The 250,063-nt window shown below is 42.7% G+C and overlaps 1 protein-coding gene across 10 annotated transcripts; it reads left to right on the forward strand.

Annotated features, from left to right (window-relative positions):
• The first annotated feature begins 21,435 nt into the window (after nt 1-21,435).
• Nucleotides 21,436-235,775, forward strand: NEO1 (neogenin 1). 10 transcript variants are annotated; one of them, XM_054214166.1, is made up of 29 exons: nt 21,436-21,844; nt 84,518-84,835; nt 108,082-108,357; nt 112,508-112,661; nt 120,977-121,113; nt 155,798-155,952; nt 156,934-157,054; nt 182,603-182,822; nt 188,758-188,912; nt 189,454-189,602; nt 191,714-191,852; nt 195,880-195,929; nt 196,831-196,975; nt 198,341-198,451; nt 202,108-202,302; nt 203,100-203,195; nt 204,344-204,567; nt 208,305-208,443; nt 211,116-211,223; nt 214,243-214,437; nt 215,162-215,194; nt 219,637-219,705; nt 220,555-220,702; nt 222,677-222,915; nt 223,702-223,794; nt 229,294-229,452; nt 230,832-231,086; nt 231,421-231,557; nt 233,979-235,775. In XM_054214166.1, exons 1-29 carry the CDS (start codon nt 21,730-21,732, stop codon nt 234,060-234,062), a joined length of 4,419 nt encoding a protein of 1,472 aa, XP_054070141.1. In that variant the 5' UTR covers nt 21,436-21,729; the 3' UTR covers nt 234,063-235,775. The 10 variants fall into 10 exon arrangements, with proteins under 10 accessions (XP_054070141.1, XP_054070148.1, XP_054070142.1 ...); XM_054214167.1 differs by lacking the exon at nt 21,436-21,844 and adding an exon at nt 32,596-33,245 and having other exon boundaries at nt 182,663-182,822; XM_054214168.1 differs by lacking the exon at nt 21,436-21,844 and adding an exon at nt 32,598-33,245 and having other exon boundaries at nt 231,421-231,561.
• The last annotated feature ends 14,288 nt before the right edge of the window (nt 235,776-250,063 follow it).

The following is a 250,063-nucleotide window of genomic DNA, read 5'->3' on the forward strand; positions in this document are numbered from 1 at the left end:
TTACTCTTCCACTTGTTCCCCTTTGCCTCCTACTGAGTCAATCCCTTTATTTTCCACCATTATTTGTACTGTAGTCACTCCCAGAATCTGGGAAATCTTCCTCAGAAGTCTCCTTGTCTCCTGAGCTTACTGCCAACTCTCCCACTAAAGCTTTTCATTCTTCATTATAAAGAAGAATAAAAGGCCAGAAACGTGCGCCGTGACACCCATTCAGGTGCCATTACCCTGTAATTCTTTAAAAACTCTATATGCATTTATAGTGGCTGAGAATTGCTAGAGTGGGAAGCCTACGGACTAAATTGGTGTTAGCACATGAAAGAGAAGCAAGTGCTGTGGCCTGGAATGGGGCACCGGGTTCTGGTTTTGGTTTGGAGACTGACTCACTCGGGGAAATCATTTCCCTTCTCTGTGCACCTGTTTCCACTCCCCACCTCTAATTGTCTCTCTGTTTAGACTGGGAGCTCTTCAGGACACAGCCCGTCTCTTGCTGCGTGTACGTACAACGCCTCAGCACAAGGGAGCCTTGTCTTGGTCGGGGCCTTGGGTGTTCAAGTAGAACAAACAAGAATAGAAGGTATGCGCAGACAGCGAGGCAAGCTTCCCAGACGTGCTGCCGTGCGAGCATGTCTGAAACCCGATGTGCTGGAAGCTGTCTCTCTTCCCAGTCCTTGGCTTCTCTCAGCCGGCCAGCAAAGCATTAACCAGTTCCAATTACAATGGTGAGGTGAACTGGCACGTTCCCAGTTCCACTGGGAACCGGTGTGAAATCACTAAACTCATTTTGCAAACCCAAGCAGCGCCTGATCGGAACCTCCGTCCCGCACAGCTACCGACCTGCCTGGAGCTGTGCCACCTCCCTGCAGGTGAAAAGCTCCTTCCGTCAGCCCTGAAGCTCAGAGCCATCTCATCCCGCTCCCAGCCCACACCACACACGCTGGAGCCTGCTCCAATTTGCCAGCAGAGAAACGAGCAAAACCATTTTCTCCTTTCCTCCCTGGTCTGAGGAGGTGCGTACATGTCTCTCTGGCTTTTCTTCTTGTCTGCCAGCTTTTGCATAGCCCCTTCCTCCCATCGCCTGCTCATTCCCTGCACTCCATCCCATCTTTTGCATTCCTCCCTGGTTTGATACAGCATCTCGCCAGTCCTGCTTCACACTAAGAGAAGGGGTATTAGATGGATTCCCCATAGAGTATAAATTGAATGGAGAGAAGTGGCTGGTTTCCCAGCAATAATTTATCTGATTAAAAAAATACTCCCCAAACTCCCCCCTCCTCCTCTGGTCGTACGCCCCCTCCAAAAAAGAACATTGGCACTCAGGCTAGTGTTTGAACTGTATTATTCAAATTGCTGGAAGGGGGATTTAGATGGGAAAATAACTGTCAAAAGATGGCTCTCTGGGGAAAAAAGCATGAGCTCTGAAATTTGGGACATGGGTTGTTGTATGGAGGAGGCAGAGAGAGTAAATAATTCTGAGTCAAGTACCTCCGTGATTTCTAGCTTTGCCCTCATCTAACAAATATTTTACACCGGTGAGCACAGATGCACATGTACATGTGCACACACATGTGCCCCCGCACACACGTTTCAGAGAAGAAGCCATTAGCAGTGACTCCAAAGCACAGCAAGCTATTCCTGCTTTTCCCTTTCTCCTCTCTTTGTTTTTGCCTTACTTCAGGGCAGGTTCCAAATAAAAGAAAAATCCGCTTCATAAAACGCTTGTCTCCTTGTTTGTTACCTGTGCAGGTTTTATTCCTTTCAAGTCAGCGCCATCCACGGCTGGCAGTTTTCTTCTCCTGCCAAAGCCAACATTCCTTTACTCACACAGACTGTTGTAACTGGGGAACGGAAAAGTCACCCCGACACCCCTCTTCATCACAACAAAGCAGCGTAGGTGACCTGAACTACGTGTTTCTGGCCTGTCTATATTTTGCTGTTGCCTTTTTCTTTGTGGGAGAGAGGCAGGTATTTTAAATTTCATACTGCTCCCACAGTACGCCGTGATTTATAACAGGAGCTACCTTATTAATGTCAAGGGCCGAATTGCTACCGATGCTCAAGCTGCAGGAGCGTATGAAAATCATTTAGTTAGCGATGGCGTGGTCCCAGCACCGAGGGCTGTTAGCTGATGTACAATCCTCTCTCTGCTTGCAGCCTCCGCCAAGTCTGCCTGCTCATTTCTGGGCCAGTGGGTGAAACATGAACAGGCCCATTCTGAACCGCAGCTTTTCAACCTCGGAGCAACCTTAAGCGAGTCGCCAGGACTCGGGTTTCCTTGCATTTTGACGGGAGTACTGTTCAGATGAAACCTCTCTCCGCTCCTTCTGGAGGATTTACACTGCCACAAGTCTTCATTTTTTCCAGATGTTTTACCTAATAAATCAAGGAGTCTCATCAGAGGATTTGAATCCAAAAGCTGTTACCATGACTTCAAAGGCGCAGGCTGGAATGGAAAGAAGCAGTGCAGACATTTTATACCACTCTGTAGTCACCGACCATGAAAATACACTCTGGTTCCAGGATTTTTTCCTGTGGATACCAAAACTCCACCGTGATTGAATAAAATGGTGCTGTGCTCCTTCAGCCAACCCTTGCTTAAAAGAATGGAGCTGCAGACCTCGCAGCCTGTACGGTTGGCAGTGACCGAGGATGGGGCTGGTCCTGGGAGGAGGTGAGCTCTGCCAACCCCCGTGCAAGATCAGGGACCGTTAACTCAGGTTTGAGCTCGCTCTGTCTTTACAGATCAATACGTGGCTGCGTATTTTCTCTCAGTGATAGTTTAAGCTGTTCTCAAGTAAAGGATTCAGACGTCCGTTCATATTCTTCAGATTGTTGGGAGAGAAGAAGATAAAAAGAGTTACATGGCTGCAAAGTGTGTTTGTGATTATTCGTACCGGTTTGTTCCTTGATCAAGAATGTGACTTCTTTTTTTTTGATATAGTGAACCCTTTCTTTTTACAGTGACTAAATGGTGTCATTTTCTTTCACTGTTACATTTCTAAAGATAAATGCTCCAGCGTTTTGAGAAACTGTTATGTATGTGTTTCTAATTACTCGATAGCACAGTGTACTGCAGGATAATGTAATGAAGAAAAGCAGCTGAAGAAAGAAAAGATGTTCCTGCAGGTAGGTGAGCTGAAGGCCTATGAGACTGCGTTTTGGTTCCCTGCTTTCCTGAAGAGTGCTGGCGTGGCTCCGGCTGCTCTAGGTGCTGCCCATCAGAGGTGCCCAAGGTAGGCTGTGTCCTTCAGCAGCTTCTCCTGGCAGTGGTGCCAAGGTGAGCTGCTCTTCTTCACCCCCGCCTTGTCTTCCCTGTCCTTGCCGATAGCTGTGGGGCCACATGCTGAAGAGTTTCCCAGTTGAATTTGTCTCACCGCTTCACAAACAGTTGCATGAGCAGGACGGAGTGGATGGTGCCAGGTGAGGAACGAGCTGCTGGTGGCAGGAGGGAGAAGATGGTGTGGCTGTGGGGAGCGCCTGCAGCCATGAAGAGGGGTGCCCAGCTTGAGTGTTGAGTTTCCAGGGAGGATTTGGGCTCTCTCCTTTGCAGGCCTGCCTCCCTGCGAAGCCACGAAGAGGGGAGGCTGGGACAACCTCCTGAGGGTGCCTACAGCAGGTGAGGTGCGCAGAGACTTTGGCTCGCGCTGTCTGCGGATTCTGGCACATGAATAAGTTGTCACTGGGGGCTGTCGAGGGAGGGCTGAGCTAACCCTCTCTTACAGTGCTTGCAGGTTAAAAGCATGCAGAGCTCTTACTGCAAAGCAGATGTGTGCTAAACTGCTCACGAGCCAGACCTCCGAGGGAAGTGGAGACCGGAGCTCTTGGAGTGCTGTGAAAATACTGTGCAACCACCAGTAAACACAGATTTGGGACGTGAATTTACTCCACTTAGACTATATTCTGTGTGTCCCAGGCAGCAGTGAGAGAGAGGGCATTTGGTGCTGCAACATGCTTCACCAGATCTTAAAAAATCGCCATGGTTGCCCAACAGGTTTTCACGTAGGATGTTTCAGGGCAGGGGACGTCCTGCTGCATTCTGGTGGAGGGTTGTCAGGGTGGGAAGAGCCAGGTAAGTATCTCCTGCGTTGTGATGATATCATCAGACTGAAAAATAACCTCATCTGAATATAAATGTTAAATAACCGTTACCACGATACAGTTTGTTCCTGCCACAGACTTCAGAAAAATTGCTGCTTATCTTCCCTCCCCCAAGATGCTGAAGCCCAGCACCCCAAACTGTCGTGACTGCCTGGGATTGGTGACATCTAGAGTGATACGTGTTGGATCATCCGAAGGGAGTGGGAGCAGCACAGCTCGGCTTCGGGAGCCAAAAATAGGTACTATCATTTCTGAGCTGAAGCCTCCCTTCTCTTTCCCCACCCAGCCCTGCCTATTTGGCACATGCAGCACGTTATCGTGGTGTTCACATGGTGCCAAAGAAAAACCACATTCCTAAAGCAAGCAGCGCGTTAAGTAGCGGACATGCTTTGGAGGCAGAGTATATTATAACATGGATCCTAAATTAGTGAGCACCAATGACAAAGGTTTGCAGATTTTCTACGGGCAGTGGGTATAGAAGGGAGTACGGCTCATCTGATGCATTGCCATGTGGAAAAGCATCAGAGATGTTCAGAAACGTGCCGTAAAATAGGGAGCTTGAATTCCTTTCACTGGACAGCTGCTCACATACTTGTAACTGAATGATTGAGTGATGAATGTAGCACGTTTGATTTTTCTCTGCATCTTTCATCTCTTTTATTCTGTAGCTCTGTGAATCTTGGTCATACTTTTCACCTTTTTTTTTAAGTCTAGTCACTGGAGTAAGTATTTGTCTGCTTCTGCCAAATCCCAAAAGCTACATTTCATTAAAAAAACACGATTATTCAGGAAGGGTGAAGTTTGATTCACAAAGATAACGCTCTTTGAAGATGTCTGCTCCTTTGGTGGTGACTGATTTAAATGGGCTCCGTTTTAGTATGCCTGTTATGCCGTTCTCAAGGCCACACAAAGGAGGAGGAATTGTGTGAGGCCATATAAATCAGGGTTTGTTATAGGGATGTCAAACACAACTGCACCACGGGGTGTTAATGGTGAGCAGGCAAGTAGTCAAAAGCAAGTCAGAACCAACTAAGAAAAGCCACAAAGCTAATCTGTCTGGTTCTTGATGCTTCCCAAAAGTGCAGTGTCGGCACACTCATGTTCTGTTCTGGGAGAAGCTTGGAGTGTTAGACTGATCCATATCGCGTTTTCAAAGTGCTCCAGTAATTGGATGAGTAGGTTTGGTGGAACATCGTTGGATCTCAATTTCTCCCATCAGGAAAGATCTAAAAATGAAGCTATGTGAGCACATCACCAGTCCAGGTTTCTCCCTTCTAACACCAAGCTCACTCCACGAGCTCAGCTAAAGCAGCGGTGACCAGGCCACTGGAAACACACAGTAAAGGACCTGTTGGATTAAACTTCCATCAAACAGTTGATCATTGTGTGGAGGAAGAAAACTCCCAATCTTTGTGCATGCAAATAAGAGTTTCCTCCTTTTCCAGCAGCACTTTGTGAGCAGAGTGGAGTGCAGCCAAGAAAATTTCACCAGACTGAGAAATATAAAAAACTTTTCAGTGCACACACGAAGTGAAAGCTCTCAAGCAAAGTTTTGTGTGTACTCGACCACAGAGATACTGCCCGCACCAGACCCTTTCTCTAGAAACGTTCCCCCTCGATATGGCTGCTGCAGTGAGCCCCGTGTTGCATCTCATAGTTGGATTCCTCCAGGTCCTGGTGACCTCTCCTTCTGTGTGGATCATTTATGTGCAGGTTCATTGTGAGTTAAGTCCCGAGGCTCTGACTTCACTGAGTTCCTGAATGCTGGAATAAGAAGTGATTTAGGACCTGGGTGGTGCAGCCTTTGGAGAAGGTGCCAATGCACGTGCTGTCCCCCTTCCTCAGCCCCATAGTATAGGAAGCCTTGAGCACTTCAGGTTTTTGGGGGGTTCTGCTCACTCTTTCCATCACCTGCTCTTGCCTTTAAGACCCAAGGCTGCATAATGGACCATGAGTCTCAAAGGCAGGTTTATGGGCACAGAGCAGACCATGGGAGGGATGTGGTTTTCTGTCCCAGAAAGAACGCGCGATCTCTGCAGTTTTCCAGATAGCTGTTAGTCCAGAAGAGAAACTGAGCTCAAACCTCCTGAAAAGTAGTGTGCTTTCTAGCCAAAATGAAGCTGTTAGAGCTTTAAAATGGACCGTGAGGCTTCCTTTGTACAAAAGGAATTCAAGACCGTGGAAAGTTTCAGGGACTGAACGTAGCTTGTGAGCCAGGATGTTGGATGATCACATGAGCCCATTGGACAGACTGCCCACACGTGCTCGCACATGTGCCTGCGAGCACATACCACTGTGGTTTCTCTATTAGTTTTTGTTATTTCTCAATATTCCCATTAATATTTAATGTATTTATCTTGGTTGCTGGTAATGACGGCAGTGAAAGTGCTGACTCTGATGTCCCTCTGGGATGTGACATTGGCTTCGGACAATCCAACATTTTTGTGTGGGCCTGCAAAAAATGTCCTGCCTGCTACCCTCCAACCCCAAGAACATTCCTCGCTTCTCTGATAACATCCTTAAGCACAGCACTGATATAAAGACTTTCCTTTAGATGAATGACCTGACACTTCCAAATATTTATTTTCTGGGACTTCTGGGTTACTAGAAGCTATTTGAATTCCAGCTATTCCTAGTAAGAAGGACTTCAGCTATCTCAGTCCTATACCTATAGCATCTTTCCGTTTCACAGATAATATGTTGGAAATAAACAAATTTGGCAAGACTAGCAAGCAGGGAATGAGAGTCCAGACCAGGACAGACTGGAATAACAGTGGTGCCCTGGTAGCTTTTTGGACAACAGTAAATGAAACGGGAAAAGAAGAGTCCTGGTAGGTAGGAGGAGCTGGGTGAACTCCAGGCAGGGAACAACAGAGGGTGCTGCAGGTCACAGCCGCGCTGTGGGAAGGGTGGCACATGCTTCAGTCGAGGTGCGGGGATGCAGCTGAGATCCCTGGGGGTGGCCGGTTGTGTTGCGACAGCGACCGAAATGACTGTGGGGGAACGATGGGTGAGGAAAGACCGAGGTGGGGCTGAGTAACACCAGATATGAGCCAGCGGGGTTCACGTCTCCCTTTAAAATCAGGTCAAGCAGAGCCCTGCTGCTCGTCCTGAACAAAAGGGCTGTGTTTAGGAAGTGGTGGCTCCCCAGCAGCCAGTTTGTCCGTGGGAGCTGGGTGCGCTGCAGGGCAGAGGAGAGGATGCACGCAGACAGACGCGGTGTGCACACAGGTACCCTCCAGCTCCATGCACAAAGCTGGATTTTGCCTTTGTGAACATTTGCCAATTATAACATATCGTGTGCGTCAATAATGCCTCTAACTTGCCTTAATACCTTTTTATGAGAATAAAATTTGTTCTTATATGGTGCTTTTCATGCTTGAGGCAGTTCAAAGTGCTTCGCTAAGCACAGTAATGAGTTGGATCTGGGGAGCGCAGTGATTGTGTAGGCAAATACAGGGACTTTTATGTGCTCTGCAATAATTCACAGAGCCGCCTATGCTAGCAACTGTTTTATTTATTGAAGGGAGGAATGTTGGCTGGATCTCATGGTTGTCCTCTGGAAGATTTTAATGATCTTTAGCTTCCATTATAGCAAGGCACCTCGGAGAAACTGGAGCCAAGAGACCTCGCTCGAGGAACAACGTGTGGAGCTGCGCAGGGCTGAGGCAGCCGTGTCCGCTGAGGGGAGGGGCCCGAGATCAGCTGCAGCCCTTCAGCCTGAGATTTACCTTTCTCAAGCATTTTGCATCTCTCTGAATCCTCTCCGTGCCTTCAGGCTGACTCTGATATTTGATGTCTCTTTTACCTTACTTTTAGTTGTAAAATAAAAGCTTTTTTTCTCTGGGACCTTCCACCCCTAGGTCTTGAAGAGGGATTACTGAGTTTAACGGTGTCACTGTGAAACACCATGGAAATATTGCTCTTCTCCACGGGAATAAAGGCAGATTTAAGGCTAGATCCAAGCAGACATCTGAAGTGAAATTTGCACAGAATTTAGGCACCTTTGTCCAACGTTATGATCCTGAAAAACCTGCTCTCAGCTTTCCCTGCTGCAGGAGCTGTCTGTGCACTGCAGACTTTGTTTTCAGTGTTTCTTCTTCCCGTGGCTTCTCAAAGGCACTTGGGGGTGTATTTTGCCAGACAGACCTTTCCTGATGCTGACCTGCTGGCCAGACCGTGTCTGGGATTTCTCCCTAGAATATTTGGGTCAAAATGAACTGGTGTGGTGGAGGAGAGCAGTAGCTGTGCTTCCACTGGCCTGCCCATCTGTGCTGGTAGGTCCCCTGTGCATGACTGCAAAACACCATGTCCAGTCCAGTCCTCAAAGTAAACGCATGTCTTTTTACCTTTTCTAGACGAGGCAGAATGATCCCTAGTACATTGCCCATAGCTTCTGTGGGGACAGAGTAAGGGTTGGGGCGCCATTCCTAATATTAGATAGGCCTTGGTGGAAAATACACATTATCCACTTCTGCACTACAGCGATATTTCTCCAAAGGGAGCCAGCTTTTTCCTGTTGCTGTGTGATGATTTGAGGATTCTATGATTCCAGAAGCCTAATGAAGAAAGTGAGTGGAGTCAAACAGGAAGATGCTGGCCCTCTAGGCGTTCTGTCAGTGTAGACATCTTCAGAGACTCGCTACCTACACAGTGACCTGGCCTGTGCAGCTGGGCTCTTTTGGGCGGTTTAGTGTATTTGGCTTACTGAAGTGCTTGCCTTCCTGGCAGAGGGTTTACCCTTTGGTGTCCCCTTTGCGCACCACAGCAGCCGTACATAGCAAAATAGTTAAAGAAAGAAGTTTTTTTGGCATTTGTGATGCCCCAGGAAGCCTTCCATGTTCAAGGATAGCCTTGAAACGCCTCCTTAAGCTCCTGTGAGGCCACTTATGCTGCGCCTCCTGGGAACAAAGAGAATTTGCATGACTTTTCAACATCCCCTGCCTGCCCAGTGATTTGTGTGCTAACTCAGAATAAGAGTCATTACCTCTCCAGAGTTCGGGGCACCAGAGGGTTTCAAACTGCATTGCAAACAGGGCAACCCCGCTGACATGAATAGAGCTGGTCAATTTGGAGTGTAAACAGAGTCTGACTTACTATTAATTAACTTCCTAGCAATCACAGAGGTAAGAAGAGAAAGGTGTCACTCAGTCTCCTCTGGAATGGGACAGGGGAGAGTAGCTTGAATTGTCCAGAGCAAAATGACACCCAGCTAAGACTGTAAATAAAGATTAATACACTCTCTAATTGAAACCAGACGAAACATTCAACTAGGCAGCCTACAAATGCTTTACAAAAAGTACAAAGCAAATGCTTTTTGTATAAGCATTAATCTTTATGCCTCACTAGGGTCATAAGCACGAGTGAGAGTGCAAGGAGAGCATTCGGCTCGGTCAGCATTGGTCTGTAAAGATCTATGTCCAGTTCTGCACTTAATTCTCATTATCTGGGGCTATTCATTAGCTCCTTTCAGTTTCGCTGTGAAGATCTGTATGTTAGGTCTCCTGAACGCTCTTGCACATAAAGATCTGTCATTGATTGCTCGGGCAGCTAAATTGGGTAGACAGTTCACTGCTCAAAGGTATCTCAACTTTGCATCCTTTTCTGCTGGGGCAGGAATACTGGGGATGACTTCAATCTTATTGTAATCTGCTTGTACACATTGCTTTTCTAATTTCATGCCTAGGTATGGCATTTCCATTACAAAGGAGTTTTGTTGGTTGAGCTCTGCTGGTCTGGGCCTTTCAAAAGCTGATCAGAGCTTCTGGTCATGTGCTTCTCCTCTTTTCCCGCAGAACAAAACATCATCTACACAGATCCTAGGGTATCAAAGCCCAAGAAACAGTTCAAGTGCCAAACACAACCCAAATGGCAGCCTGAGAAAATTATGTCTCCCATCGGGGCTGTTGAATATGCACAACGTATGGTCTGTTTTCCTAACGTGCCTGTCAGAACCCTGCTGATGCCTCCAGCAGAGAAAAATATTTGGCAAGGTCATTTCCCCCCCAACTTTACTCCTTGCAGGAAACAGAAAAAGTTCTTTTACTACATATTTATTTGTACTTAACTGTAATCACAAAGGGTTGCATTTTTCCCCCTTTCTCTGGTGACCCGTGAGTGTCCACTTGCTGTCAGTTCTGCATTTCCTCTTATCTTTCACAGAGCTGTGAGCCTTTTCACCACCCCTGCCTCTCGTGTCTGCTATACTCCACGTATCACTTTGATAGAGGAGATGAGCTTTAAGGTGGGTGCGCTCTATTCGGGTTTACCCAGCACCCTGTGCAGGCTTCCCTATTTTTTTTTTAAATCTTCATTCTCTTGTTCAGGTACCCCGGGGAAGGTGTTCTAATGTGAACAAGGCTTTTCAACACAACTATGTACTCTGCTAATTTTTCAGACCGTCTCTTTTGCCGTCTGTTGTTTCCCCATAAATTTAACACTGGATTCCTTTGGTCAGAGAGAAGATCCCCCCTGTAAGTGCTGACGTAGAGCAGTTTCTCTCACTGCCCAATTTCAAGAGTCTGCTTGCAGCTGTTTTTGAGGGGCCATTAATACCAATTTATCTTTCAGGCCGTGGTTTGCTCACCCTCTGCTACAGTGTCTCCCCACCCTGCCCTGGCCCATGAAGTACTCCGGAGGGGGGTTTTCTCCACACTGACGGCTGTGTTGGCATTCGCACGTGCTTGATATCATCCATCACTTGAGGTACCATGTCTTTTCCCAAAGGTGGGAACTGGTTTCTGTTGCTCCACTGCTCTGTTCCATTGCAGGGTTTGCGCGGGTTTTTTGCCGGCCGCTTCTGAACACTACAGATCTCTACCCTGCTCCCTTCTGCTGTAGACTTTTGGATTATTGGATCTCTCTGTCGGCTTTACCGTAGACACGGTGACTTTCCAGTGCTGTTTTAACAGATCGGTTCACTGGCCTCAGACCCGCAGTTTGCAAGGTGGTCTCCAAATCAGCTGCTGCGGTGCAACAGATCCAGCACTGGACTCATCGATGCCCGTGTTAATTGTGAGTAAAAAAAAATCTACTTTTGAGTGGTTTGTTCCAAAACCCAGTCAGGACCTGATCTCTTGTCTGAGTTCAGTTAGCCTTTCAGCACTGCAAATAAGCTATTCAGGTTAGAGAATCACAGAGCTTTCGGTGTTTAGTCCTCCTTCACATACGTCATATCTGTCATTTTTAGGTGAAGCGCAAGATTTCATAGATTTGTCACTTCTGGCATGGTAGGCATCGTTCCCCTGCGTCAACTGAAAATTAGTAAAACCTTTCATGCGTAGCTGGCTGTAGCCATGAATAAGACTAACTTCATCTTTCTGCTTTGGCAATTGCTCACAGTGAGGTATTTGCCTCGCTCGGTGTCGGAGCTCTCGCTGCTCGCTTCCTGCAGCAGAAGCCTGTGCACAGCATGTGCTTCTTCAGGAGCCTTCTGGGGGCACCATGCCCCATGGACTACTGCATTTGCCAGAAGTTGGATGCAATATTTAAAAAAAAAAAAAAAAAGAAAAAGAGAATAGGAGTGTTACGTGGGGTTTTGTTTCCCGATGTCTTTCACTGGTGCTTTTTAAGCTAAGCATAATACACGAGCTCTGCTCTTTAGTAAAAACACACGTTAACAGCAGAGGTAGCAGTAAACATAAAAGCATGTCAGTAATACTATTCCTTGTCTTCCCCTACGTTGCCTTCTCCAAAAGCAGTACTTCCTAGCATGACCTGGCTCACTGCAGATGCTGCAACGACAACCCCAGACAGAGCAGATGAGCGCTGCCTGATACCTGGTGAGTATCCAGGGCCAGAGGTCAGAAGGAAAAAGCTGGATGACCATTTGAGAGGATGGTTTAGACAAAACTAACAGATCGTGAAGGAAGCATCAGCGTGAAAGAGGGTTTCAGAGGCAGATTGCAGCCATTTGGGGCTAGAAAAACATTAGATTTGTGAGAAAGCTTTTCTTCCTCTGTCAAATATATCTTTTTTGTTACCTGCCTCAGAGGGCTCGCATCTGAAAAATGCCATTTCTTTTCTTCATAGAATGTAAATGTTCATTCCAGATGATATAGACATAAACCTCAATTTCTTCTCAGCCCTCACTGTAGGTTTTTGAACATGAAATGAGAGTCTTTTTGAGAAATTGATTTCTTGTTGAATGCATACACTTCTGTACTTCCAGAAATGAAGGGTACTTCTGATAGCCTTCACCTTTTTCTCTACCAATTCCCCATTTTTAGCAATGTAAATTTGTCCCAAACAGCTCTCCAGTTTTTGGTAGTGATCCTTTTTAGCTGAATTCTTTTGGGGATGTGAAGGCATCTTGCTTTTACCCAAAATGTCCACTGCCTGTATAGCATGAGTATTTTCCTCTCTGATTTCCCTGCCAGCATGTGCCTCCGCTACACTGGAGGAGGAGATGCCATTTCAACCTTTGGTCCTTCTAAGAGCATCCCCCCAGAAAAGAATGTGTATTACTGGAGGGGGAGGAGGTGATCGAGAGCCTGGGTAGCATTTACAATGTGGTGGTACCTGTTTGCTAGAAGGTGGATTTGCACCTTCACCTCTTTTTGGGACAGGCTGCTCAATGGCCAGTGATTTTCAAAACCCACTGATCTCTGTTGGTATGAACTGGCAACCTTCAGTTTCCTGCAGTTCCCTCGGCTCTGTTTAGTATCTCCGAATGTCTCTGTATCTCCCCTGGACACAAAGTCACATTCTGACCTCTTTGAAACTCATTTCATATTTCTTAGAATCAATAAACTTCAAATGCAGTAGCAGAAATACCAAGCAGTCAATAAGTCCAGTCAAGTTAGGTTAGGAGTAAAAGCTGTGTGTTGTAAGGGCGACATTTTCCTAAGGAACTGCCATTTGGGCATATTTGTTGTTTCAATTAGTCTGATTTAGTGGCCCAGTCAGGGGGCTGCAGCCAGGAGCACTCAGGCTGTGATTTGATTTCTAAAGCTGCCATTCAGGTATTAAGGAAATAAAAATATGTGATAAAACCGCATTGTGACAGCAAATGTATATACATCCTGATGTGCTTAATGTGCAGCGTTACCTGTCAGGAAGATACAAGGGTTCACGGTGTGATCACCCGCATTTCATAACCCATTGGAGTTGCATGTTTTGCTCTCCCAGCTTTGATCACCGGTCCCCTGAGAGGAGCATGGAAAGGTGGCAGAATGGTGGTGTTTTTCCAGAACTGTTGCCCTGAAGGGATGTTTAAACAAAAAAAGAAAGTAAAATTAATGTGTGTGAAAAGTGCCAGATTGACAGCGTTAGTGAGTAAAACACTTTACCTATTTGAAGGCTACCCACGTTTTATCTGCTAGAGCTGTCAGCGGAGTACCATTCCTCAGCACAAAATATATTCTTTTCTTTTTAAACTGTCCTTGTGTCTCCAAATTGCTCAGTCCTGCATCTGAGAAAGATTTAGACAGCACGAATGGAGCTAAGAAGTTGGACAGCTGAAAACTAGGAAGAAACGCTGGCAAATTTGACCTGGTTTTGAAGATGCTTAAAATTTGCAAGAGACTAGAAATGATTTAAAAATAAAATTTATGCAGAATGATTCAAGGCGTAGCTCTGCTTTCAAACTAGAAACTACTGGGAACAGAAGCTTGTTGCTCTCCTTAGCAAATCAGGGCTGCATCGCTGTTGTTGCTCTCTTTCGGAGACCTCCGCGTGCTCCTCTGAGAACAATGTGACCAAGGTCTTGTCTGGACCTCTGCAGCGTGCCCAGGGGCTGCAGCGTGACCCCCTTGGCAGGAAGGGGCTTTGAGGGACACCATGGTCACGGTGCAGAGATCATGTGGCAGGAGGTGACTGGCAAAAGAGAAGTCCTCCAGGGCTCCTTCAGTGGCACCTTATGAGCTTGGGGAGTGGAAACCACGTCTAAACGAGGTCTTGGATCTGCTGCTTTATGGCATACGTATCAAGATGTTTAACTTATTGGATAGAGTCAAATTAGAACTGTGCGCTTTTATGCATAGATGAATTTACGTCTAAAACCGCACAGTAAAGTCTTCAAAGCATCTGATACGTGAACCTGAAGATCTGCGCTGAAAGGTTTAATTTTACAGCTGTTTCAGCTTGTTCCTTTTTCAGATGACATAGTAAAAATTAAGAAGTCCAGTATCTGTTCCACGAAAAATCCATTAATATGTATAGGAAATTCCTTCACAGCATTTGAAAGGGTGATGAGGTTTTGAGGAGCATTGCAGCAAAAGGAAGCAGATCCAAAACTGTAACTTTAAAGGGCTGCCTGAGAAGGGCATGAACAAGACACAGCAAACAGGACTCCGTCCGCATCCCGACCTATTGTCCAATGTCAGTAGTATTTCCCATTTCTGCAGATCATTGTCCCTGTCTTCACTACCTCATAGTGATGACGGGTGCCACTGTTTTTGAACTGTTAAATGAGTGGATTAAGGTAATTTTATTCGTATTTACTGTTCTGTCACAAGGTTCTAAAACTACTCTGTGCCTCCAGTTTCTGCCATTTAAAGCAGAGGGACACTTTAGCCACTGTTTTCAAACAGGGGTTCCTGGAATCATTCTATGTGTATATTCACTTCTAAACACCTAAAATAGTAGCAAGAGAAACAAGCCAGCCACGTCTGACCGCCAGCAGCCAGGGACACTTGTGGGACTTGTACGTGTTGAGACAACAGTCAAATCTATCTAGTCCCAAGTTTTATGCTTGAGACCTGCTCATCTAACTCCGTCTGATCATGCAGGTAACGTGGCTTTTTCTTCCCACTTCCAGGCCTCCACAAGCGCAGCTGAGCAGCCCCCTGACCAGTGGAGGGGTCCCAGAGCCGGAGAGAGGTGACAGTGCTGCGTAGCCACGGGGAGCGTGCCTCAGCCTCTTCTGTCCTGTGGGCGCAGGGGGTGCAGGCTCTGTGTGTGTGTGGGAAATGGGGAGCAACTGTCACGTGCCAAGGGGCAATGGGCTGTATATTTTCCAGCCATCCTCTTTTGCTGGTCTAAGATTGTTTCTTTGATTCCCCAAGCCCAGAGGCAAATGACTGTTTCTGTGTGCTTGGTATCAGTTCTCTTCCTTTTGTTTTTAGCTCTCCTCCTCTCCACTTTTTTCCTCTCTGTTTTGATTTGCTCTCAGTCTGCTGCAGTCTCACTTCTCTGCCTCCGCTGGCACAGGTACCAGGAGAAAATGTGGTAGTGTTTACACAGCACTGAAGAACAGGAGTGAGGAGATACTCGATGGGGACCTGCTGCGCTACCTTTGGTGACTCACACCACCTTTCCGTGGTTCTGCTTTCCTTCCAGCTTCCTGCCAGGCCGGCCTTCTAGACTATCACCTCTCTGGGGAAAGGACTTGCTTTTATTGTGCCATCCTACACTAGTCTAGTACAATAGGACCCAACCTCAGGTAAGACCTTTAGGCACTCCCATTATGTGAATGAGAACAAGATTGTTGGTGTCAGTAATTAACATTCTTGTGGGATTGTTGGAAATGCTTTGGGATAAACACCACCTGGAATCCTCATCTGGCTTACTTGGATTTTTAAGCTGCAGAGGAGGCTGATCCTGTTCACGCGAGAGGGCACGGACCATCTGTCTCTTCTCTCACTGGGTGTGCAAAAAGTCTTTCAGCCCAGAGAGGAGTTATGGTACCTCAGCGAGAAGCGGGACACTGGAAAAGTGAGGACATTGCCAGTGGGGAAGAAGAATGGAGACTCGATTTTCAGTGTGTCTCCAGTGATGATCCCACCTGAGAACAAAGACTATACGGCAACAACCAAAACAGAGAGAAAAATACCAAACTAAGTGTCCCTGATAACACTGTGAATGCCTGTGGCACAGTGTCATCCCATGACAGGCTTCCAGAGATGAAATCTCACTCTGGTTACTTGGATGGCAAAAATCCCATTGACTGCAGTAACACCAGGCTTTCCCCTTGGGGGTTACCTGGATTTCCCTCCTTCTGAATGCCCAGACAGCCACATCCCACATTATTATGCACGTTCCAATAACAAATAAATTATTCTTTTCCTTTAAAGTGTGGACTGGATTTGGTAAACCCTGTGTTTTGGATTCTAGGTTCCCTCTATCTACCTCTGAAATCCCTAAATAAACAAACATTGGATTAGACCTCAAAAGCTCCCTCCACTCAGCAACTGAAGCTTTTAAAAGCATTTCACACCAACCGCTCCGCTCGTATTTCAGAGTCCGTTAAACACTGACTCAAGCGAAGGAGCTCCATCTTTCTCTCAGACTTCCCAGGGAACTAACTTTAGTTATTGGAAGGTCTGCCTCCATTTATGACCCTCCCTGACTCCAGTGAGGAGCTGGAATTGTCTAGCTGTTGACATCAGGAATGACATAAATATGTGCTGGGGTTAGAGGGTTTCTGGCAAACGGCCCGTTAACCTAGGATTTGCTCTGCACAGTCGGGCGGGGATGACTTTTAACCTCAGAGCAGTTTTCAAAACCGCATTTGTGACCAATAAATATGAAAATAAAAAAAAATTAAAAACTAGTCCCTACTGAATGATGGAAGACAGCCTACCTGGCTGGGCACTGGGGTGCTGGAATCAGTATGGAGACCTGTGCAGGAATAACCAGACAGGTCACCATTGCCAGAAGGTCTGTGGGTGCAGCCGATACCTCGTACACAAGGGAGGCAGCACAGCAGATTAAACTGAAGCTATCTCATAGCTGTACCTCTTAAACTCAATGAGACAGCTCTTTATTTGCGCTGCAGCCCCTTTTTATCCCAAAATTGCCTTAACCAGCTGCTAGAGGATGCCCAGTAATGGGAAATTCTCTAGCTAACAATAAATTGGTGTAACGATTCAGTGTCACCTCACATCCTGCTAAGCAATAGAGAAATCATGATCAGAAAAATCACACAATCACACACACCCAGAGTGCCACTGAGCAGTCGAATCCTAATTTCATCACTCTTCTTGTGGGCCACAGATAACACAGTGCAATTTACAGCAGCTCTGAAGCGGCTCCAAATCTCAGCAGGAGTCAGAAAGGCTCAGCACCGGCGGGGACTGAGGAGTCGCAAAAGACCTGTGAAGCGGTCGTTGTTCCATGACCTTGCTTCTGCACCAAAAACCAGTAGGCTGGTTTGAAATATGAAGCACCTCAAACAAAAGATAAAATTTTAATCACTGCAATTAAGGTCCTCCTCTGGGTCCCTCTCTGGAGAGAACTGTCTGTCTCCAGTGAGCACGCACAGACTCCCAACGAAGGTAAATTTTGAATTCAGAACTGTACAACGTCAATGTGTGAATGACAGCATTAAATCTTGGCTGTAAGGCTGAGATATCTCCAAGAGGAGAAAAAACACTTTTTCTACTCAACCATGTAGCAGCGGCTGAGGTAGATGAGGTAAATTTATTGTCTCCAGCTATTAAAGGGCGAGGGAATCATTCATACATGTATATTACATGTTTGCAGCCTAAAGGTGTTGGGTTTTTTTTAATTCAAGAGTTTAAAAGTTTAGAAATGCCGACATGAAGGTGGCCTGTGCAACTGTAATTTGTCCCTTTTGTGCATTTGCATTATGATACACTATTTAATTGTAATTAGATCACACGCTGTTCTTTCGACAGGTTCCCGGCCTCACTCATTGTACAGAATAGACTGTGCTCACTAAGTAATAATTTTATTTTCTCCTCGCTGTTCACTATGTGGCCCATGCTTTATTTACTGCACACTATTCAAATATTGTTCTGAAGACAGATTTATTCATTTCCTCCTGGGCTTTTCCATGGTACTCATCACTATGGTATCCAAGTGCTGCACAAACTCTAATTTATTTTCTCAACAGTGTTGCGAGAACTGGCGTTACCCTTATTTAACAGATGAGAAACTTAGGCATACAGACAGAATAGTAAAAAATATCTTTTAATTTTAGATAACCAATTAGAAATACTCATGGCCTGATTTTGTCAGAAGATATAACATGGCAAAGCATATAATTTAGTCAGAAGTCGAGTAAGTTCTTATTTACTGCAGATATATCTGCAAGTGCTCTTCAATTCTGCAAATCAAACTTCAAAATGTCAAATCAGGCACCTAGGAAGGGAAGACTACACAATTAGTGCATTGCTGTGAAGTCTCTGCTGAAGCACTGTGCTTTGCGTCCCACAGGAGTCCTGGGGCTGAAGCCCTTTGCTGGAGCTGCCAGTAAAGATGTGAGAGATTTCCAGGTGGTCTTCACTCCCCTTCCTAAATCCTCGGCCTTCCTGCCCTGCCTCCCTTCCTCAGTCCCTGTCAATCCCATTTCTATACCACTGTTTCTAGTGAATTCCCTCTTCCCGTTGCCCTTGCTGCATCCCACACTCAGCCTCGGGGTCGCACATCCTCCTCCCTCTCCCTGCTCCAGCTCACCTGTCTGATCCCTTTTGCCCAGCGAGTTCTCCTTCAGCCCTTAGCCAGAGATTGTACTGGTGTTGATAGCCCCAGCATGTCATTTTCCTGGCAATTTTCCCCCATTCCCAGCCTGTTTTCAAGTCTTCTTCCAATAGGCTGGCTTCCAGACTCTTGCTTATGAGCTTTGCTTTATCCCTCCCTCCAGGCAGTCCCAGTTTCCCCTTCCAACTCCCCGTTTCCGTTCACCGTCTCGGAGAACCTGTCTTTCTCCAGACCCTCTGTGCCTGCCAACATACTCTGCCCCGATCCAGTTCTTGTCCTCACCACGTGTTATTCAAGGAGCTTCCCGCTCGTGTTGCCCGAGATGACTGGAAGGACAGGTTCCCCGCTCGCCCTTCCTACCTTCAGACTTGGCATGGTCCAGAGCAGCCGGGAACTGGAACTACAGGTCCAGCTCTGACTCCCACAGCCTGGGGCTGTGAGGCGCTGGGGGAGGATGGAACCGCTGGAGAACCACACTGGGGAGCGCTGCTAAGCCCCCGCTGAGCACAAGCGGAATTTTCAGTAGGGTTTTTCATGGCAGGTTTGGAGGGAACGCCTCTGACGAAGTGACCATTGTCCTTTTCAGACTCCAAGAACCCTGACAGAAGAAACGAAAGAAGAAATGTTTATAATTTAACCCAAGGTATGAACTTAGGATGCTTAAATTTCAGCACAGTGGTTAGTCTGGCACTATTAAAAGTGACTGGAGGTAGGATTTTATGACGGGAATTGCTAACCAGCTTTAATAGGAGTTATACTACCAGTCCTGCCTTTTAATCAGTGCTTCCATTTTCAGTATAAATTACAGTTTGTAGCTGGTAGTCCTTCTGGCAGATCAGATATCAGCGTAACTCGGCAAGCGTAATACGGAGAAACCCAAACATCCTTCTGGGGAGGTAATTATTCATCATTGCCAAAAGGCTCCGGGATATTTTTAGTGGAGGACAAACCCCCTGTTTCCTGACAGAAACACCGAACAAAATTGTAAAATAATGAAGCAAGTTTCATGATGAGAAACACTTCAGACACCTGTATTGGCTGAGACTTTGTAGTCACGTCAACGTTTAATTAGTCACGCACGTCTCTGCATCCATATGTACAGCAAAACGCACACCTGCGTTCTGGTGTGCTGCAAAATGTGTCGGCGTCTGCCTCGCTGAAAAGCCTCTAAACAAGCAAATCTGCAAATCCCGCTGGTTAAGGGATAATTTCATGGGAAGACGGAGGTGCCTACAGCAAGAGGGACACCTTTGCCACATGTACAGAGGTTATCAAAGTAAACTTTCCTGAAATTAGTCCTCAACTCCTTAGCAGAAGTGTCACCTCCTGCTGTAAAACCCCGTTTCTTTCTGGAACAAATTATTTTAAGCTAGTTTTAAAACATTTTGCGATACAAACACATGTTTTTGGGCATGTACCCGTCTTTCCCATCTCGTGGTGCCCCAGGGGTACGGTTATCTCATGGTTACCACTTCTTGAGCCCTGGCGCTCCGTGATTTATGTACTGAAAGAGACAATTCAATTAGTCAATCATAAAATGAGCAAGGATAACGTGCACATTGTAAAAACACAGTTTAGTGGGCAACAAGCTGAGATACAAAAAAATATAAGGGTAGACTTCATATGATTAATGAAGGAGGAATGTATATTTATAGCTCTTATTGTGTCCTTTGTAAGGATACAGGATCCAACAGTACAACTAAAACCGCCTGGTAACCATGCAGCATTCAAATGATTTGGATTTGAATGGCAAATGCTGTATAAAACTAATTACCCCCAGGAGGATGAAAATACATTTCATTTGCCTTTTCAAAGTATGTTTGGTCTTTTCTTCACATCTATTTATCCTTTGGTTTGTTGAGAAACATGCCTGTTACGAAAGTCGACATCCCAAATTGAGCAGCAGAGGTGTCCTAACCATCCCCCCCCCCCCCCAAAGAAAACAAGTTTCTGCAAGTTATTTTTACACGATTAGTGTGATTTCTGTTCTCTCGGTAGCTCTGGAGGCAGGATCGCCGCATCTCCCTGCCGGATTCCAGCGACACACAGCGCAGCGACTCCTCGCTTCGCAGCTACTCCCCCGACTCGCCGAATGCGCAAGGATAACCAGATCGGCGCTTTTTAATTTGTTTTGGCACGTCTTCGTGCACGCCACACGTGCAGCTTTTGCAGTCACGCCGGGCTTTGGCTCAGAGGGGGGAAAATAAAAGTTTATTTCACTCAAAGACGTAACTTTATCGCAGCGCTCTGACACCGGCGGGAGGAGCGTCAGGAGCGAAGTGCCGCCGAGACGCAGAGTTTGGCCCCGCACCGTCCCCCGGGGCCCGCCGTGCCGCCTCCCCCCCCCCCCGCGGGGCGCCCCTCAGGGCTGAGGGGGCCGCGTCGGCCTGAAGGGGGAGCGGCGTCGGCCTGAGGGGCTCGGCGGCACCGGCCTGAAGGGGGAGCAGTGCCGGCCTCAGGGGTTCGGCGGTGCCGCCCTGAGGCGGGAGCGGTACCAGCCTGAGGCGTTCGGCGGCGCGGGCCTCAGGGGAGAGCAGTGCGGCCCCGAGGGGTTCGGCGGCGCCGGCTTGAGGGGGCAACGGTGTCACCCTGAGGGAATTCGGCAGCACCGGCCTGAGGGCAGAGCGGTGCCGCCCTGAGGGGTTCGGCGGCGCCAGCCCGAGGGGGAAGCGGTGTCGCCCTGCAACGTTCAGCGGCCCCGGGGGTCCGACGGTGCCGGCCCGAGAACGTGGGGGGGGATGGGGTGTGTGTCTCGCCCCGCCGCTGCCGCCTCGTGCCGCCCTTCCCCGCGGGCGGGGGCGCAGCGCACGCTCGCGCGCAGGCGCGGTGGCGGGCAGCCGGGCGCGCGCACACCTGGCGCGGGGGTCGGCGGCGGGCGGGGGGAGGGAGGAGCGCGCGGGCGCATGCGCCTGCGCGCGGGGCGGGGGGAGGGCGGGGCGGGGGCGGTGAGGGCGCGAGGGGAGGAGCGCACGGCGAGCGCCCCTCTGGCTCCGTGCGAGGGAGCGGCGGAGCCCGGCGCTGGGACCGGCCCGCGATGGAGTGAGCCTGGCCGCTCCCGCCCGTCCGCCTCGCTGGCCGAGCCCCGCCGCCTGGCTGAGGGCCGCCTCCTCGGGGGTGCCGTAGGGGCGCAGCCCGGCGGCGGAGGAGCGGGGGAGCGCGACCCGGCCGGCAGGCAGGCAAGGCAGGAGGAGCCCCCCGGGGGAGGGGCTGCCGCTGGGTGCCCGGCTGCCGGGCGCGGGGAGCGGAGAGATGGCGGCGGGGAGAGCCCGACGGCTCCTCAGCTCCCTCTGGATCGCCCTTCTCCTCGGGCAGCCGGAGCCGGCCGGCGCCGCCGCTCGCAGCGGCTCACAGAGCCTCCTCACAGGTAAGGAGCGGGGCCGGAGCCCGGCGGCGGCGCGAGGAACGGGGGGCGCGGCGGGCCCGGGGTGTGAGGGGGCGGTGGGAGCGCTGAGGGGGCGCGTGGCCGCCGGGGGGGGCGGCGGCGGCGGCCGGTGCCGCTGGTGGGAGCGGGACGGTGCGGGCGGCGGCGGGCGCACCAGCAGAGGCCACTGCGCACCTCCGCAAGCGGGCGGGCGGCCCTGAGTAACCGCCGGTAACCGTGGGCACCTGAGTCCCCCTCCCGCAGCGCGAACGCCTCGGGAATCACCTGCCGGGCTGTGCCGGGAGGGCTCGGTCCGAGCTGGGCGAGCCGGGCAGCCTTCCTCGCACCGGTGGGGACTCGTTACCGGAGAGGAGGTGACAGACAACCTGTGGAGGAGGGGGGGGGGGGGGGAACTTCGCCTGGAAACTGTGCCGCAGTAGCCCAGAAATGAGGGGTCTGGCAGCCTTTCAGCGGCTGTAGTTCTCACACCTTTTACCATTGTTACCTTTAATGATCCATTATTGGATCCTGCATCTTTATAGGCTGCGCAAAACGTAATCTCATCCAGATGAAGCACGGTGTGCATACGAGAAGGCTGTCTAAAAAGGCCCTTGCGGAAGACCGCTAATACTGTAGAAGGCTCCTTAGTTTTGCAGCAGTGTTTTCAGCTCTTTTTGCAAAATGCTGGCTTTAGAAAGTAACTTTTTTTCCCCCCTCCTTGTCAGTAACAAACTAGTAGAAAGCTTGAAAAAAATCTGTTCTTGAATGTTGAATGCTGGGATTTTTTTTTAAATACTCCCCTATAAATTGAACCCTAATATTTTAACAGAAGGCTCTGTGCGAGTGGTATTTTGGAAAAAACTGCTGTTTAAATGAGTGGGTTTTAGCAACTTGGAAAAGTGAGAGTGGTTGCACTGATATTAAATGGTGTAATTGTCCTATCGCAAATCACATGAGGCAGAAATGTCTGTGGTAGTTCTCATTTTAGATACTACAGGCGTAACCACGTATGCTGACTCCTGTTGACAGAGAACGTATTTATTCTCTTGCACAGGACAGGCTTTGCAGATTCCAGGTCTGAAGCAGACTTTTTTTTTTTTTGCCCTTTTGAAAAAATTTTATACTTGGATTCAAAGATCTTCCAAGTATGTGTAATAGATAAGTTACGTTTTTTGATGTGTAAAATCTTACCACGTGGTGATTCTTTTTTAGTATTTACTGCTTTACTGACAGCTCACCGTAGTTACCATCATGTTGGTTGCTCTTTGCTACTTTGAAAAATCCTTTATGGTTTGAGGAGGTGAGATCGATAGGTGAAGTTTTATCTGTTGAAGTCAAATATGTGAAATAAGTCAGCAAAGGGGGAGTGATGTGCTGAAAACATGCCAAATAAAACCTCCATTGAAGCTGACCATTGATTGGAGTGGGAATTTAGAAGTCATAGTTTGGAAATCTTGGAAGTTCTGGTGAACCCCTACTTTCTCCTCTTTCTCTTTTGCGGAATGTACTTTTATGCTGTGTCAATGTGTGCTGTCCCATTGTATCCCTGGTGAGGACCAGAAGCAGGCTTGCGCTAACCCTGAGGGTGTTACTTAGAGGGAGTGAGTAACTGAGAAGGAAGGGGCTTTCTTGATTCTTTGTCTCGATGAAGATGAGATACTTCACACATAGTGAACGAACTTTATCTTGATTCACACTGTTTTCTACCTGATTATTGTTGGTTTTTTTCTTAAGCAGATGATGTTCCACATGCCCTTATATGTGGCAGGACATTCAAGACCCTTCCTGCTCAAAGGAGAGGGAATTGGGTGCAGATGTTTCACTCCATGCAATGAGAGCGCTCCCCTTTGTGTTTCAGATGCAGGGGTGATAGTGCTGTCTTCTCTCCCATGTTTTGTGTGAAGCTTGGTCTCTTTGGCATGCTCGGACGAGTCTTGTTAGGTTGGTGTAAAGGGCTGGAGAGGCAGAGGAACACCTGGTTTCCAGGTCCAGATGGAGGTTTAGCTGGGAGGCTTGGTGCTCTGCTTGTCAAGACTGAAGTGCTTCTTGCTGTGTCCAGAACAGTAGGTTTTAAATGCAAAAATAACAACCCCAAAACACGCTGGCCTTTTGGTGTTGATAAAATTGACATCAATGAGCAGAAGTTATAGATTTGGAAGCCCATATTCTTTGTATGTAGCTGTGGATGTTTGAGTGACATTTGATCCCATCTATTAATAGCCAGTCATTGCTCTCTGAAGAAGAAAAGAGTGTAGCTGGATTATTTTAGAAAAAAGAAGTGTATAACTTCATTTATTTGTGTATCTGTAAATGTTAGTGTGTTTCCTAGTCTGTTTGGTTGCTTTGCAAATAAGGTAAAATGAGCTACTGGTTCTAGAATGAGGACATTTCACTTAGCTAAGGGAATAAAACAAAAAAATATCAGTAGTACTGAACAAGCATCAACTGAAGCGAAATCGTGCCTCTTGTAACTGATTGAAACTGACTGGAGATTAGCATAAAAACTTTGATCTATACAGGATTGCATTATTAAGAATAAAATTGAAGTTGATATAACTTTTAATTTTTAATAGAAAAGCTGTGATAACCTATATATACACCATTGAGGTTGCAAATTAGATTATTCAGAAGCAGGAAATTTGTTCTGTCTCTCCCTGGTATTCTTGAAGTCCTTGGAATTGATGTGTATTTTGTTGTTAAAGGGCAAACTGGCAGTTCTGGAAGTCCACAACCAAATGCAATTAGAAACTGGTGGGCATGAAAACTGCAGGGAGACTCCCAGAACTGAGCAGGTCTTTTTAGCAACGTGTTGATTAGAGATTGTTGGCACAACATGTGCTGCTCTATAGGATGCTCCTTCTAGGGTGAGAGTAGTGTACTGAAAGCTGAAGAAGATGGGAGCACAGATCATCCGAGTTCCTTAGAAACGTAAGGTTATAATTTGTTTGTTTTGTGTGCACTTCTTGATTATTTCTAAATATATATCGCAGGTTAAAAATAGAGTAGAAATATTCAGGTCTCAGTTACATCCCAAGACACTTAATCACAGGTCTCTGGTTGATATTCCCATTTCATGTAAACACGGTATGTGTCAGCCACGTGTGTTCCGGGTGTCGCGTATGAGCTGATAGAAGCGATTTGATTGCTTATGGCTCCTGAGAGATGAAAACACCGGTGCCACACGTATATATGGGCAACAGTGAAAAGGTCTGTTGATGGTGGAGTGTATTTCTTGTGAGGGTGAACTATTGTTCTAATAATCTGTGAATCGGGCTGCCTTTCACTGTGGCTCTGGTGATGTATTGTCGCTTGTCCTCCACTAGAAGTGCCTAAGTTGCACATGGCTTTTGCAGTGTTTATTTGTTTTATTAGTCACCAAAGAAAATGATCTGACTTGCTTATGAAGCTATCCTAATAAAGTAACACTTCCATTTAAAAATTATAAGAGGTGTGTACACACCTTCACCTAATACTTATCACAGTGAAAAACAGTGAACAAAAATTGTAATTTTTTTTTTAAAAATGACTAGGCTTAGTTACCTCCCACTAGCTTATTGGTGCAATTTAAGTAAGGAAATTACATACAGTCAATTTTTCTTTATATAAATAAGAGTATTTGGTTATTCCTGATGATAAAGTGTTGTGATTTGCAAGACATTAACCTTCAAACAGAGATTCTCAGAGAGGTCTGAAAACTCTGTAGGCGCTTGCTGGGTTGCCAAGAGGAGAGTGATAAGGAGCGAGCATGGAAATGGCGTGGGAGTTTAAGAAAACTACACAAAGAGAAATACGATATGTTTCTCAACCTTTACTTTCAAACTATGAAAGCATTTAACTTGTGCAACGTCAGCTGAGTTTGATATAGGGTTTGAAAGCAAATTTTTGTACCTTTGCTAGTTTGGCATGGAAATAATTTCGTGTATAAAAAAATTTGCATGTATGCTGATATGTTTGTAGCTAACTTTTCTAAACATGCCGTATTTTTATATATGCAGAATTTCCAGGTGGAGAGATACTGCCCCCAGGTATCAGGAGAGGTGCCACTTCAGACTATTGTCCTGAAATAGATCTCTGGGCCTTCAATAGTTAAATACAATGCTCTAGGGCTATCGATCTTAAAAGGCAAAACAGCTCTTAATAGAGAAAATGTCTCAGCACTGTGGAAACAACAGTCATATTTTACTGATTGGATGCTATTGATCTAGTTCTCCAGTTAAATTGCCAAGATGAAAGTAGTAATCCTGATTAATGCCATATAAATAGATAAGTACAGTTTGTATGTGTATAGTTGTGGAGCCCTTCAGGAAAACTGAAACTCTATATGGTATTTCAGATCCTTTAATTTTAAGTGGGTGTTTTACCATTTAGTATTCATGCTGAAGAGAGCATCTTAATTTTACAAAGTAAACGGACTATTATGATAAACCCTTTTTGCATCAGTTAAAATAGCTTTTATTTTCTGTGAAAGCTGCCTTATCAAAGGGAGTGAAGGAATTGGCAATGTTCTGCTGCTGAACTTTCTTGGGAGTTTGGGTAATTCCCTGGAGTATGTGACAGCCAAGAGATGTTTGAGTTGTGTATGACGTGAAGAGATTTAATGTTTAATTTTAATGAAAACTATTTAATGTCTCTTTAACAGTCTGATTAAGAAGTTAATTACTACAAAGCAAAAAGAGTTTATTTTTTTTACATGTGACCAAACAATAGCTCCCACTCATTGCCTCTGGGTGTTTTGGGAAAACAAAATCCCAACCATATCTCTGAAGGTGCTGTTCAGAAGGGACTGTCCAACTGGGGAACCCACTGGCCTCCAAATACCTAAACTTATGTATTTTCTTTTTTTTTTTATGGCGTTCACTGATTCTCATTGCCAGTCTTTGAACTTTCTTGGTTCAGCTATGATTTGCTATAGTGAAATGACCAGAACTGGGTATGGCTTTTTTAGGAAGGTACTGGTAATTTATGATGTGACCATGTGTTATGTTTCCTATTCCACTTGCATTCTAGTTTTCATAGTTACTCAGTAAGAAATCTTCTCTTGAGTTGATAAGTTGATCTAGAAACAGTGAATTGCATGTTAGAGAGAGTTTTTTTCCTTCAAATTGCGTTGTTCTGCATACATTAGCAGTGAATTTTTTTTGCTGTGAAGTAGTTTGTGCAGCTGACATCGTAGTGGTTACCATTGAAGAAATTCACAGGCTCTGCTTATGTTGAATTTCTTCATTTGCAGAATTTAATCTGTTGATCTTTTTCTTAATGCATTGTATAGGTGTTGGCTCATATGAATGACTCACTTTTTGATAATTTTTGATTCTGATGATTCAGTTATTTTGTGTTTCATCAAAGCATAGCAGCTTGATAATTTTTGGTATCCTCTGGTCATGTAGTTTTGTCCAGAGGTCTTTTAGAAGTGGAAAAACCGTTCTGTGATTAAATTGCCCACTACTTCATCTGTTCAAAGAATTTGAATATACTACTGCCCTTTGTAGTGAAGTTAGGTAAGATTTTAATTAAGTTACCCATTCAGGAGTGAGTCTTACTGTGGTTTTGTTAATTTTTTTTTTTTACTATTGCCTTAAAAAAACCCAAACTGTATACTTTTTTTTTTAAATTTTTCGTTTATCTACTACAAAAGCTTAGAAAGTGTGTTTAGTTTTTGGAGGTAGAAGAGCCACTTACAGGTCCATCAGGTGTTTCAGCCCTTCACATCACCCACTGTGTTTTTGCCATGTGATGATGGGAGAGCCACGCCAAGGAAGTCCCTTACCTGTGTCTAACTGCCCCTGAAGGCCTGAATGTCTTTGCTGTCTTGTTTTGTATGATTAGTAATTCTTGTGGTTTTGTACTTCTGTCCACTGCTTCCTCCACATTTCACTTTCTCTCCTGGTTTTCTAGTCACCTATGTGCTTTATATCCTTCTGGGTTTCAGTGGGGGTTCTATTTCTGCTTCATCAATATAGCTCTGTCGAACTTTGCCCCCATTTATGTTTTTTATCTTTTTCTTTGGACAGCTTCTGAGTTTTTTTGATTCTAGCTTTTTCTGCTCTCATGTATGTGTGGGCTTTTAATATTTTACCTTTGTTTTTATTTGATGTCTTTTCTACGTGTCTTGAAGCTGTCACGTTTTGTGACACTGGGTCAGAGCATGCGTCAGCAGCCAGCACAGTTGTCTTCCATTATTATTATACTTGGATAAATTTAGCTTGTTTGATGTGCTTTTAGCTTTTTTCGACATATGTCTAATGTTGATGTTGACCTAGAGGTGAATAATGCAGTGCTGCTAGTATGTGTATGGTATTCTGTAGTTTGAGGTTTGTGCCAATATATCTTTAACTGATGTTTTAGACTTCATATCATTTGGAAGAGACAGTGCTTTTCTGCAGTTTTGATTTATTTAATGTTCTGTGTGTAGTTTACAGCCAGGTAATAATGAGTGTTTTTCTATAAAAGTTTTGCTTTATTTAGTGTTTTTTTTACTAAGGTAACTTGTGCCATGGAAAATCTTAGTTTGTCTTTGCATTTATGTGACTCTGTGATTGCATATAATATTTTTTATGTCTGTGACATAGCACTTCCCACTACATTGTCTTGGATGTAGAAGTTGTATCTCTGATAATTTTGGCCCCGTTGATTTTTATTTTACTTTTGGCAGGGACACCTTTTTATTACAGACATCGGCACCACACTTAAGCACTCGGAGGCAGCTTCCAGCTTTTTTTTTCAGCTCAGTTTTCAGTGTAATGGTCCAGCAGCTTGCTTCCACTTGGGCTGAGATGGAGTCAAGTCCTTCTGTATAAGCTTCATCTTTCTCAGTTTTCCCCTGTAGTTAATGAACCTGAACATCCCTTCTTAACTCTGCTCTGCCATTCATGCATTGAAACCTTATAATGTAACTGTAGAGAGCGCCACAAATAGAGGTGTTTGGATATTCTAAAAGTAGAACAGGCTGCCAAAAGTCATTTAAGTCATTAGACTTGTCATGACTTTTAAAATCTCTAGAGTCTATTGAGAAGGGGAGTATAGCTTGCTCTCTAAATTTTAAGGGGTTACTGTCACATTGGTTAAAAAATGAGTAACTGCTTGAAACCAATGGTTGTTGCATTGTTGTACATAGCAGAGAGAAAAGCTGGGTATTAACAAGAAGATGGAATATTTCCAAAAGTAATTTATAAAGCCAAATGTTCCTGTTTGAAAACAGGCATGGAAGGAAGTATAAGAGAACTGGAAATAAAGTAAAACTGCACCCAGAAATGTTTTTTAATGTGTTAAGACACTGAAGCAGTTTGCAGGATACTCCCTTGCAGTTGGAATTGGCCTTTTTTGGTGTCAGTGCTCACGTTGCAGAAACCCCAGGTATTTTGTTATCGGTTTGCGAATCTTTTATTAGAAATGCGTCTGGGCAGATACGAAACGCAGCAGATATGAAGTCGTTGCCAAACGTTAATCCTATTTCCATGTGTTTAGTTTCAGGCTGGCACTGCCACTAAAAGGAGGAGGACCTGCATGCTATGCCCTTCCACTTGCCTTCACAGACGTGTGTGGCGGCCGTGGGGAGTTGGGTTGGTTCCCTGGTCTGCTGTCCCACATCCTGCACCAGTAGCTGGGCTAGCAGGAGGGAGAGGGGGACGTGAGCACCTGGGAAGGGTGCTGCGGGAAAGGGAGGCTGCTTTTTCCAGTGGGGGTAGAGATCGGCTCAGTATTTGAACACGAAAAGCTCTAGGAGCAAAATATATCCTGAGTCTTCTGTCACCACGTTAATCTTTAATATTATGATGTATTATAGCACATCGATTTCGGATTTGTAGACTAGACTTTTGTCAGGAAGTGTGCATTACTGTTTTCAAATGAATTTGCTAATAAAATGTTTCATAAAAGTTCTTCTCTAGATTGGTAATGAATTCTCAGTTCAGCTTTAATTACTGTTTTCGTTTGTTATTTTTTTTCTCCTGCACTGAAATCTCATTTGTTTGACTGGTTCCTAAGTGGGAATAAAGCTATGAGCTTCATCGGAAAATACTTAGCCTTGAGGAAAAGAAATTTAAAACTACCAAATAGGCTACGCTTTCAGAAAAGGATAGTGGCCTGGTAATTCTTTGAGGGGAAAAAAAGCCGCTTACTTGCTTAAAGTCCAGAGGAACCTTCATTTAATGATGATTACATTGCGTAGCGTATCATTTCAGGTGTCGCTTTGAATCTGTCATGTACTGACAGTTGTCTCGTGGCTTTGTGAGGCCAGGACTTTGACAATCATCCCTGTACCGATAATGAAATCCTGTGAGGATAACGCTGAGTTGAGACCTGGTCTGGACTGTAGGAGAAGCTTATAGATGTTGTATGATGTGACAAGATGCCAGCGAAGGTGCTTGGGACACAAACTTGGCAGCCAAAGCAACCCCCAGTGTGTGGAGACTTCCAGCCAATTTAATGGCTAAGGTTGACATTGCTCCATTTTTCTCAGGAAAAAAATTAATGTTGCAAATTGTCAGGGATGTGCACATACTGGGAGGCTGGCGTGAAGGCGGGGTGTATGGGGGCTGTGTGGCTGAGGCTGGTGGGGGAGATGGAGACTGTTCCTTTCCTGCAGTGTGGCCTATCTCGGTATATTTTTGGTGGTTCCGCAGAGCGATTAAGGGGAGGGTTTTATGAAATGACTTAATTACTCCTTTTTGCTTATGGAGACAGCAGTAATGCAGAGGCAGAAATCATTGTTATGCTGATAGACCTGCCTCTACCAACCAGTGCAGTGGTGCGATGCTTGTTTAGATGCTGATAAAGCGACAGTCTCGGGGATTGTATCTGAAATTACAGGAGTATATTATTCATTTGTAAGGGCAAATTTGAACACATTTCGTGGGACAAGCTATTTTTATTAGCATTAAGAACTATTAGAGAGTATACTGCAAATTTTGTGTGTGACGGCTCTCCATAATAGTTGCAGGTTGCCTCCTTTTGTAGAATCTGACATGGCTTGTCTTCTCTTTGAAGTGTAAAATAGCTTATTTATCCTAATCGTCACATGTAGTTGTTTGCTTATACCTACTTCAGGTCTTGGGGGCCTTAATTTTATGTTCCATAGTTTTTCTTTTGTTATGTGTTCTTTTTACTTATCTCCTTATTCAAAGTTGTAGTTTTGAAAAATTCTTAAGAGGTCAGAAATGGTTTAGATATCTGCAGTGATTTGGCAACCATTTCTGTGTTGTGGTTTCATATAACTTTTTTGAGATGTGGATGAAAGAAAGCACACACAAACCACGGGTACAGGAAATGTAGTGTCATATTGGAACCACAGAGGTTTTTTTCAATTGTGTTATTGAGTGTAAATCAGTGTCCTTCACTTTTCAATGTGTTGTCTTTGACTACAGACAAGTAGTATTACTTATAGCTGATGTAAATATTGTAGGTCTAGTCTAAAGTAAGGAGGCAGAGTCTGCAAGGTAACACAACAGCATGTGGATAGAGGTTTTCATATTTCAAATTTGAGGCTTCCGGAGGGGAGAGAAGAGGAATCAATTTCTGAATGTGGAAGGAGAAGGCAGTCATCAAATGCATCCAGAGCAGGATCTGATATATTCTGACTGCTGGATAGTGCTAGTTAAAGGCTTGCTCTGGTTCAACTCAATTGGAATATCTTGTGTGCATGGTAACAGTATTATCAGCCCAAAATCCAAAGTGTTACCTTTTAAAGTAGTGTTTTCCAGTTGTTTCTTTGTTTGCAGTTGTTGCCAGCTTTTCATTTTACTGTGGAAGTCAATCTAAAGAAAAAAGTTAGCATTCATGGTAGCTGGAAGTATCTGTCTATACTAGACCTGATCTGCGTGTGCATTTTGATCACTGTTATTTTTTGTTCTCTCCGGAATATACTGTGGAGGCACCACTGGTTGTGACTCCATAGCAGAGGCTGAGCCTATGCTTTGGCATTTCATCTTCTCTGCATTCATGTTCATCATGCACAGCCTTTGTTACTTTAGCATAGTATTTTCAAGCATGCATTTCGCTTATTTATTAAAATTAAAAGGACCTGTAAGAGATTTTGGCCTTTATTTTTATCTTGTGTGATCTTAAACATTTTTCCCCAGTTTAGCCTATACACGTGTCATTCCTGTTTCTGCAGAAGCCTTGAAAGATTATCAACTGATTGTTTCTGAGTACAGATTAATATATGGAGCATATTGATGGCTTAATTCTAGTTTAGCTCCTGTAATATGAGTAACTTTATCATTCTTAACTTGCATGCTGAAGGGCTGTTGGTTATCGTGAGTGCACTGAAGAGAAGGTGTGATGGGGGTGATGGTGTTCATTTAAAAAAAAAATTAATAAAAAAGAAAGTAAAATAATAATAATTGGCCTCTGTAGATTCTGCCACACAGCCTCTGGTGGTATCAAGTGCCTTGCTGAATTATTACTAAATGCAAAGCTAGATTTGCTGGCCTGTCTTGACTGGATTCCCTTGGGAAACAGAGCAGCTGGATTGAATTGGCAAACTGAACCTCAAATCACAACACATTCGGTGAACTACCTATGTTGCTAGCATCTAATTTCTTGTAACTTGTGCAGTCTTGCTGCTGACAGGTGTATTAAGAAAGGCAAGTGGATTGTAGGGTGAGTCGATGGTTTGTATGGTTTGTATCGGTAGTGCAAAGATTGGAAATACATATATTTTTTTAAAAAAATGTACAACTCGTCACAGAACTAAATCAAGAAATGGTTTTAAGATAGGAAATGCACTTGAGAGGTTCAGACGGTTTTAACTTTGTCCTGCAGTGTCAGAAAAAGGTAGAGTTTGGTTTCAACTAGGGAGAGGTTGATGCATGTGTCATAATTACTTTTTTGTAGCTGTATGGTTATTGTCTGGTGTTACCTGTTACCATGTATCTTTGGAAAACTGAAGGTTAAAGGTCATGTTATTGCTCAAGACACCTGAAAGATAACCATGGAATCCCAGAATGTTTTGGGTTGGAAGGGACCTGAAAGCTCATCTATTTCTAACCCCCTGCCCTGGGCAGGGACACCTCCCACCAGACCAGGCTGCTCCAAGCCCCGTCCAACCTGGCCTTGAACCCCTCCAGGGATGGGGCAGCCACAGCTTCTCTGGGCAACTTGGGCCAGGGGCTAACCACCCTCACCACAAAGGATTTCTTCCTAGTATGCAATCTAAATTTCTCCTCTTCCAGTTTAAAACCATTCCCCTTTGTCTTGTCATTCCACTCCCTGATCCAGAGTCCCTCCCCATCTCTTATGGTAAAACGGGGTAATAGACTGTTCCCCAGTGGCCAGGAAATTGTCATGGATGTTACTGATTTTTTAAATAACATTCTTATTAGTGGTTTCAGAAACTGGTCTTCATTGTCTTTCAGGGCTTCCAAAGGTGCTGTGTGGGTGGAGAATTATTACCTATTCTTTGCAAGTAAGCAGAAATACTTCTGTTAGTGCTATGCTGTTCTTTTAATTGTGGAAGCTGTTACAGTTTTTTAGGTAACATTTTGTAATTCTAGTAATGAGAGCACCTTTTGCTTCATCTTTTGGAAAATTTCTCTTCAGGTGATTTTCTAAGAGATTTGATAGAAGGGCTTTAGATGTTGACCAAATGGTATCTGGGTATCACCGTAAAAGCAGATCCAAGTTTGATTCATTCTTCTACCTTTTATGATAGCAACTGTTAAATTTTATGCAGTCTCGTACATCAGTTTGAATTGGAAACATCCATGGTTGTTCTGTAATTGCTTATATACTCTTCCAAAGCTATAACACAGCTTTCAGTGGTGTCTGTGTAGAAGTAATTTCATTTTGAGGTGCCGTTTCCTAAATGTTTTTAGAATAAAAAATATAATACTTGTTTTCAAGTCTTCTGATTTGCATGTACGGGGAAAAAATTGATTGAAGGAGGTAGCTGTAATGTACTCTGCAGGTGCATTACTGCCTGCTGTAAACGAGGTGAAAATGAAAGCATGAACTTGAATAGAGCAGTTGGGCAGAAATCACCTTTAAAAAAAAAAAAAACCTCTCTAATTTTTGTAATTGTAACTGATCATCATTTTAGTGTACCAATGAGCGTATGCATGAGTTGGAATGAAATTGAGATGGTATAAATATATGGCAAAAATAGCTGATAAATGTAGTCTCTGTGTTCCTTTTCTTAGCAGGCTTTTGAGGCAGGAAAAAAAGCAACTGTGGAACTTTGCATTTATGTATCGTTTAGCTTACCAGAAGTCTTAAGTTTGGTAACTTATCACAAAGGCATTGCATGTTAATTATTTATTGTACGCTTTGATGCGGGAGTTCTTGCTTTAATCAGCTGTTGTGGGGTGCGGTGGCTGCTGTTTCTCTCAGGTTAGCTCCTCCCACCCCTCACCTTGGTGTAAACTCTGTAGTGCATTTCCTCACCATTTGCCTCCAAAGTTACTACTAAGCTGGATTTCACAACTTTTTGATAAAATTAGAAACATATTTCTGTGATAAGTGTTAAATTGCTGTGGCTTTGTCATCCCTATGTCTAACTTTCTTGTCTCTCTAAAGAACTGGACCTGATTTAATTTTTCTCCTTTACAGATGTTTTTGCACTTTCAAACTTTGCTTTACAGAAAACAATCAATAAAAATGTTTATCATGGAAGTCTGTTTAAAACTTTGTGACATCTGGCATCATTCTTTATCTTACTAGACTAAAAAAGAAATCTGGTGATCATAACTGTCACAGAAAATCTAACCTGCTCTAGGCAGTAGGGCAGTCATCTTAAATGAAGATTGTACATTTTTGAGAAACTGTATGGGTAACTTGGAGATATTTTTGAGCACCGCTGTAGTATCACGTAAAATCTTTCTGAAGTTGCTTCACGATTTTTGGCGTACAAAAATAAAGATTTTTAGAATATACTTCTGGAATGTGGACATAACCTGGTTTGTGTCATCTACAAGGCAAAACTTAAATAACAATTAGGAAACTGTGTGTAAGTCTTGTAGTTAAAATCCCAGTTGGTATTTTAATGAAAAATCCTTTGTGCGAATCTGCTGATGGATTTTTTTTTTTTTCCAACCCTGAGAAAATTCTAGGTTTCCTTTTGCATCTTCCCACACCACAGTGTCTGTGGGAAGCTGCACGAGATGGATAATGTACACACAGATAGAGGTAAGGGAGAAACACAGAAACAATAAAAGAAAAAAAAAAAAGGTCAGTTGGCTGCAATCTGGATGTGTAAGGGAGGCAAGGTGGTGGTGAGCTGAGCTATGAAGTGCCACAGATGCTTGTTAGGCAGCAGCACTGACATGCACAGTGCATCAGATGATGGTAGGAAAAGAGTTTGACAGATCTCTTAGTGTCTCCCTCTTTTCTGTGCAAATCCACCGTGGATGTTGTGCTTAGCTTTGGATGTTACGTGGGTGAGTAACATGTTTGTACGTGTGTGTCCCCTTACACCTTCACTGGATTTGCAAACTGAGGGCGTTACCTACATTTAAAAAATATAAAACTTGTGCATCTTTAATGCCAGCGTAATGCATAAATGTGTACGTGCTTTGTAGAAGTAGGATTCCACGTGATAAAGTTACAGAAATATAATTTGTTTTTTAAGGGAGATTGCTGTATTTACTTTGTGACGTGCTATGAAGCTGTGGGGCACTCTATGGATGTGGAAGCTGCTCGGCAGGGCTGCGAGGTGAATTGGGCTCCTGAGAACTGGGGTGGGAGGGGGACAATACTCTCCCCTCCAGCCCAGAGTTGGGAAGGATAGAGTTTACACTCATTTCTAGCTGTCAGCAATTAGCTTTTCAAGTAAACATTGTAAGGATTTTTAAATCTGTGAAGAGGAGTATAATTATGAGGTTCTTAGTACCTTAATGTGGCCTGGAAGCCGCACTGTGATTGAATAATTTTATTTAGATAGATTTACTTGGCTAAGTAGGAGAATGTAAAACCCCAGCCTGAATACTGTAGTGATGGCCTCCTTCCTCAGGATTGTTTTCTTTCAATTAGTGTGGTGCTCAGAGCCTTTCTCAAGTGTTCCTCTTGTTCCTCATTGTAGAAAAAAATATTTTTTCTTTCTTAGTGCTTTTTTTTTTTTTAAACTACTTTAACCCTTGACCACTCTGGCATGAAGTTGAATAGAAGAATAGAGTAGCTGTGTGTGCCTGTACCAAGATTTGAAATAGGAAGAGAAGTTTTGCTTTTCTAATTTTGCTTGTTCTCTTTTTTTTTTCCTGGTACATATTAGTGCAGGAGCAGATGTACACTTACAAACTTTGGTTGCATTCTGCAGGAATATAAGGCTTTTTACTGATGCAAAAGTATCACAGAATTTTTAGAGGTCTTAATTTGTCTGAAGCTCAAAAAACTGCCGTTAACGGTTGTGATGTATAGTCGTTACCAGTGTTGTGAAGGCCGTGTTCTTTCCCAGGTGTGGGATGTTGGAGCGCCGGCCTTTCCTTCCGAGGCTGGCTGTGATGCTGCTGCTGCGCTCGCTGCTTGAGCGAGCAGAGGAATGCCGGAGGCCGCCGCAGGGGCCAGGGATTGTTGGGAGCCAGCAATGGCAGCGGGGACCCAGCTGGGACCGGGAGAGGCGGCCGGGCTGCCCTGCCTTGGAAAGGATGTGGTTGAAACCCAGTGGATTTTCCTTCCCGGGGTGAGGAGGAGTCATGTACGCAGGGCCCAGCAGGCTTGTGGTGTTGGGAGGGATGAAGGCTGAACTGATGCAGCTTTATTTGCTCGACAAATTAAATGCCTTTCTGTAACTACGGACACTAAGGACCAGGAGTACAACTAACTGCTTTATACCTGGGGTGACTCTTGCCCTGCCCTGCCTCTCAGGTACCAGCTTTGGCTAATAGTTGAAACAAAATGATACCAATTTTTAGTGGTGATGAATTCGAGAGAGACTAAGAACTTAAACCGTTACTTCTAATGTGATGGATATCAAAGACAAAGCCTTTCACAATCTATTGTGGCAGTTTGTCAAGATGGCTTATTGTTCTTCATTCACGCTTGCACTGCAAATGTTTTCATGGCGAGGAGCTACTCTGTAGACTTACTCAGAGATATAAATCCTGAGTTTTACCTCTTGGCAAGAAAAATACATATACTATGACAGCTAAGTGAATTTCATTACCCTGAGGACAAATGCAGAAAAGCTTCTAAGAAGTAAATATGTTCAAATTATATTTCTGTCAACACAATTGATTTCACACATGACTTAAACATAAAAATTGACTTTTTTGATGTCTGAGGTTAAACAGTTAAAATATTATTCTGGAACATTACAAAATACAGAGGTATGGACAGGTTACATGGAGATGTAGCTGTGTGTTCTTGATGTTGTTTATGCAAACATTAGTCAATGGCGCAGCCCTTTGATGTATCCTTTGCTTGAAAGGTGTTATGAATCTCACCATTAGATGTTAATGATGCCAGTATTAAGTCAATTCTTTCTCTGAAAACTGAGTAGCTAATCAATATATAGAAATATTTTTTGTGCCAAAAATTGATTTTAACACTACTTATCTGTCTTGAGCTTTCCTGGGTCCTCAGAACATTATTTTAACAAACAGGTGGAGAAGTGTCTTCTACATGAGAGTCGGTTTTGTGGCATGGTGTGGAGCTGGCAAAGCAATGAAATGTATATTGTCATTGCAAGGATTTTTCATGTGGGCTAAACAATATCGTTTTTAATATATTAAAACAGAGAGGTTTATGGGACACAACACAGCTAGCTGCCTTATCTTGAAAGCTCCAAAGAAAGCACTGCGATTACGTTCGCTTCAGTAATTCAGAAGAAAACAACCTATGAATTTGACTCGACAGCTTCTATCAGACACAGATGTCGCCAGAACATATAAGTACTTGTTTTGGTGAATTTACTAGACTTCTAGCATCCATCCAAAAAATCTCCATGGCATGAGAACTTTAGGATACGTTTCTTATTTGCATCAGTTGGAGGTAGAGGGTACCATGCATACAGTTTTACGCTGCTAAATTTAGATGTAAAGCATAATATTTAGCTCAAAGACCTACTTAAAAACAGTTTAAAATGCGTAGTTGTCTGGTGCTATAGAGCCGTACAGCCAGGCTCACCAGGTGGGGACTCAGCGAGTGGTGAGACCCCTGACATCTCAAAGGTGGTTGGTTCTCCATGTGCAGTAAAGGTGTAAGGCAGGACATCTGTATTGGGGCCAGGACGCTGGAAGGTTGATGGCTCCTCCTGGGCCAGAGCTTGAAGAGCAGTGCAGCACAAAAAATTGAAAATATGATTGTTGTCCTGAAGTAACTGCTACAGGGAAGGTAAAAAACTGCTAATCTGCGTCCTTCATTGCGTCATTTAACGAGCCTGTGAATTGAGAAGGTGTTGTGTGCTGGTAGTAGCCATTGCATTTCATTGTTGGTGCCGTACTGCTCTCTTGCTCTCTGAAATACACAAGTTATTTTAGGCATTACTGGGTTCTTTGAATTCATGTAAAGCTGTAGTTGTTGAATGTTGGGATGTCTGGCACAGGCAATGGATGATGGGGCCTCGGTACTGCTTTATTTGGGGAACTGGTCCCCGTTAATGACGAGGGCCTGATGATGAGGCTAAGCCACGCTGTCTGTCACACGGGCAATTCTTAATCGATTTATGCTTGTATGCACTTCCTGTTTTATTCAGCAGGTTTTTGCTACCTTCTGTAGTGTATGTTTCCTGTAGATCTTTACATATTTTGGCTGTGGTGTGACTGTGAAGGAACCCTGTTGACATGGAAGCTCATTAGCAATTGGCTGGGCACTGTCCTCCACCGCCTGCCCCCGGCCCCAGTAGCTCTGTCTAGTGGCACTAGGCACTTCGTGTGCATGCTGTTTATTTTGAAGAAAACTAGAAATTGAAATAAAATGTGTCAGTCTTTTCATAACGGTTTTCATATGGAAATAAATCTACTTGGCTTGTTACTTTGACAAGTGGATCTTATTGTAATGTGTTGTTTCATTGTTGTTTTGTGCAGATTATACCATTCTTATGCATATAGGCTGGTCACATAATAGTTTATTCATGACTAAAAATTATTTTGCAGAAGCGCAAAGCTACAAGCCGTTGTCACTTTCCTGAGCCTTTCTGAAGGGCTTGAAATCACTATGAACTCTTGAACTGTCTTTTCTTGTTCCTCAGAATATTAACTTTATCACTTGAGAAACGAGCACAATTTGTGTGCACAGAATGCACGATATTTCATCCTTTCAGCCTCCAATTTTACTGTATATGGAAATCAAAATACCAAATTCCCAAACCTGAATATTTTCACGTGACCGCAGGGTGTAAGGTGACCTCTTTGGCTCTGGTCCCAGTCCAGGAATGTATCGTTTCTTTGAGTTACTTTCAAACAGGTATTACTTTACAATTTAATTGGCTGCATACATCTCGAAAAGGATATAAACCGGTGGGTTTTTCCGCTATGGAGACATAAAGGCTTGTTTCACAGAAGAGAAGGCATAAACAAGCTGGTACAGGGAATGCTGTATGAACTGAGCTATACTGTATACTTCAGGGAAAAAAAAGTCAGATTTTTTTTTTGGCCTTATGGCTTTTGGCAGTGTCAGACAAAACAGTCAATGTTCTCCTAGAAAAACTAAAGAATTCTTTTATATCTTGAAAACATATTTAAAGACACCCCTCCACCCCCCCACTCGATCTTTGTGCGTTGTTGCAAATGTTGTTCAGTCTTACTTTTGCTGGAGGTTCTTGTTCAGTGTGGTCACCGATGTGTTTTACCTCTTCTGGTGAAAATTTCAAATCTGGGGCAGTAACCAGCTGCTTTGAAACCAAAGGCCACTGACAATTAGAGAAAAGAAAAAAGTTCAAAATGTTTGGAGGGGGTAAACCCTTTGTTTTGGAGACTTTTTTTTCTTTTCTCTTGTTTTTAATAACTGAAAGTGATCTAATTAGTATCTGTAGCTGGATCCAAAAGCCTTTTGCTGACCTATATTCAGACCCCTTTCATCAGCTTCTGTGTGCTTAAGATCTTCATGGTAGTTATTTAGCACAAGGGAGCCAGACATTGCAAGGAGGATTCATAAGCCTTTTAGTTCTTTGAATCTTGTTTTGCTGGTTGTTTGTTCATTCCTTACTTCAATATTTGTGGCTTATCTTCAATTTTAATCTTACTTTACTGTTTTTGACTTTCCTTCTTTGTAATCTGTGGCTTTTAATGTCTAAAAGGTCCTAAATATTTGATCAAAATAAGACCTAATTCCCCTTCTGAAGAGAATAAATCACTTCAAAAGTGGCAGAAAGAGAAACCATATGCAGGCAAAATGTAGTTTGAGGGGAAAGATACAGCGTGCAAGCATATACAATCAATTACTGAAACTTGGCACTAATGTTCCCTCTGCTCCCTACTTAGCCACTTTCAGGCTTAGAATGCAACTTAGGTAGTTTCCATTAATCTATTTAAGGTTAAGAGCTCTGGGCGCAGAACTCTTGCACGTGCATTCTCTTAAAATCTCATTTTCTCCCGGTTGCCTTTGTCCTGGTTTCTCCAGTTTGTTGCTCAGGTGTACTTGCTGTGTTTCATTCTGTTAACCAGCCATGTTGAGTCTCCCTGCTTAATTTTTTTTGAGTGGAGAACAGGGTTATAAGTTGGTATCTCTCTGCAATTTCAGAGAGGTAAGTAAGTAGGATGTATTAATACATGTGTATCCTTCCTAGCGCTGTTTTAGCAGAGCCGGCCGTCCACATTTACGAGATGGTGAAACTACTGTATTTGTAGTAGTCAGACCTGGGACTCCAGAATAATCTTGTTACTGCTGACTAGTGAAGGTTGTTAAGGAGCTTTGAAAATGTCAAGTGCTGCAAAAGTGAGAAGCAGTCTTCATTCTGAGGCAGAGTTAATCAAACTGATGAACATGCAGAGGAGATGGCAGATACGGGTAACATCTATGGCAAAATCGTTTATAGCTATTCGCTGAAATACTTTTAGTTATGATGTTTTTCCTTTGTGGATTTCGTTACTAATAACAAGTTAGGAAAAAAATTATTAGAAATTATCACTGTTCTCCCTTTTCACAAGATCTGAGATCTCATTTTCAAGCAATTCCTGACCCATTAACTCCTGCAAATTTTGTTTAATCCTATCTGAATATTTTCTGGCAAGGTGATTAAGATATTATTTAAACATAGGGTAACATTTAAAGCTGATTTTTTATTCTTTTAAAGCTAAATATTTAAAGTTTTACCTACTTTAAAATCAACACTTCTATTAATATGTAACTAAATATTCTGGCAGTACAAGCCTGACATTTAAAAGAAAGTAGGAGGGGGAGGTCACTAGCTAAGTGCTGGAAGTAGAGTTTGAGTGATCAGCTGGATTCTGACAGATATCAGGCTTTATCCTAGTGCGAGGAACAGTCACTTCGATGAAAGTTCAGTAGATACTTCATGCAACCTTAAAATATTAATAAGGAATAGAAAAATCAGGGCATCTGTGTCTTCTGTTTCAGTCTGAAAATTAAGAAGTGCGCGTGAGAAGCAGAGATCGTAGGCCCTTATGATCAAAGCTGTTCAGCTCACCAACTATAGAGGCTTTTGTTCAACAGATAGATCTTAAATGTGCTGAACGTTATAAACTTGTAAGTCAAGAGCATTTAGTATCTATTGAGTAAAAAAAACCAGCCAACCAACCAAACCCAAACACCACCAAAACAACTTTTTCATGTGTTTACAGCATTCAAGTTAATTCTTTAGAAAAGCAGCTTGACACTGATATTAAGTAATTTTATGTAATAAATATTTCTTTCTAATGTAGTAATGTGTAAAAAGTAATGCAGATGGCTTTGAAGTAGTATGATTGCCTGATGATATACATAAAATATTATTCACAGTCCCAAAATTAAGGTTTGGTGTCGTGATTACAGGGTATCGTCTTGAAAATTATCAGTCTGGTTTTGGGGGAGGGAAGGTTTATAAGAATAAAATAATTACTTTTAGAACAGTCAGGGGATGGGGTGACACAATAAAACTCTGTTTTCTTGTTCTTCAGAGTAATAGAATTGATAGATTGTGTATCTTCTCTCCTGTTTTTCCCTTTGGTCTGACTGAGTACTGGAAGGCCACCACCTAACAAACTCCTGACTGAAAAGTTCTGATGACCTAACTTCTTTAATTTCAAGGACAGCACTTCTATAGAAAATAAGTCTGACAGATTTTTAGCAAGTAACTAGTACATTACACATTAAGATCAGTTGCAGGTAAAATTTTATTGTGTAAAAATGGAACAAAAAGGATCTGTTGCATGTGAAGACACGTTACTGTTACAGAAGGAATTGTTTGTTACCTTAAAGATGGGGGAAAATGTAGGTTTTGGAGCATGAAGAAACATCAAGTTAAATGAATCATGAAATGTTTGTGATGATTTACTACATACTACTGTTCTTCTTTCAGACTTGTTCCCCAGCTCACTTTGCCATTTGTGCTCGCAGACTGTACTGCTTACAGATGAATTATGAAAAGCCTGAGACATTGGGCATTACCTGACCAGTTCATTCTTATTCTCCTCCTCCTTTATAGCCACAGGTTTGGCCAAAAGAAAAACCTATTGTTAGCGAGCCAGAAACAGGTCTGTGTCTGCGTTTTAGGAATGTGCTTTTAATATTGTTGGACAACGTACCTCTCAACAAGAATTGTTGGTGTTGGAGCTGCAAAGACTGAATAAACTTCCTGAGGGGAAGCAATTATAAAATATCCAGGAAGTTATTAGGAAATGCGAACTCCTGCTCCTGTCTGGTAACTATATGAAGTGCTCACATTTTATAAGGCACCAGCCTGCGCGCTGTAGAACTTGAAAAACATGGACTTGTTCTTCAGTAATAGGAAACTTTTTTGTAGACTAGATGTCGGAGACGTAACATCAAGTAATGTTAAAGCTCGGGCTTTTAGAAAGGTTCTTAACTGCCCTGAGAAAAATGGTTTGTGGCAGTTCTCTGCGATGTGCAGTAACTCTCCACTGCTGATAGAAATAGATCTAATTTTCATTATTTTTCTTATTGCTCCAGTTTTAGTTCTGAATGCCAGCCTGTCAACTTCACTATACTTGTGTCTGGGAAAAATAGGCAGGAATAGAAAAGACAGAGAAGGAAAGCCTAACAAGAGTCAGGCCTGAAAAGGGAGGCATAACAGCAGATGCACTTGGATTTCTGTATATTACCATCTAGTTTCATAGGGGCCCCCCTGGTTTTCTTTATTTAAACTTTAACCTCGTCTGGAAACAGCCTTGTAGTTGGTGCCTGTATTGTGCTTTCTCTAGTAATGCTTTTTATTAGTGGCAGTGACATAATGTGCTTTTTTGTTTGTTCCCCCCTGCCTTGGCTCTCACCTACTGGCCAGACCTGGTTAGTCTGGTGCAGGCTGGGAGTCGCTGTGCTGTGGCACTGCCATTCCTCTGTGCTTTGTCCTCGCTACGTTAGACTGATTTTAAAAGAAAGCAGTATCTCTTTCATATGATTAAACATCCTTTATATCTCTCTTTTTTCTTTTACTAAGAGGATAAAAAAAACTTTAGATGATTAGGTGTGTTCTTTGGCTGCTATAATAGGCGTGATTTCTTTGTTTTTGTCGTCTTAATGTAAATCAGAACCGTTCAGCATGTAAGTGCATAGTCTCAGGTGGAATAATGATTGGTTAACTAACTGCAAGCGTTACAAAAGTATAAAATCAGTCTGTCCTCCTTCCTTATGATAGTGTAGATGAAGAATAGCTTTTTTTGTATTTGAACAGGACCATTTTGAAACTTGAGCAAGTTTGAGTTCAGATTTTTCCTAAATCTGATAACGTATAAAAGTGTCTCTAGAATTTGAGAATGTTCTTGAGGAGAACTGAAAAATGTGAGAAATTTCTCTAGTTTTCAGGGTGTGAAGGAAAAACGTTAACATGGAATGTAATGTATATTTTGTGGCAGTACTTTTACCATTTGGCACAGATGCTGTTAACTTGTTTTATTAACAGACTCTGGCAGAATGTTATTGAGGGAGCTGAAGCCTGTTTTTGAAGCTGCAAAGTGCCATATTTGTCATGTTAATTTTGTAGTCTGTTTCACGGTTGTTTACTGCTGCACAGACCATGCTGCTAAAAACCCTGTCCAGCTGCTTCATCTTCTTTCCTCTCCTTAAAGCTTAGCCCGACATGATGAGACACCTGTCTACAGAAGGAGGTAGGCCACATGAAGTCAGAGAGACCAACTGTCTTTAAATATGGTCAGACTTAGTTTGTGGATTCTCCTTCTAGAAGTAATTCTGTGTCTCTGGTGTACTTGTACTGTGATACCCATGTTATCACAGAGGTATGTCCCTGTAATGGTGCTTCACAAATTGCAATTCCGTCTTTGTAGCAAGGGCTTTATCCAGCAGCTGCTTTGAAAATCATAACCGGTTCCTAGACTGATGCTGGAAGCTGGCTGAGCAGGTGAAAGAAGCTGCAGTCAGTTGCTGTTCCTTTGTCACCTTCTGCCTTGGGAGGGAGAGGACAGCTGTGTTCGGTGTTTATTAAAGGTTTTCTTCAAGCTCAGTTGTAAATACAGTGAGCTGTAGATGACACCTGGAACAGGAGTATGGAATGGTGCTGTGGTTGGGTCCTTATCTGAAGGAAAGCTGTCCTAGCTAGTCATGGACTGCAGGCTTGCTGTCCACCTCCTCAGGAAATTAGATGGTACACCGTATCTCTGTGTATCATCCCCTTGCAGTCGGCACTGCTGCTGAAGGGAGCAGCACTGCTGTGGAACTACAAGTGTCTTTTCACAGTTTCAAAAAGGAGCATTCAGTATTTCTATTGCTGTGTTTTGTTTCTATAACATAAATCTGGGATGAAGGAGGGAAGTAATGGATAGTTCTGCAAGCAATGTAATGAATAATTCTTTCGATATATTTGTAATTAGCAATAAAGTACTATGAGGGTTTTTTGGTAGTCTTAAAAAGTTTGAGTTTGATGCAGCCTTTTTCCTCTTGAGCAGTAAATCTTCCTCCTTGATTTTATTAACTTCGTGTGACCTCTTGGAAATCATTATCTCTGTCAAATTTGCTTAAAATTTGCTAATATAGACTCAAGAGTCTCTGCAAGTCAGGACTGTGTGTGCACATATGAACACATATATATGCACATATGTACAAAATTTGCCTTGTTTCCTTAAAAGCAGCTAGAAATGGTGATATAAGTGCAGCTGATTTTTGGTGGACAGAAGGATTTTGGACTTGCTTGCTCTTTCTATCTCTGACCTGGAAATAGTTTTTACTGCTCAGCTAAATTATAGCTTGACATAGTTTTTATGTTCTTTTTTAGCTTTGGCCTCTCAGTGGGTTTCAATGTTTTAAGCAGCTTGTAGAATGAGTTAGCAAAACTCGGTCTGTTTTTCTGTGCAGTGGCTGGCCATGCTTGCTTGAACTGAACTAATTGGGCTGTGATTAAACTGATTTACTTCTGAAGAGAACAGAAATCTAAGTATGTCATTAATGAACTCTAAAAGGTTATTTAACTTGTTTCTTTTCCTTCTGCACATCTTCATGTTTAAACTGGAAAATTTGTGGGATTTACAATGAAGTAGGTTTGGGCAGCACCAAATTCAGTGATACCCAGACTTTTGAGATGTTCAGGCATGGTGCAATGTAAGTAGTACTTAAGCATGAATGTGCAGGGTTCATCTCATCCCTCCCTGCCCCTCTGCCGCGTTTAGAAAGTTATTTGATAAAGGAAAAGAACTTGGAAATTTATTTTATTCTGAAATTACTAATATAAGAAGTGGTGCTAGAATTTGATCCAATATTTATATATTCTGCTGTGCAAGAGTTAGAACAGCGTCATGAGGACAGTTTAAAATTCACATTTTTAATAATCTCTTAAAGCTGAAAGAATGGTGGAGCCCTCCAGAAGAGCTTTGGAAAGAATTCAGTTAGGAAGAGTTCTGCATGTTCCTGCACTGTCTGTTTCTTCTACTTTCTGTTATTGCTGGAAATGCATGTCTTCCCCATCTTCAGAATTTTGCTATTAGTCCTGCAAGATAATCCTCAGAGAACGTAACTGTGGTGTTAACGGAACCGGGGAGACTTTCAGCTCAGAACTCTTGTACTTATCAAAACCCGTCTGCCCTGTCTTTTAATCTGTGTTGTGTGTTGATGTCTCTCGCTTAGCCTTTTCTTTGATAGCAATTAGAGATTTTATCCAGCTGCTGTGTTAGTTTAGTGATTACAGATGCTAGGTACTTTTGTTATATTGCTGATGTGTCGATACCACTATAGTCTAAAAGTAAGGAAGTTCTAATGTATCTTAACTGTAATTGTTTCTTGAAATATCTTAGTCGTGTTCTTTATAGGAGCTGTTATGTGCTTGTTACCCTTCTTGAGGAGGACTTGTGTAGGAAGAATGCAGATGTCTCAAGCAGTCTGTTTTCAGTTGAAGTGTGGATTCCTCTTCCTGTGGCTCTGTTTCTCAGTCAAGGAGTGGCTACTGTGAGAACCCTCACCCGATCGATCCCCAGCGTGCTGCTTGGGAGATAATGATGTTCTCACCATTGTAACTTGCTAAGCATTTTCCACTCATCTCCCTGAAACACTGGATTTCAGGGGAAGAAACTATAGACTTGCTTAAAAAAATATTACAAAGGACAGTCCATCTACATTTTGTGCAGGGCTGAAATTTCTTGTGTTAATGAATGTAGCTTTGTGAAGCCTGCTTGAAGAAGAGGAGGGAGTGGTGCTAGGGCAGAAGGCAATAGAGGGTCTGCTGTTGGGACTTTAACTCTCCTAAACTCACTTGAGAGCCCTAAGCAGGTGTGGGAGAGTGTTCTTACCACACTTTAATCCACGGTTTCCTTTGGGTTACCCAGTATCTGGGGAGTTGGCATCTGTTTGAATTGAACTTGTGATGTGTTGAGCCTAGGTTCGTGTAGAATTCAGCAACTGGCGCCCATATCTACAGATTTGGAAAGGAAAAGAAAATCCAGTTTTGAGAAGAACCCATCAGTTAGCGAGCTAGCCAAGTTGATCACTCAAATGCTTGAGAAATTGCTGAATCTCAGCAAAGACTGCCTAGGACATACTGATCTTGATGTCAGCCATGCTACATGAAAACACTTTGTTTCTCCAGACCCTGGCAGTGCAAACTGTTGGTCCATGCTGGTCCTGGTGTCCTTACATGACTTACATTTTGGCTGTATTACAAGCACAAGATATATTGGGTACTGTAACAACAGTGCTAATGCTAGTCAAGCTCTAAGGAAATGGGCAGCAAATTTTTTAAGAACTATTTTTGGTAATTTTTAAGTAGAGAATGCCTGAACATAAATAGACTTCCCCATCCACTAATGAAAGGATTGGGTTTTAATTTGACTTAGCATGTTTTCTGGTTATGCTAAATTACTTTGATGTGGCGCTTGTGGTTATGTATCGAATTTCTTTGCAGCGTACTGGCTCCACCAGCTTAAAGCCTGTGTGGACCAATGTTGTAGCAGATTTTGTTGGTAAAACCTCTGTATGTGTAAGCGAATGGACAAAAAAAAAGATTTTGATTTATTAAACTGCATGTTAGTCTAGTAAATATTGACTAACTGTAGTTTGGGGCAGGCGGTAAGTCCTTTGAGTGAAAAGACAAATTTGAGCCAAAGGGAAACTTTAAATGTAGGATCTAGGTGTGTTTAAACAAAATCTCCAGTGGTGTACAGGTAGGACTACCTGCTCTGCAGGATTTATTATAAATTACCACTGTCCTTAAGGTTTGATGCACACTGAGTTCCCAATAGTGCCAGCATCGGTCACTTTTATGGGAGGCTTTTCATGAGGATGAGATAACCTTTAGTGGGTTTCCAAAATTTTTACCCAAAATAGCTTCTAATTCCTACCTGTTCCTGTAAAAGTTTATTCTGCTGTTTTTCTCTGAGCTTTATGCTGCTTCTTTGGAAGCCCCTATTGTTTGTTGTAGTTTGTGTTTGAAAGTACTAGAGATTCTCATTAGGACCTCATTCTTTGTCTCCGTGCCAGAAAGGTCCGAGAGACTGTCTCCTCACACAGTAGTATCTCATCGAACGTGTGTGCCTGGGTCCTCAGGAAATCCTTTCCACTTCAAAGGTGTGTTTTGTAAAACCTTGAGCAATAGCAGTAGCTGCCTATGAGCTATACCAAAGGCAGATGTAGTCAGTTACTTTGAACTGTTTATTTACAGCATAATTCACTGACTAAAATGTCCAGAAGCGATGCAGCTTTTTTAAAGGATCTTTTCTGTGATTGTCCCTGAAACAATGGCTTTCCTTCAGATCATATACGATCACTACTTACTTATAGGTACTATTTTTAATCACCCTTATTTTGTGTGGAAGCGTAGACGATTGCTTGAATGAAGAACACGAATTATTTGCCTTTAACAGTCCTTAACAGTTCACCACCCTCCTTCCTGTCCAAGTTCGGCTCACCTGAGACTAATTGAGAAGAGCTGGTTCATCTTTCATCATCGGATGACAAGAGGTCTGAGCCTGCACCTTGCTCCTGTAGGTGATGCTAAGGGGAAGAAAACCTTAGCTTAGAGATGGGGTTGCTGAGAACACATCTAGAAGGACAGCTAGAGCTGAGTCACTTGACAGCTTTAGGCATTAAAATATAAATGTGTTTAAATTGCTATTTATTTACATATGTGAGTTGAGTAATAGAGTTAATGCTTTTGTTGCCCAGCCACAAGTACCAGAACTCTGTCATTACCAAAATTTGTTGCACTCTTCACAAAAAGGCTGCCTTTGTCTAGGAAAAGAAAAACACTCTGGGCACCTGTTTTGAAGAAGACAAAGAAAACCCCTAATGGACTTTTATGTATCACTTTGTAACGGTTGCAAGGTCCATGACTAACACGCAGCATCTCTTATATTCCTTGAGTCTTCAAGCGTCTTTTCCAAAATCAGTATGTGAATTAACCAAATGCAACCACTTGCTGTAATGCAGAAATTGAGGGCTATGTCACTGTAAGAACTTCCTGGCGAAATGAAGTGTCAGATGTGAAAATTCACAAAAAGTATGCCGATTCAGTGCTTTTCTTGAGTGTCAGGATAGAAATTTGTAGTGTTCAAATTCTACTGATAACCGTTGACCTCAGAAGAAATCAGGTCATGTCCTTCAATAGCAGTGGCCTCGTTAAGATTGCCTGATGATCAAAACAGCCGAAATCCAGGATTATCGGGGAGAGGTTTTTATTTAAGCAAAATGTTCTTACAAAGAAATTAATTTAGGCTACAACTGATTAAATTTCTGTATTTTATTTCATAGTTTGATACTTAAAATTGTTAAAACATTTTCTTTATGATCTGCTAAATTGCAAACTGATTTTTTCCGCTTTCAAGCCTTTTGCAGATTTAATACCTTCAGTACTTTCATTTTGCTGTTAGAGGAATGTAAAAATACAGAGAGGACAGTGTGAATATGCATAAACACTGTCTGCGGCTTGACTCTAATGAGTCACAATTCAAACTTTAATGTGAGTTCTGTAATTCATAACTGTTTTAGTGGAATGGTTAATCTATCCGTGGAGGATGACTGCTAAAGCTTCTATATAAGGAGGGTCTGTTATTGCTTCATCTGTTGTTTTTTAGGATGACTGATCACTGTGCCCGAGCCGATGGAACGGCATTGCTGCTGTCTTTGTTCATTGCTTTTTATTTGTTGCGTTAGGATTCTGAAATCCCCAAGACTTGAAGAGAACTTGCATAATAAAGATCTTGGATAAGTTTTTGGGACCAGCTTAAAGATGGTAATATTGGATACGATTCCAATTTATTGAATTGCTACAATAAAAATGTTTATTTTATAAAGCACTTCTCTAAATGAAAGGAACAGCGGGGGGGGAACCCCAGCTCTGGTGTTCAGAACTCTTACATCAAGGTCATAAAGAGTCTTGTCCTTCTTTAGCAATTTTGAGTATACTCATTCAAAGGGAGGGGGAAAAAAATGGTGTTACAGCGGAAGGGATTTTTGTTAATCTAGCCTGTTGCTATGCTTTTGCACCATAGAGGTGTATTAATTATTGACAAGACCAGCGTAATCCAAAGTCACTGTAGTCTGAGACATTAATTTAGCCTGGTGTGAGGAAGAAAAAAAATCCAAATTGATTCTTTCTATATATGGGAACCATATTTTTGAAGCCAGAAACATTGCTTGATGTAGCATATGATGGAGCATTGTGTTTGTACCAAAGTTCAGCTACAAATGTAGATTTTTTTTTTTTTTTTAATGAAAACTCTGGTTCTGGAACTGGTGGTAATGTAGAACTGGCAGGTGCTTTCAGGAAGAGCTGTGGGGTGTTGTTTGCAGGTGCCTGAAGAGATTCTTACTTAGATCACCCTCAAACTCAGAGGGCAAAGAACTTATTACCCAGTAGGAGGTGTGCTGCTCAGGAGATGCATCTGGTTGGACAGGGAATAGCATGGGGAGGAATTCGCTAGGGAAGAAGATGTAATGCAATAATAATGGTAACAGTAAGTTTCTGCCAGGAAGCGTGAAGAGGAGAAAAATGGATGTTGGGAACTGTTGCTGCATCTCTTCATCGTGATTGTGCTGTTCTGTGATCGTGCTTTAGAGATGGCAATGCATTTCTTAACCTTGAGCTCTTTACACTCAGTCTTCCTCCCTGGTTACATTTTTTTTGCCTTGTTCCATCCTGTTTCCTAGCTCTGTCGTAGACACTTTCCTCTGGCCCCATTTCCTCCTCTTCACCTGGCACCTTTCCGAGCTTCCAAACCCCAAGACACGTTCCACAGCACCATGTTTACAGAAGCTCCTGAACCTGGCCTACGAGGTGTATCTTGCAGGAGCGTGCTTAAAGTGGAAGTTAAAAGCCTCTCAAAATGATAATGCCTTCCTGTAATACCTATTACGCATAACTGATCGTGTTTCTACTTATCAATGGTTTGAAAGGTACCAGCTTTCTTGGGATGAGCTCATTGATCTCCTCTGCCAGCCCTGTGAATTTTGGCACTGTATAGCTCTTTCATGTTCAGAAACCTGTGACGCCTACCTACCTGAAGTGTCGTTCTGTGGAGGTAGTAATGTTATCCTGCTGTTTCTTTGCCCGTGTTTAACTTCTTGGTGTCCTCGGGGACTTCATAAATATCACTTCCTCCAGCAAAGCTGCTGACATGAAGCAAAAGCCATCAATAAATTATTCATATGCTGTTCATTTTCAATGTTCAGGAATTAATGCAGCTTCACTTAAAAATTCTCTTCCGTGGCTGAAGTCGAGTGAAATTGCTGCATACTAAGTTACATTTTAATTTTCAATAAATTATTTTGCATTTTAGAACTAGTGGTTTCAAAACCAATTAAAAGTTTCATAAAAACTCACACAGTAATGGTAAATACTGTAGGTGGGTCCTATTTAAAAGGATTCATATGTGTACTTTGTTAATGCAGGCTGTTTTTTAGACAGTCACTTACATAAATGCAATTTTGTACTGTTTATAAGATATAATTTGTGATACTTTCATACACTTAGGAAGCAGTATCTTCAGACTAGGTAATTTTGAAGTTACGAGATGTCAGTTTCATTAAAGAACAAAACAAACCCCACAAGCCAAACACCTAAACTTCTCTAGACCCCTCAAGTCTGTGGTGTTGATTGCTGCTATCAGATTTATGTCTCGCTATTTTTCAAAAATGTGTTTTCTTTGTAATTTGGAAAAAGTGTGAAATTATATTCTTTCCCTCATTTTAGCAATTATCTGAGAGGCAAAGGCATATATACGTATATAAATAGGTAAATTCTGTCTTGCTCTCCATCTTGTCTGTCTTTGGGGTTTTTTGTTTTTGTTGGTTTTTTTCATCTTGGACCATCCTTCTGGACTTGTTGATGGTAAATAATGGCTTTTCTTTAGGCCACAGATTTAGTTCATGAAAATGTCCAGCTTTATTCCACAGACAGTTTGTGTCAAGGCACTGAAACACTGAGAAGAACACACCGTGAAGGTAGATGGGGAATTTGTCTTTGAAAAGATAGTAAAGATGTTTAAAAGCGTCCACCCTTTTGCAAGGACAGCACATGAGGGGAAGCAGTATTGGCCTTGCTTAGGGGAAGGGGTACTGAAGTGTTAGGGTTTCCTGGCTGGTTCCTAAATGAGCACTTCGCGACATCTCAGTCATCTCAATAGCGCTTTTACTTTTCACTGTTACTATGACTTGCAATTGTAGCTTGCTTTATGTTATACAAAAGATAATAGCGTCAATATTTAGTTACTGTGATGGTCCTAAAAGACAGTTTCAGTGGTTAGAAAGCTTTTGTCCTGTTAGTTTATCTTAAGTTTTTTTTTTGCCTTGGGCATAACACTGTAGCTTTTTTAAACCTATTGCTTTAGTGATTGAGTGGCAGAAAACATGGTCCCAGTGGGTATCCGTGTTGTGCATACACATGTTGGGGTACATAACAGAGAATAATCTCTTACGTAAAACTTTACTGTATTTCTTTTACCACACAGAATCCAATGCAAACCAATATCAGTGGTTTGAGATGGATATATTTATCTGCTGTAAAAATGTACAGGAAAAGAGTTACGTGTGGTGTTCTGCTGTGTTGTTGTGTAGTGAAATGTGCCAGGCTGTGGATCAGGGCGGTCACAGGCTGTGCTGATGGTGAGGAGCTTCAGAAGGACCTCACAGCACCGTGGCAGTGAGGAAAGGGCAGCAGGGGAGCATCAGTGTAGCTTCAGCATACATAAAGCTTTGAGGGGAGAAATGATCCAGACTGAACCTGCCTGCTGCCGTGCTCAACGGTGGCAGTTCCCAGCTCCTGGAGTCACGGCTGGTGGTCCTCCAATGGCATTAGCTCGGTATGGAGTGGCAGCCAGACAAGTGGATGGAGCGTAGTCCCTCATTCACTAGGGAGAGGGTATTGAGAACATCGTTTGCTGCTCTGTAAAACACTGGCGGTGCGTGCAGCTCTCGTCTTTTCTCTGCAGCTCAGGAAAGAAGCAGTGAAGTCTGTGGTGGAGAAGGCTGAGGCTGGAGAGTAATCTGAAGTTTGCCAACTCAGGAAGGCAGTGGGTGAAGTGAGTGTGCAATGCTCCTCACCAAACCCTGAAGTTACAGCTACGGGTAACTTTGTGATACAAATAGCTTAGTTAGAAACAGATTGTAGAGAGAACCATGTTACACAGTGGGGGTTGGACTGCTGGGACTCTCTGCCACAGGAGGCTGGAGGCAGACAGCAGATTCAGAAAGGGGTTAGGTGTGTTGATGAACAACAGGACAGCAAAAGTCTCAGTAGCTGTTGCAATTTCTGGAAACTGAACTGTAGGTTTCACCCAGTTGTATTATGTATCTTTTCTTAACCAAAGTGGTGACAACTCTAGGAAATGCATCCTGCTTAAACAAAAATTAAGCTTCCAGCTGATTGTCATGATGCATTTCTCTCCTTCCTTTTATGATCCTGCTTCTACACCTCTTCATTCACTGAGTCTTGTATTTTGCAAATCCTGTAGCTCTCATGACACACTGTGCAGGATCTCTGCTGCAAGGAATGTTTTCTTTTTTATTAGTACACTGCTGTGCCCTATCAGTTAAGAAACAGGAGTGTGACTCCTTCATTCTCATGACTAGAAACGTGAACTGTTGATATGCTATCAAGTTTACAATCTTACATTCAGTACCTGTTAACCAACAGTTACAGGATTTGTATATGACTGCTAAAGACATTTAAACAAGTGTGTCTCTACACTGCAGGGTGTTCTGTGATAGCAAATATATCCTTGAGAATCTTCCAGGTTTGATCAGAAGAGTCGAAGTAATGGGGAGTTTTCCACACTTGCTGGTCATCCAGTCAAGTGGTCAGTTACTTGTCTTAAAAAGTGACATCTCCAGTAGTTAGAGCTTGTGGACGGAGGCAACACAAGGAATTGAAGTACCTTCTTCTGTTCTATGGTATCATTTTGTGAAAGTAACTGCTCCTCTTGAGTTGCCTTCTAATTTCCTCAATAAAAATTAGGTCCTATGAGATCTTCTGGAGGCACTTTCTACATCGCTTACTTTTGTAGGCTTCTGCTGTAGTCGTCTTCTCAGTTTGTAAGTTTGGCCTATGCTGTAGGTGTTGGATCTGAATGTAGATTTCTAATAAGTTCTTAACGATGAATTCTAATAAGTTCTTATCAATGGCAGAATTCATAGTTCATGTTAAATTTGTGTGATGCTCTGACTGTAGAGGGAAATATGGCACACACTTTTCCATTTGTACTGGCATCACTGGAGTACGTGGCACTTAGGGATGTGGTTTAGTGGTGGACTTGGCAATGGTAGGTTTATGGTTGGACTCAATGATCTTAAATGTCTATTCCAATCTAAATGATTCTATTGATTGCTCAGGATTTGAGTTTTCTTGAGCATTAGCAGCATAATGCCAGTATTTTCAAAGTTAATGTTATAGGGGAGACATGGAATATGTTTGCTGTATTTTTCATTTAAAATTTTGAAACCTGTGTTTGTCTTAATTGCAAATAAACCTTATATTTTGTGCCCTTTTTGAGGTGTCTGAAGTCACTGGAGCCTCTCACTGCCAAGTGGATCACAGACAACTCCCATCTGTAAGGAATGAGAAGTAGATTAGCAAAAGCTATGAAATGAGTAAGGTTATCCATTGAAGTTAGCGGAAACGCATCAGGGTACGCGATCACCTCTCTCACCAGCAGATTGCAGATTTCCTTAGGCTGAAGTGCCTGCCATAAGGTTTTTCTTGGGAGCCGGGAAGGTGTGCCAGTGGTGCTGCATGCGCATCGCAGGACATTGACGTTGGGTACATCTGAAATGACGCTGTTTCATCTGAACCTTTCAGGCTTGAAGCAGTGCATACTACACAGTGTCTTCGAAAGCATGAGATAAATTTCAAGTGATTGGTGGTAATAATATGGTGAACTTGAAATGGGGCTTCTAAATCTAGACTAGGATGAAAAGAAACTTATTTTCTGGAAGTACCTTGTGTTTATTGTGCTCCGTACACAAATGCTTTACCAAGTACCTGAGTGACAGGCGGTGCATTACCGCTTGCACGCACTTCAGCTGTAAATCATCTGGAGCTCCGCGCATGCCGTTTTACGAGGGAGAAAATAGGAGTCTGAATATCAGAATTACCCGTTGTCCAACTTCACTGAAATACCACCTCTTTGATGTTTGTGCAGTCTCCTTTTCAAGAAAACCAAATGACGTACGTGTTTTGAAGTGATGTTTAAGAATTGCAGTTAGGGCTTGGGTCATGTCAAATGGGGTCCCGCATATGCACACGTGTATCTCTGCCAAAGAGCTTATGGGTAACTTTTAAAGAGTTAAATATGGAAAGGATAGGACATGGGAGAGGCATTGGAGTTATATAGTAGAATTCTGCATAGGCTTAACACCCATATCTTGTCCTTTTGTGTCTGGAAAAATGCCAGTGTTTTTGTGGAATAAGTAAACATCTGGACATTCTGTCTTTACTGTTGCTGCTTCATGGTTATTGCATTTGTTGCTTTTATTTAAATTTTCCCTGGAGACGCAAATTAAAATGAAAAAACCACAAGCTTTGAACCATTCCTATGCTGCATATTGCTGTGGAGTGCTGCTCTTGACGAGCTCGTTATTAGGCTTTTGTGAATTCTGTTCTTGCAGGAACAGAAGAATGGGAAAGTCTGAATGCAGGAGAGAAAGTTGGAGCTGTAGACTCGTGGGATTGGAAGCGTACTTTCAATATATTCACTAATATATTGCTTAAGTTCTGGTGTGGGGCGGAATTTATTTATTCTAATGCACTTAAAGGACAAAGCAGCATACTGAAGTGGTTCAAATGCGAGAAAAGGAGCTATAAGCTAACTGCAGTTTGAAGGTTTGGTTTGGGGGACTAACGCAAGCACATCTTTCAGGTGCGCATCTAGTTGAGATCAGAGAAGAGGTTTTTTTCTGGGGAAGGAAAGCTTGGGTTTGGAGACAGCTGAAAAAATGTGGCTTCCAGCAATGTCTTTCTAGCTGATATGGGATTAATTTACTGACTGCGGCACTGCAAAGCTACTTTATTTTGCAAAATGCTCAACTTTCAAGAATACTTATTTCCCAAATGTCGAAAACTAATGCTGTCTGTATTAGTGATCCCCATCTTTGCAGGTTGCTTGCTTGTTTGAGAGCACTTGCATGTTTGGTTCCATTTTATTTTTGTTACAATTCATTAAATAATAGCTGCAGCTTTTTCAATGAGTTTTTTGTTTAAAGGCAAAATGGCATCCTGGGGAAACGAGCAGCTCACAGTAGCTGTCAGTTTGCATGCAAGGAGTTAAGAAATGGCTTTCCTTTGAGTGTGGTGTGGCGTTGTTAATCCAGATCTGGCAGTTCTCTTTTGTGTACAGTTACAATCCCATTACTGTGCTGTGGAGGATGGAAGTAAAGTATCCAAAACACCATTATTGAAACTCCTATCACCAAAAGGTTACTGCTGATATCTCCTAATCTGTACGTCCTTTCATTTTTTGAAATTGCACAGCTTAACTCTGTTTTATAAAATACTATTTAAATTATAAAAACCTGTTGAGCTTGCTAGATATCGTTATGAATGTCTGTAACTTCAAATGGGAAATTCTCTAAGCTTTATCTGTTTTTCACGAATGTTTTCTTACTGTAGTTTATGTTTTAATCTCAGTCTTTTTCCCATGGCTTTTTAAAAAAAAACAAAAAAAAAAACAAAAAAACAAAAAACCAAAAAAACCCAAAAGAAAACAACAAACCACCAACAACAAAAAACCACAAACCTGAACACTAAAGCCAAACCCAATTATTTGGTTTGGGATCATCTCATAATTTCCTCTGGTCTCTTTTCACCTGTTAGTGGTCTGCTGTTTTTCCAGAGCGTAGAACTCCATTTGAAATGCTACTCGGTGCCTTTTTTGGTAGTTATTACAGTTAATAATATATGGGTTCGTTGAAAGAAGAAAGTAGGCTTACTTAGTCTTAATGTTTGACACTTGTGTTTTGGGAGCCACTGTCTCTTACTTCTTGTCTTTGACCCCAGTTGCAGACAGACTGAGGCGGTTGCAGTGGTCCAGCTTTTGCTTGTGCTGCACACCTTCACGTCTGCCCCGTTCCATCTGTACTAGGAAATGTGACCAAAGAGGAACAGACACATAAACCAGATGAAGCAGGTGGAGTGGAAAAAAACTAATACAGGCAGAAAGGGGCATTTTAGGTTGGTAGCTGCAGGAAGCCAACCATGTCAACAATGAATACATGTTCTATTTCCGCTCACACCTTGGAGAAAAAGGAGATTATTGTCTGGCATTCGGAAGGGTGGATTGGTTTTTAAACAGGGTAAAGTAGTAGCCTTTTGTAATAGTAATTGGGATGCATCTCATGAGTCTATATTCTGTCTTACTGGCCTTGGTACATGCTGAGACAACTCTCAACCAAGGAGAATGGGGGTGAGCAAAAACTCATTCTAAAATGAAGTGGTTTTGTGGATGCCCTGATCTCACAGAGCCAGCTTTGCTCTTACCACCCTTACTGTCTGAATGCATCCCCTTAGGGTGGTGAACCATTTTGCTTCCTGGGGTTGGAAACTGCTCTGAACTGTGCCAGTTTTCATGGAGGACTGTAACTTTGTTAGAGCATGTGGGTTTGGGTTTCCTTTGTCTTCTAGAATTCTCAGTTAGTTTTCATTTTGACTCCTGCCTGCATGTTGAGAAAGACAGGAATTTGGTAAACTATTTAACCGTTTTGTTTTGACACTATCATCTCTATCTTTGTCCTCTTAGTCTTGTCTTTCTCAAAAATAGGATTACTTCTGGGCGACCTGCCTGGCAAGAGGTAATGAGAGCCACTGCCTGAAGATGGATTTTTTTTGTTGTCTTGAGTATTTTGGGAAGTACATATCTGTATAACCTCCTTTCCCATATGTTTTTCGGTTTGAGAGTCCAAAAAAATAAGACAACATCAATCTGGTCAAGGCATAGTACACGGACATTGTAGGTGGCCCTGTGTCTGCAACAGAGAGTTGATTTGTTTTTAAGCTCCATAGCTGGGGGTGGGAGTCAGTTATATATATATTTTTTTTTTTTTCACAGGAGAACCGTTTTGCAGAAATACAGGCGTTTCTCACAAAAGGCACATCCCTATTGTGTTGTATTGCTGCGTAGCACTTTTGGCTTGTGAAGTGGTTGTAGGGAGATAGAAGAGCTTCCTGATTATATCAGGATCCTTGCACTGATTCTGCAAATGGCTCAAGTTTGAAAAGATTATTTTCCATCTTTATTTTCTTTATCTTTCTTTATTTTCTCTATCTTTATTTTCCATCGATCACTATCTCTACAAGAGGGCAAGTGGTTACTGACTTATAGGAGCGTGCACTTAAAAACTAGCAAAATAGAGGAAAGGGGATGCAGAAGCAAGTCATACCATGACAGTGGTGCACCTTCATGAGAACGAGATTGAATGTGAGAAGGAACATTCCTGGCAAGAATTCTGTTGCACACAAAACAGTAGGAACTTTATATTTTCCCTAGAAGAGGCTTCCTATGACAGATTTCTCATCTCTCCACCCCCCCACACCCCCGCCTTCACAGCTTTCAGTTGCTAGAAATGCATTTATCACTCACTTGGGAGGTTTGGGTCTCTTTGGGGAAAAAACCTTGACTTTGTTTCTCCTAATGATGCTGTGAGAAACATTGAAATTGCTTTATGTTGCTTAAAATGAAGAGTGTAGAAAAAATCTGGAGGCTCATACTTCAGTTTGGTTGTACTCTCCTGGTTCAATGGAGAATCTGAAACCTGGGAAGAGTTGGCTTTGTTTAGTTCAAAGGGAATGTGCTTTCCGGATAACTGATGTTATTCTGCTTTGTGCAAGGGACAGAGAGATGTCAGCAATGAAAGTCGGTGGCACGATTGCAGGAAAAAACCCCCAAAGTCCTGCCCTTCCTCTAGTAGGAAGGGGCTGCTTCTCCGAGTATCTTGTGTGAATAACTGCAGGGCAGCCAGCAATAGAGTACGGGGGCCTTTCAGGAGGGTCTGCTGCACATCGCCTGCCAGAGCCATGGGCTCTGACTCTGGGGTTGCTGCGGCTTGAGCAGGAGGTTGAGTCTGGTAATTTCCCCCAAGAGCTGCCAGGATTTCAGTAAGTGGAGTTGTGGAGAAAAAAAGGGTGAAGGGATCAAGCTTTCTTGCATTTCTTAGCTTTTCCTGCTGCATATTTTTTCGCACAACTTCCCCAAAGACTATTAATGTTAATAAACTGGCCCTTTCTTTTCATTCCGGTTCTGAGAATTTCAATTTCTCAGTCTCGTGTTTTGTGAGAGAAACTCTTTGGCTGTACTTGTCCAGAGGATACGTGTTATCACCTTCCCTGCCTACCATTATAAAATTATTAAATGTTTATATTTTATAGGTGACTGGCAAAAAAGAAATTCTAGGGTTTTCTGTCCTGTGTACTTATAATGCTATGCAATTATCCAAGTTTTATTGATTTAGAAACATTCATTCTTATTTTGATATGTAGCTGCTGAAATTTTACCTCGCTTCTCTTTCTATGTAACTTTTTGTTCATAATCATATGTAATCTTCTGGACAATAAAATTCTTTTTAAGAAGATGGGCTTACTGCCTATTTTGATTTCCAAGGTATTGGTTCCACACAAGGGTTGTACTAAAACAATGCGCAATAAAACGATTCAGCACACGAATATGAACTCATTATACATCCAGTTTAATGGGTTTATTCTAAAGCTTTATGGAAGTATTTTTTTAGTATGGGCAGTTCTTATGTTGATAACTGTTTCTTGAGTGTTTAAATGTAATCACGGCATTGCAAACGGATCTATCACTTTCTGGTGAGCTATATGTATGTTTTTACTGATACCCTTCACTGTTTTCCTTGTTGACACATTTCTTTAGAGGCAAGAAAATTTAGTTGTGGTTTCAGAAGTGTGTGTGTATATATATATATATTTTTTTTAATAATGTGTCTGTATATGTGTATGTAGCTTGTTCTGTTGTCTTCCTGAACTAAAGCTCAGGTTATTACTTCTGCCTTTTTCCAGTTGTAATGAATGAGTCACTTCTTCTGTTTATAAGGATTTGGTTGTTTACTCTGACAAACCCTTGATAAGAGACACTTGACAAGATCTCAGTAAATCAATTTGTTCAGGATCTATAAGCATCTCATTAGCATTTATTTGCAATGTTCATTCTAAGCTCAGCTGCAGCTGTTTAACACACTGAATCTCTCAAAGATTTCCAGGATTGTAAGCATATGTTTTGAGATTGTGTTTTAAGTGGAGGAATTCTGTGGGCTTTTTTCTTTTCATTGCTGCTGTTAACAAAGATCTTTTTGAATTGAATTGCAGGCTCTGTGTCTATAATCTTTCCCATTTTTGACTGCTGAAAGCTTAGTTGGAAAAAACATAACGGCTGGAGTGGCATTGACTGCAAAACTGTTCATCTTCCCTTCATTCTTTTTATTTCATTGTTGCTGTGAGGACAACACTCGCACTTTAGCTGTAGTTTTTGAAATAATAGTTAAAAGGAATCATAACGCCTTTACCTTCAACAAATCCCACACGGAGATGAGCAATGTCATTGTCTTCGGGACTTGTAGCACGACACGTCCAGAATTTACATGGTGCAGGCTGCGAGTCAAATGATAATGCTTTATTTCAGGTTGACTAATGTGCCTTGTAACACAAAAGGAGGCCAGGACTACCTGCAGCTCTTGGAAATTGATTTTCAATACAAATCTCGTAATAGTCTATTTTAAAGAAGTGTAGCAGAAAACTAGTCAGGTACCAACATCTCAAAAGGTAACTAATAGCCAAAGTTATATCTCCAAGATTTTTATGAGGGTAAGTTGTTATTGTTTTTATTTTCATTTCACAAACTAGACTGTAGGGAAATGAGAAAATAAAAAAAAAAAAGCTTTTTCAGAGAGCAGCTGGGTAATGCAAATACTGCACACCACAGATTGGAGCCAGAGAATGTTGTGTACGTGGCAGTTAGCGATCAGCGTGCCCATACGGGTGTTCTTTGTTAAAACTTCACTGTAACTTTTGTGAATACCAGTTTTGGGGAAAGCACGAGTGTGTATAAAATGTTTTGTTTTTTTTTTTTCCACTCCTGCCACAGCAAACGAAAATGCCTTACTGGCAAGGCAAAAATTGGTATTTGACACTTACCCGTAATATTTAAATTCCCCCTGACTTCGTGCAATTCGTGCTGCTCTCTGTGGCTCACCTTAATTGAGATAACCCAGGCTTATTTTTCTTTTGTATTCAAGTGATGGAAAAATGAATGCAAGGCTCCAAGCTTGTTTCAGCTTACGTGGGGCTTTGCGTGACCCGCTCTGCATTTGTCCCTGTTTGGGGGTCATCCCCCACTCCATCGGCGCTCCCTTCCAAGAGGGCCCAGGGCGCATCCGCAGCCTGGTTATTGCGCAGCGCTCCCTGCTCAACTGGTGTTGCCATGGAAACGGCAGGATGGGATTCCCAGGGCGCCCCATCCCCCTCGCTGCCCTACCGGGCTCTGCGCTGGGGCTGCTGGAGCAGGGCTGGCTCCCAGAAAACCCGGCCTTGGCCTCAGAAAGCTTCTGAGTAAAGCTGTTTCCTTGACCTCTAGGTACGGCCAAAAAATGGAGCAGCAGTGCTTCCTGCTTCGTGAACTGTGAGTACGCTGCGTGGTGCAGTGTGCTGGAAATCTTCTTCTCTTCATCTCTCTGGCTTGCTTTCGTATCTTGCAAGCAGTTTTGCTAGAGTACTCGGAATTAAAACAAAAGAAATTGTGGGACAATAAGCCATAGTAATTATCTAAGAAAAATGTTTGATGCCCAGCTTTGAATGGAGCTGTTTCAAAAAACTAGATTTCATCAGTCTGCCCCAATGTACCAACTTTTTTGGTGAGTGTATCAGAATTGCAACTATCAGCAGATAAACGTACCTGAGCAAAAAAGGCTTGTGTCTGCAGAAGCTTGGGGAAGTTGCCACCTCCTCTAGAAACACTTTGCAAAAAGCATTTTTTGGTTTTTTTTGTTTTTTTCTTTTTCTGCAAATGGGGATCACATTCTTTCACTATAATCAGTACATGATCAGCTGAAGCCCTCCTACAAGTAGTCTGCAGTCCAACAAGCTCTTTAAATATTATTTTCTAAATTCCTTTCCTTATATGTTATTGGAAATATCATAGCTCATTCCATCTGTTTACTTGTGGATTTCTGGTGCTCTGGACCTTGCTAGGTTTGACCTAGCTTGATCAATAGTTCAGTGAAAAATTTATAGTGTATTTTCGTCTTGGATCAATAATGGATCAGTGATTTGGGGAGACGCAAAATACCGCAGCTAAAAAATATTTCTCATAGAAATAAATTATTTATGACTGAAACCAATTATGCTGAATAAGAGGTCTAATAAGAAATTTGTGATCTAGAGGCATATTTGCAGGACAGGGGGATGAAAGTTAATCTTAATGTACAGCTTTGGGTTGATAAGGAAAACATTTATGACATAGACTTTGTTAATATTCCTTCTCCTGCAGTGTAACACAAAGGGGAACACAGTTTGGAACAGGTGCAAAAATCCAAGGCTGTACTTAAAAAGATTGAACCAAGGCGACAGACTAGCAATGAAGACAAAGATGCAATTTGTAAGCATGGGTAGAGTTCTGGAGAGATCTGAAGGACAGGTGTTCATTTCTTGAACTTAATGTTTAAATAAAATAAAGAAGCATGCCATTAACCACCAGAAATGACCACATTTTGAGAGATCGCTAGTCCATGCCCCAGAGCTGTGATCTCATTCAACCAAAACACCAGAATGATATGTAACAGCCTTCACAAAGCCCAGAGCTCTGTGCCCAGTCGCTCTTGTTCCGCCTGCCCCAGTCCTTGCCACAGGGGCTCTGGGGCAGGCAGCCAGCAGCATCCCTCTGCCAGCCTGTGCTCCCCTCTCACCCCTTGCATGGCCTGGTGATCTCGCTGTGTTGCCTGGCGTTAGCTGAGGGCTTGATCGATTCTCCTTGTTAGAAAAATTAACTCTGCTTACGATCATTATCTAAAGTTATCTTCCAGATTTGCTTTGCAAGTAGTAGCGTACCCTGTTTGCAGTGATAAACTCCCCTGCCTCTTCTGCTTTGTGGTGGTGTTGTGTTTTGTGTATTAAATCACCCACTTTTTTGGTAAGTCTAGTTGTTAACTATGAAATACTAGAAAGTAGATTTCTTCCACCATGACACACAAATAACAGAAGGGTGGGCAAACGTAGCCATGGGTCGTTAAGGAAAGACTAGGAGGTTTTTTGTCCTGACACTGTCATCCTGTAGACGAAATGATAAACAGGTCGCTGAAAATGCAGCTTCGTTTATTTTGAATTTAAATTAAATTTCAACTTTGAAATAGTGTAGTGGAGGCTGGTGGTATACTCTAATTGTAGCTTGAAGTAATCTCCTTTTTTTTTTTTTTTTTTCTTTTAGCCCTTTTGACTACATTGGCACGTCTGTCTTTATTTAGTAGCTCCACCTATGTCATTCTTTCAAGGTTACCAGTAAACTGGAAGGAGGAGCTGGGTGATAAGAGGGGAATCTGGAGTGAATAAAATACAGACTTTTTTTTTTGTATGGTTTCTGAAGGAGAGGGTCTGTGGCAGTTCTTAACAATCCTTGGTGAGCTGCAGCTTAACCTTGAATTGCGTAGTGGGGAAAGAGCTCCCATTTCCCATCTGATCACTTAATGAAGACTCAATTATATTTTTGGCATAGCATTTAGAGAATGATCTACGACTTGCACTCAAAATTAATAATATTTAATTTAATCGATGAGATATCACAGGCATCTTAATCTAATAAGTTCTGACCGTGTTAATACTAATTTTTTCCCCCCTATGAACTAAAAGCAAGTTATGCAAACTTAAAGAGCTCTTCTTGTAATGTTCTCCCCAGCTTGCTGTTTGGACAGGAACTTTGCATCTGATATGCTTTTGGTGGTTTTTGGTCACCAGCCCTTTCGGCATTGGTTTTGAGTGCAGAATCACCCACTGCTGGGATGAACTTGGGACAGGCCGTGCTTTGTGCTGCAGACCTGGGAAGTGGCACTGCTGGTTCCCCAGACATCACCATTACCTGGGATCCCTGTCAAGGTGTAGACTTTAACTGAGGGTTTTCCGGTTTGTGTGTTTGGTTTTATTCATGCTCGCTTCTTGTTGAAAAACTGACTCTGGTCTCTGCAAACAGTCCTAACTGCTCCCCAAAAGACACAGTCCTTCCAGTATCATCATTGTCCCTTGGTTTGGTTGTGCTTTGTGGCTGTGAGACCTTGCTTTGCCTTCCTTTTTGCCACTCCCATTCCAGACAGGACTCTCATTAGCGTCCTTTTAGGCTTCTTGGTCTTTTTCCATCACGTGGTCCTGCAGTGTAGCCCCAGATTTTCTGAAACCTCTGGATAATTGTAGCTTCTGAGGACATCTCTCTGGTGGAATACATTCTGGTAAAAATAGCTCACCTAGATTACCGGTTTAACATAGTAACACTAGTATCCAGGGTTACCTTTTTCTCTTTGCTTAAACAGTTAAACTGATGAGATGAAGCCCAGATTCATTTCCCCAAATTGCACGGCACTGAAAATATACAAGAAGCGATACCTTGTGTAAGAGCTGCCCTTGGCCAGCACACCGCCCGCTTCACTCAGCGTGTTTATGAAGAGCACTTGGTCTGCTTTATCAATAAAATTAATTTGAATACTGAGGTAGATCTAATGCCATTGTTGGTTAAGTCCCCAATAATCTATTGTATGCTTTATCAAAAACCATGGATTTATCTGCCCCACTGATAGTTCTATCTTAATTTTTGCTTCAGAAATCATTACATACATACCTTTGTACAGCTATGTTGATGCGTATATTTTTATATATAAGAATATCTAAAAATAAGTCAGTATATATAACTTGGTACAAGAAAATTTTTACATGCTTGTATTTGGGATGTCTGTGTTGTGTGCAGACAGTGAAATGGAGGTGCCCTGGCTCTGGCACTCAGATTAGATATTATTATCTAATGTCTTATTTCCCAAGATTCCTGTGGCTCGTTGAGCGCCAGTCCATCTCTCTCCCTTGCTTGCGGGTCCTCCAGCAGCTGTGTCACGCTGGGCACTCTTGCAGGCTCCTCTTACTGCCACAAACTGCTGCCAAATATTTAACACTGCCCTCAGCCCCCAGCTTTCCCCTCTTCAGCTGAAGATGCCTTGTGTGGGTTGCTGTGGCTGGACGTACTGGTCTGGGAAGGAGATGCTGTTGGAACTGAAACTAACATGTTAAGTCTGAAAATGTGAATAACTTGCCCATCCCTCTTTTACTGCATGTCTACAAAGATGAAAACCCCTTTTAATACATGCAAGCTATGTATACTAAAACTTCGGGAGACAAAGTGATTACATTTTAATATTGTCTGTTAAGAAACCCCTGCTGCAAAGAAACCGTAATGAAATAAGGGCAAAGCGTCTTTCTTTACTTAATATTCTGTGATTTATATCCCCTCTCATGTGCAAGTAGGACAGCAGTGCAGTAAGTGAAGGAGGACCTGAGTAATGCATGTTCCTGGGTGTTCAAAGCCAGAAAATCTAAGATAAGCAATGTCTTACAGAAACTTAGTTTTTGAGTAAAAAAACAAACAAACATTGAGAACAACATATGAATGTTTTACAACATATTTGTAGACACAGAATAGTGGTGTTTGTAAAGTGTGTCACCTCACAGGTCCCTCATCTTTTGACCAGTTCCCGACTTCAGTTTGGCCACTTCCTCTTATAATCAGATCCGTAGCAGGGGATGTTTCTGTTATGGAGCCGATGCAACAATTTTTGTGTGCTCTTGTCTGGGCCTTTTTCATGGTTGAAAGTGACACGAGTGCTTGGCTCTCATGGAAAGCTGTGTTTCATCCCTCTGTGAGTGGGGTGGTTCAGTAGTTCTGTTTTCTGGTTCTAGTTCTTAAACCAAGCAAAAACCCACAAAAAAAAGCCCTCCACACATTATTAGACATTTTTTTTTCTTGGGAATTTTTGTTTAAAAAGTGTAAATTGCTCTACTAAAAACCATAGATTCCCTTTCATGATAGTCATAATGTGCTGTGAATTGATTGAAATAGCTTTCCACCTCCCCTTAAATATAGCTTCGAAGTGTTAATGGTAGACTTACCAGGGACTGCAGTCTAATTATCTGATTATACTGTGATTAACGTGTGTTTGAGTTAGGAAAGTTTCTCAGGAGAAGGTTGTACAGGCTATTTACATAAAACCTCAGAATGGACAGGGAAAATGAGACCAAAGGAATTTTTAGCTTTACGATAGTGTCTGACGGTGGCCAGTGGTGGATGCCTGTGGGGAGCAGCTCTGCCCTTCAGCTGAAAATGTCTGTGGTTTTATCCTAAAGGTAATGTTTTAGTGACTGGGACAAATTACAGCAGAAAATCTTAAAGAACCTGGGAAAAGCTTTGCCATAACATCTTTTGGAAATTGTTTTATGCTGTGATGCTTGAGCTAACTTATTTGGGTAAACTGCTTTACATTTTAATGCAGTTCTGTCAACAGGTATTATTTAAAATAGAAAGCTTGTTGGAGCAGGCATGGACTGTGATGCCAATGTGAAGGATATGCCAAACCCCTTACCCTAACGCTAGCTAGAGACCTAAAATAGAGGAGAGGACTAGGCCTGGCAGTATATAGTAGGTTATAGTGGAAAGGGAATGAAAAAAAGCCTGGAGCTGACGGGTGTTTAGGTCCTTGTGTTCCTTGCCCGTGTTAGTGGTGGCTTTGGGGGGAGCAGTCCCATCTGAAGCTGTAGCACACTGTCCTCGCAGATCCGCAGGCAGTGGCAGCTTACTCTGCGCTTTGGTTATGGTCAGCGCAGCTGATGGACATGCAGTCACTAACAACCAAACCTGTTTCCACCACAAAAGTTGATTATTGGATCAACTTTTGCAGTTTGGAGCTTACCTGGAGTTGAGGACTGATGTGAAGAGGTGTTTGGGGACATTGAAGGACACTGTGGTAGTTAAGAATTCTGTGTCAAGGTCCAAGTCGTTGCTGAGTCTCTTGGTCATTGGACTTGTGTTTGTAGTGCCAAAACAGTGTAGTTAACATCACTGGTAGCGTAAGCAAAACCACCACTGCAGCGTCAGCAAGCCCAACAGTCAGGTGCTTGTGTTCAGGTTAGATGAGGTGGTGTCACAGCCTCATGGTTCCTTCAAGAACATGTTGCTTTGTTCAAATAGGTACTGCAAAGCCCTCCTGGGGCGAGTGGTGGGTGCAGGTTTGAGCAGTGCTCTGCTGAGAATCAGCTCTCTCCTTCCTCTTGCCAGGCTGAATACCTAGAACCTGTGGTTTTTGGACCGTGTTGGTATATTGTGTCTTCCCGCTTGTTTCTAACTATGGCAACAGATGGATCAGGTACTTCGTGTAGCATTTATTACTAGATTCCTCAGAAAAGATCTTTCCTAATGTTGTCATTATTGTGGCTTTATGTGCTGCTTCCTGTGATTTCTGTGCCCTTAATATGAATATATTTAACCATAGCTCTCTGTTGCGCTGTCAGAAATGAAATAATGGAAAGCCAGTTTGAGGAGGTATCTCTCCCCATGCTTTCCTCCTTTGGGTGCTGGTACACTTCTTGCTTACTTGCCTTCTATTCCTGCATGTCCTTGGAGAAGCTTAAAGCTTGGCTGGCCGGATCCATGAGCAACCTGGTCTAGCGAGACCTGCTCGGAGCAGGTCCTGGGCTAGATGACCTCCAGAGATCCCTTCCACAAAGAACTGCACCCAAATTATGTTTGATGAAGTGCTATCAGCTGAAATTTTATTTTGGGCAGTGAGTTGCCAGGTAGTTGATTCTGCTGTCCAAGCAGGTTTAAGAGCTTTTTGTCATATGAAGGTAAATGCTTCCCTGGCGAGAACAATTCAAATTTGTTTACAGTTTAGGAATTGGAAGAAATGTGAAGTACAAATACTTTGTGTCCTGTCTTTACTTTAAAGTTCTGTTTTGTAGCTCACGCTTCAGCTCTCCCTAGTCAGGTAAGCTTTTGCATCTTAAAAACTTGGGAGGCAGAGCCCGAGCGAAGGGTGATATCAACACAGTCTGCACAGGTTTTTCTGAGCCATCTGTTCCACGTCTGAAACTTGTACGGTTGTCAGTGCTGGAAACAGGTATTGCTCTGTTTCTGTGGAGTTGTTAGTTCCTTCCGGGGTTCTGTTGCCATAATTAGTGAAATTAATATTTCATTGGGTCTGTCTATTTGTTTAACAGCTTAAAAATGAAGTTGTTTGAATTGAGTACTGTCCTCCGACATGATCTGCAGAGTTGAGATCTGGGTCCTGCTTTGATACTATTTGGGCGGTAAAGTTCTGCTTTGTATTAAGCAGTGGAATACAAAATTCCACTTTGTATGAAGTGGAACCTTTTGGGTAGCCAAGCACGTCGCTGTCGGACTATCCAACGTGGTCCGTGCCTGCCAATTCGGAGCGCAAACAGGAGCAGCCGGAGCAGAGCTGGTTGGCAGGTTGAGGAAGGCGAGGTTGAAGCTCTGTAGGCTGCATCCAGAATACTTCATCCTGTTTGGGGCTCCCCAGAGTGTCAGTGTCAAAGACTTTATTAAACTGGAGTGAGCTTGCTTGGCCCTCCACCAGCCTGGCTGGGGGCTGAAGCTTTAGGAGAGGCCTGTTTGGCCCGAAGAAGTCTTGGGTGGTGGGGATAGACCTCCTAGCAGCCTGCCGGTACCTGTGCGGAGGTCATCGAGGAGATGGAGCCAGGCTTCTCGCAGGACAAGCAATGACCCAAATTAAAACCTGGGAAGCGGACTGTCAGCTCCTTGTCAACAGTCTGATACTGCCCGTAGTCTGTAGCATCTGAAATGACAGATGACCTGAGCTGGCTTTTCTTTTTTGGGCCTTTTTCTAAGTGGGCAGAGTGGCTATAACTGAAAGGAGATATCTCCTAGATGAAGCTAAGGAGCAGCTGTGCGCTAAGCCCATCTTGCACTCTTTAGTCAAATTGTTGTTCAGCAGGTTTTACATATTTAGTGAGAGTGAGATGAGAACTTTTACAGTTATGGGGAAATGAGAATAAAAGGGATATAAGCAAATTCCTTCTAATGATGACCTAGAAATTTGCTTTTCTTACGCATTTCTGACTAACTTAGTAATTCAGGTAATACCCATATCTATATGATAATCTAGTCAATGTATGCAATATTTGTACTTCCACTCTTATGTAAGTTCTTCTTAAACATGTTTGCTTTCTCACTTTGATGGAATAATCTGTATTATAAATGAACAGATAAATCTATTTTTTCCTTGCACATCTATATAACATTTGCAAAGCTAATACTTGCAAATATTGCTGCTAATATATTTGCAAAGCTACAGTTATACTTCTTATTTTATTCTGACAAAAACTGCTCCAATCAAAGCTACAGTGCTTCATGGGAATTTAGGAGGTTAAGCAAGTAAACAAGCTAGATGAAAGCTTGTGTTTGTCTTTAGAAAATGAAACAGGAAGCTGTTTCATTAATACACTTTCAGAGGAGACAAGAATCTGCGTAAAGCTTTTAAAACTGGTCTTTCAGTTCATTTTACTGTCCTTTCAACTGAGATCAAATAGGGAACGCGGTGGCAGTTCGACATGCCCGATCACCATCGCAGGGTTTACGTTCTCAGCCCATATTGGAGGTGCAGCTCCGGTGCTTTCCAGGAAGGCACGGGAATGTCAGTGCTGCCCCTGGAGCTTCCCTGCTCCCGGTTCCCCGGCAGAGGAGTGAGGGAACCGTATACTGCCGGCTGCCCTTGGGAAAGGAGCCATCAGGAACCGGGAGTTAAATTGAGGCATTTGGCTGGTTTTCTTTTCGCTTTTCTCAGCTTACAAAGGGCTCACTAACACCTTAGTAGGAATCCGTTACGGAAAAACGTCAACTGGAGAAAATAACACGACTGCAAAGTTATAATAAAGGATTAGTGCAATTAATTTCCTTCATAGATCTGTTTTGAATACAAATGTGCTGCTAATACTCTGCAGTTGCCTTCCTGAAGTATGGCTGTTTGGTTTCATATATAAAAAAGTAATAAACAAAAATCCAATAATTTGCTCTACTCTCTATGTTCAGTGCACTTGAAATAATTAAGTTGCAATAAATAAGGCTTGGTGATTATTTTTTTTTTTTTTTATTCCAGATCAGGTTTGTGCATTTCATGATAAAGGATCTGTGAGACTTACAAATACTTCTGTCATGTTTTGGCTCGGGGTACGAAGGGAGGTTAATTTATAATGCTGAAGCTTCTGAGGTCGCTGTGCTGTTCCTGGGACAGCCTGTTTAACGCATGGCCGGAGTCTGGAGTCACTGGTGCAAAGCTGTAACTCAGGTTTGCTGTAGAATAATTTTGTTGTCGATGGGTATTCCCCCTTGGGCAGGGGGTGCCAGGCCAGCCAAAGCCTTATTCTGCTTTTCAAACACAATGCTGGTCTCTAACTGTTATTGATCGCGACCCAGCCAAATTGTATCAAAGGCATTAAATGCTTACAGGATCAACGTGCAGAACTCACACTTGAGAGGATGAAAAAAATGTTTGAAACTTGTAAAAGTGGTGTATAGTTGACACAAATGGAGAGTTTTATCCACTGCTCACAGTAAAAAAAAAAAAAAAAAGGGGGGGGGGGAAGTAATAGTAGTAACTTGAGGGAGTTGTTAACTCAGTAACATGTGTTTGAATTACCACTCGAAGTGTTTTCCTGGTGGACACCAGTCTGTGGCGTAGTTGAGTGTTGTTTCTTTGCTTATTCTTGGCGACAGGTAAAATGCTGTTCACTTGTAACAAGTTGTCCTCATTTTTTAATGTTGGAGCTGATCTGGATACCGGATTTTAATTTCTACATCTGCAAATATCTCTTCATTTTTTCCCAGTTCCAAATCTGCTAAGTGTTCCTGAAATCTGGTTCAGTGACATTCTGGTTTTGTAAGCTATATTATGTATTTTTTTTTATATGGCCAATTCATAGATGGTACTTATAAGATGTGTTTGGTGCTTGGTTTTGTCATTTTTTTTAATAATCTTTAAATGCTTGTCTTGAAGAAATAATTGAGGTTTGAAAAATAATCTTATAGAGGACAGTGGTAGGTGTACATGACTACAGGTGTGTGTGTGTATATGTGTAGCTTATATAAAAATTGTGTGTATGAATAAAGTTTATATATGTATGAGGGGTATATGTAAATATAAATTAAAAATAATTAAAAGTGTGGAGTACATGACTTAATGATTTGTTGCTTAAAATTCACCAAGGTAGTTTATGCAGACTTCTAGATGGGTGCTACTGTATTACGACTATAGATGTTCAACTTTTGAAGTTCTTTGCTGCAGATTGTATCAGCGTAACATTCCAGCTCACGCGATGGTGCAGTGGGACCCCGTGTCCACATGCCTGACTGTGTGAGGTGTCCGTACGGGGGGTGGTACGAGTACATTTGCCTCTTGTCTTTCTGTACGGTGCTCTTATGGAGCAGTACAGTAATATAAAACTAGGCATAACTGCTTATTTTAAAAATATGCCACTGCTTACTGTGCAGTTGAGACACGTTGGTCGCAGTATTAAAGCTGCCCTTTCCCCTCTCTCCCTGCCAATGTAGTATTTCTCATCGATGTTTCCCGTGGGACAGGCTCTTCTCGCTGGTGTCGTTTCCGTGTGCAACCCCAGGCTTCAGCCTGCGAGTGGGTGTGCTGGGGGGTAGGGCCGTCTTACTGGAGTACAGAATCCAGGTAGCTTTTGCCTCACTTGATAGAAAGACAACTTTTAAATCACAAGGTTCGTTCTTACACTTTCCAAGGGGTCAGAACTAGGCAAATTTCTAATCTTTTTCTTTGGTATAAAGTGCCTTGGTTATGTTTCTGTAGTCCAGTTAGTGGTGTGATTTTTTTGTTTTGTTGTTGCTCTTCCTAGAGAAATGAATTTTTTCTCTAATTACAATAGCTTTTCCTCAGTGACCACCAAATGTTCTACGCCAAGGCATTTGTCTGCCTCAGTTACTACAATGCCAGCAGGCTCTTCAAGCACGAACAGTCAACCCTCAATTTGAAAATAGAGATGGATGAGGGGGTGTAAACATTGAGGACTCGGTCGGCACGGAGTGGGATGAAGGCTGTGCATGGTGTTCCCTCAGTGCGGATGTTCTGATGCTGCGCCGTGGGCAGACTCTCCGTGTCAGAGGCCTGTGTTTCGCTGACTGCAACAACAGTAGGCATCTCCGAAGGCTTTTGTCTTTAGACTTTATTTTGGGCTTCTCAAGCAACAAGTGTAGCAAACCTTTACACTCAATCAAAAAGCTGAACGAATTGATGGTGCTACTGGTTGTTATTTCTTCCAGTCTCCTGCTGCATTCTTTATCTTATTGTTGTTGTAGCTGGAATGGGCCGTGGCTTTCCGTGTCACTCGAAGGCACGTGCTGCATCTCTGTCCCTCTCTGTGGCACTGATGATGTGCCTCCCATCTGGCTGTCTACCTTTCTGCTAAAATGTCACTATTTTGAATTCTATAGCTCGTTGGCTTGCTTTTGCAAGAGTAGCCTTATGACTTAAATTTGTGAAGGGTCAGTTTTATTGCGACTTAATTTACTCATGTAATGAACCTCTGCCTCAAATGTTGAATTTTATGGGATAGAAAAACTAGTGTAAATATGTTCTTTAAAATGTGGTTCTTGAAAACGTTGCAATATGTTTATAGTAGTGTTTGTCATGTGCACCTTTTCCTTACCTTTCTCCTGTTCCCATTTTTTTGCTAGTATACCAAAAGATCAATAAAATCGTCATTTATAAGTTGCTAAGGTTATTATAATTTTATATATTATGGATCAATAGTGTGATTAGACAGTGGTTGCTTTACTAGCACAGGAAACCAGAGGAGTGAAACAGGCTGTAAAATTAGCTGTGGTGGGAGTACGGAATTAACGGCATTGGTGCCCTAAATTAGGGACCCTCAAACTGAATGCTGAAACTCTCCCCTCTCCCCCCCAGGCAGGTCAGAGGTGCTGGCAGAAGTTGCTGGTGCTGCTTCTCCAAGAGCTGCTCAGCTGAAGAACAAACCCCTCTTCTGGCTGCCGCAGTCCCTCGCTGGCGAGCTGCTCCCAGGGGGAATGGGGGAGTTTTGCCGTGTTAACTCTGTTCTAGGTGCTCCCTGGCACCTGCTCTCCGCTGCGCTCTGACGAGACGCTGAGTTAAAAAGATCTTTTCTGCTCTATCTGATGGGGATGTTCTTCTGTTTCCAGGTCCTCGTAGATAGTCATTGCTTGATCTAACATTAAAGGTATTTGTTTAGAATTTTTTCCTCTTTTATGAAGCGTAACAGAGGTCTCTCTTTAGAAAGACACTGGAAATGATGTTCAGCAACTTCCAGTTTGGTTCTTGCTTGCATCTTTTTTTTTAATGTTCAACGCTTTTTTCACTTTAAGCTTCCCACAGAAACCAGCTTTCTTCTTTTACTACTCATATATCTTCCTGTATGCCATTTTGACTGTTGCCTGCGATTGGAGCCCCCCCGACTTTATAACAGCATTCCCCCTTGGCCCTTCTCCTGTGAGCATCCTTTATAATCTCTGTAATCCATCTGGAGCAGAGAATTGAGTAGGGGGGCTGGAGGAGATCCACAGCCTCGCTGGAATGCAACTCTTGTCTCAGTTGAACTGCATCTTTAAATGAATTTGCTACATTGAATATGTTCTGTTGGGTGCCCCATAACCTTGTTGGCATCTGAGGAATAGTAATATTACTTTACCCTTCATGTAGAGTTCTTGGATACTGCAGTGTGTTTACTACTTGGAAAATATTTAAGTAATTGGTTTCAGCAAATAATCCTCTTGTGATGTGTGGGGATTTTTTTCTCTATTTATATTCCAAACCATTTTTGATCTACCAGTCTGGGGGAAAAAAAAAAGAAGGCTGAGGCAAGGAATCTGCTCCTGGATTATCTGGGCTCAGTTTGCAAACCAAGAGGGAATCTCCATGGGGAGCTAAACCGCCCGTCTAGCCCCAGTGAGGGTTTGGGCAAACCAGTTACTCCAGTCTGAGCACCCGGAGCCTGGAGTGAGTGTTGGGTGGTTTAACTGGAGCCCAAACAGGGTATAAGGAAGGGAAGATGGAGGAATCTTTGCTGGATGGTTAATATCTTGCCTGTACTGGGGACAATAGGTATTTTGAGTCTTATAACTGGATTGTCTGGTTTTTAACCCTTTGAAAGCCCTCTGTTTTTACTGTTGCACATACCTGAAGAGGTAAATGATGTGCCTGACTGACCAGAAGACTGCAACTCTAGGAAAGGAAATCCATTATTCCAGGAAAAAATGGAAATTCCTCTTCACCTGCTCTAACAAATGCAGTATTGTCAGTAGCAAACATATGGTAGCTATTTCTGTGGAAAAGTCAAAGTACTATTGTTCACAATGATGAACAGAAATAAATTTTCTTCCTTTTGTAGGTGTCTTTACAGTGCCCTCTAGTAATCTTTTGTAGAAATGCTAGATGTGTCATTTCTCAGACCAATTTGATAAAGTAATGACAACGGTCACTGGAAGAATTAAAAAAAAAAATAATAATTGAACTCTGGTCCCCTGTAACTGAAGTGCTTTCTGAAGGGAGCACTGCTAATATTAAAAATAAGTAAAAATTGCTTGCCATTCTTTTCTTTTTCATGCTTGATCAGGAAGAATATGAAAACTATAAGCCCCATCTCTCCGAAGTCAGATTGCTATAAGAGCTACCAGAGCTGACAACTGGAAATTGGGTACTGCGGTAATAGGGTTTCAGCCAGGGCTGTGAAGTTACAAGCAAAGGAACTAATTTTACCTTTTTGCTTGAAGTACGAGGATGAAAATTGCAGGGGAATAAAAGCCATGTAAAGCCTTCAAAAACGGACTGGAACGGGCAAAAAAAAAATAATCTCCTGGTATACTGTTAATTTCCTATGAAAGGTAATTACTTTGGCTTATTCTGACAGATGAGAGAAGTTTGATGCTGGATGAAGGCTTTGTTGGGGGTAGAGTGCATGTGGGTTTTCACAGCGCTTGCTGCCCGGCTGACAGTCATCACCCTGAAAGCATCTTAGCTCTGCTGTTAGATCGTGTATCGAACAAGCAATCCCAAGAGATTTTGATTAAGGTAACTTTGGTGCCTGCAGTTGAAGTCAAAAAGGTTTTACCTTATTATCGTTCTGGCTTATTTCTGTCATTAATAGCAATAGGAAGGGGATATCATATGCAAGAATGTTTTGTCCTTTGTATCGAGTAAAACATTGTACCATTTTTAAATCCTGTGCAGGCTTAAAGGGATGTGTCGGTTAAAGAGATCGGCTATCTGAATGAAAACGGAGACTTCTCTCAAATGAGAGAAATGGCTTTGGTAATTCCACGAAAAAAGGAAAAGGTGGATAAAATCCTTTAAGCTCTCTTTCTGAAATGGTTATGAAAAGAGACTTTGCAGTTGGGGTATTCAGAGTAGTTCATTGGCTTAACTCGAATATGTGGTGTTAGATGTTCCTTGCAGAGGTGAGACATTTGTGGGACTTAGCTCCTAGATGTGAGTTCTGTAAAACCCAAGCAATCTGAAAGAAATCCAAATTTTGATCTGAAGTGGTTATAAAGGATTCTTTTTCCTTCCGCACCAGGAGGAATAGAGAGTCCAACAGAACTTGGTTTTAAAGCATGGCCGGTAGACATTTTTCTGGGCTTAAATGTAGGTTTAGGGCAGAGGAATAAATCCTTGCGAGAAGGTAACCGTCTGACAGCGGGACTCTGGGCTGGATAGGAGCGGAACATCTCCTTGGCAGGGATTTCTTTTGGGACAGGTTGCACAAGAAACGGTTCTGGTGAGTTGTGCTTTAGGGGACACTGCTCCAAGAGGAGTTTGTGCCATCTTTTCTCCTTCAGCTTTCAAAGTGTAATGGCACTGTGCAGCCCCTTAGTAAAGGGACATAAGGGTTGTGACTCAGCCTGGCAGTGCTTGTTAGCTGGCTGTGTAAGGGAGACATTGTCACAGAACTTTAAACAATTAAGCAGCAACCCTGTAAATAATAAAGTTACTTCCATGCGTTCAAAATTCAGGTAAGAATTTCTAACTCCCTAGAGGTGTTAGGAAGGCTGTGCAACTAAACACCAGACAAATGCATCTCCTAAGACATTTGATATTTGAGATTACAATCTGTGTTTGGATTTTGCTCTTGATCATTATCTTGTTTTCCTTCCCATTATTTAATAATATATGAGGAGATGGTATCGGTTACAGAAAGAGTGGTTAGAGTAAATGCTCAGATGCTTACTTTTCAGTGTTTTACTGCAGGCATGCTGTACACTATTTGGATACTTTTTTTCTTAATTCTATTTATGCATACTACTTTTTAATGGGCTGATTTTTTTTTTTTAAATATGATATCATGCTTGAGGTCTGTCGGGAAGGTCAGTTAAGATTAAGCCAACAATAATTTGTTATTAACAAGTGAAAGGTAACTGGAAGTATAGACAAAGCTATGAAAGCCTTATTGCAAAAATGTAGTTTGCTTTGCTTGACTTTGTTCTTTCTTTGACTGTGCTGTCTGAAATGTGCAAGGATACTCTTAGTTACCAAAAGCAAAGTCTTGAAATGTATATTCTTTCTTTTTATATTGTAGTAATTCCTATGAGTATCTTGACATTTGTGTTCTTGCTAGTACCTGGTGTCAAAAAACTTCTCAACTCAGTGATGTTAAAGCATTAGAGAATCATATGGGGAAATACTTAGCGTTTTCACAACTTCATATTTCTAGGTGGGTGCCTTTTGAAAAACATGGGAGCAAAAAGGCAGAGCGGAGTTCCCTGTCGCTGGAAGCTGCCATCTGTGTGTTGGTGACAGCCTGCACGTAGGGCTGGTGGGGTTCAGATGGCTGCTCTTCAGGGTGGACCACAAAGAATAATTTCTCTAAAGTTACCATTTTACTGAGGAGAATGAGGATTCCAGTTTTCTGGTGGTATCCCAGGCTGTTAATACTCAGTATTGTCTTCTTGGCCTGTATTGTAGGAAGGCACCTGTGCACAGGATTGACGGCTAGAGGGAAGAGAAGGGCAAAAGCACCCGCCTTTGTGCTGCGCTCTTTTGGGAGAATTTGCCTGAAGAAGCAGCTTTCTTCCTGTCTCTGCAGCACAGAAGCAGCCCGCTTTTTAGTAAAGGGGCTCTGTAGGGCTTTTTTCTCCATATGGCAAAGAAAAGGATGTTTCTCCCTTATGGATCCCAGAACGTGACCCCTTCCCTTGTAGGCCAGGATGGATCTGAGCCACCTTACTGTTCTTCAGACATCACTGCTAGCCCACAATGCTTAATGACTCTGGGGCGAAGATGAGTTACTCTTTTTGATTAATATCTTGGTTACAGAGTGTTAAATCATAAAAAGAGGAAATCTGTTTGTGCCGAAGGAGAAAGGAATCTACTAAGTCTGGGAAAGTCTAGATTTATGCATGGCATTACTTATCTGACAATGTTACCTCACTTACTCTCCTAGGTTCCGCTGTCAGCCTACCACTGGAATTATTAAAGTACCAGGAGGATTTATATTGTACATCCACAGTCATGGCGAGCTCTTACACTTTTTCCTTTTTTTTTTCTTGATGCTTAAGTGCAATGTCATTTTTGTCTTTAATTTATGGATTGCAGAGTCTTTGCAAAGAAATGAAGTGGCGTTTAGAGAATTTGGCCTTGGCTTTTCAGTAGGAGTGAACTTGCCAACCACCACGTGTATGATTGGCCTTTGGATGGTCTTTTAAAAAAAAGTACTATCCTAACCATCTTTGGCTGACAAAGTGTATGTTGCCATCATATGCACTTTAATTTGGCCAGGTGGTCTGTGTTCTGCCATAAGGGAAAAATGTAATATTAAGCAGAAAATCCATCTTTGCCTAATCTGCTGTAGTATATTATAATGTATCTTGTAGAAATATTGCTTATTGAGCAGTGCAGAATGTTTCCAATGTTGTCAAGGGAAAAAAAAATTACCAACCTGCTAATACTTAGATTTTACTTGGAGGTTAATGCATGTAGCCATTTATCCATATAGATAATGCTCTCCTTAGTAATGAATATTTTAATAAAACTAGAAAACAAGTTTATTGTAAGCACTTGCTGGCAGCTTGCGAAGAATAATGTTTGCAGCATCTTCAATTAAAATACGTTTGGCTAATTCTTGAAGACAGCTTTTTTTAATGATCTAGGTTAGGAAGGGCATGACACATTGTTTTTAGGATTATAAGGGCCATTGGGAATGTTAATTAAATTCTGGTGAAAAGCCTTTTAAAAGATCAGTCCTGCAGCAAGAGAGCTTGGATCTTTTATCATTGACTTGCAATACATAAAAGGGGGCTTTATAATAGTTCCTGCCCATCTGATTAGGATTTTGTCCAAGGCTTCTATTTTAAACGTCAGTTTTCAAGGGTGTTATATATGTACTCTTAAATTGCTTTGGAGTCTAACTTAAAAGGACAAGTCCCATGCCCCTCAATTGACATATCTTTCCTCAATGTGTAAAAGGAAGTAATTGTTCTTCATCAGAGCCCTGTGTGACTCCTTCCGACGACTCAGTCCTTGTCTACTACTAATCTAAAGTCAGGTACTTCGGATGAAAGATGTGTTTGGTTGCCTTCTGTTTGGAAGAAATGGCTCTGAAATTATACCTGTACTTCACGTTTTCCTTCTGGATGGCTGTTGCATTTGGTCCTTGTAAAACGGAATGCAGTTTCGTTCCAATAGTTATGTGAAATCTGGTATTAAAGTCCTCTGCTTGGAATGCAGTTGGCGGTTGTCATCAGGAATACAGCACTGCCAAAGAGTTTTGGTGGCAACAGCGGATTAGAATTGAATCTGGAGCACTGCTGGTAGGGAAGTGTTCAGCCACATGCTGCCGTGCACCAGCGTGGGGTAATTTATATGCACTAAGTAGAACTGAGATCAGAGTGGTTTTGTCTGAAGTTATTTTCCTGAACGCCATAATTTCTGAAGAGCTTGTGTCAGGCAGTTGTTAAAGCACACATTTTAATGATTTAAGTTTGATATCGGAATGCTTGTGTCTTTCAGAAATTAACTGAATAATGAAGGGAAGCTTCTTCACACTTGAGCAGCCACTTTGCATTTACTATTCCAGGCATTTCCTCACCTGAAGCCTTGTTAAAGATGTACCATGGCACAAAATGTGATGCAGCTAGCAGAACGTACAAAACATAAAAGAGGTCCTTCTGTAGGCATGGTAGCAGTAAAAAGAAGGCTAACGGAAGTCTAGGGTTTCTTTTTTCCACGGAGGTATATCGCCCTTTGAAAATGCAGCATTCGGAAAGGGCGAGTGATGAGCTCTTCCTGTCTTACCTACCTGTTTTGCGTTTCCTGTAGCTGGAAAGCTTGTTTTAAAACTTCCTTCTTTTGACTTTAAAAGCCTTTTCATGGTCTTCAGGGAAGTGTGCTATAAGGAGAAGTTCAGGCACATTCAACTTAACTTCGTGAACTTGGTGTCATATCTCAGATGTGCTTTTGTTGGTCCCTTTTTAGTGAGAAATGCATGCTTATGGTCCTTTGTCTAATACTGAGGGGATAAGAGATCAGCTAGGCTTAGCAACTGACAGGCTGAAGGTACTCAGTTAACTATTTTCCAGTCAGTTGTTTGTGATGAGTTTTATCTTGGCTGAAACAATTTCAGAACTGTTGGTTAATTGTGAGAGTTTGAGGAGAGATGAGGTACAAGGAAGACTAGGAAAACCCAGAGTATTTTAAATGGGAGGAGAGAAGGAGCTAGGGATGTATAAAAGTAGTCAGCTTGGCTTCAGTTCCTAGAAAAATTAAGGAGTGAGTGAACAAACATGGTTTGTTTTGTTTTTGGTTTTTTTTTTTCCTAACTTCTGAAAGTAAGGTGGGTAGGAGAGTTAATTGATATGGAATTGTCAAGGAAATATTTTCAGACTGTCCTGATTTCCTTAGTTTAAAAAGTTTCATAGGGGAAAAAAAACTGCGCACCTTCCCTTATTCTTTCCTCAACAGCTACCATCCCATTACACTCTTGTAAGGACATAAGGAAATGTGGTCTTAACTGACATAGGATGGCTACAAAAAGGGATGGATAAACGTCGAGAGAAGAAATAAAGATGATGATATTGAAGGCTTCTTTGTGTGGGATTTTGCACTTGTATATTGAGTAATCTTCTAGATGTCTTTCACTCACAGCCGAGATAATAAAGTAAGCTAATTTGTTAAATTTTTACATGACTTAATTCTGCAAGAGGGAGGACAAGATTAGAGTTCCAAATTGGTACACTTTTTTTGGAAGGAGGAAGAATTTGGAGGAGCCAAGTGAAAGCTACTACAGTTAGGCAGGAGTAATCAGCTAGTCAAACATTAAATGGAAAAGAACCAGCCTCACGGCAGTTTCTGAGAAAAGGATCTAGGGATTAGGGTAGTGAAGGGATTGCAGAGCAGTGTAGTCGGGTGTTACGCTTCTGCGCTAAAACCTAACGCCTCTGTGTTGGGAGGGATGAGGAAGGGAGTTGTAGAGCCTCCAAAACGTGTGAAATGACACTGCGCCCGCACCTAACACTGATCTAGTGTCTGCTGGGGACCTCCATCATGTTTTGGGCATGGCACTTCCGGAAGAACGTGGGCTGGTTGGAGAGGATTCTGAGTTTGTTATCAGAGCCCTACTATCGCCTAGTACTGAACTAGAAGTGCTATGCCTAAGTAAAAGGCTAGAGAAGGATTTAAGTCTTCAAATGCATAGGAGACTGTTGGAAAGAAGAGCCTGTTCTCCACACCCACAGTGGCAAAGAGGAACGTGATTAAGGCGTAGCAGTACTGCTCGCAAGCCCTCATTCTAGAGGGTGAAGCACTGGAGCCGAATGCCCGCAGGAACTGCTGGGTCCCTGTCACTGGTCTTTCAGAGCAGATCTGGGGGGAAAAAATCATAATCTGTTGGGAATTAGCAAGATTTAACTGTTCCTATTGCTGAGCAGGAAGATAGACTTGTCTTGCTTTTATTTGTTTCTTGGGCCAATATTAACACCAGTCAAGCCACTGGTGTGTACATATCTATGTATTTGCACATCCCCTCCCCCCCCCCCCCCAAAGACAAATACATGGAAAGAGGGAGGACTCCCTCCACAAAATACACCAATTCTTATTAATGTGCTGTCATTTAACCCAATAATCAATAGGTTGATGGAGCGGGAGCAATGGCTTGTTGCTACAAATAAAAGTTTATTAAGGTCTTATATGTAGCAAGCCTTTTTATGCTGAATCAAGGTTTAAGTGAGGTATGAACTCAGTTGGCTGGACTGTGGATGAAGCCCACCAGCACTTCTCCACAGTGCCCCCAACTCTAAATTGCAAAAACTTTCCAAGACTGTGGGCTAGAAAGGCATCAATTCTAATCTAACTTCCTTCAAGATGGGACATAATTATTTACCAAAGCTTTTATTTTTTTTTTTTATCCACCGCTTTCTGTGCAGGAGCGTGGTAGTATCCCAAGTTGAAGGGGGCTGTGCAGTGTCTTCACAGGGCTCTTGGCAAGAGCTTTTTTTGTGTTACCACTGAAATCTGGCTGAGAATCGGCTTCCCATTCCTTCTGAACGTCTCCAATCCCTTCTGTGCTGCTGTTTCTTCTTGGCGTGCTCGCTCTTGACATCCTCTGCTCTGTAATGTTATTTCCTTGGGCACCTTGTTGCTTCCAGGGTAAGAACAATCTTATCCTATCAATAGATTTGCTCATCGCTGACCTACACCAAAGCCGGACAAGGCAAACAACAAGCCGACCTCTCCTTTTAAGGGTTTCCTAGGTTTTATTTGAAAAGTGAGAGAAGATGGGGAGAGAAAAACAAACTTGAGAGTGTTTTGGTAGGAGTCTGGATCTATATTGGAAAAACTTACAGAAGTTTGTAAATGGGGGGGGAAAAAAGGTTGATAGCTTGAGTTAGAATGCATTTTCTTGGAAAACCCAGGGACAGTAAAGCTGAATATTTAATATTAAAAAAAACCTTTAGCTTTCTGGAGCGATGGAAGAGCTGATAAAAAGATTACAGTATCTTCATGCTGCTCATGATTCTTATTTCTTTTCTGGTATACGTATTCAGTACCCTGCATGCAGAGAATAAAGTACATCTGCATGTAGGTGTGATTATACAAATTGGAGTAATGTAAGCAGCACCTAGAAATTTTGTAATTTGTTCTGGGGTTTTTTTTGTCTCTCTTCTTTTTATCCTCAAGAAAGACATAATCTCAAGGATTTGGATACCAGTGTAACAGGTCTCCAGACTTGTCTGAGGCTGTTACTGTCACTGGGGAAACTTCAGTCTTCTATACTTTTTTTCTTATTTAATCTTTGAATTCTTGAAGGTAGAAGAATATTTGAATGATACAACCTACAAAAGCATAATATCTGTTTCTTTCACACCGCTCCTTCTGCCTTATCTTCAAGTTTCGGTGAATCCTGAGTAGTGAAGACAACGGGCTTTGTGCGGGAAGGCTGGGATCCCTCTCCAGGGGGATGCTGAAGGGGCTCTTTGGAGACGGGAGACTTTCTGTGCAATTCAGCAATAGAGGGAATCATATCAATTTGTTAATTAAGACTATTTTAGAAAGTAAATCTGATTTATTTTTTTTTTTTCAAAAACCCAGAACACAAAACCAACAAGCAATTGAAGAAGCTAAAATGCTTACAGGACAGACTTCGCAAGTAAAGGTCTCCTTCAGATTTGTACTTTTTCTAAAAACACAGGCTTCGTAATTATTCTGTGACTTAATGTAACAAATCTGGCTGTTATGTGCATATTCCTCTTCAAGGTGTTCTTGCCATACTTCAGCATTTCATTATTGACCTTACTGTGAAAGATTAAATAGTTTTGAGATGAATGTTTTTGAGCCTTTCTGAAGGGTTTAGTGTGTGCGGTAGAAGCTTCCATTTTATATTTGTGAATGCATTTTAACCCTTTTCTAACAACACCTTTCACAAGAGCTAGGCATTGCCTTCACATTCTTTGAAGTGCCTAAAAGGAAAACAGCATTCTTGCTGTATCAGGTGCTGCTCGCTGCCAGGTGGAGTAAACTGGTTCAGAGGAAGGTTTGCTACAGCGGTGTCAAATTAAATGACTGTAGCATCTGCCTGTGCAGTGCAGAGCAGGTCTGTCTCCACTGCTTGCTTGTGTTGCCTGAGTGTTCCTATTAAAGACCCCGTGTAACTGGGAGACGGTGCCTGCCCCCACCAAGTTCAGGACTTTCCCCCTCCCATTTAAGGACTATGCACAGGCTGTAAAGACCAACTGGTTTTCCCATGTTTGCTCTGGAGCGTGTGCTAACAGGGAGCTTAATGACAGAAACCACTGAACTGTTTGTGTTTTGTGTTTTTTTTTTTTTTTTTAAAAGTGTTATCAATAGAATCTCCTTTTTGGTCTCTAAACAGCCTGTGACTTCAAAAAGTTATTGTTAAAATGTTTAGAGAAGGGGACTCTGAGTCTGGCACTTCATGCTGAGGGTGCATCAGTAGACACAAAGCTTGTAAAATCTGCTTTAGACACCAGGATTGGCAGTTAACGGTTGGGTCTACGAAAACAGTCATGTTCTAGGCCTTGCAAAAAGACGTGGTAAGTTTGGCTGTGTCTGTTTTCAGCTGGTATTTTAAAGTGTTTCCTCTTGCAACTTGCTTGCTTTGTATAAAGATAGGAGGAATTGTTGCAGGCCCCGGGTTGAAGTGACTCGATTCAAAAGCCCTGTTAAGCTTTTAGTTGGTGCGCTTGTGGTTTTGCTTTGCTGGTAGACGGCTAGGAGGATTTCAGTTTATGTTGCCATGATGTTCTGTATGCGCATCCCACTCCTAGTCCCCAGGTGGAGAGAGGTGGAGCTTGTCAGAGCATAGGTGGGGGGCCTTCATCTTATTTCTAAGGTTGGCTTTACAAACAAAGACCCCCTTTTCTCTCAACTCCACGTTATGCTGCTTTGAATTCTTCCCTGAAAGACTTTCTTCCTTCTGTTTTCTGTGGATGATTAAGACAAGTCAAAGTGATATTGACACACAATCTTTCTGCTTGACCAAATGCACCAGAAATACAGTAATTAAAATTCTCTTCTTAATGGAAAGTAGAGGTTAATTACAGAAGTCTTCTGGGAATACTTAAAATGGAAAAGTAATCGTGTTTATCCTGAACTAGAATGGATGTAAAAAAAATGTTTTATGGCACTTGCATGATATGTTAAGCTCAGAATTGGAGACGCTTTTTCTCGAGGGCTGAATTATTTTTAATGTTTCTTCATATTTGCTATACTAAACAAGTTATAGCACTGCTGTGGTATGGCAGCCATACCACAAAAGGCCAAGAAAAGAGTCCTATGAGGATATATCATTTGTCACAAATGTGGTACATATATTAGTTTGCATAAGTTTTGATGAGGCAGACGTCTGCCCGCGGTGGATGGCTCAGGACTGTTACCATATTGATTCCCGTATGAGCGGATGAATATGGTGCAGGGGTGAAAACCTCTTTGTATTTAAGAGTCCGTCAGTGTAAATAGCCAAAGCAGAAAATACTGTCGTATAGACCAAGCTATTTCTAATATGTTCAGGGAGACGATACCGCAAGTAGCGGTAGCTCTTGTGCACATTACAATATTTTTGAAATGAAGATGCATTTTATGTTTAAAAACTGTAGAAGGCTAACACCAAAGTTGTGTGATGTGATCTGTGTTTTACAGGATCCCTTGTGAGAACCTTCACTCCTTTTTATTTTCTGGTGGAGCCAATGGATGTTCTGTCAGTTCGCGGCGCTTCTGTCATCATGAACTGTTCAGCTCATTGTGAAACTTCTCCAAAAATTGAATGGAAAAAAGACGGGACTTTTCTAAACTTGGTGTCAGATGACCGTCGCCAGTTGCTACCAGATGGATCTTTATTAATAAACAGCGTGGTGCATTCCAAGCATAATAAACCTGATGAAGGATATTATCAGTGTGTGGCGACTGTGGAAAGCCTGGGGACCATTGTCAGCAGAACAGCAAAGCTCACAGTAGCAGGTAAGTCCCTTTTTTTTGTTGCTCAGTGTAACAGCATGAGAATGTAGATGTATACGCTGCCCTTGCAAAAAGAGGAAGGCGCTTTCCAAGAAAGGAAAAGATGGTTTCATCAGTTATCAGTGAAACTGGGGCTGTATCTATCGCTTTACTCGCTAAATGTTGTCATATATTCTATTCATCTAAGCAGCTTAATGTGTGGGTATTTCTCAGGAAATGCTGAAGATCAGGACAACTGAAATGAATAGATTAAAAAAAAGTGTCAGGTGCATGTAATCACAATGAAGATTTACCACAGCTTAGAAGGGGGGGAAAAAAGAGCAGGGTTCTACTTTCTTTATGTATAAATACCCTTAAAAAGAACTTTGTCTGTCTGCTTATGTTGAGATTTATCTGCCCTTTGTTGTGAAACATTTGGGAAGCTCCTAAAAGCTAGCAATGTGGATGATCCCTGAAGAACCAGAAGAGTGGTGGAGAAAGCAGGAGTGCTGGCTTTTGTATTTCGCTGTTTCCCGAGTATCAGGTGTGAACAAGGGAGTTTGAGAAGTAACAAACAGCAAAAGGCCTAAAACTTTCTTGACAGACATTAAGAAGCCCGTGTCATAACCTCACTTTAGGTGTTTTGAGTAACCTTTAGACATGACTTGGTAATAGCTTTTATTTAGGGGGTAGAAAGCAGGAAGCAGGTGGAGTTTGCCGGCAAAAATAAAGACTGTGACTGGGGAAAGTGCTCTGTTTTCAGAATGCCATTTGCTTCTGTTTCGGGGATCGGGAGTGTCAGACTGAAAGTGTTTTGTAAACCATGTAGCTGGAAGAGACTTATTATTACTTTGTAAGAGTGAGACTTCAAAAACCAGCAAAAAAAAAGTGAACTAAGGCAATGTAACTCAGAGAGAAGCCTATGAAGCAATTTTCTTTTGTTTCTCTAATGATGTTTGCCAGCCTTTTTCAAACAGTTTTTTTTTTCTTTGCTTAATAAATGTCTCGAGGTAATGAATTCTTCCTGACTAGTGCTACAGCATCTCCCAGAGCTGCTGCTTACTGTCATTTATATTCTGATGTTGTTTCGATTAAGTTAGCTTGTAGCATTGTTGTGAAACATCAAATGTCGGAAATAAAAAAAAAAAATAATTGGGGTTTTATACCTTAAAGGAGTGACTTTCAGAGTCTCTGAGTGAGAAATAGGTTTCTAAGTTTCTTGGCAATGAGGACAATAAAAGCAGTTCTTGCACACTTATGTCAGGCAATTACCACCTTCTTACATTGCTGCTGTGGTGATTAATTCTGCTGTTTTCCACATGAGATTGTTCAGTGTCTTGCTGCTGTTATCATTCTGGTCTATACTATCATTAAGTAAGGTTAATGGGGTTAAAAATGAAGGTAATCCAAAATGTCTTCAAAATTTCCAGTTCATTTTTCCAGCATCAGTGTAGAAGAGGCTATTTACTGGATAGTTTTTAAAATGATGGAATCTTAAAGAGCCTTTTAGTATTCAAAAAACAAAACAAACAAACAAAAGGCAAAACAACAAACCCCAACGCAATTCTGGTAAGTTTTGTTTTCAAAAAATCTGTCCCAGGAAATGAAACAAACATAGTCTAACCCAAGCTGATATGGATGTTTACAACACAAATAGTTGCCCCTTTGTCTCGAGTTGGCCTGGCAGCTGTATTAGAAGATTGTCGATCAATTCCATGCAATAAGAATTGTGGGGTTTTCTTGTTCAGAAATAGAGGAAATGCTCTTGACGGGTGTTCTGCGTTGCCTTATGCCCTGCTGTTAGGTTAGAAACCAGCATAGGAGCATCCTCTAGCTGCAGTGTGCATAAGCTGTTCTGCTACTCTGAAAGACTTATCAAATGTGGGGGTGTGGAAACCTATTTATTAACTCAGTTAAGTGGCAGGTGCTGTGCAAGACTCCACAGAGCTTAATCCTTTAGTTGGGAGGATTGGTAGCTTTGGTTGCTGAAGGCTTTGGAATAAGAGATGAAATATTTAAATTTGGGTTTAACTGTATTGCTTTTCTTGACCTCATTTGAATCCCTCAGTTTTATCAGTGGTTTTTAATATTTCTCCCTCCTCCCCCCCCCCCTCCTTTTAATTGGGAGCTTTCAGGCAAGTGTGGGGATAGTTAGCATAGCAAGGTCTCTCCTCGGCTTCAAGGTAACAGCGGGAGGCAGCTAATTCCCTTCTTAATTGAGCAGTGGTATGTTGAATTCATATGGTGGGTGTGAACGTTGTACTGCAATGCACCTGATTTCTTGAAAAGAGAATATTAAGAAGCGTAGCTTGCATGTTTTAACTGCTTCTTACTCATTAAATAACTTCAGTACCTGAAAATGACAAATTCTGGTGAGTAATGTAAGTCAGGGCAAAGAGAATCCAGTAAAAACATGCCATGTTAGATCCGATATATGAAAGAATACAGGCTTCGAGTTTTCAGTCTTATAACTGCAGTGTTTTCCCTAGCAGCTGATGCTGAGCAATCCACCTGCAGTGAGTCTTCCATTAAGCTTTAACAGGCTGATAAATTTTGATAAATTTCTCAAATTATTTAAAAGACTTTTTATGTATTACAGCTTGACGGATCTAGAATTTTTGAACATCAGCAACTGAAGCTTTTTTATTGCCATCGGATGACAGATATTGATAGCGCAAGGGGCTGCAAGGTGACAGAGGGGCTTAGTCAACCGTTGTATGAAAAAATCAAACCAAAACACACACTCTCAGTACCTGGACACAGACTAGGCTCTGCAGACAGTGACTGAATGCTTTACGTTAGACACCTACTTTCTTGGTTTCTTGCTCCAATTTATGGTTTTGACACAGTGCTATAAATGTGTCATGGCAGGGGAAAATTGATGATGGCGTGGATTTGGCAAGTTTGTAGTGCGTTTGACAATGTGCTTTTAAGGAACCTTTTCCATACGCGGTAATAGATGAGAAGCCTTTACTCAGCAGGGTTTTTGAGGTGTGAGAATCAAAGTTTCTGTGGCAACTGAGACTCCTATGGAAGTGGATCTTTTCCTTCTTTAATCTAGTTTCTCATGTGATTTAAAAGCAAGTCAGAAGTTATGATGAAGTATTACCTTATGAAGAATACTTGAATCAGCGCAATTAGGCTGTAACTCAAAATTGTATGGTACAGCACCTTGACAGTAAGTTGTTTACTGTTCTACCAGACTTCTAGTAGTAAGTCTTTGATTTTCAGAAACCGCAAACAGCAAGACATTAGTTAATTTTCTAAATGTGTGTGCTTCCGTGCTTTGGTTCCATTAGCAAATGAAGACTGAGATTGCAGTTTCTAGTGTTCCTCTCCTCCTTTGCTTCCTTTCGCTGTGCAAACGTAACCATGTTATCATGCTCTACACTGGATTTGTGAAAGAACTCATTTATTTTTCAAAGGGGTTTTGCTTGCCTTCTTTGAACCCAGAATATGACTGCACAAACCTGAGGGAGGTGGTGTGGTGGTCATATAGTCCATATAATTTATAGGGTTTTGCCATTATTATGATGGATTTGAACTACGGAAAGTCAAAGAACTGCCTAATTTATGTAAAGCCACAATGCTTTTTAATCTGCGCCTTACTACAGTATGTTTTTTTTTTTAATTGGCTTTTGAAATGCAAATCTGTCTTTGATACTTAAGTGCCAGTTGGATCTTAAGCAGGGTGAGGGGCTGGTAAAAAGCACACAAAAAAAAAAGGGTTACAGAATTTTGGGGAACTTTGGCTGTAATTCATCTTTGTATGTAAAAGTATATATATTTTAGTGAAAAGTATAATGATACTAGCTGAAAAATATTCCCGAGATGATTTTTTTTTCCAGTCACTATTTGGAACTACTTCGCTAAAGCTTTTATAAAGCTTTTATTGAGGGAAGAGATATACGAAGATGTAAAAGGTCTGAAGCGTGACAGTGACACCGAGTTTCATTGTAAGGATTTATCAGTTCTGTACATCCATTTAAAGACTGTTCACTAAATTATTTATTTCACCTCTTGTCTTCTGTTTTTCCCCAAGTGAATCCATCTGTTTTTCTTCCTCTTCTTCCATTTATTTTTGCATTTGACAATGCCTGGCTTTGAGCTTTAAGTGTAATTTGCTTGATTGTGATGAGGTAGCTGCCTTGATACTAACTTTATGTCCAAATTTCATGAATTCAAAAAGCACTGGGTGATAACTTATGACCTTTTTTTCCTCACATTTTGATTAAATAATCTCCTTATATTATTATTTCTCATTTATATATCATAGAAATTTTATTTTCAAACCTTCATTTTGTAGTTACTTTTAGAAAATGTACAGGCAAGTCACTTCTGTTAAGAAATATTCCTGCCATGTAGTATCAAAATCTAAAAGGGTTCAATAAGCAGAAAAGGCAGGTTTGTATTTAGTAAAAATATTTAATTCGGAACCATCTGAAAGCATTGCAGGTGCAGCACTGTCCAGAAGGAGCATGGTTTCTTAAGGAAAAGTAATTCTGAAAACTATTGGGGTGAATGTTCAAGTATTGTTTTGTGTTGAAAACACAAACACTGAAACCTTGGTAGACTTCCCATTTTTCCACTTACAGCCAGTGATACTTGGGTGGGTTCAGCTGTGTCATGTGCATACTGGGAAGAGAGACTTTGCGCTTGAGCTCCAGGTATGCTCTAGTGCTCTGCTCCTGGGCATGGTGGCCTCTGAAGGTCTCTGCTTTTCTGACCCGAATAAATCCTCCTCATTCAGCTCATCATGTAGCTTGAGCTCTCCTGGGCTGTGACGCCTCTGGCTTCGGGTCCTACGGCTGTTGTACAGTGGAAGGACTTGTATTTTCATTATAATAAAATCCACTGTTTCACATCTTCACTGTTTTTCTTTTCAAAAGCTAGGAAACTTCATTGAAAACCTCTGCAGTAATTTTTTTTGGCTGTGAAATGAAGGCTAAGTGTCAGAGCATGTTGAAACCGCAGTTACCTGTCCCTTTGTATATGGTATGGTCTTATCCATGTGGTGTGCAGCACACAGTCACCTTCATCCCTTCTGCTCACCTGTCCCCATCCAGCTGCAGAATCAAACTCGGGGGCCAGGGACAGGGCTGGAGTTGTGTGGTGACAGAAATGCTCCATGATATTGCTCCCTCGGGTCTCGTACAGCTTGGGAGATCTGTAATCCCTTGTTCAGGGCATGCAAAAAGTGAAGGTGATTCCTTAGTGAGGAGGAGACTTAGGACCAGAGGACGAAGGCTGTCCACTCTGTTCTCTAACCTGCTGCAGAACATTGCGCAGAACCCCTCAATAATGAGGATGGCCACCTCTCGAGCTGTTTGACCAATGCAATTTGCTTCATGTCAGCACATCAGGTGGAGAGAATGAACTTCACTTGAGAAATTAGTCCAATTTTAGCTGACTAGATTGCCTTTTTAAGGTTTATTTGCATTTTGAGTTTATCTAGAATAGAAGAGCTGTCATATAACTGCCACTGAAATTAAAGGCGGCCTGGATGAGCAACTACCACGGTATTTACTGTAAAGTGGCTTGGAGCCATCAGTTACGAGCCAGGAGGTGCTGATGTCTCATCCTGCTTCTGTTGCAGGCTGATTATACGTTTTGCCTTTTTCTCAGTGGGCTAATAAAGGATTTCTCTTCAATAAATTTAGAGTATTACTTTTTATAATGTAGCAAGATGCTGTAAATGAATACACTGAGAAAAGACCATGTAGAAATAAGTGATTTTGTATCCGTTACAGTACTTGGATGATGTGCAGTAGGCAAAGTTGGGGCCAAGAAATGGACTATTTCCTGAGCACAGCTTGTGGGAGGGAGGAGGACCTGGATGGATGTGTTCTTGCAATTAAAGCATGATCTCTGCAAGGCACATCATCAATGAGGTATGTAGTGGTTGTGAGAACTTGATTTCTGGTATGTTATAGCATTTATATAGCATATATACCACTTCCTCCAAGCTCAGGATTGGTGCATCCCTAAGAGCAAGAAATCGGCCAAGAGACGCAGGAGACCTGCATGGTTCTGAAAAAGCTCAAGTGGAAGAAGGAAGTTTACAGTAAGTGGAAGAATGGACTGATCCCTTGGGAGGGTTACAAGAATATCACCAGAGTGTGCAGAGATGAAACAAGGAAAGCCAATGCTGCCTCGGAATTAAATCTGGCTAGGGATGTCAAGCTCAACAGGAAGGGCTTCTACAAGTATATTGGAAGCAAAAGGAAGACCAGAGAAGTTGTGGGCCCACTGTTGAATGACAGGAGCCATGGTGACGGAGGATGCGGAGAAGGCGGAGTTACCGAATGCCTTCATTGCTTTGGTCATTACTGCTCGGCCCAGCCCTCAGAAGTCCCAGGCTTTGGGGAAAGAAGAAGTCTTCCCCTGGGTTGAGGAGGATTGAGTGAGGGATCAATTAGATATTCACAAGCCCATGGGCCCTGGTGGGATGCACCCGGGAGTGCTGAGGGAGCTGGCAGAAGTCGTTGCTGGGCTGCTCTCCATCATCTTTGAAAGGTCCTGGAGAACAGGTGAGGTGCCTGAGGACTGGAGGAAAGCCAGTGTCACTCCAGTCTTCAAAAAGGGCAAGGAGGAGGAGCCGGGGAACTACAGGCCGGTCAGCCTCACCTCCATCCCTGGAAAGATGATGGAACAGCTCGTTCTGGGCGTCATCTCAAGGCATGTGGAGGAAAAGAAAGCTGTCAGAAGTAGTCAACACAGATTTCACCAAGGGAAAATCATGTCTGACTAATCTGATAGCCTTCTATGATGGCATGACTGGATGGATAGATGAGGGGAGGGCAGTAGACGTGGTCTACCTTGACTTAAGCAAGGCGTTTGACACAGTCTCCCACAGCATCCTCATCGGGAAGCTTAGGAAGAGTGGGTTAGATGAATGGACAGTAAGGTGGATAGATAACTGGTTGAAAGACAGAGCTCAGAGAGTCATGATTAGGGGTACAGAGTCTAGTTGGAGGTCAGTGACAAGTGGTGTTCCCCAGGGGTCAGTACTGGGCCCAGTCCTCTTCAATATATTCATCAATGACCTGGATGAGGGGACAGAGTGCACCCTCAGAAGGTTTACCGATGAGACAAAGCTGGGGGGGATGGCTGACACCAGAAGGCTGTGCCGCTATCCAGAGAGACCTGGACAGGTTGGAGAGTTGGGCAAAGAGGAACCTCATGAAATTCAACAAGGGCAAGTGTAGGGTGCTGCACCTGGGGAGGAATAACCCCCTGCACCGGGACAGATTGGGGGTGACCTGCTGGAGAGCAGCTCTGTGGAAAGAGACCTGGGAGTCCTGGTGGACAACAGGATGACCATGAGCCAGCAATGTGCCCTTGTGGCCAAAGAGGCCAATGGTGTCCTGGGGTGCATCAAGAAGAGTGTGGCCAGCAGGTGGAGGGAGGTCATCCTTCCCCTCTGCTCTGCCCTGGTGAGGCCATATCTGGAGCACTGTGTCCAGTTCTGGGCTCCCCAGTTCAAGAGGGACAGGGAACTGCTGGAGAGGGGACTGCAAAGGGCGGCCAAGATGCTGAGGGGTCTGGAACACCTCTCTTATGAAGAAAGGCTGAGGGATTTGGGTCTCTTCAGTCTGAAGAAAAGATGACTGAGGGGGGACCTTATCAACACTTATAAATACTTAAAGGGTGGGTGTTGGGAGGATGGGACCAGGCTCTCTTCAGTGGTGCCCAGTGACAGGACGAGGTAATGGGCACAAACTTGAGCATAGGAAGTTCCACCTAAACATGAGGAGGAACTTCTTTCCTGTGAGGGTGGCAGAGCCCTGGCACAGGCTGCCCAGAGAGGTGGTGGAGTCTCCGTCTCTGGAGACATTCCAAACCCGCCTGGAGGCGTTCCTGTGCCACCTGCTCTGGGTGACCCTGCTCTGGCAGGGGGTTGGACTAGATGATCTCCAGACATCCCTTCCAACCCTACGATTCTATGATTTAGCTATTTAATATCAAAATCACTTACTGATGTATAAACAGTGGTGAAGAGTTAAGAATTTTGCTCAAACATTAATTTGTGTTGAAATTTTATGTTTCCTTTTTGCCATAATTATTAAGAACTGCATAAAAGTAGCCAGGTTGTATGGTTCTGGAATTGTGTGTCTTTTGCAAAGTTTGCCTAACTCTGAAGGTTACACCTGAACAGCGTTTTATTTCTTACTGGTCTCTGCATGTGTCTGTGCCATCCCTAAGGGACAAGAGAGAAGCTTAGTTCAGTGGCTGAGCAGAACAAACTATGTCTCCTCAGAGATGCAGTCAGCTTAGAAATAACAGCGCTTTTTCTACTCGGTATTGCATATTTCCTTTAAAAGCAAGGGGAAGAAAAGTCTTCATCTGATCTTCATAAGTAACTTTCTGTACCTTGGAATTAGAAAAAAACCTAAGAGCGTAGATCCTTCAGTGGAGGGTACTTAAGAGCACTTAACCAGTAAGAGTGAGTGACACGGGTGATAAATTTTCCTTGCAAAAATCCATTTACTATGAAAAAAGCATCTGCGTTTTTCATAAATTGGCTTAGATCAAAATGTGTTTCTTGTCAATGGTGGTTTTAACAAAACTGCGGTTTGTACTGTTTCTGTCAGCTGTTATTAAAAACTTGAGATTTGGACATTAAAGACAATAAATGTTCGACCTTATATGTCATTCAAAATTCTTAAAATCCACGTTTGTCCAGTTAAAGTAGGAAAAAAAAAATAATCTATGTCAGCCCTTGGACTGATCTACAGTAGTACTTGGACTGAAAGCAGAGGTCCGGATTCAGAACTATTATAAATATTTTCAGTGTAAGGTTAGGAAAAACAAATTCCTAGACTTTGTCGTCATTTACTTTTTCTTTAAGTAGTAACTGTACAAATCTGGGAGATGGGAACTGAAGTGCTTGAAGTGATTTGTGATCTTGAGTGCTTCACTTTCTGGATATGCGGCCTGGAAAGGTTTGCCTTTGGGAGGCTGCTGGCGTGCCATCTATTTCCTTTCCTTCCTTCTTGCCAACAAAACCCAAACAAATGCCAAAACAAAATGATGCTGATGTTTTACTCTCATTGTGAATGACTCGTGTACTTCTCGTGTGATATTAGAGAGTTAGGGTACAATTTTTCTTCCAGAATTTGTTTCAGTTTAATTCTTTTTAGGAGGTATGGTAGGAGAGGACTTGGAATTTCTCATGCCTGAAATAATTCTTTGAAAAGAAATCAGTAGAAATCTCATCAAACTTAAAACTGTGTTGTTTTGTCTGTGAACTGGAGGCGTTGGAGGAGAGTAGCAGGGTGTCGACATAGTAATGTCTTCAGACTTGGAGGGGGAAAATGTGTTGGTTCTGCTCCAGGATCTGTTCCCTCTTGGGCAGCAGTTGCTTGGTGCCCCTTGTTTTAGTGGAGTGCCTGCCAGGAGTTGCTACCGGAATTCCTAGAGCCCAGTTTCAAGTCATTGTTTACCCGGTTCATTTATCCAGCCTTGTCGAGTGCTGTGTTCTCTCCAGCAGCTCGTCTGAGAGCAACATACCAAGTTCTGATTTAGGATCAGCCTCTTGCCACATCCAAAGCCGGGAGCTGTGCAGTTTGGCTGTGGCTGAACTGGTAATTCTGGTGCTGGGTGAAAGTCCAGAGCAGGAGAGCTTTAGACCTGCTTGTTTAAACTGTCATCGATATCTAATGATCAACTTACTGCCTAGGTGAAGAGATTCTAATTTGCTAGTTGAATGACGTTAAAACCACTGTTTCTATTTAAAACTGCAGCTTTTCTTAAGCTTTTGTGTTTCAAGTTTATTACACCTAATGTCAAATAAAATCAAATGGCCTATTTTCGCTAATACTATCCCTGTCCCTAATTGTGTGAGTCGGTGGGCTGGTTAAAGCTTGTTTGTGCTCACTGGAGGGTAAGGAATCCTCTCCTGTAGCTATAGGAGAGGGGGTACCAGTAGATCTATAACTTGTGCCTGAACTTTCTGCTTTAGTGACAATTTAATGTTACTGTTTAGAAAAAACCTAACTGGTATGTATTTTCTAGAATGGAACTAATGTTTGATGCAGTGAGACATCCCTTACTGAGCCGAATCAGAAAAGGTGGTGGGGGGGTGCTTTTGGAATCTTTTCTCAGGTGGGTAGATGCAGGAAAAAATCCAGATTGTTGATTGTCCGTGACCAGCTGTCCCATTGCCACGGAGTGGGAATCTGCCTTCTTGCTGCCCTGTCTTGTTTCAGGTGGTTGTGGTAGCTGATCTTCTTCATTCACAAACACACAGCACAGAAGCATTTAAATCCTGTGGTCATTCGTTAAGTTAAAATTTTCTTAATTAGCCATTATCTTAGGTGCAACATTCCATGTCGTTATAAACAAAAAAGATTAGGTTTTATCAGTTTAACAGTTTGCAACTTAAATTGTTAAGTCCTGTAATTAGCAAAGAAAGTATCCTTTGTGTGTTTGATTAATGGAAAAAGTTGTCTTTATCTTAATGTACTTCAAAAACATAACAGAAACTTACTGTAAATCATAAAAAAAAAATCAAAGCTTTTGGCAGTATACATTCAAATTTTGACCTTTGGTTTTGAAAATATGGAAAGCAGTATAGTTGATCTCTAGAGAAGCCTGAATTCTGTGACAGGGAGCTTCAGTGCCAGATTTCTACAGTTACTTGTGTTTATAGTAGAGGATCTGTTGATGGGTGATTCTAGATGGTGATGCAGAAGTAGAAAGTGAGAGCATATTGATGATGCATCAACACCCCTAAACAAGAAAGCTGGATGAACTTTGTTTAGATTAGCTTTCCTAGTTGTTAATATTTTCACTCAAATATGTATTTTTTTCCTTATTTATGTTCTGCATGTCAGCACCAGCAATCCCTTTTGTAATTTTGTTTGACAAGTTTTCACATAGATTGCTCTCTAAATCCCAAACTGTTGGGCAAGTGCTGGTTACATGCAGCCTGTAGTCTTGTCTCACTGCATTTTCTAGTCTGGGATTCAACAAGACGTTTCAGCTTTAGACAGTGTAGAAGTGAAGGGTCTCCACGCTGGCGTTGTTCAGAGTTTTTATCAACTGAATGCGGCACGTTGAAAATGATAGGAACGTGTGCTATCACACCTACCCGAATGAAAGGGGACACAAAAGTAGTAAGGGTAAGAAATACCTTGGCAGAAGTGTGCATGCAATAAATTCTTTATTTATTTCATAATAGAAATTCAAGAGGAAGTTTAATGACACTGAAAACTAAACAGAGGAAAATTATTTTTAATAAGGAAAAATTAAGTTCCAAAACTTGCTATGGTTGATTTCAGTGAGGTTAGTTCTTGAAGCATAGGCTATGTCTCATCATTCACGTAAGTACACTAGAAATAAAAATGTTAAAAATTATTACAAAACCTCTGGAACTCCTGCTTATTTGCACATATAAATCCCTATTTCTGGGGGGAGCGTGGGGAAATGTCTCCAGATAACTTAGAGGTTTCTGTGAAGTTGTTGCTCTTCCTTCTCTAATAATCTTCTGCAGTCCCGTTCCTGGATTAGGTGCGCTGTCAGTCTGCTCTTTTGTGACTGTTCTTAAATTGAACACATTAAAAATAAAGCCAAGAAAGGCTTCATTATGGAGATGCCATTAAAAAACCGTCTCGGATACGATGAGCTGAATTGTTAGAAACCGCTCATGACTCAAGGGCCGGGGTGTGGTAACCCACCCCTTAGCAGTTTTTCTCGGGATCCCGTTGAGGGACGGACAGTTTTATCGAGTAAGTTGCTAGTTACACGTCTCTGGTGTTTCTGCTCCTTTCTGCCATGTGTCCTCGTCGTCTCCAGACACCATCCTCCAGCTAAACGTTTCTATCTATAGATGTTCTTTCTCCTGCTGTATTTATGTATCCTGTTATGTCTTCAAGTACTCTGTTTTTGAGGGATTTCTTTGCTATTTTTGGATTCTGATTATTTCTCTGTGAAATTGTTTAAGTTATTTCCTATCTCTAAATATCTGTTGCCAGGTACCAGCTGTCTTTCTCACTGTCTATAAAGTTGCCTGCAAAAGTTTTTCTGATCTGTCTTTTCTTCCAGTTTCATGACAAGTTTATCATGACAGTCCTCTGTGCATTAATCTTCTTTGAATAGCTTGTTCACGTGAGCTTTTGTAAGCGATAGCCTCGCCCGGATCTAAAATTATTTAACCTGTCAAGCTCTTTTCTTTCACCAGAATACTCAGATCTTATTCTTTTGTTACAGCTATTGATTTTGTTTTAGGAAGAGTAATTGTGAGTCTAAACTCTTTTCTTTTTAGGCAGTCTATTGATCGAGACCTGAGATTTCTTAAATGATGAAGCAATCTGCATACCTTATCTTAAGGTCTTCTCTTAAAATCCCACAGTGCTTTCTTCATTGTCCTTGCTATTAGAATGATCTTCAATGGTACCAAATAAATTACCCCATAGTTTGTACCCCCTCAGTTCACTTTTTTGTGGTATTAGAAATGTCTGCTCACCATGTTTTCAGTGTCTGTGTAGATGAAATCCATTGTGGCTGTTGCAGCTCTTCCTGCCGCCTTGAGCTGCTGCTGGTGGTGCTGGAGCTTTCCTGTTTGTTTGGCCCTTTAATTGCAAGTCCTGTCTCTGATTTTAATGGTGCTGTTATTTCACCTGCTCTAGTAGTAGAATTATTTTTCTGTATTCCTGTGCCTTTTCTTGCAGCACATTCTGAGCCTGACCTTCCACTGTGCCATGGACAAAACCCCACACCTCCCCTCCCATTATGTTTATTGTAGTTTATGGTTGTTATCAGTGACTTCTGTATTTTTGAAAATCTTCCTTGAATCACCTTTCTTCTTCCCATTTCATTCCTGGAATAATTCATTGATCTCTTCTTGATAGCACCTGACTAGAGTTTGGATTTGTTTGTTTAGCCTTGGTCTGTTCTCTAGTCCTGTTGTTTTTGAACACCTCCAATACCTTATTAAAGATCAGTTCTTTTCTGGCCTTTTGTTTCCTCCAAAGGGTTTCATAGAACCATAGAATCATTTTGGTTGGAAGGCATCTTTAAGATCATCAAGTCCAATTGTTAACCCAGCACTGCCAAGTTACCACTAAACTGTGTCCCTCAGCACCATGTCTACCTGGCTTTTAAATACCCCCAGGGATAGTGATTCAAGCCTGTTCCAATGATTGATAACCCTTTTGGTGAAGAAATTTTTCCTAATGCCCATCCTAAACCTCTCCTGGTGCAACTTGAGGCCGTTTCCTCTCGTCCCCTTGTTTCTGAGGTACTTCCATCAAGGAATGCTGGATTAACTTCTTGCTTAGCATTTTTTCCTTCTACATTATTAGTTCCTTTTTTATTAAACATACCTGAATCTTACTTTGTTAGGGTTTTCCATAACTGCTTCACTCCAGACTTGAGCAGCTGAACGCATTCAGTTACCTTAATTAAAAATTCTGCCAGGACACGTTCTGCAGTTGCAGAGCAACCATCTTTCATTTGGAAGTTACCGGGCACCAGGCATTCATCCTTTCTCAGAGCCAATCTTACTCCTTCATGGAATTCCTTTACAGCTTCTCCTGGAGCTGCAGCTGGTCAGGCTCGGAGCTGGATCATGGCTGCAGCCTTGGGATGCCACGGAGCATAGCGAGCATATGCTCAGCTCTTCCATTTTTTTCTGGTTAGGAACCTGTACCCCAGTTGGCACAGCATCTGGATGTCCATCAAGTCTGCTCTTTGTTTCTTGGTCTGTTCTAGTGCTTCCTTATTCCTGGCACTTCTGTCAAAGGCAGTGTTCGGCAAAGTGGCCTCATAAAGTTGTTTTTAGATGTTTGACTTACTCGATACTGTGCTGTCAGTCACAAGTCTAGTTGTTTCACCAGGATTGTTTTATTGACTTTTGTCTCACTTCTTTTCATCAAGCTTTTATGAGAGAAGCTCACAGGGGGTTCTTGTGTCCTGATTTGGGTGTGAAGAGTTGTTCCGGGCTAAGTAAAGTTTCTTAAGAAGCCAGGATCTCTGTATTTGTTTCCGTTGATGGACTGAGTTCAACAGGTACTCTGAGCTTTCTGTGTCCTGGTTCAAAATCAGAGTTGCTCTGTAATACTCTTAGATTTGATCTCATCAACTTGTGAGTTTTTCTTACGCGTCTGTGTTCTTACATTGTTGTATTTCAGTTTGGGCTTCCAGGACATTCAGGTTTGCAAAGTCTGCCACTGGTATGTAAAGGACAACTATATACTTTCTGTTTAAAATACGTTCTGTGAGAAACTTTCTTGCCAGGTAAACATCTAGAATATTGTGATGCGTTTTACTAGTCCAAACATGCTTTTAAATTTTTGCATGTGTGGTTTCTTAGTTTTGTCTTTAGTTTGTGGTTCTGTGGTGAAGCTCGGATCCAAGTCTGAGAGGGGATGGTGGCAACCTCAAATTCGTGCAGTCTGACCCTGTGCTCCAGGCCAGGATCAATTTTGTCCTAGCTTTCCCTGCTAAAAGCTCGTTTGGACAAGTGTAATTCTCTTCCTCTTTGCACAATATTTTGTGCAATATTTTGCTCTCTCTCTCCATAGTTTTCGGTATAGCTTCCCCATATCATAGCGTCATCAGATAATTGAACTTGGAAGGGACCTCAGGAGATCTCAGGTTCAGTTGCACGTTCAAAGCAGCTCAGAGTTCACGCCAGGCTGCTCTGTGTTAATTATATGTATATAGGTGGGTATGTCAGCGCGTGCATTAATGACGTCCTCTCCCTTTTCCTCTGCTTCTTAATTCTGATCAAGGGATACCTTTTTTAAATCACTATATGTCATGTCAGTTGTGCCACCAAGTCTGCGTTTAACAAAGTCAGGATTCTGATTATGAACTAGAATGTCTCATTCCTGTTGTACCCTCCGCATACTTCTTGCTTTAGTTTAGCCAATGAGGATGTTTTGGTGGTGGGTTTTCCTCTCTCTGTGTTATAATCCTTTGAAGAATATTCTGTCTCCCCTGACTAGTTGTCTCTTGCCCAGATTTTTGGCCAGGTTGCATTCTCTCCTGTCTAATTTGTGTAAGCGAGGGGGGAAAAATTATGTGATAGTTTGTGTTTCTCATTTGTAGAAACGACTAGAAGCATCTGGCCTTATCGTAATTCAGGTAATCCTGGACTTCTGTTCTCCATGAATGTTTTCTAATTATGTAGTCTAATCTGTTCACTAGTGAGATTCGTGAAATATGTCTTATTAACAAAATTGTATTTTAAAACGTGTTTCACACCTCTGCCACTCAGACAAATGATGCTGAATAATGTTCAAGCAAAGGAGAAGAAAAGGAGCTGCGATAATTTAATGAAGTGTCCACAGATGGCTGGATTTATTAATTTTTTAACAGGGTTGGGGTGAGAAGCTGATGTGCTAACAAAAAATATGCGGCATCTTTAATATCCACTGCTTCAGTGAAGGGTAACAGATGTTGTAGCTTTTTTACCAATAGGGTATTGTGTTTCTATACTCCTTTACCTACTTGCATGGCTAAAATCTTCACGCTTCCCAAGAAGCGATTTTAATAAAGCAGTAATAGTGTTATGGATTTGTCCTAAGTTCAAATTCGATCAGGCAAACAAGAATGGGGAAAAAATTAAAGTGTCTTAAAACTATCAGTGGTTTGTGTAACCACTCACAGCCTCTCAGCGTTAGCCCCAAAGAGGTTAATGCAGAAGGATTTGAAGGTGAAAGCTGCAGGGTGGCAGTGTTTGTAAATGATACTCCAGAAGTTAGCGTAGGCTTGGGTAAGTTATGAGAAACTTGTGTTAGAGTAACATTGGGTGGTGGAGGATTTTCAGAGCCTGGCGTACAGGAGGGAACGGGTTTGGAAAAACTGTGATCTACTCCTGTGTTTTATAGAAATAATTGGGGGGGAAAACCAGGGAAAACACTTGCTGAGCACATTGAGATGTCACAAAAGAGCTGAAACCAGCTTTGGGAAAGAGATAATTGCATAAATGTGTAATATGTGTGTGTGTTTAGAGCCGTTTAATGCTTATACAAGTTACTCTGTTAAATTCCAGTCTGTGGAGTAGCCATAGAGGAGACTGAGGCAGATGACAAAATGGCTCGGCAGGCTTGTGACCGTGGAGTAATGGCACACAGCCCTGCCTTGGGCAGGGAAAAAGGGAATTCCTCTGCAGCCTTCTGTTGCCCTTGAGACGAGGAAGTTATTCTCTTTTCTTATTTTTGTTTTGCAGACTTGATTTGGCAAGCTCGATGCCAAAAGATTAGTAAGATTCTAAAGAGGATTAAATATGTGTATGGTAATAGCACCCACACTGAATAAAAGTAAGCATTTCCAGTGGCTGCTGACAGTCAGCATTTAGAGCAGAACGCAAGCATTTACTCTGCAGTTAGTTAGAAGGTAGTCATATGAGCGAGTTATTTAGTATTTGTTGATTATGGAACACTTTTTCCTTTCGGTCTCCTTGGGAATGGTTGGCACAGGCCGTGGTTGCAGGGAGACTGCTCCAGTAGATCAGCATCTGGCGCAGCGCAGTCCTCCTCTGCTGGGAAGTAGAGGAGAGGAAACACTGGCTCCATTGACTGCAGCAGACTACAGCCAGAATTTTTACCGTCCCTTTTTTTTTTTTTTTTTTTCCAGGAGCATGGGAATTACTGCTTTTCTAGGCACATCTTTGCTTTCTCAGACATCGAGACAATGGGCCACAAATCTCAGTAGTGCTTAGACTGGGGGTGCCGGCTGAACGGAACACAGTTGTGTTAAGTGGATTGTTCATTCACATTCCTACCATTGCTCTGGTCTTTCGGCGAGGGGAGAGACAAAAGGGAAGGAGAAAATAGGGACAGAGTTGACTTTTTTTTTTTTTCTCCTCCTCTCATTTGCCTTGTCCTAGCAGAAAATGTGAAGTTTGTGGTGCATCTAATTCCTATTGTATGCATGTGAGAATCTCGCTGTTGCTTATTTGTTCTCCTACCAATGTTCAGAAAACATTCCAAGTGGACAATCATCCTTCCCAAATTGAGTTTATTAACCTGCATTCCTGCTAGGTCAGTAGTATCTTCCTTCAGTGTCCTAAAATCAATACATAATGTATTTGTACTGCCACGGAATGATTAATGTACGTACAAACGTGAAAAAATCATCAGAACCTCAAAGTATCATTTATCATTATGTTTCCTTAGCAAAAGACGGGTAATACCTTTATTGCAACATGTGGGTGAAAAGTGGGTGCTGCTTGCTCATTAGAAATGTAACTTATTTTCTTTAGATCTTCTGGCTTAGTCTTGGTGACTGAAGTGATTGGAGAAATACAGACCAGAGAAAATTTTTTAAAATTTAACTTTGAAAAACAGTTTTAAGTGTGTTTTGTAGTTTAAATAGGAAGACTGTGAATTTGTTTCATGGTCATGCATTTGAAAATGATTATAGAAATTTAAGGAAATGGAGGCTCACAAGTAAATTGGTAATTTGAAGAGGAAAAGACAAACTGTAGTGAGTGGCAAGACTCTGGACTGGTGGATGAAAGGGGATTTTCCAGCAGTACACGCCGCAGGAGCTGCGCCAGCACTCCACGACCTGCTACTGTGTTTATAAACAGGTCTCAGAATTAATAGTAATTAAGGCTTATATTTAGAACGCCTTTTGTAATACATCATTATTGTTTTGTGGTTGTCTGTTGGCTAAAGCAAAAGGGTCCTCCTCCACAATGGAGGCTTTTAAGCAGTGCAAATTGCAAATAATCGTAGAATAAGAGAAGATTACTCTCTAGGACAAAATTATAGCCTAGGATAAAATATATATTTTAAAAACACACAGAACTGTGATCATATAAAGGTTTTACTGGCATTAAAGATGACCTGGAAGATGAACTGTATTTTCATTGCTAGTAAGTAATGAAACCATCTCTAATAAAGCTTATTTAACCTTAATAAGGCACCTGCACACAGCAGAATATGCAATGCCTATCTTGTCCAAAAAGTGAACAGCACTGGTAAGGGATTTAAATTAAAGCATAGTTGAGCTTTATGTTAGAAATTACAGGGCTCTAGTCCTCCAGTAACATTCTCACTTATGCTCCAAGTTGTGGATAGGATGATTTTCCAAGTGGTAGCTGAGGTGCAGAGAGAAGTCCTAGTGCTCCTGACGAAACGATGAGGTCCAGGACTCCCTTCCAGGCTGGCGAAAGAACAACCTTGATATGCATGTCTGTTAATAAAGATTTCTAATGGATATGCGCGTCTGTTAATAAAGATTTCTAATGAATTGTAAATTTGGGGGCTAGTATGTTCTTCTTGAAGAATAACTGATGGAGAATGTGTGTCCAGAAAGGCAAGGGGTGATCATAGACCAATTAGTCTGATCTCAACACTGTGCCCTTTTTAAAGGGGTTGTGAAGGCGAGGGTAATTAAGACGGAGGGAAGTGGGAAGAAGGCTAAACTGTAACATGACTCTGGTCTGTGGTTTGCTTCTCAGCTTCTTGATGAAGCAGTTCATGTCTTAGAGCACTATAATACGATGGGCATGCCGCAACACAGCCTTCTGATACGCTGTCCCGTTAGAAATTGTTAAAGGTCAAAATGACAGAAATTTAAATGACAATATTGAGATTGATAAGGATCTGAGGTAATTATGAGAATTTAATGCGTTATATTGAGAGGGAAATCTTCAGAATGGAAAGGTGCCTCAGAGACTAGGCTTTAGAAAGATCACATTTGTCGTCTTCATCAGTCATTTTGCGAAATACAAAGAACAAAGTATATACCTACAAAATCAACAAGTGTGGTGAATCTGGGAGACTGAGGTCTTGATGGTCTTACAGGACGAATGAAATGGTGCTATGGACACAACAATGGTGAAACTGACTGCACAGCATGCAAAGTCGTGCAGGTACAGCGCTACCCTTGGTATGGTAGGAGAGAAAAGAAAGGTAGTTGGTGGATTATAGGATAGACTGTAACCTGCCAGTGTGCAGAGAGTTAATGTGATTCTTAGATCATTTGGGAAGATATTTTCAGTAGACACAGGGAAGCGATTTTGTCATATTTCCATGCATGATTGTGATCTTAAATTACAATAGGTGCTTCAATTTGTCTGTTGCCTCTTTGTTGTTCTGCCGGCGGTGCGTGGTGGGAGAGTGAGAAGTGATAGATATCATTTGAAGCAAAAGAGATTCTGACTGGATTAAGGAGGAAGTTCCTCACCATGAAGATGGTCAGGTGGTAGAACAGGTTGCTCAAGAGGTTGTGCAGTCTCCATCCATGGGGATTTTCGAGACCTGAGTAACCTGCTCTGACCAGGCCCCTTCCTACCCAAATGGTTCTGCGATTCTGAGCCTTTAAAGGTGGACAGGGTGGTTAGGGAAATGCGGAAAGGAAACTGAAGATTGTAGCTTCATTAACTAAGCAGAAGGAAAGTTGAAAGAAGCTATGATTTTTATTCATCCGAATACCTTAGAGGGAGGGAGTAATGGATAAATATCAAAGATGTAAAATAATTAATACCAAAACAAGGTCAAGATCAAAGGACTAGAAGTTGGTTGTAAATACACTGGGAGGGGAAACCAAAAACTTTCAGAGGAACGAAGTTGTGGAAGGAGCCTCTAGATAGAACTCCAAGAGGGGAGGAAAGTATGTAATGGTTGGAGATGGACCTGTACAAGGTTATGGAAGGAATTACTTGACAGAAGTGAGCTGTATGTGAGAGAAGTAATGTGTTAGAATTCAGCCCAGCTCTTCTGAAGGATTGGGAAAATCTTTGGAGTTGTGCTCCTTCCCCAGTGATATACGTGTTTTAGGTTCAGTCCGTTTTCTCTCTGTAGCATCAGAGGTTAGCCACAACTAACAGCAGGTATGCTGCCACTTCTTGTTGCATTAACATTCTTCATCTCTCACGTGCTGGCACATAATAGTTTGTGGATTTTGGTCTTTTACTGTAGGTCTTATGTTTAATATAGGATGCAAAGACAATGTTTTGTGGGTTTACTCAAATAAATCTCTCATGTGCTTGGCTTTGCAGAGCACCGGAGTTGGTGCTGTTGGCCTGGTTCAGGCTTATTTTTCTATGATAGAGGAATATATGAAAGTTTTATGAGAGGTGTGTATTAAAATTTGTACTTAAGTGGGTGCTAACAATGAAGAATTCTACAGTCCAAGTAAAGAAGTTTTTCATTCAAGTGAGAAAAGCCTGGACATGTGGCATCAGATGTTGCTTCTTGCTGCTTCTCCAAAGATTACTACAAAAATTGGAGAGCAAAGATTAGACAGTTTAAAAAAAAAAAAACCAAAAACAAACCCCCCCCAAAAAAACAAACCCAAAAACCTGTGGAATTTTCTCGACAGTAAATAGGGATTCAGGCTGAAAATGATCGAAAGTACCACTTAATTAAAAAAAAATGCATGTTATAGATTCTTTCTTTAGGCAGTCACATATAGTGAATACGGACAGAGAAAACTACAGGAGGTGGGGTTTCGGCACCAGTACGTAACTGCTAAGCTGCACGTGGCGATATACTTTATCGGGAAGCTAAGGCACAAGAGGTAGAAAACTCGTCCATCCCTTTTCCACCCTTTCACACTGAAGAGCCATGCAGTACTTTTCAGCCATGGGGATTTTGCACACTTCAATATCAAGTTCAAGTCCCTCATCTGAGTGATTGTTTGTTATCCCTTGTTGAAGGAAGAAAGGATTGCAAAGCACTGAACTAGGTATTTAAAAAACAAATTAAAAAATATAGAAAAATGGGTCCTATTACTGTTAAATTCTCAGTGCATTCTTGATAGGTGTTAAGTGATACATAAAAATACTGGGTTGAGCTGTTTGGAAATGAGTGTCTAAAAACAATGTAAAAGAATCATCTTCACAAGAGATAAATGAGAATTTTTCCAATTAGGTCAAACTTATGAAAATGGAAGATAGTAAGTAAGGAATTTCACCCTTAAGCTTGCTAGGCAAAGTGGAAGAGGTGAGAACTGATCTAAAGCATCACAGCCTCTTTTGTGTATAATCGTGACTATGAGGTATCACCTGTGAAGTGTTTTCTGATCTGGGGTCTTGGCTGTGTGCAGTAGCATTGAATTAGAGGTTACGGAACCCACTGCTTCCCAGCAGGCTCCGTTCTCATGCTTGAATAATTGTACTAGGATGGTTTAATTTGTGTAACCCAGAGTCCCACTTTCCGTCTTTTATATTGAAAGCACGGAGTGTACTGACTTTAAAGAAAAAATCATAATATGTACTTGAAGCTATGCACTGTTGAGAGGGAAAGGTAAGATGTTAAGAGTACTGACAGGCTGTTTCTATGACAATATTAATTTTAAGTGCAAGCATAAGAGCAAAAGAAAATTTTACTTGGAGACTATTACTACAGTGAGCAAGCTGTGCCTTGTCCCGTGCGAGCGTGGACCGCACAACCGCCCCTGTGCAAGCTGTAAAGGGAGAGCTGATAATCCAGATAACTGCTGTGGAAAATGGAGAGCAAGGGGACTCTTATTTTTCCTGTCCCATGTTTGTCATTTTCGCTCCTCCTTCCTGTATGCTGTTGCCTTTATTGAACCATTTGCTTACACCAGTAATGTTCTTCAGTGTGCAGTCATCAGCTGGACTGGGTATTTCTGTTTGGAAGATCCAATATGTACCCTGTTACGGAAAGCTGTCATGGAAAACGCTTTGTGGTCGGTTGACCTTGGCTGGCTGCTGGCTGCCCACCCAGCTGCTCCCTCACTCCACTCCTCAGCAGGGCTGGTGGGGGTGGGGGGTGGGGGGCAGAAAAGAAGGAGGAAAACTTTGTGGGTCAAGACAGGGAAATCACTTGCCAGTTATTACAAGGGGAAAACAACCTTGACTTGGGGAAAATTATTTTAATTAAAGTTGGGTGGTTAAAAAACAAAGACAAAAACTACAACACCTCCCCCTGCCCTCTTCCTATTCCCCAGGCTCAACTTCCCTCGTTCATTCCCAGTTCTTCTGCCTCCTGCTCCATCCTGGTCTCCCCAGGGTGGCACCCAGAGCTGCTCTTCCTCCTCTCCTCCTCCTGCTCTGCCCTGGCTGTTGCCAAGGGCTGGTTCTCCCACTTTCCTCATTGCTGTGCAGTGGCTTCCCCTTTCTTGGATATGCTTTCACAGAGGTGCCATGAGCTTCGCTGACTGGCTCAGCTGTGGCCTCTGCGGGGCCACTGTGGAACCAGCCACCATGTCCAGCGCAGAATGTCCTGAACCTCTTCTCACAGAGGCCATCCCAGCAGCTCCCCACTGCCAGCACTGGGACACGGCCACCCAAAGCCAATGTGAAGCCATTCAGTGGACTTTGGGTATCTCTGGAGAATGTTTTCACTCAGAAGGTGACACGTTTGTTGCGTGGCACTGCTGGGCCAGACTGGAAGCGGGAGCTTTGTGTTACGCTGTGGAGAAGTGCGGTTCTCAGGTACACCAGCGTGAGAAAGATAGATGTTTGCATATGAATAAATGCAATTTTTACCTTATGGTGCTATATGTAAGGCTTTTTGTAGCTGGAATCTTCAAAGGGATATCCAGTTTCCATTGAATTTCTGGGAGATTTGATCCTTTAACACTTCAGGCTCCTTTTCATGGTCTAGTTAAATTACTGTGAAGCTAAACCTTTACTTAGACATGGTGACAAAATTGTATAAAATACTTTTTCAACTTTTTTGGCTTAAGTTCTTAACTGCCGTACTTCTAATTTTAAAATAGGAAGTTTTCTAAGTTGACAGGAAAAAAAACCCCTGTAAGTAGTCCTGTAGGCAGTACATGAAGGTGTCATGTAGGCTGTAAAGGTGGGAGTGGAAGGTACACAGAAGCCTTCTGCTGTCCTGGTTACTATCTCCTGAGCGAGTACTAGAGGGCATCTGTGTTCTGCTGCAGGTGAATCGGTAGCTCTAACAGAACACGGTTCAGACTCTCTTTATTCGGATGTACCAGGCAGAGAAGCTGTCTTGATTTTTGCCACTCTTGTGCTAGCTACTCCTGAAGCAGCAGCACTGGAGAAGTGAGCAGAGGTTACCTGCGTGTCTCCTCATGTGTTTGAGGACTCCAAAGACTTCTGTTTTGTTGTTGACACTTGCTTAAAAACAAACTACTTTTGTTTTAAATCAGTACTTTTATTACTAGTTTTGTTTGTTCTTACACCAGCTATGTTTTAGCATTGTGCTACCAACTGTTAGGATTTTTAAAAAGTTGGAGAGCAGCCTAATTTATTTTTTTAAAAGTAGATTAATGAATCTTCACTTGGACTTCAGAGCTTTGGTGTCATCTTCAGAATGCCTCTATTTTTATTTTATTTTTCTAACTCTGTTATTTTGTATTTGCAGGCCTTCCCAGGTTCACCAGTCAGCCAGAATCTTCATCTGTCTATAAAGGAAACAGTGCAATCATCAACTGTGAAGTCAACGTTGACCTTGCACCGTTTGTGAGGTGGGAGCAGGATCGCCAGCCAGTCTTTCTGGATGATCGTGTATTTAAGTTGCCAAGTGGAGCTCTAATTATTAGCAATGCTACTGAAATGGATGGAGGACTCTATCGCTGCGTCATTGAAAGTGGTGGGACCCCCAAATACAGTGATGAAGCAGAGCTCAAGATTCTTCCAGGTACTAATCTGTTTCTCTTTTTAAAAAGTTAATAATTAAAAAATTAGTCAAGCGATAGGAGGGGAACCTAACAAGAATACTTAAAAGGGAACACGTGAGAATCTGCTCTGTTGCATTTTTGTATATTTTAAGTGGAACTAAGTGTAATGTGTGTTGTGGAAGCTGGTGGTTGGGGTTTCTTTTTTCTGGGTTTTTTTTTTTCTGGTTTTTTTTTGGGTTTTTTGTGTTTGTTTTTTTTTTTTTTTTTTTTTTTTTTTTTTATAATGTAGCTTAAAATGAGTGCAGGCACTTAAGCTAAAGGATTTTGGTCTTTGGGAAGACTGACCTGTATCTTGCAGTTGGGAAGCAGAAAAGCAAAATCAGTTTATTAGTGTCTGAGCTCTGCAGTAGTTGGAGATAAGCCGGAGACGCGGACATAATTTTTTGCCATATTTAATGGTTTAGCTTTTAAGGGCTTTTTGGGAAAGACCTCTTTTAAAGAGTCACTAGTAATACACTTCTGCTGTGACGTGTTACAAAGAGGGAACTGACTGTTTGGGGATTTCTAAGTTTCTCAGGCTTGAATCTCGTGTTTAAAATCCCATGTTTAAAATCCCATTGAAGTTTCCAAAAGAAATTGGTGCTTTGTCCCTCACTCTTGGGATGCTTAAGCTCAGGCACTTTCAGTTCTCCCAATATTTAGGAAGTTCTGGTTCTTCAAACGTTGGAGCCTTTTGGGAAGTCTCCAGACCCCAAGAAGGTGGGATGACTCTTTATTTCGAAAGGTTTAGCTGTGCCTATTGTGCAGAAACATTTAGATTATTTTTTTTTATAAGAACAAAAGTCCATCCCTGTTTCTACATTTAGTGTGTTCTGTTTCGAATGACAGTATTGCACAGAGCTGTGTGTCACCAGATGGTCTAATACTGAGTTTTGAAAATTGACCAAGAATAAGGCAGGAACGTGAATCGCACTTTCCCAAACTAGGGAAATTCAGGCTGTTTTGTACGAGTTTTCTTAATTATTTCCAGAACTTTATGCCATCTCCTCTGAATTGGTCTTCGTGTTGGAATTCTGATACAATTTTTACTGCTCTTGGAGAGCTGCCCGAGAGGGCTGCTGAATTTCCATCTTGGGAGGTTTTTGGGGCTAGGCTGGGCGACACCATGCTTGGCCTGACCTCGCCTTGGCAGCAGGTGGGCTTCACACAGGTGGGTGCACTAGGTGTCTTCAGAGGTCCCTTGCAATGAGGACCTCTGTTCCTCATGACTACGGCACTTTTCTATTTAAAATACCCCAATTTTACAATTGCGGCCTTCCCTCTCTTACAATGGCGGTATTTGCTAGGCTTTGGAAACTAACTGTGCTTAAAGTGGGAAGTTGTTTCATTTAGTTCTTTAGCCTTTCTGAAAAGAAAGGCTCATCTTTTCTTCTACTAAGGATATAGTTTTTGAAGAAGGACACTTTTGGAAAAGACGCTTAATTGGACTATTTTAGTTTGGTCTGTGTTCATTTTCTCCACACCCTCAAATGAATTCTTAAGACTTTTTCTGATACTTGGCAATTAAAGATTTGCTGATCAAGTCCCATATTGTGTTAATCTTTCAAATTCTTTAGCTCCAGATGTAATTTACTTGCTTTTGTAATGTTTTGCTGAAGGTGATTAAATATAACACTATTAGGGAATACAAATAATGCTGCTTCCTTGCTTGATCATGACTCTGAAAATGTTGATAGTTTTGTGAAATCCCTCCCAGTGGTTTTTTATATTTTAAAGTGGGATTAAACTGTTGCATGGAAAGCTCTCTTAATCTTGAGTGGCCCCATAATTGATTGTTTAGTCTGAGATGTATTTGAAAGAAGGATTTGTATTAATCTGTTCTTCATTCAGTTTATTGCATTTTTAAATTGTTATCTGATGCGTGCCTGACAGCGACCCCACTGCTTTCCTTCTAAATCTTTGAAATACACCCAACACACACGTGCATTGCACAGATTTGCATCCACAGACAGCGGCCTACTTTTTCTTATGGTGAGCTTCTGCCTTTCCTCTGCCACCGAGCAGGAGGATACCTTTCCAAGCTCTGCTGCTTAAAAACACATGCTTTCAAATATAGGAATGCAATGGGAAAAAAAAAAAAAAAACAATTTTTGAATCCAGTTTCCACTGACCTGAGAACTAAACTCCTTTTTGGGAGCTTGGAGCATTAATGAGTTGTGTCTCCAGTGAATCACACCGACTCCTCTCCCTGGTGTCATGATTGCTTGCTGGCAATCTGTTACATACATTTTCTGCAACTTGGCTTGCTCCGCATGCCCCTGTGGGTCAGTCTCACTGCGTTACCCGCCTGTTCACACGCGGTCTTATTTCTGGAGCAGGCAGACTAGTTCCCTCTGACAGGGAACGTGGGCAGAGTCGCTACGATACAGACAGATGGTGTGATCCAGGATCGCTCTCAGTTTGGCTCCCTCTGCCCGGGACAATTCTGAAACGTGATTTCCATCGGGCCTGGTTCTCTCAAATACCTTGGCAATGTCATCGCATTAGATCTTGGAGCACGTGCATGCCCTTAGCGTAGTGCTGTAAACGCTCAGTTATTATTTTTAGTGCTTTGAGCTGAAGAATACCAAACCTATCAATTTTCAGAAGCTGCTGTGAGGGGAGACCTGCACCCCAGGTGAGACAGGGGCCGGACACTGTGTGTGACAGGCACGGAGTGGGCTTCAGCGGGCAAAAGTAGTGTAGGTACAGAATAGCCTGCCCTCATTTAGGGGGCCAAAAATAGCTTGTCTAATTCTGGAGCTTGCTTCTTATCAAACTTGTAAGTGCACATTTGTGACCAGAGGAAACGGCCTCAAGTTGCACCAGGGATGGTTTAGGGTGGATATTAGGAAAAATTTCTTCACTGATAGGGTTATCAAGCATTGGAACAGGCTGCCCAGGGACGATATGGTGGAATCGCAATCCCTGGAGGTATTTAAAAGCTGGGCAGACGTGGTGCTGAGGGACACGGGTTAGTGGTGACTTGACAGTACTGGGTTAATGGTTGGACTTGGTGATCTTAAGGTTCTTTTCCAACCTAAACGATTCTATGATCTGATTATTTAGAATACAGCAATTAATGCAGCATAAATACTCGGGGATTGTGCAGTTGGCAGAAAGAGCTACGATAACTAACAGGGTAGAAAAGCTGTGGCTGGTGTGTGGGAACTCGTTTATTCTCATTATGGTGCGAGGTACGTGCTGAAGTTACTGTAGAGGCAAAGGGTACAAACAGCATGTTTTGCCCAGGTTTTACTGGGGCCCCTTGATGAATTGGTTACAGTTCTAGTTAAAATTGATTTTGGAACCTTTTTCCTAACGTTACATTTTGAGGAGTCATGGATATTTTTAGTAAAGTAGAAAAATAGCCTTTTGTTCTGAGTACTTATTTGTGTTAGTTTAGTTCAGAGTAGGTTGCTGGACAGCCGTTATTGGTGGGCATGTTTTCAATTCTCGCAGTCAAAATGGCCTTTTCCTGTAGTAAAAGGCACTTTGCTTGTGCTTGTTCTTAAGGGAGGGAGGAAAAAAAAGAACCAGACCCCTCTCCAGCCCAATTCAAAGCAAAACAAAAACTAATTCAGAGGATTTACCATTTCCATAAGGATGGGAAACGGTGGTGGATTTTTATTTTAGTAGAAATCTTGTGTTATTTCAACATGCAAATGATCTAGTTATTTTATTTTGCTTAGGGTTGACTCTCAGCTGCAGCAATTTCATTCCTTACTGTGTAAAAGCACTTTCCCAGGCGGGTACCTGATGGAGTCAGGTGATTGCAGAGGTTGGCTGTCCGAAGTCAAACCTATACCTTTCTTTACTAAATCTTGGCAAGCTCGTGGAAGTTCCAGTTTCAGGGCCATAGCTTTTAGCTGAAACTATTTCCCAGGGAGTCTGAGGAGTTGGAATCCCAGCAGTGTCTGATTTGCCACTTGTGTGTGTCTGGAGGAACCAGTGAAGAGCTGCTCGTGTGGGAGGCTGGGAGAGTCTCTTACAGAAAGTCGGTTATGGAGCTAAGGTGATGCCTCAGTCCTGTGAAGATGCAGGAAAGAAATTGGATGTTTCATTCGTTCTTAATATGATCTTCCGATTCTGCGGCTGGTAACAGCTTTGTCGTTTACAAAATGTTTGCAGATCCCGAGGTGGCGCAGAAGTTGGTGTTGGTGAGGCCGCCCTCTTCGCTTACCAGGGTGACGGGGCAAAGCGCCGTTTTCCCCTGTGTTGCCATAGGATTTCCAACTCCATCCATCAGGTGGACAAGAAATGCAGAAGAGCTTATCACAGAAGGGTGAGTAATGGCTAACGTGTTATTTTTATATAGTGGTAAGAATCCAGACAGTTACAATTTTAGATGAGAGCACAATTTGCTTTCTACTTAATTTGAAACCAGGAGAACAGAAGCTGGTTTTCGGCTGCTGGAGGGCTCCTAGACCGAGTGTAATGACAAAAAGATAGTTCATGAGACTCGTGGAACAATCTCGTGGTATTTTTTTTTTTACAGACACCTGAAACCAAGAAATCTGATTTGAAGCAGAAAGGTTATTAAGAATATATTACTTTTAGATTGCCACTGGAGTAAAAGAAGCAGTTAAGGGAATGAGGACACTGCAGAAAAGCTAAGACTTCTTCATGTTGGCACATTAGGTGTGCGAAGCCCTGCAATTGCATCACTCTCTCTGCTGTGAAAGTGGCCAGTATGCCTCTAAATGTTCCGTAAGAATAAGCGTTTAGAGCAGAACTTAATAATTTCTCATTAAAACGGAATATTAAAATGTTAGATGTGGTCAATAAAAACCTATGGGCTTTCAGGAATGCAGTGAGTGAAAACTGTTATACATTGTCATTGCTGGTGTATTCATTCAAAATAACATGGTAGAAAATATGCATAAGAAAATCTTGTCAAGAAAGGCTATCTTTTTGTCCATCTAATAAACACACTTACTAGAAGAAGGAAATTGCAAATGGATACTGGAATGTTCTCAATGTCCCACAAAGTCGATGGTGAGATTAATGTAGAAACAAGTTAATCGTGAAACAATGAGTAAAGTTACACGGTGGCACGGCTGATACAGAAAGCAGCTGAAGGAATATGCAAGTCTTTCTGCAGTACCAGCGATAGCAATATATTTCTTTTTTGTGTCAGCCCTTAAATTAAAAAATCCAGGGGCTTGTAACGTGAACTGTCTTTATCTGGAAAATGCAAGCTCCTGCGGGTAGTGACTAACGGTTCTAACACCACTCAGAAATTGTGGTGATGTCAGCCTGATGGCATATGATTTAGATTCATTTTTTGTAAATACAAGAAATCATTCACGTACAAAGGATGGTACAGACTCATTAGAATTGCACAATCAAATGTGATGAAATGTCAGCATAAATGTGCCTGCAAGATCTTAATTTGTTTTTCTCGTCTGTAAAATCCTGTCATGTCGTACCTTTATAAACTTTTGCCCCCGGTTCTCTAGCTTATGTCACATTCAGTGCACAAAGAGGTTAAAGCTCACTTACTAAAGATCTCTCCTTTTTATTTTCTTCTCATTTTTTGATATAGAGCCCAAATTTTCAAATCCTGCTGTGAATACAGTGCTGTCAATTCCCCTATGAGCTTTTCAATGCAGGTTGTCACAATAACTTCTGAGGGCTTCCCAAATGTTTTTTTTCTTTTCAAATTTCAGTGAGAATTGTCAGAGAGCTGAGCAATAACATTAGTAAATATATTCGATCTTTATATGTGCACAATTTGAACCATGTAGGACCTCATATTTCAGAATATTTACCCTTAGTTCTCAGCACTGTGTCCCTTTGTTAGAAGAATGGGTCCACAGTTTTACTAAATGTTTCCCTGTGAGCTCTGCGCGGCCTCTGCCAAGCCCGGGGACAGCCTGGCCGCAGGCACCTCTCTGCTCCTGGAATCTGCTGGTGGTGGCATCCTCGGTGTGTGTATTCACCAGGGAGGGTAACGCTGAAGAGCCAAAGAAATGTTCCTCTTCCATTTGAAATAAGTGTTTTCTTCTGCTCAAAGATAGAACCAAAGAGGAATAAATAAAGGGTTTGAACAATGAAAATTTGTATTTCTTTTGACTTACTGTTACTTACAGAACTCTTCTGGTCTGGCTAAAGACGAGTGAGTCAAGTTACCTTGCTGATGAAATTGATTTTTTTAAAACTTTAGTGTTGTTTTTCTTATTACAACACTTAGCTTTTTTTTTTTTCTTACAATGAAATACGTGCTTATTATAGAATTTACTTTTAAGGTAGGTAAAGGAGCAGACTTGGTTTGGTCTTTTTTTTTCCATTCTGTAGGAGTAAGCTTCCTTCATTGTTCATTAAAGTAATCAAACTGTGCCGAAACTCTTAAGTCTGCTACTCCTGACTGTGGCTTGACTGAGAAGAGATTCAAACAGCACATAACAAAAAGTTCTTAAACTCCATTTACCTCAATACCTGTCGTATTATTCTTTTGAAAAGAATAATGTAAAATCTCTAGAATTAAAAATTAAGATTCCTTGTTAATGTAAAGCCTACAGTTAGCTGCAAAATAGGTATCTTGGCTTGTTACGCATGTTCTGTTACTTCAATTACAAAGTGGATCACTTTTAATTTTTATTAAAATCCCCTTGTGATATAAAAGTAAGACTTTTCTTATCAGCATGGCTTTTCGTTGTCCCAACAAAAAACTGATCCTTTTCATCTGGACGGGTTTTAATGTAACTTCTGCCTCAGAAATGCTCTTAAATCATGGTTTTTGTCTATACACACATACTACAGACATTAACATACGTATAAGTATGTATATGCACATGTATAGACATATATATATTGATAGATGTCTCTGGGTGTGTAGGTATGGGGTTAGGAAACAGAACTGGGATAGCATGGTCAGGTATGGCCCAAAGTCTTAGCCCTTGTTAAATGGTTTAGGCGCACAACCGTATTTTTGCTTTTGTCTTTTTAACTGTGACAATTAATCTAATACAAGATTCAATGTTTTTCTTTCAAGCTGTATTGCTAAGGAGAATATGTGTAGGAGCCTGTATCTTTTTTTTTTTTTTTTTTTAGGATTGGGAGTAGCGGGGTTTTGGAATTAAATATTTGTTGTAAGACTTGAAAAAAAAGGGAAGATGTTTAATTCAGATGGAGTATTTGTCAAAGACAAATATAAGATTTATGTTAATGGATAAATATGAGTAAATTTAATGATGGCAGCGTTGGCACTTGTTCAGACAAGCAGCCTGTAATGCAGTATATTGTGAAATTAGCTTGCTGCGATAAAATATTTTCCAACTAATTTGAGTGAAAGAGAAGGAAGCTTTGAGTGTTGAGCGATAAATTGGTGAAGTTAATGCAACGTTAGAGGTTTCCATTGTACTAAAACTGCTGCAGCTTCAAGGAATACTCTCAGAACTTGTTGACTTAAAGATTTCAAAGAAATATAAGCGACAGTTAGTCTGCCGACGTTTTGGTTCTTCATAAAGAAGTCCATCAAAGACTCTGAAATGCCCAGATTCCACCAGGACTTGGGGAAGTCTCAGTCCTCGGGAGCTGAAGAGTAAGGAGTCTATTTGGAGAAAGGCTCGGTGCTTGCACCGTCGGTGTGCCCTTCTCCAGCATTGCTGGCTGGCTTCCCTCACCTCCCTCGGGACCTTTCTTCCCCGAGGCACAATTTCAGAGAGGAAGCAATCACAAAGTTGAAAATTGGACCCAATAACCTGTCACTGGGATAAACATTTGACTTGTGATGAAAGATTTCATTGAATTGGCTTACTAGTCAAGCTAATAATCTTCATGATATGTGGTAATTTGCTCAGAACGTCGTTGTTTGAATAGAAAGGAAAAGACTAAATTCTGTTCTGCGTTGAGATTTACGGTGCTGGTGCTTGTAGCTCCAATTCAAAATACAAAGTAAGCCTCTAGACTGGGATGTGTTCATGTGCGTGTACCTTGCGGTGTGGGGTGTGCTGCTCGTAGGTCTTTAGGACTGGCACCACGACTCACAGCCACCCCGGTGTACCGGCGGTTCAGCAACGCGCGTCTGTGTTCTGCTTTTTCACTTGGATTTCCTCCAGGAATTCCCAGTGAGTGGTGTCTCTGCCAGGAATGTAGAAAATATATAGAGAAATGGAAGGAAGTGAGGAAAGCCACTGAAGTGTAAAGCTATTTGAATAAATCTTATGTCCTCTACAGAAAACTTTCTAAAGTAAAATTTACCGCATTGTCATTATCACCTGATATAAAAGGCTATAATGGAAATGCTATATACAGCTTGGATAGTTTTCAGATTTTGCTAACTTTGAGCCTTTCATTTTTTTTTTTTTTTTTAATGTCTGGCTAAGGATCCTACCACGTGAGGGTCTGTTCGTTAGCAAATGCAGGAGTATTTTTGTGCTTTTGATGATTCTGAAGTTGAAAAGTGAAATTTCAGTGAGGTGAGGTTTTTTTTTGGAGCTTGGGAAATACGCAGAGAGTTTCAAATGTTTGGAAGATGAAGTTCTTCTTTGAAGCCTTCCCTGTGTGTTGGATCGATATGTGCTCAGACAGCATATATTGTGTGTCTTGAGTTATATTCGGACGCTTATATGGAAGAAATCACAAATGCACATACCACAGTAAACGAGGTGGTTAATCTGAAAATAAACAACTGAAAAGACCCTGAACAGTAACATTATATTTTAATAAGGCTATTGAAGAACAGCTAACTCTTTGGTGTTATTGGGCTGTTCCATTTAGCAAGATTTTATGTCATTGACAAATTCCTGGAGTAATCTGAGACACAGTCGTATGGTTAATCATTTTCTAAAGTGAGGAGATCGCAAAGCTGAGGTTGCATCTGCGGCACTAATTTTATGCTGTTGCTGTATGCATTCAAATAAAGCCTTTAATTATATGATCACATACATATTTTTAATGTAGGTTTTTTCCTTCATATTTCACATAAATGTGTGGTGTTTTTAATTATTACATCTCATTGTTTGCCAGGCGCTCCGAGTGATTTGTATTAACTGAATTGTGCTTGCCCAACTCGGTAAAGGTTAAACATAGCCGAGTAATTACGGAGATTTTTCTGGTAGTAGATTCCACAAAATAATCTAATTTGCTGTCTAATTTTATCTGCTGTACTTTACCAAGACTGCAAATAGATTATAAGATGTTTTGGGAATAGTAATTTAAAAGAAGGGGAAAAAAGAGCACCAAAACCTGAGGGTATAACTGGCTGTTTGAATCCAGTAAATTAATAAAGGCTCACTATGTTTTGTGATAATGAACTTAAAAAAACCATGCGAGTTAGGTATCCAAAGTAGCTCAAGTAATTGTACGTTAGGAGTGTGTAACTGAGGGCTGTACAGGATGCATATAAAAAGCTTGAATTTGATTTTGCTCTTCCCTGACATTTGAATGATCAATCTTTGCTGGTTTTAATGACACTTTAAATTATGTTACCGCTTTTATATTAAGCTGATTCTTTGTCTCCAGTGTCTGAAATCTGATTGCTTCAGTCTTGTGGAAATGCTTCATTGTCCTTACAAAATTAAGACATTTTACTTTATTACAAAAGCAGTTCTGCTTTAAGCCGAGAATTCTTCGGCAGCTACTGCTGCAGAAGGGATCACCAAGGAGGCTGACACATTGTTTTCTTCCCTGTTTTCCACAGCAGGGAGCTTGTCTTGGATCACATGTTGGTAAACTCTGAACTCAACTCTAGGTTTTCTTGAGGAAAATAATCAAAGAGAATAAAAAACGTTGCATGTAATTTAGATGGCTGAAAACTACATAACCTTGTTTCTTGACAAAAAGGAGGATTCCGTAAATGCTGTCACGTTGCAAGTAGCGTGTGAGATCCTATCCCACAAACTTGTGTTGCCTAACGTGACAACATCTAGTAATTTTTTATAGTTTTAGTAACATCTTAATTGCTGGTTATTAACGATGAGTCTCCTGTCTCACCATGCATGTTACTTCACTTTTCCAGAGGGTGGCTCTGGGAAAAACAAGCATCGTTAAGGCACGTGTTCCTTTTAGATGAATAACTGTGGAAACTGGTAGATATTCAGAAAAAGGCACTATGTGTCATCAAAATTACACTAAGAGTCTGTATAGCCTTTTGTCATTCCTTTGCAGTTATGCTAGTCTCAGCTTCTCGCATCCCGTCAGTCTTTTCTGCCCAGCCTTCCTTCCTGGTTTGTCTCCTGATGGCCAGCCATAGACCTGGCACGTTGACCCGCTGGCTCCGGTTCTTCCTGCATTCGTCTCAGCCTTCAGCAGATTATATGCTACTCAGATTAATTTAATGTGCCACAACTGCTAGAACAAATAATCAAAGAAGCTATTTTGCATAATAAAAGGAGATACAAAACTGCAATATGTGGATGTGTCGAGGTCCAGACTTGTCTTAGTTGTTTATTTTTCTTTAGGCATGGTTTTAGTGCAGTCTTAACATGTCTAATGTGCCGTTCCCACAAATAAGCTCCGGTGATGTTGTTACTGTTCAGCTTGACGATGTTTGGAAAGCTTTTCTGTGTTTGTGGACTGTTGATGTCCAGATGCAGACAAAGAGGATCAAGGATTGGGAAGAGCATTGTTTTCTTACATTTTTTTGGATGTTCTCAGAGATTTCTCAGACGGTCAGGTTTGCCGTGGAGGTGGTGTGGTCCAACGCGTCTAGGTTCAGTTCCTTTGTGCTAATTTCAACAAATTTGTGTGATTTAAATCTAATGAATTTACCTGGATAGAATACAGGTAAATAAAATACAAAAAAGTGGGAGAAGAGGGGGGTAAAAAAGCAATACGGTTTTGGCAGCTTCTGTTCTCATGTCCTTTGTACGGAGTTTTCTTGCTGGAGATGTGAGATGGATCATCCTTCCCTATTTTTAGTTAGCACTAAAGCTCCTGTTTTATTTCCTACAGATTAGTCTTTCATCTGATCCACAGTAGGAGGCTTCTGCCTTTTTTGGCTGCAATGACAATAAAATTCTATCAAAGTAATCCAAGATACATCTTACCATCTCCTTACTTTCTGTCCTTGAATCACTGTTGAGTGGTTCCAAAAAAAGGTTTAATGACAAACTTCTTGCTGTTTTCCTCTTGGCTAGAACCTGTTTGCAGTGCTGGTCATGTACTTCTCTACTATTTCTTCAGGCGTTCCTCTCTTTAAAGCTCCTAATATGTTTTTTCAAAATTACTTCTGTCTTCACTCAAATTTCTCACACTTCTTAGAACCCAAACTTTTTGTAGTCCTGCTGTTAGTAGGTCATGGAAGCAGGATCCCTTTCTTTATGCTATACCTGGGTAGGACATCTCCCTGGATCCTTTTAAGACTGGTTTCTTTCACGTAATTCCAATAATGATTTTGTTTGTCCAGATTTTAAATGTATGGAATCAGAAATTTGATTAACAATTATAGTACTATCATAAATTGATATTAATGTGGTAATTAGTTAGGGGAGTCAAAAGTCTTTGTGTCCTATGAATTTACCTTTCCAAGAAGGTAAGATGGTTCTACTGATATAATTCCAGGAAAATCTCAAATGGAGAAAGCAATTAGGTTGATTTTTGTACACTGGCCACTCTATAGAGACCAAAAAAGTTAATTGTTACAATGTGCTATTCAGATGATATTTTTGAAAGAATTCAGTCCATTTTTGTCTGCGAAGCCATTGCTCAATAATGCCGGAAAGGAAGCCATAAGGTAGACTTGCTCTTTTTTTTCAGCTGCAATTAGGAATGGTTCTGGATCAGCATCCAGTCATGGTTTGTTGTCTCAGCTTGGAGTTTTTGGTAGTGTTACTGGCTCTTCATTGTGGATGCTTGGAATGGTGATGAATCTTGGAAAACCCTTGTACAAATTTGTATCATGTAAAGGAGAATGATGGCTGCAATGGGAGAAGAGTGCTGCGGGTGCAACATGGAACAGAAAATGCTACGTTTAGCTACTACGTTTAGCCTAAAAAGCAGGTAGTTTATAAGGCCTGAATTGTAAACCGTCTCTCCGCCCTTTCTAAGTCAGGGGAGAAAATTCTAAACAGAAACTTTGCCAACTTGTTGAATTTATCTTTTGAATTTTGTTTAACCTATATCTTAGTCTGAAATCTTACTGAAATGGTTATCGTTTAATATGTGAACTCTACATTATAGAATATACATTGCTGTTACTTATGTTGTACAGGCATAAGTCTGATGTGTTGTAATTCAGTTAACTTTTCAAGTATAAGTCATTTCCACTGTGTCTGCAAGATGTTTGTGGGTTTTGGGTTTTTTTTATGATGTGGTTGTGTTATTTCACTTCTCTTAGCTTTTAGTTCCTGTTGTCTAAATATCTTGGATCACATTTAATTAAGAACTGAAGCTGAAAGTGCAAAACGATGAGCTGCTCTTGCAGACTTGATCTAGTTGAACTTAAATGTGAAGCCCAAATATGGAATTTAACCATCAAGTTCAAATTTCCTTGCTAACATGGCTCCTTGTAAATGGCACCCAGGAGTATTACACGTAAACAATTCTTTGGGTTTTGTAGCTATTTCAGGTAGAGTGTTCGTGTGTGCTTCTCTGGTAACACTTCATTTAAGGCAATTTTTCCATCAAATCACCCGTATGTCCTGTTTTGCGCAGCTATGAAAGACTACTTCTGCTTGCGGGAGGCAGCCTGGAGATCAGTGATGTAACAGAAGAGGACGTCGGGACGTATACCTGCATAGCCGATAACGGAAACGAGACGATTGAAGCTCAGGCAGAACTTACGGTTCAAGGTAGGTCGAATATTTAATTTTCAGAGAAAACAGATCTCCAGATGACTTTTCATAAGAGTGTTATTGTGTGATCAGTTAAAGACCCCATTGGTTTTTTGCTCTGTTTAAAAAAAACAACCCCACCCCAAAAACCCCCAAACTGAAACAAACAAAAACCCCCCAGACCTTCAAACGCCCCTCACAGTTCTCTTACAATGTGTTACTCTGAGTTATTACTCAAACTGCTTATAATTTTATCAATATTCAAATGAGGAATTTGTTTATATCATGCATCTTGAGCATGGTTAAACACTGCTGTATATGCTCTTATAATATTAATTGTGGTCACTGCCATATACTCTTATAAAGGATGACAAAGGTCACAGTGTGGCTAATCACATCTGAAAATTGACCTATAGCACTACTACTTCAGTTTTCCTTGAAAAGGACATATATAAAGTATTTTTTGTAATCCTTAAAATATACTGTTATTTTCAAGGAGCTTGACAGAAGATAAAAGCTGAGATTCTTATTTAGTAATACACTGATTTATTGTGTGTATAACTGTCTTCCTTACTCTTGAAAGCTATTTGTACTAGAAACAGCAATGAAATGTTGATTCAAAAACATCTTAGGTAACCTTGCAAATAAAGTAGATTTGTTGTGGAGCAGGGGAAAAAAAGGCAGAAGTTTGTTGTCTTGAGCTTTCTTACTTTTCATGAAGAAATCTATCTTTTTTTTTTTTATTAATAGGATCTTTATATTGGTTTAAAATTCTTCTGCTAGAATTTACTGGCATGTGAGAATGGTTCATATATGCAGTATCCTTGTAAGAGCTTAACTGACTTGTTTTACGATGGGTTGTGGTACTAGAAGGTTTGTCTTAAAAATATGTCTGAAGGGATAAATGTAATCACTGGAACAACTATCAGGGAAGGCTTGTTTAGAGATGAAACTTCCATGACAAAAAAAGGTACTGTGTTACATAGTGGGATAACTGTTCTTATACCATGAAGTGTTATGTAAAGGCACGTTAGCAGAGTTCTCGCTTCTTTATCGACACAATGTGTAAAGGTCTTACAAATTTTAGTACTCAAGGCATATATACTTAAGGTGATAAAATTTACATGTCTTAACTTATTTATGAAGTTCCAGGTATGCTTCTGGTGTAGAAGAGTGGGAGAAGGTCAGTTGGGTTTAAAAAAAAATAAATAATAAATTAAATATATATATAAAGAAAGGACAACAGGTTTTCAAAGAAAGTTGGTCATTGAGCTTTTCAGAATTGAACAGCTAAAGCCTTCCTCGTTAGGGAAGTGGAGTGTGGAAGGTTTATATTGGCATCCACAGCATTTCTGCCTTGTCACAGCCGTATTTAAGCATGTCTGTGTAAAATGGAACATTAACAAGGTGCAGAATTTGTTTCCAACCATATTGGGGGGGGAAGTATTCTCCTGGGAGCACATTATCAGTGCTCGCTGTACACTGTTACCTGCTGCCTGTACCTGAAGCTGCACCTTGGCATTGTGTCCCCTGCTGGCTTTGCTTTCTGCACAGTAACTTTGCTTTCTGCAGGTTACTGATAGGCATTTTCACTCCCTCTGCCCTTCCTTAAAAGTTGGGGGAGAAGATCTGAAAAATCCATTCTCTGTAAGGCCTGTGCAAATGCCATGTAGCTCTGTTTTGACTTGAAGTGTTTTGAAAACCACAAATGCTGGTCCTGCAGAAGAAACCTCACGTTTTTCTTACCTTGTGTCTTGGGCCAGAAGAATAAAGATAGGTGCTCTGTCTCGTTAGATACGTCCATGCTTGGTGCTTCATACCACCTTATGATGGTTTTATACAACTCTGTGTGTTTTTAATTCAATTCCAACCTATATATGTTATAGAATTGGCATGAGGCTTTTGAGTTTTATGGGCAATGGCAGAAATTAGTAATATTAACGATAGGGTGCAGTTAGGCAAAGCAAGTCATAGATAAGGCTGAGATTGTAGCCTTAATGTAGGGTATTACAGCCAGGTCACTTGGGGGGTGCAAGTGATCTTGAGATCACTCTTTGCTCCTTGTCTAAACTAATATAAATGATTTGTTTGTTTGATTGGAAAGATTTAGAATATATTCTGCCAGTTCTTTTACGCTGAATTTTCCATATGTGCCTGGCACAAAAAAAAGGGATTTCTTTTAATGCTTGAGTATTAAAATTTATTAAAGATTATACAGAACGCATTTTGGAAAGTTGCATTTCTAATTTTACTACTTAGTTCTAATCTTAATTCTCCTTTCCTTTGAGAGGTCACTGTAGAGAGTAATTCTATTTCTGCATTACTGTAACTTGGTGAAGTGTTGAATAGTTTGAGTAACTGTTATCCAATCACTGTATCATTTTCTTCTAGACTAGAAAAATTGTTGTCTCTTCACACCTAATAACTGTGTGATTTAGCTTAATTTAAGCTGCTTCTGTCGTTCTTAGAAACTAGTCTGGCAGAAGTTCATACAAGAAATACATTTTTGGGGTAATTCATTTCCTTGTCTCATCTATTTTTCTTGAAGCACCTGGAGGGTTTTGTTTGGAGATTTCAGTAGCATACTAGAGGTGGTATGAAGGATGTCCAATTTTTTTTTTCCTTCTATCAACATTTCAGAATGGCAATTCAGTGAGACATTTGTAGATCTCTATTTCAGCGTGAGTAAGGTGGCTTTGTTTGACAGTGTTGGGACGGTTAATGTGAAACGGCATTCCTCTTATCTGAGATTTCCCCGCAGTGCCAGGTGCGGATTGACTGAAACGTACAGTTAGTTAGAAACATCCCGCCTTATACAGTTGTAAGCTTAAATTGTGCACAGAATAATAAGAATGCTCATTAAATGTTACTTCATTCCAAGACCAGCTTTTGTATATCCTTTAACAAGGATATAAACCCCTGGAAGCTCACATGTGTTCTCTTTGTGGTGGAACCAGTGGCACAAGCTGCTGCGCAGCTGCTGTGTTGGACTGATTACTTGTATCCTTATCCCTATTATCCCCCTTCCTTCCTGGCCGTAAGGATGGAATTGCTGACCTTCTGCATTAAAGGGTAGGGTTCTGTGAAGTGTCTCATATTTCTCTGTTAAATTTGGCGCTGTTTTGAATTCGGATTAAACTAACGCAGTTTACTCGGATCCTGTTAGAGACACTTCAAGATATCAACTGTTTCACACACCTAGAGACAGTCTGCTGAATGAGCTACCTTGAGTCACTGGGGGGAAAAAAAGGGTTAGAGGAGCCTTCTATTGCCCTAATGTTTAATTTTTTTAAAAAAAAATTGATTTAATTTCCCTACATATGTTGCAGAAGGACCGAATCTGGAAAAAATGGCTTTAACTGGAAAGGACTTGACTAGAAAAGCACTTAAGGGTCCAGAAGCATATTACACAAACTTGTTTCCTCAGTATCTTTGTCTACAAAGTTTATCTGGGAGCTAGAGTTATGGGAATTTCATTTTATTCAGAGGATGATGGAAAATTAATGGAATATTTTGGCGAAGACTATTCTAAGAATATGCAAAAGGTATGCAGTACAGGTCCTAAGAATACAGGGTAGAATAGTATTTCACTACTGGTGAAAGTAAATGGTGGTGTTGAAAGTGTTTTTAATTGAGAAACCATTTACGTTTTAGGTGGGTTTGGAGGGAAGGAAGAGTACATTTTTTTTATGTAGTCTACATTTTTGAGGAGGACGAAAGAAAGAATTATAAATGAATACCTGTTTTTGTCATCAGTAACATTCTTTGTACCTTTACCTGTGAAACATCTTTGAATTTCACCCGTTGTTAAATGTTGTTATTCTTTGGTATGGTACGAGGGGATCTCTTGAGAAATGTGTAGGGAATTCAAAATACAAAATTGTAAATTACATCCTGGAAGACGATAGGTGTTGGTATGGCTCCTGTCAGCCGCCTGGAATTAGTTCTCTGTACCCTGCTGAGTGGGAGACAGAGCTCTGCCTGCTCTTCGCGTGGCCGTGCCCACTGGAGAGGTGGGCACTGTCTCCGCACCTCTCCTCCCCACAGCCCCTCTGTCATCTGCTGACTCACCTGCTTTTTGTGAGCTCTAAGGCACTTTAGTTAACTTAAACCAGACTTTTTGAGGCGGTTTGAGCTACCTTAGATCATGTTGACCGAAACGGGTGAGGGAGCAACTGTCTGATGACCTCAGCGATGGATCTGTTGGAAGCACAATTTTCAGGCTTTTTCCTTGAAAAGGGGAATATGCACATTACTGCAGTGAGGAGACACCTTGCAGCAAACTCACAAGACTGCTCTGCATCAGAGAGTTACAGAAAATAAAAGTTTCTAGTTACGTGTGTGCAAACAGGAGATTTCATGGACGCATGTGTCACACGGCAAATTTTTGACTCTCTCATCTGAGAAGTGGTTTGAATATGGAAGAGAACATGAAATGTCCTCGGGAAGATCTGTGGCTGAGAGAGTCTCAGCCCGTAAAGCGTAGCATTTCTGAATCCCATCCATGTTGGAGATAGCCTTTAGGGACAAATATCAAATGGATAAAATCTGCATACAGCTTTGTACCTACTCGCTTTTCCTTGAGTTAATCTTGGGCACAAAAAGCGTGTGTCGTCATGCTCCCAGGCCAAGCACCTTGAAGGCACCTGTGCCAGGGTTGGTCACTTCCCACAAAGGGAGGCAAGAATTTGGTGTCTGAAAATCTTTGTTACAAAGCTGAATTTCTCTGAGCTGTGTTGACAGCGTTCCTTCCCGTTGCTGTCAGTGGGAGGAACGGTGCTGGGTACCACACTTATTTACAACATGTGTAATGAATTGAGAGCCCTGGAAAAATTTGTTTTGCTCTCACCAGCGATGAAAGAATCTGTAGTATTTCCGTTAGATAAAGAGTGGAAAGTGATGAAAGAAAAGCTGGGGAAACAAGTAGTAAATGTATTTAAAATGTAGTCAGCTGGCTTCTGTTCAGTCTAAAACCCGCAGCCTGGAAGAGCCATAGTGGCAGTTAAATACTGAGAAGGTTATAAGTTCATTCTTCATCTGGGAAATATTTCAAATTTATTACTGGGCCCAGCACCCCTGGGATTTCTGCAAATGCTGTGACGCGGGTTAGATCACCCTGTGGGCTTCCTGTCGCCTGTCTTGGTACCTATGTTGTAGATAATGACTTTAGAGGGAGTTTTCTCTTTCGGTTGAAATATTTACTGCAGTTAATTCTGAACCAGAAAATAATAAACCACAAAAATTTCCATTTAAATTTTTCCTTATAAAATTGCTGTGGTGGGTCTGAAGACTTTAAAATAAAGGAATCGCTGCATTTGTGTGAGAAGAGCCAGATTTGTTGTCTATGTTACTACCTTTCTATGTTTTTTGTAATTGCAGAAGGTTGGCTCTAAAGTCATCTAGGACAGCGTTCAGCATCTGATAGCGTATCTTAAATACTATGCATTAAAGGCCGTGCTGTGTTAATGTACTAAAATTAAAGGAAAGGTTTATTTTGGGTATCTGTAGTGATGAATCGGAGGTTGCACGTGGCATAGGGTGATCACTACCTCTTTTGTGCTGCCAGAGCAAATTGCATGCAAAAAACAAATGCAGAAGTGTTTTGATAGAATTATCAATTTTGTGCTTTTAAAGGAAATACTGGAAATACTTTCAGTGTAGCTGAAAAGCCTTGTGCTAATGGAAAATCCTTATTCTTGCAAAAAATACACATATTGGAGTGTTGGTCCTGCAGCGTAAGAAAAATTTTCTTGTGCATTCTGTGCAAGGGCTGGGTAGTAATTTGGATAATAAAAGAAAACTAGATAAAGCCTATATTTTGCCTAACCAATAGGTTTTAAATTAATAGTCGGTGGCACAAATCAGATTTGAAAAGCCGATGTTATTAGGACACAGCAGAACTGTAGCTGGTTGGGGACTCTACCAGCTGAAGCGTTCCTCTGGCAGTGTGGCACCTGATGTGGGGAATGGAGGGTCTCTTACACTCGGAGCAAGTTTTGGTGCACCCAAAGGAGGGAAAAAACGGAAGTTTTCACCAATCTGATGGTGTGCTTAGCTCAGACTTTCTGTGAAGTGTTCTGTGACCTTTGTGTAGTTGCTGTTGGAGTAACTTAAATAATTTTAAGTAATTATTTTCCACAAAAATAAATTGTTCTTTGCATCATGCAAAACATCACGCTTTGGTTGCGTTTAAGGATGCTGTGATCTGATTGCTGTTGCCCACTGCTATTATGCAGGGCTTGGGCTCAGCAGAACCTCGCCTTGTAGCTGCTCAGTTTCTAAGACTTGCTCTATTTGGTGAACCATTGTAAATTATTTTGGTATGTCTTGATATTTTTCTAAGACCAGGAGGAACGTTTGTCCACTTCTTGCTATATTTCAGAGGCACGGGACAGTAAAGCTTGTTGAGGAGAGCTTTCCACAATTCTTAGTAGGGGCACAAAAATGTGTTTTCTTTAATCGTATTTCCAAAAAGGATGAATGAGCTTTGCTGGCATTTGGAAGGAGGATTCCCTTGTAGAACTGCAAATGTTCACAATTCGGTGGTGGCGTTACAGAACAACACAAACTGAATGTTGTAACGAGAAGCGTTGGGGAGCCGTCACAAGCAGTGATCTCTGCCTTGCTGCTTCCTCTCTTTTTTCAGTGTTCAAAGGGGGTAACTGCTCCGTGAAGCTTGGGGCTGGGCTGGTTTTCTGCCCTTTCCTGGGGTCAGGGTCGAGCAGAGGCCGCTGCCGTTGGTGCCTTGTGCTGCGCAGAGTCTAATTCCTGCCGTCAGGAGGAGTCCGGGGTGATTGCTGAAACCTGCCCGTGAAGGCAAGGGTTACGTGTGGGCCTTGGAGGGGGCATCCCCTCTGGTATGGACGATCCACAGGTCCATGAGGTGTTCTGTAGGCTTCACAGACTAGGCCCTCATTGCCCTGACAGCTGTGTTTTGGTTTAGAGTGCTGCAGAGGTGTGAGCGTGGTATGGTCTGCTGCCAGAGCTTGACACCCACCCACTGGCAGACCAGGATGAGGAACTGGAAATGGGTGTACCATCCCTGAAGCTCCCGGCACAGGATGTGAAAGGCTACGTTTGGGAACCTGAAATCAATCCCACTCTTTGATCGTGCCGTGCCTGGGAATGTCACACCCCTGCTGCATCCAGAAACATCAGCTCGCAGCACGGGCTCTTCCCAGCAGCGGTGGCTTCCCGCTGCCCAGCAGGAAGGACCATGCATGTGGCATCCCTCTGGGTTTGGACGCTGTCCTGGGGACAAGCTCTCTGGAGCAGCCCAGCAGTGGGTGCAGGTGTGGTGGAGGTGGAGCCAGAGTGGTCTGTAGATAATAACAGAGCTGCAAGATAGGCTTTTTCTCTTAAAAGAGTATCTTTTCTGAGTGCCTGACAACCATTAATCGTGAGATTGCTCTACATGAAACATCTGTAATTCACTAGACAATTCAATTATATTTGGAAAAATTTTCTTTGTGTTATGTGGGTGTTGCATCGTTTTCAAACAGATTTTTGTGGCATGGAAAAAAATGCAAAACAGCCCAAAATGGTTAAGTGCTAATGAGTACAAAGATTAGACCCTTTTGACTAAGTGCCCATCACTGAACTGGGGGGAGGGGATGCAGGTAATGCCTCCAGAACTGCACATTCAAGGAAGATGAGGCTCACTTTTGAATTAAAAAAAAGCTTTGTGATTTATTTTTATATATATGTATTAAAAAAATACCATTAGGAAAGACAAAACCAAATTATCGGTAACCCGTACCATTCACACAAATGGTTTTCCTTGTAAATGTTCTTGAGTAATCCTTGGGGATGATGAAAATGTTACTATACTAAGCAGCAGTGTCTTAAGTATCTACAATGTAGAAACTGATATTGAACTAAGGGAATTGTAAAAGCTGTCTTCTCTTTCGGCTAGAATTTCTAATAAATTAAGATTATATTAACGGGGGTTTGAACCAGCTGCTGCTTTATGGAAAGAAATACTTTTTCCCCCACAACGGCTTTTAAAAAAACATAGGCTGAGGTTGCTATCAATAACTTTGGCCTAGACAATCAGTTACAGAAAATGCATGTTTTTGCCTAAGTTTCATATTTAGATGTATTTGTCTAGTCTCCAAACTAAAAATGTACTTTTTCGCTTGGAGCAGGATTTACCTTCTGCAGTCAGTGACGTGATGAAGTATGTTACACTGCTGATTAGGAGAGAGACGCGTGCGGCAGCACAGGGCAGTCAGGCCTGCATGAGCCGCTATTCCGCTCCCTTTCCCAGGTTTTCATTCCTTATGCTGCTTCCTTGCAATAAAATGCTCCTCTGAAATAATACTGTTGAGGTGGCTTTTTAATTTTGGGAAGGCATGCAGTGAAACCTGCCATCTCTTTTTTCTGTACGTTTTCAGCTTGTTTCTAGATGATGTATTTCCTTCAGATAGTTTGGAACAAAAGCTCTAATTCCCTGAATTTTGTCATATCATGTATATCATGCATGAATATGTATGGTACGCGATGTGAAGCACACCGTGAGGTTCCTTGTGAGTTAGGCAGGAGGAATAATTAATACTGGGTGGGAAGTTCATCCTCTGCACGGCTGCCCCAGTGCTATAAATGATGCATGTTTTTCACCTGGTGATGAAAGGTAAGGCAGTCGGGCAGCACAACTGCCTCCTGCTCTCAAGTGCTCTTGAATACGGTAAGGATATCGTAGATGTAAGATAGACCAGAGATAGACTATAGGGTTTTTTTCTTATTGCTTTTATTCCCTATCAAAAAGCGATGACAGAATTTCAATTTTAAAAATAAAAGCTGAAGGAGTCAGTAGTAGTTTTTAAGTTGCATATGCCAGAGACTTCCCAGAAATTCGAATGTGTGAACTGAGAAGCTCATTAAAATGCCTTCTTCTTCTAAGTGAGAACTCTTTTTATAGAAATTGTGCCCTAAATGGCAAGTATTTTTCTCTATGTATCAGGGTCATCCTTCCATGGTTGATTGGTTGAATCAAGCTTTAACTTTGATTCTTGGATTTAAGGGGTTTAAGTTTTTTCCATTTCACCAGAGGCTTTTGCATTGTTTTTGCACCACCACATTTTGTGATGAAATCTGAGGGTGATGTTAAACTGGAAATGCTGAAGAATACCATGCATTACTGAATTCTCAAGAGAGAGACTGTACCATAAAGTACACACGTACTTTCTTTCAAGTTAAATTTTTATGATAGTTAAGCTGACTCTTATCCCATTGGATAATTTATTTCTCTAATGAGAGTTGGATTGTTGCAGTTACTAGATGTCTCATTATAAAGACTATAGTCCTCGGCAGGGAAGTTTATCCCAAAGTTACAAAGATGAAACAATTCAGTAATTTGTTGTAAGGAGGCGGGCTGTTATCTGTAGTGGCTTATTCCCTACGCAGTCTTGCAGTTAATTATTTTCTCTTCATGACGAGAATAATTTAAAACAAAACCAGCATGGAGTTAGATTCCTCGAGTAAACACAGTTTCTGTAGTTGCGGTGTCGATTTAAGTTAAACATACTGTTTTGCAGTAGATGTGAAGACCTTTGAGGCAGGTGTGATCCGGATAATAAAGCTGTTACATGCTCTTTGGTGACACTTCTGAGGTTCTCTCTTCGGAAAAGTGCTGGAAGGAGCCTGTAACAGAATGTGACCAGGATCCCAAATGTTAGATGGAAAGAAACCAGGCTCTCAGCAGGAGAGTTAGTGGTTAGTAAATGGCAGAAGGAGATCTTTATATTGAATATTTTTCTAAACATCCCAGCTTTCTGGCAGCTCTGCTAGTCTTCTTTATTTTCAAGTGCCGACTCACAGTTTTCTTCCATGGTCTTTGTTTTGCATCCCTAGGAGGTTAGGTGTAGTTTCAGTCTAGTGTAAAACAAAGCATTTTACAAAGTGAGGCCATGAGCTGCTATACTGTGTGGTAATTCAAAGCACCGGCGTGCTCTGGAAGTGGCATTCCACAGCTCATGTGCCTCTGACTCACATCACATGGGTTTAGCTTCAGTAAAGTATTCTGTTCTGTAGATACAACTTAAGTACAAGAGGATTTTTTTGTGTTCATCATAAGTTACAATATTTGAAAGGCCAAATATAAACCTCCAGGATTGCTACAGTAACCTTACTGTCATTGGTAAGTTAATACGCAGAACGTAGACTTATTTCTCTTATTTATAAATGAACAAATGCATTGCCTGCGGTGGTGGTAGCTGTGTAAGTTGCAAAATCTTCCCCAAAAGTGCTTTTTATCAGTAAAGCACAAGATCTGTAAACACAAGGAGCTGTTCACGGAAGTATGACAACGTATTTTTTGCATAGGGATGTCGCAGAGCAGAATTGTACTGGAAGGAGATACGAAAGTTCTAGCAGCCTTGGAAAATAATCACCCTTCATGCTTTATAACTCACCAAGCTCAATCATATTTTTGAGCTCCAACTTCAAATTAATTTTCTTTGTTTATTCTAATGGAATATCTTTTACGAAATGGATGACGTGCTTCACGTTTGCGAGTCTGCATACAGCCTTTTGAGCAGCTGGAGGCAGGCTTTGTGCACAGCGACAATGCTGAGAGGCTAGAAGTGCAATTTAAAATATGTCAGTCTTCTGGAATGAAGTCTCTTTTGAGATGGGTTCATAGCTTCTGAGAGTTGAGTCCATGCCATTCAGCATACATTCCAGTAAATTCAAATGTTTTACTATAGGCTGTGCATGATGCTTTGGGGAGAATTTTTAAAATATAATTTTGCCATTCCTATCCCCTCCGGGCAAATAATTTTTCTTCAGCTTTTCCAGTACATGTATAATTAATAACTTTGCTTACTGACAATGTCAACAGTAACATAGCTCTGATTTACAGCATTTATCTGTTGCCTGTTCTGCTTCCTCTCCAGCACATCATGAAATGCCAGGTACAGAGTAAACCGTGTCTGTGGAAGGTGGTTCTAGTGAGAAGATAATAGAAAAACGGAGTGCATCAGCATCAGCACTGTCCTGTTAGAGTCTCCTTGCTGCAGAAAAAACATAAGGCACAAATCATTGTGCTTTAAATAATTAGTTGAAACTTTGTTTTGGACAGCTACCCAAGAATTTGCATGGAGTAGGGAGGGAAAATACCCACTGGAGGCTTTGTGGAGATGAAAAAGGAGGTTTTGGTGTGTGGGATCAGGCACGGGAGGTTTCGTGAGCTGCAGTGTATCTATCCTTGGCACTGACTGTGGGTTTCCTTCCAGCCATGTACTTAATCTGAACATTGCATGGTTATGGCTCTACTAATTTGCTTAAATTATCATTAGTGTGATTAGCCATTATAGGAGTGATTTTCCCTGCTACTTCTTTTGATTATAACTGGTATAGTATAGGCATCAACTCAGAGGATTACAAGCAAGAGAACTGAGGATTTAAACAATTAACCTATTAACTTATGTAAAATTTAGCTGGATTGTAAGCGAGTGCAATAGAATACAAGGAATAAAGCTTTTATGAAGCTTCTTAAGTGGTTTCCATTGACTGTTTTCTCTGTATTACTGTTGGTAAAGCTCTGCTCATTGTATTAACCACACAGCAACATTAAATGAGTAGTTTGAGTACTTGGGCAAAATATTGTGACTTCAAATCTTAATCTGGTTCTCTTGCAAAACTTAAGCTTTGTTTCTTTAGTTTCATATTGGATTATAATTGTTGATCATTGTTTTCTAAGTAAAAGAGAAATTTCCTGGAGAAGGGGAATAGTTTTAATTTTTCTGTTTGCCTGGAGTAGCTCAGGTATGTAAAACTTTATTTGAAAGAGCACTCTTCCCTTTTTATTAAAATAGTGATCCACTGTTGTACTACCTTGCGAAAAATAGTAAAGGTTATAAGATATTCTTTAGAATTTCACACCAGTCTTTTTCTGGGGAGGCTGTAGTGCTTTATTTATGTTAAAGTGGTCACTATTAATTACTAAGTTGAAATACGAGTAATTGAGACTCTTATTTCATTTCTTCCTAATCTATTTAATTTGTCTCAGTATTGTGTGAATGCCCCCCAGGCTAATATTTCTGTCTGCTAGGAAGAATTATTTCCTAAAATACTGCAAACTTACAAGAGTTCTGTCATGGATTTGAGATTTGCTCCCTATCCGTAATCTCTACCTTGATTTATCTGCCTTTAGGAACACCAAAATTACTGGATTTTCTTTGAAAAAAGAACTGGACTGAGGTATGTGCTTTCCTGAGTTCCAGTTGCTGCCTGTGAGCTGTTGTGACTGGAAAGCAGTGACTCTTGTACTGGGTAGTGTTTCAAGATAAGCAAACTGGAAAGGCAGAAGACTTTGGCAGATTTCTAACTGTGCTTTCAAATCATGCTGGTTTGCTGCGTTACTTCTGTGTTCTGCGTTCTTTTCCTCAGGCTGCAGAAACAGAGCCAGGGACTCGGTTATTTTGGGTTAAGTTTAAACCGAATGGACTGCAGGCTTCATGCAAGCGGTGGCCACCTCTCAGCTAGTGCCTTGTCGGAGGGGGAAGCACTGTCGCACATGGCACAACTTCTCTAGAGTCACTTCAGCTGCCAGTTTGTGACTGAGCCTTGCGGTGTGGTGAGAAGCACATCCCCAGATTCCAACTTTAGTAATTCTGGGAAGCTGAAAAATTAATTAGATGATGTGCTTTTGTGCAACTAATTGAACAGTGTACAAAGATTGCCTTAGGTTTATTTTGTATCTTTAAGTTGTTAGGATACAAATTTTATTTATTTTTTTAAAAAGGGAAATCAGAACATAGTAATTGGGTTCAGCACAGTGTTGTAGTGACGCGGCATTTCTGTTCAGTCATAGAGAAGCTGAAAGATGTTCCAAATCCATCCTGCCCCTGCCTCAACTCAAATCTCAATTTGTAAAACTCTTGATCTCTCAGCACAGTGAAATGGTTTTTTTTTAGTTTGGCCGTACCAGCTCAAATATAATGCGGAGTGTCCCAGATGTGAAGAGGTCCGTTCCCTTTGGTCACAGCCTGTGCTTTAGGAGTGCCTTTACTTGAAGCGTGGAGAGCTCTCCCGGTGTGCTCCCTTGGTAAAACACCTGCTGATGGTGGCACCATTGTCTTCACCGTACCCAGCTGACACTCCCGTCAGCATCATAGATATGTGTTAAAACTCCTCTTGCAAGATGTGGCCGCCACCAGGTCTGAGGCCTGAGGTGCCCTCCCATTTGTGTCGATGGAGCGGCATGTGGCTGGCACAGGACCAGGAGCGGGAACGTCCGTGGTGGAGCAGCCGGTGGGATGGAGACAGGGCAGGATGATGGCTGTGCATTTAAAGTCCTCTTAATTTAATGATAACACTGTGCAAACAAAGGTGTGTGACACCTTAGCGTTATGATGCGCGTGCTTTTGTGAGGGAAGTGAACCCAGCAACACAACTGTAGTGGTGCTAGGGCAAGCGAGAGGCCCGTGTCTTCAGGATCTTGTTCTGAACAGTGTCCAAAAGCAGATGGCTGATACAATTTAAATAAAGGGCAAGACTATTTGTTGCATCCCTTGAGTAATGTCTTGTTTTCCGGCCATTTGCAGACTGGGAATTTTCTGAGCTCCAAGTAGTTTCTCCATTATTCAGCAAACCTCAATAGATTTCTCTTCCATTAATCCGTCTCCCACTCCTGCCCCCTTCTCCCCATGTAAACATCTTGTATTCGCTGGGAAGAACAGCACCTTCTTTTTGTTTTGTTTTCAACCAATCTCTGTTAACTTTAGTGGATTTTTCTTTTCTTTTCTTTTCCTAGCTTGCATGGGAAAAGGCTGAAGCAATTTGTCCTTATTCCCCCACTGTACCAGACATGATTTTATAGGTCTTTATTGTATCCTTTGTAGTTGTTTCTTTTCAGACTGCAGAGCCTTAGCTTGTTTGCTTGTTCCTTATATGGAAGCTATTATTGAAGTGGATTGTAATTAAGGTTATTTTGGGGATTTGTAAATTAGAAGGGACTTTGATGTGAAGATAGGCCTGCGTTCATTGATCTGGAAATGAAAGCGATTGGATAACTCTTAATTGACGTGTAAAACAAGCCTACAGAATCTGTGTTGTTACGAGCCAAAAAAAATAGAAAAATCACAAACTCTCCATCTTTGTTTTGACTTGATCAGAAAAAAAGCATTTTTCCTAGCAGGAGATTACTGCAGGGATATGCCCGGTCCCTGCAGCAGCATGCTGTTGGAAGCTCCCATCGCGCTTTGGTAAAGATGAGAGGGGCTTAATACTTGAAATTATCTTAAAATCTATGCCCTTTTTGGCCTTTGACAGCTTCTCAGTCCCCAGCACACAAATGCACTGTCCCATTGTGAGGGCTGCACAGGCAAATATTCAAAAATAGCAAATTTCAAGGCTAGCTGTCTTTAATTTGTCATCTAGTCCTTTCCCTTTTTTATGGGATGAAGTTACGGAAATCTTAAAATATGTGTTTTCCTCCTCTTTCTCCATAGGATCTTACTGCCTTCTGCAGTACACAAACCTCATAGTACTACTTTATTGGGAAAATATTCACTATTTGGTATTTTTTCTTATTCAGAGGGTAGTACCATCATTTATTTATTATGTTCAGTTCAAATCCATATTTATTTCCCTTCTGATATTCAGCACCATGGAATCTGAATCATTCATAAACACTAATGAACATATTTTTGCACTCTGAAATGAAGTGGTATTGAATCCATTTCAAAAATTGACTGAGACACAGAAAAATTAAGATGAAATGTATACAGCTGTTTTAGCGCCCAGTGTGAGACACTTAAACATTGATTTTTTCAGAATATGCGTCTTTTAATATGTCCCTTTAGAGCTGTGATTGGCATTCGGTGCTGGAGGAGGGTGAGCGGCTCTGCTGCTCTGTCCAACTGCCGACCCACATCACAAGGCCAGAGGGGTTGCGGTCGCCTGTCAAAAACTGGGTTTACTTTTCAAACATCCTCCCTGGTCCCACCAGTGAGGCACACATGGGGAAGGCATCTGCCTTTCTAGGCCCCCGTTAGATATGGGACCATTCGTTGCCTCTCCGTGGTGCGTTTGCCAGGCCCTGCGCGGCTCCGGCAGGGAGTCAGAGTTAGCGGCTTTCATCCTGATCTGCGCCACCGGAGCCGGGAGGGAAACAGCCCCTTCCCTGTCTGCCCAGCTACCAGGGGCTCTTTGCTGTGCTGGGGGGGCGGGTGGGATTGGAGGCTCATGTCCATTTGCTGAGGGTACAAGAAGGGAAGGCTGCCCTTCCTGGGCACCACCAGCCTCTAAAGGGGGCAACACTTGCAGAATTTTTCTTTCTCTGATGTCCCAGCCTGCCCCTAAACTTTCTCCTATGCCACATCCATCGATGTCTTTTTCCTTTCTAGTGTCCTACTAAACCCTACTTTTCAGGTTTCGGGTCCCTTCAGATGCCTCCTCTTTGCTCGCTCTGCCTTTTCGGTTGGTTCATGCCTTTTTCCTTCACCACCTCTTTCCTTTATCCCGTCTCTGTTAGTCCCCGTACCTTCCTGTTAGGAATCGTGGTGCTGCCAGCACCCATCGCTCTCGCTATCTGTGTCCAGCTGGGCCGTTTCTCGTCCTGTGCTCTCTCCCTCCACCTGTATCTCTGTGCCTGGATTTCTCCCAGCTTTCTCACCCCCTCCTACTGCTCCCCAGGCCCCTCCCCATTCTCTAGGCATTTCCCTTCTCTTATGCATCTTTGACAAATTGAAAAATTTAAAAATAAAGTCCATTTCTTCCTTCGCTGATCAAAAAGATCTAACAATTGTGCACTTACGATTTGAGGTTTTGAAAAATGGAATTCAAGGAAGGTATGCCTGTGGAAAACTTGACAAATTCACATTTTTGCAAGTTTTCGATTTATTCTTACCAAGGCACTTAGGTGTCATTCACTGTAGATGGAGGCCTCAGCTTTACCCATAAGAATAATTCAGAAAATAACCAAACCTTTGCACTGGAAAGGCTCGTCCTTAGCTGCCATAACCATTTACTAGCTCTATGGTAACACTGCAGTGTTTACAAGTGCATTAAGTGTGGTAATCATCTTTAAAAGGTCTTTATACAATAATAAATGAATAATGATAAACAATGTGATAAAGCATTTTACTGAGGGCTGAAACTTGGTGGATGTGTTTGAACTTGTACGTTGTGACACGTGCTTGCTATGCTGGCAATTGCTTTAAACATACCTTTCAGGGGAAAAAAAATAATCCCCGTATCCAGAATAAATAGCAGTAAATGCCAGAAGTAATGGGTTTTATTTCCCACAATGATTGAAGCACTTCTGCAGATCCTTTCATTAAACAGTCTCAGTATAGACGGAGGATCCACGGTAGTGTTTTATTCTAGACAGTGGCATTTTAGCAGGGGCAGGAGGGGATCTAAACAGAATCGTCTCCCAAGTTTCTCTTGCAGCTTTGCGTGTGAGCAGTGGTGTGATAGGAACTGAAATGGAGGGTTTCCACTGGAACTCGCTTTGAACGAAAACATGAAACATGGGCCTAAAGGCTCCAGGCCTCCATCTTGCCGGAGGGGTGTCTCTGCTGCCTCTTCACCATGTGTTCTTTGTGTAGAAAATTAGGGCTCTGGAATTCAATAAAATTTTCATTGCCTGTGGTGCTGCTATAAGAAGTTTAAATTTTGATGAGCATTCTTGTTAATTCAGATGTTTCCGTGGTATTTGGTGTAGATTCGGGGTCAAACAGGCTTCATTTCTCCTAGAAGGACTGGGGAAGGAGGGCTTAGTAAAAGATAGAAATAATGACTGTAACATTTTTGCATTACTGATGCTCAGATTGAGGTTTTTATTTCTATAAATCATCCTAGAAGTTGCTTAGAAGGCTTGTTTTGAATGATAATCAGTAATGTGCACTGATAAGCATTGTGCGTGAGCTCTGTTTTAATCTTATGATTGATAAGCTTTTGCATATGATCTGTTTATATCATTTTGATATAGAATTCTATTTTGTCCACTGTTCTTTGTCCTGAGTTCTTCCTTATTCGTCAAGCTCACCCCTGATAACAGCACATTAGTCCCAAGGCAGTGTGGTCAGAAGTTTTCACAGAGGGTGAAAAAACTGTTGTTTTTTGTATGTTGTCCATACACAAAGGGTGGGCTCGGCCTTAACAAAAAGGAAATAAATCTTTGGTATTTAAAATTAAAAATGCTCATAGGGTCATTTTACTGCAAGGACTGGAGGGGAGATGACAAGTGCAGAAGGTATCGAGGCAAAAACTCCACATCCTCACAAAAAAGGAAACAGAAATTAGCAAAGCTCAAATAGGAAGAAGGTGAAGAAAAAATATCTAACAGTCAGTGTTGGACTGGACCAGGTGCACAAAATGGGAAACAAGCTTTGTGTTGGAAGAAGGAACATGAGCAACCTGGTGTTGCTGAGCTGGATTTATTAAACAGACCAAGGCGGGGCGAAGCCGTGTCAGGCAGAGCTGGGTGCTGACCCCCACTGCCACCAGCAGTGGCAGCTGCCCCAGTTACTACGCCAGGGGGCCTGGGGGACATGACAGGGCCCTTCCCAGCCCCCAGCGAGCTCTCAGGCCTCACAGCCCCACCCTGGCATGAGCTGTGTGTGGGGCTGGATGTCTGCCCCAGGGTCCTCCTCGCCAGGTGCTGGCATCATGTCAGGCCATGATGGTATCATGGTGTGCCTTTCCTGCGCTCTCCCATGAAGGTCTCTTGCCTGTTGTTCATCTGTGGCCAGCATCAAGGCTCATCGCACTCAGTTCTTGTTTGCCCTGTCCTCCTGGCCATGTTTCACCACACTTGGCCTCTCTGCTTTACTCACCTCTTATCCCAGATGCTGGGATGGTCCTGTGCCACTCCACACCTTGATCTTGCTGACAGCTGGCAACTGCAGGCTTTGTATGTGCACACAATTATTCATTCACTTTACATTGCACATCATTAGTCTACAAACAGCGTGAACTTTCATGTGTGCGTTCACCTCTTCTGTGCAAAACAATTACAATTTAGGTTAGTATAGAACAAGCACTGACTCACTAATGGCTCCTGACACTCCTAAGTCTTATGAAAGCAGCTTTTCATTGGTGCAAAGTTCCATGTTTGATCCATGCAGAGCCAAGGAGCTTCTGGCACGTCTTCTCCCTTTGCTCAGCGTGTGCGTTAGGGCCATATTCCACTCCTTGATCCATTATGGGTGCTGTGGCTGAGAGGGCAGTGGCTGTACAGCACACCTTGTGTCTGTCATCCCAAGAAGTGTTGGAAGTGAAGCTCCGGGAGGGCTCTGTTGTTGCTACCCCTGCTCTTGCGTCTCTGTTGGGCTCCAGTTGCGGTTCACCTGCAGGGACAGTCCTTCCAGGCCCGTGGCAGTTAGCAGAGTAGGGCATTACAGGCTGAACCAGATACAGTTACAATCAGTAACAAATCCCAGGCTTTCAGCATTGCCGAAAGCGTCACCCCACAGCACGGGCAGTGTGTTTGAGGGTTCATTTATCACCACGGACTTGCCAATTGCAGAGACAAACAAGTTGGTTTTTCAGGGAAACATACAGAATGCAGAAAATTCTGTAAAACAACAAAAAAACTGCCTACCACTATTTATCCTTTTGACTAATGTTTTCAGGGGATTGCATGTAATTTTCTACCGTATCCATCTGCATCACCTTGCAAACATGAGGCCGGACACTCTAGTGTGGCCACACACTGCTGCTTTGCCATCCTAAAGTAAGCCTTTGCCAGCTGCGTTGGGATCCCAGTTGCATCGCTTCCCATTTCCATGTGCACGTCGCACCCCTGCAGTACTGGTGTGTGCTGTGTGACCAGCGACTGAGCCCCACCTCCCCATGCCCCAGCTGCTCGTTGCAGGGAGGTGGGATGAGGCTCCTCGAGGGGGGCTTCTTCCTATATGGAAAACAGCACCTTCTGTTGCTCTTGGGGCACCATGCAGTGCACACAACTCAAATTCTTCCAAGTAGACTGTCCCCAAAGCTCTCTCTACATCTCCTGTGAGGCTTGTCTGTGTTCTTCACCCATTTGTGTCATGGAGGGTGGTGGGGAACCAACACCAGGCAACATGACATTGATGAGCTGGGTTTATGAAGCAGACCAAGTGATAGACCATGTCGGGGGAAGCATACCATTTGCACTTTACTGCACATCTCATCAACTGAGACATACCCCAAATGTCAATGATGGAGTGAGTCGGAATGGTTGAGCCTGGGAAGGTGTTATGTAGGAGCAGAGTGCCCAAGGAGGAACCATTGCGTGTTGGTGCTGAGCTGCTGCCGCAGAACCCAAGACAGACTGATCCAAGGGAGAGTCGAGTTTTCTTGGAGCTCTGCTGCTCCCACTCACCAGCCTGGTGTTGGGGTGGGCTGGGGCTGGTGACATGCACGAGCATAGAAGTTTCCCAGCCACCGCCTCTCTCTTGCATGGTCTGCTTAACAAACGGAGCTCAGCAGCGTCGTGGTGTGGGGTGTTCATTCCTCACCCCGGGACCTGATCGGCTTCTGTCCAAACGCCAGGAGTTCACGTGGATCGGAGGAGACGTGATGCCTTGTTGTCATGAAGGTGATGGTACACCGGGTACGTTTGAAATTTTTAACGCAGAATCTCTTTAAATTGAGATTCTGGGCTTACATATGAAACCCACAGTATTAGGGCTGTTCAGCCGATTGCCTCTCCAGGCTGGTGACATTGATTGTCACCATCAGCATTTAGGCTTATAAGAAGGGGATCTACATAATGTTGAGAAACCTTACTAAAAACAAAATGAAAAGGCGTAGCCGGAAAGGTTAGATACCTGGCAAGTGGCATTTGTTTAAGGAGCTGTATGATGTTCACAGTGAATGCCTAATACCTGTCAAAAATTATATCGGAAAGACAAAAAGCAACCCACCCCCAAAACCCTACCAGAAATCTCCTAACAGCAAGGTAAAGAAAATTCTTTTTCACATTTTACATGCAAGTAAAATAGTACAAAGCTTTCAGTCATTTGTTAGTAACATAAAAATCCTCTAATATTTTTTTTCCAAGCCTGTCAGGGCCAGGAAGCCTGCCAGGGAAAGCGCGGGGTCGGCAGATGACTGAATGTAAAGAGAAAGGGGTGAGAAAAAGGCCCGAAGCAGAAAAGTTAATTCTTTATATCCCTGTTCTCTGCAAAATTGGAAGCTTTTTTTTTTTTTTAATTATATTTTATTTTTTAAAGGAGAGGGAGCTTGGCGGGCAGGAGTATACCTGAAATAGTAGAGAGAGTAAAATGTGTTTCAAAACAAATCCATAAAGTGAACAGTAAGAAATCATCAGGAGCAGATGGTATTCACTCGAAATTTCTCAACGAGTTTAAGTGTGAAATCCTGAGTTACCAAGTGTGGTGTGTAACCTATCACTTAAATTGGCTAATCAGACTAAAAAAAAAATCAGACTAAAGATATCTGGTCAATGTGACATCAGGTTTTTGAAAAGTCTTTTGGGGGAAATCTGGGAAACCATGGACGTGTTAATCTGATGTCTGGACCAGTTAAATTGATAAAAATTATAATAAAATATAGTGTTGTTAGACATTTGGGAAATACCGTGTATTGAATCCGTTTGCGTATATTTTGTGGGGGAAAAGCCACCCTTCACTGTTGAGAACCTTTTGCAGGACGTTGTGGGCTCTTCTGTTCCCAGAACGCTTCTAACAGTCCCTCTCGCCGAGAGCCTCAGAGGACGGTGCTGTGGAGTCAGAGGGAGTGACCTCGCACACGCAAAAGAGAACAAATCGATTGTTTAACAGGTATAGAAAAAGTGGAGCCGAGTCTATTCGGCGTTTTTGTAAGTGATGTGGAAAAGGGTGAGGTAAGGTTTGTAGGGGACAAACTTTGCTGTTCCTTGGGAGGTGGCTGGGGCTGCGAGAGTGAATGCTGGCTGGGAAGAGCCTCAGAAACGCCGCGTTGTGTAAGAAACAATCAAGCAATTAAATGGCAGGCGAAGTTCAATGTACTATAAAGTGGTACATACAGTTAAACAGTTCTATAAATTTATACAGCAGCGGTCTCTGAACTGCTGGGTTTTGCACAGGCATGAAATATGGAAGTTGTAATATGTAGGTCTTTGGAAAATGCAAGATCTTAAAAAAGCAATTAATCCTAATCGTTAGGAATTGACACCTAAACAGAAAAATTGTTACGGTGCTGTCTAAATCTGCAATGGCCCTGTATATTGAATGCCGGGGGCAGTTCTTGTTCCCTCCCCTCTTCAGTGTAGCAAAGCTCTTAGGTGTAGTAAGCCAGAGAAGGTGTGGAGAATGTAACAAGGAGGATCAAAGTCACACGGAAGGTTGAAAACTGTTCTTTTCTGTAACATCATGAGTGCCGTGGGGAAAGCAAACAGGAAATGAATGCTCCTTCCTCTTCAGTTGCAACAACCAAGAGACATCAGGTGGTTGATGGACTCAAAGACATCCAAAAAATGGTGGATTTTCTCAGGGAGCATTGTGTGGAAGTTTAGGGCTCCTGAAGGCTTACCTGGGTCCAGAAAGCAGTGAGAACAAGTTTTTACAATCTAACCGGAACTAGTAAACACACCGGTATCTCCTCTTTCTCAGGAAACCCCTCGTCTGGGGATTGCTGGACGCGTATGGAGATGGATTGCTTTTATGCTTTGCTTCTTTCCCTGATACCTGCACTTGGCTGCTGTGTGGCACTCTGCAGCCTTCCCTGGGTTTTTATGTTCCTGGATGCGTCCTGCTGATAAGCAACCTTTGTTCGCGGTTTTCAGGGTAGGGTTACTGCAGAAAGCACTGCAGAGTTAGTGCTACATTTTCTTTCAGCAGGTTCTGGTTAGATAAGGTGGTTTCTCTAAACACTTCTCGCCATTGTTGAACAGATCGGCTGATGATAATAGACATTATTTACACTTACCTTTGTATAGATAGGATTAAGGGAGGTGTGGATGATGTTGCAATCTTGCCAAAGGTTTAACACCGGCATGCAATTAGTGTACTGAATTGGGCTGCAACTGCTAAGGCGCCCCACGAGTCAAAAACGTAATGAAAAATACTGGTAGTCTATAGGATGCTCGGAGAACTCTCTGTGTGCTTCTGCACCTGGAAAACTTCCCAGGCAAGCCCGTTGGTGTGTAGGCGTACATAACCTCCGACTGTCTGCGGTCCCAATCCGTGTGCCGGGCTAACAGCACACGGCTGTTAAGGAGAGGTTTTGCTGAATATCTAGAGTCCTGCATATTCAGAAGATGCTTTAAAAGGTGGTTTTTTGATTTTACTGAAGCTCATACTTAAAGCCTCATTTTCATACCCAAGCGGAGAGTGAGCAATTAATTGTTTAGAGTTTTATCTTTTTGCAGAATAGGGCAGGAATTAGATGTTACTCCTATGTAGTTCTTCCTGTGCAAGAATAAGATGCATAAATACATACACAATTTTCCTCTCCGTTGCAGTAAGTATTTAGGTATTAAGCTCTCTAACCTATTTGAGGCGCTCTTACCTATCTGATTGCATGACTGCCTCACCTTGCCTTTGCTCAAATAACTGAATCCAGGATTTCCATTTTTCTTTTGGAGCCAATTTTCTGAGTCATTGATCATTTTCAGTGCTTTCTTGTAAATCAGAGTTCATGTTTTCCTTGAAATGTGGTGCTCAAATAACACGGTCAGCAGAGGCATTAGTGCATGATGGATGGAAGAGGAGTCTCAGGAGCTGCTGCTTATCCCTCCCGGTGTGATCACTTCTTTTCACACCAGGATGACATTGGGAGTCATGTTTAGTTCATGGTCATATTTGTGATCTCTGATAAAGTCTTTGTTTCTTAGACCTTTTTCTGCTAAGTTTATTGCTATTACTTCCTATTCCGTAAAGATGCAGTTCAGTATTTCTCCCTGAAAAAGCAATGCATGCTTCTTGAATTGTATCCTGATGTTTTTATTCTACCTTTCTAATTGATCAATATAATTTTTCTTTATTATTGTTCTGTACTATCCATCCTTATCTGGTTTCTTGATAGTTGTAATATCATTGAATGTCGTGGGTGTTCTAGTTTTCTGCTTCTGAAATGTTTACTTAGGGTAAGAATAGTTCATACTTTAGTGATTTTTAAATGAAAGCTTTTCATTGTTAAATGTAAAATATTAGTGTTGGAATGCAATTTGGTCATCGCCTGCCCTTCTGCCACCACAGAAATCGTATCTCCTGTAGTAGCTCTGCAGAGGAAGCTGTAAAGCACCACAGTCCACATGGGCAAAACCATAGTGGAGCGTGGAGGGCTCGTGGGGCCTCTCCGGCTGGTGAGCAGAGTCCGACTGGTCTGACGGGGTCTGGTGGAGGCGCGTGGGCAGAAGAGAAGAGCAGTCCCTCCTTCTCTGCTTTGCCTGGTAAAGAACGGGGGAGGAATTCATACTGGTCAGGATGGTAGAGGATGGTCAGGAATTGTATGATTCTATGAATTCATACTGGTCAAGATGGCACAGACAGGGAACCAGTGAGCTAGAGGTTATGTTAGCTTTAATTGTCTGAAACGTGAAAAAAAACGTTAGTTGTTTACTTGTTAAAAACAGACATAGGCAGTCATTATCTTACAAGGCAAGAAAAATAACATTAGGTCACTGCCACAGAAACTTTCATCTTCTGACTGCAATTTCTGTTCATAAACTGGAACTTCGGGCTTTGCACAATCAAAGATGCTGTGCCATGTCCTAGTTTGCATTTTTATAACTTTTTCGTGTCTTGATACACTGAATTTTTTTATAGTCATTTGACATTTTTCTATTCTGTGGACGTTTCTCTGAAAACATTCCTTTTTGTCAGCTTTTGTTTGCTATGCAAATTTTCCAGCTGCATATTAAGTGTGTTTTAAGGACAGGCAGCCCTGCTCAGAGGTCGGGAAGACTTTTGACTTGCCTGCGACATAGTTTTGCCTTTTAAATCTCTTTTTTCAGAGTACTTATCCGTATACCTTTGCCATTTTTAAGGAAGAACGTTATAATTCCCCGTTTCCATTTAAAGTGCAATTTTTTTTTTTTTTCAGGATACGCTTGAAGAAAACCAGCTGATTTGTACAACTATAGCATGGGATTAAAAGATAATAAAAAATTCCGCAAACATCAGTCCGTGCATTTTATCTGTGTTTTGGTGAGAATGGCAGGAGGTGAAGGATTTCATGCTATTTTGGAGCAGAATCAAAATTTTGAAAAAACATGTATTTAGAAGGCCAATAGGCTTGCTAACTTGTTTGTAATTACACTTTGATACCATGAAGCAGAAAATGTTTTCATAGACTTAGGTGAATGTATGATAGAACTGAGACTTTTGACAACTATTGCTCTCGCCTTAATGGTTTAGTGTTCTATTTTATCCTGTATTTGTTTAATTTCATTGTTTCCCTTATGATACTTAAGCACTTTTGCCTTTGTTTTTAACATTGTGGGTCTTCTCCATGGGTGCTCCCAAGGGGGATGGTAAATACAAATCGTTTAAAACATTTTCGTCAGTCTGCCCTACGTGTCATGCCAGCTGGCTGATGGAAATTAGTTGGGTTCAGCTAACTGACCAGGGAAATTGCTGTTAGTTTAAATAAAATTCACTCTGAACGTAATGCAGTCTTCTCTGGGGTTAGCACTGAAAAGCAAACTTCTCCCAAGCGATGAAATGGTGTCCTGTGGTCTGGCTGGGAGATGGAACCAGCCACTGAAACACCCTCCAGTTTGGCAAATTTACAAAAAACGTTCAGGGATTTTTAAATGCTGCAAAACATCTTATTACAATAGAAGGATTTGTCACTTGACAGGTAGATTTGGAGGTGGTCGTATGTATTGCAGTGATACCGCTGAATATGTTAATGCTGATTCAAGGTGGGAATGAGCAGCTGAACAGTGTGATCAGCATAATGCAGGGTTACAGCTGCCTCAGAAATGAATTTGCAGTTGTTAAAATTAAGTTTAACTTTATAAGGATTCTGTTAGGATTTGTAACATACCCTAATGGGATATCTTATTCTCCCTGGAGGAGAAAATGAAATTCCTCTGGACTTACCATTTTAGGCTGATAAGAAATGGGGGTTATGCCCACTTTAAATACTATTCGTAATCCTGACTGTTAACTGAAATACAAGGTTGGGGTTCTACCCGGAGTATACATCAGAAATGTAGTTATGAAATGGAAGCCGTTTGACCAGGAATACTTAAGCCGTGATTAATCATAGATACACTATGAAAAATTATCCAGTCTACTTAGTTTTTATGTGTGCTGTTTGGAGTACACAAGAACTTTGGGATTTAGAAAATGCTTTTGTATTTGAACGGTAAGCATAGATGGATAGAGAAATATTTGTCAGGGACAAAAGAATAGAAGGAAGAGGATAGAGATGTGGACAAGAACTATGATTTAAGCGCGTGACTTTGGAAAACACACTCCTGATTTTTGTGGATTTGAGGGCTTTTGTAGGTGGCTGAGGAAGCAGAAATGGCAACTCCAGTCTTGTCCTTGAGGATTTCTATTAGTTGCATTTCAGTCCTTTGGCTGCCTGAGGCTGTTGAAGTTATAACGCTGTGTCGGTGTGAAGGGAAATAGCCCTACAGCAGAGTTAATGCATAGTCTTTGCTCGTGCTATAGAAATCAGCAGGTGACACAGCATATGCATCATATTTAATCCGGAAATATAACCGTGGTATGAATTGTCTTGTCAGTTTGTGATGCTGTGATGCCGAGCGAGATCTTGGGGTTTGTTTCAAGTTACTCGTTGCTGGGCCAGCAGTCACCAGCAGTTCTCCTGACTTCGAGGTGAGTCTTTTCACCATTCCAGGCTTACCGGAGACCTCCTCAGACTAGTCAAAAGCTCCTTTGGGCAGTGGTGACAGTGAGTTTTGATTTACAGTTAGGGAGGACCATGAAGTGGGTGTTGTGAGCCAGCATGTTATACATATGGGGTGCTTGTGTCGTCACGTCGCTCGTGAGGGGCTTAGAGGTAGTGCACAGAGGAGTGCTGTCTATGGGAGTTTGATGAATTGATGGCAGCAAGAGAGTGATTCATCTGCCCGGAAGGAGGAAGGTGATAGAGGACGTGGAGAAACAGCAAAACGCTCTAATAGAGATGATATCTCCCTTTTGCAGTCGGTCAGGTGTGTGCTGGTTTTCATCTGACCCTATGCTTGGACCAACAGCTCTATTTATTAATGCCTTTTAAAAAGAGAGTAAGTCTTTTAAAAGTATCGTTTGCAATCTGTGTTTCTGTTGCATCAAAATGAGACTGTTCTTACGTGCTTCATGTACGACAGACAGTGTTTTATACATGTTAGGAAGTGAGATAATGGTGCAGCTGCAGCTGCCTGGCCTTTGAGGAGTACTAGATGTGTAATGCTTAGTTCATTCTTGGATACTTTAAAACAAAATAATTTAGACTTTTCAATTTTATTTTTTTTTTCTTACTCTGGTGATGTGAATGGCCCGTCTGTGTGAGATCACTTCTCTGCCTCATCAGGGTTTCCTTTGTCGCTCAAGTCTGGTGAACAGGAATCGCTGCCTTGCCACCAAGAGGGTTTTCCTCCTTCTGGGGAGAATGTGGAGGGGATTTGACTTTTGGGAAAGGTTAACGAGCATAAATACGAGATCTCGTCTAGAATAGCAGCATTTTGATTTGGTTATTGCGGGAGAAAGGTTCATTGTGCTTGTAACTAAGAAAGTTGAAAGTTCTGATTGGTTAATTGTGCAGAACTCGAGTTTTTCCTTTTCTTGTGTAGTTATAGCTCGGCTTGATGTTTCAGGTTTGAAATGGGATTGTGAAACCAGAAACCTTTGTTCTTATGTCAGTTGTAAGACTGAAAGGAAGGCTCTTCAAGAGATGGAGAGGAGGACTGAATGTAATTAATTTCTCTCTTATTTGAAGCAGTGCAGATGGCTTAATTGAAAATAGATTCTTTCGACTATGCCCCTGAAGGCCACAAAATTTCTGTCTTAATGAGAGAGAACAGTCAAGAGCTACTGACCACTGAAAAGACATTTGAAGAAATAGTCATTCTCTGAAGTTCAGGATAAATGATGCTGCTTTAATACTCTCAGCATAGTTATTCAAAGCTTTCTAGTCCTTGGGCATTTAAAAGATAATATGGATCCTAAGCCAACGTTTTTCTTTGTGAATTTGCCGTGGCCGATCATGCTGGTGCACAAGGAAGAAGAGCAGAGTTCGGTCCTCTGTGGCAGCGTGCATTGCCTCTATGGCAGCGTGCTGCCTTTTGTCACTCTTATCCCTGAACAGGTGGAGGAGCAGAGAGTTGGGGCAATTGGGTTCTGTTTCCTTCTGATCACTTTCTTTGTGGAATGGGATCCACACCCAGCATCCATTTCCGTTTCCACTTACCTGGAGTGCAGTTCCTTTGGAGTTAAGTGCAGTTCCTCAGCTCTTCCCATCATTGTACAGCCGTTGGCTTAAAGAAGCCTATTATTCTTCAATTATTTCACCTTTACTGGGATTTAGCTTACAAGTTTGAATCAACTGCTGACATAGATTGTTGGGTTTTTCTTCTCTTTTTTGATCACCGCTGTGATCAAAATATTTTGTCTTTTAAATCTACAGAAGGATGGAAGATACTCTCGTATGGCGAATCTATAAGGGTACTACAGTGCATGTGAAATTCTGCGGAAGCATCTTGCAATTTAAATAGTTGCTATTTGCGTGCTAACATTAAGAGGGATGGAAGAGTGGGTTGAGCTGCCAAGTTGTCTTTGAAGTTTAATTGTCTGTTTGGTAATGGAACACATAATCTTCTATTACAAATCTTATTTTATATGGTAATTGGTTCATTTGCTCTCTGGTTATCAATTTAACTTCTCTACCACAAGCATCTGTACTTGCATTGTGTTAATCTCTGTGAATGCTAAACATTGACATAGTTAAACGATAAAAGCGTATTTTAAAATCATTTTTTAATTCATTAACTGGAAAGTAAATGATAATAAAGCGAGAACTTCTCATATTATTATCCTTTGTAAGCAGCTTGGCATTTGCCCCAAAAGCCAGGAAAGCAAAGTCAATTTGAAAAAATAACGTGTTTCAAATTCTTAATCTTCTAAATCAAAAATATTTGAGAGCAGGTAATAGCATATCAAGTTCAACTTTGATTTTTGTGGCCAAAAAATATTGAATATTATGATTCAATATTAGTGCCTGCTTGTGGATGATGCCCCACGTTAAAGCAAAGTCAGTTGCTAAAGATGTTTGAGTACTTTCCAAATGTCTTTATTACAAGTTAAACACTAGTGGAGAAACAGAAATAATCCTAGAACTTTACTTCGTGCTAGTTTTCTTTCAGATGTGATGGTCCCTCAGTTCCCTTATGGTGCTCCTCCTTCCTCCTCACCCTCCAACTCGTCTCTCAGCCTTTCAGGTTAGCGATGACCATTCCCAATCTCCTGCTGCTCTTCCAGCTGTGGTTCGGTTGTGGGGTTGCTTATAAAACCTCCTGGGTATCATGAAGCCTCTTACCTAAAAGGTGAATGTTGCGGGAAGCCTGAACTTCTGGCAACGTATTCCAAGAGGAAAATATGTGGAATACCACTGGAGACATCAGTCTCCAAGGCTTTGTGGTAGGATCCTCCCATCATAGTCTGTGCTGGGCACACAACGTGTCTACGCCCAGCAGTAGGGACTTGGCCTTTCTGGTGCTGCTCTTCTCGAGGGAAGGTCTCATGTGTCTCCTCTGTGATGTTTATGCTCATCGCTTCCAAAACGAAAGAGTGTCTAAGTATGCTTTTGAAAGAGATAACCATGAAATACTTAGAAGTAAATGGAAAACTGGATAAAAATGTGGTTTAATTAAAGGCAAATTGTATCATAATGCTTCTTTTGATAAAGTAACAAACTTTGGCAAAGGCAGTCTTGAACACAGAGCAGCTATTTTTCGTGTTAAGCGCCGCTCGTGATTTTATTGAACTTCTCTTACATATCCCTTTTCTCACACTTGAGTTTCACAGTGTGACTACCCAGTACGGCAATTTGCGTCTATTCTGAGGTCATCAGATTAATTTTTTTACACAAGTTTTGTGCTTTTGAATGTTACTGACTTGTGTTTATTAGGATTCCTGTAATAAGTGTAATATATGGCTAAGGAAGTAAATGTTAGCCTGTAACAAACACTATGAAAATAGGATAATTGTATGTTCATGGAAAAACTAACTTTTCACATTTCCAATTTTTATGTCCCCTTTTTTCTTCAACTATGTAAGCACTTCAAGAATCAATGCGTCTGTGTCTGTATAGATACAGAGAAAGAGACTGAAACGAAATGAGAACAGAAACTGTTGATCAAGCAGACTGGGACAAAATTACTCATTATTTAAAAATGGCTAACGATGAGAGAGCGATGATCTGTCACAGGCTGACATCAGTACGATGCATCTAGGAAAGGTAGAATGAATTGGGCAGGATATTTGCTATAGTGATAACACTGTATTTGTGCTGTTTTTCAAGTCACTGGGGAGACACATCTGAAATTGCATGCAAATAATTGAAACTCTACAGGCTCCAAAGATTAATTCAAACTAGAGCAAACAGAGAGGGTCTGCGAGGAGGCCGTGGGTGACTTGTCCTACCAGCACTAAGCAAACACAACTTGTTGAGCCTGCCAAAATAAAGGCTAGGACGTGGCAAGGGAGTGGAGAAATAGTGCAGCTCACAAGAAATAAAAATGCCAAGGATAAATGCCAGGGAAGACTAAAAGTTTCAAATAAAAGGCACTGTTTTCATAAAGAATAAGTAATTTGGCCAGAAATAAATTCAGAAGACAGTTTTCAAATGTCAGAGTTATGTACGGTTATAACCGCCGTCTGATACAGACAGTAAATACAAAAATATCTAAATCATTTTGAGGTGGAGTTTATGGCGCTTTTGGTAAATGTATGGAAGTGATTATATGAAATGGATGTCTGAAGTCATAGGCAACTGGATTCGGCCCCATCTAGATTTTGGCTCCTATGTGAGAGAGTTTGAGCAGTGAATGTGTATGTGCATCTTTATCTGGTTTCTGCTATAGGTTTAACATGTTCATCTGAGAGTTAAGCCATCTTCTTACTCTATAAATAAATATTTCCATATGTTAATGTTCTCTTACTTCATTTATAATGCAAAATTTGAGGTTATTTTGGAGAACTGCTTGTCTCCAGCTGCCTATTTTTAGAAGTATTAAATCCACCTACAAACCTTTACGATCATTACATAGGAAGAAGTAAAACATGATCTAGTATTCCTTATTCCCTAGCATGAAATAAATCCCATCGATAGGTGAAGCGTGTGAAATGTTTGCCTAAACTCTGCAGCCCTTCCATATTGACTTTCTTTGATAAATATTAAAGGGCAGAAGGCCACTTTTGACTTTCCTGGAACTCGAACAATCAGATCTGCCAGCATAAGTAAGCAAATCACCCTTATGTCTGCGAGTGAAGTAAAAACAAATAAATAGGTGAATGTTCTTCATATAATAGATGATATTCAAATTGTATGTGTAACAGCAGCTCTTTCTGCCACAAAACCAAAGGAGCTGCGAGCCCTCATATGCCGCTGGATGCTTCTTGGTGGCACATTTGTTCTGAGAAGGTTTTTAACATGTCTGCGCATTGGAGACTTTGGGGTTTGTATTACCAAAAAATTCTGTATCGCTGAATTTCTATGGATTTTAAATAGCTTTAATTTAATCAGTCTTACTCTGAGTACATAAGGCCATGTAAAAAGGCAGCCAAGGCCCAGAGAGTTTGGTACGTGTCTTAAATGTGAAGAGCCCGTCTGGTTTACTGTGTTCCGCAAGAACCATCTTTGGTCATACGTGTCTGTAATACATCGTCGCTGCGATACAAGGGATGTGTGTAGTCCTGCACATAGCGTTTCTTGGGCTTCCACAAACCAGAGAAGAACATCTTTGGGTGATACAGCACTATCTGTTTGATAGCTGAATTTCTGCACAGAAACAGAAGGCAATGGCACCCTAGGAAACTTTCATCTTACTTTTGTATCCGTTCATTTCTAGAAGTAATTTTTAGCTTTTGTTTACCTAGTGACTTAAGTATTGAGTTCAGAAAAACTCCCTGAAAAATCTCTGGTGTATCACAGAATCACGGAATCTTCAGAGTTGGAAGGGACCTCTGGAGATCATCTAGTCCAACTCCCCTGCCAGAGCAGGATTGCCTAAAGCACATCCCTCAGGGCTGCATCCAGGCGGGTCTTGAAAATCTCCAGAGAAGGGGACTCCACAACCTCCCTGGGCAGCCTGTTCCAGTGCTCTGTCACCCTCACTGTAAAGAAGTTTTTTCCGTGTATTTGAACGGAACTTCCTATGTTCTAGCTTGTGCCCATTGCCCCTTGTCCTGTCGCTGGGAACCATTGAAAAGAGCCTGGCTCCGTCCTCCTTAAACCCACCCTTTAGATACTTGTAAACATTAATCAGGTCCCCCCTCAACCTTCTCTTCTCCAGGCTAAAGAGTCCCAGCTCTTTCAGCCTTTCCTCATAAGGGAGGTGCTCCAGTCCCATAATCATCTTGGTTGCCCTACGCTGGACTCGCTCCAGTAGTTCCCTGTCCCTCTTGAACTGGGGAGCCCAAAACTGGACACAGTACTCCAGTTGTGGCCTCACCAGTGCAGAGAAGAGGGGGAGAATGACCTCCCTCGACCTACTGGCCACAGTCTTCCCTATGCAGCCCAGGATGCCATTGGCCTTCTTGGCGACAAGGGCACACTGCTGGCTCATGGATAATTTGCTGTCTACCAGGACCCCCAGGTCCTTCTCCTCAGAGCTGCTTCCCAGCATGTCCGCCCCTAACCTATACTGGTGTTTGGCATTCTTCCTTCCCAGGTGCAGGACCCTACACTTGCTTTTGTTGAACCTCATTTGGTTCTTCTCTGCCCAGCTCTCCAGCCTGTCCAGGTCACGCTGGATGGCAGCACGGCCCTCTGGAGTGTCGGCCACCCCTCCCAGCTTGGTATCATCAGCAAACTTGCTGAGGATACACTCTGTCCCCTCATCTAGGTCATTAATGAATATATTGAACAAAATTGGTCCAAGTATTGACCCCTGAGGGACACCACTCGTTACAGGCCTCCAACTGGACTCTGTGCCGCTGATCACAACCCTCTGGGTTCTGTCACTCAGCCAGCTCTCGATCCACCTCACTGTCACCTCATCTAGCCCATACTTCCTCAGCTTCCTAATGAGGATGTTATGGGAGACAGTGTCAAAAGCCTTGCTAAGGTCAAGGTAGATGACATCTACGGCTCTCCCCTCATCCAGCCAACCCGTTATAACATCATAGAAAGCTATCAGATTGGTCAGGCATGATTTGCCCTTGGTAAATCCATGCTGACCACTTCCAATAACTTCCTGTTCCTCTATGTGTTTGGAGACGACATCCAGAATGAGTCGCTCCATTACCTTCCCAGGGACAGAGGTGAGACTAACCAGCCTGTAGTTCCCTGGGTCCTCCTTCTTGCCTTTTTTGAAGATTGGAGTGACGTTAGCCTTCCTCCAGTCCTCAGGCACCTCTCCTGTTCCCCATGACTTTTCAAAGACGATGGAGAGTGGTCTAGCGATAACATCTGCCAGCTCTCTCAGCACTCGCGGGTGCATCCTGTCAGGGCCCATGGATTTATGAATGTCCAGCTTGGCCAAGTGGTCTCTGACCCGGTCCTCCTCAACTAAGGGAAAATCTTCCTCTCTCCAGACCTTCCCCCTTGCCTCCAGGGTATGGGATGTGTGAGGGACGGCTTTATCAGTGAAGACCGAAGAAAAGAAGGCATTCAGTAACTCTGCCTTCTCTGTGTCTTCCACCACTAGGGCACCCGTCTCATTCATCAGTGGACCTATATTTTCCCTAGTCTTCCTTTTTCTGTTGATATACTGGAAAAATCTCTTCTTGTTATCTTTAACTGCAGTGGCCAAGCTGAGTTCTGATTGAGCTTTGGCCCTTCTAATCTTCCCCCTGCATAGCTTTGTTATATCTTGATAATCCTCATAAGTTGCTAAGCCCCTTTTCCAGAGAATGTAAGCCTTCCTTTTTTTTCCTGAGGTCCAGCCAAAGCTCTCTATTTAGCCAGGCTGGCCTTCTTCCCCGTCGGCTCGTCTTTCGGGACATGGGGATGGCCTTCACCTGTGCTTCTAAGAGCACCTACTTGAAGTATGACCAGCTTTCCTGGGCACCTTTGCTCTTCAAAACTGCCTCCCAAGGGACACTCTCAACCATGCTCCTAAACAGGCTAAAGTCTGCCCTTCGGAAATCCAAGGTGGCAGTTTTGCTGGCTCCCCGCCTCCCTTCACGAAGAATTGAAAACTCTATCATTTCATGGTCACTCTGCCCAAGACGACCTCCAACCTTTACATCCCCCACAAGACCTTCTCTGTTAACAAACAGTAGGTCCAGTAGGGCACTTCCCCTAGTAGGTTCCTTCACCAGCTGTGTTAGGAAGTTGTCTTCCACACACTCCAGGAACCTCCGGGACTGTTCCCTCTCTGCTGTGTAGTATTCCCAGCGGACATCCGGGAAGTTGAAATCCCCCACAAGAACAAGGGCAGATGATCGCGAGACCTCTGCCAGCCGCTTACAGAATACTTCATCGGTTTCTACATCCTGATTAGGGGGTCTATAACAAACTCCCATCACGATATCTGCCTTGTTGGCCTTCCCCTTGATTTTTATCCATACACACTCAACACTGTCATTCACACTGTTGAGTTCCAGACATTCAAAACCGCCCCTAACATAGAGGGCCACCCCACCACCTCTTTTCCCTTGCCTATCTCTTCTGAAAAGCTGGTAGCCATCAATTACAGCACTCCACTTGTGTGTGTCTTCCCACCACGTTTCCGTGATGGCAACCACATCATAGTTTCCCTGCTGCACGATGGCCTCCAGCTCGTCCTGCTTATTCCCCATGCTGCAACTGAAGGATTTTACCAGAATAAATAAATTGCTGCTGCTGTCCCCTTACAGAGCATAGCCTGGCTGCGCTCTTCTGCGTTGTAGGAGCCCCAGCTGGCCTCGCTGTGCACCGAGGTGCAGATTACCGAACAAGTTACAGACAGCCATTTTCAGTGTGGCCTGATTTTTTTTTTTTTTTTTTTTTTAATTTCAAATCTAACTTACAATCTTTCCGTTTTGCAAATGAAGAAGCTTTGCTGCAGGAGGGGGTGAAGGCTTTTGTGTAACTTTGATTGTCTGGCTGGGAGCTTATCCCACAAGCTTCTTGATTTGGGAAAGGGGCGTAAAACTGTTGCACAATGGAGCACTAAATGATCTGCTCAGATGAATTGTGAGTTTCTGAAGGAAGAGTGTGAATGATGTCTGAATCCACGACCTGCTGGGGGCTCTTTAGCATGCAGCAACATGCCTGCAGCAGATAATCGACTGCAATGTGTCCTTCAGCCACGGAAATAATTTTTTCCAAATGGCATCTCTGTCTCTTGGTTTTAAAATACCTTTTAACTTTACATTTTATACATCTCGGTTCGATTTCTTCTTTCATGTGTTCTCAGGAGGTCATTTTAAATTAAAATGGCTGTCCGTTTAACTGACCCAAATGTAATTTTGAAATAACGCAGAGCTTGTGTCAGCTTCTGTCAAACCCCGATCTGAAAATTTCTGCCAACATTGCTACTGTTTGTGCTAGAAACCATCTTTCTGTGGTGAATCTTACTGTAGTTTTGTGTAGGAGCACAACTGATGTGTTTTTGTGGATGCTAACACCATCTTTTGTCTTTCCTCCATTTTATTTGAAGTTCCTCCTGAATTCCTGAAGCGGCCTACAAATATTTATGCTCATGAATCTATGGACATTGTGTTTGAGTGTGAGGTGACTGGAAAACCTACTCCAACTGTGAAATGGGTCAAGAATGGAGACATGGTGATCCCAAGTGACTACTTCAAAATCGTTGTAAGTATATTGTCTGTTCTGCAGATTTTTTAAGCTGTTGGCCTGTCTGTTGGTCCTCTAACACGTAGGCATGAAAGCTAGGTTCTTCTATAGGACCAGCTTCCTGGTTTCATCCTATTGATCTTTTGGGCCTGGAGGAGAAATGGTTTTTGAAACCTTAAATGCTCCGTATTCAGTCATTTTACTGAAACGCTAAGGCATGTTGCTTGTATTGTATGAATCTATTTTTTTATAAATTAGATTTTCTATGAGAGACACACACACGCACACAATGACAAAACCACACTTTGTTGGTTGAACCTGTGAACACTGACTGACTGTGTTTTTTGCAGTCGTCTGTGATCAGTGAAAATGCCCCATCCCTGGAAACATCGATGGTCAGGTTGGACGGGGCTCAGAGCGATCCGATCGAGTTGAAGATGTCCCTGCCCATTGCAGAGGGTTGGACTAGATGGCCTTTAAAGGTCCCTTCCAACGCAAACTGTTCCATGATTCTATAAAATCACAATTTCAAACAGGAGTTTAAATATAAATATAGCTGAGTTGTGGATCATGAATTTTGGCAGAGCGGTACTTCTGGAGGGAAATTTTAGATGTAGTGAAAGTCATTATTGAGACATAGTTGAGAGCTTAATGGTTGTATAATTGAGTATACCTGAGGTTGTAGGGTTGTAACAGGGAGCCATGCAGTTATATGCAGTGCTTAAAATATCATAAAAGTGGCTGTGGAAATGTTATGACTTGCCAGTGATATGTGATGCTAGAAAATGATAGCCGTTAGTAAGAGCTTCTGCTGCTTTTTGATACCATATAATTTGAGAATTCAGTGCAAGAGAGATGAAATCTGACGGGAACTCCAAATATACTTTTCCATGTTACTGTTCAGAAGTTTCTCCTGTCATAGTAATGTGCCATAATAACGCCATTGTTTTTGCAACTGCAACCCATTTTTAAGCGTTGTGTTTTTCCTTTGCTCTTCAGAAAGAACATAATCTGCAAGTTTTGGGTCTGGTGAAATCAGATGAAGGATTCTATCAGTGCATTGCAGAAAATGATGTTGGAAATGCGCAGGCTGGAGCCCAGCTGATAATACTTGACCTCGGTAAGATAAATTGTCACAGTAGAGTGCTGCCAAAAGACGGGGAGGAACAATTTCACGGGACCTGTTCCACAGGTCCCTTTTCTGCAGTTGTAACTCAGCTAGAGTAGGGTGGGTTTTTTAAATCATATGAGTGATTCAGTGTCATCTGCTGTACACTTCAAGTTACTTGGGAGAATTTCAGGAAATCTATTGTATTCCTTGCATTTTGGAAAATATTTTTTAAATATTTAGTGCAATAATAAACCATAGCCAGAAACCTGAAATACTGTTGCATGCTGAGATTTTAAAAAAAATAACAGGATAGCCGAAATGAAAACCATCACTGAAATTATCAAACTGAAAAATAAGTGCTTATGGAGCACACCACAAATGAAGTATTTTACATCGAAGTCATTCCAGTCTCAGAAGCTTTTTTCTGTTATTAGTTTAAAAAGTAGCAAGCTTTGTCATTTCTGCAAACTGTGACTGCAAAAAATTTTTGAGTTACAGCTGCAGTTTAAGATAAATACTTGTTATTGTGCTCCAGTTAGTGGAATTACTAACAATGCTCACCTTCTTGCAATCTCCTGCATTGCATATTTTGGATATTAAAAGAGAATAATTGCTGTTACGATTAAAGCCCTACTGTCTTCCAGGAAAAAGGCAGTACAAATACCGTTGCTAAGGCATCAGCTTGTTTTGCTCTTTCAGGTCACACAGTTCTTAAAAATAATTTCTAAGAGCACAAGGAAGAAAATTAATAGTAAAGGGGATGACGGGAGAGACAAGTCAGACAAGAAAATATTAATTGTGCACTTTTGGGGGCTTTTGTGTTGCCTGGCTTTTTGCGTTTTTCTTGACGTTGTTTCAAAATTCTAATTTCTTTTTTATTTGGATGGAAAGGATTTAGGAGAAAGTCTTCTGTAAGTCAGAGGCATGATGTAACTTCACACTTGGAATTTTAACAGGTGTGAATCTGCTAGACCTGGTTTCGGCGTTCAACATACAAACTGTTACGAGCGTGCCATAGAGAGAGAGATTTTCCATTTCTTTTCAGTTTCTAGAGTAGTTGTGCACTTGTAACTTCTGAATTCTCATTTGGATATGGGTATGTGTCATTGCTGGCTGAAGAGATGCCTGTACTTTCCACAATTATTTGGGGAATGAAAGGTGCCCTCTACTGGATTCAGTAGCTTCAATACTATGGAGCTGTGGGTTCCCAACCTCCCAGTAGTGTTAGGCGCCTGGATCCAGCAACGGCCTACTCTTATCAGGTTGCCAGAAAAATTATTAAAAGTAAAATTATTTCTCCTATATGCATGAATCACCTGAGTAGTTTCCAAATCTTCCAAGTGGAAGCATTATTCCATATTTTCCACGTTTGAAAAATACTGAATAATTAACGTACTTGGGTTTTGAAGCCCTGCTTAAGTTTGTACTTTCACCCAGTTCCCAGGAGTGGTATATAAATTACTATTACTGTTGTTATTTTAGTTCCCGTGGTCTCACTCTTCTTCCTTTCCCTCCCTGCTGTTTGCCCAGTGGTTTCTCCTTCCTGTTCTGCTCTGGCAACCTGTCCTCTTCTGCGGAAGGACTTTGCCTTATAATGCTGTCCTTTTTCTTTTGCATGCTGCCAAAGGATTGTGGATGAAGTGTTGGTGGAGTCTCATTTCGGGTGTAAAGATGCACCCCTGAAGTCGTATCATTCTGTTACGTGGCCTGCAGTGTTTTTAACAGTGCACTCCCTGTGTAACACTGATGCATTTTAGTTGTTTTCCAACAGTAGAGATAACCACACGGTACATCACTGAAAGTGCATCGTATTTTTTGTTGTTGTTGAGTAGTGGCGTAACAAGTAGTGCGACTAGGAATGACTGTGCTGTGTCTTACTCAGTTGTGATATATGAAAACTGATATAATATACGCAGTCGGAGAAAATACAGATGTTTGTTATCTTATTTTAATACCCTCTCACAATACATGAATGGCAAAGAAGGAAACATTCAGGGAAAGAGGGTGAAGGTATCATATATAGTTGTTCTTTCATGACAGGTACCTTGATATGAAAATTAAAAACATAATTTGACCAGAAACTATTCTGAACACTTCAGTCATTAATACAGAAAGGTGGGGGTTTTTTAAATTCATACCTGATGATGAGAAATACCTGATGATGAGAAATACCTACTTTGCCAATTTGAAAAGCAATTTCAGTAAATAAATGTTGATCGAGGTGCTCAGCAAAGTTGTACTTGCCGGTCAGCACTTTCTCCCTTCCCTTGCTGTTCTTTGCTTTCTCCTTCTTAAATGGAACTGGCAAACATCTGGCTATTTACAAACTATTTCCCTTTAGCCCTTTTGCTTAACATACCAAATTGATCCTTAATAAATTAAATCTATATTGGAAAGTAGAAGCCTTATGCAGTTCCTCAGGCAGGCCACAAGTCTTCTTTATTGGGCCAGTGTTGAAGAAATGGAGCAAGACTATTTTATGGGCATCTATTGATGGACTTCCAGCGCTGATTGTGGTATAGTTGACAGTGAGGAAGGGGTAGTTGGCTGCCATCAAGATGAGTTTGAGTAGTTGGAAAAGGGCGAGTTGCTCAGACTTTGAGGGAGATGTGCTGAGAAAGGTTAAATAGAAATAGACCACTAAAACTGTTTGCACTTTGAACATTAGATCAGAACTTAGTTGTCTCGTTTGTGCATTAACTTGGTTCAATGTAAGCCCTTCATACGGAATTCCTCCAGTGCATTGGGTTTTGCCGCCTAGAACATTGCTGCCTTACCCATAGCTTTACTGATGTCTACCCTAAAGGTATTTGAGTGGTCTGAAGGTAAAATACCACAGCTGTCTTTTCTTCGGTCTTAGAAGGTAGCATAATTTTTAAATACAACAGGCGTAAAGTATGCAAAGTGATTATCTGCTACAACAAAAGCTGCCTGTGTTTGGACATTGATTTCTGCTGTCGCAGGAAGCAGCAGTTTGGTGATCCACCTCGTCTTCTGCACACTGACAGTTTTGATGCATGAATGTATGTGAGCGTGTGTTGTGTGTAGCCACACGGACCAGTGTAAATGCAGACTCTCATCTGCTAGAATAAGCTTAATATAATTGTTGATCAGACTTAAGTTTCTTTTGGGTTGGTCTTATTTGAGGTTAATTCTGAAAAGCTTGCGATAGATGTGAAAGCAACTTGTGGGAAATATTAAAGCAAAGAATTTACTAGCTAAAAAAGGGCAATTTGAAGGCTTATTGGAGTTGGTTTTTTATTTTCAAATTCTGTAAGTCTCTGTTAATAAGTTTAGAAAAGACAGCTGTACTTGAAAATGGATTGGCTGTACAGATTCCATAACTTTTGCATTTTCTGCAACATATAGAAGAGAATGGTGGCATGGAGAGAAGAGATTTTAGGACAACTGTTTGTAATTGAGAAGGTTGAAAGAGGGAGGAGAAAGGAGTAGGGTTTGGGTAAGTGGTCTGAGCGAAATGCTCTTCCACCAGTATCCCCTGTACTTCCCTTCAGGTGCAGAGTTTTGCAAGCGGGTTGGAAAGCATCGCAATTGCTTTCAGAATATGTTGAGATTGGAAATCCTGTCGCTGTCTCTCAGATGGTGTCCTTCCCTGGGAGAGTAGATACCTTTGGGAATTTCAGTGGAGTTGGGCTCTGCTGCCTGGTCTGTCTCTTAGGCGGAATTTAAGAAGTACCTGCAGAAAGGGGAGTACCTCGATGACTGCATTCCCCTGCATTTGCCCTCTGCCAGCGTTTGCAGTCTCAGTGCTCCTCTCTCTGCCTCATTCATTAAGCGACAGACAGGCTTTTCTTAGGTCCTGCAAACGCCATCGTGGAGGACTCCTGCCAATCCCAGTGAGAAGGAAGAACCTTAGTCCTGCCTTGGGAATGACTTTCTCAACAATCTCAAGATCTCTCCCCCTCCTTTTTTACACGGCCTCAGCCTTTCTTACTTACAATTAGATCCTGATGGGTCAGCCTCTGACCATCTCAATTATGGATCAGACATACCAATACGACTAATTGCAACAAAGCTATTTCCTGTCATTGTTCTTACACCCTTATTTTGTGTGGTCTGAGAAAACCTCAGTAATGGGTACGTTTAGGTTTTCTTTGTGGAGGTTAAATGCTAGGGACAAGGCTGAAGAATTGAGCCAGGCCCTGTAACCTGGCCTTTGCCAGTGGATCTGGCGTGGTGCGGGATTGCCATTTGGGGACTGAAAAAAGAACAGGTGGTGATGAGTAAAAGGAGGTGCCTTTGCCGGGGAGGCAGATGGTTCCCTGTCACCCCTATGTGATAGGCATTTGACAAGTATTCAGGCACCAAAAAAAAAAATATTAAATGCTGTTTAAAGAAAAATCATAGACTGTAAACAAATATGCCACGTTATTTAAAAAAGAACAATTTCAAAACATTATTTGAGATGCACTGTATCACCTTCAAAATTCCAAAGTAAGTGTAGTATACTGTGTGATTTTTGTACTTTTATACTGCAAAAGTTAGTGTTTGCTGTTCTGTGCCATCCTTGTGAGATGTATAAGGAATGAGATCCTGAAGTGAATGAGTTGAAGATGCTGCTGGTATTCAGTAGTCAAGATTTTTTTGTAGTGGAACTGTCCATTTCGTTGAACTCAAATTTTTCATGAAAAATAGTTTATATCCAAGAAAGGATGTCCTGCGTGTGAATAAATGTTACCAGCATGGGAAACAAGGAGGAGGAATTAGAAGTCTGTGTGTATGTGTGTCTGTGTGTGAGGCCCTTGGGATTGCCGGGGTGTTTCAGGATAGTTCCAAGGGATGGATGCAGGCTCTTTTAGAAGGATGAGGTGGGGAAGCCAGGAAGAGGGTTGTGCCGTATGCTGCGGGCTGACTCAAATGCACGCAGCTTTGCCTTGGAGAGGGTGATGAGCCAGCTGAGAGCTTATGCCTAAGGATCACAGGATGGAAGGGCATCATTGCAGTCCGTGTCTGCTAGAGACCAGCTAATCATGGGGAAGAAGTAGACGAAGCCTTCTTTGCACAACTGGAGATTGCACACCCTGGTGTTTATGTGGCTTTTTTAACCATCTGGTGTGTGCTGGAATGGCAGCTTGGTGGTGTGGCAGGTAATATACTGGGTTTCTGGAGTAGGCTGAAGAGAATTTCTTGACACAGGTTCTATGTGTCCAGATGACTAGGGGAGGTGGTGTGTTGGACCTGCAATTCAGGAACAAAAAAGGACTGATCAGAGATTCAAAGGTCAGAGCAGCCTTGGCAACAGTGATCATGAGATGCTTGAATTTAGACTTCTAGGAGAACTGAGCAAAACAACTAGCAGAATTACAGCCTTGGACTTCACAACAAGAGATTTTGACTTGTGCAGGGATCTTTCTGGCAGGTTCCCATGGGAGACTGTGTTGATGGGCAAGAGGCAAACCAGTTGATCCTGGAGGACAGTCTTCTCCAAGCACAAGAATGGTTTATTCCAAAGTGCAGGAGTTTGAGCATGCATGTCGAGAAGACCAGAAGGGATAAAGATGGAGCTCCTAACTGAGCTCAAACACAAAAAGAAAGCACACAGAAGTTGGAAGCAAAGGCAGAAAAGTGAGGAATATGTCTGGATGTGTGGGGATGGAACTAGGAAAGACAAAGCTCAGCTGGAGCTGGACCCATTTCAGGGAAGGTTATGGAGCAGATCCCCCTGGAAGCCGTGTTATGGGTACATGAAAGAGATGATGATGACTGGGAAAATCCGGCATGGATTTACCAAGGGCAAATTGTGCCCAACTATCCCAGTAGCCTTCTAAGATTAAATGGTTGGCCCTGTGGTCGAGAGGAAAGGAGAGAAGTGAATATTGTTTACTTTGCCTTTAGCAAGGCCTTTGACACCATCTCCGGTAGTATCCCTGCAGCTGGACTGGGGAAGTACAGACTGGACGGGTGGCTGGTGGGGCATGCGGAACGCTGGCTGGCCCAGCAGACCCCCAGCATCATGGTGAACGGGATGAAGACAAACCGGCAGCTCAGGCAATGATCGGCATTACCCAGGGCTTGATACTGGGACAGAGAGGGTTTCATATCTTCATCTGCGCCCTGGGTGAAGGGACAGAGGTCACATGAAGCAGGTTTGCGGGTTATACCCGACTGGGAGGAGCAGTAGACAGACAGGCAGACAGAGGGACCCGCCATGCTGGAGGAGTGGGCTGGTGGGAACCTCAGGGTTCAACCCTGACAAACGTGGAGCCAGAGTGACTCCACTCAGTGGTAGGGACTGGCCGCCAACAAAGAGAGCAGCTTTGCAGAAAAGGATTTGATGGGATAGGCAGGAGGTCAAGGGATGTGATTGTTTCCCCATCTTGGCAGTGGTGAGACCCATTAGGGCAGTTTTAAGCTTCCCAACACGCAAAAGACATTGGCATACTGGAGCCCCAGTGGAGAACCACCAAGATAATAAGGGAGCACGGGATGTACTGAGGTGTACTCAGATGTGACTCTGAGAGAAATGAGTTTGATTAATCCTGAAGAATGGAAGCGTAACAAAGTCTTACTGCTCAACCAGGTGATGGAGGGCAATAGAACAAGTGGAGGAAACAGGAAAAGTCTGCAAAAAGGGAATTTCCGATCATATAAGAGAAGAGAGTTTCACAGTCAGGGTAGTTGCAGTCAGAACAGGCTGCTCAGGGAGGTTGTGAAATCTGCTCTTGGAGATAGTCAAGACACACCTAGGCAAGGCCCTGAGCGCCTGGTGGCTCTGCTCTGATCGAGGGGTTGTGCAGGTGAACTCCTGAGATCCCTCCTAACTACTAGTGTTCCATGATTCAGAAAAACTGTCAGTCTGAGAGGTGTGAATGGACCCCATTTATCTCTTTGTATATAATATTAATGTAATAGTCAAATTATGACAGTTTTGTGGTATGCATTTCCCTGCTGATCTCCTTAGGAGAAACATAAATGTCTGGTATTTCGGCACAGTTTGACATTACAAACCAAATTTGATTAAAGTATAATACCATTTCAGTTGCACTGTGTGATATTAATTCCTCCACTGCCTTATATGAATCCTAATTCTGAGAGAGTTTTAAAGACATCATTTATTGACCTAAATTGGTGCTATTGTGTAATTGAATTCTGTCCAAGACCGTTGCTGCATGAGTAATTCCATTTTATGTTGATATTTCTCTGCCAGCGTTTGGCTATGAGCTGTCTCAAGCCTGGGCCAGGAGTCCTGGTAGAGTAGGGCAAGGCACGGTGGGGGCTTCCCTGACACGCAGCGGGGAGAAGAACATCAGAAATCCACTCAAGTTTTTTTGGAGTCAGCCCATTTCAGCTAAGACTGTGCCGAAAATCTGGCATTTCTGTACCGTGAGCGGTATTTGATTGTTTGAGGTTACTTCAGGCTGACACAGACTCAGAGATCTCAGTGGGTCAGATTCCACTCATAGAAGCTATTTCAGCTCCCCTAGACTGACACCCATCAAAAAAAAAATTCCAACTATAATTCGATTTCCAATTTCTTGTTAGGCAGACCTTGGACCCTTTGTGCTTAACTTGCAAAGTGCCGAACTGTGGCTTTTTGCAGGCTGTGGCTCCACTTTGACAGCATGCTCTGAAATTCTAAATGCGCCCTTTGGGGTGCTTGCAACCCCCTGACTTTGCATTCATTTAAACCTTACGGGCACTTGCTCTACTCCACCATCTGGGTTGTTTAAAAAAATATATTGAATCATATGGAACTCAGCATACCTTCCTGTACACCCCGGTTCAATATCCCCTTTCCTTCTGATACCGAAGCACTGAGAATTATTTTGAGTGTGATTTTCCAGCCCGTTATGAATCCACTCTTGTAGTAGCCTCGTCTGGAACGTATTTGCTTGGTTTTGAAAATGTCATGCGAGGCAGTGTCAAAAGCCGTATTTAAATCAAGAGATATGAAATACTCTGTGTTTTCCATATCTGTAAGTTCCATTATTCTGTAGTAGGAGGCAAATATGATTTCTCTTTGACAAATTTTGGCTTCTGCTGAAAGAAATCCAAAAGTTGGCACCAACAGGCACGTGCTCTGATTTGAAAAACTCGGTTGCACTTTTGGGTATTTTCCATATGTAAAAATTTACATAAATTTAACTTCTACCCTTGGTCTGGTTCAAGCCCGGAGGCAGACAGCTCACACGTTACTTCAGGACCTATTTTGGATGATTTCACAGATGTCAAATGTCATCTCTCAGACCCGCTCACATCTTAGAGAGGTGATTTTTAAGAGCATTTTGTATGCAGTCACATACTGTGAATCAAGAACATTTATAGTGTTGTTGTCAAGGTAATGCCGTAAATATTTTTCTCAGTCCACAGAATTCTTTGGAGGTGTCTGAAATGTGAAAAAAATGCAGGGTATTGTGGATGAAATGTCAGAGCAAGGTGAAAAAACAGTCCATTGACTAAAAGAGGACTCTGCTGGGTGTTCTTCCTGAAGACTGTTCTGTTTCTTCGCCCAAACAAAAGTGTCTTCCTATTTGTTTTGTCTAATACAATTTTACTTGTCTTAATGCGAGGCAAATCGGAAGAGGTCCCTGTGGTTTACCTGAGGGGCTTTCAAAAGTCTCAGTCTCCACCAGAGAAGAAACGATTTGTAGATGAAAACGGAATAGTAAGGCTGCAAACCCCTGCAGCCAAGAATTCCAATTTTCTGTAAAGAGGAAAAAGTTCTGGCAATAACGGAAGGGTGGCTGTCGGGGGAGAGGACATCGCGATGCGCCCTGAGAGCAGATCTGTGCAAGGGCACCGGGCGCTGCTGGGCCCGACAGCCTGGTGAGATGGGAGAGATCCCAGCTGCTCTCTTGGGGAGGGTGGAGAATCCACTGCCATGGGGATCTTTAGAGAGAAGACTAGCAGGGGAATTTCCTCTGCCCTTGAGAAGTCTCCCCGCTTTCATCTATCGTATATCAACGTAGGGCCGCGTGGGTTTTTTACTCAACAGACTCAGTGGCTTTGCTTAATGTAGGCACCCACTTGCCACATTAAAACATGACTTTCGTACGGTGTCTATCACAGTTTATGTCAAAAGTTGTCCCTTAATTTTAGAAAACAGTACGGAAGGTTATGGGACTGTGGTATTTGAGCCAAATATCTTCTATATGATATATGCCATTTAAAATAGACTATTCATGGCAGTTATTGTATGACAAAATCCAAGTCGTTTCCTCGTACACCACTGTCCTGGCACATGAGCTCTCCGCCCTTCTGTGCGCACATGCGGATTCACATCGACCAAAAGATTTGCATGCAGAAGTGCTCATCTTTTTAAATGGAAGAGTTCTAGGATGCTGTAGATCCTACAATTCTGCGAAAACTCTAAAAGCCATGAAAGTAACAAATACGACCGCAATACTGGTTGCATGGTGAAGCTTATAAAAAATCATGGCATTGCTTGTGTTTAAAGTAGGCAAAAGGTTTTCTAAACTTGCTGCCTCAGTCACTGAGTTAGAATGTCGGAATGGCTCCCTCGGAACAGGAGATGAACAGCTTGTGAGCCTCCCTTGGAAAGTTGTGTTTTAGGAACATAAACAGCATCTGAAATTGCAAACTGACTTTAAACAGTGTTTTGTAAAACCAAAGCCAAGCTCTATTTTGTTACTGGTTGTGTACACTTCATTGCTGATTTTCTGTAAACATAACAGTATGTTCTCCTCTTTAATGCTGAAAGACTTTTTTCATTTTAATTTTGATTTTAATTTACATTACTTAGCTAGTCTTCCGTAGTGAAAGTCAGCATTTATGTTTCTCGTGACCGTATGGATGTTCGAAGTTGCCAGAAAGCTGTTTAATTCAGTTAGTTATATTTCTTGACTCAAGCCCTGTTTAAAAAATTACCTTTAGTTATTTATTCCCTCTTTATGGCCCCCGCTTATATATAGTCTTATTGAGAAGTCCAGCTGATGAAACTAAGCTACACCAGATCACAAACTTCCTGAATTTTAAGTTCATGAAACCGGGACCTAAACAGCTCTCATATTCTGCATTCAATAGACTGTTCATGTTTAAAGTTGGCATACGCTTTAAATAAATTGCCCTAATTTAGATTAAATTAGTAATAGATTAATGTTTGCCAGTGCGTGGTGAATTGCAGGAAGGCATAACAAAATTGATAGGATGCTTTGATTGCGCTTATTAGTTTTCATTTCTTGTTTTATGGCTGTATTTACAGTTGAGTTGGCAAAGAAATGCGAAGCCTTGTGAAGGTGTTCCATCGGGTCGTGGGCACCGTGGCTGAAATTTAAGTCTGCTCGGCGCAAATACGGGTTCCTGGGATTGCTACTTACGCAGTTTTCCGTTGAAACACTTGCACTACGTCACCTTTTTAGTTTTCATGAGTGAAGTTAATGGTTAAAAGGTACTTGGGTTTAAAGATATTATATATCATGTTGTAAAGAGGAATAATACGTAAGGAATATTAGGTGGAGGCAGCGAAAAGCGGTGGTAGTATGTTAGTAGTATATATATTAGGTGGTATAGTATATATATGTATATATATATGTGTATATATATTAGGTGGTATAGTATATATATAGGTGGTAGTGGAGAAAAGCTTCACTGTGTTTTGAGGAACATTTAACAGATATTAATACATGTTTTCTACCCTTCACCTCTACTTATTCTGTATTTATTGTACCACGGCAAAAGCGGAATGATCTAGAATGTGTCTGTACACCAACTGTGAAACAGGATCAAAGGCTTTGAGTCCCAGTTGTATATCATCTCTTCTGGGTCATCCTGAATTCCCAGTAGAGTTTCTCAGTCCAATAAAAGTCTCTTTGCCACCTTGGCTAATAAAAGCAAATACCCTTACTGTAATATCACTTACCAAATTCACCAATTTCATTTTCTGTTTATCCTCTTACATTTTATATAATTGTTGTTGCTATCAGCTTGGCTCCTACCTCACTAGCTACTACCTCGCCAGCAGTGGTTATTACCGGGAACCCAAGCTCTGAAAGGCTATCGAGCAAACGCGAGTGTATTCAGTGTGACAGGCTACAGTTGTTGAGCGGCGTTTACTTGTTCCTCTGACTGTGTTAGAGGTGAAAATAAAAATAATCAGGGTGAAGAACGTCAGCAGTCCAGGATGCATTCATTGTATCCTGATGGGTTTTAGTGGGTTTTGTTTGTTTGTTGTTTAGATGAAGAGTATAACGGCAGGAGTCGCTTTAGCTTGGTATCTGTTGCGACTACTGAAGGCACTTCCTCTGCCTTTATTATTCATAACCAGGGCTGCGAAGATTGACAGAAGTAGCCTTAATTTGTAATTGATCCTAGCCTCAGGTTGTAAAGGAAAAGATCAGATTTTGTCAGTCTCGCACCGGAGGGGGGAACAAACGTGTGGATATGGCCTTAATTGGTTGCTTATATTTCAAAGTTGCTAAATTATACAGTAATATCAGAGGCAGCTGAATGCCATTTGGAGAAAAAGAAGAAGGATTGGTTTACAGTTTGGTTGCGTGTGTAATTAGATTCATACAACTGAATATCTGAATCTAGGAAGAGGGTCTCTTTACTTCTGATGTCGCGTATTTTTCCAGCAGTCTTGCCAAGATAACCTAAATAGGCTTATGGGGTTTATACCATAAGGAAACCAAATAAATCTAACAAATAAATCTGAATTTCATTTTTTAAAATGTGCATTCAGTACTGAAACTAGCTGAAAATTGTCACAGTTCTCACTGCACTGGAAATATCCTGGTGTGGTATTTTCTTTTTTCCTTGATTGTTTCCCCACTGTTCCCCCCCCCCCAAATAATGTAATAATTGTGGAGTCAAAGACGAATGGATTCTGCATGGTTTTCCTGTGGGCACGTTATTGCTGAAGGTGCTAAAGGAAAATGAGGAGGAGGAGGAGGAAAGTTGTACCTGGGTCTGCTTTTCTGGGTCCAAGTCACAGAGCTCATGGGGGCTGCTGAGTCTCAGCTATGGCTGTTTCACCCTGGGACTAGAGCCAGGGTCCCCCCTCGTTCTCTTCTTCAGCACCGTTTTACATATAACTGCTTTTTAATCTGGCCGGTCGGGAGTTTTTAACGGCAGTCAGTGACCAGAGTGATCCACATTTAAAGTGTTGCATGTGTTGCTGTAGACTTTACTTATATGCATGTAGGGAGTAACCTCAGCTCTTGCGTGCTGTCATTCCCAGGCTCTCTGCTAGTGAAAGAAGCTGTATTTTAAAAATGCAGATGGGGTTTACTGTTTCTCTTAGAATTAGAAATACGAAGAAGCAAAAGAACATTACCCAGCTCTTTAAAAATAGAGAGTATAATATCTTAGTTAAGAGTTCCTAAGATTGGCTCGGGTGTCCTTTGTATGAATTCCCAAATATCTTGATTGGTACTTCATGTAGTTTCTGTGGAAGCGGTGGGTCTGGGGTAAGCTGGAAGCGGCAAGCATATGGTCTTAACAGAGAAATGACATGGGAATTAATATAAAAAACCCCAATACCACATCTAGTAGTGTTGCTGCACGTGTGGTTACAGCCTGAAAGTGGGAAGGGGAGGGGGTTTGCTTGGCATCTTCTCTCCCTTAAAAAAATAATCATTGTATGTGTCGACCTAGATGAAAGAAAAATAGATTGCACTAAATCCGTATGAGAAACAAGTAGTTAAATAAGTCGATGTTGGAGAGATTAGCAGAAATGAGTACTATTTTGACATACAAACAGCTTGTTCAGTCTCATCTGCTGAACTTCAGCTTGCCAGAGTTGTTGCTGCAGAGCTGTTCAAAGTGTCAACAGCGCCCATACAGAGGGAAATTATTTTTCACTTCCAAGTTATTTCTCGGAGAAAACCAACTCTGTAGGCTCACATTCGGATAAATCCTGCCTACTGCAGGCACTTGTGGATGGCTTGTGTCAGCCACAGATAGCCTCAATGGGAAGACGCACTTTTTATCCAGAGGAAACTTTGAGGAGAGTTGTGGTCATTTAAATAAGATATTTCAGTTTAAAATCACGGGTTATCAAGGTTATTTACAAGAAGGAGCGTGGGACGGTAGGAGGAATTGCAGCTGGTGGATTAGCAACCTCACCTCACGCATGGGTTAATTTATTGCAGTTTAGGCTGTTATGGAGAAAAGAGAGAAAGCGAGCAATTACCCTGTGGTGTTTCTTAGAAAATACATCCTTAGATGGTCGAGTAGTGTGGTTTGGTCCTGGTACTGGTGTATCGCTACTGCTCTGCCGTCACAGCAGTGATTTAGTCCTAAATCGGGCTGGTTGAAATTCTTATTGTTAGTTATTTGTAGCATTCGCAGAATGGGCAGAACTGTGGCCCTGGGTGTGCAAAAGCTGGGTGAGCACTGGGCAGCACTGGGAAAAGCACTGGGGAGAGTGGGCACGAAGGCAGGGGGAAGGGGTCTGCTCACGGTGATAAAACCGGGTATTGGCGGAGTCCCAGTGAAACTTCAGCCTGAGGGAGCAGTCTTGCCTAACTCCTCAAATATGCAAATGCCTGCTGTCAAAACGAACGCTTTCCAAAAATACGCGGTATTTCTATTAGTAACTATTCCATAAAGAGCTTTGCTCAACTGTAGCGCATTTGCTTTTGAAATAAAATTATTGCTTTCCTGTTGTTAAAGTCAAATCACAACATACCATTGCAGTCTCTGCTGTTCTGGAGAGATTTTTGTTCCACATAAAAGTTCAAGTTACAGATATTGACATGAAGAGGATAACCTTTACAGGGTTCTTTTGGGGCATTTACATGTGTATTTACTGCCTGGGGTTCTATACGTGTGTTTCGTTTAGGGGTTTTGACTCTCTTTTCTCAAGGAGTGCTCATTAATAAAAAACTTAAATCTTTTTTAAAAATGAAATCTTTACTCCAGAGTTTTAAGATTGTTATATCCATCATTTTGCAATATGTAGTTATGGTTTGAATTTCTTTCCAGTAACAAAATCTCTTTAAGAGTAGTTAGTTTTAAACTCCTCAGGGATAGGTAGAGAGATGTTTTTTCCTTTTTCATAGTGTGAGTCCCGTGATCAAAATGCACGCGGGGCTTTTTTTTCTGTACATCCTCCCCTGAAACACCAGTATCTGATCCGAACGGCGGGGGCTGTAGGAGAGGCTGCCTGGAGTGCGTCACTGGGGGCGTCCCACCTTTTTAATGCTTGTTTTAGGAGACAGGAAAAAAATCAAATTGTTTCCTCTACACCAAAGCATTTCATCGTGAAGTGAAAACAGGAGGAGTGTTCTTTATCGGAATGGGTTTTATGACTTCCCTTAAAAAACAAGGCTCACGGTCAGAACGTGTTTATCAGTATCTTTATATAGTCACAATTTATTCAGTGCCCGTCAGTGTCCATTTTACATTAGAACATAGAACCAGATGAATGCTTAAAAATCTCAATCAGTGGGTATTAGTTACACATTTGCTTGTTAGGTATTTTTGGTGGGCTTTTTGCAAGTAGAATGCATTGACTGAAGAGTAAATAACAGTTCTCATTCCCAGTGGTCATGTAAATTAAGCTAAGGCAATTAAAAAAAAAAAGAAAAAGGACGTTTTGCCAGTCTACTTTAGGCAAAAATTTTTCAGCATGGAGAAATAAGTAAGCAAGCATCTCGGTTTGATTTTATGAAGAAAATGACGGTTGCTTTTGTTTGGGGGAGGGTCCATTCCTCAGGATGGGGGAATTGCATTTGTTTTTTTAAGTCTGCTGGGCACAAAGTCGATTCCAGGAGCTGTGTTGGGTTCTTGTCCTCAGTCCTCTCCCTTCTTTGAGACGATCTAGGGAGATTTACAGTTGGACTTGATCCTCTCAAAGGTCTTTTCCAACCTAAGTATTGTATGGTTCTTGGCTTGTGTGAAAAAGTAGTTAGTTGATTCAGGGCAATAAAGCAGCAAGTTTTATAGTAGTGAAAAGAAGATGATAATAATGTCCAGGTTTAGCTCCTTGAAGTGGCTTCCCCGTAGGTTGAGATGAATGCCCACCTCCCAGGGCAGGAGTGGGAGATGCTCCGGTTGGAGCTGGGTGCTCCACGTAGCCCGGCTGGGTCCCCTGACGGTGCCACCGTGGTGGATGTCATCTGCGTCCCCTTGGGCAGCTCGATCAGACTCATCTTGGCTTCAGGCAACAGCATCATCGGCAGTTGACACCATCTCATGGCTCTTCATGTCCCAGAGGGAAGTCTAGTTCTGCTACCTCCTTTGAACCAGTTCTGGTGTCTGTCAAACCCTTTCAGTCCCTCCAGCTCTTGTGGCCTGCACGGGAAGCTGTCCGCTCTTTTTTCTGGATTAATGAGGCAAATTGGCTCTGGGGTCTAGGCCGTAAAGCCCATACAGGGTTTTGTGTCTGGATCTATGGAAGTACAGCCAGTTCTACAGCATGCGAGGGGTGGGTGGGAGAGGAGACTCTCTCCATTTCAGCAGACATCAACTCCTGGACAGCACCGCCTTGTTTTCCCATCAGTAATTGATTGTGTATTATAGTCAAAAGTAGTTAAAATACTACAGAAATGAAAAGTGTTGGCTTTAATAAGGCTAGTGTGTAAATGTATAGAAAAAGCGCCCAGGCCTGAAAATTGCTGGTGGCTTGGAGGTTTCTTTGGGCAAGTGGAGTGGTGGAACAAAGTGCCACTAAGATACTGTTGCCATGTGAACATGCTGTAAAAAAAAAAAAAAAAAAAAAAAAAAAAAGTCACTGGAAAAATACCATTATCAAAAATTCTATTATTTCTCTGTCCGTTTTGGTACCAAATGTCTTTTATGTACAATGGTAAGCATTGCTAATGGATCTTCAGTTAATCATAGCAAATAACACATAAACCGCTGCAATATAGAGCGTAAAAACCTTGTATGTTTTAGTTCTTGAGCCCGTTGTCCCTGCTCCATAGTACAGCGCCGTTCCAGGCCTGCAGGCATCAGGCCGCCTTTCTGGGGTCACTTCCTCAGCAGGTGCGCTTTGCGTTTATGAAGGGTTCCTGCAATCTTAATTGTAGAAGTAATTTCAAGGTTAGTAGGCTTTATGCCCAGCTGGCCTCAGTTGGGCTTCCTTGTAGGTGTTGCCCTAAATTTCTCTGGTATTTTCTTTTTCTGACAAATCTCCTTATCTAGCACAATGACACGCATGCAGTTCTGCAGTTTGAATTACCCCGTGAAGTGCAGTTTTCTACAGGACTATTGATATAATTTTGAATTTTCTCTGAAATATGAAATTTTGTTGTCTTTCTACGGTCACGTCAAGGAGACAGAGATCTGTGTCTCCCACCGGGTGAATGGAGGTGCTGCTGGTTGTCGTTAGGAAATCCAGGAAATGTGTGTTCATTATATACAGCAGAAATTAGTTTAATACACTCTTCTTTCCATGTCTGTTTATTCACTTTCTCAGTTTTGCATCAAAGCACCTCTTAATAGAAGAATTAGGAGTCTGAGGGATTTATTTTAATTAGTTTTTCCAGGGGAAGGAAGTAATTCACTTATTATAACTGATCTATTGAGATAAAGTACCAACTTCAGCCTTGTGGCCGTTTGTCCTGTAAAAACTTATTAGGGCCAGTTAACGTGTTTTTCTTTGGTTATGGTATCATGCAGGGAGCTACTGGGAATAACAGGATGATGTCCCTTCTGTCATAAATTTATCAAGTAAGCATTGAAGGACGACAATTTGATACGAGTAAAAACACGGAGTGGGGAGGGGGGGAAGGAGAGAAAGCAAAATTGTAAAGGACAGTTGTATAGCATGGCCTTACTCATTTTATTATTTCATGCTTATTACATTGCAAACGGTTAGCGCTGCATTTTTTGAATGCTATGACGGAAAGCACACAAAAGAAAATCAATGTTTTTTGACTATGACTCTTTGAAGTATCACAGCGTCTTAATCCTGATCCAAGTTGAATCCTTCTTTTCCAAAGCAGGAGGAATGATACCCTGTACTAAAGCTCAAGTTTAGGAAAGCAGTGCATTAGGTAAAATTAAGAAAAACGTTTCAAAGTCTTTATTACCTTTCCTAAATTTACCTTTATCAGTTAAAGAGCAATTTATGTGAAAAATATTATTTATCAAGTAAACAGTTTTATCTGAATACCCCAAGTCAAAATTAAACATATTGGTACCTCTGAGATATTTTTTCTCATGGTATACACTTAAAATATTGAAGGTGTGTAGAGATCTGAATGTCCTAGGTCATGTTTTTTTCCAACAGGTTTTTTAGCAAAATAGTAATTTGCTTTTTTTAGTTGTAGTAGGTCTCTATTGCTGTAGTAGGTCTCTGTTGCTGAAATCAAAGATTTATTTACATGTAAAAGCTATAAAATCCTCTCTGAAGTCCTTACTAAGAGGACTTTCTTTTCTTCTTCAATAGTATATATTACCCACTCTCTGGTGCCCCAGATTCCTCAGTTATCCCCATAACTATTTCCTGCTGGCCAGGTCCATCTTGTTCTCCGCTTGCTGCATTATCTATGTCCTCTGAGGGTGCCTCTCCATGAAAGTTTGCGTTTCCAACAGGAGAGTTCTCATGAAATTTCCCGCCCATGCCTGCTCCTTACCCATTGTATTGCATCTCAGAGTAGTCTTGGATCTCAGTGTCTTTGGAATGAAACTGAACTGGAAGATGGACTCTGGTCCCTGGTGCATGTTCACAGTAAGGGCTAGTCCAAAGTGAAACCCATAGAGTCCATACGACATGGGTACTGGGCTTTCAGAATCAGCACCCTCTGGTGCCTCCTCTCCTGCTGCCTTCCTATGTAGACAGAGCCTCAGCCACGGTTCAGAAATCCCTGACGCTTTCATTTGACAGGGCCAAGTGCAAGGACCTGCACGTGGGTCGGAACAATCCCAAGCACAAATCCAGGCTGGGCAGAGAATGGCCGGAGAGCAGCCCTGAGGAGAAGGACTTGGGGGTGTTGGTGGACGAGAAGCTCAACATGAGCCAGCAATGTGCACTGGCAGCCCAGAAACCCCCCCCGCAGCCTGGGCTGCATCCCCAGCAGCGTGGGCAGCAGGGCGAGGGGGGGATTCTGCCCCTCTGCTCCGCTCTGTGAGACCCCCCTGCAGTGCTGCCTCCAGCCCTGGGGCACCAACAGCAGAAGGACACGGAGCTGTTGGAGCGGGGCCAGAGGAGGCGCCGGAGATGCTGGGAGGGCTGGAGCCCCTCTGCTGTGAGGAGAGAGCTCGGGGGGTTCAGCCTGGAGAAGAGGAGGCTCCGGGGAGACCTCCCAGCCCCTTCCAGTCCCTAAAGGGGCTCCAGGAAAGCTGGGGAGGGACCCTGGATCAGGGAGGGGAGCCATGGGACGAGGGGGAATGGTTTTACACTGAAAGATTAAGATGAGATATTAGGAAGAAATTCTTGTCTGTGAGGGTGGTGAGCCCCTGGCCCAGGTTGCCCAGAGAAGCTGTGGCTACCCCATCCCTGGAGGTGTTCAAGGCCAGGTTGGACGGGGCTTGGAGCAGCCTGGTCTGGTGGGAGGTGTCCCTGCCCAGGGCAGGAGGTGGCACTGAGTGGGCTTTGAGGTCCCTTCCAACCCAAACCGTTCTGTGATTCCGTGACAGGCACTGTGACTGTGACTCTGCAAGAAGTTAAATATGGCCAAGAATAGCCTAAATATGGCCATTAAGTAGTTCTTAAAGTGTTTATGCATCTTAATTTGATACATTTCAATACTACCTTCATGAGGTAGGTTGTAGTAGTGGCATCCTCGTTATACATAGGAGGGAGCCGAGGCACTGAGAATTGGACTGGTCCCAGGTCACTCAGATAAGGGCGGCAAAGCTGAAGCAGATAACATTCCTATTCCGCTTTTCCTTTGTGTAGTATATCCGATGGTGTAATTGGAATGTTATTGCCCAAAGCAGGAGGAAGCCGTGAGTATGCCAATGATGTGCCACAGGAGGAAGAGAGGAAAAAGGAAATCTAAACCGGAGGGGCTGGACAACATGGAAAATATTTCTAATCATTAGCTAACAAATAGAGCATTTCAATGACTAGTTTTCAGGTGTGGCATGTTTGACAGAGTTGTTTTTAAAAGATCACATCAGCATCCTGAAATGATGATGATAGAGTAGCACTACAGACACACGTTCAAATTGTTTGTTATCTCCCCACAGTGAATTACGCTAATACCAGCGGGGGTCATTTTTCCTGCATGATTAAAAGCTGAAGACCGCATTAGTGTATCAAACTGGTAGGCACTCATGGCTTTTGCTTCTTCAACTTTACCAGCCTAATGTTGCTAAAATTAAAACATTGTGCTTTTGCCGGTTAGAGAAGTCACTGATGGTTATTTGTTTGTTTGAGTCCAGCTCCTCGCGGGTGTTTGTGTGCTCCCCAGAACGTTCTCATAAAATAGTTGCAATAGGTGATGTCTGCAATAGGTGATGTCTGCTCAGAAGAAACCCTTGGAAAGAGCAGCTTGGCAGAAGGGACTTGAGAACTCCAGATGTGTGTCCCCCACGTCTTCGTTCTGCGCAGCAAAATGAGCTGGGCACCTTCGGTTTGCAAAACACAGGTCTGTAGGGAGAGAGGGGGGCGGGAATCTGCTCTTGCGCTGGGCCAGGGGGATTCACAGCCCAAATGCACAACGCTACGTGTTGGAGTCCCGTGTCAAGTATAGGAACCGTGGGTAAAAATAATTGCTAGTGGAAAGTTAAGAAAATCCCACTTTCTCCTTTTTCTGCCTACCTCATCCCGTTGGCAGCGTGCCGGATGCCCTGCAGTGGCTGGGTTTCAGTAGTTGAACGTTATCTGTATTTGTTAGTAGTTCAGACATCATTCTGTGGCCCAGGTTACTACATAAGCATTAGAAAAATTATTGCGCGAAGCAGAAAAGGAACTGCTTGCATTGTTTCGCTTCGTTTTTAACTTATTTTCATTAGCTTTTAAGTTCGTTAGATGCAGACAGATAAATCAACCGACTTTCCTTGTCTATTGATCCAGAATTGAAATTGTATTGCCACAGTTTTAATGTATCCTCTCAGCAACATTTATTCACCCTCAGTCTCCCCGGACTGCAGTGGAGCCCCGGTTTAAGGGGGGATTCATTCTGCGTCAGCTGTTTTGCTTTGTTTTTTCTTTCGGATGCTGTTCAAGACGACGTGCGATATCTCGACTGTAGCGCCTTTGTGTGATGCCAGATTGAACGAGGACTTGTTCCTGATCCCTTAGAAAAACACAAGCTCAGAAAAACTGATACATCAGCAGAGGTTGAAAAGATAAATCTGTTGTATATATGCCTGGTGTGCAACAGCATCCTTCTTTTTCCGTGATCTTAGCCTGACACTTGCTGAATATGCATATTTTGTGGTTTTTTAAAAAATGAGATTAACATGAAGCTGTGTAGGAATAGGCCTGCAAAGAATGGTCCAGAGTATAGTTACTTTTTAAAAAGTGATGAAATATCTGTTAGAAAGGAGAGACTTGTTTTGCCATGTTACTTGTTACGTCCTGCTTAAAAGCTTGAAGTAATAAAGCTGTTCCCTTATTGGCATTAAAACTAATTTTAGTGTAATTACTCATTAACACAGCTCGGCACTGCTGAGCATTCTGCTCACACGGCTGTGTACAAATCAGTTTGTAATGGCACTCAAGGCGTTTTGAGGAAGAATGGGGAAAAAAGGGAGGGAAATAACCTTGTCTTCTAAATACATTCCACAGCTATCAACAGTGCCAAATTGCTACCAAGCTGGTATTTAATTGCAGCTTTCGGGGGGGAGTTTTCTTGCCTATTCATTGCTTACCTTACTTGTACGATTTACAAGTCCTTTGTGCTTTTATTTGCTTCACGGTTTATTTTTCAGACGCTGCTAGTTTTTTGTCGTGTTTGACCGATATACCTATAATGCTGTCAGAAGGAATATTTCTGGGTCTGAGTCTTGGGCGAGGATAAAACTGGGGTTTTGTTAATCTGGGGAATCTTGGCAGCTCTCCCAGACTCTTCATCTTGCTGCCTGCAGGTTCTTCAAGCACCGCGTGTGGATCACTTAAGCGAAAGATGGATCTTTTTCATTATATAGGAAGACAAATACATGAGTATGTGGGATGTGTTTTAGATTAAGCAGACGAATTTTAAAAATCTATCAGGGGAATAATTTTCCTTGCAGAAATTTCAGCATTTTGTTTCAATTTAATTATTTAAAAAATATTTGTATTACATTTTAACTAAATAGAAGGATTTTTAAAGCTAGGTAAGGTCTAGCTTTTGTGTCAAGAGTGGGTAATTTGAAGCAGATCAGCCGACAATATTACCGAGGCACATACGAGAAACCGAAGCATTACTGTAAGGTGATGGAAGATGCGTGGTTTGCATTTGAGTGTGAATGAGTATCCCAGCTCTAAAAAACAAGCGCGGTACTGCAGAGTGGCAGCTGGTACTGTTCTTTGGAGTTCTGTTCTTTGGAAGTTCATAGAGAATGGAGAGAAATTAATCTTCAGTCGTCCCTGAGTGAAAATGAACAGCCAAAAGGGTGGTTATAAGAAATTTCTGTACCGAACTAGCAACTGCCCGTTCTGCTGGATATGAAGCGTTTTAACTTTCTTTTTAAGAAATGGAGGAGCTTCGTATGTTAAGTAGTTTAAATAAAGGTGTGAAGCAATCAATCAGAGAGTTCACCAGAATGGCTCAGAAGCTGCTGCTTCGGAAGGTGTTTGGCTGATGCAGCTGTAAAACACAAGTTTGTTTTTGTAACAGCTTCCCTACAGATTATTTCTCAAACTGTTTTATGGTTTTAAATAATATTAATGTAATTAGTTAATAGAAGGGTGGGAAATCAAAGCTCTCTGCAAGGGGAAAATATTCATCTAAAGTGTAAAGTGAACAGACATTTGAAATGAAATGGAAGTCAATCCAGCAGGCCCTCTGGAAAGATGCTGAAAGCTACAGACACCCGGGAGGTGTTTCGCCGAGTACCGTACCTTGGTCCTCAGGGCACACATGAGATGGAAGGAGTCAAGATAGTGGCAGTAAGTCTCCAGTCCCAGGGGATTATTAACACAGGCTTGAATTTAAACATGGGAGGAGCTTGGCTGTTGTAACTGGGACCGTAAGCGTGATATTGAATTGGCACTCGAATTGCCATTTAGGAGCAGAGAGATGATTGTTGGGTAGATCCCCTGACCATGATGCAGGGCTCCACGTTTGGCAGGGTTGAACCCTGAGGTTCCCACCAGCCCACTCCTCCAGCCTGGCAGGTCACTTTCTCTGCCCATCCATCTACTGCTCCTCCCAGTCGGGTATAACCTGCAAACCTGCTGCGTGTGATCTCTGTCCCTTCACCCAGGGCGCGGACGAAGACATGAAACCCTCTCTGTCCCAGTGTCAAGCCCTGGGTAATGTTGGTTATTACCTGGGCCGACGGTTTGTCTTCACCCCATTCACCACAACACTGGATGCCTGCTGGGCCAGCCAGCGCTCCGCACACCCCACCAGCCACCCATCCAGTCCAGATTCGGCCTTCCTAATTGCATGTCTGCATGCCTGGCTGGTGTTTCTGTATGTCGTGTGGTGAGCCATTTTGGTCTCAGGGGTCATTCTGGGGAGGAGTTTGTCCCTGAAGGTCACCCAGCTCTCCTGGGCTCTGTTGCCCGCAAGGGCAGCTGTCCGTGGGATTGCACATGTCCTCTGACCATGCTCAGGTTTCTTCTCCTGTGGTTCAGTGTCTTGATTACACCAAATGCCTTCCTCAGTTTCCTCAGGATCTTCAATTCTACCATCCAAGGGTCATTTCAGCTGAGGATGCCATTGACTATCAAATCTCTGAAATTTTTTTTGTTATTTTATTATATAGAAAATATTATACTGCCTACAAGAAAGATGAGGAGGGACTTTTTACAAGGGCATTTAGTGATAAGATGAGGGGCAATTGTTTCAAACTGGAAGAGGGTCGATTTAGATTGGATATCAGGATGAAATTTTTCACTCTGAGGGTGGTGAGCCCCTGGCCCAGGTTGCCCAGAGAAGCTGTGGCTGCCCCATCCCTGGAGGTGTTCAAGGCCAGGTTGGACGGGGCTTGGAGCAGCCTGGGCTGGTGGGAGGTGTCCCTGCCCAGGGCAGGGGGTGGCACTGGATGATCTTTAAGGTCCCTTCCAACCCAAACCATTCTGTGATTTGTGAATAGCAGATCTAGGAGCATCTCTCTTGCTGGGTCATTCAGCACTGGTGTCAAGAGGTTATCCTCAGCACGCTTCGGTGCTCACTGCTCTGAGAAATGGTGATGTTTTAATTGGTGTAAGCTTCGAGTGGTAACTGTAAGTGCTGATAACTTTATCTAGACCCTTTTCTGTCCTGAGACCCTGCTGCCGCCCCTTGGTATGTGCTGTGCCATGGATGAAGGGGTGAAGCTGTGCAATGACACAGGCTGTACTGAGGAGTCCGCAATGACGAGGTTCCCCCTCGGGGTGCAGAGGCCCTGTCTGAGTCCAGAAGAAGAGATAAAACATGTGTTTCTCTAAGAAACCTAATTATGGGAACATAAAAATAGTTTAGATTTTGCAATGAACGTAAAATTAATGGTGTAGTCTATTGATCAGAAGGGGTGTGCTGGAGAATACTTAATTGTGGTCTGTGGCTATTACAGTGTGGAAAGGATAATTAAGAAGATACTCTCAAGTACTTGTCTTTCCATGATCTGTATTTTCAGTGCCAAAATATGTATGTTCCTGGCTCTGGGAGTCTTGCAGAGCACTGTAAAGAAATGGGTATTAAGTAAAAAGTCTTGATTTTCGTATCAAAGGAAGAAGAGACACAGAATTGAAATGTAGTTAAGTTGGTGGTTGTATTTACAGCAGTAGTTGTTGGGGGAGTGTTGTTGGTGGTGTCAGAGAGGAGATGAAAGGTGAATGGGAGCTTGAGGGGGGTGGGAGATGGGATGGAGTGGTAACGGGCACAGCAGCACGGGAAGGGAGGGAGGCCATTGCCATTGTCCCCATGGAGCTGGGCCTCATTGGTGGTGGTTGTTGCTCTCAAGAAATACACCCTTGTCTGCGAGGTATTGTGTACAGTCATGTTTTACGTGAAACAGTTAAACATTTCATAGTTCTGCCCATGTACTTTTATTACATTGTGCAAGTGTGACAAAACCAAATATTTTGCTCTTCCACCATTGTCAGTAGTTGCCTGGGAAATAGAAATGAAAAGATGAGAATTCTGCAAAGTCAAGACCTATGTGTGAGATGATGCTTTGGTTGACAAGGTGTTTTTAGGATTTAAAATTAGGATGTTGCTGATGATAGATGGTCTCAGTGCAGCTGAGACCTCAGTGTGTCTGCCTGAAGGTTTGGTTGTTCACATGACGCTTTCTGGGTTAGTCAGGGGTTTTGGGTGCAGTTTTCTCCTTGTCTATCGAGACAGGTCCACATATTCCAGCAGTACGTTGGGTGGGGATGCTGCAGCTCTCAACAAAAGCTCGACTAGTCCTGAAGTCTTTCTGGGGGCAATCTGAGCCATTTTTGTTAGTTTCCATAATTAGTAAGTGAATAAAGGTATTTGGCCACATAGATTCTGGTGTGGAAAATGTCATCGGGTGGCTTAAGCTTGGTAAAGAGTTAGGAATCCAGAAAAAATCAGGGTATCCTGAGCTTCAGGGTTTTGTTACTAATTGTGTTTCCTGTAATACTCTGTGGTAATTGGGGTCCAGCTGCTCAGAATATTACTGTTAGATTTACTGGATGGATTGCTTTAATAGGATTTGGAGAACAGCTATTTGTACGTTACAGCTTGCGCTGTTAACTTGCCAACCCTTTAATGCAATAATCCTGGAGATTTATCCTAGCTTTAAAGTAGTAATACAGGAAGACGTGCATGACTTACCACAAAAAAGTTTGTAAAGTCGTCGTATAATATGAAGCAAGAGTTGTTGATGCTTGTTAGTACCTTTGTAAAATGATGTCATGTGTGTTACGAGAGGGAGGAAAAGGATCGATGGGAAGAAAATTGACCTTAGTGAAAGTTAGGAAAAAAATCTCTATTTCTACTGCCATGCCAGTTCAGTCACCACATCTTACCACGGGCAGAGTAGAACGCAACTGGCTCAGAAAGCGCGTACTGGGGGAACTGACGTTAGCCTTTAATCGCACAACCTGGATGAGTTTGCACTTCCTAAATGAATTTTGTGTATTCTGTCTGTCTTTTTTTTCTGATTGAGGATAGTATAAATTCAGCATATTAATGAAATAAAGTAGAAAATTGGGTCTGGGTGTATTTTTCAGTACATAATGCAAGTTGGGGTTTTTTATTGGTAAACGTTTGGTATGACATCTGGTTTACAAAGAAATGAAAATATTGTTTGCTGCTGGTATGTCCTCTTGCAAGGTCATATTTTATCCTCAGTTTTCACCCTTCCCTTTCCCTTGCCACTTCCATTACAATGGAGATTTGGTCTGCTTGCTCGACAGTGACGTGTCCTTTAATATTTCCCATTAGTTTTCAGTAGTTACCTTTGCCTGCATGTCAGCCTTCAGTTTAATGGCCTTTTTTGTGTGTGTTCATTTTCTTTTGTTTCCCATCGTGGTTTTGTTTATTTCTTTTGTGTTTTTTTTTCTGTTTTCTTTTTTTAAACCGTGGTGATGTTTGCCCTTCATATTCCCCAATGTTTGCACATGACAAGATGTTGCCATCCCAACATTACCTCCCACTTCACTGACCAGTGCCACTAATGACCATCTAGCACCAGCTACAACAGGACCATTGCCTTCAGCCCCGCGGGATGTCGTGGCCACCCTCGTCTCCACTCGCTTCATCAGACTGACATGGCGGACGCCTGTTTCCGACCCTCAAGGCGACAACCTCACCTATTCAATCTTCTACACCAAGGAAGGTATAAACAGGTAAAGATCTCCACGTGTAAAATGGGTCGTGCTCTTTCGTGACTCTTCTTCACGCTGGCTTTGCTTAGAAGCACAATAACCCTGAAGTCTTTAATGCTCAAAGTCCTACAGGCTGCGGAGTCCCGGGGGTTGCGTTCCTTTCCCTCCTGCACCCCCATGAGAGGAAGAGCGTTTTTGTTTGCCTCATTGCTGCATATACGGATTCTTACAGGCAACGCTTGTGCATGTGTTTGATTGACTGCAGACAGTTGCTACCTGCTTTTAGCAGACTGCTTAGAGACTAAGAGCAAGCGTAGACTGTAACACCTCTTCGGGAACACTGACACCGCTATAAATGCCATCCACAGCGGGCACAGAAACATCCTCCGAATAATCCATATGCTATTGCGAGCGAGCAGCCACTTCAGGCTTTAAAACCCTGTCACTGTAGTCTGATCCTAGAGAGAACCACGTCATAGGGCTTGGTTAAATGTTGATTCTCTCCTAGTAATCCCTGCAGATAGAAATTTCATGAATGTGAAGAAATTTCGTGAATGTGAAGCATCCGTGAGTTTTTGACCTATTATCCCAGTGGTTTAGTTTAGTCTACCCTTTTTCTTACTGATGGGATCTACTGCTCAGAATTAGAGTTTCAAATTGTTGTGGTAAGTTTGAAGACATTGGAGCTAACAATCATTTTGAGCAGTGCTTCATTATTTGCAAATTAGCTTCCTTATCAGATTTATTCCTCTAGAGAAAATGATCTGCCTGCTTACTGACTGGAGCGTGAGGCTCAAAGTTAAGAAAGTCATTTGAAGAGAACATAAAACGCACTGCTGCTTGTGCGGAATTGCCACTCTTTCTTGAGTCTGTGGATAGACATCACATCATGTCCAGGCTCGTGACAATTAATGGAGGCAATTAGTAAAATTTTCTTTGCTTCACGAATGCTGTTTTTCTACTACTTACCTTACTTTGGTAATATTCATTCTTACTGGAGACATTTTAAGTGAGACAGGGAGAAAGGTGGGATCTTGCAGCCGTTCTTGCTTCTTGCCTCTCCTCCTTCGCGTTCCTGTTGGAACCGCTCTACCCGCTGGGGTTTTAGACAGTGATTTGCTGGAGACGCCTCCATGCCTCTCCCTCTACGGGGTCTTGCTTTCAAGGGAACAAAACGCATCCCCTTCCACTACCCACAAGACTGTAGAAATCTAGAAGAATATTCCTCTTGGGCCAAAAGCGTGTGCAGAACAAAGGGCGTCTCATAATTTGTGGTGAATAAATAAGGAAATCATAGGACAATCTGCAGAAACGGCTGTTTCCAGTCCTTGCACAGCAGCCCTCCGGGCCTGGGTTAATGTAGTCCCCGGAAGGTTTACACAGCGAAGTGCTTGAGCTGGTGCTTATGTGTAGCAGGTGGTTTCATTGACTTCAATGAGATCTTTGTTTGCTTAAGTGTCCTTCTGGAGCAGGGTTCAAAGTAAGTTCTGAAAGCCTTTTATTAGCACGGACTCCCTATTTTCTGAGCTTCACCAGGCCTTTGCGTTTTGGAATTTTTTTTGTTATGCCTCATAAAGACAGTTGGTATCGCTCATTTCCCAGCCTGGTATGAAAATACTGTGAAATCCTGCCATTGGACCTGGATGTAGAGAATGAGAACAGTAAAACTTACAAAAAAGGAAAGAAAAAAAAAAATTCTGTTTACCACGGTGATGTTATGTGGTACTTTTTGACCACTTGGTTGGGCCTTGTGGAACCCTTGGTTGGTTGTTGAATAAAGAAATAGATGAGCCTGTCACAGACAACTGAGCAGTCAGAAATCAGAAAACTTTGAAGTCAAGCTTGGATGTGCAGCCCTCCTTTCTTTTTCAGCATTTTAAAACACTGCTTAAATGATCACTTTGTAGTCCTTGAACTCTACGTGATCGTGTAGCTTTGCAGTGGCTTTAAGCACATATGTGCCATCTCCTCATACTATTAGATTTTTGGCTACATGTACTGCTTTCATTGCATGCGTTACTGGATCCTTTTAGCAACCGAGCATTGTCTCTTCCTCGCTTGCGTTTGAGCAGTGATCAGACCAGGTATTTATTTACCTTTTAATCCAGGCTTGTGAAAAATGAAAAATAAACACGCCAACCTAATATGGCCTGGCTTAGCTAGGTATTCTGACATCTCTAAGCCATCTTTAAAGAGCTGTAGAGAGTCATCTTCACCTTGGGAATTGTTGGAGCACTTAAATCCCTCTGCAGTGTACAAGGTGTGCGTTTCCTCAGGTATCACCTGGCTCAGCCACCGCTGATTTACGTTCCTTTTAGTTTTCTCTGTTGAGTGAAAGGAGAGACACACAGAAATGTGGTAAGGTGTTCCTTAACTTTGCCCTTTGAACTTATTTAGAGGATTGCAAGATGCCTGGAACGTGATTTTCCCACCGGGAATCATGGGTGCTCCTGCGAAAGGCTCTTCCTCTGCCCCATGCCTTCCCTTTATGCCGCCAGCAGCTCTGGATGCCAAGAGGTGCCTCCTGCCCTCTGCCCCCGCCCCAGAGAAATGCTGTATTTCACCTTTGAAACTCGGTGTCTGCTTGCAGAAAAACATTGGCCCCTAAGCTGAACGTCACAGAAGATTTGTAAGCAGCAGCAAACAGAGAATTACAGCAAAAATGCAAAATGCTGCCAAAGTTGTAGGAAATTTATTACTTCTGCGCTGATGAAAGGTGGTTCTGGTAGTGTACGTAGTGTCTGCCGAGGAGGAGTGCGTGAGGACGTGGGTCTGTAGGGCTGGGAGGTTACTCTTTAACACAGAAACTGAAACTATCCATGGAAGAGCAGCATTTCAGAGCGTGGAAATGAGCGCGTTTCTGCTTGTTTCACTGGCTACAGAATGTCACCAGCTGGTGGTGTCTCTTCGTGTTGGCTTGATGGTGTCAGAGAGGCTTTTATTGAGGGAATTACGTGGGAATGAAGTGTCTCGTGGCTTTATGGACACACCTCTAGAAGAACTCAAGTTGTCTGATGAGATAAAAATTACTGTCCGCCTTATAGATTGTACTTGGTTATTTCACCCTTGTGTTAGGTATTCCAAATTTAAGGCAGTTCCCTGAAAAGGGTTTGAAAATTCAAAGGTGTTGGGTGGGCAAAGGGAGGTTTAATTCTGTGAAACTTCAGACAGGCGTGCAGGCAGAGGTCCAAACTTTCCGGATTTGGCCAAAAATAAAAGAAATAGCTAGCACATTGCTGGTACAAGATGGTGCGTCACACGTGTGAGATAATCAAATGATATTAAACCTAGGGTTCACCCTAGTGTGCTTCAAACGCAGAAAATGGAGTTTAATTGTGTGTAATCACAGCGTCAAAACGTCTGCGAGCTCTGTGCCAGGCTCTCCAGCTGGCACAGGGCACCCGCCCTTCCTAACCGGGCCCGGAAGGTTGTGTTTTATTAGAAGTATAACGTTAACCTTCACGTTTCCAGATTAACACTTGTTTCTGGTTTTGAACCGTAGGCTTTTTCCCTTAGGTACTTGATAGCTATTTTAAACCTTAACTCTAGTTTACAAAGCTCCTTAATTGGGATTAAACTGGAGTGAGTTAGAATAGTCATCATGTTGAGTAGGGTGCCAGAGTTACCGGTATGGCCCATCTGGGTTGGTACCTCTTATCCCTGCCTAAACACGTCACAGCTCCTAAATGGTGCTCAAGGCACCCTAAGAAAGGGCGCAAATGAGAGATTCACGTAGCACTTCATTAGATTAATCTCAACGCATTTTTAACATAGTGTTGTGAGGGAAGGCACAATTCCTAGTTATTACCGAAAATTGCAGTACTTTGATGTGTCTATTTATTTTTTGATAAATGTTGTCTTTCCATTTAAAAAAAAAATCGATTTTTTTTTTTGTAATTTTAAATAATAACCTTGGATTGCTGGGGGTTTTTTTCCTAGATAAAATCAGTGAGTGCGTTTACATTTGAGGCAGAAAATGCAATATATTTTGCATGTCAATGGGAGACAAATGTTATCCCCCAGCTGTGAATCAGTTTGCAAATACCCAGCCTTGTATCTAAGACGCATCTTAAAGGAAATTATCCATTTGAAAACGCATTTTCAAGCAAACGTTGTGTGCTAGCTACAACTGCAAAAGTTAGTGAGGGATATTTATCTTTTTCCCTGCCCCCCCCAGTTTCATTCTGTGGTGGGTATGGTATTTCTTCGGCACGTGTCTCGCTTCTCTGTCAGCTGCTTTCTTGCAAAAAATACTTTATAAACATTAGGAGAAGAAAAATCTTTTGTACCCATTTTTAACTCAAATATGCTATAGTGGTACCCCTCGTTTAACAATGGAAATTTAAAAAGATATCTGGAATAAATTAAGCTGCTTATGCAATGCCGTTTTAGCTCAACTTTCATGAAGGAGAACATTCTAGAAAACGTGTTTAACTCGTTCTTTAGTTACAGGAAAGGGTATTGTTTCCCTCGGTATAGATACAGTGTAATAGCGCAGAAATCAACAGGGATTTCGAAATGTTTTCAACCAAGTTATGCTAAATCAACCGTACCAGTTGATTTAAAAAGAAATAAATTAAAAATGGGGCTTTTGGCATCATATTTCCATGGTGTAAACTAATGCATAATGGCTGGAAGGTAGGAAAGAGGAGACTGTGGAATAATTTTGCCTGGGCTTCTGTGTTAAAAGTGATTTAATAGCAGCTAATCATCGGGCTGAGAGTTGTCTGCCCTCTGCTGTAGAGCTGAACAAAGTCTAGCAGACAAAAGGGGAAGAATTGTATTCAAAACAGTCCCATTTTCTCTTTATTTTCTCAGTGGGGAAGTTCTTGATTTCTTCTTTTGTCATCCTGCTTTGATGTGGATTTTCAGGGCGCAGGGAGCCCCTTTTCGCAGCAGTGCAGCGTGTGGGTGTCGCTGCCCGAGCCCGGCTCCCCGCGAGTTCACCTGAGAACGGCAGTGGCTTGGAAATAAAGGCTGCAGTTAGTTGATGATTAATCTTTTCATCTTCGCCTCAATCCAGAGCTTGATAAGAGCTGACGGAGTTGCCCGCACGGAAAACTGTGCTTCCCGGGGTGAAGCCCCGGCTCCCCGTGACCGAGGGTGCGATGGAGGATCTCCGAATGCGGGGCAATAATCCTGCCCCCTCACCCCAGCACCCAGAGTGCCTTCTCCCAGCTGGATTGCGGCTTTCAGCTTGCAAAATGTCGGCCTTTTTTAACTGGCAGACAAGCGGGGGGTCCCGCAGCCCGGAGGTGCGCGCCCTCCCGCTGGGCTGGGGATGGTGAGAGGAACCGGTGCCGGGGGCTGCTCCGCTCCCCTGTCGGGGACGAGGGATGGGCAGACGCTGCCTTGTCTTGACTCCGCTACTTGTGTGGCGTAAACGGCGTAAATGCCCCAGCTGTCTGCTTGGGCGGAGGCGAGCCAGAGCCCCTGGGTGTTTTTAACAAATCTAAATATTAGGGAGGAACTAAAGTAAAGTTTGGAGGTGGAAGAATACATTAAAACAGCTGCTTTGAAAAAGGCACAGAAAGCAGCCCCACAATATTAACAAAAAATGCCTTAAATCTCCCCAGACTCTGCATGCTGCTTAAATATTTTTTCTTCTGCCTTCAGAGTAGTAAGATAAACTGTCACTGTGAATTATCGCATGCTGTTACGAGAATAACAAAGAAACTACTTAGAATTTTGTGATGTCGAGCATAATTTATTCTTTTACTTCAGTACATTTATTTTTTTCAAAGAGAAGTTACAAAATTAGCTGTTTGTCACCAGCAATTTTGGCATATTATTGTTTTATTGTGTGCTCTGCGCTGTATAAATAACCACATCATTAACACATTAGATGTATTCAAATGGGATACATCTTAGTAGCAACTATTTCTCTATTTGCCCCTCAAAAACCCTCTTACTAATCAATGACTGTTTCTGTGCCCAACCCTTTGGCTTCCTGAAGGGAACGTGTTGAAAATACAAGTCGTCCTGGAGAGACACAAGTGACGATCCAGAACCTGATGCCAGAAACGGTTTATGTCTTTCGCGTTGTGGCTCAGAACAAGCACGGCCCCGGCGAGAGCTCTGCGCCGCTGAAGGTGGCAACCCAGCCTGAGGGTAAGCCGTAAATATTGTGAGCCTTCTTGACTTTGGGATCAATTTTTTTGTTTGTTTGTCTTCCCCATTCATGACCTTTCCCAGAATAAGTTGATACTCTTCAAAGTTGCACTTCCCGACCGTAGTTTCAAAATGATTTTCCAAGCCACCATCTTGATGTGCTTTACGTGATTTATTCTCCCCCTTGAGCAGAACTGATCAGACATTACTTGTTAAATTCTCTAAAGTTTCTGTTATAAAAGAAATACTTTTAAATCGATGTTAACTGTAAGAGAAAAAAAAGAAAACCTTAGGAAAAACCAAAGTGTGTCATTTGTTCGGATCATTCGGGTCAAAACGTCTGACGCAGGGAGCAGGATCTCCTTCAGAAACTTGGTCCCGCCTTTGAACCCCAATGAATGCATGTGAAATTCTGAAGTGTGAAAAAGTACCCATCTTTTAACTGGGGTTGATTAATAGTGAAGTTGATGGGAAAATGGTGAGCTACTGACAATGAAAATGGTTAGACTTGGCGACTAGCAGTTCCGTGCTTACATTTCAGTTCAGCTTCCTGGTCCAGCACCCAATATCCGAGCGTACGCCAGCTCACCCACCTCCGTTACTGTCACCTGGGAAACGCCGCTGGCTGGCAATGGAGAAATCCAGAACTACAAGCTCTACTACATGGAGAAAGGCCAGGACACTGAACAGGTACAGAGCCGGCTCTTTCTGCCTGATACACGATGCCATTAACAGCCTCCTGTCTTTTATTATGTTTTTACCTCAAATTTCTAGAAACACCTTGTGAAAGTGCTCGTTTTTCTGATAGACTGAATTCTTGGGCCTAAAATACAGAAATACTTAAAATAAAAAATCCAGCATGAAATGTATATGTCTTGGTATTAAAACAATATTTTATCTGATGGCTTAGTTAGGTATTCAAGGAGAATTTGGGGTTGTCCATCATATCACAAGAGAAGAACTTGATAATGGTTATATCATTAAGAGTTCTGGTGCAAGTAGCATAAAGGATGTTTGCATAGTTTTTGGAGGTTGGCTGGTTTTATTTTGGTAAAGTAGGCTAAATACTGATTTTAGCATCATCCTTAATATGAACTGTCCTTGCTTCTTGAGTTCTTTGATCCAGTGATGGATATTTTGGTAGTGGTGTCTAATTGATTACATTTTCTTATCATTCTACTGGAAAAATCCAGGATCTTCTGTACAAATATAGGTTGCCACCTGAGAATAATCACAATTTTGGGATGATTAATCCCAGTCATTTAATTATCCATCCGAATGCATATGAATATGATTCCAGGTTTAAAAAAAGCTAAGGGAAGAATATTTTTGATAGCATTTAAAATAATTTTTCACATCTGTCTTTAAATAAGGAAGTTGTAATCCTTAGATCATAGAATCACAGAATGGTTTGGGTGGGAAGGGACCTCAAAGACAACCCAGTACCACCCCCTGCCCTGGGCAGGGACACCTCCCACCAGACCAGGCTGCTCCAAGCCCCGTCCAACCCGGCCTTGAACCCCTCCAGGGATGGGGCACCCACAGCTTCTCTGGGCAACCTGGGCCAGGGGCTCACCACCCTCACAGACAAGAATTTCTTCCTAATATCTCATCTAAATCTCCCCTCTTTGAGTTTAAAACCATTCCCCCTTGCCCCATGGTTCCCCTCCCTGATCCAGAGTCCCTCCCCAGCTTTCTTGGAGCCCCTTTAGGGACTGGAAGGGGCTGGAAAGTCTCCCCGGAGCCTCCTCTTCTCCAGGCTAACCCCCCGAGCTCTCTCCTCGCAGCAGAGGGGCTCCAGCCCTCCCAGCATCTCCGGCGCCTCCTCTGGCCCCGCTCCAACAGCTCGGTGTCCTTCTGCTGAGGACTCCAAAGCTGAGTGCAGTACTCCAGGTCAGGTCTCGTGAGAGCAGAGCAGAGGGCAGAATCCCCTTCCTCACGCTGCTGGGGATGCAGCTCAGGATACGGTTGGCCTTCTGGGCTGCCAGCACACATTGCCGGCTCATGTTGAGCTTCTCGTCCACCAACACCCCGAAGTCCTTCTCCTCAGCGCTGCTTTTCATCCGTTCTCTGCCCAGCCTGGATTTGTGGTCGGGATTGCCCCGACCCATGTGCAGGACCTCGCACTTGGCCTGGTTGAACTTCATGAGGTTCCCATGGGCCCACCTCTTCAAGCCTGTCCAGGTCCCTCTGGATGGCATCCCTTCCCTCCAGCGTGTTGACTGCTCCACACAGCTTGGTGTCATTGGCAATCTTGCTGAGGGTGAACTCGATTCCGCTGTCCATGTCGCTGACAAAGATGTTAAACAGCACCAGTCCCAGTACCAACCTTTGAGGAACACCACTCATCACTGGTTCCTTTTGGACTTTGAGCCACTGACTGCAACCCTTCTGGTGCGGCCATCCAGCCAGTTCCTTATCCACTGAGTGGTCCATCCATCACATCCATTCCTCTCCAATTTAGAGACAAGATAAAATGTCATTTTCTACTTCTGCATCCCACTATTCAAAACGTAATAATACTTTCTCCTAATAGAGAAATTTGCCCAGTCACTTTTCATTCACGGAACCAGTGGCCCCAGTATGATTCATGGCACAGAGGTAGCGCTTTCTCTTGCAAGCTCACTGTGAGCATCTTCACAAGTCCTGGCTGTATAGGAACTGGGCGTTTGATCTGCAGGGGCTACAGAAAGGTGTCGTTCTGGTTGTGACTTTATTACTGCACTGAAAGTCTTAGACCTTTATAATAATTGCAGACCTGCTTCTGACCTTGACTTGTTCGCGTGTTTGTTTGTGAACAGGATGTTGATGTAGGAGGACTCTCCTACACCATTAACGGATTAAAGAAATACACAGAGTATAGTTTCCGAGTGGTAGCTTACAATAAACACGGTCCTGGAGTCTCGACTCAAGATGTGGTTGTACGAACGCTGTCAGACGGTAAGCTGCTTTATTCCAATTATTATTTTTTTTTTGGCAGGAATTATGTGGCAATTTCCTTTAAGTGAATTTTTAACCAGGAAGACTTCTATGTTTTTAGTTCATTGTTGCCCTATTTTATTAATAATGTAGTGGTTGTGTATGGCCACACATGCTGAAAGTTCCCCCGGAGGCTTTCCAAATTAGGTGAAAGAAAATTACTGTACCTGATTCTGATTACGAAACAACTGTGTCCTTCATTTCAACATCAGTAGTTTATTTCATGGGTTATTGAGTCTACAAAGTATTAAGAGTGGACAGAAACACGATTAAATTGAAGTCAACGACTCCAAATTATTTTTTAGCTTCTATAATATTTTTACATATGAGCAGACTTTTGCTTCTGGAGTGTTTTTATTTTAATTGCGGTTGTATGGGAAAATGATGCATGTCTTTGGACGCCAGCACTATTAAATCAATTGCATATAAGAATGAAAGCAGGAAATAGTAACAGTTTTTTTTCTGTAAGGCAAATAAAGAGGTAATGTGAGCAAATATGTGAAGAATTGCAGAATGATCAGAGTTAATGTTAACTTTTGATTTTTGTAGAGAAGTTAAATTATGTGTAAGAACAGTCAGACCAAAAGCGAGCCTAGCCTGGCATCCTCTCTCCAGTAGTGACCAAAAGCAGAGCAGAGGAGCAGAGAGGAATATTGTCCGGGATTCTCTGCGTCCAAAAGTTTGTTTCTCCGAGACTTCTTGACTCTGCAGTGCTTTCTGCGTATTTACTAATTCTGCGTAAATACTAATACTAATTCAGTTTCTCTTCCATGAAACGCTGCCAGCATCCTCTTTAACCCACGTCAGCTTTTAGCATCCACAACATCAAGTGGACAAGGATTCTACAAATAAACTTTCTGTGAAAAATCACCCCCTTTTGTCTGTTTTGGACCTGCTGTATGTCAATGTCAGCTGTTGCCTATAGCTGTACTGCCTGAAAGGGCGAATAATTGGTGTGCGCCAGCCCTCTCTGTCCCACTCCTCACTTTCTAGACCTTTGCTGTATTCTCCCTCATTCATCTCTTTCCCAGCTCCCGAAGTCTCAGAAGGCATTAGCCATTACTTTTCTGGAAGCTGTTTAAACCTTCAGTGCCCTTTTCTGAACTTTTCCTAGGCTGCTTTTCTCCTGCATGCTTCCAAAATTGGAGGTAGAGGGAACTACAACTGTATCAAACATGCAAGTGCGTAGTTGCTGGCATTTGACTGACTTTTTGGCTCATTCTGAGCATTGAGGTGACATTTTTGGGGTAGGCTGGTGTTGGTGGACTTGGTCCGTTAGGGCCATCATTCTGCATATAGAGGCAGGTTCATTTTTCCCACTCGTGTAACTTGTTCTACCATGAATTTCATCTGTCACTCTAACACCCCGGCACAACATGTCCTGAAGTCTTAATGCAATTCCTCACCGTCGGATCTTGTCTGTACTAACATTTGTCACCCGGCTGCTCATCCTCATTTCATCACTTAGGAGTGTGTTGAGCAACAGGGGTCTCGGCGCACACCATGGTCGAGGCCCACAGGTCATCCCCCACCACGTACGTTCCTGCCTTCTCTTTCCTTTCTTTTAGCCAGTTGTCTACTCAGGCAAGGACTTCTCTTCTGTCCCCTCGTTGCTTCGTTTCTTAAGAGCCCTCCAGCAGGTTTGCGATGGGAGATTTCCCTTTAAAAAGTGACAAATACACATTATTACTGCATGTAGCTAGGAATTTCGTGCTTTATTGTAGCTTCAGTTTATTTGCCTAATACAGGTTTCTGACTTACTACTTGAAGTTTCTCAAATGGAACGCCTTTTCTAAAGACTGGCATCAAATTTCCCATCTCCCAGTGTCGAGGTAACTTGTGGGAGGTTACAGCCCACTGTCAGTCAGGCAAACGTTTCAGTCCCCAGCTCCTTGAGAAATCCTGGATGAATAGCATCGGAGCCTGGCAACACACTGCTGTTCTGACTCTTCCATAATCCTCTCTATTGACATTTCTGTTCTAGAGATTCTGTAAGTCCCTTGTACAGGGTGTCATGGAAACCTCTCCTCTTCCTTTCGCTCAGTACAAAGGCAAAGAAGGTAGTTGTGCGGCTTAATTAATTAATTTTCTTTTTCTGTCATACTCTGAGCATTTGCTAACTCTACAATTTCTCTGAAGGGCTTCCAGCTCTGTGTTTGAAGAAGAATTTATCACTAGTTGTAATGTCATTTTCAAGTTTTCCTGAAGTTCTTTCTGGCCCGACTTAGGTTTTGACCTTTAACCTACGGATATTTATTTTCTACAGCTTTCTGAAGGATGTCATCTTGCAGTCTTACAACCCTGCTGCTTAACCATGCCGATCTCCCCTTCAATCTATCAAATCTTTCCGGATGAACAATGCATATTTTCTTCTTGTGTTTTGTTATTGTGGTGTCTGTAAACAATCTCCATGTTTCCTGAGGGATTTCTCTCCAAGCACCTTTAACTTCTCTTTGAACAAGCTGCTGTGGTTTTATGTAGGTTTTTGCTCCTAATCTAAGTATGTTACGGTGGTTTGTTGCGGGATAGCTCTTTGGGTATTACAGTTTGAACCAAGGATTGCATCTCTTCTCGTGTCTTCTTGGTCTAGAGGAAGCAATCACGTATGTCATCAGTAATCTCTGCACCACTCTACAACGTACCACACTGGGCTCTGCCTTTCCTCGCGAAGCCCGTAGGAAATCCATTTCATCTGCCCGCCTGGACAAGTTCATAGTCTGATCTGAGTCTAAGCTTACTTTGACGTAACGTGAACTGTGCACGTGGTGAGATATGTGTATATGAATATATTTACATACGTGTATCCCTCCCTGTTGTCCTACTGATTGTCTTTCTCTCACCAGATCTGCAATATAAGCATGAATTATTAATCACTCCTTGTGAAACCCATGACGTATTTTTAGGTTGTTCTTGAAGTAGGCGCCAACTGCGTAAAACAAACAAACATCAAAAAACCCCGTGACTTTATTTCATTTCCTTCTCTTAACCTGTGTTCTTGCTTTTTGAAGGACGTAGCACTTTAACCCCTCGGTCTGGTGATTTCAGACTCGGTCCAGTTGGCAAGAGAGAAGGAAAAGCAAATCCTCATTGTCTCCGTTTCTGTTGTGGGCTAGTGGGAGAGGGGTATTTGTTTAGCCACACCGCAGTGTACCTTTCCCTTATTGCAGGCCACTTTCACTGTACGTGCTCAGGAGTGTTTTCTTAGGTATTGTTGTGGCTGGTGTGAGTTATTTGGAAAATGCATTATTCAGGCCGGAACAATCTTGAGTCCTGTTGTGCCGCTCGCCTGTCCTTGTGCTTTGCCTGGACCCTCACCTTCCTCCCAGGGAACCTTTATCTTTGCCTTTGAGCAAACATTTGTGAGGCTGAAGTGCCGCGACGAGGATTTCCTCCGTCTCAGGTTCTCTCTTACGTTGCCTGTTTGTCTGATGGAGCTTCGCTACAGCTGGTAAAGAACTAACAAAGAGTGGAAGTTCAGCAGCAGACACCACCTTTGCGATGCGCTTCACCTCTTCAGTAACACGGCGGTGTGTTGACTCTTGAGTTTTGAGTTGAGTCTTGAGTTTTTCCTGTTGCAGAAAGTCACAATAACAAAAAAACATTGCTAGAATTTTAAATGTGGGTTCACAGAATCCGGCATGTAAATTAAAGACTTGATTTTGAAAAGTACTGAATGTGCTCTTCTCTCAGAGTTTATGGGAAGTACCTTTACATTTCAGACGTTTTTTATTTAGATACCTGTGATAAGTAAAGACCTGAATAAAAAGTGAGTTCGTTCTTTGTGATGAGAATCTGTAAACCTCCTAAGCCGGTCACTGTATGTCATAAAGTATCTGGTAGAATTTTGGAGTTGCTTTATATGGTCTCTTAAACCAGCAAGGTTTGTACTTTCATAATGAACAATAGCAGAGAGTAGTTGTGTGTGGAAATACAGTATTTGATATGGTATATGGAAATTTTGGTTTTCTAATTCTGTTAATGTTTCTAGTCCCCAGTGCTCCACCACAGAATCTAACGCTGGAGGTACGGAACTCCAAGGTAAGATGTGGAGAATTTCCCCTTGGTAGTGGGTAAATAAAGAGTTAGTGGATCTCAGATCGACCAAATTTTACAGCTGCGTTGGGTCTTTTTTTCTACCGTGCTGCTTTTCAGCTCTTTGTGCATGAGCTGCTCAACAGGAGAATACCTGAACATGGGGCTTGAAGTGTTAGAAACTCTGATGCAGCTGTGGGCTGTACATCATGGGATGCCGTGAGGACAGTGACAGTGTACCAAAGCCTGGAGGCTAATTATGAATGAGGTTTAATCAGGCTCAAAGGCCTGAAGCACCAGAGCTTGAACGTGTTCCTGTTGATGAGCTATTGTTTATGTGCATGTGGATACAAACTGCGTTTGTAGTGTCCTGGGCACTTCAAAAGAGAAAATTATGTACTCCGTCATTACGAGTTTAGTGATTATGATTGGAGATTTTTTAAAAAGCCCTTTCTAAAAACTCTTTTCTAAATACTTTCTTCTACTTCCCATATGATTAAAAATCAATAACTTCCTCCACATAAACTACCGGTCAGATAACTTGTACCCTTTAGAGGCAATACCAGTTCTTAAAGATAGATCCTCAAGTCACATGTGTCTTAAGATAACCTGAAGAAAATGAAAGGGAAACCCAAGGGGCCATTTGTGAAATTGGACTCAGAAGGTCTAATAGGATTGAAGCGCTTTGAGCTGAACTTCTCGAGGCACAGGCGTGACCTGGGCTGCTGATGAATCAGAGGTGCTTTACTTTTTACCGATAAGCCTATGGCTTACTGTATGAAAATGCAGTACTTCCTGTATACGTGTTTTTCTGTTTTGTGTTTCGTGAAGTATTAGCAGCATTAGTAGTAGTTTCCCTGGCTGCGCGGGGGGCGATGACTTTGTAACGACCTCCTGCCTTCCGCAGAGCATCATGCTGCACTGGCAGCCTCCTCCTGCGGGGACACACAGCGGGCAAATCACTGGCTACAAAATTCGCTACCGTAAGGCATCCCGCAAGAGTGACGTAACGGAGAGCATCGGTGGGACCCAGCTGTTTCAGCTGATCGAAGGTGAGCTGTTATTTGCAAGCATTTGTTGGCAGAAGGAGGTTTTTAGGTGCTTTTAGCGGGCTGAGGCTGAGAAGACATGTTTGTGTAGGGTTCTTGCCTTGCAAGGAAAAATAAAAGCACTTAAAATGAGTGTCGTAGGTTATGAGGTAGTGTGGGCTGGCTCACAGTAACCGAAGTCTTGTGACCTGTTTTCTAGCCCTCATTTCGCCGTTGATTTGCCGAGGGACTGGATGAGTCCTCTTAAAACCTATATAGAAGGCATAGGGGTTGCATGGAGAAGATGGACAGACACGATGAGCTCAGGACCAAATGCCAGAAGTAAAAGTCTGGAGACAGATGTTGGAGAGATGCCGTTTGGGGGGGGGCGGTTGGCAGACTCCCCTCTCTGCGCATGGGTGTGATGGAGGTGTCTGTGGTCTGTCCTGCCCCACTCGCCCACCAGCCCAGCGCAGATCCCGCGTGTGAGCTTCTCACCTCAGGCACCCGCGCACAGCATCCCACCCAATTTCACTGACATTAACCTTTTTTCTTCTTTCTGGCATGAACATAATGTATCTTCTCTTGATTTTATACACTTAAAGAAAATACAGCCTAGTACATGGCTTAGTATAAATTATATATTGTTACCAGAACTATAATTTTGTATAGCAGAAATAAACAGTACACGAGAACAGGAGCAAGACTACAGATCGTTCGTTTTTTAAATCTCGGTAAACAAGCAGTTGGTCAAAAGAGAAGAAATTGTGCTTCTCTAGAAAATGAATACACGCTTTTTAACGAGATGTTTTGATTTGTTCTCAGAAACTCCAGCTGTGATTCAGTTTTAGTTTTCTCAGAGTGGGAGTCGATATACGCCTGCAACTAGAGAATATTTTTGCCAGCAACAAAGCCGGTTTAATAAGTTCCATATACCAAATTCTGAGTGTGTTTTCATACTGCTTGCGTTACTGATTATCCTCTCCTATGTGCCATAAATCAACTATTTGCTCATTTTGGTCACTTGTTGTCTATACTGTATACTATTTTTAGTTATGGATGTGGGTGGTTCTGTACTTAAAACTAATTAATCGCCAGCAATTAAAGCCGGCTGCAGACAGCACCTCACGGTGTCTGCCAGTGGCCCACAGGGACAGTCTGCAGTGTCACAGCGCTGGGTGTCCCTGGTCACAGTTCAGCTGTCACACCCCGACTGGTGTCAGTGGAGCTGCTGTTGCTGTTCCTGGCCGCCTGTTCCGCTCAGGGGGCAATGGTGGGCGAGAGGCAATTCGCCCTCAGGCTGTACCTGTATTTTAATTAGGAACTGTGATTCCTGCGCTCAGGGTCGGAGTTCTGGTGGTGATGTCTTGGGTGCTTTTTGTCTCTTAGGTCTTGAACGAGGCACAGAATACAGCTTCCGAGTAGCTGCCCTGACCGTTAACGGGACTGGACCTGCCACCGACTGGGTATCAGCGGAAACGTTTGAGAGTGACCTAGATGGTAAGATCATAAGTGTGACGATACTTGTGACTTCAAAAGCATTCGAATTCGTGGACAGGGCACAGTAATGTTTGATTGCCTTTTTAAAAGGCAAGCCTGATTTTATTCGGTTGTTTTTACTGTGTTCTAATTATACAATGTGTTTTATTTATGATTAAAATTAATTTTTATTTTAACATAAAATTCTTGCCAAGTCAATTAAATAGCTTGAAATTAAACCCTGCCTCTACGCTTTCTACTGCTGTATGTTGGCACTGTGTTTTTTCTGCTAAGAAACACCCAATTATGAATTACAACGTCAGTGTTTCAATATTTAAATAATCATACATTATAAGATTCATACAATGGTAATAGTGGCTTGCTTTTTATATTGTAATAAAATTCATCTTGTTAATTATGCAGGGGTTTACATGCTATGAAACAGAGTGGGGGGACTGTTTTCCTGGAGGGAGGTGAAATAGCGATTATGTACTTACGTACCACCGAAATTATGCAAATGAAACCATCGAAGTGCGCCTCAGAGAGCACAGAGTGGTGATTTGGTGTTTTGGTATTCGGGGATACCGTGTGGTGACGGACTAGAGGAGCTCCTGTTGGCGGCAGCGCAACTATCGGTGTCTGCACTGTGGTTGCACACTTGGAGCTGTGACTCTGTCGAACAGGAGAGAGGTGCCACGGTAGGAGGAAAGAAGCAAGAAACAGTGGAAAACATTGGTGTGTGGCCCAGAGACCTTTGCAGTCTTGCCGCTGTTTCACTGGTACCATGCTTTGTTAAAATGCTTTTCCTGGGCTTTTTTTTTATTTTTATTTTTGGCTTGGGCTCTTTCTAAAGAGAACATTCGTCCCCCAGTAATTGTTATTTTGCCACTTTAAAAGAAAAGGGAGATTGATCTATTTTCAGTAGTGGTAGACCAGTCTGGACCATAACTCCGTCAGAGATGCAGTCTTTTCCACCAAATCCATGGATCCATGATATACGGTATACGGCACCATGTTAACCTCTTGTTTTTCCAGTTTAGAGGTTAGCAATAAAAGTAGAAAATATTCTGTGAAAAATGTCGACCTTTGATAGTTGGTCCAGATGTTTGGTATTTACTACACTAGAATAATTCGCAAGAGGGAACCTGATTCTTGCAGAATTCAAATGAGCAAATCTGTGAGCATTTCCCAGCATCTGACGAAGAACAATTAAAATGGAAGAAAAGTGCCATTTTTAAAAGGATGGCTGGGGCGAATCCCTTTGGAACTGCCTGCGTGGAGCTGGTGGTTCTGGGTAGACAGTTCCTATTTCTGAAAAGTGTTTAATCAGTGCTGTTGCACGCAGGTAACCTTGTGCTTTGTACCGGCCGTCTCCCTCTTGGCTTTGTTAGAGGAGCTGGAGGGTCATTCCAGCTTCATGCCACGGGATCCAGTAATGGCTTTCACATCTGTGTGGCTCGGGATTCAGTTATGCTGGCAGCGGGGAGAGAGAATGATAAAAGACCTTCAATATTTGCTCTGGACTGTTGGAAAATTGCTTCCGCAGTCGGCTGATGAAGCACTCGAGAGCCCGGCTTCAGTCTTTGCGTTGTGCAAAGTTGATGCTCATCTTAATACTTGTCATTGCTTATCCTCCATGGCTTAATCAAGAACAGCGCAAAACCCAATGTTAACAGTAGAGTTCAGGTTTGTAGGTATTGAAAATGCCTTTTTAGAGTTGAAATGGCTTTCGTCCGTGTGTGTATCTTCCTCTCTGCGGATGTGACACAACCTTGTGGCTTTGAGGAACCGCTGGTTCCCTGAGCTGAAGCACAGCTCTGTGCACAGGCAGCACTTACACAAGGTAATGACCATGTTCTCTGCATCGGAATGAGAGCGAGCAACACTTTGCCAAGAGCATCAGGATTAAATTTAAATCGGACAGAAGGAGGGAAAAGAAAAGAACCCTTTGGTTCTGTGTTGATTTTTTAATTTTAGTGAGTTTCAAATTGGAGTGTTGCAGTCCTTGCAGGAAATCGAATTTTATGCATACACTCTACAGTGAATAAAGTAATAAAAATTCACAGTTAAGACAGTGTAGCATGGTATTCATATCATTCCCTATATGTGTATGAGATATTGGTGTATGTGCATACTGGAAAGATGACGTATATTTTTTGCTTTTCTTTCTTTAGTAAGCTCGTGGGTAATTTCAATACCATGCAAATGCATTTACAGCTAATCTTGAATTTCTTGGGTTCGGTAGACATGTAAGGCGTAACTCCATTTTATTCCGTGGCTGCTTTTTGAATTTAAATAGAAAATAATTCACTTTATAGTGTCATCAATGTAAATGGGAGCCAGACGGTTACAATTTCGCGTTAGCAGGGCTGTGTAGTTCTGTGGAGTCGGTGCAAGTCCCGCCGGGAGCGTGTGCGCAAGCGGTGTCAAACAGTTGTACAAAGTTTATCCCCAATGCTCTAACTTCTGCGCAGTTAAAAATGTCATCTCTTGTATTGCAATTCTGTAGCTTTTTTGTCTTTATTAGTTGTGAACTTTAATTGATCAGCTGCGTCAGCTGGAGACCACGAACTCCCCGGGCTGGCAGGCCAGTGGCGTATTAGGAGCCAAATAATCCTGTTGTGATGCTTTATTAAATGTTTTTAGATAAATGCAGCATGTTTCATTAAAATGAAATCCCTGCAGGAAGCAGAACTCTCGGAACTGATTTTATTTTAGAGTGGGGAACTCGGCTTGCTGTTGCGCAGAATTATTTAAAATCTGTCAAGGTATGGCAGGCTCCAGTAGCCTGGCAGAAGTACTTATTTCATTTTTGAGAAGTTAAAACAAAGGTGTGGACACTAGTACGTACAGTGCAGTTGTGCTTTTAGATTGCTTTTAAGCTGTAATCAACATTGGGGGAAAATCCTTTTAGTAAAAATATTAGGGGATTATGGTGAGATACCGCGGGGTCCTGCTGCTGCTAAGGATCCACATTCCATCCCTCTTGGGTCGTAACTAGATCGGTGTGGCTTGTCGGGGCAGGGCTTGAGCGCTCAATACGGACTCTGAGGATTATTTGATCTCGTGGTAGGGTTGCGTAGCCTGTCTGTATAGCCTGTGAATGGTGTAGAAGAGACTGGAGGATTTAAACAGCGACGAGTATAGGACAAACCACAACAAACCTTTGCAGCACGTGCAATATCCACCTCACTGACAGTTCTTCGGAATACTCTATTTAGTTGTACAACGAGCTGAGGAACCTTCCTTTTATCACCAGTGTGTCTTCCATGTGATTATTTTAATGCTCACAAGTAAGTAATATGATGGAACTAAAAGTAGATTGCCTTGTGGAGGGGAGGGTGTGATAAATTTAATGCGTATTTTGAAGAACTACAAATGGGAAAGAACATGCACAAACATCAAAAAAGTTTGCCTCGAAGGAAATCTGATGTTTTTCTTCAGTACGATTGTCGTTTCTTTTAAAGAGAGTATCTATTAAAATATATTAGTATATGAAACTATGTTAATTTTCTTCTGCTTATTAGAGTTCTTCACTCTCTGGTGTACAATAGAGCTCTCTCCTTTGGAGCGTACTGATTTCAGTCGCCACAGAGTACAAGTGCTACATTTGACCCTACAGACTCAGAGCTCTTCATGTCATTACCTTTATTTAATCCATCATTTTCCTTTAACAGAAACCCGTGTTCCTGAAGTTCCGAGTTCCTTACATGTCCGTCCGCTTGTCACCAGCATCGTAGTAAGCTGGACTCCACCCGAGAACCAGAACATCGTGGTGAGAGGCTACGCCATAGGGTACGGCATTGGCAGTCCCCACGCGCAGACCATCAAGGTGGACTATAAGCAGAGATACTACACCATTGAAAACCTGGGTAAGCAAAGGGAATGAACATCAGCGCCCACCTTTTACCTCTCATTTATATTGCTGTTTTCTACTTTTACGGTATTATAAATAAATGAAACTACAAGCATGTTTTTAAGAGGATCTTTTTCCTTATTCTGATATTATGCCTGATGCCAAACTGTTGATAAATTTCAAATAAACTCAGTTTTCTGCTCGTAGAGGCAGAGGAATAAAAAAACCTCCAAACCCAGAATCCTAAATTCACCAGGTTCGAAGCATTGATTTGATGCTTTCCCTTTAATGGTTATTACAGAATCTTTCATGCCGAGCAGCATTCCCTTATTCTCCTGCTGCTGCTGCAGAACAGGTGGCTTCAGGCAAAAAAGAAACTAAAATGTCACCAAGATACAGTGGCATCTACTTTAAAAGAAAAATACAGATTCGCCCCTCCACAGAATTCTCTGTGGTAGGTAAAATACCTTGAAAGCAAAATAAATATTAGTATTGCAAAGTTCCATAAAATTGGAGTTTTGGACAATATTATAGTAGAGCAATTTAAAAATGTTAATTTTTAAATGTTTTTCCTGACTACTGTTTTGACGGTACTTCGGGTGGGTTTGCTGCAACTGTAGACTTCTGCTGCATGAGAACTATTGAACACTAACAGAAGGTCTGCGCAGAGACATTCTCAACTAAAATTTAGTCTTGTTATTTCATGTATTTCAGTTAAAAAATAAAATACTGAACAGAGAACATGGAGAAGCAGAAAATAGGATTCGCTGACAGTTTGCACTAAAAAAGTGTTTAATTTCTTCCCCCCTTTAGACCCGAGCTCCCACTATGTCATAACTCTGAAGGCGTTTAACAACGTTGGTGAAGGAATCCCTCTGTACGAGAGCGCGGTCACCCGCCCGCACTCAGGTAAAGGCCAGGGGCCGCTCTCGAGTTCCCCCCAGCTGGGAATTTCTGACGTACCTCCGCACGGCTGCTGCGGATAGGCTGGGCTGTACTGTAAGGGTCTTGTTTTTCAGTGGCATCGAGTAGACTCCATCGCTTTAGCTGACTGGGCTCACCGCGATTACCGCGCCTGTTCCGTCTGTTTGTTAAACCACCTAAAACTGGTTTCATTTTTAAATTACAAAACGTAGCTTTCAACTACTTAGTGATGTTCTCATTCGAAAAGTTACCGTTAGCACAAATTGTGTGGGTGCAGTTGTAAAGGCATTGCCCTTATTTTGCTTTTTATGGACAAGTATCGATGTTTCTGGTCTTTTACGCTGAGGTTTTCAATATGATGCCTGCATTCTCTTTGTCTAAGTCTCAATCTGCTGTCACTTACACTAAACAAGTATATATTTTTTTCCATCATGTAATACATTAGTAAAAGATTTTAGGCAGACAAATTTGTTTGCAAGCAAGTGATTGCTGTGCTCTGTCTCGCTCTGCTCCCCACGAGACTGTTGACATTATTTAGTTATTTTGTGTAGATGTTACCGCTTCTATTTGGTTTAGTCTTCTGAAGAGCAGGAACTCTTACAGATTTTGTAGACGACATTGGAATTGCAGTTTCTTCAGTTACTGCAATTTTGTATGATACTTGGAACTTGATTGCCATTACCATTCTTTAAAAGATGATGGCAGTTCCCTGTGATGTTGATAATGTGGCATTTACCCATCTAGAAGGCCGCCAGCTCTTTTTCCTCCTCCTCGTTTTCTGGAAGAGGAATCAGTGGACGTTCTGAGGCAAATAAAGTCCAAGTTAAAATTACTGTATGTCTGGGGTTCTTAGGCCATGTCTGGATGCACTGAACACTAATACGATTATTAATATATACTAGCATATATATATTGTCTTACTGTCTTAAGAAAGGAACACGATGCAAGAGTAATTTTATTAGCCAGTCGTATGTCACCTATTAACTCTGGCTTTTCTCTCTTTTTCTCCATTTCTCACCTTTCATTTCATTGTACTACCCTGCATTTCCCCTTTTTTGTTTTTGTTTACATTAAAATGCCACCTTCTCCCTTTTTAATTATAATACATGACTTTTTACCCATCAATTCCCTAGACACTTCCGAGGTTGATTTGTTTGTTATTAATGCTCCATACACTCCAGTGCCAGATCCGTCTCCCATGATGCCACCGGTGGGAGTTCAGGCTTCCATCCTGAGCCACGACACCATACGGATCACTTGGGCAGACAACTCTCTGCCGAAGAACCAGAAGATCACAGATGCTCGCTACTACACAGTCCGCTGGAAAACCAATATTCCTGCAAATACGAAGTACAAGGTATTGGCGTTTCGACACCACTAACACGGCTGCGTTATTTCAATGAGAAGACGTGTCATTCATGTGCAAGTCAGGGTTAAGCGAAAGCTGAGAGTAAAGACAAGCACTTAGGAATCGGTATAGAAATGTGCCCAGTTTTATTTGAGCTGCCCTGACTGAGTTCGGTACTGCTCAGGTACATCGTCACTTCAAGGGTTCTTCTCAATGTAGTGGAAGTAGTTGTTTTTGTGGTCTCTTTTGTGTGCGTGAGTGTGAGAGAGGGAGACGGGGTGTTGTGTGTGAGGGGGTGGGAGAGCTGGCTCGGGAAAGGCAGGCAGACGCTTCCCGGAGTAGGTTCTGCTGTGAAACCATGGTCACGGTGGTCACCATTTTGTCCTTTCTGCTTCACCCCGACACGATGGCTTTGTATGACGGAGGTGGGCTTACCTTTAGAGGGGCTGCTAATGCATGAATTAGGTGAGCGCTGCTAACGCCTTCTCTCCGGTGAGCGGAACAATCTGCATTTTTGGGGCGAGTCATGCAGGGAAAATATTTACCCTGATGGTTTTAACTTTCCTTTTACAACCTTTTCTGTTCATACAGAGTTGATAATGAACCTTTCCTTTGGGAACTGAATGGGTGCAAAATACATAACAATAAAATTATGATATCCCTGTCTTTCTTGATTTTCATCTGCTATTTTGATTTGGAGACTAGATTGGGGGTTCGGCTTATTGCTTTGGATGTTTTTAGTCGGTTGGTTGGATTTTTTTAATTTTCAGAGTTATCTGGAGGCCTCAAAAATGCTGACTGCAAATTTCACATTTGAAATGAGACTCAAAGGAAATGGTTGTTAAAATATCCAGCTAGTGGAGCTCCCTTTATGCTCTTGCAGAGTAATCTTGTTACAAACCAGATTTTCTTTTTTATTGAAATGAAAAGATGTATATATGTGTGTTCTTCCTCTAAAGGCGAGTTATTTATGAACCCACATTCCTGAGTCATATGCAGAGGATGTCTCGGGAGTGATTTATATAATGCTGCAGTTTCATTAGTTAAATGCTTAAAAAAACCCACCCTTGGTGGTAAATGAAATACTCCCACCGTTCTCAGTGCTGGTGGCCAGTGGTCACGAAGGTTTATTGTTGGACCAAAAATAATATGTAATGATGGAATACGGTTCAAAATTACTCATTGTAAAAAGCATTTGCCTGGAGGGACATAACTTGGAGAACATTTGCTCTAATCATTTTTAACCCACGCTGTTTGGAGAACTCACATCCTGCTTTTCTTCCTTTGTTTCAATCATGGATTCTGTACCGCTGTGTTGAACAGTAACAACTGCTCATTTTAAGAAAGGCAAAACCTCTTTTCAGCCGTTGCTGTTCAATAAACTGCTGTATTTCAGTCAGGTCTTTGGTAACTTTATTGACTATGAGCTAGTATATTATTTGTCAGGGCCATCTCTAGCAGCTTTGTTATTTATTGCATGTTTAGAGGCTGTTCACCCAGTTGCATCGAAGCTTCTCCGTTACACCGCTTGCACACAGAAATCTTATCTTTGTGTCAGTTCTAGTATCCAAAGCTACATCTGTTCAACACAAAGTTGTTTCATCCCTCCCTCTCATCAGTAAATTGGATGTTGATACAGTTCATTCGTATTTTCTACATTTGCTCCCCCCTTCTATGCTGACATTCCCAGGCTATTGTTAAAGAAGAGGCTGCATGTTTCAAATACAACGTAAGAGGTTCCACTTTAAGAAGCCCGATTTTCTTCAATTTCTGTAGGAGTTGTGTCAACCTAGAGCATATAAACACAGGACCAGATGTGATACAGTTCCTGAAGCTAAAAGACTCACTGTGTTTTGAACCGTGTAGTTTCACTAATGTGGATCAGAGAGCGTTTTTCAAAGCATCTTTGTTGGTGGGGCAGAGTTGTCCTGCTGGCAGGCTACCTGGGATTTATCGGTGTGCTCTCGAGCATAAGCTGAAATATTAAATCTGAACTTAGATCTTTTAGGGCTGTATAAAAGGAAAATAAATTTTACAGGGTAGTATTTATGAAGTTTATTTCTAGTAGGTGAGCAGGGTTTAGTACCGTGGGATATGTTGTGATCTTAAAAACAGTAAGTGGTGTTAAAAAATGAAGAAAGCAGAGAAGTCTAACACTCCAGTTCAGCCTTTCATGTGTCATTTACATTCAATATGATGTGCAGTGAAACTAAAAGACACCAAGTTTCAAAGGCAGAGATGAAAAGTACAACTTTAACCTGTAAAAAAGGACTCCAGCTGCCACGTGTGACGGCAGCCAGGAGGTAAAAAATACTATAAAGAGAATTGAATGCTTAAGTGGTGTTAGGAATTTCCCTAGGTATTCTGGAGAGGAAGAAACGGTGTGCTTTTCAGGGGGCAAACCAGCTCGTAACGCCAGCTGCTAGGAAAAGCTTTCTGCTTTGGACGTAGCCAGGCCAAAGGTCTGCGCAGCTTCTACCGAAGCACCGGCAATTTCCTAATGGCCCTGAGCTGCCCTGCAAAGAGCCGGGAGCAAATGTTCCTTGGCTCTTGGAGAGCCGATGGAAAGCTCTTCTGAGCACACGGCTCCGTGTTTGTGCCGGGGAGGTGGTGGTCAGTGAGGCTTTGGCACTGGACTGGTGTGAGAGCTGTCCTGCTCCACGCTTGGGTACTTGACCCATCCGGCCACAATCGCGTTTACTTTGGAACTAAAAAACAAATCTAAGTGTCACTCGGCTAATGGTTTTCTGACCCTTCACCCAGTGCAGCAAAAAAAGCTGTCACGGATAGTTGAGAAATAAGGGGTTTCTTTGCTGTGTTACTCATAAAGTCTTCAAGGAACAGGTATTTATAGACGGCCTTTTTCTTGAAAATTAATTAGCTGAAAACAGTTGTTTTCTGAAGGCAATAGTTATTAATACAGTTGTATGGCCCTGTCAAATATTGAAACACCTAACTTTAATTCTGTGCTTAGATCGCTGTGAATATACATAAATGTAGCTACAGCTCTTTTTTTGTCACGGGCCTCAAGTACCTTCTGTTTGTATTCAAGTCATGTATAACCAATACCAGATATTTTAACCAAAAGGTCGAAAATTCTAGCTAAATGGCTGTTACAAATTCCACTATAAACCATGTATAGTTTCAAGTGTGCGATCCTAGATAACCATTTTTTCTGAAAAATATCCATGTATTAGTAGAGCTTTGTTATCTTCAAGTCTCAGCACCTGTACCTTCAGTTGATACTTTTTAGTTTTTTTTTTAAGTATGTTAAAAATTTACAGTAAATTCTGCCAGGAGCTTGGAAGGCAGACGCAGGTTTCAGGAAGGCCGGTTATTGTTAGCTGTGCTGCATTGTTTCCCCTAGCCAGCTCAGCTAATGAAATGCCGTAAATTAAACCCCCCAAGTAGGCAGTGATTTAGCCTGCTGCATAACAAGTGTGCCCTGGACCTTGTATTGCCTTTTTTTTTTTTTTTTTTTTTTTTTAAAATTTATAATTGACTGCTATTAAATGCCCTTGCTGATTGCAGAGAGAATTTCTAGGTTAGAAAAAAACAACTGCACATTAATACTTGATTAGTGAATTTGCATGACAGAGCAAAAACGTTACAGAATTAATGACCGTGGTTATGAAAATGTAACGATGCTAAAATGTTTTAAACACTTCCCTGAGACAAGGGTGTGTGAGAGCTGGGGATTGATGGTTTTCAGTTGGGAAGTTACTGACTCTCTGTTTTTCTTTCAGACTGCGAATGCGACCACTTTGAGCTATTTAGTGACGGGGTTAAAACCCAACACCTTGTATGAATTCTCCGTGATGGTGACTAAAGGTCGGAGATCGAGTACTTGGAGCATGACAGCACATGGAACGACTTTTGAATTAGGTACTTCTTCCTCTCCTTCTGGGAGGGCTGCCGTTCCTGGCAAGATGAATAAAGTCGCGTCTGCCAGAATTCTGGAGGGGGGGAAAGCATGTATTTAAAATGATTATGCTGATGAATACTTGCTGGGGGCTTGTTTTCTTTATGTAGTCAGAAATTCTGATTAAAAAACAACAACATACTTCAAAATTCAAAGGGATGATTGCACGCAAAAGAATTTACATCAAATTACAGAGAAGTAATGAATAATGTACCGCAGTTCACGGACAGGAGAGAATAAGGAAGCGTACATTTGAAACGTCTCAGAAATAGCATGTTAATAGCAAATACAAAGAAAATACTTTAGCAAATAATAATTAAAAATTGCTATAATTATGATGATAATTATTACCCAGTGAGGAAGTCCATGAGGCAAATGAATTAAAAATAAAATCCCAGTAGAAATTAAGATGTCCAAATCAGACCTACAGTTTTGTTCTTCAGCAGGAATTGCTGTCGCAGCGCTGTTAAATGATGCTCTCCCAAAGTACGGAACAGAAAAGGGTTTGTAGCTACCGGGAGAAACTTGGCGCCACTGAGTAACTGCGAGGGCCAGGACCGGGCCCTCATTAGCTCTTTTTATTCTGCAGTGTTAAATGATCTCTGTGCAATTAAATTTACTGCTTATTATGCTTAGGTTTCTGCCTATTTGAACTGTAGGGACAAAAGATGGGTATCCAGATTACCCTCTAGTTCTCATGGTAAATTAAAATACAGCAAAAAAATCAAGCATGCAAAGAATTGTTGAGTTCATCCAAATATTCCATAACAAGAATAAGAAAAAGCCAAAGCAGGATAAAATCAGAAAGCTCCCAATGTACTCTGAAGTCCCATAAACCCTTCGAGAGCTCCAGTTGCTTTAGGTTTTGGTGGGAATGCCATGGTGTGGAGTCAGCTGCCCATCTGACAGCGCAGGGCTGGGCTGAGTCCATCCCACAGTAAAACACTTCATGTGCTGACAGACAATCCTCATCCCTAAATCTACGCTAAGGGGAGAGATTGCAAAGGTGCACAAATAAAGTTCTTAAAAAGAAAAGAAAATTTGAAACTCAAGAAGTACAGGAGCAAGGGCGGGATGCAGGACGTCTCATTTATTTTCATCTAAATGGAAAGTAAATTTCTAGTCAGGGTGGTTGTAAAGAATATTTGCAAATACAACCTAAAAGCTAGGGAACTAAGAAGCAAATGAAAAAAAAAAAAAAAAAAAACAAACCAAAAAAGGCTAAATATATTTTCTCATAACAGATCTTGTGATTTATATTACTTGCCAAATTCCAGAGTGTGTGACTCACTATTTTTGAATATTCCTGAGTAGCGGCGTTGTGTGGGACCCGCTTCTCAGCTGGGGCCGAAGAAAAATAGGGGATACTGGGTTTAGTGCTGGTCTGTGAATTAATAATCCTTTGAGGGCTAGTCCTGATTTTATTTTATTTTTTTTTCTCTGAAGCTTACTACGGGGCCTTGAACTGTGCTTTATGTCTGTGCGTTTCTGTTGAGCAGGTTTATAAGCATTTGCGATAATAGTTACAGTGACTTTTGAGCTTTTGCTCTCCCTGGTTTCCAGCTGTCATCCTGCACCAGGGCAGTCGGTAGCCATCTCAGAGGATGGACAGATTAATTTCTAATAGGTAATACACATAAAGCTCCTTAAACGCAGAAAGCACTGTGTAAGCACTAAATGTTACTATTACAGTATTAAATATCCAAGGCGGATTTACTTTGCTAAAAGTTACCTAATGAGAAGTCTCATGTTTTTCGTCACGTGGCATTGCAAACTGTGGCTGGTTAATGGAGACGTCGGCTCTGTGCGTTTGCAAGCCATTAATCCGAGCCCCAGCTGGACGCTGGAGTGTGCGGGGAGAAGGGGGTCCGGTTTCAGCCTTTGCTGCAGCAACTGGGGCCATTTACTGAGCTTTGGGTCGGAGGCTGATGGGCGAAGGAAAAGCTCTCCCCCCGCCTCAGTCCGACTCTCGGGCAAGCCAGGGGAAAAGGCTGGACAACGGTGTTCAGCAAATATTTCTAGATTTCAAATGCTTTTGCGGTGCAGATTTCCTTGCAAATCACAAATCATTCTTCACTAAAGTAAATCGGCAATTTTAGATTATGACTCTAAATCGCTGATTAATTTACTTTGCTGATTCAGATTTCAGTGGCAGACTGGCATTGCAAGATCTTGGTCCCACCGTAAACCTGAAAATACGGAGCTATTTTGTACGCCTTTGCATATAAAATGTATTTATTTCACAAAGTTTTATTTTATGGTGACTGAAGAAATTCAGGTCAGCAGTCACTGACCCCAGCTGTTAGAGCCGTGCAAAGATGCCGTGTTTTTGAAGGCACGTGGGCTCACTCACTCATGAATCACAGCATCTGTTGCTGAAGTGCTTTGGAAACAGGTAACTCCTTACGGAGAGGCGATGCTGCGCACCAGATGGCATGTGCCAGCTGAACGGAGTAAATCAGTAAGACCACTACGCTAGGACGGTAGATTTATTTGAAGATCGAACATTCAAGCGGGTTTATTATTGTACGTGCCTTTTATCAGTGGTAAAACAAATAAAAAGCAAAGGTGCTGAGATAACTTGTTTATATCCAGTGAAATTGGGCAACCTGTTCCTGACTCTGTTTGTTTGCAGTTCCTACCTCTCCTCCCAAAGACGTGACTGTGGTGAGCAAAGAGGGAAAACCTCGGACAATAATTGTGAACTGGCAGCCTCCCTCCGAAGCCAATGGCAAAATTACAGGTGCAGTTTACATGAGCAATAAAGGCAGATATAAGATGCCTGGTTAACGGCAGAATACAATCTGCGTAACTATGTGAGCATGTTCCCTGCTTCATTTAGCCTAGAGCTAGCCAAGAGGTCTATATCTTCGTTGTCAATCTTTTAGTCGCTCAGATTAATTATTTACTTTTGTACCTAGTAAAAATATATTAAGATATAAACTAACTGCAGTGTGAAATTGGAGTCTAACCAGAAATATAATTGGAAGTTTAAGTATCTCAATAACCTTTGCCTTCATCAGCTTGTGCTATTCTAATAGCGTGCCTCCAGAAATACATCTGTAATGCCTCTGGCCCCTCAGTATTTTATACAGAAGACTCCATCCCAGTGCTCTTTGTCATCTTTCTGTCATTTTTGTGGCACAGAACAGACTTAAAGTCAGTTTATTAGTCCCCTGACATAACCATTAGGAGTAAACTGTTATTTGCCTTTGTAACTGTGCGTCACTTTCACGTAGGAGAAATCATTTTACAGAAAATACTAATTACTGCTTCCTTTCTGTAATTTCTGTTTGCATTCACATTTCTAAAGGCTTTTTGAAGTAATTCACTTCAATTTTCCTTTTTTACCCCAGGCTTTAAGCTTAAAGTAGATTCTTTTGGCATATAGTTTGCAGCGTATGATTTTGCTTTTGTTCTCAGAATTAACTCAGGTGCAGAATCAAACCTTTGAAACCTGTCACCGCCTGGCGTCTGATGAGGCAGGGCTGTAGCCCAGGTTCTAGACAGGAGGCAAAAACTAATTAGATCCTTCTGAAAAGGCAGAATACTGGAGGCTCTTAACCTTTAGTAATTACAATAAACTTGGAAGTGAGCTGTAAGACAGACCCCAGCAAGGCACAGTGGCACTAAGGAGGCAGCCAGAACCCAGCTCTGTCCTGGTGTGGGGGCCGGGGGTTGAGGGCAGCTCACCCGTGCCCGGCCCTTCCCTGCGTGCAGGGACAAGCGTGTCCCACGCGTGGGGCCGTAAGGATGCACCTCTCGCAGGCAGCTCCTCACTGCACCACAGTGCCGGGCTGAGCCATTTCTATGTCTCTGCAGGCATATATCTGTTTATACATTGTATATTTTTTTTTTATATTGATTATAAAGCCAATTCTTTGTTATTTTATTATCGGTGAGATGTTTCCACTATATGGAGGGAAGGTTTGACTGGAGAACCAAGAGCCTTTACCTTAACTGGCGATTAAAGGACTTGGTTGCCAGTCGTCAGTGAGGGTCGCTCAGGGAGGTGTGAAATGTCAGGCACAAATATCCCTAGGTTACGCACAGTCCTGAAAAGAGAAGTCATCATCTTACATCGAGTGTGTACGTGAGAAAGGGAAGACAATGTACAAAGAGATCGGCATTTCCTTGCACAGCGCAGTTAGCAAAATTAACACACACGTTCCATTTTCCAGGTAAAAAATCTCCTTGTGGTGTCTGTACTGCAAAGGAGAACCTTACATTTATTCATATGTGTTGAATGAAAATGTATATAGTATTGTTGGGTTTTGCATAAGCAGCAATTAACAAGTAAAAAAAATAAAATAAACCATTCTGTGGTAAGTCTGAGTCCACCAAACATTAGATTTAATTTGCCAGGGAAGAGGGCAGTGTTGGGGGAGGCGTGCGCTGAGTGCCCTCTGGTGGGGAGAGCCACTGTCAGCGGGACGAGCAGCTTATTACTTGGGTAATTTACTCATTAACTCGGCTCAATTCATTCTGTGCATTAAGTAATACCGTAAAAGTGATGATGTAATTCCATGCACTGGATAGCCTGTCTGTGGAATACTTGTCCCTACGGCCCTGATCTCCTTTTGATGTGGGTGGGATGGATGGGAAACACTGAGCTGTGCTAGTCTGGATTCCAGACGCTGGTGCATCGTTACAGCTGATGGCCAATGAGTACAGTCGTAAGTTAAATCGGTAGTCTTGTGCCACTGCACTATATATAGTGCTTTTCACTCTCACTATATATATATATATATATATATACACACACACGCACATGTTGTCCTTAAACAAGTTTCAGATCTGTTGCTTTTGACTTGTACGAGTAGGAATTGATTAGATCTCCCCCTCAGTACGTCCCTGTGCTGCCAAGGCAAGTAATGAAGCACGCCAGAGCTGCGGCTGGCGTTTCACGCGTCCCCTCCATGCCATACTGCTTACTGTGAGTTCTGCAAATTTGGGGTGTCAGCAGTATCTTCCGTTGCTTTAGAGAAGTGGAAGGCCCTCCGGAGAGCAGCTCCCCTTCCTTACCCTAACCCCCAGGCTGGGGTCTTCGGGCCAGGGAAGCAGCAATCTGTGCATGAAGCAGCTGATGACCTTACCCTGTCTTTGTGCAAGTGTTTATTTCATGCCGGGGCTGTGCGTTTCTTACATAAAAAACCATGATAAAGCTTTTACTTGATATTGGTTTGCAATCGCAGCATATTTTAATAACAGAACATAAGCTCTTCCCAGCCCTTTTTTCGGTGTCATGCAAGAGAACTTCAGTTCTCTTCAGATTATGATCATCTTTGTTGATAAACTGAAAAATAATAAAATAATTATAAACTGTTAAATACATATTCTTTAGCTGTGCATGAGGACGTTTTGTTGTTTAACTTTTCTATAAATATTAATACTTCGAGGATGTTTTGATAGGGACAACTTTTATCTTATTCTACATTGTTTAGTCTATGAACAGGTAAAGGGATGGAATTGAGGAATTTCTCCATATTCAGTGAACCATCATAAAAAATAATTTTGATATTTTAAATGGCTTTCTTCTCTCAACATATACTTTTAACAGTTTAAAGTTTAAGATGGGAAGGCTGTCTTAATATTTAAATGCATTCTTGGTCTTTGAAAAAGTAAGACTACACTTTCAGAAAACCTATAACTCATAATTTAGCTGTGCAAACATTGTAAGTCAACAGAACATTTTTTGTGAGATCTTATGACTATCCCGTTTCTTTTATGTATAAATTTCTTTTGCTTTTCCCTTTGCCTAGGCTACATCATTTACTACAGTACGGATGTGAATGCTGAAATACACGACTGGGTTATCGAACCCGTCGTGGGAAACAGACTGACCCATCAGATACAGGAATTGACCCTCGATACGCCCTATTATTTCAAAATTCAAGCCCGCAACTCAAAGGGCATGGGGCCTATGTCTGAGGCCGTTCAGTTCAGAACCCCAAAAGGTAAACTATCACATGTATCAGTTATCTTCCTCCTCGTGTTCCGAATGCAGCCTCTCTAAGGATAAGATACCAGTGGCATGGATTTCATATTTAAACCGGAAAAGACAGGAAGACAATGGAGTTTGACTAGAATGAAATTTTCTGGTGGATTGCTCTTGTATGTAGTTAATACATATGCAAATGTTGCTCAGCTGTTTGATTAATTGTGTTATTTCAAATTTACTGGCGGGCACTTAGGTCATGTACGTGTTAATGCTGAGGGTCCGTGTCCTAAATGTGCTTTTTAGAAAACCAGTTTTTAGTTGCTTTAAGGTTCTCGGTCTTGTGTGCCACGTCTGCTCACAATGGGGTGAACAGTGGGGTGGGTATGAGATGGAGCGAGGCGGTGGGGGTGGTACCCAGCTGCTGGCGGGTGGCCTGGGTGACAGGACGGGACCTAGTGTGACACTACAGGCTCTTCAGTCAAGAGCCGCTCGGTGGTGGGTAACTGGTGAAACAGTACGAACGGAGGAGAGCTTGGGAAAAAGTACTCTAAGGAGAGGTGAAAAATAAAAAGTTACGAGTAGATTTGCTAACAGAACTTTTTCCAAATGAGTGTTGGTGGTTAGAAATAAGAGCCGTAGCTAGTCTGATGTGCTATGTGAAACTTTAAATTCTGTCTCTTACTCCTTCAAGCCTTGTGATCTTTCTCTTGTTTTTTCCTTCCCTATGCTTGTCCCACTAGCTGAATCCTCAGATAAAATGCCTAATGACCAAGGTAAATGAATAGCCACGCTTTCTCTTTTATTCCATCCTTCACACGTTTTGTTTTTCCTGTCCGTGTGCGGTTGCATTTCTTAAATGAAACAAATATCTGTTGCTGTAACTGTAAATGACCAAGTTCCTGTTGTGCTTTTAATAGTGGAAGGACTGGAAGTCCCGTTTGTGGTTTGGGTGCTAGGAATATCGAGTGATTTCTGTAGTCGGATGTCAGATGAAGGGACAGGCGGGTTGTGCTGGGGCTGAATCGTTCTGTCAGAAGGGAATAGGATGAAGTGATCTCCCAGCCTCTGACCATTGATGCAAGATCTCGCTACGCAGAGGTGGAAGATCAAACAGTTACCTAATTAGCCCAAGTGCCGTTTTGTGAGCTCTACATCTGTAATTATTTTCGTAATAAAGGGAAGCATGTCTGCTCTGGAAAGCTTTTTTTGGAAGAGAGAATCTTCTTGTCAGCTCATTTAGACTCCAGACTCTCCCGAAGAGCACAGCATTAGCTACTAAAAGCCTTAAGGTTTTAAAATGCTAGCTTGAAAAATGGGAGCTTTGACTTTACTACATTGAATTATAAGGTGAATGTCCCAGGGCTATTTTTGCTTTCTTCCAAGTAACGTGCAAGCCCAATAAAAGGGGGAAGAATTAGTCTGAAGGGATGAGTTTAAAAGGACATTGGCAAGCAACTTAGAAATACAATTAAATAGGTCCTAAAGGGGTTGAGAATGAGTTGTGGGGTTTTTTTGACTTGCCTTTCAGCTTGTTACTTAGAAGTAATTTATTAAATATGCTTTTACCTTCTGTCTACCAAATAGTGCTGATAATAAACAGTTATGGAGTATATTCATATACAGGCTCGTGTAACAGAGACGCTGGAGAGATTCCGTTTGTCAGCGGGGAAGCAGATGCTCCCCGTGCCATCAGGAGTGCTCAAATGCAAGTGGGAGGGACGAGGGGAAGATTAAAAGGTTTCGTTTAAAAGTTGCTGTGTTCTCTTCCGCACTGTTCTAACCTCAGCAGATAGCTAAATCTTCTCATTCAGCGTTAGCATCTTAAATTCATAGATTCTTCTAGTAACAATTTCATTAATATTTATAAAATTATATCATTTATAAATCATAAAACCCTACATAAAAGCCAAGAAAGTTTTGTTTTAGAATTCCTCTGAGAACACTCGGAGATTATAAATCATGGCAGTAGGTAAATTGTAGAAAAGGAGAAGAGGAGCTGAAGAGCGGACAAGCTGCTCTGGGACAAGATCACTACGTGATAGAATTGTGTCCTTCAGGAAATAGCGGACAAGTTATTTGGGACTGGAAGGAACACAACTACGATGGGATTGAGTCTCCAGCCTTAGTGGTTCTGTCTCTTTTTTCTCTCTCCCCTACTTCAATGTTTTTCTTCTGTATCCAGCACAGCGTATTGTTCTCCCGCACACTCCTGTAGCACGGAGCTTGTGTTAGGAGAAGGTACCGGCTGTTGCCGTCAGGCTTCAAGGAGTTGCCCTGGCCAAGCACAAAAGCGAAGGTCACGGTATCTAATCATAGGAAAACTATCCTGAAGTAACACAAAGTAACACAAACACTACATTGTCTGGCTGCAGATACCTAACGGGTAACGTCGAGATTGACAAGTAAGCTGTTCCTTAATATAGAAGGAAATGGAAAAACTCAACAACAAACTTTGTAAGATCCTGGAAAAAAGGCTGGTGTCCATGCAGGAGATGCAGCATGCTTGTTCAGAACGTACCACTGTTGTGGTGTGCCTAAGCACTTCCGAGAGAGGCCGTGAGATACGGCCCTTATGTGCACAGAAGCTGCAGAGAGGGTCGGTCGTCCTTCAGGTTGCACTGCGTAAGGGATGAGCTCCCCGGAACTTAAGGGCTAAACTGTTGATCCCTGGTTTCAGGCATTAGATGCTGAGAAGCATCTCGGTTAGGTTCCTAAACTTCATCATCTTTCGAAAACCGGACTCTGTATCTCGTCTTTGCTTTTCTGGAAGTGTGCAGACACCGACAGCACACAGCAGGTGCCAGTACAGGGCACCCCTGCGCTGCCACGCTCCACAGGGATCCTGCGCAGGTGGTTATTCCTGGGATGCCTACACCCTTTGGAAATATGACTGCTTGCCACAATACTGCTTTCTCCGTATCGCTGCCTTCCAACATTTTTATCGTCTAAATATGATATATATATTTTATCACATATACACCCATGGGTGTACATAACATCTGTGGGTGGCTGTGTGGGTTTATACGGTGTCGAGGGAGCGCAGACCCCATGGACCTCATGATCCCGCTTGGTCTGTGCAGGTGATTTGCTGGATCTTACTATCTACTCCATTATTTTATGTCATCTCTTAACTTCAGCAGCAATTATTTTAATTTTCTTTCACGGTGTTATTAAAGATATTGAATTACACTTGGCCAAGCACAGGTCTTGGCAGAACTCATTAGCAATATCCTTCATGAATAATGGTTCTGCAATTATAATTCTTATTCTTATCAGTTAATTAGTTGTTAATCTTGTTAATATGTGCCACATTGCTTTTTTATTATGCTGCTTTTAACAAAGCATCATACTCACTAAAATGTTTTATGGAAGTCTAAATATAGCATGTCTGCATAGTTACTGTTACCAACCAAATTTATAGTCTGACATTTAGTTCGTTTGAAAATACCTGTTTTCAATAAAACAGAAAGATGGGCATGAAGTATCCCACTATCTCCCAGCTGTCACCTTCTCCACGATCTCGCCTCTGTTAAGGCTCCAGCTGCTGCACTAAAAATGCATTTGTCCTTTTAAAATATCATCAATTATTTTCATTCCCCCCGTCTCCCGCAGCTTCTCTGGTGCCTCAGCGTATCTTCATATGGGGCTTTCTCCAGGTCTTTTGAGTGCAGGTGGTCGTACGCACGTAAATATATTAAATACAAACTGTTTAAAATTCTGTTAAATTATTTCATTGCTGCTGCAAAGTTATAGTCCAGTACTTCAAAGTGAGACCATGTTTTGCTGAATGCGGTGTCCCCTCCCGACTGGCAGGTGCACTTTGTCTTTCTGTGCCTTTTTTGTTATAGATTTGTCCTGCAATACGTCTTTTCAGTTATTTTAGACTACATCGAACTCCTCACTGTACACGTGTAGCATTCCTTCTTATCCTTCTTGGAGCTTCATCATTATTCATGCTGCTACGTTTTGGTGTTTTTACCAATTGTCTTTATTTCATGGTGACTAATTTACAGGCTTTGACTTCAGGTTCAGAATTTCCATTTGTTACACATCCTTTAACACTTATTACTTCTTGATGAGAGTGGATTTTTAGCTGAGAAAATCCTTCATCTGATGGAGAAACCACCGCTGCATTTGTGGACCTTTTTTTTTGTGGTTTTGCCTTTTGTGCATAGCAGTGTACAAATGTGCAAAGTATTATGGATCCCTGTAACAAGAGGAATGTCGTTCTTTGCATCTCGCTCTGTGTTGCCCCTATTGCAGTATTCTTAGCATTCGTGGTAATTTTGTGTTAGTGCATTTTAATGAAAACACAGAAGTGGAAGAACCAGGGTTTTGTATGTCTGTATCTGCAGGAAGGCCTTAACATCAGAGGTGAACTTGTGACTTGATGCGTCGTGCTGCGGCAGCAAGGGACCTAAATTAGACCTGAATTACACGAAGGGAGGTTCTTGTTGGGGTAAAAAGAGGACGGCTCTTGTGTTTAGCACCAAGGAGCCCACGAGCAGCAGCTGAAGTTCTGGAGGGGCTGTGTAATTTGCCTCAGTTTGTACTAATTGGCACACAGATCTGTTTACTTCCATTGTCATCCTATAAATACAATGGTTTGAAACGAATCAATTTGTTTTCCCAGGTTTCCCCAAAAAAACACTTTTGCGATAGTTCATTGTCACTCGTGGCAAAGGTGAAACAAACAGCAAAGAATGGGGAGAGGCCGGAAGCAAGTTTTTATGGATAGGCAGGCACTTAATACTACATTTACTGTGCTTTTGGTCCTCCACATACCTCCAGTCTTCCACATTTACTGTAAGTAGGTATTAGGCAAAGAAACCCGAACAATTACTGTTTCAAGATGATTAACTGTCTGTACCAGTGTGGCACAGCCTCAATATATACCTATGTATTTCTACAAGTAATTTTTATTATATTTTTTAAAATGAATACTAGTAGGGGCTCCTAAGCTTACTTAGGAAAATAGTAATGCAGGAAACTAACTATCAAATAGCTCTTTTGAAGAAGTGGTTCTCTCCTTGGAGAAACACGGTTGCTGTTTAAAGCCAAATCGTGTTGTAGGGGAGAGAAAAGGAGAAGAAAATGTTCACAGTGGTTCAGAGAAGTTCTGAAAGAGCTACCTTAGAAATGCTAAAGTGTGTGTTTATGTGTACGTGTGTGTGTATCTATGTATATAAAATTACCACATATATGACCTTTGCAGCGTCAGGGTCTGGAGGGAAAGGAAGCCGCCCAGTGGACATAGGAGCAGATTACAAACCACCGCTTGGTGGTAAGTATTGGTGTAAAGCTTTGCGATTTAAATGCTGCGCCTTTTGGCGTTTCACCGACTGATGGTATATCCTCCTGAAAATAGTCAGCTGTTTACAACCCTGATGATATCTGTTGCAGTAACTTTTTCTCTTTATGATGATAGCTGTTCCCACTCATGAAATTGTATCGTACTTCTGTCGGAGTGTTCTTGCCCGCTGTGTGGGCTACGTGGAGAAAATATCATCGCATGCATTTACATTGCAGTCTCCACGAACAGATCGTGTTCTCAGTTTAGTTTTAAATGGCTGCTATAGTGCACAAGTGTAAAATTAGTTCGGTGAGAACATATTAGGAAGGAAAAAAAATCGTCTTAACTCGTTCTCCTTATTAGCACTGTGCATTGCGGAAGCCTTGCCTTAGGGTAACACTTATTAGTGTTACATAAAATGTGTTTTCTTTCAGCGGCAAGTGACCGCTGTAGAATACTGATGCCGATTCCTGTGATTATTGGGTCCAAGGGGATGCCTATAGTGCTGGAGTTTTAGCAAAGTCCCAGGTTAACTCTCCTTAGACTCTAAACTATTGCATTCTTTTGTGATAACTATTTGAGTAGGGTCAACAGAGACTTTTTTATAGACTGTTAGTTGAAAATGGGTCTATAAAGTACCTTATAACAATTGTACAGAAACACAGTTGGCAAATGACAGAAGAATAAGCAAGCGCTTCTCTTGAAATCCCGGCAGACAAACCGTCTTTCTCATTCTGCTAATCTGCATGATTCTACAAGTCTTTGATGGGCACTGCTTCCTTTTGATGGGGACTTTTTCTATATAATGAATAACCCCTTTCTCCCCACCCGAATTTCCAGGCAGTAACAGTCCCCATGGAAGTCCTACTTCTCCCTTGGACAGCAACATGCTCCTTGTGATCATAGTGTCTGTTGGAGTCATCACCATTGTGATAGTGGTGATAGTCGCCGTCTTCTGCACTCGTCGTACAACTTCCCACCAAAAAAAGTAAGATGTCTGGGTGGCATTTTGCCCTGTCCTACCTTTCTCACTTAATTCTATTATTTAATCTTTATGATACTTTAGAGTTTATTACTTTTAAGCCTTGTAGGCTGTAGAAATTCTGTTCTGACAACAGGTTAGCAATGCAGTTTGAATTCTTGTGTTCAGAAGACAACATGCATGAATACAGGTAGGTTGTCATGCGTATGATGATGATGATGATGATCTGCTTTTCCTTATCAGTGTTTCAGAGTTTACAAACGATCAAGAGTTTACAGACAAACTGGGGCAATGCTTTCAAGTATACCTGCACTTGCCCCTCTCTGAGGAGAAATTATTCTTTAAAAATTAGGCTTATCTGGCATTTCTTCTTTAAAATCAGCTCTGTGTGTTTGTGGTACTCACAGCATTTTCTGATGAATGTCTTGCTGGAAGTTGGCATGGTCGTCTGGGAGTTAATGCCTCATTTTGCAGCAGGGGCGGAGGCAGAATTCACCTGGGCAGAGCAGCACCCAACCTCCAGTCGATTCATCTCTTTAGAGCTGGGGGAGCTCAGCAGCTCCGGAGGATTCTCACTTCTGTTCTTGGCATGTACTTCACTGGGTGGAGTAGGTTTACAAGCTATGCATGATAATATCCAATTTTTAGACAGGTTGCTGGAGCGGAATCTGAACCAGGTATCGGACTCCTTAGAAAGTGCTCCAAAATCCTAAATATAGGTGTGCGTCTGAATTCTGCCCTCCTTTAGAGCATCTGAATTCAGACTACAGCAGCGATGCTTCCCTTTATAGGCTCCTGAAGGTTGTTTCTCTACGTTCTTTGGAAGAACTGAACAGAGCTGAAAGCTTTTTTTTAAGTTTGAAAAGACTGTTATGCGTAACAGATAATCTCTTATCTATTATGGTTAGAAGATAATCTGCACTTGCTTTGCTGATGCTGAATCATCCTGCAAAAACGCAGGTTCTCCAGGAGAACAAGGGGAGCAAGGGTATATGAGTGATGGTCTAGCAACTGGGGGATGTGCTTGGGAGAGGGCAAAATTCATGGCTCTGTGCCTGAGAGACATGTTTTATTTTCAAGGAGCAGACATAACCCTGTGAAATCTTGCCTTTGTTTTCCCAGTTTCTAAATGCCACCTGCCTTGCGTGCAGTGATGTTAGTTAGTCACAGCCAATGACCGACCTTCTGATCTCTCTCACTCGTTCGGCTGCAGCGCCCAAAGCAGGGTGCCGGCAGCACCTCTGCCTGCGGATCGCCTACAGAGAGGTGTTCATTGATACTTTCAAAATTGTATTAGTCATATCTGAGCCATTTCTAGCAAGCATGCTACCCTGAAGGAACGCCTGCTTCCATCATTGCCAGGGTTCAAAGTGAGGAGTGTGCGTGGAGGGCAGTGCTGGAATTCTACATTTCACTTTTACAAAATTCCGCCATGTCGGACATCTGCCTCGCAATCTGTTTGCTGCTGCCGCTATTCAGCAGCGATGAAAAAGCACGTTAGTTAGATGTGTGTAACCTGAGCAGTGGTAAAACGAACGTTCTTGTCATTAGTCTTTAGAGTTAACCATCCTATTGGGATAATTGGCTATTTGCACACTCCTTCTGCAGCTATTGTTTGAGGTTGTTTGTAAGCCCTGGAGTACGCGCACAGCATGATGTACGTACACTTCATGTTTGGAATATTCTCTTAATAACCGTAAGTACTGGAAACTTAATTTTTGTTAATGAAAGCTTAGACTGTCGAGCACAGTTCTGCAGCATGTGGTAGTATTTGAGATAAATTTCATGGCATCAGAGCTGCACCACACGCTTTGAGATGTCAGATGTGCTTATATGTAAAATTCAAAGCTTCCTGCCCAGTGGGTAGCTTTTGCTCAGCTGGATACAAGATCTGAAGGAAATCTCAGTGAAAATTTGCCTTTTTCAACAAGTGAAAGGAAGCCTGCATCTAAGAACATTTCATTTGTTTTGCTTCCCAAGGAAACGAGCTGCCTGCAAATCAGTGAATGGGTCCCATAAGTACAAAGGAAACTCCAAAGATGTCAAACCTCCTGACCTCTGGATCCATCATGAAAGACTGGAGCTAAAACCCATTGATAAATCTCCAGATCCCAATCCGATCATGACAGATACCCCAATCCCTCGCAACTCCCAAGACATCACCCCGGTTGATAATTCCATGGACAGCAATATCCATCAGAGGCGGAATTCTTACAGAGGTGAGTGATCAACAAGTACTTTGACCGTGATGTTTAAAATTAAATAGGTCTTACTCTACCTGGTGAAATCACTTTATTGACATATTATTCAGTTACCCTTGTCTTTTTAAGTTCTTGTTTTCCAAGTAGTGAATTGGTTCTGTGCCTAGTTTATTCAGTTACCCTTATCTTTTTATGTTCTTTTTTTCCAAGTAGCGAATGGGGTTTGTGCTTAGTTTATAAGACTCTCTGAAAAGGATGGATCACATGTTTTTGTGAGAAAATTAAGTGCCTGAGAGTTAAATCATGAATTTCCCTTGGTAAATGCCGATTAGTAATCAGAAGATCATCTGGCAAGCGTTTCCTATTAAGCTGTTGAGAGGTGTGGGACATTTTTTTCAGCAGTCAAACACACAATCAGGTTTTGGTGCGGGTGAGTTTTTTTTTAACTTTCTTAACACTTCCTTAACACTTTCTTAACCACTTTCTTAACAAGTGGTTGTTAATTGTCTCAGCCATATGGATGACTCCATGCTGCCACTCACTGCCCAGAGCTGCACTGCCAGAGGCTTGTGTTGGCATTGTGGCCTGGAGAGTTTCTCCAGAGCCCAATAATCTTTACCCCTAACTGTCCTCTTTGCCGTCTTCTCGTGGAGGATGAAAGAGCTGTTTTTATCAATTATGAGTCACAGAACTGCTTACAAACAGGAAAGCCCAGAAATAAAGAGAGGAGGATTGAAATCATCTGGTATGGTATCACAGAAGTCCTGCTGCAATGGTAAATAACCTTCAGTGTTTTTCCTTCAGGGCATGAGTCAGAGGACAGCATGTCCACCCTGGCGGGAAGAAGGGGGATGAGGCCCAAGATGATGATGCCTTTTGATTCTCAACCACCTCAGCGTAAGTCAACAGCCCACCTACCAGCTGGCTTGAAATCAGGAGCACCCAAACAAGCCGTGTTGGTACTGTATGCACCAGCACGCTCCCATACTGCTTCCTATGCACTTCTCCTGAGGCGTCCTGGCATATCCGCCATGGAAAGAGTTCAAAGGCAGCATCCCGAGTCCCTTAGCGTGAAGGCAGAGTTAGATCAAGTTAAAAGGAAAAAAGAATAGCTGTATCTGAGCGAGCAGGAGGCATGCTGCAGAAGCAGGGAAGAGCTAGGAATGTGTCCAGCAGTCTGTCTGTCCCAGTCCCCAGCAGTTGGCAGCTGCAGGTGCTTTGTAGGGAAAGGCTACGAGCCTGGCTGCTTCGTATAGTCCATTCCCTTTGTACTCTGCCAGTATCCAGCTGTTACATAGGAATTGCAGAGAGTCGGTACATCTCTGTCAGGTTCTGCTCCACTGTTAGTTCTCTCCTCCCCAGAGCAAACAGCCGTAGCCTTTTTAGCCACCTCTCATGAAGGAGCTGCTCCATCCCCTTGATCACTTCAGTTGCCATTCTCAGAACCATCTCTAACTTTCCTACATGCTTCTTGAGATGCAGACAGGCCAGAGCTGCACGCAGTACCACCAAGGTACAGAGCAGGAGACCGCGTCCTCTGCCATGTTCCTGCTGAAATGAGGTGCTACAAGATTCCGTTGGCTTTTTTGGCTGCAGCTGCATATTGAGCTAATGATATCAGAGATCTGTCAACTATATCTCCAAAAACTCTTTGCTGAGTTGTAACTGCCAGCTCCGAGTTGGGCATCATATAAGTACTGTTTGGATTATTTTTCCCTCAGTGCGATAGGTTATTTAGCAATGCTGAAGTTTACTTGCCATCTCTTCGCCTGCTCGCTCAGTCCTGTGGTCAAAGGCCTGTCTGAAGTTCATTGCCATTGGAATAGCATTTGACTACCCCAAAGACCTTAATATAATTTCTAAACTTGAAGATTTCTCTGATTTCTTCCATGTCTGGGTCACTGAGAAAGATAATTGATTAAAACCAGTCCCAGCACTGATACCTGGGGAATCTCCTGCTGACTCTCCCCTGTCTTGAAAATTGATTACCAAGCCCCTCCCTTGGCTTCGTATCTGTGACCAGCTTTCAGTCCATAAAAGAGCTTTCCCTCAACAGCAACTTAGTGTTTTAACTTTACAGTGGACTCTTGTCAGAGCCTTTTTGAAAATTTAGCTGTATTATATTTGCTGGTTCCCTTTATTGACTTATTTACTGTCTTGAAACTCTAAGATTAGTGATTTACTCTTACAGCAGTCGTGGTTACTGTTTTCTAAATGACCATGTATACCCATATCTGCAGTGATCTTACTCTTATACCAAAACGTTGGTATAACTGCTGTCCCCACTGCATGGACATTTGTGAAGTGGTTCTTGACCAGCTGTAGCTGACAGTCCACCCTCCTATGGCAAACCAAAATCAGTATGGCTTCAAGCTAAAATGCGGTAGCGGCTCAGGAGCAGCTTCAGGAACAGCTCAGCTGCTCAGCCAGTAGGAGAGAATTCGAGAGCTGGGGCAATAGATCACCATCCGTCTCGGTGCAGGACGTCCCCACTCCTGAGCTAGTGCTGAGCAGAAGAAATGGCTTGGCAGGAGTAATGCTGCTCATCTTTTGGGAAGGATACCAAAAGCCTGCCAAATGTACAGCAGCTTTGCTCCAAAATGGGTCTGTTACACAAATTGATTTGAACATGGATAGACCACTGATAGGGGCTGAGGTTTTGTGAACCTGGCAGGGCAGACTCGACGATTTGAGCAAAAGTGCTGAACTGAAATGTTGTGGAGTCATTAGAAATATCTTTTAATTATTAGTATTATTATTATGAAATATTTTAAGAGTTAAACGATATATCTGATTTTCAAGTGATGTGCCTGAGATGGAGAGGGACTTGGCTGAACCCCTACACAAGTAGACTGAACACAAGAAAACGGGACAGCAGTGAGCACGCAGTGACAAAACTGTGAGGCTGAATCACACAGTGCTTACCTGGTGTGAGCCTTAGACTTCCCTGAGCACTACGTTCACGTTCTACCCTGCAGCCAGGCAATTTGCTACCACAAGCTCTCATGTTTTGTGGAATGATTTCAGTTAGGTTTCGACTTCCTAACTTTCTGCTTTATTTACTGAAATGGGTGCTAGGTTTTCTTGGCCTCCACGTGTTTTTTCAAGGGTCCTGATGACCCAGTTAGCTCAGTTTGTGAATTTTTGACTGTTGGCTTGTTTAAAAACCTTTTTACAAGAGTAGTATCTTTTTTCCTTGGTTTTAAAATAAATAGTCTGATGCTCCTTGTTTTCTCCCAGTTTTATGTGTATGAGGGAGGAGCAGAGGATATAGTTTTACACATATGAGGGAGGAGTAAGGGATACAGTTTTACCCTAGTCATCTTTACTCCAATTATTTTCTTAAAAGTTTGTTTGCTGTCAAATATGGGTGTCTAACATGGCAGCTGTTGGATTCAGATGATTTCCTGTCCCATGCCAGGTGCTAGAACACGATGAGTTCAGACTTGTGTGACCCTGTAACAAATTCAGACTGCAGTAAGTCTTCCCTTGCGCTCTTCCGTGTGTTTTTCCTCTAAATGGGACGCAGCGTTGGATACACGTAGCACAAGATGAACTCGTGCAGGAGCCTGTGCTGCAGTGCACCGAGCGCTCCACGGAGCAGTGTAGCAAAGTACTGTGTTATTTGGTGAGAAAGATCCTCAGCAACTTAGGTGATCAGTCCCAGGTAGGATGAAAAGATGTACAGCTGACACAAGTGATAGTGGTGATACATATTTTAGGGAGGGACTATATTCCAGTTCTACCTTTTGATGGTGTTCAAGCTGATGCGATAGTGCTGGCAGATGCAGTTGTGGATATGATCTTCCCTTGCAGCACTAAACCCAGCTGTGACATCCATTTTTGGTCCCAGTGCTGCAGTGTTCGCTTGAAAAGCTGACCTGTTTTCCCCCTCTTTGTTAGCTATTGCCCAGCAAGAACGAACCAGACACAGACACAGACACAGCCGGCTTGGTGTGCCAGGTTAGCGTGATGCACTACATGTCAGGATGGATACGGAAGGTCTTCTGGTGCCCTAGGGCCTGAGGTTGTTTTTGTGATTTTGTTTGACTTTTTATCCTGTTTGCAAAAGCTCTGAGGGCTTCCAACTGTACATTTCTATTTTATACTAAGTGAAAACATTAACAAAATGTCTTTAGATACCTTTTTGTAAAAGCTACAGAGAAAACTGACACCAGTACATGAGGCCCTTTCTCAGCAAGCAACACAGACGGCAGGACCATTTGTTTAGTGTGTTTAAGTCTGTGCCTGCAAATGCCTTCCTATGGCTTCTCCCACTGTAGCATTCAAATCTAATTATTTACCTCTAAAATACTAAATTAGGATAATTTATTATGTTGAATTTTAGTATAATTTACAGTAATGGTGTGTGCCTAGTTAGTTCCTTCCTAACTGGAAAAAAAAATCCTGGAAGGGCATTAGGAAGCAGAAGGCTATTTCTTCCTGAACGCACGATGTTTCTCTCAATCCAGTTCTTCATCTGAACTTTTCCTTGAAATTAAACAGTGCATCATGATCTTCATTAAGAGCTGCTGGTGCTACAGGCTGCTTTTTGACCTGCAAAGCTATCAGATTTAGGCCTGATAACCCAGCAAATTATTAGCAAAACCCAGCAGTTCCAGCTGGGTGGCAGGGTAAGCTTTCTGGGGACATGGCTTTTCACCGCATCAGATTTTCTCCGCTTGCTCACCAGAGTCTGCTTTGGATGGTGTTTCAGAGCTGCTACGATTTTGTGTTCTTCTCCCCATCTCTAAGCTTTTAGGAAATGTCTTGAATGTCTAGTGTATGTGCATGATTTTTTATTGTGGTTGCAAAAACGTATTGGCAGCCTTTGTACTAACATGCATTATATTTGCTCTTGATTGAAACGCTTGCCGAAACACAGGTGTAGAGCAGTGGTTTCTACAGGTAGAAGTAATCAAAATGTTTATGCCTGGAAAATGTTATGCCTTAAACTCTATATGCCTCCTACCTTGCTGACATGCAAGAGAACTCCTGGTGTCTCTGGTGACTGCTGTCTCTGCTGGATTTCTGAGCTCCAGGCTTTTGTGGGTTATTCCTCCATTTGGCAGTTCCCTGCAAGACAGAGTGGCATTTTAATCTTGCTTGAAATGAGAATATCTGACTTTTCACATCCCCTTGACAGTTATCTCACAGGACTTAAATCGAGACCTACTGATTACTCAGTATTAGAGTTTAGTTACTCTTCATTTACAAGAGGTTGATGATGACGTTAGCATCTCGGTGTGGGGGGAGAAATTCTCTATTGCCAACAGCTGAAAATCTCTACGTATATTGCCTCCCCTGGCCAATTCACATATCCTGTCCTGCTGACAGGCTGTTTTCCAGGAAATGAGGAAGTCAGAGGGTTCAGGTTTGTTTAGTCAGCCTCCGAGTTCAAACCGCATGCATCAGCACAAGAAGTCTTAACTGAACTCACCATTAGAACGATGGATTTGTGCATCACGTCATTCCTAGAAAGTAACTTTCAAAGGCAGCACATCTGAAGAATTTCCAGAAAAGGTTCAAAATAAAGTAACCAGCCACAACCTTTTGTTTTTCTTTATGGTGTTAATGGTAGCATTTCCCTCCTGTTTTCTGTGTTGAGACTCTTTTGGATGATTTTAAGCAATTCAGTATTTTAGTCTGGCATAAGGCTAAATTCTGCACGTGCTCTTCCACCCAGCTGGGGAGCAGTGAGAGTTTGTTTTGCTGTTATCACGGAAGAGTGAGGACAAAGGATGATTTACATTAAGTATGAAATTCATGTCTCGCAAACAGGAAAAAGAAAACAGCAAGATAAAAAAAAAGGGAAAAAAGAAAGGCTTTTGGTTTGAGTGCACTGGAGCAGAGCTTTATTAAGTCTGCACAGAAGGAATAAATGGAGCCTTTGGTGTCTTGCCGTACTCTTACCATTTGTCTTGCATTATTTAATTAACCAAAGATGCCACATTTGGTTACAATGTTAAGAAATTCAATGACAGCCAGAAGTTATTTTGGAATTTGAACCCGTATGTCTCCTGTATTAGGTCTGACATTTATAGCACAGCGTGAAATACAGGGAAGTTCTAAAGGGAGCTGAGCTTAATTTTTCTCAAGTGTAGCAGAAAGCGCTTGAAAGATACAGCCAAGAGAGAAGCACTTTCTGTGCAGGAAAATGAAGAGCTCTGCCTCTTTGGGGGATTTTGTGTCTTGGCACAGAGGGAACTAAAGTGCTGGAGCAGAGCTGGAAAATTGGCATTGAAACATGTCATCTTGGTGTCATTGTAACTCTGCCGAGCAGTTGGCTCCCCTGTTCCGTGGTGCTGTGGGAGAAGGGAGGGATATGGTGCATTTCAGTACATGTGCATGCTTGTCTGTATGTTAAGCATTTTTCTGTCTTATATTCATTCACAGCTGTGATTAGTGCTCATCCCATCCATTCACTCGATAACCCTCACCATCATTTCCACTCCGGCAGCCTCGCTTCTCCAACTCGCAGCTATCTCCATCACCAGGTCAACCCGTGGCCGATTGGCACATCCATGTCCCATTCAGACAGGGCCAATTCCACAGGTGAGATACAAACCATCAGGTAGATTTTGCTTGTAACGGAACAATGAGTTGAACGTGTGGAAATCAAAACCTGAAACTTAACTTGGTCGATCTCCATTGTGGTGTTCCACGAGCATCAGAGTGATGGGTTTAAGTACAAACAAAAATCCTCAATGGGTTGAGTTTTCTGTAAACAGTTTCTTGTGTAGGTCAGATATTGATCCTTGAGGTACCTGGTGGTGTCCTTGGAAAAGGAGGCTTAATGTCTTACATACAACTTCAAATAGCAAGATTCTTTATTCTAAAGCCTTCAGCCCTTGAGTCTGAAACATCAGATTAAATCTAATTTGACCTACTTAATATGATAGGTTTTTTCCAATTAGTAGTGATTAAAACCAAGAGAGGACAAAAGCCCAGACTTTGCTACTGAGAGCTGACATCAGTTAATCTTTCTGAAGCACGCAGAAAATTGCAGTGATTTCTGCACAGCGTTTTCAAGCTTGAAGCGCAATCATTTGCGATAGTTTTTGTAATGTCTCCAGTGCTCTGAAAAATTCGGAACCAGCAGTATTGCAAAATTGCACATAGGTAACATCTTGAGATGAAGTGAACTCTGAGCTTCGCTAGTTGAAGGTCTGCATTTCAATTAAGGTGCCCCAGCCAACAGCGTTCTTTCCTGTTTCCTTATGAAAGCAATTCATGAGGCTGCAAATGCACAGCCAGACAGACGTGAGAGGCAGAGGGTTCCCTTTTTCTGCTTTTACACTGCTGAAGTGACAGCTCTCACAATCCAGATCTTCTGCATGTGGTCCGAGGAGGATCACAATGCCCTAAATTCAATATGCCATCTCATTGTTCTCTTAGATCAGGGTGGAGTCTGCTGCAGGCAAACAAACGAAGCCTGTGATTCCATTTTAGCTTTCAGCAAGTAAAGAGATTTCAAGTCTACCTCAGAAAAAAATTTAGTTGTTCTATATGCAGTACAGTGATATATGCTTAATGTATATTTAATTTTTTTAATATTAAAGAATGCCAATACTATGAAATACTCAATGGTGAAATGAGGATGCAGATTTGTTTTCCATGCTGTTTATCTGAGTTCTTATTATATGCAGTTGTTTCAGAGCAAAACTGTGGATTTGGTATTATGCCTGCGGAGTCATTCTCAGGCTTAATTTGTTATTAGACAGCTGTTGCCATTCACCTTAGCACAGGACAGTTACACAGAATTGGTGTTATTTGCGCCACAGATCGTTAATCTGTGATCACTTCTTAGCTTATAACAGCGATCTTGGAAAAGGTGCTTGCAGACACTACTGTTATGTTTCCATCTGACCACAGAGAACATTTCTGTTAAAGAAAAGAAACACCTGTTTTGGGGTTTTTTGTGTCTGCTGTAGAATCCGTTCGAAACACACCGAGCACGGACACGATGCCGGCTTCCTTGTCTCAGACATGTGCTGACCACCAGGATCCCGAAAGCACCCCGGGGTCTTACCTGGCTAATGCACAAGAAGAGGATTCGGCTCAGAACCTCCCAACGGCACACGTCCGTCCTTCCCACCCGCTGAAGAGTTTTGCGGTGCCAGCGGTTCCACCAGCTGGTTCCACGTACGACCCTGCGCTGCCAAGCACACCGCTGCTGACTCAGCAAGGTGAGCGGGGGAAAACTGGCCACATGGCACTTGCCACAAAGAGAAAAAGGAGATTTTAAGAAGAAAATGAGAGAAGCTCCTGCAGGGGCGGGGGGTAGAAGGAAATATTTTGAAGGAAATACAACAGAGGCTGGAGGCAATTTTGTTGGTATGATTTTCAAGGCCTTTTTCTTTTATGTACATAGAAGAACTAGACAAAAATTCAGCACTCCATAATTTGAACCATTCATTTTCCTCTAATAGAATCCTTTTCATTCTCCTACTTTCAAGAGCTTTCTGAATAAGCAAAAGAACTGATTAACTGAGGCATAACTATGTAACAATTTATTTTCAGCTCCTAACCATCCAGTTCACTCGGTGAAGACTGCGTCAATTGGGACTTTAGGAAGAACTCGGCCTCCCATGCCAGTGGTGGTTCCCAGTGCCCCTGATGTGCAGGAGACCACCAGGATGCTCGAGGACTCGGAAAGCGTAGGTACTCTTACGCTGCCAGCGCCTTGCTTTTGGCAGTGATTATCAGACCGTGGTGAATCTCTCTTTATATGATACTTGTAAACTTTAGTAATGCTTGCTGTGAGACTCAGAGGCAGAGAATAATGAGGCTTCTGTTAACCCATATAAAAAAATCCAGTGCAAATACCTTCTACACAAGGCAGCAAAGTCAGAGAATTGGCACTTTAATTGCAAGTATTAGTAGCGCTTTCTAAATGTGAAAAGTACTTAAAAGCGTACTGTCATTCCTAGTTCCCCAACACTAAACAGATGCAGCGCTTCCATCTGTTCTGGTCCACAAGGCCCACTCAGTCAGGAACCGAGAAACCTTTGACGACATTTTGGCTGAAGGGAGGCTCTTAGCTGAACACAGAGTCGTGTTCTCAGAGATTTCCTTTCTTGACTCAACGCTGCTGGTTTCTGCCAGCCTATCACAACGACAGAAGGAGAGGAAAGACAAATAGCATGTATAGCACTAGGCTTTTCATTCTTTACAGTACGTAGTGCCTAATGGAGCTTTAGTTGATGACTTGGGCTCCTGTATGCAGGCTCCCGTACTGGGGCTGTGGAAGTGCCCTGCACATCTGGTTTTTGCCTGCTTATCTTGATGTAAAGAGCATCTTTGTTCACAGAGCTGAAGGCCTCCAACAGCGCCGTTTGCTTTTCTGTGCAGCTGAAGATGTTGTGTTCATGCTTGCTTTGAGATGTCATTTATCGCTGTCTGGTTTGCAGGCATACCGTGCCTGGATCCTATTAAAGTCATGCAGCTGCAGCTTCCTCTGCTGCTGCAGAGCATCCAAAGTGTCATTGCCAATGGAAAATTTAGCATTCATGCCAAAATGTTTAAAGCCACCATCCCAAACAGGTTTTTAGATACTCATAAAAGTGTTCTGACTTTATGGGGGAAAAGGAACTGTTGGGCTTCTTTGGAAGTAGCTTTTAAGAAGCGAGGATGGTTTTGGGTGTCAGGCACTGGAAGAGCTGTTTTCCTTTCAGATTGCAAGCCAACAAGTTACTGTATTAGCTATTGTATTACTGCTACAAGAAATGCTTATTTTGAATTCATTTTTCTTTTTTTTTTTTTTTCCTTGTTCCCTTGTTGTCCTTTCCTTTTGTCACATTGTTTTTGTCACCCTCTTGATTTTATTTCTGTACGCCCTGGTCTAGAAACGGCACGCATGCTTCATTTGGTGCACTTTTGCCCTTCTGTCTAGCTGTCACTCCTACTTTACTCTTTTTTTTTTTTTTGGTTGGTACCAAAAATATACTCATTAGTTTATTCATCAACAAGTTTATAATGTATCCACTAATAAATTTCTTCGTTAATAAATTAGTACACTAAATGCTAGTTAAGAGTTTTAAAAATGATGATTAGACAGTGATTTGAATTGATCCTGAGCCCGTAGCATCACTCAAATAAATCTGAGCACTTCTACCTCACTGCTATTTATCATTGTCAATAGTCGGCAGATAATGCATCGGATGCAGGACAGAGAGGACTTTTCTGGTACAATCTAGATTGCTGGGTAAACTGGAGAGTGCCTGCTGCATTCGTTTCTATTTACATGAGAGAAAAGGTTCTTTTCTAGAAGCAAAGGAAGTGAGGCCAGAGTCAGGGCTGAGGGCTCCACTCTGGCAAGGGCTCCAGTCTTACGGTACGTGATCAGCTGAGCAGTAGCTTTCGTATTATTAGACTCTAGTCAGAAGGTCAATAATGGACCTTAACTATATAGAGCAGAAACTATCACCCAGGAGTTGCGTTGCTTCTGCTTTGGCACGAGCAGAGCTGGTGTTGGAACAGCATCTGCAGCCTGGCTCGCTTTCTGTGAAAACGGTGTTGAGAGAGCAAAGAGCGTTTGGAGAAGTGCTCCAAGAAGGTAAGGGGTTGGGAAAAGCCTTGGTCACCTTAGAAAAGGTGGGTGTTGAGGTGAACTAGTTGGTGGTATCTGTCTGCACACGTGCATTGATAACAGAATGTTCAATGTCGCTGAAGCTAGACAATGAGGCTAAAATGGGAGTATGATTTTCACACGCATAATGATTCTCAAAACAGTTTTTTTGGAAGTGGTTCTTTTGACCTTTTTTTCCAATTAAGCTGGGAAGATTTTTCTAAAACATCTACTTCGGTTCAAAGGAAGCTAAGTTATCTTGAAGCAGGAGTTGATACAAGGAAAACAGATAAGAAGATCACAGTCTTAAAAATCAGTGAAACTATGAATCACTAGTGCAAAAAGATCTGTGCTTAAAATAGAGAGTTATTAATTCCTGTAACTGTCGATAAATCTGCTTCTGCTTATTCATGTGTCAGGGTCGCAATCTGGACCAGAATCACTGATTATTTCTTATTCTGTCCCTCTTAAAGAGAGTCACCTTGTCAGTAACTCTTTATGCCTCCCACAGAATTACGAACCGGATGAGCTGACCAAAGAGATGGCCCACCTGGAAGGACTTATGAAGGACCTTAATGCCATCACTACAGCATGACCACCTTCACCAGGACATGACTCCAAACAGTTTCACAAGTCTTGGGACTCAGCCTTGGAACACAAGGAATTGTACAGAGTAAAAAAAAAAAAGAAGAAAAAAAAAAAGAAGAAAAAAAAAAAAAGAGAAAAAAAACAGAAAGAGGGACAGCACACGAGAGCATACACAGAAAGCAAACGAACCAACCGGTGCATTTGTGCTACAGCTGGTCAAAAAAGAGATGACCTTTCTCGTCATCATCCTGCAATGAAGTCATTGCCAAGTTGAATTCCATTTCCCTGCTGAGACCGTGCAGGATGGGACGCAGCAGGCTGAAATCTAGCATCCAGACAAAAGGAAAAAAAAAATGGACTTTACGTTTGGGTTTTTTTTTTCTGGTCAGGTTTTGTCTCAGTGGTGTGATTGCCCTGCCTTTTCAGTGTTGGACATTTGCATTTATGTACAATTTTATTTGTGTTTTTATTTTATCTTTTTTTTATAAAAAGGAAAAAATATTGTAATCAAAAAAAAAAAGAAAAAGGAGAAACTGTTTTCCACAGCCTAGACTGACATTTGACTGCTTGTTCTATTGTGTATGAAAATTCATTGCCAGCGTGGGTTGTTCTGTTTTGTTTTTTATTCTGCGTATAATTACGTCCCCTTCTGGCAGTTAATCCACGGCCTTTTGGGATGCTGCACTGCTATTTGTAAGCTTTTTTTATTATTTTTATATTATAATTATTAAAAGCCTGACTTTCTCCTCTCATCACTGTGAGATTACCAGTCTGTTTGAATTGAAATGTAATTTGAAAGGCTTGTTTGTCGCTTTTTGTGCAGTTTCAATATTTTGAGTGGGGAAAAGTAGATGGGGAAGGGGAGGGGATCCAGTGGGAGATTTCATTATTGTTGTTTTCCCGTCTTTCTACATTGACTCGAAAGACTGCAGAAAATGAACACATCTTCTGTAACGTCCTTCCTTGTAACTTCTGCATACTGTGTCTCTGGTTACTGAATTGCGGCGAGAGTCTCCTTTAGAAACATTAAAGAAAATTTCCTCCTGGAAAGTAGGGTTCCTTATGTTTAGATGACACTACAGCTTATTTTGGCAACAGTGCTCTGTTTTGGTGGTGTTAGTTTAAAACACGAGCCCACAGCTGGGGCGCTCGTTCAGCAGGGAGAGCTTAGTGCAGGCAGCAGTGCCCAGGGCATGGCCCTTCTCTGCTGGGGGTGCTCAGCTTTGAGCTGCCCGGGCCCCCCCCGAAGCGGAGAACTGGGGACCTCTTCTCATCAGCAGCAGCCCACGGCATCCGTTTGAGCACGCTACGTGGCCACAGCGTCCTTCAGCAGCAAGTCCAGCCCCAGCGCAATTTCTCTGTCCCAGGCCATTTAAACAAGAATCCTTCTCTTAAGGATTTTTCAGAGACATAAGCAAGGCAAAAATGTATTTTTTTACACTTTGGAAACCATTTGAAAAGAAAAACAGTATTAGCGACTCAGGTGCTGTTCGCGTATCTGTCTAGAAAGGAAGGAAAGTGAAAAGGGAACTCCTATGTGAGGAGAAGGAAAAGGGGTTTTGTTTTCTCCTGGTACGATGGCCTGGCCCTGCCATGCTCTGTGAGGAGGAATGGCATAAAAAGAGGGACTGTATTTTAGCAAAAAAAAAAAAAAAACAACAAAAAACAACCACCAAAACCCAGCTGCCTAACAAACTCATGGGCAATTTCACTTTTAAAATTAAAGGAAACCCAAAACTTACTGATGATTGGGATGGAGAATCCGTTCCTTCTGAGCGATCGGATTTGTGATCTTGGAGCTCAGCGATAACAATGGAGAACACGCAGGTAACGGGCGTTTCGGGTGCAGGGCACTGCTGCCAGTGGCCCACGGTGCTTCTGCTACATGGCTCTACCTGTGGGAACATTAAGAGGAAATACTGTAATTTGCTTACAGTTAAATTTAGAAAGAATACAAGAACTTTGCTTCATTTATTGTCTTTTATCCCTGTGACTAAAGCTAAAGCTCTGGGCCCATTTTCATAGTCCCTGTCAGCAAGAGAAGGGAGAGCCAAGGAATCGTCCTGGAGAGCAGCAGGGGTTTGGGTTGAAGTTTAATTCCCTTCTTTTCCTCGACTCTTTGTGTTGTCATTTCTAGGACACTTGATGGGTTTATTTATTATTTTGGGAGGGAGCGGGTGGGTATCAAATTAACTGGAGCACCGTGGGCCACCTGGATAATTGATGTTTGGACTTTTAATCAATACAATTCAGGGCAAAATAAGCTACAGAATATGTATTTAAATAATAAAATACGCACCCTGTCCTGGAAGGCGGGGGGGTGTATGTTTTCCTTTGCCTATTTTTTACCTATACCCAAAGAAATACCATCATACATACGCAGTATTCTTAGCTGGTGGGTTTTTGTGAATATTACTTATGTATAACACCATGAATGTTAATATTGTCATTGAATTTGGGGAGGGGGAATATTTTTAATGATAAAACAACTGTTCAAAGTTGGTTTTTTAAGGTGAAACTAAAAAAAAAAAAACAAAAAACATTTATTCAATTCAGTGTACAATCTGTATTGCACTTTTTCACATTTTAATGCTACGTTTTCTTACATATCCTGTGATTTTAAATTTGGAACATTGTGTATCCTTGTAGTGTCATAGTCAAGCTGTTAAGTGGCAGCTTCCCTCAGAGACATTTTGGGAAAAAACCAAACCTGTATATTGTTTTATGATTCTCATGTAGAATAATTTTGAGGACTGCTGTAGACGTCTACCTTTCTGTACAATTTTTTTGCTTTTCTGTAGTATTTGCTGTATACTCTATGGCTTTTTTTAATAACTTCATGTTTATTATTTTGTATTGGACATCCAATACACTTTTTTTAATCCAATCAAATTCTGGGCTGCTTGGAGAGTTTGTTCTTTTTTTCATTATTCCTATACCTTTTTTTTTTTTTCCCTCCTTAATCAATATGGGGACCAGGTTTGGAATTTTACTCGCACCTTTTTTGTTGTGGTTTGTAGGGTGTGTCCTCCAGAAAAAGAAGGGGAGCTGTTATCCCCCCCACCCAATTCCATGCAACCACTGAGCACGTAGTTTTTGGCTAACTCCCCTCCATTTCAAAGCTCAGTAGCAAAGGTGTCACCTTCTAACACGCAAGCATCAGAAGGAGGGGTTTCAAATCGGTGAAAGTACATTTTATAGCCTTAGTAAAGCAGTAAATCACTGAAAAATATTACTATAATGCTTTGAATATAGCACTTCCTGTCTATAGATTCTAAAGTGCAGTAATTGATACCCTTATTGTTACCCTCATACTGACTCCAGACTCTTTCAATACTGGACTCACACTGATCATCAGCCTCTTCTCTGCAAACCAGCCACTGCCCCCACTTCCTTGTGTCCCCTGTTCTTGGCAGCACCAGGCCATTCCTCATCCTGACCTCTGCAAACAGGAGCACAAGCCACTGCATTGGTTTGCACCCCATTTCGCCCCCTGTTTTGCTAGCCAGGGCCTTCCGTTCACTCATTAAATTGTGCAACCACGCTGAGGTCTCGGGTGGGAACTGGATCCCAGAAATTCTCCAGAAGGGATGCCATGACCCTGCAGCTGGTCAGGGACTTCTCAGCCATGCTGGAACCAGTGGGGTTGCACATGCGTACGTGTACAGAAAAGGAGAACTGGGGAAGACAGACATTAGGTTTTGGGAATGCCACAAGGCATGTCTGAGATGCAGGCAGGCAGAGTGGATACAATGGGGAAAAAAAAAGAAAAACAGCACCCACTGCCTCTACTTGGTAACCTCTAACTTTAAAAGCAAAAGGATAATTCTTGCCGGGTGAGTCAATGCAGCTCATTTGCTGTGCTGTTATTGGCTTTGCAGATCAAGCAAGATGAAGAGGTGGCAGTTTGTCAGTCAGGAAGCCCCCGTTAAGCGGGCAGGGCTGGCGCTGCGGCGGGCTGCGGGCAGTGCGGGACGGGGACACTAGAGGGCAGCGGTGACTCGCTGCTGAACGAAGCCGCACGGTGAAACCAGCGCCGGCACCGCTTCTGTACCCACCTGGAAGAGGAGCAGTGGTTTCTCTTCGGCACAGGTTAAGGAAACCAACATTAGCGATGCTTTCTTGTTAGTAGCAGGTCAGTAAAGATCTCGAGCTGCAAACCACAGGTTTTTCATGCATCGCCGTGGCTGTCCTTGCCCGCACTTTGGCTTCCAATGCAGAAGCAAGAGGTTGCCTCAAACACCTTTAACGATAAATTGGTGCAACACCAGCAGGCTTTTGCCCGTTAGAAACAGCCACCTCTCTTTGGACAAATTGAGACAGGATTTAAACTAACTCACAGCAAATCAGCGTTCATCTCAAATAAAAGCATTCCTGTAGAGGCTCAACATGACTCAACTTAATTGCCTTGGCCAAAAACGTTAAACCATTACAACATTTCTGTGGGGCCAGGTATCCCCTGACTCAACACAGGCTTCAGCCAGGTTACATCTCCCCTTCCTGTGGGAACACATACAGCCTGTGTGACTTTTAAAAGGCAAATGAGCTGCCATGTGACCCTCTAGAACCTTCCATAAGCAGACACAGCAAAATTCCTGCCTCTAAAAAAGCTTGCCAGCTCTCCAGTGTGATGGACACTCTGGAGGTCAAAGGGACCTAGCAAGCAAACGTGCAGGGCTGACAGGGGCAGAGGCAGCAGATGATGGGACTAGCGGGTTTGGCAAAGGAAAGCCAATGTTTGGCAGACACAATGTGGAAAAGTGGCAACCGGAACAGGAGCCTAAGAGTGAAAAGGTAGCAATCACTCACAGATCCAGACTGTACCCCTGCCTTTTGAAAAGGCAGGAAAAGCCTGAATGCCATAGAGTGCCAGGGAGCCAAACTAAAGTCCAGTGAGGGGGAACAAAGAAGGATTCAGCCTACCCCGAGTGCTGCTGGGCCACCTTGCTGTGGGGAAACACGCACCCCGCCACCTGAGAGAGGACTCCTGACACGCGCAGCTGCCTGACTCATCTCCCCTCCACAAGCAGGGCTGGTAGCGGTTGCGCTAGGATAATAACCTATTCCCTGTCCTTTAGTAAATGAGAATCAACTTTTTCCAGTTATTTCCCAATTAATCTCAGCTCCTGTTTCCCCACCTTCTTCCAGCGCTTTCCTCCAGACCTTCCTCTCTGTAGGGACAATGGCCAAGACAGCTGGCTCCCATAGGGCTGCAGTTTAGAGCAAACGCTAGTTTTCCTTGGTAATTTCTTAGGAGTAAATTCTCCGTTCCATAACCCAGATGTCTCAGAACATCCCACCCTCAGTCAGCCACCAAGCAGCCCCTGGCTGAGGGGATACTGCAGGGTGCTCTGCCCATAGCGATTGGTTTTCATGGCAGTTTAACCACAGCCCTTTTGTTTGACACACAAATGCACCAGTAACACCACTACCAGCCTTGGAAACATGATGTAGCGCTGCTCTAGTATCCGCAAACCCTCACCACCTGAACCAGACACAGGACAGCCCTGGTTACAATATCCTGCAGCAACCCCATTGCAGCAAATGCTGGGAGAATTAAATGAGACATGCTAGTGATGTAGCAGTAAAATCATCACACATTAACTTAATCCAAATCAGCAGTACTCACCCTTAGCGGGCTGCAGGCAAGGGATGAGCACTCACAGGATTGTCGCAGGCTCCTCTACCCAGAGGCTTTGCTGTGCCTCTTTTCCACTTCTTTCATTTTAGGCTGGCTGTCAGTGCCTCCACCTCCTAGAATTTCATCATTCTGTAAAGAGGGGGCCGCAAACCTGAGGGGAAAAGAAAGAACAACCCCATTTGTAACCTCATTCATGGTCCCTGGGTGGGGTGTCTGCCCTTGCGGACAGAGCCGGGGCAGTCAGATGTGTGTGTTGGAAAGCCCTGACCTGACTTCAGGCCCCCCCCATTAGGGCCCTTTCCCAGGGAGTGCGAGAGCGCAGTCTCCCAAGGACACTGGAAAGCAGACAGCCAGGTCCCATCTTGCAGGGGGGCCAGGGTGCGGACACCCAGCTCTGGGGCCACAGCACCATGGTGGGGGAGGGCAGAGGGGGACGTTGCAGGGTGCGGAGGTTTGTCCTTGGGCTCAGTAGAGCCCAGCTGTGATGAGACGCATGTCCTGTGCCCTGGCTCAGGGACAGCCCAGGGAGGTGTTTCCCCAGTGGAACGGGAAAGTGGGGAAACCCGGCGATGGCTGTGTGCCTGGCAGCCTCATCCCGCCCAGCATCCTCCCTCATCCCGGCATCCTTGTACGTGAGGAAAACACCAGACCCCATTTCTCCTCCGTGGGCACCGTCACCATGGTAACAGCATCCACTTAATCTGGCCGAGCTCTGTGCTGAGGATGGCGAGGCCGGGGTGGCTTCCCTCCCACGCAGGGGTTTCCCTGGCAGCTGCTGCTGGTTTATGAGGCACAGCCCCGGTCCCGCGCTGCCCCTATCCATCTCCTCCCTGTCTGTAGCGAGGATTTGGAGCCTCGTGACAAAAAAAAAAAAATCCCTGTCACTGGAGAAGGGCACTGAGGTATTGGCAGTGAGCAGCTGCTGGGGAAACCTTGCCTGGTGCCATCTGTAACCTCTCTGCCAGCACCTCTCAAACTCGAAGGCTGCCCCGTGTTGTCCTGTGCAGGGTGACACTGCTGTGACCCAGGAAGAGCCACCTCCAGAGTGCTCTGGCCCTGCTAAGCCCAGGGAGCAGGACCCCTCCAGCAGCTGGACCCTACCTTGCCATCCCCAGCCTGGGCCCTCTCCCTCTCACAGCCCCCTATCTCTGCCTGCCTGCTCTTGCTCCTCTGGAGCAAACCAAAGGCTACGGTATTTCTCCAGCCTCTTCTAAAGAGATGTGTATCCCTCACAACATCCCCGGAGACCAGGCTACAGGCACAGCCACATGAGGAGGTGCTTCACAGGAGGTCCCTTGGCTGCATTCCCCCCCGACCCCTACAGCATTTGCTGTCCTCCCTTGTCCAGCTCTGCGCACCAGCACAGATAACCAGGGTGGTTCTCCCCAGCCCAGTCTGCCTGGGGTCCCCAAGCTGTTAATACCTGGCCTGCAGCATTTCACCTAGTCACTAGAGCTGCCTTTTCAATGAGCTCCAGCAGCCAAATGACGGGTTCAGTAATACATGGGGTTACTGAGCCAAGGCCACCTCAGCCCCGTGGGGGGATTGCTGTCAGCTGTGGTTGGAAGGGGAAAAAAACCCTGCTGCTGCAGCCAGTGCTGCTGGGAGTGAAGCTGGGCATGCGGGGAAGGTGGTGAAGCCAAAAAGACAAGGCACCCCCAGACACGGGGCTGGGAGAGAACTGCTGTCCAGTCCTAGCCCCAAAACCGCTAGCACTGAGGGGACCCAAGGGAGAGGGCACACAGCCCAGCTACCAACGCACTGCAGCACGTGGCACCTTCCAGACCCTTTCACCCCAACCACATCCCCAGGGCCACCTCGAAGTGTGGGACAGCCCCAGCCATCCCCACTGTGGACGGGGAACACAGAGCCAAGGCTCAGCCTGTCCCCCACAGTTGCTCCCAGCAGCCAGGAATTAGGAGGACCACCACCACCTCCCAAAAGATGGGCTTCAGATAGGAAGCCACTCCAAAATCCTCCCCAACCCTCTTACCTGGAGAAGCCTGCTGCTTGCTGTGAGGAGCCAGGCTGGAGTCTACCCCAGGGCCTCACGTTGCCCCAGGTGTTTCCCCTCTCCATCCCCAGGGCAGGACCCTTCCCAGCTGCAGAGCATTACCCTGGGTGCCCAACCCAGTGCTGCTCATCGCTGCGGGCTGGTTCTGGCCACCTGGCTGGGCTTTGTTCTGCAGGCCGGCCTGGCTCTTTTACAGGCAGGCCTGGAAATGGAGGGCTGGGCAGCACTGGATTTTTAATGGGATGTGGGCTGGAGTGGGGACAGCCCTTTCCAACCAGGGTTGCTTTAGGCACTGTGTGAGACATGCCATTGAGCTCTAGTAAAACGCAGCAAGCAAACAGCAGCATGACGGCAAACTAGAGATGGAGGCTGAGTCCCCTCATGGGCTCTCAGAGGATATTCCTGAGTCCCCAAGGCTGATGTTTGCCTGTTCTCACACTACTGGAACCAAATTCATACTACTTGAACTGAACCCTATGATTTTGGAGACCATTTTGCTGGAGGCAGGAAGGAAAAAAAATGTGTGTGTTGTGCCCATGCGCAAGTGCCTCCAGGTCTCCCTGTTCATCCCTGGGGTATCTGCAGCTCCTATAGGTACCCTCACCATGGCTGTACGGTGTCACACTCAAGCCTTCATGGAGATCTGATTAAAAGCTACACGCTTAGCATCTTTCTAAAGTTAAGTACGTATGTCCTCAGTTGCCACAGCTTTTCCAGGAGCACACAGCTTACAGAGACATGAAAGATCAAGTTGTCCTGGCACTAAATCTTTGCCACAAACCGTGAGCTGCAAGAAGAGCCTGAGGCATCAGGGAAAAGGTTCATAATCCATCAAGGATGCCATTCCTGCCTGGCAGTGCAGCCATGAGCTACAGATGTGGTTCAGGCCAGCAATGTCCTTCCCCCAACAGGCTGTTCCCTCCCTCCCCAAGCTGGCCAGGGATGCTGTGTTCCTCGCAATCCATTCAGGCGGCTCCTGGGGAGGGAGGCAGAAATGCTTACAAAGGAGCAGCACTGAAGGCCCGTCCTCCATCCTTCCCCCCTCACTAAGAGCAAGAAGTCACTCCTGAATCTGCTGGGCCCTTCTGATTCTGGTGAGTTTGCTCCAGCAGTGCCTTACCCTTCCCCATGCTGGGCAGTAAGGGTGCACTCTCTTCTCCCAGGTGGCTGTTTCCAAGATGGTGAGGCAGCTGGGCCAAGTGGAGCATCAGCAATAGCAAAGAGCAGCTCCCGTCTCCATCTCCCCAGCTCTCTGGCAAGCCACCCCACGGGCTGCGCTGGCCCACACAGCGCAGCAGAGCAGCACGTCAGCACCCAGCCTCTGCAGAGAGGAGATGACAGTGATGGGCATGCACAAGGCCGGAGCTGACAGCATCCTCTGGCCACAGCAGGAGGCTAGCGCAGGTGGAGAGGACACCTGAGAGGCAGCACTGTGTCTGGGGAGGGCAGCTGGCCATGCCCCCCCCTTGAGCCACCCCCACTGGTCCTACATGCTGCCTCCGACAGAGCTGGAGGGGGAAGCACGGGTGGTCCTCCAGAGAGGCTGCTGTGAGCCATGTGTGGGCGAGCCCCAGCCATTCCCATCACCGCTGAAGAAAGCAAGTTTATAAAAAAATAAAATAAAATGACCCTGAAGAGCTGTCTAATTTGCAGCACAGTCAGGGAGAGCAGCTTCCCAGAGAGGGGAAGGCACTCAGACATGTGGCACTGGGAGATGCTGTTAACACCTTCCTGCCTAGCACTGCAGGACAGCTTCAGCCAGCTGCCATTCCTCCCATTCCCTTCCCAGTGGGCAGGGCAGGGCACACACAGCCTGGCTGCCTTGGTGGGGGATTTCTGGAGGAAGTGTCCGGCCCCGCACACAGGACAGGAGAGCCGGGTCCTGCAATACCCATGCCAACAAGAGGTCACTCAGTGGATGTCCTACAAAGGGCCCGGCATCTGCTGGGCTAAAGCGCCTATTTAACCTACCAGGCTGTTGGTTTTCCTCTGTTAAAACAAAAGAGCATCTACCTCTTCTGAGAGACTTCAGTCAATGTCTACTCTAATCAGGTGCCTACTAAAAGGTGGACTTGAGCAGAACAGTCACTGCTGGTGATTAGGGTCAGCTGGTAGCTGGAGGCTGAAAGGCAGCTGGTTTGCAATGCCTTTTTAAAAGAAAATCAATCATCATCTACTTTCCTGCAAATGTAAGTGGCAGAACCAAGTTAGGATTTTCTTCCCTGAATTTGACAATAGTAGATGGCACTATATTCAGCTCCATTAAAATCAGAGCCTAAAGTCGAAGTAAGCGGGGCTTAGGCACAGGCTTGGTGTGCTGGAATTACTGGGATAAAATGTCTGAGGCCTCTGCAAATAACTTAAGCGACAAAACGAACATGCATATACTCATGTGTGAAAACTAACCTTCTTTTTTACCAACAGGGAGAAAGAAAGCAGGAAGTGGGTTGTTTGAAGACACATTGCCAATCCAGGCAGCGGTCTCCTGGGGCTGCTGGGAGCTGAGAGAGGCAGAGGCAGGGCCAGGGCCAGTGCCTGGCAGGGCCAGGGTGGGAGATGTTGGAAAGGCCCCAGCACGGCACTAGCTCTGATCACAGCACAGCCCTGGGCAGGCCAGACCCTAAGCTCCCCCGGCTTCACTGAGATGCTGCTCACAGGAGCGCCAGGGAGGGGGCACTGAGAGCAGCCAGCTCACATGCAGGGGCGTCATGTGTGTCCAGTGAGGCAGCACCTTAACCAGGGAAAACACTTGGGACCTCAGCCTTCAGCACTGATGGGCTGGGTTGAAAATAGGCAGTGCTCAGCTGTGACTTGGGAAAAGGGCCTTGGCGCGCCCCTCCAGCTCCTCCACTTTGCTCCCTCCTGCCAGAAAAGCAGTGTTCAGCTAAGCCTCCGCCTCTGCAAGATAGGGCGGGTGGGGCATGGTATTGCTCACAATGTGTTTTAATTGCTTGATTTAACTTCTACACATTTCTGAGTGTAGGCTTGAGCTTAGAAATTGAGGGGCCACACAAACACACACAAAAAAAACCCGGCATGATAAACCGAGCGTTTCCCTGTGTGGGGAAAGGGACAAATGTGACCAAGGAACTGCATGGCTGATGAAAAGCAGCTGCAAAACCACCTCCGACTTCTGAGGGTAAACCGAAACTGCATCTTTGCATGCCCTGATTCTCTTCCCACGGATCCCAGCTTTAGTTCAGCAGTGGGAAAGGGCCACCCACATCCCTACTCACAGGCCACCAGTTGCTCACCCCTGACAGGGGTGGAGGGGGTGCCTGCAAGGGGGTAATGGTGGATGGGGAGGGAGTGTACGGCATTAAAGTGCCACCAGCAAAAATGGACTAATTGCTTATGCTAGTACATCCCAGTTTCTGGGCTTTTATCCCCTGCAGCCATCACCCTGGTCCAGCTCTTCTGCAGCACGACCCCACCAGCCTGGCAGAGGGGGTAAGCACTGGAGCTGAGGGGGTCAGCACTGGGAACCCATTGGCACTGGGTTCCTAGGGTCCTGGCATGGGCTGGCCTCTTCCCTCCCTTCTCCTGGGACTCACATGGTATTGATGCCCCAAATGAACCTCTCAGGGGCTTGGAGAGGTGGCTGCCACCCACCAGTGCTGGGGTGAGAGGATTACCTTCAAGGGATGCACCTCATCAGGTGCTGGGCCCATTCTGGTGCCAGCAGCTGCTGTCTCTGGTTCACTAGCGGTGAAGCTGTAACACTGCCCTTGCCTATGGGAAGCAGAAACTCCTGGTCAACCTTTCAATCCAAGCATATTCCCAGGCAACCCTGGCCCCTCTCTCTTCCCTCCCTGGGCTCCAGCTCCCTCGGCTACAGGAGTTTCTCCCACCCTGGTGCCTCCCCCACGGTCTGTATTCCTGTTCTGTACCCTTGTCCCAGTGAGGTACACGGCCTGCCGGCAGAGATGGGCTGGGCTGGTCCACCCCATCATCTGAGGACATGAACATACTGTCTGTGTCCTCACCTTCCTCCCCCTCACCATGTCTCCAGCCCCCCAGGCGGGTTTTTGGGCCCCTTCAGTCACTCATGCTCTCTGCAGTGACCTGCGGTGTGCTAGGCAGTCTGGCCTGAGGTGGCTGCAGAGCAGCTCACGTGGGCAACCTGCTTCAGCTCTGCAAGGGGTTGGAGAAGGCCTGTGCTGTCCTACAGAGGTATGAGCAGTGCGATGTTGATTCTTTGCCTGGCCACCATTTCCTCCTGCTTCTGCCCGAAGGTGGAGGAGCAGTAGTGGGTGACCCTGCACAAGCAGTGCCAGGCCTTGAGCAACTCTCTCATTTGCCTTTTACTTGCTGTGGTTTGCACACAAACAGGAGCATTGCCTTGCGCACACCTTCCCTTCCACATCCCAAAGTGATCCTCTTCCACAAAGTAACAGCTCACGGGGTTTGCAGCTCACATCCCACCGCCACATCAGTCCCTTGGGCTGGAAGTTGCAAGCCCCTGAGGCTGAGTGGAGTGAATGAGTGAAAGCTGTCATCAGTGTCTGGTTTTCTTTATTTTAAATAAAATATACACTGTGATGTGTTCATTTATTTAAAGTGATGGTTCCTAACTTGCTAATGTCTCCCCTAACAAGGAGCAGAAAGGTGCAAATCCGTTTTCCTTCTGGGCATTCACTGGAGTACCTTGTAGGGTACCTGTTGCCTCCTCCAAGCTCACCAGTCCTGTGCCCAGTGCTATGAGATCCCTGAATCTGCAGACGAGATAAAAAAAGCACTCAGGCAGGGCATGCACAACTCCATCCCCAGTGCCAGATTTCCTGGACACACACTGGAGATGCTGCAGGGTCTCTCTTACAGCAGTTGTGGCCGGAGGAAAACGCTGAGGGAAGAGGTCTGCTGAGGGTCCTGCCAGGATGCTGTCCATGCAGGGTTCCACCATTTTGTGCTCAATGAACCCCATCACTTTGGTCCAAACAGCTCACAGTGAGTTTGCAAAGAGGAAGAGAGTTAGAAAAACCTCATTTCCAAGAGCTGAGCCTCAGCCTGCTTCTTACTGCAGCTCTGGCATCCCTTTCCTTCCTGCCTAAGGCTGGCTGATGCAGGGGATCGGACAATCCCCATTGCCTGCAGGAAAGCATTGCCAGGAATAGGTCTGTTCTGTGGTCTCTTAACACCCCAAAATCTCTCACAGTGTCCAAGAGGTATGAGTATAGGAGCCCCTGCCTCTCTCCCATAACTAGAGAGTGTTTGCTCTTCTCTAGGGGGGAGGGTGAGCGGGGAGGACAGACAGTCCAGGACAGTTTCCCAAGACAAGGCTGAAATTCCCATGAACAGCCCTGGCCAAACTGTGGCTGGGGAAAGGAAGAAATCACAAGAGCTGGTGATCCTGCTTTTTTCCCACTCCAAGCCCCCATGCCAAGACCCAGACAAGCATGCTGGGTCTTCACAAGGCACTGCAGGGGAGGTAGTAGTGATCAGGAGGTGGAGAAACCACCCTGTTGATAGGAGGGTGCCTCGGCTCTGGTATCTGAACAGTTTGTTCCTGACAGCCGGTGTGCAAGTATCATGAAATCCCAGGGCAGTCTTAAGTCCTTTCAGTAAGATAAGGAGGCATCGATAAGGAGGCGATTCTCCCACTCTACTCTGCTCTGGTGAGACCCCACCTGGAGTGCTGTGTCCAGCTCTGGAGCCCTCGGCACAAGAAGGACATGGACCTGTTGGAGCGGGGCCAGAGGAGGCCACGAAGATGATCCGAGGGCTGGAGCCCCTCTGCTGTGAGGACAGGCTGAGAGAGTTGGGGGTGTTCAGCCTGGAGAAGAGAAGGCTCTGGGGAGACCTTATAGCAGCCTTGCAGTACCTGAAGGAGGCCTACAGGAAAGCTGGGGAGGGGCTGTTTGCAAGGACATGTAGCGATAGGACGAGGGGCAATGGTTTAAACTAGAGCAGGGCAGGTTTAGATTAGACATTAGGAAGAAGTTCTTTCCAATGAGGGTGGTGAGACACTGGCCCAGGTTGCCCAGAGAGGTGGTGGAGGCCCCATCCCTGGAGACGTTCAAGGCCAGGCTAGATGAGGCTCTGAGCAACCTGATCTAGTTGAAGCTGTCCCTGCTGACTGCTGGGGGGTTGGACTAGATGGCCTTTAGAGGTCCCTTCCAACCCAACATATTCTATGATTCTATGACAAATACACTAAACCAGTCAAGCCCTTCCATGTGCACTTGTCTGCAACTGATGGGGCTTTTTCCAGCTTCTCCAGAGAGCGGAGCCAGGGCTTTTCTTTAGTCAGGGAAAAGCTGTCCCTGCCATCCTGATCCACAATGGCCTAGAGCAGAGACGAGGCTACTAGCTGTGCTGAAAGGCTCGGGGCGAGGTAAAGACTGGAATCCATTAGCTAAGCCATGTCTCTTCTGGTATCATGTTTGTCATGAGGACCTCATGGTTATTGGGTTCCCGTGATCTGCTCTGCCCTCAGGAAGGGCATGAGATCTTCCTGATGTAGTCCTGCAACTCGTGGCAGTGGGGCTGTGTCTTGAATCCCTGTTAGATGTTGGGGGAGAACAGAAAGCAGGTTTCACAGGGAAGTTTAAGAGCTCAAAACTTGGATTTTTTTTCTATTCCAGCATGAAAACCTTGAAAGTTTACAAATCTTCCGTGAAACAGAATTTTAAAAGACATTTTTCATTGGGCAGGATTGACTCATAATCCCAGTTTCCTCTATAATAGTAATGGCATGTAAAAAAAAAAAAAAGCCCAGCACAGACATTCATTTTGAAAGGCAAGCCAAACATTTTACTGCCTGAACTTCCCTCACTGAAACTCCAGGACAATCGAGCCACCAGGGCAGAGCCATCTGGTTTCAAGGGCATGATTAAAATGTTTGGTTTACTCTTTCCTCACCAGTTCTGCTCATTTACAGCCAAAGTCAGAGAACTGATAGAGGAAGACTGACAGGGTCCCCCATTTTCCTGTACCATCAGAAGCAGGAGGGAAGAGAAAAGCAGTGTCCCACTTGGACTGAGCCTGTGCTGCGCTGTCAGTGGGAGTGTGTGTGCATCTGTGGATCCTTTTCTGCAAAATACTGATTTCATTCATGGCCCTGGGGCTCCTTTTTTTCTTTTTTTTTTTCCTGCCATCTCTGGCATTGGGAGTCCTGGTAAAGAAGGTTCTGGACCTTGTTCTCATCTCAGCAGGAAAGACACACTATTGACGTGCAAGCAAATTCAAGTCTTTCAGAGGCTGGACAAAATGTCAGAGGGCTAAATGCAACCATTGGATGAGAAGCTACAAAGAAAATGTGATTTCAGGGAAGGAAAAATAAATGTGAGACTATCAGCAAGGCAGAGGTGAGGCACTGCACAGAGGTGAGAGGTGAGGCTTTTCGTAATAACTGGAGAAGAGGGAGCAGGGAGGACAGTATCTAGCTACATCTCGCTGCCACAGCTTGTAGGACAAATTGCACCAGCTGGGCTGCTTTGCCCTACGTTTTCTCGGCTACGAAGAAAGGGCACGAGGCCATACAGCTCCCATGTGGGCTACTGACCCAAATCATCAATTCTGTGCATACTTCCTAGAGTGGGTTTGGACAAAGACTCAAAGAGGATCTCACAGGAGTGAAATGAAAGCTAAGAGTTGAGGCTAGTTTTACCTTCCCAACATACATCGGGTCCTGACCTTGGCATCACCATCCAGCTTAGTCTGAGACCTTGAAACGACTATTTCCTTTCTCTCATTTTTTGTCCGCTTTCCATGACAGTCCCTATTCCAAGTTGTTCAGGTCTGTATCCTGTGGTAGGGCTCCTTAGGCTCTTCTCTAAGGATCACAAAGTCAGCCAGAGTTTCCATGTCTGCCATTAATGTGAAGGATTTTCATACACACATTTGCAAAACAACTACCAGATTTCTCCTGTTAAAAACTCAAGTGTAGGCAAAAGTTTTAAAATTTTACTGCCAATGGCTTGATACAGACTTCCTACGAGAATGTGTGAGATGGAGATGTGGCAGCACGTAAACACACTACTAAACGCTCTAAAGACATCAGGAAAATACAGACAGGAAGTGAGACAAAACCCAGCATCTTCTCTGTTGAACAGGAGAGGACTGAAATGCCACCCAAGTTTTTTTTCTTCTTTAAACCTCATCTCATGTTGCCTGAAGTTCAACACTTAAAGCAGACAGCAAGTCAGAGGGATGAGTTTTTCACATTTTTATTTACTAAGGTTTTTATTGTGTGTTTTATATTGCAAACCCCACCCCTAGAAGTCTTCCCTCCCTTCCCCCCAAAATAAAACAAAAAATAACAATAATAATAAATATAGTTCCACCTACTGAGACAAGCCTAGTGTTGACTGGGGTCCAGTCGAAGTAACTCAATATTGGCTACTGCACTGCT

This window comes from Rissa tridactyla, chromosome 9 (genome assembly GCF_028500815.1).
Source record: "Rissa tridactyla isolate bRisTri1 chromosome 9, bRisTri1.patW.cur.20221130, whole genome shotgun sequence".
Classification (NCBI taxonomy): Eukaryota; Metazoa; Chordata; class Aves; order Charadriiformes; family Laridae; genus Rissa; species Rissa tridactyla.

What these genes read in the sequence shown, in the direction of transcription:
- NEO1 (XM_054214162.1), top strand. Translation starts at nt 33,077, where the DNA reads ATGGTAAAACGGGGTAATAGACTGTTCCCCAGTGGCCAGGAAATTGTC. An exon ending in GGCAGAACTTACGGTTCAAG is followed by an intron (nt 121,114 to 155,797) that starts GTAGGTCGAATA and finishes TTTTATTTGAAG; the next exon opens with TTCCTCCTGAATTCCTGAAG. An exon ending in ACCGCTGCTGACTCAGCAAG is followed by an intron (nt 231,087 to 231,420) that starts GTGAGCGGGGGA and finishes ATTTATTTTCAG; the next exon opens with CTCCTAACCATCCAGTTCAC.